The sequence below is a fragment of the Homo sapiens genome, chromosome 9 (assembly GCF_000001405.40).
Source record: "Homo sapiens chromosome 9, GRCh38.p14 Primary Assembly".
Lineage (NCBI taxonomy): Eukaryota > Metazoa > Chordata > Mammalia > Primates > Hominidae > Homo > Homo sapiens.
This window is the reverse complement of record NC_000009.12, coordinates 133,286,695-133,507,488: the sequence shown is the minus strand read 5'-3', so window position 1 is coordinate 133,507,488 and position 220,794 is coordinate 133,286,695. Positions and strand designations below refer to the sequence as shown.

Here is a 220,794-nt window from a genome sequence, read left to right as displayed (position 1 = left end):
ACAGGGTTTGTCTGGGAACTGCACAAGGTGGGCGTCAGTGGGCAGGTTCTAAGGATGTGAGGGTTTTAGGTGGGGGAGCCTGACAGTGGGTCTGGCTTCCATGAAGAGGTGGGCAGTGGCAGAAAGAGACCAGGAAGGCTGCTGCCCATCGGGAGGGAGCCAAGTCCACCAGGCAGGAGTGTGGGGAGGAGGGAGGCGCTGGGAGAGCGAAGGTGGCATCAGCAGGGCTCACTGGGGGCCCACCAGTCCCCCAGCTGGTTTTCCAGTGGTGCAAAGCCCAGTCATCGGTGACTGGTGGTGCCTGGGACGTGTGTCCCTCCAGCAGTTCTCAGCCATGGCCCCCAGCCTGCGGGGAGCTGCCCTGGTCTGGGAGGGGTATTGAGGCAAATTGTTGCCAGCAATCATAGCTCAAAGCTTTTGGACAGCTGGCTTGTGTCTTAAAGCCACACAGAGTCAAGGTCACCCCCAGTTACCTAGTCATTCGTTCCCCTGCAGCCTTTGTACGACGGAGGTGGCGGGAGAGCCGTCGCTCAGGGCCCAGCCTGCATCACACAGGCCAAGACCATGCCCAGCAGGCCAGGGGCGGATGTGGTCCCATGAAGCCTGGAAGCTCGACCCAGGCTGGGAGTGTCTAAATCAGCATCGCGTTCCCGCGCTCCGCCTGGCGGGCCGTAGGCAGGCACTTAACAAATATTTGTCAAATGAATGGATGAGTGGATTTTTCCATATCTGTCTTGGCAAGGGCAGGTTTATGCCTCCCTGACGAGTCCACATGCAAAAAACAGTTAGTCAGTGACCACAGAAGACAGCCTTGACCCCGCTGACCTGCACACCGGCCGCAGGCGGGAGCAGGCCATGAGCCAGAAAGGAACTGGCTCTGGAGTACCCACCCTGGGGCTGTGTGTCCTTGGGTAAGGCCCTTCAGTCCCCAAAACTTCCAGCAGTGACACCTGCTTATCCTGCCGGGGCCATCGGACCCAGCCCCACCCACCCCCCCACTGAGAACCTGGCCTGGGTTCAGTCCCGCCCTGGGCCAGGAAGGCAGCAGAGGTGCACCGGCCCCTCAGGCTCATCGGCAAACTGCACCATGTTGTCAAGCTGCCATCCTGTCTACGGTGATAGGGACATGACCCCACGCCCCCCACCCGCACACACTGTGGAGAAGCAAAAGAGACAAAAGCTGCATCCTGCACACAGGGGAACCCCTTTAGCCAGGGGGCCCAGGCTCACCCCAGGAGGAGCCCAGAGGAGCCAGCAGACGGCCATGACCACCCCAAGCTTAGGGCCAGTGGCCGGGCCTGGCCAGGGCTTCTGCCCAATCACTCCCTTCCCTTCCGAGAAGCTGGGTCCCTTGGGCCTTCATTGGGTTTTGTTTTCCTAACAGCTAGGCTAACGGGAGCCTGCTGGCCTAGAGCCCCGGCTGGAGCCAGGCTATCGAGTAGCTGCGGCCACATCTGGAAGACGTTTGGGCAGAGTTCGGCCCCCGCACCACAGCAGGCTGATAAGCGTCTGCTGCTGGCTTGGAGCTCCGGGAAGCTGCAGCCTCAGACCACCGGCCCTGGCTGCCTGAGCCTTCCAGAGGTAGGAGAGGAGGGGCAGAGGAAACTGGGGCGTTCTCTGGCCCCTGGCCTGCCAGCCCATTCCAGAAACCACAATGGCAGAACCAAAGATGTCAGCACAGAAGGCAGCCTAAGAGGCCCCAGAGCTCCACTTGTCCCTCCTGCAGACACCTGCTCTTCTATGCTGGGTCCCATGGTGCCTTCGCCCTACCAGTTGTCGAGATCACTCCCGTGACGGTCTTTAGGCCTGGACCAGGCTCTCGCACCTGGGACCACTTCCTCATCACCATGCATCTTAGTCATCTTGGCTTCCCCATCTCACCAGCTGGAAAACCAAGGATCCACGGAGTGTCTGCATGGGTGAGACCTCACACTGACAGAGCCAGGACACGGCCCCAAGTTTGGGGTCTCTGAGTCCTGTGTGCTGTACACTGCACTCACGGCCTCCTTTGTCCTGCCCTGTTCTGCCACTGGATGGCCCAACAGAGGTCTTCACTGTGGACCAGCGAAGCCCCTAGGCACCGCCTCCTGAGCTGTGAGCTCGCAGGGATCTTGGCTGTTGGGCTCATCACAGTGCAGTGGGACAGAATTCTAGGCAGCCAAGTGCCTGACTGATCCCACAGACAGCACCCAGCAAGTAACAAGTACATGAATCAGAAAACAAGCCACGAAGGAGGGGGAGGAGGTTGAGTCTCCCATCATTGGCTCTCGCAGTGCCTGCCAGACACTGTTAGAAGTGCTTTATGTGCTTGAGCCCAGGAGTTCGAGACCAGCCTGGGTAATATAAGGAGACCCTGTCTCTACAAAAATAATAATAATTATTATTATTTTAAAATATGGGCCAGGCGCAGTGGCTCACGCCTGTAATCTCAGCACATTGGGAGGCTGAGGCAGGTAGATCACCTGAGGTCAGGAGTTCGAGACCAGCCTCGCCAACATGGTGACACCCCGTCTCTACTAAAAATACAAAAATTAGCGGAGCGTGGTGGCGCATCCTGCAGTCCCAGCTACTAGGGAGGCTGAGGCAGGAGAATCGCTTGTACCCAGAAGGTGGAGGTTGCAGTGAGCTGAGATCACACCATTGCACTCCAACCTGGGCAACAAGAGCAAAACTCCATCTCAAAAATTAATTAATTAATTAAAAAATTAAGAAGTGCTTTCTGGATAGCGGCTGTTAGGTCTCTCAACTGCCCTGTGAGACAGGTACCGGACTGCCCTCCTAATGTTCATGATGATGTCTTCTTCCTTACTTTGCAGATAAGGGCGATTTCAAACTATTTTATCGCCATCATCATTATTGTTCTAACTGGTACTGAGGTCGGTCAGAAAACACAGTCTCTGAGACGGCAAGCCTTCACAGCGGCTGTCTCTCTCTATGGCCCAGCATGTGGTCAGCTTCCATGACGGCCCCGTGTAGTCCTGCCCTTGGCCTTCTGTGTGAGTCCGTCAAGTCAAGCTTCTTGACGATGCTGCTTAAATCTGTCATTACCAAGTATTTGCCTACTTGCTATCAACTCCTGAGAGAGGGGTGTAAAAATCTCCCACTCAGGCTGGGTGCAATGGCTAACACCTGTAATCTCAGCACTTTGGGAAGCCGTGGTAGGAGGATTGCTTAAGCTCAGGAGTTCAAGACCAATCTGGGCAACATAGCGAGACTCCACCTCTACAAAAGAAATTTTAAAAATTAGCTGGGCGTGGTGGCGCACACCTGTAGTTCCAGCTACTCAGGAGACTGAAGCAGGAGGATTGCTTGAGCCCAGGAGGTCGAGGTTGCAGTGAGCCGAGATCTCGCCACTGCACTCCAGCCTGGGTGACAGAGCAAGACCCTGTCAAGAAAAAAGAAAAAAGAAAAGAAAAGAGAATTCCCCCACTCTGCAAAGGACAGTCTTTAACACAAATAATGCTGGAACAAATCAATGTCCCGAGGCATCAAAGTGAACCTCAACCTTTTTTTCACATCCCACCCCAAAATTAACTCCAAAAACTAGAAAACCTCTAGCAGAAAACATCAGAGAAAATCTTTGTGACCTTGGATTAGGCAAAGATTTCTTAAATATGACACCAAAGGTGTGATCCATCAAAGAAAAAAACTGATCAACTAGACCATCAAAATTGTAAATATTTACCCTTCAAAAGACATCACGAAGAAGCAGACTGGGAGGAAACATACATAACCCTTTAAAGAGTTAGAATGTATATGCTAATTCCATTCCTTTAGTGGTAGTTCATCAAAGTTTCTAGTAAATTCATATCTTTACCCTCCCCTTGAACATCGCAGGACCATAGAACCTTTTAATTCCAATTATTTCCCTCCTAACTTTAAGACGATTATTACCTTGTATTTTTCTTTTATCTTCATTTAAACAACACATGACATTTTTACCACCAATAATTGTTTAGATTTGCCCACATATGACAATCTCTTCGACTTTCATCTCTTCTTATACCCCAATTTTTTCATCTGGGGTTATTTTCCTTCTGGCTCAAACATATCTTTTAAAACTTCCTCAAGTGGCCGGGCATGGTGGGCTCACACCTGTAATTCCAGCACTTTGGGAGGCTGAGGTGGATGGATTGCTTGAGCCTAGGGGTTCCAGACCAGCCCTGGCAACATATGGAGACCCCCATCTCTACAAAAAAAAAAACAAGAATTAGCTGGGCATGGTGGTGCACACCTGCAGTCCCAGCTACTCAGGAGGCTGACGTGGGAGGATCACCCAAGTCTGAGAGTTCAAGGCTGCAGTGAGCCATGATTGCACCACTGCACTCCCATCTGGGCAACAGAGTGAGACCCTGTCTTAAAAAATAAAATTAATTTTACAAAAAATTTCCTTAAGCAAGGGTTGTTTGTGGGACACCTTCTTGATTTTTATTTGCCTATGATTGTCTTTATTTTTTTCACTGAATATTGAATTGTATAGGTGGGTAATCCTTTGTGTCTTTATTTTTTCCACTGGATATTGAATTCTAGGTTGACAATCATTTGCATCTTTAATTTTTTTCACCGGATATTGAATTCTAGGTTGGTAATCATTTGCTCTGAGCATTTTGAAGACATCATTTCTCTGTTTCCTAATTCCCATTGTTGCTCCTGAATAGTAAGTTCTCAGCGTAACTATCTTTGAAGATAATCTATATTTTCTCTTGGGCTCTTTTATAAGACTTCTCTTGGTCTTCAATGTTCTGTATTTTTATTCTTATGTGACTCGTGTGGAATCCTTTTTCTTTGGCTTGCTTGAGAGTCACTGGGCTTCTTAAATTTGTGGGTTGCTATCTTTCATTATATCTGAAATAGTTTCAGCCATAATCCTCTTCAAATATTGCCCCTACTCCTATTCTATCTCTCTTCATTTTCTGGAAATCCAATTAGCAATATGCTTACATTTGCACGCAAGTCCTCATGTTCTTTATATTTCCCAGTTCTTTATCTTTCAGGAGTGCAACTCTCCTAATGTCTTTTGCCTTATCCTTCAGTTCATCAATTCCTTCTTCGGTCATGTCTAAACTGTGGTTAAGCTATCTTTTGAGTTTTTCATTTTGATTGTCATGTTTTTATTTCTAAGAGTATGTTTGGTTCTTTTTCAAGTATGCTTGTTCTTCATTAATACATCCAAGCCTCTTATTTCTTCCATAAAACACATTTATTTTCCAGTCCTGCTATTTTTAGTATCTAAATGTTTGGCTGATCTGATTCTACTGCCTGTTGTTTCTGTTGACTTTCCCTCATGGTGTCTTGTTTCCTTGTATATTTAGTGATTTTTTTTTTACTCTGAACTGCTCATTTGCTGTGGAACTTTATGGAAATTTTCTGAGGCCTGAGGTAAAGGCAGAGTCCTTTAGAAAGTAATTGTATTTACTTCTGTCAAACAATTGAGGCACTTCCAATCTGACACTCCTTTAAACTAAAATCCCTTGTTTTGGATAGTTGAGGAAATGTGGATTCAGGCTACATACACACACACGTAGTTCAGGTTATAGTTATTAATTCTTAGAGAATGCTTTTCCTGCTCCACTTGGCACCAAAGTTTGCTACAGGCAGTGCCGATGTAGTATCCAAAGGGGAAATAGATTTTCTAGTTTCCCATGACAGTGAGGTGTAGCCCATGGAGTCCCACATTGAAGGAATGGTCTTCCACTAGACTCTCCTGCATGGCCAGGCTCTGTGCTTTGTCTTCTGACCTCTAGCCACAAAAGTAGTCAAAAAATGATGCTCAGGTTTGCCTATGAGAATAAAAAATTTCAATTCTCCAACTTCAAAATGAAAAGATAGGCTGTTGTCTGGCCACAGCAACAAGCAAACACCAGCATTAAGTCCGTCTCAATCTAGTAGTGACCACTTTCTTTGGTCAACCAACCAGCAGTAGCCCCTCTCCAATAACTAGTCTCCCTCAGTTAGAGATCAATCATTCCCCAAGCTCTCCCACTTCTGAAAGCCTCCTATGCCTGAACTCCACTCTTCCTGAAACACTATGAAGGCCAGCAGTTTGCTTTGTTCGGGCAGTCTGAGCCTTACAATTATAGCTCTCCCATGCTGAACAAGCAATAAGTTCAGCTTTTTGTTTCAGAGATGGAGCAGTGGCCACATCTTTCCATACCTCCCAGGAAAGCCAGATTCAGTGTCCACCTTCCTCTCTGGGTCCCATCTTTTCTCTATCCTGGCCTGAGTACTCCACACTTCCTAGTCAGCTCAAGACAATAATCAACAAGACAGGCATTTTTCATTCTACCCAGAATTTCTAGCTGCTGTTAGTGGGAGGGTTTGTGCAGGTTCTTAACTGGCCATATTGAAAAAGAACAGAAATCTTTGGACTTTATTTTACAGATGAGGAAACTGAGGCATGGGAACATTACATAAATCACTTAATATTATGGAGTCAGTATATCACAGATTCAAACCTTGGAAGCCAGGCTCTAAGGTCTGTGATCTGATGCTCTACCACACCCAACAAGTGAGTCAGTAATTAGTGAATCCATCCATCCATCCATCCATCCATCCATCCATCCACCATTTATTGAGCTGCTTCTACCAGTCAGCCACAGCTTAAGGCCCTGCACATTGTATTAACCCATTCTCACACTGCTATAAAGATACTACCTGAGGCCGGGTACAGTGGCTCACACCTGTAATCCCAGCACTTTGGGAGGCCAAAGCGGGCGGATCACGAGGTCAAGAGATTGAGACCATCCTGGCCAACATGGTGAAACCCCGTCTCTACTAAAAACACAAAAATTTGCCAGGCATGGTGGCGCATGCCTGTAATCTCAGCTACTTGGGAGGCTGAGGCAGGAGAATCGCTTGAATCCGGGAGGTGGAGGTTGCAGTGAGCCGCAGAATGAGACTCCATCTAAAAAAAAAAAAAAAAAAAAAAAAAAAAATACTAACTGAGACTGGGTAATTTATAAACAAAGAAAGTTTCATTGACTCACAGTTCCACAGGGCTGGGAAGTCCTCAAGAAACTTACAATCATGGTGCAAGGTAAAACAGACACCTTCTTCACAAGGCAGCAGGAGAAAGAGTGAGCATGAGCAAAGGAAACACTGCCACTTTTAAAACCATCAGATCTCATGAGACTCACCCACTATCAGGAGAACAGTGTGGGGGAAATCACCCCCACAATCCAATCTTTTCCCTCCCTGGACACACAGGGATTACAATTCAAGATGAGATTTGGCTGGGGACACAGATCGAAACCATATCACACAGACAGCACCAAATGAGATGGGCTGCATTCCTGCCTTCATACTGCGTACATTTCAGGGAGAGGCGGCACAGGAGTGCATGGAGGATGCCTCGGAGCCCCTCGGAGTGTGCAGAGGCACCAGGAAGAACCCGCAGTCAGCGCCGGCAGCAGCAGCCAAGGGGACACACACCCACCATTTAGGCTGGGTCTCCAGGTCACGACCACTCCACTAAGTCCCCAAGACAGATCCCATGCCCCTGGGACACAGCCACAGGAATGAGCTCATGGAACCCACGGGAACCCGGAGGCACAAAGAAGGTTTGCAACTTTCCCAAAGTCTGTGGCCTGGCCGACATTTGAACACAAACTCACTGGTTCTCCTCCTCCGTTTGAAGACAAATGCTCCAGCAAGGACTCAGGGAGGAGCTTCTGGGCCAAATACCTCTGGATTTAGGGAGGGCAAAGGTCGCAGTGGCTTCTCTCTGCCGGTAACCCTGGAAGCGATCATGAGGAAGTCACAATGTTTCATTGGAAGCCAGGCCCTTCCCTAACTTCACGAGCCTGAACGTAGGGCATCTCGTGGAGCTGGGCTGTAGACAAACCTTCTTAGCTCCTGATGTCCCCCGAGGCCTTTAAGAAGTCAACACATTTCCCCAGACTCTGCAAGCCAAGCAGGTCTTGGCCTCTGTCCTGTTACCCTAAGGGTCATGGGTCCCCAAAAAGGCCCCCACACGGTGACGGATGGTCGGCAGAGCTGCAGAGGAGGGGGCGGGTTTTCTGCACTGTGTCATTTGGGGAACAGCTGGGCACAGCTGTGTCCTGAAGACACTGCCCCAGCCCCGCTGGGAACACAGGGTCAGACACCATTCCCAGCATGGGCCCCACACCAGAGGCCAGACCAGGGGACAGCGTGTCCTGGGGCTCGGTCGGCCCCGTCCCAGCCTGACAAAGCAGCCTCCCCCGACTCCAGCCCAAGCCAGAGGAATATGTAAGCTTTTTCTCTTAGGTCTTCCCAAGCTGGGTGCTATCTGTCCAGCAGGGGCAGGGTGCTGGTGTTCTCCCAGAGTGGCAGGGGTCCAGCTGGATAGAGCTTTGAAGCTTCTGGAACCTGCGCTGTGGCTCTCACCAACCTGCTTCGGAGCCACTTTGGGGAATCTGGGGACCCAATGAGGGCTGTCCCGGGACCCACACGTGCCACCATGAGCTGAGGCTCCCCTCTGGTTAAGGAGAGCTATTCAGGGAGGCTGCTCTCCTGCCCCACACACAGCAGGACCCCATTCGCCTCAACCTGCAGCCCCAGCTCCAGAACCTCTTGCAGCACCAGGCATCCCCTCCTGCCACCACTGTGCCGAGCCTGGGCACCTCCCAGCAGGCTGGCCTCCCTGCCCTCCCACCTTGTCTTTCATCAGGTCTCAACTCCAGCCCCAGCATGCACATCTTCCTTCTGTGTGCGCACACACACACAAAAACACACACGTATGCATGCACACACATGAATCCACTCACATACTTGTATGCAAGCACAGACATGAATCCACACACACAAATGCGAGCACACACATGTATGCAAGCACACACGAATGCAAGCACACACATGAATGCACACACATGCGAATGCAAGCACACATATGAATGCAAACACACAAATGCATGCATGTACACACACAAATGCCCACACATGCAAGGATGCATGCACACGCGTATGTATGCACACACACACACGAATGCACTCACATATGTATGCAAGCACACACAAATACACACACATGTATGCAAGCACACACATGAATGCACATGCATATTCAAAGGCATGCACACCCATATGCACTGCACACATGAATGCACGCACATACATGAATGCATGCACACACACACACACACACACACACGCACTGTTCCCTGCACCTGGACACCTTTGTGTGAGCCTCTGCTCCCTGCCCGCCAAAATCTTACCCGTCCTCCAAGACCTGTCTCAAAGTCCACCTCCTCCACAGCCCCTCACTAGCCCCTCCAAGCTGCCCTCTTCTGAGCCGTCCCTCTACTCAGCCCTCACCTTGGGGAGCGTCCCACCTCCACAGGTGTGTCTCTCTCACCTGACAGAGCCCCAGGAAGCCAGGACCAGCCCCACTGACTCGGTCTCCCCTCTAGCACCTCAGCACTGCAATCAGCTGCTACCCCACCAGTGTGTGGTGGGTTGAGAGCTTTCAGATGTTTCTTATTAATTTTTATTTTTACTTTTTTTTTTACCCCACAAGCAACGCGTGGGTCAATGATGATTCTAAGTTTGTTCAAAGCAACCATCTACCTTTTTCAAATTACTCCAGTCATTCGTGTGTGTTGTAGAAAAATTCAAACATGTAGATAAACAAAATGAAGACCATTAAAATCATCGGAAACTGTAGACGTTTGTCTCTGTGGTCACTTACGTAGGGCTGCTGTTCTAAGTCTGCTCCACGTATTGACTCATTTAACCTGCGCAATACCCCTGAGTGACAGGTGTGGGCATCACCCCATTTTGCAGCTGAAGGCACTGAAGTGCAGGGCCGTTTGGCAGCATGTCCAAGGTCAAGGTCATCTGGAAAGCGACAGGGCTGGACTTGAGCTCTGACAGCAGGCTCCAATGCCCATGGTCTTGACCGCTGTGCCCTGTCCTGTGCATAATTAGGATCATACAACACTGTCTTCTGTAACCCGCCCCCCAGCGCCATCTTAGCATGCAGTCTGTCGTGAACACCCTCCAGGCAGGATCACCGCATCATTTTCCAAGCCTGTCACATCCCAGACCTCCAGGTCAGTCCACACTGAGACAGGGTGGACAGGAACTCCTGGGAGGGCCGTACCCTCAGTCCATCAGTCAGACCCCTAGAGTCCTTCCCGGATGCCTGGACGCCGCTCCACCCCCAGCCCCCAGCCGGCTGGTGAGAGTCGTGGATTTCAGCCTCCGATGGAGGAAAGGCCAAGTCAGCCGCAGCTCAGCTTCTCAGAGGCCAGGGGCCGGCTCCAGGTCATCGACTCTGCATTTCAGGCCAACCGGCTTCAGGGGCAGGGTCGGGGGGCCCTGAACAGTGACAGCGCCACCCTCAACTTATGCAGACGCTGTGGCAATGTCTAATCCCACGAAGCCTCCTCCTGCCTCACCCTAAGGGCCATCGTAAGTGCATGGACATGTGCATGGACACGGGACAGACGGGAGAAAGCATGGCTTGAACAGCAGACCGGGCTCTCAGCCTCAGACACCAGAGAGCCTCCCGAGCTCAGGCAAGGCTGCCAAGGGAGGGTGCGCACCCCCGCCACGGAGAGGCTCCCCGGCCACTGTCTGGAGAGCTACAAGTTTTGAAATATCAGCCACCCAGAGAGAGGTGTGGGGCTGACTCCACCCCGATCTGGGGGGTCTTCCCATGGAGTCCCTTGTTCCAAGTGCATCTGGGGGAGATTTCAAAGCCAGAGTGTCACTGACCCAAAGACCACCCACCTGGCCATTTCGGGGCCAGACCCCCAGGCGTGTCATGCCTGACCGAGACACATTGTGTCTGGACTTTCAAAAAGAAGGAGGGAGGCAGTCTGGGGACGAGTTCCATTTCTCAGGAAGAGCAGAAGGGCCCAACGGGCACTCGCCTTCTGTTCTGATAGGAAAGAGTCTTGCAGAAACGGAAGAGGAAACAGGAGAGTTGAGCTCTGGGGGCTTCAAAGCTCAGCTCAGTGGTGGAGGCGACAGCATCCCTGATGGGCCACGTGAGACACAAGCATCCATGGCTCTATCCTCACCCACAGACGGAACATGGAACCCGGCTCGCTGGGGTACTCGCTGGGAACGGTGCCCTGCAGTGGGGCTCTGGGGTTGTGCATATGCACACATGCGTGTATGCACACACACACACACAAGCTCATGCACACACACACGAGCTCACACACACACACAAAGCTCACACACACAAGCTCACGCACACACATGTATGCACACACACAAGCGCACACACACACGAGCTCACGCACACACACATGAGCTCACACACACACAAAGCTCACACACACAAGCTCTCACACACAAGCTCACACACAAGCTCTCACACACACAAAGCTCACACACACACAAAGCTCATGCACACACAGCTCATGCACACACAAGCTCATGCGCACACACACACAAGCTCATGCACACACACACACAAATCTCACGCACACCCACACATAAGCTCACGCACACACCCCGACACACAACACATAAGCACATACACGACACATAAGCTCACACACACAAGCACACACACACAAGCTCACGCACACACACAACACATGACACATAAGCACACACATGACCCATAAGCTCATGCACACACACACATAAGCTCACGCACACACATGACACAAGCACACACACACAAACTCATGTGCACACACACGACACAACACAAGCTCACACACATAAACACACACACACAAAGCTCATGCACACACACACAAGCACACACACATAAGCACATGCACACACACATACAAGCTCACGCACACACCCACAACACACAACACATAAGCACACACATGACACATAAGCTCATGCACACACACAAGCACGCACACACACACATAAGCTCACGCACACACACGGCACATAAGCTAACGTGCACACACATATAAGTTGATGCACACACATAAGCTCACACACAAGCTCACGCACACACACACATAAGCTCACGCACACACAAATGACACAGAAGCTCATGCACACACACACAGAGCTCACATGAGCACACATGACACATAAGCTCACATACACACACACATAAGCGCACACACACAACACATAAGCTCATGCACACACACACGCGCACACACACGAGCTCACACGAGCACACACACACGTGTACACACAGACTCACCAGCCCTGGGGGCCCCTGGGGCTTCTTGCTAGGTGAGGCCCATTCCACAGACAGAACGAGACAGCCTTGATTGTTGTCCCAACAGAATCCAGATGAAGAAAACGCAGAAAGAGAGCCAGACAGTGTCTGCACGCTGAGGCGCCTGCTCTGGCCCTGAAGGGCGTCCACCCGCAGGCGTTGATGGGCCACAGGCAACAGCCAAGAAGTTGGCCCGACTCACCCCATCACCGCGGCTCCTGGGGCTCCCACCAGGGTCCACAGGAGCACGCTGAGGCCGTGTTCTGCCTGGGCCAGGGCTGTCAGACCTCCATGGAAGGGTCCTGGGGAGACACAGCTGGAGGTGTCTGGAAGCTGCGTTCATGTGGTGAGCCCATCTTTTCTACTTGGATGGTACATTCATAAGGCCCCCGCCCATACAAGACCCAGGAAAACAGGGCCAGGAGCTGGAAGGGAAAAGGCCCCACAGCCACAGAGTGAGGCCGCCAGCCTGGGGGACGCAGGGGAGGCCGGGGCTGGGTGGGTTCAAGGCCAGTTCGTGTCCCAGCCATGGGGGCGGGACACCCGGGCAAGCTTTCCAGCCCCCTCTCTATCAACTGAGCTGGCAGGCCTGTCCGTTTCAGGACAGCAGAGCCCTGTACCCATCCTCCATGCGCAAGAAGCAAACCCCACTCCTTATCTGCAGGAGGAGGCGGGCTTCTCTGTCGATATGGGCAAGCCCCTCAGGCAGACATTCCCATTCTTCCAATATAAGGCCTTCAAACATTTTAGGAGGCATGCAGGCACCCCATCTCCTCCTCCCCCTGAAATCCCAGATGTAATTACAATACGTGTGGCATCCCAGGGCGACAGGACCAGCTGGAAGCCGGACCCTAGCCATGTGAACACAGGTACACGAGACTCACAATGGGCACTCACACGCAGACACCCACACGGCCCCTGCAAGCGTCGCCCACACCCAGGCCAGCGCTGAGCCGTCCAGTCTGGGCTCTGCCTTGGCAGACACCAGGGCAGATGCACCTGCCGCCAACGGCCCCAACACCCACCCAGGGCCACCTCCCTCCCAAGTACCTGGGGCAGCCTCGCCCTGCATAACCCGATCCCCTGGCTGGCCCCACACATGTGTTTTTTCACTGAGCTCAGGCATCACCTCCTCCAGGAAGCAGCCTGTCCCCGCTCTCCCATGTCCCGGGTCCTGTGCCCCTCTGACCTGCCCCGGCTCTCCTGTGTCTGGGGGCCTGTGCCCCTCTGCCCTGCCCCGGCTCTCCTATGTCCCGAGTCCTGTGCCCCTCTGCCCTGCCCCGGCTCTCCTGTGTCCGGGGACCTGTGCCCCTCTGCCCTGACCTGGCTCTCCTGTGTCTTGGTGCCTGTGCCCCTCTGCCCTGCCCCAGCCTGCCGAGGGTGTGATGGTTTTCAGTGTGTCTCCCCTCTGGAACTGGTCAGCCCTCAAGGCAGGGCTGACCCCCATCCCAGTGCCTGGTATGAAGCTGGGCCTGAGCTTCCTCAAAAAGCGTCTGATGCACAAGCGAATGTGGTGACAATACCCACGAAGGGCCACCCTGAGCCTGTCAGATAGGAGGCGGCATTGCTTTGCTGAAGCGTGGGAATGCACGCAGGAGTGTGAGCACAGGCCCTGGCCCTGGACCGCCCCGTTCACCCAGGGCCCTGCTGGTCCTTCAGGCTCGAGAACACGATGTCCACAGGCTCCCAGGAACTGCAAGTGAGCAGAGTGGCCGAGAGCCGTGACCCCAGGACAGCAGCTGAGCAACAAGGGGGCCCCCAGCAGGCCAGGCAACCCAGGGCCCCAAGTGACATGTCCCCTCGCCCCAGGCACCCTTCACCCCAGCCATGGCCTGCATAGCAAGCCACTGCCATGCAGCCTGGGGAGCTCCAGGCTTAAGGTCCTGGCAGTGACTCTGGAATGGAAGTGCCAGGGCACAAACTCCAGGACCACCCCTTACCATGACCTGCAGGGCCGTGGGCAGGCAGGAAGCCCCCTCATGGCCAGGTTTCTTGAGGGCACCGTGGTTTCATGGCAGCATCTGCCTCCCAGGGCTGCTGCGGAGGGGAGAGGAAGGGACACAGAGTTCTGGAGAGGTGCTGCTTGCCAGTGGGGCCCCTGCAGATGGACAGAAGCCTGAGGGCGGCCCCCTCTGATTTCCAGCCTTCCCTCCAACCTTCTCCTGCATCCACCTGGCTGCCATTTGGGCAATTCCCAGGAGGATGAACAGAGTAGCCGAAGCCCGCAACACAGACATTTAACTTAGGAAAGATCTGATTGGTTCGGACACCCCTCGCCCCGGGCAGTGAGAAGAGGGCCTGGGCAGACCCTGCCTTGTTCCCCGTGGCCTCCCCAGCCCCCAGTCCCTGCCACCCCTGAGCCAGGGAAATCCTTCTGCGCTGGAAGTGCGGCAGCCCACAGAACAGAGTGCAGCCTGGGCATGCCCTCGGCCCTTTCCCTGAACCTGTTTCTTCTTCTGTAAAGTGGGAGAGAAGGACACGCACAGCTGGCAGAGGGCGCAGGGAGCATGACCACCAGCCGAGCACGCTGTGCGTGTGGGAAGCACCCAGTGGCAGCTACAAACAAACAGGCCCCGGCTCCCCTGTCCTCCTTCTTCTCGCCAGCAACCCCAGAGATCTATTCCGGGGACCCGGCCACAGCTGGGCTCCCGAGCCCCACATCCCCCAGCCCGAGGTGCCCTCAGGCCTTCCAGTGGAACATTTTTGACATAGTCTAAACCATCAGCAAAACAAGATGAAAATTCAGTAATTGCTTTTGGCAGGGAGTCCATGGGCCAGCACAGAGGCCAAAAATAACCCCGGGGAAGTTTCCTGGGCCACCTGCAGCCCTGGGGGCCCGTACTAGGCTCTGTCTGAACACAGGCCAGGACGGGTCTCGGCCTGGCCCTGCAAGCCAGCCTGGACAAAGCAGGGAGGCGGGCAGGGACTCGGGGGGCAGCGGGACAGAGTGAGGCTGTCACTTAGCACACTTCAGGCCAGGAAGTGCCCGGCCATCCGGAAAAATGTAATGTCATACTTTAGCAAGAAAAGCAGCTGTCATGCTACTTAGCAGCCCACAAATAGTTGGCTGAGTCCTAGAGCGGGTGTTGGCTGAGCCTGGGAGAGCAGAGATGCCAGGCTGGCAGGGCGGTGTGGGCCTCGTCCGGCCAGGTGGTATTCCCTCCCAGCCCCTCGCTCCCCCAGTCTCCCCCAGGCCTGGTCAGTCCCCAGCAGGCTGTGGGGGGCGCGAACCCCCTGAGGTTACAGCCCAAGGTCGCTGCACATCTGGCCACGGTAGGGGGACCTCGTCTGACCCCTCCCTTAATGCCTGCTGGGGAACCCCAGAGGGGACAGGAGCTCACTTCACCGGGTCAGAATCAGACCTCTCACCCACATCCCAGGCAGCCTAATCCTTTCCTCCAGGCCTCAGGGCCTCATCTGTAAACTGAGGCTGTCAAAGATGGTGGTCAAGGTACCAGAAGCCCATTAAGTAGCCAACCAGCCAGGCTCAGGGCTGACCCCCGCGCTCTCCTCTCCCCCATTTTACCGATGAGGAAATGAAGGCTCACGGAGGGAAGACCACACAGCGAGGATTGAAGCTTGGGTGGGACCCCAGGAGCAGAGCGGGCAAGGACGGCGGCTTCCCAAGGAGGGCTGATTGGCCTGCAGAGGGGTCAAGGACAGTGGTGTCCCTAGGAGGGGCTGATGCACCAGCAGAGGAGACGGGCCAGCCCCACCCTTGCCTTATCCAATTCCTTCTTCATCCCCCTAAATGGGATGCCCAGAATGCATGTGGGTTGCCTGAAGCCCCTTGAAAGCCCCCGGAGTGTCAGATGGGGGGTGTCCAGCCAGGTCTTTGGTTGAAGGAAAAGAGAGAGAACCCACCAGAGCCCAGTCCCGGGCGGGCTTCGCCTGCAGGAGGAGCCCCACCCCATGCCGTCCCGGTGAGGAAGTCAGGCGACACCTCTGTGCACCTGGCCATCTGCTGTCTGCGTACCTGCTCCTGTCCAGTCTGAGTGTCATTGGGTGTTTTTCATTCTCACCTTCCAGAGGATACCGAGGCTGGAAGAGGCACAGTGACCGGCACAGGGCCCCAGGGTCCTAGGTTGTACTAGGTCTCAGATGAACGCATGACCTAAAGCCACCCACCTCTCTGGGAGCTGGGCCAAGTGCAACTTCCCACCCAGGCTGTCCTCCTCCCTCCCTCCTCCTCCAAGTCCTCCTCCAGTTCCTCCTCCCCTCCTCCTCCCCCTCCTCTCCCTCTAGCTCCTCCTTCCCCCTCCTCCTCCAACTCCTCCTCCCCCTCATCCTCCAGCTTTTCCTCCTCCCCCTCCAGCTTCTCCTTCTCACTGTCCTCCTCCCTTTCCTCCTCCCCCAACTCCTCCTCCTCCCTCCTCCACCTTTTGCTCCTCCCTCTCCTACTTTCCATCCTCCTCCCCCAACTCCTCCTCCTCCCTCCTCCACCTTTTCCTCCTCCCTCTCCTCCTTTCCATCCTCCTCCAACTCCTCCTTCTCCCCCTCCCCTCCTCCTCCAGCACCTCCTTCCCCTCTTCCTCCTCCAGCTCCTCTTCCTCACCTTCCCCCCCTCCTCCCTCTCCTCCTCCTCCTTCTTCTCCCTGCTTCTCCTTCTCCAGCTCCTCCTCCCCCTCCAGATCCTCCCCATCCTCCTCCTGCAGCCTTGAAGCAGTAGGGCCCGACTGTCCCGACAGCACCCCTGCACGCCTCTGAGGACGATTCCCCAGTGCCCCTCAGGGTGTGGCAGTGAGGAGGGTGCCTAGATCCAGAGCACACCCATGAGCCAGCCCCTTCCAGCCTCCAGGTCCCTCAATCCCCAGATGAAGAGAGAGTGACACCGGGTGTCCAGCAGGAGTGCATGAGGCTGCAGCAAACAGAAGCCAACCCCATCACTCCACATGGACATCCAGCCTCCAGACACTGCCTGAGAGCCCCTGCCTGCTTCCTTCCCCAGCAGCGTAGCGTGGGTCCCACCCTCCTGCCTCGGTCTCAGCCTCAAGACTGGGTCTCACCCTCATGGTTGCCAGTGAGCAGCTGCCTCCCCCGGCCACGCGACGGGATTCCAGGCAGGAAAAAGAGGGCAGGACCCAAAACGTTTTCCAGTGAGACTTTACCTCTCTAATCAGGAAGAGCTGCCCCAGACCCTCCTGTCTAGCCCTCGTGGCCTCTGCACCGACACGTGGCCACCTGGCCGCAGGGAAGGCTCATTGCCATCCCCAAGCAAAATTAGGGTCCTTTCAGAAGGAAGCAGAAAGGAATGGAGGTGGCAGTATAGCCCCACAGCCCCCGGTGACTGACCTGGAGGAAGAGTGACTTTCCCAAAGCCACTCAACTAGGGAGTGCTGGAAATACAGGCTGGATTGGAGTCCATCTGTCCCCATGCCCGCTCTCTCAACAATGGCACAGAGCAGCCTCTTCCCCGAGGGGGGAGCTTGCCTTGCCCCTCTATGGGCCACTTTAACCTGGCCTTGCAGACACCCACCAGCCCACATCCAGGCTGGTAGAAAGGATGCCAGTGTCACTCCATACCCAGCTTCCTGGTTAAAGACACACATCCAAACACACAGAACCCATGTACACATAAACACACATATATACACATGCACACACACGGGCACACACACAGGCAAACACACATAGGCACATCCCTACACAGAGACACACACACACGCACACACGCTCTGGCGGGCTGCCTGCTCTCACACCTCTTTGCAAACCAGCTTGAGCTGCAGTCCTGCCAACCCCACCCCAGAACTCTCTCTGGCTGGCTGAGCCCCGTCCCCAGGCCCACCCTGTCACCCTTTGCACTGTCTAGCCCGGCAAAAGCACATACTTTCCTAACCTCAGGCATCTGGCTGCCCAGCAGCCCCTGGAAGGTGGGGAGGGGAGGTAGGAGACAAGGCGGGAAAAACCCCAAGGTAGAACCACAATGTTTATAAAACGGGCCACTGAATTATACAGAACAATATTTTCCTTGCGGATGCGATTCCTTCCTGGCCAAGCTGCACGGAGATGCCTGCTCTCACCCCAGGCCCTCTCTGCGAGGGCTTGGCCTGCAGGAGCCACCAGAGCTAGGCGGGTGGAATGAGTTGGCCCCTGGAAATGCATTGGAAACCACACAGCCTTCTCATGGGCGCTGGTCAGAAATACAAACGCACAGAGCAGGCATACACTGCCCTGGTCGGCCTGCGTTTCTCGTTAGCACTGGGCCTGCAGGCAGGGCTGAGGCCCAGGGTGGCAAGGGCCAGAGGCCATCCTCCTGCTGCCCTGCTCTGGGGCAGACATGGGCTCCTCGGCCTGCGTACCTGGGCTTCCCTGCAGCCCTCGTCCCTGGTCCTGATGGCTCCTGGGCCAAGGCTGGAAGCCACTTCTAGGAGTGCGAATGACTGGAACTTTCGGACCTGATCTCAGCACTTGGGAGGAAGAAGCCGCAGGTTCTGCCTCTGCCTCGGGCAGCCTCTGACGGGATGCGAAGAGGGACGTGGGTTTGAAATCCCCAACAGCCCAGCCCAGACCACCCTGGCAGACTCTACCAGCCCGTACTGTGAGTTACTAACTCCACCCCCCGACCTCAGAAGCTGGGTCTCAGGGTCTCCATTTTTACTTCTTCTTCTTTTTTTTTTTTTTTGAGACAAAGTCTTGCTCTGTCACCCAGGCTGGAGTGCAGTGGCGTGATCTCAGCTCACTGCAACCTCCACCTCCTGAGTTCAAGCGATTCTCCTGCCTTAGCCTCCTGAGTAGCTGGGATTACAGGCGTGTGCCACCACACCGAGCTAATTTTTAAATTGTTTGTAGAGACGGGGTTTAGCCATGTTGCCCAGGCTGGTCTCGAACTCCTGTCCTCAAGCAATCCACCTGCCTCGGCCTCCCAAAGTGCTGGGATTACAGGCCTGAGCCACTGCACCCAGCCTTCGAGGTCTCCATTTGACAAGATGCGTTGAGGGGTGAACACGGAGAGGCAGAGAAAGCTGGAGCCGTGTGGAGCTGGGGGAGTCAGGCGCCTGCCTGCAGCCACTCTCCTCCACCAACAGAGAGGGGACATGACAGAGGGAGCAGAGAGAACAGCCCCCAAGGGGCCCCTGCTCCCTGGGCAGAAGGCCAGAGGCTCCGGCGGCCATGCTTGCTGCCTCCGCCAGGCCATGTGCTGCTTGGGGCCATGTAGAGCCTGATTCTGAGAATCTGCGGCATCCCCCAGGTGGGTGTGCGGGACAGGGAGGAGGCTCACAGAGAGGCTTGTGGGGGGAAGCAGGGAGGATCAGCCTCAACATTGCTCTGCCAGGAACCGGCCTCCCTCCTTTCTCCGGGTGTGCCCTTCCTGTAGCAGGCAGGATGGGCAGGGGAGGGAGGCGGCTCCGTGGCGCGCCCCCACGTCCTGTCCTGCTTATGACAGCTCAGGGAGGCCCCGGTCTAGCCTGTAGGCCTTTGCTCTCTCAGTCCCCCCACCTGAAAGGCCACCCCACTGCTTCAGGAGGTGCCCCAAACCTCCAGGCTCTACCTCCGTCTCCCCCTCTGCACGACGCCTCTAAAGCCACCGCTCGCTTCCCGGCTCGGCTTTTCCAGGGCAGTAGGGGCAGCACGCTGGACTATGGTCTGCCCAGAGACAGAGACAGAGGAAGCGTACAGCCCCCCGGCTGCCCCATCATGGACACCGAGGTGTGTACTTTGGCTTCAGAAAGCTGGAGGAGGGAGAAGAGCCCCACCTACGGGGACCCCAGGAAGGACAAAGCGTGGTTTGGGAATGTGGAACCACGGCCTTGCCGCTCACTTGCCCCTTCTCGGTGGCTGCTTCTCGGAGGCTCCAGAGGCCTCCAGTTCCCTGAGGGGAGCAGTAGCTGGTGCAGAAGAACACAGAGTGACTTCTGAACTCCCCATAGTCTGTTCCTCTGCCTGGAACAGCCTCCCTGGGGACCCCGGCCCTGGCCTACTCCTCCTACACCCTAGAGCTCATCTGCCCCTTCCTGCAGGCCCTACTTACCCAGCCCAGCCCCAGCATGCTGCAGTGAGTCCAGCCTTCCCATTCCTGGTCATACCCCAGCTCCGTCAGGGATCCTGTTTACCCTGTTTCCCCGCAGGGGCTGGCTCACAGTAGAAATTTTTTTTTTCTTTTTTTTTTTGAGACGGAGTTTCACTCTTTTGCTCAGGCTGGAGTGCAATGGCTCAATCTCGGCTCACCGCAACTTCTGCCTCCTGGGTTCAAGCAATTCTCCTGCTTCAGCCTCCTGAGTAGCTGGGACTTCAGGTGGCCGCCACCATGCCCAACTAATTTTGTATTTTTAGTAGAGACGGGGTTTCTCCATGTTGGTCAGGCTGGTCTCGAACTCCTGACCTCAGATGATCCACCTGCCTCGGCCTCCCAAAGTGCTGGGATTACAGGCTTGAGCCACCGCACCCGGCCCACAGTAGAAATCTTGACAAGTACTTGTTCCGTGAGAGACGGCGGTGGGGGGTCTTGGAGCCTCCAGGAGACCTTCCAGCCCGAAGGTCTCCCACACTCCTCCCAGCCCTAAAAATGCTTCCCTGCTTCCTATGTCGAGGTCAGGGAGGGAGCTGTTGCGGCACAAAAGAGCATCAGGGCCCTGGGCCAGGGCCACAGGCAGCATTCTCTGACTCTAGAGCCCGGCTCACAACTTACCTCCGCCCTATGATTTTGTTAAGGAGATTATAGATATGGAGATGGGGAAAGAAGATAAATAGAAAATGTTAAAAATCTGTTCTCTCTGGGTAACAGGATTTGTGCTTATCCACATCCACAATCTCAAAATGTTCTGCACCAAAACATAAAAAGCCTTCAGCTCCTCAGCCCTGGCCTGGACTACCCAGAGGGCACCATGCAGCAGACGATGCGATTCTATCTGTAGCCACCAGGTGGCAGCAAAGACCAGGGCACCCGCCTGGCCCAGCCCCAGCCTCCCACGGCACCTGCCTTCCCAACAGGGCCCAGAAGTGGGGTATTGTGAGCCCCATTGGATGACCAGGGAAACCAGGATCCAGGTGGGAAAAGGCACCTGCCCATGTCACAGCCCAGCACGGGCAGAGCCTGGACTAGAACCCCCATCTTCCAACTCACCCGCTCATTTCACCAGTACCTAGGGGTCACTTGGCTTTAACTGCGATACCCAAAAGGGCCTTGCAAAGATTCAGACGGGGCCAAGGTCCTGCAGCCAGCCTGGAGAGGAAGTGGATTTGAGCCCGATCTGCCTGAGCGCCGGGGCTGCGCGAGGCTCTCAGCCCAACATCCGGGGCCGTCCCCAGGAGCACGCCCCCTGCCTGCAATGGCAGAGTCCGGTGCCACCCAGGGGCCCCGCTGGGGAGTCTTGGGGTCCCGTTGGGGCTGCTTTGGGAAAGGGTGGAATGGAGTGCAGCCCAGGGTGTCGCTGGGAGGCCCCGCTGTGCCTCCCCTAACTCCGTGCCAGGCCCAGGCCCCCAACACTTTCCTGGAGCCCACATTAGCAGCAGCTTTGGCAAGGTCCGTCCCACACCAGCCAGGCCGAGAGCAGGAGGAACAGCAGGACAAGGGCTGCAGCCAGGGTCACGGAAGGCGCCAGGGTCACGGAAGGCACCAGGTCCGAGTCTTCAGGGTCATCACCAGGGACATCTCTGGGGACGTTGGGGACACCGGACAGCTGGGTGCCAGAGACCTTCTCCCCTGGGGGCCCTGGGCAGCCCATCTGTGGGAAGGAGGAGGCAAGGGGCAGGACCTCCTCGGGGAAGGCCCCACCTGCCCACCCTCTGCTGTCCCTCTGGTCTGCTCCCTCAGGAAGGCCTGATGTGGGTTGCATAGGCCAAAGCAGGGGGCATGAGGTGACCTAGAAGTGACCCTGGGCAGCAGCTCTGAGCTTCAGTCTTCTCCTCCATAAAACAGGGGTGAAGAAGACCCCCAGAGTGGGATGAGTATTCCCGGCATCTGCTCCCCGCCTCCCACCTTCCCAAGACACGGCAGCCCTACTGTCCCCTCGGAGACCTCGGCCCTGGTGCCAGGCCTGGAATGCAGCTTGGCCCGTTTCCGGGGAACTGGGAAGCTGTCAGACTGGTCTGGAGGGACCTTTGTCAAACTGCATCAACGCGGCCAGCTGCCCTCCCCCTGCACGGCAGCGGTGAGGTGGGCACAGGTGGCATCCATCCTACAGATGAGAAAAGTGAGGCTTAGCGGACCAGTGGCTCCTGAGAAGCCCCGGAGATTGGCAGAGGCCCCTATGGCAGCCCCCGTGGAGACCTGGGAAACAGCTTCCAAGTGCCAGGCCCCAGCCCTCCCCCGCAACAGGGCAGAGTCTGGACCAGATCATTTAAGCCCCAGCGCCCTGGACCAGCAAACCACCGCCAGGGATGCTCCACCCAGCCCCCTCCAGATCCTGCCCCCAAGCTGGACTCCAGGCCCCTCCCTCTTACCCCAGCTGGGTGTGCAAGGCCCAGTCACCTTCCAGCCATGGGGGGTCCCATGTCCTGGGAGGGGCCTGCCCTCAGCTGCCATGCTCCCCAGGGACAGGCGGCGGACAGTGGCAGCTGAGTGCACCCCCTCGAGCTTCCCTCTGCAGGACCCACCCCCCTGGGGCCTTCCTCGGGGAGGCGCCCAGCAGGAATGACAGGAAAGGAGGGAGAACTCGCTGTGGGTGTGGCCAGCACTGAGAGAGGGGTGGTGGCCGTCCCAGGCACCAGAGCAGACCCAGGGTCCCCCCAGACCAGCTCTCTTTCTGCTGCTCTGAACTGAGATTCCTGCCTGGGGCGGGAGGCCACGGAAGGGGAGAGGACTCTGAGTTCAAGTCAGCAAGGGGCTTCCAGACACCCTTTGTGTGCCCAGCACTATGGATTGGGGGGTGCCTTCACACCCCCTCAGAGGCCAGGTCCCCAAGCAGCCTGTCTGTCACAGATCCAGGAGAGAAGGACAGGAGAGAGGAAGGTGAGCTTCCCCATGAGAAGGTTAAAACAGGCTTTAGAGGTCACAAAAGCAGTCCCTGCAGAAGGAAATTATTCTTTAAAAACAAAGATGTTCATCATGTTAATTTTTTTTTTTTTTTTTTTTTTGTATTTTTAGTAGAGACAGGATTTCTCCATGTTGGTCAGGCTGGTCTCAAACTCCCAACCTCAGGTGATCCGCCTGCCTCAGCCTCTCAAAGTGCTGGGATTACAGGCGTGAGCCATTGCACCTGGCCGGCCCCATCATGTTAATTTTAACAGCAAAAATGGTTTGTTGGGGTTCAGACCATGATCCCCACAAGCAGGGTGCCTGGCATGAGGATTCAGAACTAAAGGAAACCAGAAGGCCTCTGGTGCATCCGAAGTCTTCTTCCAACCTTCTCCTCCCCTCCTTTCTCCCGCCCTCTTTCTCCCCAGCAGCAAGTTGCAGAAGCCAGAATTCCTCTTTCCCTAGGTGGGCCATGGACACTAGAGTCCCTCTCCCCCAAAGCCAGCCATGAGACCTAGAAACATGACTCGAACGCTACCTGCCTTTCTGGGGAAGAGCTGGCCATGCCCACCTTGTCTGACTGTGGGTCGTAAAAGACCCTCCCTCCGGGGGTTCTACCCCATCCCTGGGGGGAGAAGCACTGCACAGAGAGGCCAAGGGGGATCTGCACAGCTGGCCTCGCCAGCCTCGCAGTCCATCCCCACAGGCATCCCCTGCCGTCCGACACCTGTCCACACGGCTGCCTGTTCTCCACCAACTCTAAGCACAGGGACCATCTTCCCTGGGTCTCTGAGTCTCCACTTCTGACACCTCCCTGTCACATAAAGCTTTGATTAAATAAATCTGGTGTGCTTTTCTCTTGTGAACCTGTCTTTTGTTATAGAACTGTCACCCATGGCCCTGATGATGATGAGACCATCCCTATAAACTTTATAAAATTAATCAAGGAAGAAGAGAGGAGGAGAAATGAGAATAAACCAGGCTTGTAGCACATTCAGCATCCATCGCTAGGTCAACTTGCTCTCTGACCTCAAAGTTTTTTGGTGCCTGTTGCCTTAGAATCACAGAGACTCTGTTACAAGATTGTAGCTCTCCCTCACTGCCCTGTAGATATAGATAACAACTTTAACATTGCAAAGATGTCCTTTTCCTTTTTTTTTTTTGAGACAGAGTTTTGCTCTGATTGCCCAGGCTGAAGTGCAACCGCACGATCTCGGCTCACTGCAACCTCCACTCCTAGATTCATGTGATTCTCTCGCCTCAGCCTCCCAAGCAGCTGGGATTACAGGCTCACGCCACCATGCCTGGCTAATTCTTTGTATTTTTAGTAGAGGCAGGGTTTCACCATGTTGGCCAGGCGCCCAGTCAAAAGTTTCCATTTGAGATGTTCTTTTGGGTCCTGTGTACCAATGAAACTACTGACACCGGCCGGGCGCGGTGGCTCACGCCTGTAATCCCAGCACTTTGGGAGGCTGAGGCATGCAGATCACGAGGTCAGAAGTTCGAGACCAGCCTGGCCAACATAGTGAAAACCCATCTCTACTAAAAATACAAAAATCAGCCAGGTGTGGTGACATGCATCTGTACTCCCAGCTACTCTGGAGGCTGAGGTGGGAGAATCGCTTGAACCCAGAAGGTGAAGGTTGCAGTGAGTGGAGACCATACCACTGCACTCCAGCCTGGGTGACAGAGTGAGACTCTGTCTCAAAAAAAAAAAAAGAAAGAAACTACTGATGACAGCTGGTCTCAAGGACCCCAGGAGGACCTGATTCACCAAAGAATACATTTTCCACCTCCTGATGATTTTACCTCCCATCCCCAGACCTATCAACAACCCACTTCTAAAGCCCATCGCCCTCCATGATCCCCTTAAAAGCCCCAGCCCAAAGCTCCTAGGGGAGATGGATTTGAGGATCTCCTCCCATCTCCTTGCTCAGAGCCCTGCAATCATTAAACTCTTCCCTGCTGCGAACCCTGCTGCACGGTGTACTGGTGTGTCGTGGTGTCACGGTGGAGCAGGCATGTGGATCTGCTGGTCTTGTAACAATGGGTGAGGAAACGGATTCCACCTTTTCTACCCTTACAGTTTGAAACAGCTTTGATGCCCATGACAGAAGATTCATTACAAATTCAAGCTCATCCACCCAGCCTTTAACATTAAAAGGCTGTGAAACAGGGCCGGGTGCAGTGGCTCATGCCTGTAATCCCAGCACTTTGGGAGGCCGAGGCGGGCGGATCACGAGGTCAGGAGATGGAGACCACCCTGGCTAACACGGTGAAACCCCGTCTCTACTAAAAATACAAAAAATTAGCTGGGCGTGGTGGCAGGCGCCTGTAGTCCCAGCTACTCAGGAGGCTGAGGCAGGAGAATGGCGTGAACCCAGGAGGTGGAGCTTGCAGTAAGCTGAGATGGCACCACTGCACTCCAGCCTGGGGGAAAGGGCGAGACTCATCTCAAAAAAAAAAAAAAAAGGCTGTTAAGCAGGGTTCTGTGCAAGAAGGCTCACACCGGCTCATTCTTTTAGCCAAAAACTGTGCTACATCCGTAAAACACTACACTACGCGGCTGCAAATAAGAACAAACCACTGAACATCAGCAAACCACTGATAAATTTCATAAACATGCTGAAAAAAGAAGGCAGACAAAAAAACAGTGCTTCACATAGGTTCTCTTTATAAGACCACTGTAATCTATCGTCACAGGAAGCAGATTAATAGTTTACTGGGGAGGCCGGGCGCGGTGGCTCATGCCTGTAATCCCAGCCCTTTGGGAGGCCGAGGCCGGCAGATCACGAGGTCAGGAGATCAAGACCATCCTGGCTAACATGGTGAAACCCCATCTCTACTAAAAATACAAAAAAATATTAGCCGGGCATGGTGGCGGGCACCTGTGGTCCCAGCTACTCAGGAGGCTGAGGCAGGAGAATGGCATGAACCTGGGAGGCGGAGCTTGCAGTGAGCCGAGATCGCACCACTGCACTCCAGCCTGGGGGACAGAGTGAAACTCCCTCTCAAAAAAAAAAATAGTTTACTGGGGAGCAGGGAAAGGAGGTTGACCTCAGAAAGGCACAAAGAAACCTTCTAGAAGGGTGGAAATGGGCTGGGCGTGATGACTCACGCCTGTAATCCCAGCACTTTGGGAGGCCAAGGCGGGAGGATCACCTGATGTTGGGAGTTTGAGACCAGCCTGGCCAACATGGTGAAACCCCATCTCTACCAAAAATGCAAAAACTACCCAGGTGTGGTGGCGGGCGCCTGTAATCCCAGCTACTCGGGAGGCTGAGGCAGGAGAATCGCTTGAACCCAGTGGTCGGAGGTTGCAGTGAGCCGAGATCGCACTACTGCACTCCAGCCTGGGCAACAGAGAGAGACTCTGTCTCAAAAAAAGATAAAAGAAAGAAAGAAAAGGTGGAAATGTTTTATATCTTGATTGGGGGTGTTTGGGGTTATACAATTGTCAAAACTCATCAACCTATATTTAAAATGGATTCATTTTACTGTATATAAATTATAGCTTAACAAAGTTGATTTTTCTTGTATTTTATTTTTTCAAGAAGGCTCTCCCTCTGTCACCCAGGCTGGAGTGCTGTGGTGTGATCACAGCTCACCGCAGCCTCAAACTCCTGGGCTCAAGCAATCTTCCCACCTCTGCCTTCCGAGTAGCTGGGGCCACAGGCACTTGCCATCACACCTGGACAACTTTTTTAGCTTTTTGTAGAGACAGGGTCACTTTGTTGCCCAGGCTGGTGTCAGACTCCTGGCATCAAGCAATTCTCCTACCTTGGCCTCCTAAATGCTGGGATTACAGGCACACACCACTGCACCTGGCCTAAAGTTGATTTTAAAAGAAAAAAAATACATTTTAAAAAAAGAGAAGGCCGGGTGCGGTGACTCACGCCTGTAATCCCAGCACTTTGTGAGGCTGAAGCGGAAGGATCACAAGGTCAGGAGTTCAAGACCAAGCTGGCCAACATGGTGAAACCCCGTCTCCACTAAAAATACAAAAATTAGCCGGGCGTGGTGGCACATGCCTGTAATCCCAGCTACTTGGGAGGCTGAGGCAGGAGAATCGCTTGAACTCGGGAGGTGGAAGTTGCAGTAAGCTGAGATCGTGCCACTGCACTCCAGCCTGGCCAACAGAGCGAGACTCCGTCTCAAAAAAAAAAAAAAAAATACACATATAGATATGTAAAAATACATACACATATATATGTATATACGTATATATATGGCCACGAGGACTGTGCAGCCTGATCACCATACCAGGGTGTGCCTGAGTCCAAAGCCTATGATCTTGATGGCAAGAAAACGGTGACGTAAAGGGGCTGCACAGTTTAATGGGGGCCCCAATAGCAAATATGCAAAATAGGCACATGAGGAAAAGACTGGAAGAGGCTAAAACGCCATCAAGGTCAGGCTGACGGGAGATGGATGTGATTTTATTGTTCTATTATGGTTGTATTTCAATCATAATAAAAGGGAATTCTAACTTTTAAAAATGCTTTACCATGTTAATAGCTAAAATGGGAAATGACCCAAATACTCAGCAACAAAGGCTCCGTTTAAAAGCGTGTGTGGCACGTCCATCCAACAGAGCAGGGCGTGATTCCGTCCTCTTCCCGAAAAGGCCCAAAGGGAGAGGTGGAACTGCTGTGGGATTTTTTGAGGACGGTCTTCCCGGGAATTTTCCATTTCTGCTTTTCTTATTTTTCAATGTTATCTTACTACCTGGGTTACGTGTCACGAGCTCAGGTTATTTCTACCACCAGAGCCTGGGGTGGAGGATACAGACCTCGCCCACTGGAGCTGCCCACAGCGCCTCGCCGGCCCCTCCTGCCTCCTTCGTCCCGCACATCCGCTGCTGCCCTGACACACCCCGATTCCCTGGTGCCAGGGAGAGCCAGGGCAGAGGTGGCCCTGAGACGCCACGCGACGGGGAGGGCTAGAGCGTAAGGAGGAGCGAGGTGCGCATTCGCTGTGACCCTGGCGCTCGGCTTCGCCTCTCTGGGCCTCGGTTTCCACCCCGCGGGAGCGAGTACGACAGGGGCTGCGCGCATTGCCGCAGTCACGCCTGCAAGAGCCGGGCCGGGTGAGCCGCTTCCGGCGCTCCGCGGGGGCCCCGGACGATCCAGCAGGGGCTCCGCCCTGGGACCCCCATCCTGTCTTGGGGCGTGACCTTCGGGGGCGCACGCGGTGCCGGCCGCGCCCGGGGAAGCCGGGTCCGCATCCGAGCATCAGGACAGCCTGCGGCCGCCCCATTGGCCGGCGTGTCTCTGCAGGGCCGTCCCACAGCCAATAGCGGCCAAGGGGCGGAGCCTGGCCGGTGCCCTCGGAGCTGCTGGCCCCGGGCGGCTGCTCCAGTCTGAGCGCCCTCCGCTCGCCCCGAGAGAGACCCGGCCATGCAGGAGCCGCTGCTGGGAGCCGAGGGCCCGGACTACGACACCTTCCCCGAGAAGCCGCCCCCGTCGCCAGGGGACAGGGCGCGGGTCGGGTGAGAGTCGCTAGGTTGGGGGCTGCGGGTGGGGCCTGGGGGTGGCCCTGGTTCCCTCCAGCCGGCGGCAGGCTCCCGCCCTGGGCCTCCCCTGACCTAGTCGCCACCGAGGGGCCATCTGGCTCCCTCCTGTCCCAGACACGCTACTCCTATTTAAGGAACTGGTCCCCCTAAGGGAAGGAACGATCCACGAGAGTACCGGGCCCAGCCCCCCACTGCCACAGACAGTGAGACTGAGGCCCCAGCGAGCAGGGGTTCTGCCTGAGGTCACACAGCAAGCCTCCAGCCGCCGCCCTGGGGGCAGAACCAGAGCCTCCTCTTCCGGAGAAAAGGCCCCAGCACCAGAGGCTCAGCCACTGCGGATGAGCTAACAATGGCCTGGGAATTTCCCAGGGGAGCTGGGGCTCAGGCCCTGGGAACGTGAATGGCCTTGGACCCAGGCCTCCCTAGCACTGCCCGCTGAGCCGGGCAGCCACTGGGTTCAGAAAAGGCAATGGTCCCTGGAGGAGGGACTCAGAGACCCTGGTCTTTTTGTCCGCCACCATCACCAGGACCCTGCAGAACAAAAGGGTGTTCCTGGCCACCTTCGCCGCAGTGCTCGGCAATTTCAGCTTTGGGTATGCCCTGGTCTACACATCCCCTGTCATCCCAGCCCTGGAGCGCTCCTTGGATCCTGACCTGCATCTGACCAAATCCCAGGCATCCTGGTTTGGGGTAAGGACCATCCTCTGGAGGAGGGTGGGTGCAGGAAGGAGGGACCTGCTGAGCCTTATCTCCAGCTAGGAACCTCCCAAATTCTCCACCTTGGGGGTCCCTCCAGGGCCCTGGTCCCCCCTCCCCCAGCCATCCAGGCCACTAGTGGGTGGGGTAAAGCTACAGGATTCCTCTGAAATGAGGAACTGAAAGCCAGTGGAGAGGGTGAGGGAAGGAGCAGGTGGGGAGGTGGCTGTCAGGGTCTATACTAGGTGGGGCTGAGGCTTCCCCGGGTCCCCACACCCACAGTTGGCTGGATGGGGGCAAGGGTATCAGGTGTCAGTGGGGAGAGGCACTGGCTGGGGCAAGGAGAGTCCGCAGGACAGATTGTGGGCTGATGGAGAGGAAGATCCCAGAGTCCCAGAGTCTAAAATTATAATCTTAATAGCCTCATATGTAGAGTTGTTAACATAGTAGTTAAGATAAAAATTCCCAAGGTTTACTGAGCACTTCCTATGTGCCAGGCATGTGTTGGGCACTGAACGTTCATTGATTCTCAGGGCCAACGCCACGAGGTAGAACTTGCGCTCTCCCCATAAGACAGCTGAAGAAACTGAGGTGCAGACAGGCTGGGCAATGTGCCCAGGTCCCACTACCAGTTAGCAGAGTCCAGAGGGGGTCCCAGTTGCTGCTGTACAGGGAACTTAAGAACCTCCAAATCTTAAAGCCCAGTACCTTCAAGTCACAGAATTCTCCTGTATTAAAATATTAGACATTTAAACATCAGGCTGGACAGAACCACTGTGGATATGTGGCGCAGCACCTCTTCCTTAGAGCAGAATTCCCCGTTTGGGCATCCCTAACAAATGGCTGTTCCTTGAAGACAGGAGGCTCCCTGTTTCAAGTGCTTGACTTGGCCAAGTGCTTGACCAGCTCCTGGGGTCGGCCTAGGGAAGAAGCTGTCCCTGGACTCTGATGAGATTGGGGTGCCAAGTGCCCAGACATATCTGCCCTGCACCCCCTTCCCCTGCAGTCCGTGTTCACCCTGGGAGCAGCGGCCGGAGGCCTGAGTGCCATGATCCTCAACGACCTCCTGGGCCGGAAGCTGAGCATCATGTTCTCAGCTGTGCCGTCGGCGGCCGGCTATGCGCTCATGGCGGGTGCGCACGGCCTCTGGATGCTGCTGCTCGGAAGGACGCTGACGGGCTTCGCCGGGGGGCTCACAGCTGCCTGCATCCCGGTAAGGCCAGGCCTTCCCACCCAGGCGCCCCAATGCCTCTGTATTGGTGCTGAGCCTCCATCTGACTAAGGCCTCCCAGCCTCCATGCCTTCTGGGCAATGAGAATTGTTTGCCTTCCCTGCGGATGCCCAGGGCGCCTCAGCTCACCCCCAGCAGGGCAGCTAATTTGGGGGAAATTGTCTCCAGGTCCCCAGCTGCCCCCACTCTGGACTTTCCAAGCCTTCTACCCCGTTTCTTGACCGGTCAGATGTATTACTCAATTGGAGAAAATCCGCATTGAGCAATGGGTAGGAGAGGGAAGTCCCTGCCCTACACCCTCCCCGGGACCTTCTTATCTTATGTGGTACTCCACACGGGGCCTGGTGGTGAGCCCAGCAGAGGAGACAAAACTCACTGGGAGGCATGGACTCACCTGCTCAGCCCTGAAGCCTGGGAGCCCTCGGGCCTCCTTCCCAGCGTCATGCTGCCCATTTCCGAGCTGCGTACTTCCACCCACGTCACAGTTAGGGAAACTGAGGACAGAGAGAGATCAGGCAGGCCGCCCAAGGTCTTGCAGTGAGTCATGACCAGGACTCAGCCCCACCAGAAAGCCTCCACTTCCCACTTTCCGGGGTTCACAGGGGCTGACTCTCCCATCTCGGCCGGGCCTAGGAACCAGTATTTTCAGCAAAACCTGGTGCGGCGGCTGTGTCTTGCAGGTGTACGTGTCTGAGATTGCTCCCCCAGGCGTTCGTGGGGCTCTGGGGGCCACACCCCAGCTCATGGCAGTGTTCGGATCCCTGTCCCTCTACGCCCTTGGCAAGTATGGCCCCGCACTCCTGTGTGCAGGCTGGTGGGAGGGGTGGGTGCCGCCAAGGTAGACGTGGGTGGAAAGGGAATGATTTGTCCCAGAACAGATCCTGGGCTGAGAGGCAAGAGATCTGGCATCCCGGCCCCACTCAGTCAGCACCTTGCTGGGCACCTCCAGGCAGGGCCTGCCCCTCTAGCCACAGGCCCAGTCTCTAGCTGGGGCAGCCAGGGCTTCTCCTGGACCCACAGTCGCCAGACTATCTTTTAACGGCAGAAAGCTTCCATCAAATGCCATCTCAGATGGGAAGTCCAGATAGAAAAGAAATCACAGTGCGTGCAGCTGCTCAGTTGAGGGGGCGTGGAGGTCTTGGGTGGAGGCCTAGGGCCTTGCCTGCCCAACCTACCCCTTCCTCATCCTGCCCTGGCCCTAAGACTTTCCAAGGACTTCCCACTATGTGCCAGGGGCTGAGCAATCCCTGCAGCCCCACCCTGCCTGGGGCAATCAGGGTAGGCTTCCTGTAGGAGATGGCCCTTGGACTAGACCTTGAAGGGCAGATGAGGTTATTCAGAGGCTCCAGAGGGAAGGGGCTGTACCAGGCCTGGACCTGGCCCCTCACCCACCCCTCGCCCCCAGGCCTCCTGCTGCCGTGGCGCTGGCTGGCTGTGGCCGGGGAGGCGCCTGTGCTCATCATGATCCTGCTGCTCAGCTTCATGCCCAACTCGCCGCGCTTCCTGCTCTCTCGGGGCAGGGACGAAGAGGCCCTGCGGGCGCTGGCCTGGCTGCGTGGGACGGACGTCGATGTCCACTGGGAGTTCGAGCAGATCCAGGACAACGTCCGGAGACAGGTGCAGGAGGGTGTGCGCCCGAACCGGGCAGGCCCACCTCCAGCACTTCAGCTGTGTGTGGCCGTGGAGGCTTTTCCTGGAAGACAGGACCACAGTAGTTCCCACTAATCCAAGTGCCTGGGTTGGGGTGGGGGGCTGTTCCCAGAGCCTGGGTGGCCTGGTAAGCTGGTTCTTTCCTGGAGGAGGGAAAAAGGAGGTCTCCCACACAACCCCTGGCGGTCCAGGGCAGGATGGCGCCTGCTGGAGAGGCTGGCCCAACGCCCTCAGCGGCGGCCTTGTGTTTCAGAGCAGCCGAGTATCGTGGGCTGAGGCACGGGCCCCACACGTGTGCCGGCCCATCACCGTGGCCTTGCTGATGCGCCTCCTGCAGCAGCTGACGGGCATCACGCCCATCCTGGTCTACCTGCAGTCCATCTTCGACAGCACCGCTGTCCTGCTGGTGAGAGCCCAGCCCCGGCCGGCGCCCACCCACGGGGTCCCCTGGAGGCTGGCAGGGCAGGGGAGGCAGGGCCTGCTCCTGCACTTACCCAACCCCTGGTCTTACCCACACCTGCTCTGTGCCAGGTGTCAGGGATGCCACAGCAAGATCTGAGATCTGGGCCTTGTGGAGACAGTTCCAGTGCCTTCACCTGTTCTCAGAATGTTTTTAAGATAAGCTTAAGTGTTTTAAAATAAAATACTGGCAAAATCCCAACACGAGGCCAAGGCGGGAGGATCACTTAAGCCCAGGAGTGTGAGACTGCAGTGGCCACGATCTCACCACTGCACTCCATCCTGGTGACAGAGCAGGACCCTGTCTCTAAAAACATATAGAAATTTTAAAAATTAAATAAAATACATGGGATTACAAAGGAAACCAGCTTTATAGAAACGTGGACCCCTTGAGGCCACAGACCCCAGGTTCAGAGCCCTGTGGCATCTGCCACTTAATGAGGGAAGTCACTTTCCCCTCTGAACCTCAACTTCCTCCTCTGCAAGATGAAGATAGCAGCACATCTCCATCAGCCTGCCCCAAGGCTCAAAGTGAGATGAGATTTGAAGATTAGTAACAGCACGGTTCAGCAAGTCATCATCACGCCTGGATTCTGTGCCAGCTGGGCATAGTGGTGGGCAGAGCAGATGTGTCCCTGCCCAGGAGCCCCATAGGCTCGGACAGTATAGATGCCCAGCACGCTGCAGGTGCCAGGCCACTCAGTACTGCACTGAGCTGCTGGCCTGAGCCCCTGCAATGCCTGCCGGGACAAGCTGGGTCCTGGAGGGGGATGGGAACAGCAGGCAGGTCCCTCAGCCCTGGTGGTCTCCCCCCGATAGCCCCCCAAGGACGACGCAGCCATCGTTGGGGCCGTGCGGCTCCTGTCCGTGCTGATCGCCGCCCTCACCATGGACCTCGCAGGCCGCAAGGTGCTGCTCTTCGTCTCAGGTAAGCACCCTGCAGGCAGCCCTCCTGCCCCACTCCTCCGCATGGGTCAGGGCTGGGCTGGGTGTGCAGGCCTGCCTCGGGGTGGGGCTGTGTGGCTGGGAACTGCAGAGCACCTGCCTCCCTAGCATCGGCAGGGCCCTGGCCCAGGCCAGTGGTCCAGAAAGGTCCGCTGGGGCTCCGAGTGGACACACTGGCTGTGACACTCCACGGTGGGAGCCTAACACGCGGCTGGAGACAGAGCTTGCTGCCCTGCTGGGGGTCTCTAGTCCCAGACACGAGCTGGACCACGCAAGTATCAAGGGGCTCTGCAGAAGGAGCTCTGAGAGAAACAGCTGGCTCAGAGGGTCCTGGCCCCACGAGGCCACCTGTCTGTCCACAGCGGCCATCATGTTTGCTGCCAACCTGACTCTGGGGCTGTACATCCACTTTGGCCCCAGGCCTCTGAGCCCCAACAGCACTGCGGGCCTGGAAAGCGAGTCCTGGGGGGACTTGGCGCAGCCCCTGGCAGCACCCGCTGGCTACCTCACCCTGGTGCCCCTGCTGGCCACCATGCTCTTCATCATGGGTAGGTGTGGTGGTGGCTCAGAGGGGCAGGCTGTCTTGGGTGTTAAGGGATGGGTGATGTGTCTGGGGTGGCTGGAGAGGGGGGTCTCCAGCAGCTCAGCGGAGACAGACACAGCCGCCTCCAGTCACCCCACAGGGCCTGAACCTGCCTCCTCCTCCGAGCAGGCTACGCCGTGGGCTGGGGTCCCATCACCTGGCTGCTCATGTCTGAGGTCCTGCCCCTGCGTGCCCGTGGCGTGGCCTCAGGGCTCTGCGTGCTGGCCAGCTGGCTCACCGCCTTCGTCCTCACCAAGTCCTTCCTGCCAGTGGTGGTGAGTGTTCAGCCCCAGGCCCCAGGCCCCTAGGCCCTCTCTGACTGGCCAGGACCCTTCTCAGTGCCAGGGGCTGTGCCAAGGCCTGCTGTCAGGACCCTAACTCTCAGTGACCCTAGGAGATGAGCACACACCCCCTGAACTCAGAGACCCCAGAGTGGTCACGTGATAGCCTAGCAAACGCTCTTCATTATAAGAAACAGGAACGGGCGTAGGCAACTGTTCTGGGAAGTCAGGTTACCTCCTGGGCCAGGGCAGGACATGGCCCAGGACCCTGCCAGGGGCCCCGGAAGCCACCTCCCCACCGTGCCTCATCTCCCGCCCTCCTGGGCGCTGGGTCTCAGCAGCAGCCACACTCCCCCCTCAACCCCACCCACTCCCCCTGCCTCCTGGTTCAAAACTACGGGCCCTGTGACCAGCCAGAATCTGTGAGGCCCAGAGTAAGTTCCCATGAGGGAGAAGCTGGCTAGGGCAGCCTAGGCCAGCGCCTAAGCTGTCCCTGCAGTGGTCAGGGCAGGGGGGTTGGGGGAGGGCAGGCAACCCAGAGTGAGTCCATCAGCCTAGAGGGTCCAAGAAGAACCTGCGTGCCCACCAGGCTGCAGGGCGGGCCTCCTGCAGGCCGCGGCATGGAACAGCTGGGATGCCAGCGCTGGGTAGGGGGTGTGGAGGGGGTACCTGAGCTGACGCCAGAGGGCCCAGCCCCTGAGGAAGGCCGAGGGGCAGACGGGATGCAGACTTCAAGGGCTACTTCGGATTTGTCCTGGGGACAGTGGGGGAGCCCTGGTGTGGGGGGGCGGTCTCTGAACACAGGAAGGACCAGATGAAGGCCCCACAGGGCTGGTCACTACCAGCAGCGCCCACGAGCTCCTCTGGGGCAGGAGGACCCTGGAGCTTCTCCCTGTGACCCGGCCCCGCTCTTCACCCGCAGAGCACCTTCGGCCTCCAGGTGCCTTTCTTCTTCTTCGCGGCCATCTGCTTGGTGAGCCTGGTGTTCACAGGCTGCTGTGTGCCCGAGACCAAGGGACGGTCCCTGGAGCAGATCGAGTCCTTCTTCCGCACGGGGAGAAGGTCCTTCTTGCGCTAGGTCAAGGTCCCCGCCTGGAGGGGGCCAAACCCCCAGTGGCTGGGCCTCTGTGTTGGCTACAAACCTGCACCCTGGGACCAAGAGGCAGCAGTCATCCCTGCCACCAGCCAGAGCACAGGAAGAGCAGTGTGATGGGGCCTCAGCAGCGGGTGCCCCTGGCTCGGGACAGGTAGCACTGCTGTCCAGCCACAGCCCCAGCCCAGGCAGCCCACAGTGCTGCACGTAGCCATGGGCCGCAGGAGTGCATACAACCCTGCATCCAGGGACACGGCCCTGCTGGGTGACCTCAGGCCTAGTCCCTTTCCCTTGCGTGAAGGACACGCCCCACAGAAGGCTACGGGGAGGACTGAGAGGACAGGGCTGGAGGCAGCCAAGTAACGTAGTCATATCATCGCGCTCTGATCTGGTGGCATCTGGCTGTGCAAGGAAGACCCGGCTTTGCCCTCACAAGTCTTATGGGCACCACAGGGAACATCCTGGACTTAAAAAGCCAGGGCAGGCCGGGCACAGTGGCTCACGCCTGTAATCCCAGCACTTTGGGAGGCCAAAGCAGGTGGATTACCCAAGGCCAGGAGTTCAAGACCAGCCTGGCCAACATGGTGAAACCCCGTCTCTACTAAAAAATACAAAAAAGCTGGGTGTGGTGGCACACACCCGTAGTTCCAGCTACTTGGGAGGCTGAGGCAGCATTGCTTGAACCCGGGAGGTGGAGGCTGCAATGAGCTGAGATCATGCCATTGCACTCCAGCCTGGGCAACGAGAGTGAAACTCCGTCCCCACCCCCTGCCAAAAAAAAAAAAAAAAAAGCCAGGGCAAAGGACCTGGCGTGGCCACTTCCTCCTGCCCCAGCCCAACCTCTGGGAACAGGCAGCTCCTATCTGCAAACTGTGTTCACCCTTTTGTAAAAATAAAGGAACTGGACCTGTAGTCCTAGCGAGGAAAGAGTGGGGTCTACTCCAGGAGCCCCCACAGCAGCCAGGCTAGACCCGAACCAGCCAAGGTTGCCAGGGCCACTGACTGCTGATCCATAGCAAAAGCAGGGCAGGGAAAAGGCTGCAGTGAGGGGAAGCCCACTGCGAGGCCCACCCTTAACAGGCTCTTTCTAGCTGTGTGACCTTGGGCAGGTCACTTTCCTTGTCTGGGATGCTGGGGGCAGCCTCGGGACAGGACCTGTAGTTATTTCCTGGGCCAGCGGCTCCTGCCTGGCTTCCACACTCACACACAGGCACCAAGGCAGAAGGGAGCAGAGGGCAGGCACGCGAGCCACGGCCACGCTTTATTGCTTAAGACGCACACAGAACACAGAGGAACAAACAAGGAGGAAAGGGCGCCACACACAGCCCAGACCAGGCAGGAGCGGCCCAGCCGCCGGAAGAGACGTTCCTTGCAAGGCAGGGCCCCTGCTGGACAGCACGCCCCCTGGGCGACAGGGTCAGGGACCCCAGGACTGCACAGCTGCAGACTTGCTGGGAACCTGGGACAGGTGACACGCCCACTCTCGCCTGTGGCCCAGGGCCTTCCACCTCTGCATCCAGCCATGCACCCACCATTTCCCCACAGGGTACAGGGGCAGCCTTCCTTGATCCACAGCCAACCCTTCTCCTGCTGTCTCTGGCTGTCAGTGAGACCCCTCTGGAAAGGGCAGAAGCAGGCAAGCCAGGCAGAAGGGGGCCCGGGGTCCCACTACCTGGGTAGGAATGAGCAGAGGGCGGGCAGAGCCCTTGCTCCTTGTGGGAGGTAGACAGGTCTCACTGCATACATGGGACAGATGTGTGCACCCACACACATATACATACACACACACACACACACACACACACACACACACACAGCCCTTTGAACCCAGCACTGGCCTGAGGAAGGTGGCCCCGGAGGAACCCTGAAGGCACATGTCCACCAGGCTATAATGCCCCTGCCACCCTGGGGCTCAGCTGGCCAGACTCCCAGGGGTGGGATGCTGCTGACCCAGGAGCCCACCAAGTCCCCAGGGCAGTACTGGGCAGGGCCCAGAAAACCCCACGCCCAGCCCACCAGCCTGCCACTCCTGGCCTCAGATGCCACTCCCGGCCTCAGATGCCACTCCCAGCCTCAGACGCAGATGGGCCCGAGAGGTGTTCCTGGGAAACAGTTCACTTAGCAAGACCCAGTACCTGCGCTCCAGAAGCTCAGCGCAGGCCCAGCCTGGGGTTGGCCCCAGATGGAATATCTTCCACACCCGCCCGCTTCTGCCAAACCCCACCTGGGCTAAGCCAGGCCCGACCAGGCACCTGCCCGATGGCTGAGAGCCAGCCTCACGGTCAGAGAGGCCAGCGGGCTGAGGCCACAGGGCAGAGGGAATATGGGGGTGCACATCCTGGGCACCAGCTCTCTGCATCCTCCCTGGGTAGGCCTGGCTCCGGACAGCCTGGCACCCAGGGCAGTGGGGACAGCTCTGTGTGGGGAGGTGACTGTGGCCTCTGCCCAGTTCTTAAAAGGCAGAAGCTCCCTGAGGGCAGGGCTTGGGCAGGCCAGCAGGAGCACCTGAGTGGGGCTGAGGTCAGACCCACTAACCCACTAATGGGGCTGGGCTGTGGCTGATGTTGACGGGGCCACACCAGGGAGAGGGTGGGCACCCTCGGTGCCAGGGAGAGCCTGCTCTCCCCACTTCCTTAGCACCAAGGCCAGCAGGGGCGGGGGGTGATGGGCAGAACCTAGGGGCCCCAGCAGGCCCAGGGAGGAGGGGCAGCCGAGGGGCCTTGAGGTGGCCTGTCCAAGGTTCCCAGGGCCAGCAGGGAGCATCCCCCACCCAGCTGTCCAGTCACTGCCAAGGCTGCAGTTCCAGGTACCGGGGTGCACCTTAGGAGCCCTGTGGGCTTCTTCAGAAGGCAGGGTGACAGTGGGCGCTGCACCCTAGGCAGCAGTGGGAGGTTGCTGGCAGCGGCAGGCTGTCCCAGGCCCTGGGGCTCCACCTGCTAAGAGAGCTGGGGGAGGTCCCTCTGCTCAGTGCCCAGGTGGCAGGGTCCCACTTGCCCCTCCCCTCAAGCCAGGACCAGCATCTCCAGGGGAAGCTGCTCCCAGGTCACAGCAGGTCACAGGCAGCCCTGTCTGTGGTGTGAGATCTGCAGACCCACCCAGCAGAGGAGTAGGGCTGGGTAGTGTCCACACAGCTGCTGCAGGCTCTGCCTCAAGTCCAGCAGCCCAGACCCTCACACCAGCAGCCAGTGGCTCCTGGCTTAAGCCAGTCTGGAGAAAGGAGCAGAGGACTCCAGGTGTAGGGACACGTGCAAAGGCCCCTCTCCAGGCTGTGCCTCAGCGTGGACAGTCCAGGCCTCACTTGGACCCACACAGAGCCAGAAGAGGGGACAGGGAGGGAGGGGCGCCCAGCCCTTCACAGCTCCCCCTCCAGGGTCTCCGCGAGCTTCTCCTCATCCGCCTGCTGCCTCTGCTGCTGGATCCTGGCATAGGAGATCGCATCGCCCCTGGGGAGAGAGAGAGGCAGCGTCACGTGGAGCACCAGCCCCATGCCCACAGCCCTCCTGACCACTGCCCGGTTCCTGCCCTGTGACCCAGGTGTGACCTGCAGGCATTCTGATTTCCCCAGAGACAACTGCTGGGGTGGCAAAGGCCTGTCTTGTCCCCTCTGAGAATGGCCCAGGCTCCCTGGGATGCTGGGCTGCGAAGGAACCAGCCTCAGTCTGGGCTCTGCAGGAGAGAGGGTGGCAACTGAGTACAATGCCCGGTGCAGACCTGGGAGGGGAAGGGGCTCCCACCAGCCATGTTTTTGCTATCCTTGCTGCAGGCCGTGACGGGGCAAGACTGGGCCACGCAGAAGTGTTGTAAGTCCTCTGTCTTCACCCACTCGAGCTGAGCCCTGGAGGCACCAATGAGTTACTGGGACCTCTGCCTCGGTCTCCACTAGCTAAAAGGGGCCACTCTCAGATCCTCCTCACTGAAGGACTTCGGGGGGCGGAGGGAGGAAGGCCCTGCCCAGGGGCTGGGCCTGGCAGACGCACTTTTTGCCCAGAGCAGAGAGTCCGTACAGCACCCCCGTAGCAAAGGCGATGGCGTTGCCCAGCAGCGTGGTCAGGGTCAGGCTGATGACGATGGGAACGACCGCCATCCTGGGGGGAAAGCAGAGGTCAAGGGGGCACTCCGGCCCCACAGCCACCACATCCTTCCCCGCTTCCCAGACTCGGCCCAGCATCCTTCCTAGACACCCAGGGCACAGGAAGGATCCCCAAAAATCAACTGAGACACAGCTTCAGAAAGTCCTTCATCAGCCCTGAACTTGTCTGTAAAACTGTTCCATTCTGGGAATAGGATCCAAAGCTTTCATCAGATTTTTGAAGGGGTCTGTGATCCCAAAAAGAGCTAAACAGTAACGAGATGGTCCAGTGCCCTCACTGTGAGAAAAACTGGCCAGAAAGAGCCTGTGACAGAGAATCTGGCTTCCCATCCAGGACCTACTAGCTTCGCGGGCAAGTTACTCGGAATCTCCACCGCGGAGAGGGGATCAAAGCTTGTCCGAGGTCAGTCATGTTACCTACACAATGCTGACCACCACAGGCACTAAATAAATGCTCTGAGTTATAGAGTAACACCAGCCACATCGCCACAAGTAAGGTCCCTGGAATTCAACCACATGGAACACAGGGTCTCATCATGGGAGGGCTGCAGGCTGCGGGGTCTGCGGGGTCGGCCCAGACCTTGCTGCAGTTTGGCGTCACCTGGTGGCAGGGTCCACTGGGGCTTAAGCGTCCCCGGGGCTGATTCTCCATCCTGGCTGGAATTTCCAGGCCAGCAGCAATTCCTGGGCTAACTGGGCCAGGAGGATACCTGCAGCCTGGAGGCCAGCGCTCTGTCCTGTCGCCTCCCTAGAGGAGGCTGCCTGTGCAGGAGGACAAGACTCGTGGCCAATTGCATTCTACCTCAGTTTCCATTCTTGTAGACATGTGGTTGTGAGATTTTTCTGTCGTTAAAAAATTTCAAAATGATAAAATAATAATAGAAATTACAAAGAAAAAGACCACGGCGGGGAACCTTCTGACAAAAACAAAATTAAAGGCAAACAAGAGCCTGGAAAAATAGTTGCAGGAAATACAACCAAGGATCATGAAATCTTTAATACAGAAAACACACTGAACTTGCTAAGCAGAACACTGAGGTTCCCACAGGTTAAAAAGTAAACTCGAAAATTTTCATATCAGAAAATGCAATGGAAACACGTGGGAAAATATTTTTCCCTCTTAGATAACAAATAGATAAATGCGAATGTGAAGTGGTGTGCAGCCCTGGGCTGGGGTGGGGGCGGGGGAGAGACTCAAGGGACCTCTTTGGAAAGCAACGTAGCCACGCATCTTAAAATATTTTTAATGATCAGAATCTTTGACCCAGTAATTCCACACCTGAAAATAGATATTAAGGAAATCATCATAAACACAGAAAAAGTTTTAGCAGACACATGTTTATCACACCTCGATTTACACCAGTTAAGAAATTAAGAACAGCATGATACATCCAGCTGAATGAATATTCCTGTATTGAAAGAATGTTATAAAGTCTGTGGTGATGTTCAAATGCTTATATCATTACTCTAAGTGAAAAAAGGCAGGATACAAACTTATTCATAATGGTTATAACTGTGTTAAAAGCAGGCTTTTAAAAAATGCCTGCAGACAGGAAGCACACACATCAGAAGATTAGCAGGCAGCGGGCTTCGAGTAACATTGTTCTATATTCCAAATTATTGTGAATGAATTTCTATGATGTCTAGCATTTTTAAAATACAGTTTTTTGAACCCCTAAGGACATGACACTGCGTGTAGATAAGAGCTTTGTGATCCTGTGTTCTTCGTGATTTAGATATGGCACAAGATGGCTCCAGAACTAAGCATGTGGCTTGTGCTCTTACCATCAAAACTACCGGGCCTCTCTGAAGGGGAAGCAAGCTTGCATCTAGACTTCTTTCTAAAGATAACCTAGACAATAATGAATACAGCTGCCACCAGCCTCCTATGCACTAGAGGCATTATTCTAGGAGTTTCCGTGTATTAAGCTTATCCTGAAATTAGTTCCTTCTTATGACTGAGAGGAGAAGTATTACATATTGATTTCATTGTTAGAAATGGGAAAATTTTTAACAAGTGTATTTAGAGGGCAACCACATTTTCTGCTCTGCAACCTGCTTCTCCCCCTTCACGTCAGGACATCTAGATGAACCCACTCTTCGGAAAGGCTGCAGAGAAACATGTCCTACAGACCTACTATCATCTGGTTAACAACTCCCAGTGGACGGACCAAAATTCCAGACGCTTCCCACTTTCTCTCCACTGCACGGATGCTGCCACACATGCTCATATACCTCTGAACCTTCCAGTGACTACGGCACAGCGACAGCTGAGTTCCTGGGCGCAGAACCACTGGGGCACGTTTTGGCAGCTATGAGCAAATCACTGTGCACAAAGGCAATCCCAGTTTACACTTCCACAGAGAGGAACTGAATACACTGCCCACCCTCACCTGACTTTTGGGTCCTATTTTGTCAGTGGGGTTTTGGGGAACTGTGTCACGGGACCCTGCCCAGCAACCCCTCACCCGCAGTAGAAGACAGCCTTCTGCCAGGAGCGCAGCCGGTCCACCTTCTCCGCCACTGTGTTTGCAAACTCGATGAACTGGCAGCAGAAGGGCGCCTCACACAGCAACAAGATGAAGGCATTCATGCTGCAGGGACCAGGGCAGGAGAAGAGCAGCGACTGACAATCCCAGGAGGATGAGGGCGGCCCCCAGTGCCAGTGCCATAAGGAATGCCACCTCCCTCACCCTCCTGCCCTCATCCCTCCTCCTCTGGGAAGCCGCCCGGCTGCTCCAGGGCACCTGCTCGTACCCCTCGGAGAGCCTCTGCTGAAGACTCCAGCACTCCCCAGCTGCTCCTGCACACCCATCTCCCCAGCTGAACTGAACACTCCTAGAGGGAAGCCCCTGGGCTTCTGCTTCCCTTTATCCTCCTCCTGTGTGACATGGAGGAAAGGGGACCCCACATCATGGCACTGCTACAACGCTGCGGCAGGTTCATCCACAGATGGAGCACTGGCAGCTGTGTCCTCTGTCTGCTGTTAGTATTATCGCCATGGCCACCAAAAGCCGTCAGTGGCACCAGCACCAGGAAGGCTGCCCCACCAGGGAGGCAGAGAGCTGGAGCCACGCAGTCCCAAAACAGTCACGGAGAGCTGCCCACACACCTGATGCCACCGGCCCCAGGCCCGGGGACACCCAGGGGAAGCCCACGCTGGGGAGGAAGAACTTTAGCAAGTCCTTGCATCCAGCCCTATGTTTGGGGTGGGAACAGCTAAGCCACTGGTGACGGAAGGTGTCTGCTGTGGTCTTGGTATTCTCTATGCATGGATAACAATCAGTTAGCAGACACTGAGCCAGGCCCTTCTGTCCCCAGGCCTGGGAGAAAAGTGCCATCATTATGCCTGTGTAACAGAAATGCAGGCTCAGGACACCTAAGAGCCACCCCAAGCCCGGGGCAGGCACTCTCTTCACAACTCTTAACCACTGCACCCGCCCCGAGCCTCCCACACACCAGGCCTCCAAGCACGGGCTCACTCTGTGCTGGGCCAGCCCTTCCACTTCAAACTCGGCCAGGCTCCGACTCCACCCCCTGAAGCTGGGCTGGGCGCCTCTCTGTCCATCCCCCTTCCCTATCCACCACTGGCCAGCACAAGCACTGAGGACCCCACCACAGCAGGCCCCCGAGGCTCTCCACTGGCCATAGGTCACTGGGGACGGGACCTGAATCTCGTCTAGCTCTGTACCCCTCAAGGCACCAAGCCCCATGAGGACACTCATCAATTCCTGGTGCACCGCCACTTCTCACGTGCCCCAAGCCACACGGGCCTGCCCTCACCCCGCCTTCCCTTCCGATGGGATGGCGAAACCCTGGCAGGAGGTGGGCATGGAACGCACATGAGGGTGTTCTGACCACGGGTTCCCGTGACAACTCCGACCCGCCTCTCCCATCTATCTTTGGCACAGCTCCGAGCTCGAGTGCCCTCTCCCAGCAGACCATTCAACCCAGTCCTCAGCCAGCCCCAATGAACAGCCTTCCCCACCCCAGTCCTGGGAGCTCCCAGAGGGCGAGGGCCCCAGTATAGTGGACTTGGCATCTGCAGTCTCAGTGGATGCTCCAGAAATGTCTGGAGCACTGATGGCCTTGCCCCTGCACCGGATGAAGGCCGGGGTGGGCATTCCCTGGGCCTTGACCTCTCATTAGGAAACTAAACATGGTGGGGGTATGAAGGGGAAGAAGCCGCATGCTGTGGCCAGAAACTCACATGCCCGAGGCACCCAGGCTGGAGCCAGTAGCCATGGCAACCACAAGGATGCCCACTCCCACGGCCCCTGCCACTCCTCTGTCCCGGGAGGTGCCCAGCAGATTCCCGACCAGCAAGACCCCCGGGGTGGGACGGCCATGCATTACTCACATCATCCACACGCCGGCCGCAATGTTCAGAGGGTGGATGGTGATGCAGTTGAAGAGGCCAGAGATCGCGCAAGCTTGAAACAAGAGACACGGGCAGGAGTCAGCAGGGAGGCAGGCGGAGCCCGCTGGGAAGGCGGCCTTGGGAGATGACTGGAAAGGACGAGAGTCTCTGCGGATGCTCAGCACACAGTTCTCACAGCACCCAGAAGCCTGCCCTCTATCGTCTGAGACAGGTGAGGAGACGCAGAGAGGTGCAGTGCCTTGCTTGCCCCAGGCCCCACAGCAAGGTGGCAGCAAGGTGGCAGGTGGATCTCACAGCATCCTCTCCCCGTTTCAGGGCTCAGAGGAGCTGGCCCTCTGACCCCAGCTACATCAATATCCACCTCAAAGGGAGGTTAGGATTAAAGAAGGATTAAAGAGTGAATGTCCCTCAAGGATTCAGGCCAGTGCTCCCCCAAGACTCAGCCTTCGGTAAGGGTCACTTGCCACCATTCACAGGGCCGGCCACACAAGAAGTCCTCTGACTCAGAAAATGTGGCTTGGATTTTGGTTGGGACAAGGGGTGCCTCTCTCAGAACAGAGATGGGAACCAGGTAAGACTGAGCAGCAGTTCCAGCTCTAACTTCCTCACCAGCCCTGTGCCACTGGCACGCTATCTTCATCTTCCTAGACCCGTTTCTCCTCTTGCACATGAGCAAGTCCCACAGCCCAGCCACCCACCGCTGAAATGCCATAAGGCCAGGAAGGGGAGGGGGCATCGTTTTCCACCCCAGAACGTGGCTTCTCTGATGCTCAGATGTGCAGCCTTGACGCCCCGCCTCCCAGCTGCACCTCACCAGCAGGGTCTCTTGCACCCAACTCCCTCCTCCACCCACAGCCTGCAGCCTGGCTTCACCAGGAACTCCAGGAGCCTTCAAGGCAGGTCCAAGGAGGTGGCTGCTGGGCAGGGAGCAAGCCCAGGCCATCACTGAGGGGGGCCTTGGAGGCAGCAATTAGCACCCAGCTCATTAAACTTGCAGCAGCTCCTCTGCACCTGATCCCTCCACCTGGGTCTGGAATTCTGCTGTTTTCCATTTTCCCAGGTAACCTTATGCAGACAGCAGGCAAAGAAGCCAGATAAAGTGAGCCGAACTGCAATGGGACTGCTTCATGGGCCCCCAGGGTCTCCTTCTAAAACAAAGGACTCAAGCGTTGCACTGCTCCTCAGCACAGCCTTAGACATCTGCCTTCAGACAGCAAGGTGTTCCAGAACCACAGGTACACAGGGGCCTGCCTGTCCTAGCAGAGTGCCCAAAGGGTGACACGGCTCCCTGCCTCTCTGCTGTGCCTGGCCTCACCTGACAGCTCGGCTGTGCTTCCTGCTGCAGTCAGCATTTGGCCTCCAGCTCCAACCCTACCCCAGCTGTCCAACCCACAGCCAGCCTTGGGGGAGGACCAGGTGTCAAGCCAGACCAGCAGGCTCCAGCCAGGAATCCTTTAGCAATAAAGGGCTGGAGGATGTCCACTTGGGGGCCTCAATGCTGATATCTTCCACGTGAGGGGGCTGTCACCATGCAATCCTGTCCCCTCCCAAGGTATCACCTCCAGATGCTCTTAGGACCCAGGGTAGACCCTCTCCAGGTACTCTCTCTGATCCCCTCACCCTGGAGGAGGAAAACCTTACCCAAGGACCAGCCCGGCACACAACCCTTGTCTGAACTCCTGCCGCATCTCTAAAACACCCTGCATTTTTGCATTCTACCCTGTAATACAGCATTTTGATGTTCACATAACCATGCCCCCAAAAATCTGCAGATGCAACTGACAACTCAGGGCAATGCCACAAGTTTCTCCTGAAGCTTCATCTGTAGACCCAACAGAGCCCCAGGAACTCCCAGGAAAGGCAGAGGTACCTCACTTTGAGAGGCACAGAACTGAGTAAGACTCCACAGCAAATCTGGGAGTCGGCAGGGCCACTGACCAAGAAGGAAGGAGGTGTGGCCTACAGGCCATAGTCAGGACCTTTCCTTTCTCACCACTGACCATGTCACCCCACTGCACTGCCCACCCTAATCTGCAGGGAAAACAGCTAACCAGACATGACAGGACTGGATCCAATGCCTAACTTCAAACCCACCAGTCTCTCCTACAAAGTCAAAAGCGTACTTGCCCTGAAGAGCAGTGACACAAACTCGGGGCCTTTTTGTGATTTGGGGGTAGGGCCTGCCCTACCGTATCCGTTGCCTCTGGATAAGGGCATGCCTAGCGAGGGCAGCACACTCCTAGCCCAGCACCCTCCTGCCTCAACCTCCCTCCACCCTCTACCCACCTGGAAAGGCTGTGGAACCCAAGGTGACCCTGAAAAGGTGGTCCTTCTGGCAGGATTGCTGATGGGGCCTGCCCTGCCCAGGCCCAGAGCTAGCCCTCTCTGCCAGGCAGGCACTGTTTAAAACCTGCAGACATCCTCGACAGACATTCTCTAAGACCTTGCCCACTCCAGTAATCCACAAGATTGAGGGCAGACAGGAAAGGAAAGGGTATCACTCAGACAGACTTGTCTTTCCCTGGAAGGCCAGCTGTACGGCTTCCATTCACTCCTGGAGCTGACCTGCCTCCCTCTTTGTCCTTTTCTGGCTGTGCTTAAGAGCCTAGCTTCCCTGGCAGCCTAAGGTCAGGGTCTGTGACTGGGATGCGTGCGGAGAAGGGGAGGAAGGCCGGTGACAGGCGGCTAAGGCAGCAGCAACGGGGGAGATATGAGAGCGGACAGAGGACCCAGGGAGAGGCCGGGCCCTCAGCTCACTGCCCCGCGGCCCCAGGGGCCACCTGTGCCCTGACACCACCTGACCCTCAGCAAACTTCCGCCCAGTGGCTTCCTGCCAGAAATCTAGCCAGCCGTGCACCCGCCTCCCTTACAAACAATCCTTGCCCAAAGGTTAGCAATGTGGCTGCCGTCACCTACGCCCAAGTCAACAGTTGACGCTTTAGTACGGGCCAGGTGGGCATGCGCCCCGTGAGCATCACCGAGAAAGTCTCACAAAAGCCCCTGGGGAGCGGGGGGAGGGCTCAGTCACGTGCCCCAGGCCGGTGCCCCACCCCCGCCCCCGCCGCCCCCCCGCCCTGGGGTTTCTGGTCCCTCCGGGAATGTTCCCAGAAGCGCCAGCCCAGCCCAGCCCGGGGTACCAAGGCGCCCAGGCCCGAGCGGGTAACCATGGCAACCCCAGGACGCCGGCTCCCGGCGGCCCCGCCATTCCTCCGCCCCGGGAGGCGCCCGGCAGACCCCCGACCCCCAGCGGGTCCTTTCCCCTGGGGCCGCCGGGGCGGGGCGGGGCAGGGCAGGGCGAGGAGCGCATGCGCGGCGGGGCCGGCCCCTCTCCCCGACTGGATACTCACAGACTGCCCCCAGCACCCCAGACAGGCGACACAGCCAGCGGTACCACCACGTCATGCCCTCTTCCTGCGCGGGCGGCGCAGAGCTGGCGGACGCCCCGGGCGCCCCACCTGAGCTGCTCATGGTGCCACCGTCAGGCGCAGCTCACAGCCCTCACAAAGGGCTCGGTAGCCGGCCGCGTCCGAGCCGGCGCGCTGCCTTGTGGGAGAGGGAGCATATTAGCATAGGGGGCGGGGCTTTCAGGCTGCGGCGAGGCGCGCCCGAAGGGAGGCGGGTGCTCATTAACATAGTGAGCGGGACCCTCATGCCGCGACTAGGGGCGTTTGAGGGGAGGTAGGTGCTCATTATTGTAGGGGGCGGGACCCGCAGGCTGCGGCGAGGAGCTGGGGGTGGGGAGCTCGTTAGCATACGGGGCGGGGCTCGCAGGCATCGGAGAGGTGTGCCCGAGGGGGGCGGGCGTCATTAGCGTAGGGGGCGGGGGCTCGCAGTTTGCGGCGACTTGCTCCCAAAGGAGGCGGGCGCTTATTAGCATAGGGGGCGGGGCCTGGAGGCGCGCAGACACCTTAGCGGTCAGAGCCTCACACCAGGACACACGGGTGGGGCTTCGCAGGGAGCTGGCTAATGCGCCATCCTCGGAGTGGAATCCTGATTGGATTTTCTTCCTGGATAGGAAGAAGATAACTAGGGACGTCCAGCGGCTTGCTCAGATCAAGATAGAGCCAACCGCGGCCAGCGAATCCCTGCCTTGCCATGGGATGGGTTTTCAAGCCAGGTCTGGACAGCTTATAAGAAAAAAACGCCGGTCAGCCTGCATGTTTTATTTATTGGTACCCGAGGAAATGGGGGCTGCTTTTCCAGAGTCCCCACCTCCAACCCCCTAGCCTTTTGGACATTGGAGAAGACTCTAAAGTAGATACCTAAGATTGGAAAAAGTTCGAATTGGAAAGCACTGAGACCAGGGGTCAACCCTCCAGGGCTGGCCAGACACGGAACAAATGTTCAATGACCCTCAGGTTCCTTCCTTTCCCTTCCAGGACTGAGGGTCCTGCATCTCCGGTACCCATGATTGGAGGGTCCAGTACTGGCCCCGCAGGCTGGCCTGAGCCTTCAGGAAGCCCTCGCTGAACTCCATCTCAGCCTGGCTGCTCTCTGACTCCCAGTAGAGCACCTGCTGCCCATGGAACGCTGTGGTCCTCAAGCTGTGGGTGTCCCGGATCTGAGAGAAAAGGGGCAGCCCAGAAGGACCGGCCACAAGTAATAATTAGCACTCACGGAAGCCTTCGTGTGCAAGGGCTCACAGATTCCGGATCACATTTAATGCTTACAAAGCCCTACTAGGAATACGCCATTACTCTACCCAGAAAACCGAGGTCCAGGGACGTTACATCACTTCCCCAAGGACACACAGTCAGGGTGCCAGAGCGGGGCCAGGCTGCCTCCTCTGGGGAAGCTGATACCCTGCAGAACACAGTTCTCCCAGGACACTTGAAACCTCGGGGAGGGTGCAGGGTGCTATTCTGTCCAAGTTATATCAGACTGTAAAATTATGCTTCAGTCTTGGGTTAGCTGTCAGTCTACATCAGAAAGGTCTTTACCATTCTTTACCATTTCGCTTTTTTTTTTTTTTTTTTTTTGAGACAGAGTCTCACTCTGTTGCCCAGGCTGGAGTGCAGTGGTGCGATCTGGGCTTAGTGCAACCTCCACCTCCCGGGTTCAAGTGATTCTTGTGCCTCAGCCTCCCAAGTAGCTGGGATTACAGGCACACGCCACCATGCCTGGCTACTTTTTCTATTTTTAGTAGAGACAAGGTTTCATCATGTTGGCCAGGCTGGTCTCGAACTCCTGACCTTGAGTGATCTGCCCTCCTGGGCCTCCCAAAGTGCTGGGATTACAGTTGTGAGCCACTATTTCACTCTTGTAGGTAGCTCAAAAAACATTTCTTGGTGAATATGTGGAGGAAGCTATCTTCTCCCATTCTTTCACTAATGATTTTGAGGGTTTTAGTCTGAAATAAACTGAAGGGGGTCCCCTAGCCCTGCACGCCCTAGGGAAAGCTGTCCAGAATCACAGCACAAGTCCCCATGCTGGGCCTCACCAAGATGTAGCTGGCATTGGCTCCCTCGGTCCCAGCGCCCATGTTGGTGGCCAGGGCATGGATGGCAATCCGTGCGTGCGGAGCCACATTAATGAAGAGCCGGCAGCCCCCTGCATTACTCGTGGCTGGACTCAGCGAGGGGCTCACGATTTCACCCCAGGGCCCAAAGAGCTGCATGTCACATTCTGCAGGTGGGACATAGGGACATAGGAACCCAGACAGACCGGTGGTGCCAGAGGCCAGGACAACTCACAGCCAGGGAGCCGTGCAGGGCAGCATGGCACTGTGGTCAATATTGGGGTTCCCAGGCAAATCCTGCTGAACCCCACCTCTACCACTTCCTGGCCCAGTGACTTTAGGCAAAGGCTAAATGTTCTGGGCTCTGGTTCCCTCCTCTGTAACTGAAGGAAACAATGGCATGCACTGAGCAGAGTGGTCTTTAGGACTCAATGATGTCACACGTGCAAGAGTGTTTAACACTGAAACTGGCAACAAAGATAGGCTCCACCCATGGCGGCCACTGCTGTTCCTCAGAGCTCACTGGAGCCCCCACCTGCCTGTACCTCCTGCACCTCTTTCAAGGCAGATGCCTGTGTGGGCGGGGCTGGGCCGGGAAGCGAGAAGCAATGTGAACGGTGACAGTGGGCTTGTGGCCTTTTGGCAGGGCCCAGCAGCGCCTGTGCACTGGGACACATACACGGCTCTCTGCCCGGGCAGGTCTGGGGCAAGGAGGCGGCGCACTAGGTCTCTGCAGAGGCTAAGCCCCTGTTGCCACTAAGCCCCAGACACCTGGGGGAGCCGAGGAACCTCTGGAACCAGCTAGGGAAGCCAACTTCGGCCAGCTCGGGCTGTTGGGAGAGGGCAAGCCCCCCAGGACAACCGAGAGGGCTATCAGAGGATATCGAGGGGGCCACGGGCAAGGCTGGAGTCCCTGAGGTGGCATCCTCTGCCTGAGGTGTGCTTGTGGGTGCACATGCATGTACAAGCATGTCTGCTTACACCAGTGCACTGAAACAGGGCTGAGGGACAGTGGCTTCCACAAAACCCTAAAAGCCCTTGAAAGGCTGGAGGGGTGGGGGCGGGGCAGGTGGGTGTGGGGCAGAGGCCTGAGGGACTGACTGAGGATGTGGACCATGTCCCACATCCGTCCATCTTGCTGCACGGTCCCAAAAAGGAGGGATATAGCATTCATCCTGTGACCCCTCCCTGGCACGTGCAGACTGACACTGGCCAACCCCAGTTCCTTCCATCTCAGTCAGTTCCCTCCGTATCTTCCCACTGCCCCACTGGGACTGGCCCCATCCCCAGCAGCACCCACCCAGCCTCCCTGCCAGGACTGGAGCACCCAAGGGAGGTGGAGAAGGCCTGGCCATACCTCTGTAGAAGGTTTCAGGAGCAAGCTGGCTCCCATACCGCAGCAGCACCCCACCTCCTGGCCGCCCGCAGCGCTGCCTCACCACCAGCGTGTTGGTCTTGGAGCTGAAAGTCATGTCCAACAGCTTCCTGCACATCTTCCTCCAGGTGAGCCGGCCCCAAAGCAGCAACATGTCCCCTAGGAAGCGGCAGGGCAGTGAGGGTCCAGCACTCCCACGCCTGGTCAGCAGAGGAGTGGCTCCAGGGTAGACTGAGCCGAGTTCAAGTCCCACCTCTCCCACTGCTGGCTATGTGACTCTAAGTAACTGGGCACATCACTTAATCTCTCCTAGCCTCAGTTTCCTCATCTGTAAAATGCAGATCATCACTCCCCAGTCATGAGATGGGATGCAAACTACAGGTGGGAATGCACATGGGCTCCTGCCAGGAATGGGGCATGCAGCGTCGTGCTGGCTCCTGGCAGGGCCCATAACTGGCAGCATCGCTTGCATGGCCCTAGACATACCCGCACTGCAGTTGAGAGAACTCTCAAGGACGCGGAGGGTCACCACCTCCCCGAGGGGCCGCCCAATGGCCACTGCACAGTCTGCCTGCCCTGGGCCTCGCATGTCAATGGTTCCTGTTGGCTCAAGGTGCTGCCTGCCACAGGCACCTGAAAAGGGAGCAGGAGACAGGTAAGCAGTGCTTCCCCGATTCCCAGCAGGGCAGGCTCCGGGGCTTCCAAGCTGAGGAAGGAGACCAGGAGGTAGGGGTGGACCCTGTCCTCCAAGGCCCAGCTGGAAGCCTTCTCAGGACAGGGAGGGGGGCTGCATAGGTCAGAGCATCACCCTCAGGGCACAGGGCTGCTACCAGATGATCCAGCAAGAGGGGGCACATGCAGAGCAGCCCAGAGGCTAGGGGGCTCACAAGCTGGGTTCCTACCTTCAAGTTACTTCCCCTTGATAGTAGTAAAAGGGAGGTTTTGCTTTGCCAGGGAGAAAGAGGGCCAGCCCTGATCCCGGCCTCCCAGGCACACAACCCAGGGACCAAGTGCTTGTGCCAGTCCTTCCCAGAGGAAGATGCCTTTGCCCACCCCTCCTGCAGCAGCTGCCTGACAGGAAGGAGGACAGGACATAACTGGACTGCACTGAGTTTTCCTGGGGCCCGGGCAGGAGCCGCCGAGGCTGGGGAGCCGGGGAGAAGAGCAGGCCCCGGGCCTGGGACCACTCCAGGGAGGCACCAGCAGGGGTGGCTGTGGTCCGTCCTGGAGCAGCGGCTTCTTCGTGGGGCACCAGGCTGGGCGTACCCTGTCCCACACAGGGCCCAGCCCAGCAGCCACGCACAGTCACCGGCTTGGGCAAGTGCTGGCAGAAATCAGCTGGCACAGGCGCCTGGGCCTGGGGTCCGAGGCAGGTGTCACGCCGGCGCTGGATGCCATCCCCACAGGAAACAGAGCACTGCCAAGAGAGGGGAGGAGGAGTCACAGCTGACCCTGCCAGAAGGTGACAAGGACAGTGGTAACCACAGGCCAGGAGTGATCCAATATAATCCTTGTACAAGCTGGGAGGCAGTTAAGTGTCTCCATTCCACAGATGAGAAAACTGAGGCTCAGAGAGGGCACCTTGCATGGGTCATATAGGTGGGAGGAGCCATAATTCAAGTCTGGGTCCCTGTCACCCTCACGGCCTCTCTGTCCCTCCAAGCCTTAGAGCAAGCAGGTCTGCGGGGCTGCGGCTCATCTCTGTCTGCTGTGCCCCTATGCCCCCTCCACACCATGAGCGAGCCCCTCCAGGGGGCAGCCTGAACCCCATTTACCCTTGTCTGTCCTGCCTTGCCAGGTGCGTGGCACAGCTGGCATTCCCTCATCTGTGTAGAGCTGAGTGGCCTGCCATTCATCTTCCAGCGTCCCCAAACCTAAGGGCCTCTTAAGTCCTAGCTGCCCGCAGGTCTCTAGGCCCTCTGTCTCTCTGCCTCTAGGTGCCCCCTCACCAACGGGCGCAGCTCTCTCCTTCCTTTCAGGGGACACGATGAGCCAATGCCTCCTAGACTCCCTCACACATGAGGAGCCACAGCTGATGCCCACCCCAGCCCCATAGGGATTCCGAGTGCCCGCTGTGCTCACCTCCATCCAGGTGCCAACATGCCAGCGGTAGGTGCAGTCGGCAATGAGACAGGGGACACTGGCCTCGGGCCGCACCAGCGCCGCACAGGCCGCCTCGTCCACCTCCACGTCCTGGCCTTGGTCGAGCTGCACACAGGCCACCGAGCGTCTAGCAGTGCCAAGGCCACAGCTGGCCGAACATGGGCCAAGGGACATGACTTTCCACCTGCAGGAAGAGAAGACCCCAGAGAGAGGCTAGGTCTCCCCAGAGACAGTACTGCCCCACGCAGGCCCCTCTCCACCCACGTGTACTCGGACAGTTGCCTAGACAGCTTCCGTGGCCAGGCAAGATGGAAAGTGCAGCCACTGAGCCCCTCCTGTCTGGGGCCAGGGCTCACGGCCACAGGAGAGCTACCAAAAGGCCCTAGGGGGAAGAGGCCCCTGTTTCCCTAATTGCACATCCCCCTCTAGTCGCCTTTATCACAGAACACCTGTCAGCACCCCAGGGGTTGCCTATGGACCCAAGTAACAGCAACAGGAAGCGAGCCCCTGGGTAACAGGAGACAGATCTCAACACCCCACGTTCTGCAAGGGAAGGCCGAGTTCCCTTCCCTTGGGCAAGGGAAGGCTGCCCATGTTGATCTGTAATCAATCAATAACTAATTATGGCCCGCATTCTTCAGAGCCCAGACACAAACCCAGGCAGCCTGCAAGGGAGCTGGGATCTTCATCGCAATACTGTGCTCCCCCATGACCCTGCAGCGCTGCCTCTTGGACCCGTGCCTTCCGCGGCTTGGCACTGTTCTACATGACACTGGGAGGTGGCAGTGAACCAAACCAGACCCCACCTCCTCTCAGAGCGTGGATTGTTCTCCATTGGGGCATCACTGGCATGAGCAACTGGATGCTGATTTGCTGTGGAGGCTGTCGTGTGCATCGCAGAAATTTTATTTTTTATTTTATTTTAATGGTTTTCTTTGAGACACGGTCTCGCCCTGTCACCCAGGCTGGAGGGCAGTGGTGTGATCACGGCTCACTGCAGCCTCAACCTCCAGGGTTCAAGCCATCCTCTCACCTCAGCCTCCCAAGTAGCTGAGACTACAGGCATGTGCCATCATGCCTGGCTAATTTTTGTAATTTTTGTTTGTTTGTTTTTGTTTTTGAGATGGAGTCTCACTCATCGCCCAGGCTGGAGTGCAGTGGCACAATCTCAGCTCACTGCAACCACCCAGGCTGGAGTGCAGTAGCACAATCTCAGCTCACTGCAAGCTCCGCCTCCTGGGTTCACGTCATTCTCCTGCCTCAGCCTCCCAAGTAGCTGGGACTACAGGCACCCACCACTACACCCAGCTAATTTTTTGTATTTTTAGTAGAGACAGGGTTTCACCGTGTTAGCCAGGATGGTCTCGATCTCCTGACCTCGTGATCTGCCCGCCTTCGCCTCCCAAAGTGCTGGGATTACAGGCATAAGCCACCGCGCACAGCCAATTTTTGTATTTTTTGTAGAGACGGGGTCTCACTATGTTGCCCAGGCTGGTCTAGAACTCCTGGGCTCAAGCAATCCTCCCGCCTCAGCCTCCCAAAGTGCCAAGCAGAGCGTCACAGGAGGGACGAGAGTGCCGTTCTGGACCGACGCTCAGGGAGGGCACTGGGCCACTTTGGAGTTGTGGTGTCTGAGCCGAGCCTGGGGGAGGGATATCCAGGGCCTCGAGGATATCCACAGAAGACATCAGGCAGCGAGAGCTAGCACAGAAGCCCTAAGTCAGGGGAGTATCCCTGGAATGTTCCAGGACAATGAGGCCAGCGTGGCTACAGCAACGTCAGAGGGATGGCCAGAGCTCATGTAGTGTGTGCCTGCATCCCAGCTACTCGGGAGGCTGAAGCAGGAGGATCACTTGAGCCCAGGAATTCAAGTCCAGACTGGGCAACATAGTGAGACCCCATCTCTAAAAAAAAGTGAGGGGAGGCTCAGTGGCCCAAGAGGTGGTCTGTAGAGAACAGGGCTACCTGGTAGGCTGTGCTAGGTGTGGGAGGTGAAGTTTAAGCACCATGCAGGCAGCGTGCAGTGTGAAAAACCCTGCAATTCCCATAAAATCCCAGATCATCTCTAAATGTGATGTGGAAAAATAAATGGGACACACAGCCAAGGGACTTTAGCATAGGCAAAGAAATCAGGACACACTAGTGACACAGATGTTAAATGGTTATAAAGCTACAACATTTAAAACAATTTTGTATGGGCAAGAGAATAGCTAGAAAAAAAAAGCACAAAAAACAGAACCTGGCAGATCACTTGAGGTCAGGAGTTCAAGACCAGCCTGGCCAACATAGTGAAACCCTGTCTCTATTAAAAACACAAAATCAGTTGGGGGTGGTGGCGGGCACCTGTAATCCCAGCTACTCGGGAAGCTGAGGCATGAAAATCACTTGAACCCAGGAGGCGGAGGTTGCAGTGAGCTGAGATCGCGCCACTGCACCCCACCCTGGGTGACAGAGAAAAACTGTCTCAAAAAAAAAAAAGGAGAAGAAAAAAACCCAGTAGAAAGCCCAGACATAGATTCTAACACACACCAATACCACCAAGGAGCCACCTGGAGGCATCAGGGCTTGTCCAACAGATGCTAGTTAACAATTTAGAAAAAAAAAAAAATCCTTTGGTCCCTACTTTGCAACATACTCCAAATAAATCACAGATTAGTACAGGGTTTAAATTTAAGTAAAATCTTTTTTTTTTTTTTTTTTTTTTGAGACAGGGTCTCATGCTGTTGCCCAGGCTGGCATGCAGTGGTGGTGTGATCTCTGCTCACTGCAGCCTTGACTTCCCAAGGTTCAGGTGATTCTCCTGCCTCAGCCTCCCGAGTAGCTGGGGATACTGGCATGCACCACCATGCCCGGCTAATTTTTGTATTTATAGTAGAGACAAGGTTTTGGCATGTTGTCCAGGCTGGTCTCAAACTCCTGGGCTCAAATGATCCACCCATCTCAGCCTCCTGAAGTGCTGAGATTACAGGCGTGAGCCATGACCAGCCTAAATTTAAGTGAAATCTTATCTGTAACTGGATTTATTTAAAACTAAGGAGGCTGGCCAGGTGTGATGGCTCACATCTGTAATCCCAGCACTTTGGAATGCTGAGGTAGGCAGATCTCCTGAGGTCAGGAGTTCAAGATCGGCCTGACCAATATGGTGAAACCCTGTCTCTACTAAAAATACAAAAGTTAGCTGGGTGTGGTTGTGGGTGCCTGTATTCCCAGCTACTTGGGAGGCTGAGACAGGAGAATGGCTTGAACCCGGGAGGCGGAGGTTGCAGTGAGCCAAGATTGCATCACTGCCTGGGCAACAAAGCGAGACTCCGTCTCAAAATAAATAAATTAAATAAATAAAAGTAAGTGGACAGGAAGGAAACATGGCAGTAGGATGCTATCTATTAAACTGGAGTGCTGGAACATACATGTCTGTTACATTCTTTTCTGGACGTTTCTGTATGATATAGAAAAGTATTTCTTTACTAAAAATGCAAACCTACAAAAAGAAACCATTAAAGAATTGTAAATGAGGTAGGCAAATGTTCGCCCTTTACCACTGGGCTCCGGACCCCACGGACTTGAACATGATTCTGTCCCGTGTCCTAGTGTGGCTGTGTGTGTCCCTGTGGAGACCTCCATCCCTCCCGTCTTCCACATCAGAATGCTGGTGCTCACAGCTTTAGGTTCTGCTCAAATGCTGCCTCCTCTGTCCCCCAGGCCTCCCCACACTGCACCCTGCCTGCATGGTGCTTAAACTTCACCTCCCACAACTAGCACAGCCTGCCAGGTAGCCCTATTCCTTACAGACTGGCTCTTGGGCCACTGAGCCCCCCACCCCGTCTTGTTTTGTTTTGTTGTTTTGTTTTTGAGACGGAGTCTCGCTCTGTAGCCCAGGCTGGAGTGCCAGCGGCGCCATCTCGGCTCACTGCAACCTCCGCCTCCCGGGTTCAAGCGATTCTCCTGCCTCCGCCTCTGAAGTAGCTGGGATGACAGGTGCACACCACCACGCCAGGCTAATTTTTGTGGGTTTTCTTTTTTTTTTTTTTTTTTTGAGATGGAGTTTTGCTGCTGTTAGCCAGGCTGGAGTCCAGTGGCGTAATCTTGGCTCACCACAACCTTGGCCTCCCCGGTTCAAGCGATTCTGCCTCAGCCTCCCAAGTAACTGGGATTACAGGCATGTACCACCACACCCGGCTAATTTTGTATTTTTAGTAGAGACAGGGTTTCTGTATGTTGGACAGGCTGGTCTCGAACTCCCAACCTCAGGTGATCTGCCCGCCTCAGCCTCCCAAAGTGCTGGGATTACAGGAGTGAGCCACCGCGCCCAGCCTAATTGTTGTATTTTTAGTAAAGATGGGGTTTCACCATGTTGGCCAGGCTGGTCTCAAGCTCCTGACCTCAGGTAATCCACCCGCTTCAGCCTTCCATAGCGCTGGGATTACAGGCGTGAGCCACCACACCTGGCCCCGTCTTGTTTTTTTTTTAGAGATGAGGTCTCACTGTGTTGCCCAGGTTGGACTTGCACTCCTGGACTCAAGTGGTTCTCCTGATTCAGCTTTCCAAGTAGCTGCGATTACAGGCACACACCACAGCGCCTGGCCTGGCATCTGCACACACCAGGAGCTGCCCCTCCCATCACCGGCTGACTCACCTAGGTGGGCAGGGCTCCAGGCTGCAGGCCTCCTGGGGTTCCGGGCGAGGCAGCCCCTGGCACTGGGTGTCCAACAGGATCTCCTCACCATCGTCCTCCCCATGGGCCCGGGCACAATACAGGATCCTCCGCACGACCCCTCTCCCACAGCTCACGCTGCAGGCCGCCAGCTTGTACTGCCACCTGGAGCAAACTGGAGTCAGGGACCCCAAACAGCCCCAGGGCCTGGGAACCCAGGGGAGCCAGGTCTCCCCTTCATTTCCCCAGACTAGGAAGAGACAGGAAGCTGGGAAGGGCCCGGAGAGGTTCTCTTTCTGGAGGCCCCCTTGTGTCCTCACCAAGAGGCTTGGCAGAGTGGACAGAACATTTGGACAAACCCATTTTACAGAAGAGAAAGGTGAGGGCAAACGACAGATGTCGTATCCCAGAGACAGTGGGGGCAGGGGTCCGGGCACCCAAGGGCCCTGCATGTCTGTCTTCAACAGTGATCCCAGCACCACCGCCCTGGAGCCCACCCCGCCAGCCCTCCCCTCCTCCCCTCCCGCTGTGTTTGGCTGCATCGCACTGAACACCATCCATCAAACTGCATTCCCCGCCTGTCCTATTATTATCTGTCCCCCTTTCCCCCTGCATTTGCTCCAGGAGGTCAGGGACATTTGTCTGCCTTGTTCTCTGCTGTGTCCCCTAGCTCCAGGACGGCCCCGGGGCCTAGGTGCTCCATAAAGAGCAGGCGATGAAGAAACGCACCAGCAACCATGTGCACCCACAGCATCCCAGATCCTGTGCAATGTACTTTACACGCGTTGCATCGAGCATGCATTTTACACTCATTGCATTTAGCATGTACTTTACATGCATCTAATCCTTTCATTAAACTCCCCCAGTCTTCTGGGGGCACAAAATGACCTGCTCCCACTGGTGAGGACACTGAGGGTCAAAAGGTCTGGCTTGGAGGTGAGGAAAGAGCCAGGATGCAGACCTAGCACCCCCTGTCTCCTTGGGAAGGGGCCCACCTGGCAGGGCAGGGCTCTGGGTTGCAGTCCTCAAAGGGGCTGGGCCGGGGCTCTGGCCTGCACTTGGAGTGAGGCAGGGGGATGGGGCGGCCATGGTCCAGCCTCACACAGTGCACAGCCAGCAGCACCTGCCCCCCTCCGCAGGTCACCGGGCATGGAGCCAAGGCTCGGGTCTCCCACTTACAGGGAGAAGGCCAGCACACAGTCTTGCTCCCCTCACTCACCGAGCAGGGCACGGGACAGCCTGGCAGACCTCCCGCCGGCTCCCAGGCTTGCTTGCCAGGCCACACAGCTCTTCCTGGACAGGCACCCTGAGGGCAGAGTCCATGCACAGGAAACGCAGCTCCATCAGACCTGCGTGGACAAAGCAGAGACCCAGAGCCCCAAGGGACAGGCTCAGCAAGGACTGCAGCCCAGGCTCACTGGACACCTCTAGCACATAAGGCCCGCATGGGTTTCAATCCCGGCTCTGCCACTTACCAGCTGTGTGACCTCAGACAACTGACTTAACCCTCTGAATCTTAGATTTAGAAAAAAAGATAATGGCATCTACCTTGCAGAATCATTTATAAAGATTTTTAAAAGGGAAGATAACAAGTGCCTGGCACACAGTAGACACTTGACAAATGGTAGCTGTTATTGTTGACCGAGAGGCATTATAAGAATTGCAATATGGGCCAGGCACAGTGGCTCACGCCTGTAATCACAGCACTTTGGGCGGCGGATCACAAGGTCAGGAGTTCGAGACGAGCCTGACCAACATGGTGAAACCCCGTCTCTACTAAAAATACAAAAATTAGCTGAGCGTGGTGGTGCGCACCTGTAATCCCAGCTACTCAGGAGGCTGAGACGGAGAATCACTTGAACCCAGGAGGCAGAGGTTGCAGTGAGCCAAGACTGCGCCACTGGACTCCAGCCTGGGTGACAGAGCGAGACTCCATCTCAAAAAAAAAAAAAAGAAAAAAAAATCACAATATGAAAATCTCTGATTGTGTCTATCATAAAGATGTTATTAGGGCCAGTTTTCTCAAGTCTCTCTTTTAGGAATATCCTCAAAAGAAATAGGCTCAGTGGCTCATGCCTGTAATCCCAGCACTTTGGGAGGCCAAGGCGGGTGGATCACCTGAGGTCAGGAGTTTGAGACCAGCGTGGCCATCATGGCGAAACCCCCTCTCTAATAAAATAAAATACAAAAAATTAGCCAGGTGTGGTGGCACATAGCTGGAGTCCCAGCTGCTCAGGAGGCTGAGGCATGAGAATCGTTTGAACATGGGAGGCGGAGGTTGCAGTGAGCCAAGATCACACCACTGCACTTCAGCCTGGGCGACAGAGGAAAACTCTTAGTCTCAAAAAAAAGAAAAAAAAGAAAAAGAAAAAAAATCTCTTGGTTGGGCACAGTGGCTCATGCCTATAATCCCAGCACTTTGAGAGGCCGAGGCAGAAGGATCGCTTGAGCTCAGGAGATCAGGCTGGGCAACATAGGGAGATCCCATCTCTGCCAAAACTACAAAAATTAGCAGGGTATAGTAGCTATTCAGGAGGCTGAGGGGGGAGGATGGCTTCAGCCCAGGTGGTGGAGGTTGTAGTGAGCTAAGATTGTGCCACTACACTCCAACCTGGTGACAGAGGTTTTCTTTTTTGTCTCAAAAAAGAAAAGAGAGAAAAAGAAATCTCTTTTTGGTCTCGGTTTTAAACAGGCTGACATTTTACTGAGCAAGTGGTCAGGGTTTTCGTTTAAGAACATGGTGTGTCTTCTCAAGCCCATTAGGATGGCCATTATAAAAAAAACACAGAAATAGGCCAGGTGTGGGGGCTCACGCCTGTAATCCCAGCACGTTGGGAGGCCAAGGCAGGCAGATCACCTGAGGTCAAGAGTTTGGGACCAGCCTGGCCAACATGGTGAAACCCCATCTCTACTAAACAAAAAATTAGCCAGGCATGGTGGCAGACGCCTATAGTCCTAGCTACTCGGGAGGCTGAAGCACGAGAATCACTTGAGCCCCGGAGGCGAAGGTTACAATGAGCCAAGATCATGCCACTGCACTCCAGCCTCGGCAACAGAATGAGACTCTGTCTCAAAAACAAAAACAAAAACAAAAAAAACCATAGAAATAAAAAGTGTTGGCAAGGATGGGAGGACATTGGAACTCTTATGCACCATTAGTGGAAATGTAAAATGGTGCAGCCACTGGGGAAAACAGTCCAGCAGTTCCACAAAAATTAAACATAGAATTCTCATCTTACCCAGCTACCACACTTCTAGATATACACCCAAAAGAACTGAAAGCAGGAACTCAAACAGATATTTGCACACCCATGTTCACAGAAGCATTATTCACAATAGCCAAAGTGTGGAAGGAAGCCAAGTGTCCACTGATGAATAAATGGATAAACCTGTAAAGGATACACTCACAATGGAATCTTTTTCAGCCTTAAGAAGGAAACACTCACACATGCTACAACATGGATGAACTGTGAGGACATCATGCTGAGTGAAAACTAGTAACAAAAAGGCAAATGCTATATGATTCCACTTCTACAAGGTCCCTAGAATTGTGGAATCTGGAGACAGAAAGGAGAATGGAGGTTGCCAGGGGCTGCGGAGGGGGAAATGGGAGTTCGTGTTTCACAGGGACAGAGCTCCAGTTTGCGAAACTGGAAAAGTTCTGGAGAGGTTGGTGGTGATGGCCGCACAACAATGTGACTGTGCTTTTATGCCACTGACCTGCACAGGGAGAAACAGTTTGGATGGTAAATTTTATAATATCTGTGTTATACTGCAATAAAACAAGATTGGGAAAATAGAAGAACGCTGTGTATCTTAAAGCTAAGGTTTCTCTGCTCGGGTCATCAATTGGGGACCCCCCGGCCGCTCTGCTAGGACCATAAGGAATGGCTCTCGTGCCACACTGCCGGGCGTTATTGTCTTTTCCTACCTTTCAGCCAATCAACACCCACATTTGAAGTGGCTGTCAGCTACTATGCTTAGTCTCCTTGTGTATTACCACGTGTTCCCATATAGTCTGGATTTTCTGCAATCCACCTCAAATGCTTTTCAGAACGAGGCAAGATGCAAGTGGACAGGAGAGTTACCATGAGTGCTGGTCCCCAGGAGCATCCCGGGGGCCCTCACCTCGCCCGCAGGAGACGGAGCACGACCCTGCCGCAGGGGTCCACACGTGTGCAGCTTGAGCCCCCGTCCTGATGCTGCCCCATGGGGAGGGAGCCTTCTCCCCTGCAGAGGTGGCATCCAGCTGTGGGGAATAGCAACAAGCTGGTGGGTCTGGGCCTCCTCTGAGGACCCAGCGATCCCCGTCTCGATCTTCTCAGGCAGCAGCAGAGAGACCAGGAAGTGGCGTGTGTGCACCAGGGGCTCCCTCCCCTCCTCCCTTGGCGAGATCGGCTCCCCGGTCTCGCAGCGGGTATCCTTGCTGCACACCCCACCTTTGCAGGCTCCTCAGCAGCATGAGTGCTCACTGTGGGCCTGGCCGAGAGCTGGGGACCAAGAGTGGGACATGGGAGCATGCCTGGCCCTGCAATCCCCCCAGCCATGAGGGGCGAGGGTTGCCAGCACCCAGGCCAGAGAGCAAGGCCAGTCAGCCTCCAGCCCCTGGACGCCAGGCGGGAGCCTGGCAGCATTTCTCTGCACAGCAGCTGCATTACACTCTCCTCAGATGCTTCCCTCAGCCCGGCTTGCAAGGGGAATGGGAGCCTTCCCAGGGGCCCTGAGCCCTCTTTCTAAGCTTCTTTTCTGAGCAGGGGTGGCCCTCAGACAGCATTCCCACAGAAGGATGGTGTTCTTGCTCTGGCCTGGAGGACGGTGGCAATGGGTGCTCCTCGTTCTCCCAGCCAGGTAAAGGACTCAACAGCCCCAGCCACCCTCATGCCCAGGGCACTCACATGGCCCCAGCCTGGAGGACATGACATCCCGACACAGGGCTCAGGGGCAGGCAGCTTCTCATCTACGGAGCCAGGCCCCTCAGTCACTGGAGCCTCCAGGCCATCTGCCCCTGGCACACAGGTCTCGTTCTCCAAGGCCAGGCCTGCTCCACCAGCTGATGTGCATGAGCTGGGCTCTGACACCTCCCACCTGAGGATGGCATGAGACAGTCATCAGGCCCTGCCTCTGCCACCCAGGGGAAGGTATAGCCCAGCTGCTAGGGGCAGGGAGGAAGGGGACCTGCTCCCCAACATCCAGGAGCCCAAAGAGGAGCCCCACAGAGAAGTGAAGCTCAGGGTCTCTCCCTGAAGCACCGGGTTCCCCATTCATCAGCCAGCAGGTTCCCATTCAACAAGCACTCGCTGCTCAACAGTCAGGCACCCCACCTGCACCCAGGGTGCAGAGACAGAACCTATCCCTGGCCAGGCACGGTAGCTCAGCACTTTAGGAGGCTGAGGTGAGCAGACTGCTTGAGCCCGGGAGTTGGAGACCAGCCTGGGCAACATGGCAAAACCCTGTTTCTACAAAAAATACAAAAATTAGTTGGGCTTGGTGGCGCACACTTGCTGAGGCAGGAGGTTGCAGTGAGCCAAGATCATGCCACTGCATACCAGCCTGGGTGAGAGAACAAGACTCTGTCTTTTAATAAAAAAAAAAAAGAGAACCCATCCCTCCTACTCTCCAGAGGCAGAGGCCGACCTCCAGCCAGGTAATCACTGACTCCATGCACCATAGCAGGTGCAGAGAAACAGGTGCCACATGGAATTGGATCACCAGGTTCAAGGGTGGCCAATGGGTTTCAGCTGTGAGTCAGCCCTGCGCTAAAGTGGCTGCCTGGAGAGCTGTGTGAGAAGGATTCTGAGGCCCTATCTGGCCTCAGCGGGGAAGAGTGGTGACTGTTTTGTCTGCCACGGATGACGAGGCGGGGAAAGGAGTCCAGAGCTATGAGTGGGCCACCAACAATCCAGACCAATCCCCTCCCACCGGACAGGTCGCAAAACTGAAGCCCACAGAGGAGGGGACTTGCCCTGTCACTCAGCTCGTTAGTGGCAGGGCAGGATGATAAGCCACTGTCAACTTGGACACTGAGGGGATGAGATGCAGCCACGTGGGCACGGGGGAGATGGTGGTGATGAGAAAGTGACATCTCCCACTCCGTTCAGTTTGACCTCATCCTCGAAGCCCCCCCTCCCCAGGCAGGTCGGCATCCCCATTTCAGAGCAGGGGCTCGGAAGCTCAGAGAGGGAAACAATGGGCCCAGGCTCTCCTGGGTAGTAAGGAACTCTGACAGCAGCACTTACAACCGCCAGGTGACACTGCCCATCACCCTGGATGGTGAGGCCCCGCCGGAGGCCTCAGGAGGAGGGGATTCTCAGAAGGATGGGGGCTCAGCGCAGGGACGAGCTCTGCCAGGAAGGCCCTCTCCCAGCCCCACCTAGCCCTGGGCTCACCTGGCAGGGCAGGGCTGGGGGTTGCAGGTTTCCAGCGCCACAGCTGGCTGCTGGGCCCCTGCTCTGCACCGGGCTGGGGGCAATGTCTTCAGGAGGCTGCCCTGGGCCTCCACGCAGCGCACTGGCCGCTCCCGCAGGCCACCCCCACAGGAGGCGCTGCATGGGCCGAAGTCTCCCACCGCCCAGCTGAGGAAGGAGACAGAGCGTCGGGACCCTGGCCAGGTCCCAGGCTGGCCTGGGGTGATGGGGTGGCAGGTGCTGATGTACTCCCCCGGTCTGGGACAAGCAATGGGCACTACGGCCAGCCTAGCCTCTCCAGGTGTTCCCAGGCTGCCAGACGGCTGAGCCTGAGGACAACCGAATCACAGGCTGGTGAGCAGCTGCCCTGTCCTGCACCCAGCAGGAATGGCCTCGTCCCTAACAGTGTGCCCCGTCAGGTGTGGTGACAGCCAGGGGCTTTGCACCAGGAGCTCCGCAAGTCTCCCTACAACCCTCCAGGTAGGCAATCACCTCCATCTCACCATGAGTACCTGAGCTCAAGAGAGGCCTCGGTGGCCCAGACAAGGTGGCAGCAGGTGTGGGTCCCACTGGGCTGACATTGTCACCATGTCTGCCCCAAGCCTCAGTGTCCTCACCTGCAGAATGGGGGCACTCACAGAGCCCCCCTTGCAGGGCTGTGGGCAGGGGTAATGAGAGCCTGCACAGGAGCAGCTCAGCCCGGCCCTGCCACATGGGCCCCATAGGCCAGGGACAGAGCCCAGCAGCCCCAGCGGAACCCTCTCTCCCCCTTGGAGCTGCGCAGACAGCACCACACTCACTAGGGAGGGCAGGGTTCGAGCACGCAGGCCTCTGGCCACGCTGGTGGCTGCTGGCTCCCTTGGCACTGGACAGTCTCCACCAACTCCTTCCTGGCCTGGTCCAGGCAGCTGTAGTTTACCCAGCGCAGCCCTGGGAGGGAAGAGGGAGGGCTAGGCCGCCTCCCTGCAGGGGCAAGCCGTGCTGTGGATGAGCCTTCCCCAGGTCTCACCTGCCCCACAGCTCACCGAGCAGGGCCCACGCACAGCGGCCCACACCCAGGCCTGCCGTGGCTTAGGCTGGAAGTAGGTGAAGGTGATGTCTGGGCGGGTGAGGTTGCCATACTCCTCGCCATACCGCCTGTAAACCTGCAGACAAAGAGCTTCAGGCCTTGTCCAGTGGGTTCCCTGAGGGTCACTGTCATGGCCACCTCCCCTGGGAAGCCTTCCAACTTCTTCTTGCATCCCTATAATCTTTCGTTCAGCAAGCAATCACTGGCCAGGCACGGTAGCTCATGCCTGTAAACCCAAAACTTTGGGAGCCTGAGGCAGGCAGATCACTTGAGCCCAGGAGTTTCAGAGCAGCCTGGGCAACATAGCACTCCAGCCTGGCCAACAGTGAGACCCTCTCTAAAAAAACAACAAAGACAAAAATAACGGGAAGCAATCACCAACACTGACCTGTACCAGGCTCTGGGGATAGCACAGTGCACAGGACACTGGCTGAGCTGCAAGGAGCTCTCAGTGGGTTGGGATAGAGGGCTCGGGGAGGTAATTACCAAGTCATTGGTGGGTTACATGATAGGGTATTTGGGCAGCACAGAGAAGGTTCCCTAAGCTGGCTGGGTAGAGGATAAAGTGCAGTGGAGGAGGCAGGCCCACCTTAGGCTGGGCTAAGGAGCCCAAGAAGGGCTAGGGCAGGGCCAGCACAGAAAGTGCTTCTGGAGCCAGAGCTGAGGCCCGTAGGGTCGGCAGGAAGAAACTGGATCCCTGGGGACCTGTGGTAGGGTCGGCAGGAAGAAACTGGATCCCTGGGGACCTGTGGCCAGCTACTGGCTTGGGACTGGCCCGGAGAGCACTAGGAAGAACTTCAGCAGGTTCCTGGGCCTAAGGCTCTTCAGGAGGGTAACTGGGTCCTGTGCCCAAGACCAGCCCAAGAAAGAGGCCAGCCTGGAGGCCAGAGCCCAGGGCGAGGTGACATTCCGCACCTGCCCCCTCGATGCCCACATCTGGCCAGTGCCGCAAGCCTGTGTTGGTTACGGTGCGGTTTCTCAGGCCCAACACAGGGAAGTCCTGATTCAGGGAATATGCAGAGGACCCGGGAATCTGCTTTTTTACACACTGCAGAGGATGATGGGAGAGCCACTCGGCAGCTAGCATCTGGATACAATGTCCCAGGCAAGGGGAGGGGAGGAAGGGAACCATATCAGGGGAAGAGAAGGGATAAGCCGCTCACAGGGGCTTGCTTTGGCCCGGCCTGGCCTGATCTGTGGGAGGCCCTCCTGTCTCTGGCTGCTGTAGGGGCAGAGGACGCTGCTCCGGCCGCTGAGACTGGGCCCCTCTCCCAAGGTTCTCAGGTCTGTTTCAGCCTGCGCTTATGTCTCTCCACCCTCCACGTGCCTTCCTCAGCGAAGCACCAATGGGGACATACATGGGCGAGCACACGTCACTGAGGACACGCCTGAACAAGGCCTTCCGGTTCCCACACACACTGCACCAAAGAAGCAGTGAGAGCCAGCATCTGTTCTCAGCTTCCTCAGCACCAAGGCCTACTCCCCAGATGCCACTGCACCTGCGTCCATGCCTTCATCTCCCCACAAACCCACACAGTAGGACCTTCCTTCATCCCTCCCACACTGACACTGTTCCCTCAGCCATACGCTTCCTTCCCTGCTTGGCCCAGCAACATCTGCTCATCTGACACCTCAGCTCCATCACTCTTTCCCAGGGAGCCCTGGACCCCTGCATTGGGCCCTCCAACCTTACCTGATCCCAGAACTGCAGGGCCTTCTCCCACGGGCTCTGGGCACAGGCACATTTGGATATTTGTGGGACCCTAAGCCCCTGGAGGAGCTAGCTACATTTTGCCTAGCACAGGGCCCAACACATAGTGGGTCCCCTGTAAGTGACCGCTGAATGAATAAATGAACGAATCAGGGAATGGATGGATAGACAAACGAGCAAGCAGCCATAGCCCCCAAGAAGAAGCCCCCACTGGCCTCCCCCAGGCTCTCCTGCTGACCTGGATGTCAGCATCTTCCTGGAGGGGTCCCCAGATGCGGATCTCCTCCAGGCGGGGCAGCCGGTCCTCGGTGAGGGCCACTCTGTACTCGACACGACCATCCTCCAGGAGGGAGGGGTAGGTGGTGTTAGGGGAGATGCTCATCTTCCCAGCCACGACATAGCGCCCTCCGATCCTCACCGCTGTCGGGGAACCAGCCCTGTTAGCTGTGTGGAGCTGAGCACCCATCCTCCTCACAGGCACATGTCAGTGACTCTCCTTCCCGGGGTCCCCAGCCCTCCTCTAAGGAGCCACAGGCATCTGAGCTAGAGGCTTCCCCACAGCGGAGGCTCTAGGCCTCTTTCCACAACCTGGTGAGTGCTATGACCAAGTGCACTCACGCACAGAACTCAACAGGCTCAGGGCTCAGGGACCCCATGGCAAGTGCCGGCAACCAAGGCTTCAAAGGTTAGGTGCAGACACACTCCAGAAAGACCCACTGTGGCCCTCAATAGCAAAGAAGCGGGCCTTGCCCAAAGAGAAGTCCAGCTTTTGCTGTTGGCTTCCAAGAGGAAACACGGGTCACACCAGGCAGAAGTGTCCTCCTTTAGGGCAGGGGCTGGCTGTACCAGAAAGACCAACTATGTGATTTAGGATAGGGGCTGGGTCACCAAGAGACTGAGAGTATCCACCTGGCCAATTAGTCAATCATGTCTTTGCACTCAAACCCCAGGAAAAACTCTCAACTCCCACTCAGTGGGCTTTCTGTGTGGGCAATACTCCATGCGTATGGCCACGCTCCAATGCTAGAAGGGTGTCACATCCCTGAGACATCAGGCCTCCTGGTTGGACCCTCCCAGACTCTGCCTACATCTCTTCCCTTGGACAATTCTAACCTGTGTTCTTCTGGAAGGAGCCGCAGCCATGTGCCACAGCTCTCAGTGAGCTCTGGGAGTCTTCCTAGTCAACTATCAAGCCTGAGGGTGGTTTGGGGAACCCCCTGAACTTGCGGGTGATGTCAGAAGTGAGGGCATCTTGGCAACAGTGCTCTGCACCTTTGCAGTCTAGCTAACTGGGTGGGAGTCCTCCAGTCAACTCACCCAAGTGTGTGAAGAGAGGCCTGTGGTTGGCAATGTAGACACTGGTCAGGTTGGGGGTAACTGTCAGAAACGTGACATATTCTAGAAAGAAGAAAAGAAGGAGAGATGCGTGGACCTCACAGCCACCACACCACAGACAAAGGGAGCTGATCTTAGCTGGTCGGGAAAAATTGAACAATGCCATGGGGCTGGCTCCAGCAGCAGTGAGTCCCCTGTCATGGGGGCAATTAAAAGCAGGCTGGAGGACCACCTGCCAAGGCTCTGCCCTGGCTGGGAGAAGGGACCGGGTCCAAGGTTCTCCAGCACAGTGGGGCAAGCCAGAGGGAGGCAGGGCTCAAGTCTCTGCTCTCCATAGAAGCACTGGCATTTGCAAATGGTTTTTGACCTCATATATACACCAAAGTCAAAGATTTTCCAAATGTAACTACCAACCCTCTCATTCACTTGTGTCCCTCTCAGTGGGATTTCTTGAGCAGGAGAGAAGAGGGTAGCTGCCACAGAATGCACAACGTCCATACTTTTTTTTTTTTTTTTTTGAGACAGTGTCTCACTCTGTTGCCCGGGCTGGAGTGCAGAGGGATCTCGGCTCACTGCAACCTCTGCCTCCTGGGTTCAAGCAATTCTCCTGCCTCAGCCTCCTGAGTAGCTAGGACTACAGGCGCCCGCCATCATGCCCAGCTAATTTTTGTATTTTTAGTAGAGATGGGGTTTCACCATACTGGCCAGGCTGTAGGTGATCTCCCGACTACAGGTGATCCACCCGCCTCAGCCTCCCAAAGTGCCGGGAGTACAGGCGTGAGCACAGCGCCCGGCCAATGTCTGTGTTTTTTTTGCAGCACGGCTACAGTGAGTGACCATTACTGAGGCACCACAGTCCCAGCAGCATCAAGGCCAAAACCTGAGCCTGCCACAGAAGGGTGGCGAAGTGGAAGAGGGAGACGCTGACACCACAGGAGGCATCCAGGGCTGAGTGAGTGTGCAGGCCCTGTGACCTGAGCAGCCCCTGCACCAACGCTCTGGGCTGTGGCCATCTTGGAGGCTGGGGGAAGCCCAGCCTCTGCCCCGAGGGAGGCCGCCTACCTCTCGCTCTGCCAGCTGTGAAAGAGCCCTTCCGTGGGCTGCACGTGCTGTTGTCCCCACCACACACCTGGCACCTGTCCCATACCTGCTGGGAGTCCATCCTACCATCACAGCCAAATGTCTATGCAAAGGGAAGGACAGAGGGCCCGTGTCACTGGAGGGTGCTGGCCTCAATGACTCTGCAGCCCTGCCAGCTCTGAGATTCTGGGATCCACAAAACCAGCAACACTTCTATAGCACCCCACCATCTACACAGGAAGCAAGCTTAGAGGGCTCAGTGACTTGCCCAAGGTCACACTGCAGCCCTTAACCCAGGCTGACTCCAAGTCCAGATCCTTTTCCCCAGCACCACTCCCCTGCAGAGGGCACTGCAGCTCCATCAGGGCCAGCACCCACCAACCTGCCCCCAGGAGCCTTCCGATAGGACAGGTAGGCCCCAGGGCCATCGCCAATGTCCACACACGCCTACCCTGCAGCTGCCCGACACACACAGGCTCAGGGTCCCGTCCTCCCGGGGGCCACTTGGCATACACCGGGTCCCATCGAGGAAGCTGTCTCCACGCTTCATGATGAAGCTCTCGCCAATGGCCCGGCACATGTGTCTGCACAGAGCATCCCCTGGGAGGGCAGAGTGAAAAAGGGTGTCCTGAACCGAGCAGGAGGGGCAAGTCCCCCAGCCCCCACCCAGCTTCATCCTTTGCATCTGGGGCAAGGGTTTCTATCTTCCCCACATCCCACCTCCTAAGGCAATAATCCTAATCACGATCCTAATCTAATCTAATAATTAATGGTATTGAATTAGGAACCAAGGCTGGGCGCAATGGTTCATGCCTGTAATCCCAGAACTTTGGGAAGCCGAGGCAGGCGGATCACCTGACGTCAGGAGTTTGAAACCAGCCTAGCCAACATGGCGAAACCCCATCTCTACTAAAAATACAAAAAAATTAGCCGGCATGGTAGTGCAAGCCTGTAGTCCCAGCTATTCGAGAGGCTGAGGGGCAAGAATCCCTTGAATCCCAGAGGCGGAGGTTACAGTGAGCTGAGATTACGCCCCTGCACTCCAGCCTGGGCGACAGAGCAAGACTCTGTCTCACAAAAAAAGTATCATGAACCAAGGAACACACTTGGCATTTTCCGATTATCTCCCTGAATCCTTGTAGCGCCCAGGGAGGGACCTACTGCTATTATCTCCATTTCACAGATGGGAAATTGAGACTCAGAGATGGGATGTCAGTGCCTGATCTACCAGCGAGGCCTGGCCACTATGTCATCCATGGTCTGTGGGATGCCAGAGCCTGAACCACTTTGCCCAGTGCTGGAGGGATAGTAGGCCAACCCCCCTATGACTCTGCCCTGTCCGAGGGTCTCCAGGGCTGGCTCCTCCCCCAACCCCACACTCCGCAGGCCCCACCTTGGCTGTGTGGTACAGCAGCACCCCAGTGGTAGAAGGAGGCGCCGCCAGGGGAGGAGCGCAGCGGCTGGCCGTCGGTCCTGGCGCACTGTTGCGACATGAACTCCAGCTGGGTCTTCTCGCAGGCCTGGCCAGGAGGAGGCAGAGGAGGGGGATGGCGGTGGGGCGGGGGGCGGGTGTTGTCACTGGGAGACTACATGGCACCCTACAGTACAGGATCAAGATGTGGGTGTGGCCTCAGCTCCAGGCCGTGCCTCGGTTCCCTGCTCTGTAAACTGGGGTGACAAAAGTGCCTGCCTCTCTCTATTGATGGGAAAACCCCGGGGAATCCGTAAAGAACACAGGGCAGCAACGAAGAAGAAAGCCAGGAAAGAGCATTACGCTCAGAGCCTCTGCTTCCAAGGCCTGAACTCAATAAAACAGGGACGGGGATGTGTATTCTTTAGGTAGTGCACCTAGAGGCAGGTAACCAAAGCATGGAGCAAAGACCTCACCACCGAAGCCTCTGCACTCAGGCAGGCGTCTTGGACTTTTATGGGCTGACAGAAGATAACCGGAGTTGACTCCCTGGACAGCCACACTGACCACACTGCCTCCACGAAATCCCACCACCCTGTGCTCCAGCCAAAGACCCTCCCCTCACGGTCTGGGGAGGTCTTGGTGGTCCATTTGGAGAAGGAGGAAAGGGAGGGTCTCACCACATGCAGAACTGTAATACAGCCAGGGACAAACCCACACCCAGGGCCATCGAAGCAGGAGATAGAATTTAACTCAATGTAAAAAGAATCTTTCTACCATTTCATACCACCGAGATGGCCAAAATCAAAAAACAGAAAACAGGCCGGGCGCCATGGCTCACGCGTGTAATCCCAGCACTTTGGGAGGCTAAGGTGGGCGGATCACCTGGGGTCGGAGTTCAAGACCAGCCTGGCCAACATGACAAAACCCCATCTCTATTAAAAAAAAAAAAAAAAAAAAGAAGAGAAAAGAAAAAACAACAACAGAAAACAGCAAGTGCTGCAGCGGATGTGGGGAAACTGGAACCCTGGCGCAATGCTGGTGGGAATGTGAAACAGTTCAGGCACTGTGGAAAACGGTTTGGCAGTTTCTTTAAAAGCCAAACATGCTGGGCGCGGTGGCTCACGCCTGTGATCTCAGCCCTTTGGGAGGCCGAGGCAGGCAGATCACGAGGTCAGGAGATCAAGACCATCCCGGCTAACATGGTGAAACCCCGCCTCTACTAAAAATACAAAAAAAAATTAGCCGGGCGTGGTGGCGGGCGTCTGTAGTCCCAGCTATTCGGGAAGCTGAGGCAGGAGAATGGGGTGAACCTGGGAGGCGGAGCTTAGAGTGAGCCGAGATCGCGCCACCGCACTCCAGCTTGGGCGACAGAGCGAGACTCCATCTCTAAAAAAAAAAAAATAAAGAAAGAAAGAAAAAAATAAGAAAAAAAAAAAGTCAAACATAGGCCGGGAGCGGTGGCTCATGCCTGTAATCCCAACAGTTTGGGAGGCCAAGGCGGGCAGATCACCTGAGGTCAGGAGATCCAGACCATCCTGGCTGACGTGGTGGAAACTCCATCTCTACTAAAAATACAAAAAATTAGCCAGGCATGGTGGCGCGTGCCTGTAATCCCAGCTACTCCGGAAGGTGAGGCAGGGGAATCGCTTGAACCCAGGAGGCGAAGGTTGCAGGGAGCTGAGATTGCACCACTGCACTCCAGCCTGGCGACAGAGCAAGACTCTGTCTCAAAAAAAAAAAAAAGAAAAAAAAAAGTCAAACATACAATTCCCATACGATCCAGTAACTCCGCTCTTCAGCATACTGCCAAAAGAATTGAAAACAGGGATTCAAACATGTACAAGCACATTCGCAGCGGCTCTGTTCACAGGAGCCAAAAGGTGAAAACACCTCAGATGTCCATCAGCAGACGACTGGATGAAAATGTGGTCTATCCCTGCAGTGGAATATGATTCAGCCAGAAAGAGGAATGAGGCGCTGACACAGGCTACAACACAGGTGAGCCTTGGGGACGTGCCGCTGGGGGAGGAAGGCAGGCAGGAAGCACACCTGTTGTCTGGCCTCAGGTACGTGGCATGTCTAGAACAGGTCAATCCACAGAGACAGAAGGGAAACCAATGGCCGCTGAGTGGCGGAGGAGAAATGGGGAGTGACAGCCTACCATATGGGGTTCACTCCAGAGTACTCCAGAGTACTGGAAACGTTCTGAAACTAGACAGAGGCAGTACTTGCCCAACCTTGTGAGTGTACTAAAGGCCACTGAGTTGCCACTTTAAAATGCTTGATTTCATGCTACATGAATGTCACCTCAATTTATAAATAAAAGACTCCTTCGGCCAGGCGCAGTGACACCTGTAATCCCAGCACTTTGGGAGGCCGAGGCAGGCGGATCACGAGGTCAGGAGATCAAGGCCATCCTGGCTAACACGGTGAAACCCCTCCTCTACTAAAAATACAAAAAATTAGCCGGGCGTGGTGGCGGGCACCTGTAGTCCCAGCTACTCAGGAGACTGAGGCAGGAGAATCGCTTGAACCTGGGAGGCAGAGGTTGCAGTGAGCTGAGATAGCACCACTGCACTCCAGTCTGGGTGACAGGGAGAGACTCTGTCTAAAAAAATAAAAATAATATTTAAAAAATTCCTTTGCAGGCATGCAGCAGCGCACTGTATTCCTAGTGGGGAGGTTCTCCCTGCAGAGATGCGCTCTGGAGGGCAAAGTGGCACTCAGGGAGGGAGGCGGGACGCTTCAGGGGCTCTGTGGGCATCAGCAGGACTGGCCTGGTTTATGAACTGGGGTCCCAATGTCCTTCTCTCTCTTTTTTAATTTTTATTTTTTTTTTGAGACAGAGTCTCACTCTGTCGCCCAGGCTGGAGTGCAATGGCCCAATCTCGGCTCACTGCAAGCTCTACCTCCTGGGTTCAAGTGATTCTCCTGCCTCAGCTTCCCGAGTAGCTGGGACTACAGGCGCCCACCACCACGCCCGGCTAATTTTTGTATTTTCTGTAGAGACGAGATTTCACCATGTTGGCCAGGCTGGTCTTGAACCCCTGACCTCAGGTGATCCACCTGCCTTGGCCTCCCAAAGTGCTGGGATTACAGGCATAAGCCACCTCACCTGGCCCCAATGTCCTTCTCAAATGTGTCCTGGTGTGAACCACAGATGGTCACTTTGGCTCCCCCAGGGCCCGGTGCCACCAGCTGCCCCCTCCTACCCCAGGAAGCAGGCCTACCTGAGTGTTGCACATCTCGGCCTGGAGGTCAGCACCAACACATGCACGCCCCCCAAAGGCAGGTCTGAAAATGCCCAGCAGACAGGAGGGTGAGAGAGCAGGGTGACCACTGCCTTCAACTAGGGACTATGGTATGGCCACACTCCCTGACAGAAAAGCACCCTCCCTGCGGTACCTGGGGTTGTTGCACTGCCGCCTCCTGGTGACCACACCTCCTCCGCAGGAGCGGGAGCAAGGACTTCGGGGACCCCAGCTAGACCAGCGCCCATGCACTGCTGCTATGGGGGTCAGCTCCACCAGGGAGCGGCAGCGACCCTTGGAGCACCACTGCAAGGCAAGGATGGCTTCATCTCCCATCCCACAGTGACCCCACCACAGGACTCCCAACACACACAGAGAGTCCCCCAACATCCTCAGGGATCCCCAACACACACAGGGACCCCACCCACAGCGACCCCCAAACACACACAAGGAACTCACCCATAGGGATCCCCCAACACACAGGGATCTCCAACACACACAGAGACCCCCCAACACACAGGTACCCCAGCCACATGGATCCCCCAGACCCACAGGGATCCTCCAACACCCAGAGACCCCCCAACATACACACAGAACCCCCCAGGGACCCCTCAACACACAGGGATCCTCCAACACACACATAAGGACCCCACCCACAGGGACTCTACACTCACAGGGACCCCTTACACAGGGATCCCCCCCGAGACACCCCATATCCACAAGGACCTTCACACAGGGACCCCACCCAAAGGAACCCCACACCCATGGGCACCCCCCATACAACAGGCAGCCCACATTCCCATTCTGCATGGGAGCAAATGCTAAAGGAAAGAGGTCAGACCACCAACCCAAAGGACAGTCCCCAAGGCCAACTCCAAGACTCTCTGCCCCATACTGGTCCTGCCTCCTGACCTAGGAATAGGGCGGCCTGGCTGGAGGCACCCACGTGCACGTGCTCACAGGAGCCCACTCATTCACTCTTGGCTCTGACCTTCTCCACGCCACATTCTGTCCCATCCAGGAGAGGAACGAGGAGGCGGCTGCAGCTGCTTTGGTCCAGCGGGTCTGTGTGGCAGGAGAGGGCCTGGCACATATCCTAGGAGGGTGGACAGGTGGGTGGCGAGCTCAGGGGCCACCAGGGCCTTCCAGGCCAGTGTCCAACCTTAACTGTCCCTCCCAGACTGCAGGACACACTGACACAGCCAACACTCTGCACCGTGGGCACTGGTGCCCTCAGAGGACAAGGCATGACTGACCCATCGATGGGGAACCGGGACCATGACCAGGTCCTGTCACACTTTTGGGGGCCCATGGAAATGTGTTTTTTGTGTCTTTTTTCTTTTTTTCCTTCTTAACTTGTCACTGACTTGAAGCTCAAGAGGCAAATGTTTTAATTTATTTTTCTTTCTTGTTTTTTTTTGAGACAGTTTCGCTCTTGTTGCCCAGGCTGGAGGGCAATGGCGCGATCTTGGCTCACCTCAACCTCTGCCTCCTGGGTTCAAGCAATTCTCCTACCTCAGCCTTCCGAGTAGCTGGGATTACAGGCATGCGCCACCACGCCCGGCTAATTTTTTGTATTTTTAGCACAGATGGCATTTCTCCATGTTGGTCAGGCTGGTCTCAAACTCCCGACCTCAGGTGATCCGCCTGCCTTGGCTTCCCAAAGTGCTGGGATTACAGGCGTGAGCCACCACACCTGGCCTAATTTCTTTTAAAATCAGAAGGAAAAAGGCCGGGCACTGTGGCTCACGCCTGTAATCCCAGCAATTTGGAAGGCCGAGGCGGGCAAATCACGAGGTCAGGAGAGCGAGACCATCCTGGCTAACACAGTGAAACCCCATCTCTACTAAAAATACAAAAAATTAGCCGGGTGTGGTGGCAGGCACCTGTAGTCCCAGCTATTCGGGAGGCTGATGCAGGAGAATGGCTTGAACCCTGAAGGCAGAGCTTGCAGTGAGCCAAGATTGAGCCACTGCATTCCAGCCTGGGTGACAGAGCGAGACTCCGTCTCAAAATAAATAAATAAATAAAATAAAATCAGAAGAAAAAAATGAACTAGGCTGGGTGTGGTGGCTTATCCTGTAATCCCAGCACTTTGGGAGGCCAAGGCGGGCGGATCACCTGAGGTCAGAATTCGAGACCAGCCCGGCCAACATGATGAAACCCTGTCTCTACTAAAAAATACAAAACTTAGCTGGGCATGGTGGCACATGCCTGTAGTCCCAGCTACTCGGGAGGCGTAGGCCCGGGAATCACTTGAACCTGGGAGGCGGAGGTTGCAGTAAGCCAAGATTGTGCCACTGCACTCCAGCCTGGGTGACAGAGTGAGACTCTGTCTCAAAAAAAAAAAAAAATGAAAAAATGAACTTCCAGGTCAAAATTAATGTTGTAATATATAATATTAATAGATTTGCTGATCAGGCGTGGGTGGTGGCTCATGTCTGTAATCCCAGTGCTTTGGGACGCCAAGGTGGGAGGATGGCTTGAAGCCAGGAGTCCTAGACAAGCCTGGGTAACAAAGGGAGACCCCATCTCTACAAAAAATTTAAAAATTAGCTGGGCATTGTGGCATGTGCCTGTAGTCCCAGCTACTCCAAGGCCGAGGTGGGAGGATCGTTTGTGCCCAAGAAGTTGAGGCAACAGTGAGCTATGATTGTGCTACTGCACTCCACCCTGGGCAACAGAACGAGGCCCTGTCTCAAAAGAATTTAAAAAAAAAGACTTGGCGGGGCGCTGTGGCTCATGCCTGTAATCCCAGCACTTTGTGAGGCCAGGGCGGGCGGATCACGAGGTCAGGAGATCGAGACCATCCTGGCTAACACAGTGAAACCCCGTCTCTACTAAAAATACAAAAAATTAGCCAGGCGTGGTGGCGGGCGCCTGTAGTCCCAGCTACTCGGGAGGCTGAGGCAGGAGAATGGTGTGAATCTGGCAGGCGGAGCCTGCAGTGAGCAGAGAGGGAGACTCTGTCTCAAAAAAAAAAAAAAATAGGAAAAAAAAAGACTTGTATTTATAGTAACACATAAAACTTTATACATTGTATAAGAATATTAAAACATAATTCTCAATTTTTTTGTGGAGGAAGGGGCCCATCAAGGCAAAAGTGCCTGGAGCCCATGAATGTCCTATGCAATCCTGCGAGGAAGTCTGTCTTTTGGGGTGCCTGCTCTCCTTCATCTCCCCTCCCCCTACCAGCCCCACTTCTGCTGTGGGTTCAGTTTAGAGGCCACTTCCTCCAGGAAGCCCTCCAGTCTGACTCCAGCCACAATAGATGGGGAAGTCCTTGGTAACTGTTTAAGATTGGTGTCCTCACTCAGCCAGGAGTCCTTGGGCACAGGGGCCCTCCCAGGACTAGCTACATAATTTGTGGGGCCCAGTCAAACAAAAATGTTGGAGCTTTTGTTCAAACATTTTAAATAATTTCTAGAGGGCACAGACAGCATTAAACTAAGCCGCCCTGGCTTAGTACCTCAGCCTAGCACGGCACCCAGCAGGTTCTCACCATGCACGTTTTGGGGGACGTGAGCTGGGTGATGCGGAGGGACCTCACAGCCAATCCCAGGCCACCGCCGGCAGACTCACCAGGTGCTCCCTGGCGAAGGTGCAGGCGACAGCCTTGGGGCCGAAGGCCACGCGGCACTGCTCGTTGGCGCTGTAGTAGAGGCCAGGCTGCGCATCCGGCGGGTGCCCCGCGGACCCGGGTTGAGGCCGCGGCGGGTCCCACACGCAGCGCGCCCGTCCTGCGCTGCGACAAGGCCCGGCTCAGGCCCGGCTCAGTCCCGGGGTGTACACCGGGAGGAGGCGGGACGGAGGAGTGGGCACGAGGATGGAAGCGTTTGGAAGCGTGGCCTTTTGTGAGTGGGAACAGGAGTTCTCGGCCCGCGCCCCCCACCAGGAGCCGGCTCTTGGCTGGGACCAAGACTAAGGCTCCTGCCGGCGCAGAGGTGGGTGGCCAGCAGAGGGAGCGGCGACGGAGGGACGGGTCTGAGTGGGATGGAGCAGATGCAGGTTAGGCCCGGGAGCGGTGCGGTCGGCGGGAAGGGGACGCAGGGATACATGTACGCGGGTGGGGGAGATAGGGGTGTGGGACTGATGGAGCGTGGAGAGTGGACGGAGGGGTAGGGGCGGGTGGAGGCAGACGAAGGGTAAGGGGGTGAAGTGAGGGGGTGGGTGCAGGAACAGGGTGGGCCCAGGAACGGGGTGGGTGCAGGGGGCTGAGATGGAGGGGTGGATGGAGGAGGGTAGGATGCAGGGGTGGGTGTAGGCAAGTGGGAGAGAACCAGGGAGTGTATGTGGAGTCAAGGGGCGGGATGGGGATGGACGGAGGGGTGCGTGCCCAGATTGGCTGGAACGAAAGTGTGGGCGCAAGGGGGCGAGGGAGGACGCAGGGGTGGGCGCAGGGAGGGGGTGGAACGGAGCGGTGGGCGCAGGGGTTGGACAGAAGGGTGGCCGCAGAGTGGGACAGCACGGGGGGAGGTGCAGGGGGTGGGGCAGGTGGGTGGGACGGGGGGGTGGGTGCAGGGGTTGGGACGGAGGGGTGGGCGCAGGAGTGGGCGCAGCGGGATGGGACGGAGCTGTGGGCGCGGGGTTGGACGGAGGAGTGGGTCAGGATGGAGAGGTAGGACAGGAAGGAGGGCTGAATGCGGAGTGGGGACGGACGTAGGGAGAGGTGGGGACGGACGTAGGGAGGGGTGGCGCGGGCGGCCCAGCGGGCTGGCTGGAGGCTCGCGCGCCCGCCCCTCCACGGACGGAGCGGTGGGCGCGGGGTTGGACGGAGGGGTGGGTTGGACGGAGGGGTGGGACAGGAAGGAGGGCTGAATGCGGAGTGGGGACGGACGTAGAGAGAGGTGGCGCTGGCGGCCCAGCGGGCTGGCTGGAGGCTCGCGCGCCCCTCCCACGGGGCGGCCGCTACCTGAGCAGGCTCAGCAGCTGCCGGCGGCTGCAGGGGGACCAGGCGAGGCCGGCGCGGGGCGCGGCGCCGTCCGAAGCCATCACGTGTCCGCTGGGGCCGCAGCCGCTGCCGGGCGCGCCGTCGTGCTCCAGGCCGAAGCTGGTCGGGGGGCGGGGAGTTGCGCTAAGGCGGCCGGCAGGGGCGGGGGCGGGGGTGGGGGCGGGACGGGGGTCGGCGAGTCAGCGGCCCGGCGCCCTAGTGCCGCAGCGCCAGCGAGTTTTCCGACCCGGGTCGACCCCTGACGCCGCCATCTGCTAACTGGGCGCAGTGGAGAGGGTCGCGTGCGCCCTGCCTCAGTTTCCCCCAGAAGGGAGCGCTAGCCCAGCAGGGTGGCTCTCGCATCTTTTGCTAATAAATATCAAAAGCCTTTAAAAATGTGCAAGCCACATTAAATCATGGTGTTAGGAGTCTGTGGGGAGGTGGGGACTGGCCGGGGCCTTGAAGGGCTGCTCTGGGGACTGTTTACATGGATGTGTTGAGCGTGAAATTCACCTACTGTGAGGAAAGCACGATTTTAAAGTTCAGTTAAAACGTGCTTGCCCTTGGCCATTGTTTGCATTCCTAGGCCAGGAAGGTGAACCGTTTCCAAACTGTCACAACAGAGCTTGCTTTACCCAAAGCGGAACTGATGGAGGACTCCTAATGGGGTGGGAGAGGCCAGGCACCGGTGAGGTAGGAGGTGGACTCCACTCTGGAGGCCCCGCTTGGACACTGGACCAGAGGACTAGCTAAAACAGGGAGGGGTGGGAAGCCCCTTTCCATAAGACACGCCCACCAGTGTGCCATACCAGTTTGCCATTGCCATGGCAAAACCCAGAAGTTACTGCCCCTTTTCCATGACGAAAACCTAGAAGTTACTGCCCTTTTTCTAGAAATTTCTGCATAATCTGGCCCCTTAATTTGCATATAATTAGAAGTGGGTATTAACTAGGACTGCAGCCCTGCCTTTGAGCTGCTCTTTTGGGCACAGTGTCTATGGGGTAGCCTGGCTTCAAAAGGGGCTATGCTGTGCTGTATACAGTCACAGGGCTGTACACTCTGCCCACTGCCACATCAATCAAAGTTGCTGTCTAACACCACCTGCTCCCTCTTGAATTCTTTCCTCGGTGAAGCCAAGAACCCTCCCAGGCTAAGCCCCAGTTTGGGGGCTCACGTCTTCTGCATCACAGGAGCAGAAGGGAACTATGCTCCCTCTGAGGGAGAAGGAGCCCTGCCTTGTCCCACACCCAGGAACCCTGCCTCAACCCTCCCAGGCTCAGAGGGGTTGAAAGGGGTCGGGTGGGGGTTGGTGGGCAAGGAATGTGGAAATTCACTTTTTACTTTAGAAATCTCTGCACTGTTTGAATTTTTACAACAATTGGGTATTATTTTCATACTTAAAAAACTAAAGAAATGAAAAGAAACCCATCACTCTAGGTAAATGGTTATAGGTAAGAGTGAAGGTTTGCCCACAAGAATGCATAACATTCACAACAGGAAGACGTGTTCAGACAACCTAGACATCCAAGAAGAGGGGACTGATTAAATAAATTACGGTGCACACCTCTAAGATACCTGGGATAATGTTTGGGATATATTATTACATAAAGAACAGGTAAATCCTGCACTTACCCTAGGAAGAAAAAAGAAAGGCTGGATGCAGTGGCTCACGCCTGTAATCCCAGCACTGTGGGAGACCGAGGCAGGTGGATCACCTGAGGTTGGGAGTTCGAGACCAGCCTGACCAACATGGAGAAACCCTGTCTCTACTAAAAATACAAAATTAGCTGGGCGTGGTGGCACATGCCTGTAATCCCAGCTACTTGGGAGGCTGAGGTGGGAGAATCACTTGCACCCAGGAGGTGGAGGTTGCAATGAGCTGAGATCACGTCATTGCCCTCCAGCCTGGGCAACAAGAGCGAAACTTCATCTCAAAAAAAAAAAAGAAAAGAAAAGAAAAAGAAATAGCAGGTAACAAAGCAATGCACAGCATAATCACAATTTTCCTTTTTTTCAGGGATCCAAACTAAATCCCAATTTTGCAAATAAGAAATATGTGTGTGTATGTAAAGAAAAGACTGAAATTAAATACAAAATGTGAAGAGACATTATCTCTAAATGGTGGGATTTGAGATAATTTTTACAGCCTGCTCTTTCTTTACCTGAATTTTCTACAGAAGTTATTTTCTACCTGCTAAAGGTGTCTTGCTCGTCTTTTGGAAAAAAAGTTCTTTTAATCAAACAGTATCAGGTTCCCCTGTCCTCACACCTGAGTCTGTCGGGGTGAGGGGTACAGGCTCCTCTGGAGAAACTCTACAAGGACCCACTGCTTGCCAAGACCACCTCCACCCTGGGTACCCAGGTCAGCTCCTTGCCAGATCCTGGGGACAGCTGGTGGGGCTACATACCTGTGCCCAATCTCATGGGCAATGGTGACTCCCAGGTCGAAGCCAGTGTCCTCGGTAATGAGGCAGCTCCAGGTTGGGGAGCAGGCACCGCCCAGCTGGGTGACGCCCCGCACCTGCCGGTTACCATCAGGCAACTCCAGGTCAAACCTCGGTGAGAGAAAACAGTCACTTGGGTGGTGCCAAGGCACGTGCCTGCCCTGGGGTCACCTTTGCAGAGGGCAGGAGGCTGAGGGAGCAGCCTTCCCAGGCTGGCTGGCCAGCACCCATCAGAAAGCTCGGCTACCTAGTGATATAGAGGACCAGGTCAGCATGGCCAGGATCCGTGTCGTCCTCAGGGTTGATGGTCTGGCTCCACCCACAGACGCTCAGCAGGGACGAGGTGAGGTTGGCTGTGATATTTGGAGCACCCTGCGGACCCACAGCAAAGCCTGCATTTAGGACACCCCAACCAGGCACGGTGCTGACTGCGGTCGGTTTGTTTCCCAGTTAGTCCTCCTAACAACCCTATGACTAGCCCGTGTTAGGGATGAGACAACTGAGGCTCAGAGAAGTAGTCAGGCAGCCTGTGCTGAGTGCTGGGTAGAGCTGGGAGGGCAGCTGGTCTGTCTGGCTGAATGCATTCTGTGATCCATGCTGCTTGGGGCATCCGGGACAAGAGGTTAAAGAGGATGGAGATGCGATGACTTGGGCTTCCCGCTCTGTATGGTGTGCTGAGTTCCAGCTCCATGCCTACCTCAGGCTCTGTCAGAATGACCATCTTCACCAGGTGCACCCGAAACTGAGCCCCCAGGGACGGGTCCCGAAGCAGTTCTGCCCCCTGTGCAAGGGCAGATGAGAGAGGTAACCCGTCGGGTGGGCATTGCCAGCCCCAGGCAGCTGCTGACTCCCAGGGGCCCCCGGAGTGTGAAGAGCTGGAGAGGCTACTCCACCAGCATGTGTGGGAACCGGGCGGGGCGGGGGGCTCCTAAAATGTGCTGCACAGTCAGCCGTGCCTCTGTTGCTCCTCAGCTCATGGCTCAGGAAGGCCAACTAACGCAAGGAAAACAAACTCCAAAGCAAGGGGATGAGAGCACACAGATGGTCACGAGTCGGATATTCCGGTCAAACGCTGCTCCTCTCAGATCGCAGGCTCCTCTCAGATTACAGGCGCCTGCCACCATGCCCAGCTAAGTTTTGTATTTTTAGTAGCTACGGGGTTTCACCATGTTGGCCAGGCTGGTCTTGAACTCCTGACTTCGGGTGATCCACCCGCCTTGGCCTCCCAAAGTGCTGGGATTATAGGCATGAGCCACCGCGCCTGGCCTTGTTTGTCTTTCTGAGACGGCGGCTAGTGGGGGAGTGCTTCCCTGCCCGCCCTTCCCCAGCTTTCAAGTGAAGGGGGGCTGCAGGGATTCAGGTGCTAGCAAGAAATGAAGGTGGGCATCTCCTTTGCCAGCAGTCTCTGTTTAGACTTCAGACGGGTGACCTGTCCTCGCCACTCTGAGCGGGGGACAAGAGAATGGAGAGAGGGCAGGGTCGGGGTGCAGAGGGCAGTGTGAGCAGCCCGTATCCCATTTGCCAGGGTTGCTTTAGCTGAGCTTTGTGGGGGTCAAATGGATACTGGGGAAGAGGCCAGGCTTGAGGGTGGCCCCAGGTGAAGGGACTTGAGTAGTGAGAGGCTGCAGGGTGTGCATGTGCCATGGAGCCTAGAGAGGGTGTGGGACCTCACCCACCTCCACCCAGGGGAGGGAGGGAGAAGAGGAAGAACCCCGAGCCATTCTACCTGAGTTTAACCCACTGTATTCAGACTACCAGATACACCAGCCCACAGACATTGGTCACCAGCCCTGGCCGTGGGGACCTGCACAGTCCAGCGTGGGGCACTCACGATGTTGAGGTTGGTGAGCACATAGCGCTCTGTGTCCTCCTGGTGAGCCTGGAAGACATCGGGGCCCACGGCCACCAGCAGCTCCAGGTGTAGGATGCCGCCTGCAGCCCGCCTCTGCCTCTGCCTCTGCCTCTGGAAGCCAGGGGAAGGAGGGCGGCCTGGAGGGGGAGAGGGAGAGCAGAGGGCGATGGTTCTAGAGAGCAAGCAGTGGAAAGCTAACAGGAAAGGGGCTGGCAGGTCTTGGAAGGATGGCCTTCCGAAGTCAAGACATTGCGTGTCACCCCCACCCCAAGAGCCAGACCCCATTAGTGACTAGGCACGCAAAGGGCAGGGCCCAGGAGGAGCTGTTGGGCTATTGTGTGCTTTGGGTCACCCCATCAAGACAAGATTCCCACTGCCCTGGTGGCTCTGCCCAAAGGGGAAAGCCCCTGCCCTGCCTCCTGGACCCTGCTCTGGGCACAGGTGTTTCACAAGTAACATCATGGACCCCGACAGGAAACTGAACACGAGTGGAGCCCAGTGGTCTCTTGGGAAGCAGGGGCCCAGGCCAGCCCTCACTGTCCTCTCCCAAGGGAGCCCTTAGAGGGTCAGGGACCCTGGGCAATGATCTCCCAGCCTTTCAGGAGCGGCAGCGCTGGAAGGACCCAGGCTATGGGATACCCAGACAGCGTCGGCTGCATCCAGCCCCCAGCGTGGCCCCAGGCACTGGTCAGTGTGCCTCTGGCCTAGACCACAAAGAACCAGGTCACAAAGTGGGCCTTGCCCTCCTGTTGCCCCTGACCACTAGCCCACCTGCCTCTGGCCCCCATCAGCCATTAGTCAAGTTGCCAATGGCCCTACTGGGAAGGGGGCTCGCACCGGAGAAGGTCACAGACATGGGCCTGTGGGCAATGGGGACAGGCCTTTATCATAAGGAAATCCATGGCCTTAGGAGGTAGCCTGAGCCAGTACCTATCTTGTTTCCCACAGAAGGAATAAATATTTACATCCACGGTCAGAAACCACAAGAGCTCCTGAAAATCAGCCAGCTCAGCAGAGGCCATGGGGCAGGAGGGGCCAGCCAATCGGTGACCGTTCCCTTGTGATATTTAACAGAAGCTAGGGTGAGAACCCTGGCCTGGCTGGAACACCCAGACCAGCTTATATCAACTTGGCAGGAAGTAACAGAGTTAATTAACAGGGTTGACAGCAGCTTCTCTGACCTTCTCCTTCCAGATCCACCAAAAATCCCAGACCACTGACTCAGTGGTGAGATACCCCTTGAAAGTCCTGAGAAACTCCCCCCGGGAGAGAAGACACCAGGACAAGTACCTTTTAAGGGAGCACCAGGGCTCAAGTAAGAAGACACGGCCTGTGGCTCCAAAGCCTGAAGACAACTCTGCAAGACAAAAAGAGATGGATGGGGCCGGGCATAGTGGCTCTGGCCTGTAATCCTAACACTTGGGGAGACCGAGGTGGGAGGATCACTTGAGTCCAGGAGTTTGAGACCAGCTGGGGCAACATAACAAGACCCCATGTCTTAAAAAAAAAAAAAAAAAAAAAAAGAGAGAGAGAGAAAGAAAAAAGAACAAAAAGAGATGGATGAAGAGGGAGACAGGAGGCAGGAGGTGGGTGAGGCCAACCAAGAAGGAGAGGGGGAAATCAGAGACAGGGAGAGGAAGGGAGAGGCAGAGAAGAGCAACCTACACAGTTTGGGACAAACTAGTATCTGTCTGTTCAGCTTCACCGAATGAGCAGGTCGTACTGAGACACCAACTCCCTCTTCAGTGAGCACACTTCATCCCCCAAAGCCCCAAGTACAGACTCCCCTGCCCAGCGCAAACCCCAAAGCTGATGTAGTCAGCTATTTGGCACTCCCCTCGCCCCAGGTAGCTCAGAATACCCCACCCAGAGGCTCCCAGAATACCCCCGCTCCTGCAAATGAGCCCACCTGCTGGAAATGGGAGGGTCCCCAGCAGCCCAGGAGAAAGCCACAGGCAAGGATTCCGGCCACACAGAGGGGAGGGCATCTTGCCCGGGGGTGACGCTGGTGCATCCTCAGGAGAGCCAGCCCGAGGAGTGGAGCGGAGTGAGAGGGGGCCTTGGTGACTGGGAATCTGGTCAGTATGGAATGGGACAGGCCTGCTCACTACTGGGCGGGACGATTAGGCAGTGTTTACTCTTGGAAGCTTCCTGCCAGGGCAGGGGCCGTGGCTAGGGTGGGCGGCCTGCAGCTCCTCCTGCTGCAAGCTGGGCCTTGCTCTAAGATGGTTGCAGTTCAGGGTAACCTGCAGCCCAGTCCTGCACACCAGACAGCTCTCCGGATGTGCACGCCCACCCCCTTAGAGGAGGCCTAAGCCATCTAATCTGGAGAAGGGACACTGGACCAGAAACCCACAGACGGGGGTTCACAAGGAATGCCAGGACCTCGGCTGACTCCCTCTCCGGGGTCCCCGCTCCCATCTGACAGATGAGAGGCTGTGCCAAAGACATCGTGGTTCTGGCTCAACTCTCCACCTACTCTGTGCCTGCGCCTGATGAGGAGAGTCGCAGAAGCAGGCTGCACGGCACCAGATCTCAGCATCATCACAAACGGCCTGGCAATCCCCTTCATCTCCTGGAAGACTCACTTCACATGCTCCAAACCACTCTTTTACACCCACAGAGCCGCACAAGCTGATGACCAGCAGGGGGATTCACCTTGTCTTTCCACCCCTCAAAGTGCAGCCTCTCTCCTCCTCTGCGATCAGGGAGGACACACCTACACTTCCTGCCAGGCCCTGGCTCTGGATCCCTTCCCAGCTCTCTCCTCCTGCATCGTTAGTTTCTGCCCCTCTGCTAGAGCCATTCATTCATTCCTTCAGCCAACAAATGTTTCACTGAGCCCCTGAAACAGGCCAGGCTCTGTGCTAGACACCAGGAAAGCAGCCCCAAGCCAGGCAGACAGCAGCCTCGGCCTCTCACAGCTTAAATTCTAGGGAAGAGAGCCAGACAGCAAAGTTGCTAGACAGACACATGTTGTATATGTAGTATGTTCAAAGGTGGTAAGTGTTATGGAGAAAAATACAGCAGAATAAAGGAATGGGGGACTGGAGGGAAGGGTGTGCTTTCATGCAGGAAGGTAAGGAGGCTGTTGGAGAAGGGGGCATGCTTAGATATCGAGATCCTGGTACCTGGCTCACTCCATCAGCATGAATGACTCTCCTGTCTCTTTTTGGTTTTTGTTTGTTTTTTGAGACAGAGTCTTGCTGTGTCACCCAGGCTGGAGTGCAGTGGCACGATCTCGGCTCACTGCAACCTCCGCCACCCAGGTTCAAGTGATTCTCCTGCCTCAGCCTCCCTTGTGGCTGGGATTACAGGCACCCGCCATCACGCCTGGCTAGTTTTTGTATTTTTAGTAGAGGTGGGGTTTCGCCATGTTGGCCAAGCTGGTCTCAAACTCCTGACCTCAGGTGAGCTGACTGCCTCGGCCTCCCAAAGTGCTGGGATTACAGGCATGAGCCACCAAGCCCAGACACTCTGGTGTCTCTTGATTACAATCAACAACCTTCCCTTGACCCACACTGTCCTCCTGCCATAGCCCTGTTTCTGGCTGTCTTTAAGAACTTAGAAACATTATTTTCAGTGGCTATCTCCACTTCCTTGCCTTCAATTCCCACATACCATTGAAATTGATCTTTAAAAGGTCACCAATAACTTTGTGAACCCTGAAAGAGCCAATCCTTCTTGATGGATCCCAAGTTACTAACTGGGCCTAAATTCAAAGTAGGACCTAGCAGCCATTTGCTGACTAGGGTCACACACACATTCTGCGTTCCTGGAAAGCCCCCACTCTCACTTAACTCTGGGATGGTTTCACAGCTATCTGTTCCTGTTTATGCCGCCAGAATCAACCCATCGACTGTGACCTGCATCGACCAATCTGAACTCAGCAAGTATTAACCAATCAGAACTAAGCAAGTGTGCCTTCCTCATTTGCATAAGTGGACCAAAGTGGGAACCTGGGCAGGAAGTTCTCTACAAAAGACGACCTCTTTCTTTGTTCTCTTTGTTCCCTGGAATGCACCTTTGTACAGAAGGCTGCATTGCCCTGGTTTACAAACTGCTGGAACAAAGTTTTTTTCCTTTTTTAAAAAGAAAACCTGGGCCAGGTGTGGTGGCTCACGCCTTTAATCCCAGCACTTTGGGAGGCCGAGGCAGGTGGATCACGAGGCACGCGGATCATGAGGTCAGGAGTTCGAGATCAGCCTGGCCAGCATAGTGAAACCCCGTCTCTTTTCAAAAATACAAAAATTAGGCTAGGTGCGGTGGCTCACGCCTGTAATCCCAACACTTTGGGAGGCTGAGGCGAGAGGATCACCTGATGTCTGGAGATCCATACCAGCCTGGCCAACATGGAGAAACCCCATCTCTACTAAAAGTACAAAATTAGCCGGGCGTGGTGGCACATGCCTGTAATCCCAGCTACTCGGGAGGCTGAGGCAGAAGAATCACTTGAACCCGGGAGGTGGAGGTTGCGGTGAGCCGAGATTGCGCCATTGCACTCCAGCCTGGGCGACAAGAGCATAACTTCGTCTCAAAAAAAAAAAAAAAATTAGCTGGGCATGGTGGCGTGCACCTGTAGTTCCAGCTACCCAGGAGGCTGAGGCAGGAGAATCGCTTGAACCCGGGAGGTGGAGATTGTGGTGAGCCGATATCACGCCACTGCACTCCAGCCTGGGCAGCAGAGCAAGACTCCGTCTCAAAACAAACAAAAAAAAAGAAAACCCTTTTCGGTGGACTTGCTGACAATCTCAGTGCCATATCTGGTTCCCATCTCTCTGTCCTCGTCCTTCTCAGCCTCTCAGCAGCATCTGATGTGGTTTATTCTCCCCCTGGATTCTCTGATGCCACTCACATCCGCTTCTCCTCCCACTGCACTGACTGCTCCCCCTCAGCCTCCTCTGCTGCTTCGCCCCTGGAGAGCCCCCAGCACCTGCTATCTGGTCTTAACCCTTCACTCCCTATATTGGTACTCTCTCTTTGGATGAACTAACCCAGGTTCATGTTTCAACACTAATTATGTGCTGACGATTTCCAAATTACATCTCCAGCACTGACCCTTCCCTAAGCTTAGGAATCTTATATCCTGCTGCTGATTAGACGTCTCTCCTTGGTGACTGACGGCCCGTTCAAACTCAGCAAGTGTGAAAAGGAGCTCATGGCTCCACCCCCATACTTCACCCTGCTCCCCGCAGACATTTATTGAGATGATAAATGGCCACACCCAATTGCTCAGACCAAAATCCTAGGAGCCTCACTTCCCTGTTACTCCATCAACCTCTGCCTGTTACACACGCACATCAAATCTACCCACTCCCGGCCGGGCACGGTGGCTCACACCTGTAATCCCAGCGCTTTGGGAGGCCGAGGCGGATGGATCACTGGAGGTCAGGAGTTCAAGACAGCCTGGCCAACGTGGCGAAACCCCAGGTCTACTAAAAATACAAAAATTGGCAGAGAGTGGTGGCGTGCACCTATAGTCCCAGCTACTCAGGAGGCTGAGGCAGGAGAATCGCTTGAACCCAGGCGGCAGAAGTAAGGGAGGAGACCACCCCTCATATTGTCTTATGCCCAATTTCTGCTTCCAAATAAAGAAGTAAAAACTAAAAGGCAGAAATAAAATCCACAGGCAGACAGCCCGGCGCCGCGCCCTGGGCCTGGTTAAAGATCAATCCTTGACCTAACCGGTTATGTTATCTATAGATTTCAGACATTGTATGGAAAAGCATTGTGAAAATCCCTGTCCTGTTCTGTTGCGTTCTGATTACCGGTGCATGCAGCCCCCAGTCACGTACCCCCTGCTTGCTCAATCGATCACGACCCTCTCACACAGACCCCCTTAGGGTTGTAAGCCCTTAAAAGGGACAGGAATTGCTCACTCAGAGAGCTCGGTTTTTGGAGACGTGAGTCTGCCGATGCTCCCCACTAAATAAAGCCCTTTCCTTCTACAATTCGGTGTCTGAGGGGTTCTTGTCTGCGGCTCGTCCTGCTACAGAGTGAACTGGCAGGAACTCCTCCCGGTGCCTGGGCCTCAGTTTCCCCACTGTACGTGGAAGATGAGCCGCTGTGAGGCTGAGCAAGGAGCAGCCCAAGGCGGGAAAGGCTCGAGAGTCCAGGACGCAGGCGAGCGACCTAGCCCGGCTCTCACTAGCCCCACCGCCCAGTGCCCCCAGCTCAGCTGCCCTACCAGGTGCTACACACACAGCGGCCCCCCAGTTCCCTTCCGGCGTTCGCATCTCTCATCCCCATCCCGGATCTTGGGGAGGTCCTCGGCTTGCCCCAGTCAAACTCGAGGTCGATGACCCCGGATGCCGCTGGCTAAGGCGGCGGCCCAAGTCCCGTGCGGGTGAACCGCCCAGGCTGCGCGGAACCAGAGGCAGGGATCCGGTTTCCAGCCGGTTGTGGAGAGACGAGCGCTTCCGGGGACTGGAGCGTGCGTGCTGAGGTATGCGCAACGCGTGCGGGGTCTCTTCCGGAGTCTTTTCCTGGACGGGGTCCCTGCGGTGGGTGTGTTTCGGCCTGGCCTGGGCAGGCGCTTGTGCTGCCAGGGCGCCGGGCCCGGGGAGGCCGGGGTCTCGGGTGGCCGCCGGCCCAGGCGCTGGACGGCAGCAGGATGGGGAAGGCGAAGGTCCCCGCCTCCAAGCGCGCCCCGAGCAGCCCCGTGGCTAAGCCGGGTCCTGTCAAGACGCTCACTCGGAAGAAAAACAAGAAGAAAAAAAGGTTTTGGAAAAGCAAGGCGCGGGAAGTAAGCAAGAAGCCAGCAAGCGGCCCCGGTGCTGTGGTGCGACCTCCAAAGGCACCAGAAGACTTTTCTCAAAACTGGAAGGCGCTGCAAGAGGTGAGGCTTGAGGGGGCCCGGGCGGAGCGCTGCGCAGCTCATTCCCGCAGAACGCGACGGAGGGAAAGACTTGGGTAGCCCCAAAAGACCTGTAAAGGCAGATTTGAATCGAAATCTTGTAAACAGCTTTTCACAAGAAAGGTGGCCTGTTGAGGGAGGTCTCGAACTTGTTTGCTTGAAAGAAATTGATGAAAGAATTATTTCAAGTACAAAAAAGCAAAGATAAACCCTTGTACCTTTTGCATAATGAACTAACTAGAATGGATTTTACAAAGAGAAATTTAGCTTAAAATCCCGAAACCAGGCCGGGCGCGGGGCCTCACGCCTGTGATCCCAGCACTTTGGGAGGCCGAGGCGGGCAGATCCCCTGAGGTCAAGAGTTCAAGACCAGCCCGGCCAACATGGTGAAACCCCGTGTCTACTAAAAAAGTACAAAAAATATTAGCCGGGCGTGATGGCGCGCGCCGGTAGTCGCAGCTACTCGGGGAGCCTGAGGCAGAAGAATCGCTTGAACCCGGGAGGCAGAGGCAGTAGTAAGCCGAAATCGCGCCACTGCACTCCAGCCTGGGCGACAGAGCGAGACTCCATCTCAAACAACAACAACGAAAGAACACACTGGTCTGTGTAGCAAGACAGGGAGAAAGAAGATTCCTGTGTAGAAGTGAAAAGCAGATAGCAGACATGTGATGGGGTTCTAGCGACACTTACGGTCTTGAAGTAAATACTAATTGAGCTCCTAAAAATGTGCACTCTGCCATGTGCTCTATGCCATGCGTGTTGCAATCCCCACAATAAGACTGTGAGGTGGACACTTCCATCATCGCTATTGTACAGATGAGGAAATAGGCTGGAAAAGTTTAAATAGATCATCTAAGATTGCGGCTGGGAACCAGGTGGCTGACTCTGGAGTCCATGCTTTTAAGGCTGTGTTGTACCTGCTGTCTCCCTAGTGACCTGCACTTCTGTAGAGGTTGCCTGCTCTCTCCTAGACACTCTTCCACGTGCGTCACTCATACATTCTTACCACATCCCTTGGAGCTCCCTTGGAGCTACCTCCTGTTAGGATCATAGCTCACTGCTGCCTGGGCTCCAGTGATTCTCCTGCCTCAGCCTCCCGAGTAGCCCACACGTGTAATCCCAGCACTTTGGGAGGCCCAGGCAGGAGGATCACTTGAGCTCAGGAGTTCAAGTCCAGCCTGGGCAACATGGTGAGATTCCATCTCTAAATAAAAGTAAAAAGTAGTTTTTTTAAAAAAGAAATGTGATCCCCAGTGGTGGAGATGGGGCCCATAGGAGGTATTGGGTCATGGGGGTAGATCCCTCATGAATGACTTGGTGCCCTCCCCTCAGTAACGAGTAAGTTCTCACTCTGCTGGTTCATTTGAGAGCTGGTTGTTTAAAAAGAGCCTAGCACCTTTTTTGCTTGCTCTCTCACCACGCAACACACCTGCTCCCCCTTCACCTTACACCATGATGGGAAGCTTCCTTCGGCCTCACCAGAAGCAGATGCTGGCACCATGCTTCTTGTACAACCTGCAAAACCATGAGCTACATAAACGTTTTTTCTTTATAAATTACCAAACACAGGTATTCCTTTATAGCAGTGCACAATGAACTAATACAGATGGGGTTTCACTTTGTTGCCCAGGCTGGTCTTCAACTCCTGACCTCAAGCAATCCTCCCACCTCAGCCTCCCCGAGCGCTTCTTGAACCTCCTAATACTCTGCACAGTATCTCAGTGCAGACATTCCTGTCTTAACACACAGGACCAGTCAAATTCCCGTGGGCAGCCCCAGGGTTCTGTGGGATTTCTTGAACACCAACTCTTCTTCCTTCTCCCAAGAAAGAAAAGCAAAATAAGTGAATGGAAGGGATGTGTGCTATAGGGAAACTTTGGAGTGTTTTCTAATTCATCCAAGAAAGTCAGCCCTTCAGTTCTTTACCTATCACAGAACAGGTAAGTAGCACCCGCCTCATCATCGCACTGTGGTGGCGCCCACTCCCACTGGGGATTTGAACACAGGGAGGAAGCTGGGCTCTAAGACTACAGGAGCCTCTGCTTGGGTGACAGCCAAGGTGTGTGGCTGCTAGCAGTTCTTCAGCCACTCCAGTTTGACAGAAGCTTTTCTTTTCATTTATGACACCCCCCACCTTCCTGAGATCTTCACAGCAGTAGCAAACCAGGGAATCTTGTAAAAAAAAAAAAAGCGATTTCTGTGTAGCAGGATGTTGGCCCAAGCTGTGAGGGAAGTTAACTCCAAAATTCTTTCTAGATAAGCTGAAAAGGGAAGTGGTCTGTGGTGTCCAGCCACTCAACAGGTACCCAAGGTGTAGAATGAGTTTGACATTTTGTATGCATGAAGGAGCAGGTGCAAAATGCATTATAATAAGATAAGCAAAGAAACAGCATTTCACCACAAGTGACCCATGAGAATGAAAAAGAGCTTTTTCCAAACCGTTTGAAAATGAATTTCAGTGATGCGGATGGGAATTGTATAGATGTGTTTGGTGTATATGTGTGTATATACATACACACGTAAGTTTTTTCAATCTGCTGTGTGTAATTTCCAAATTCAAATGCAGCATGTATTTTATTTTGGGTCCCAGTGGCTGCTGAAACAAAAATCTCAGGCCCCAGAAAAGCCTCTTGTCATCTCTCAGATGGGTTCCAAAAAGAAGCCCAAAATTATCCAGCAAAACAAAAAAGAGACCTCGCCTCAAGTGAAGGGAGAGGAGATGCCGGCAGGAAAAGACCAGGAGGCCAGCAGGGGCTCTGTTCCTTCAGGTTCCAAGATGGACAGGAGGGCGCCAGTACCTCGCACCAAGGCCAGTGGAACAGAGCACAATAAGAAAGGAACCAAGGAAAGGACAAATGGTGATATTGTTCCAGAACGAGGGGACATCGAGCATAAGAAGCGGAAAGCTAAGGAGGCAGCCCCAGCCCCACCCACCGAGTAAGTATGGGCCACCTCACCACTGAGAACCGAGGCACAGCGACTTCACCAAGGCCTGTCTCCTTATGGAGGCTGGTGGCCTCACCGCAGTCTCTCCATCACTTTACCCTGATGTCGTCTGTTCCTTTGTTTACTCGCTGTTACTTGTTTTCCCCTAGAGTGTGCGCATGATAAGGCAGGGCCTGCTTCTTCCGAGCGTTGAGCAGAGCTCAGCATTTAGTGGGTGCCAGTACACGTGTGTGGAAGGAAAGCGTGCTGAAGCCAGAAAGACCCAAGTATGAGGCCTGTCCCTGCTTCTCGCCAGTTGGGTGGTTTGGGGCAAGTTTCTGACGTCCTCTGTGCCTTGTGGTAGTCATGGTGGCATCATAAGGAGATTGTGAGGTTGGCACTCTTGGCTCAGTGCCTGGTGATTACTTCAACCCTGTGATGGAGCCAGGTGTGGTGGCTGTTGCCTGTGATCCCAGCTCCTTGGGAGGCCAAGGTGGGAGGATCACTTGATCCCAGGAGGTTGAGGCTGCAGTGAGCTGTGATTGCACTACTGCCTCCAGCCTGGGTGACGGAGCAAGACTCTCAAAAAAACAAGTGAAAAGAATAAACCCTGTGCTGGCCACCCACGTGGGGTGGACCGGGAGTCAGTGGCCTTCTCTGAATGGTTCAGCTGGAGGTGACGTGTTCATAAGTTACAGCTGGCTTCATGTTGCCTGGGTGTTCAGGACACAGTCGCTGATGGCTGAGGAATGAGCCATTTGGGGGCCTCCCTGTGTTGTGCTAGGCAGGCTGTCTGGGATAGAGTTCAGTGAGGTGGGCCTGCTCCTCCCTCTTGAGGCTTATTGTCAAGTGCAGTAGACAGACTGTAAACTGCAGCTGTTGATTAAGTGTGGTCAGGATAAATCTAGTGAGGAGAAGGTATTGGGCGCCTGGAACAAGAGGGACGTGTCCATTCAGTGGGGCCAGGAATGGCTTTTCTAAGGAAATGACATTTAACCTTAGCCCAAGAGACAGATTCCCCAGGCAGGTGTTACGTGCCTGTGTGAGCTTCCTAGTACGGAGGGCAAGGGGTTCTGTGTTTCCATCTTACAGGCATTCTGTCTGTCTGTTTCCTAAGTGTTCAATAATGAACGTGTTACCTTCATAATTAAAATGTTAGCACTCATTACACTTGGGTGGTGGGTTATGTGTTTCTGTTTTATATTCTTTGTGTTTGTCTGTGTTCCTAAATCTTGAATAATGAGTGTATTTTCTAATTAAAAAGAAAAGAGATGAGGCCAGGTGCTGTGACTCACACCTGTAATCCCAGCTCTTTGGGAGGCCGAGGCAGGTGGATCACTTGAGGTCAGGAGTTCAAGACCAGCCTGGCCAACATGACGAAACCCCGTATCTACTGAAAATACAAAAAATTAGCCAGGCGTGGCAGTGGGCGCCTGTAAAATCCCAGCTACTAGGGAGGCTGAGACAAGAGAATCACTTGAACCTGGGAGGCAAAGGTTGCAGTGAGCCAAGATCATGCCACTGCACTCCAGGTTGGGTGACCCAGTGAGACTCCATCTCAAAAAAAAAAGGAAAATGCCAAGATGATCAAAATAGCAGAAGCAGCAGGGCCAGCAGTCGGGGTGTCTGGGGCCAGCCTGTGGGAGAGGCAGGCTGTGCCATCGCTCCACTCACCTGCACAGTCAGCCCCACAGCCCCACCCCACCAGTTGCACTAGGGTCTTCTGGTGATCAGCCTGTTATCTTTGCCTTTTAGGGAAGACATCTGGTTTGACGACGTGGACCCAGCGGATATCGAAGCTGCCATAGGTCCAGAGGCGGCCAAGATAGCGAGGAAACAGTTGGGTCAGAGCGAGGGCAGCGTCAGCCTCAGCCTCGTGAAAGAGCAGGCCTTCGGCGGGTACGCTGGTCTCAGGGAGTGGGGTCTGCTGGGGATGCTTAGCCGTGGAGGGCGGGGCTTCTTCAAGGAAGAGGATGCTTTCCTCTCCCTGAGGTGAATGAGGCAAGCACCTCCCAGGGTCCTGCTAAGAACCAGGACCACACAGAGCTTGTCACGTGGGTGCAAATGAGTGAGGGGCAGAGAGCTTTTCTCTGCTGACACTTAGTCCATGGATCCCTGGGGCTCTGACCTGGAGCCCTGTGGCCTGCCGTGTTTATTAAACTACAGCCTTTGGTTACCCTTCAGCCTGACAAGAGCCTTAGCCTTGGACTGTGAGATGGTGGGCGTGGGCCCTAAGGGGGAGGAGAGCATGGCCGCCCGTGTGTCCATCGTGAACCAGTATGGGAAGTGCGTTTATGACAAGTACGTCAAACCAACCGAGCCCGTGACGGACTATAGGACAGCGGTCAGTGGGATTCGGCCTGAGAACCTCAAGCAGGGTATGTCATCCACAGCTCAGGAACTTAGAAGGGAAAGTAGTAACTGGATTCGTTTTCTCCCTTTTGTTCCCTTTTCTGTCTGAGACCACTCACTGCAGCTGGTTTTGATGCGTCTTGTCTCCTTTTGGGGCGATGGGTTTTAAAATACAAAAGGCATCCTTAGACGGCTTTACACCCATTTATGCCTTGCACTTCATTGCCTCCTGTCCGCTGACTTCAAGACCAGGCCAGTAGCTGGGCACGGTGGCTCATGCCTGTAGTCCCAGCTACTCAGGAGGCTGAGGAGGGAGGATTGCTTGAACCCAGGAGTTCAAGTCCAGCCTGGACAACATAGCGAGACCTCATTTCTAAAAAAAATTATTATTTTTTTTTGAGATGGAGTTTTGCTCTTGTTGCCCAGGCTGAAGTGCAATGGCACAATCTGGGCTCACTGCAACCTCCGCCTCCTGGGTTCAAGCGATTCTCCTGCCTCAGCCTCCCGAGTAGCTGGGATTACAGGCATATGCCACCACACCCGACTAATTTTGTATTTTAAGTAGAGACAGGGTTTCTCCACATTGGTCAGGCTGGTCTTGAACTCCCGAACTCAGGTGATCCGCCTGCCTCCGCCTCCCAAAGTGCTGGAATTACAGGCATGACCCACTGCACCTGGCCTTCTAAAAAATATTTTTAAAAAATTAGCTGGTCCCACTTGGCTCGGGCCACCCTTGGTCTAATCACCCCTGTTCGGGGGGTACAAGTGGGGTTGGTGGTGGGGTGGTCCCCAGAAGCAGGCAAGGCTGCCTCTGGAGCCCAGGGCCTAGGGCAACACATCTCTACCCATTTTTGTGGGGGCAGTTTTGTTTTTATTTCCATTTGGGAAATTGTCAAGTAAATCATGAGGTTGAATAGGCAGAACCACGCTGCCAGGCGGCTCTAAAAGTTTCTCAGTGCCTACACTCAACATATGCTCTCCTCCAGCCATGAGCCGACTTTGCAGACTGTGTGGAGCACTTTATTCCTCTCCTCAGAGGTGGTTCTCGCAGCCACCCCTGCCAGGGGCCCACAAGGCACTTCTCCCAGGGGGGTGGGTGGATGTGGTGGCTTCGAGTCACCCTCCGTAGTGGCATTGCAGGCCTGACCATTTGTCTTAGGTCTGACCAGGGGTAGGAGCGGGGCTGCCTCCTCACAGAATGATGGTGATGTGTGTGTTGCAAAAAACCGCTTCTTTGTGTTGATTTTCCAGGAGAAGAGCTTGAAGTTGTTCAGAAGGAAGTGGCAGAGATGCTGAAGGGCAGAATTCTAGTGGGGCACGCTCTGCATAATGACCTAAAGGTACTGGGCTCTCTCCTGGGGACTCAGCCTGCCCCTGCTCCGTGGGTGTTACACTCACGCCCTTGCTGTGTTGGGGAGTTTTAACAATGTGTGGGTTTGTGCTCTATGTTGGGAATACTTTGGTAATAATATCAGATACCGCGTGCTGAGTTCTTACTGTGTTTTAGGAGCCATGCCAGGCTCTTGTTTTGAGAGCCCCCAGCGAAACTGGGGTACCCATACCAGAGCAGCTGGCAACCCCGCCCTAATGAGAAATGAAGGTGCTGATACCCCTTTTACCTGGAGGAAGGCCTAATGTCCAGTTGTCCCATCCGTGACCAGGGTCCCTCCACAGGAAACAAGTTTATCCTGGCAGATGCCCTGTGGCCCATGTTCAGGTTACGCTTGCCTAACCATCACCCTGGCCCTGGGAGCTTGCCTTTGCCTTCTTTCTGGCGTCCCGAGGAAAATCCCGCCTGGGGCAGCCCCTGGTTCTTCAGATGGAAAGTGCAAATTCAGACACCACCACCGTGGGAAACAAGTTCAAAGACATATACAGACCCTGGGCAGGGAAGGCGTCATGGGTGGGGAGGGCAGCCTGCCATCTCCTGGTCACCCGAGGCAGGAATGAAGAGTCAGGCAGAGCGAGTACGTGTGTATTTACAGGAGAACAGGGTGGGGGTCACTTTGAGTTTATGGGCAAATGCCTGGATGTTGGTTTAAAGGACACAGTGGGAACAGCGGGGAGGCCAGTCTGCTAGATGGGAGAGACACTTAAGTTGTCACCTCTGCCCACCGGCTTGAAGCACTTGGGTGTGGTGAGGAACTTGAAGCCGTTCAGAAGGAAGTGACAGAGATGCTAATGTTCAGGCAGCAGCCTTTGCTATGGTGCTCCCGTGACGGCACTGTAGAGATCCCTTGAATCCATTGAAGATGCTGGAGGTGTTCATGCTTGTTTACAGAGGGTGAAACTGAGGTGAGAACCCCCCGGGCAGTGTCCTCACAGAAAGGTCTTCTGTGTGCTCCTGCTGTACCCCCTCAGAGACTGCTGCCGTGGGGACTCGTCCTTCCCTCCTGACTCTGACTCCATCCCTGGCACCTTGCGCAGCACATGTTCAAGTCTTTCTTGAAGATGATGCTAAGGACCAGACACAGTGGCTTATGCCTGTAATCGCAGCTTTTTGGGAGGCTGAGGCTGGAGGATTGCTTGAGGCCGGGAGTTAGAGACCAGCCTGAGTAACATAGGGGAGACCCCATCTCTATAAAAAATTTTAAAATTAGCCAGGTGTGGTGGCGTGTGCCTGTTGTCCCAGCTACTCAGGAGACTGGGGTAGGAGGATCAGTTGAGCCCAGGAGGTTAAGGCTGCAGTGAGCCATGATTACCCTATAGCACTGCAGCCCAGGTGACAGAGTGAGATCCTATCAAAAAACAAAACAAAACAAAAAATTGCATGCTAAGATTGCAAGATGAGCTGTTAAAATGTGTTATTTGCAACTTCCTGATGTGTAGAACCAACTCAAAATACAAGTATAATATAGGAATAAGTTGGTTGCTGGTTAACTGTTGACTGTTTTTCTCCTACTTCCTTGATTTCAAGATTTTGTTTTTATTGTCTCTGACTGTTGGGCATCAGCTTAAGTCAGTGCAATAAATTTCCTTCTGGAGTTGAAATTCATATCAGTGCCTTGTTTCCATGTGTGTGTGACACACTTGGATTCCCTACAAGATGTTACTTGCAGGGCAGCCGCGTTGGCTCACACCTGTAATCCCAGCACTTTGGGAGGCCGAGGCGGGTGGATCACCTGAGGTCAGGAGTTCGAGACCAGCCTGGCCAACATGGCAAAACCCTGTCTCTACTAAAAAATACAAAAATTAGCCAGGCATGGTGGCGGGCACTTGTAATCCCAGCTACTCGGGAGGCTGAGGCAGGAGAATCACTTGAAACCTGGGGTCGGAGGTTGCAGTCAGCAAAGATTGAGCCACTGCATTCCAGCCTGGGTGACAGAGCAAGACTCCGTCACACACACACACACACACACACACACACACACACACACACACACACACACAAAGATGTTACTTGCAAAAGGTGGCGGGGGGAGGGGGTTCTGCTACTACAAACCAAAAATGAAAATGATTATCATTATATTTTATTTTTCTAGGTACTATTTCTTGATCATCCAAAAAAGAAGATTCGGGACACACAGAAATATAAACCTTTCAAGAGTCAAGTAAAGGTACTTAGAATGAGTGTGACTCAAGATACTGTATTTCTGTTTTGCTGGTCACTTCATTGTTTCTGGTCACTGGTGGCTGACTTGTTGGTTAAAGGGTTTTTGTTTTTTCTTTTAACCTTTAAAACTAGAAGGAATGTTTAAAAATAGAGTTCTGCTAATTGCTGACCTTAAAAATGATTGCAACGGAGGGCAAGTTATTTCCACTCTAACCTCTGAAACAGGGTCACTGACTAAGGGCCTGGTACCACTGTCGTATCTGCTCTAGAGGGTGCCAAGGGCAGAGCCGTTCTTCATCCTTTTTTTTTTTTTTAGACAGGGTCTTGCTCTGTCACCCAGGCTGGAGTGCAATGGCATAATCTTGGCTCACTGTAACTGCCACCTCCCAGGCTCAGGCAATCCTTCCACCTTAGCCTCTGAAGTAGCTGGGACTGCAGGCATATGCCACCACCCCTGGCTAATTTTTTTATTTTTATTTTTTTAGAGATAGGGTCTTGCTGTGTTGCCCTGGCTATTCTCAAACTCCTGGGTTCAAGTGATCTGCCCTCGTTGGCCTCCTAAGTGCTGAGATTACAGGTGTGAACCACCATGCCTGGCCAGAGCTGTCCCTCTTGAAATAAGCAGGGAGGCCTCAAGATGGGAGATGGGGATGCTGACTCCTCCCCTGGCCCTCTCCTTTTATTGGCTGATAGGGGTGTATCACCAGCCCATCATGCTATAAATGGCAGCTGGTGGCTACCACCCTAAGTGCCATGAGCACCTCTCCACTGAGAGGCAAACTGTAGGTCGCTTGGGTGAGGTTCAGTAGCCAACCGCTCCCTGCTTGGTGGGGTGACCCTCTTTGGGCCGAGCCTGCAGAGGCCCCCACCCGCCTCTTCCCCCTTTGCAGAGTGGAAGGCCGTCTCTGAGACTACTTTCAGAGAAGATCCTTGGGCTCCAGGTCCAGCAGGCGGAGCACTGTTCAGTAAGTGTGTCCTGTGGGGTAGTTCATGGGGTTTGGGGCGGTTTCCCACCTGGAACCAGACATGAGTCACCTGACACAGACATGGGGGAGGTGGGGCTTGGGCACCTACTTATCCTACGAGGCTATTGGTCAAAAAAAAAAAATGGTAGAGCGGAGTTACGGAATTTTGGTTAAATTCTAAATATGCACATTTAACGAATTTAACACTTAACACAAAAGTACTGCATTCTCGTTATTTGGAGAAAAAGTTGCCAAATAATTACAAAGGGTCCCCCCACCCCCGCAGCCCTCCAGCCCTGCCCTGCCCGGCCCTGCTGAGCAGCTGGCTCTGCCTCTGTGGAGCAGTCACCCCCTGCCAACGTGGCCTCAGTGCTTTGGGCCCTTTTTGCCCATCTGCTTGGTCCTTGTGCCCCTGTGCCCAGCACCCAACCTGCCATCACCCTGCACTCAGAGACCTAAAAAGGCAGCGTGTTTGTTGCTTCTCCTCTTTGGGTTTCCCTTTCTTCTCCTGGGAGGGGTGTCTGAGTCACAGAAGTGTGGGGACCATCAGGTCGTTGCTCCCTCTGCTTCTCTTGTGTCCTCCCTCCCCGTCCTGGTGACATCTCGTGGCCAGGTCCATGTCTCACTCAGTACATCTGTAGCAGAGTGGCTAGTGGGAGGGCTCAGTCATTGTGGGGTTGACTGTGGGCTGCGGCTATGCCTCGTCACCTGCTGGGATGTTTCATGTCGTCTAGATTCAGGATGCCCAGGCAGCAATGAGGCTGTACGTCATGGTGAAGAAGGAGTGGGAGAGCATGGCCCGAGACAGGCGCCCCCTGCTGACTGCTCCAGACCACTGCAGTGACGACGCCTAGCAGTCCTGCCCTGCTGCTGCTGCCGCCCCGCTACAGAGGCAATGTGACCAGTCACAGGGACAGATCACATCTCCCCAGAGTGGCAACTCTGGTGAAACCTTTTCAGAATCATGGCAGAGGGGCGTGGCGTGGTGCTACTGAGAAGGTCCTCCTTCCTCTTGACTTTGTGGTCTGAAACCTGGTCTTACTGTCCATGTGTGTTTGGGCCCGGATGGTCAGGGTGGGGAGCAGGGACGGCCATGGGCACGCCTGGCCACGCTTTACCGACTGCTGACCCCCTGGGCCAGGTGAGGTTGGGGCCTGTGGGCCGCCAGTCCATACGGTGCTGTCACTGCCCATCTTCGGTGACACCCTGGGGTGAGGTGCTCAGCACCTTCCTCTCGAGGAGCCACATTTTCCTCCTTTGTGTTAGGGGACATAACAAGCTCTGCTGGGCTTGAGGGACCCAGACCAGGTGTCTGCAGTCAGCTCCTGAGACACAGCTGGCCGGCACAACAGGTGTTACATCAGGGGTTTCCTGTGGCCGTTTGAACTTTGAGCATTTATCTAAATTAAATTGGCCCAGGGTTGGCTGGTGGGTCACCCAGCAGAGGCTTCTCCCCATAGCACGAGGATGTGTTGCCTGGGCACGGTGACTGCGGTTATTCCTGGAGGTCGGCAGACATGCCAACCTTGGGCTATTTGAGCTGGAGAAGCTATGTGATGCTAGCCGGTGGCTTTCTGGGCTAGGCCCCAGTTTGAGGCTCCCCTGGGAACTAGAGCCAGGAACAGCCAGTGGCACTGACAAGGGGACGGAGTCCAAGGCGTTATTGGGCCACCTGACAGCTGGACAGAAAAGGGGCAGACACACCGAGGATGCGATTTAAAATAAATGCAGATGTTTACTTGGAATGGAGCCTGTGGAGGCTCAGTGTTGACTCTCATCTAGAATGGTCTGGAAGGACTGCTCTGTCCAGGGGCGAGGTCTATAGAGACTGCAGAATTAAGTATCCCACTGGCCAGTCACAGCCTCTTGCCAGAAATGATTAAGGCAGAAACTGGCCTTGGGCCTCTTTATTAGTCACCTAAGAGGAGTGTGAGATGCGCATTCTGGTGCTGGATGACCCTTCCCCCCACCCCAAGGGAAACAGTGGCCCATGGAAAGGAAGGACAGGGAGAGGGCACACGTGGAGGGAGGGGCCTGTGGGGTATCTGTCTTCTCCCCCGCATCAGGGCTGAGCTGCTTCCCCACCCAGTGGGCTGGGAGAGGTGGCTGCCTCCAGCCTCAAGAGCACTTTTTCCGCGCAAGAAACCAGTTCCTGGAAGGAGGAAGCAGGCAAGTCAGTTTTCGTGGACAGTCCCCGGGTCCAGGAGCAGTTACTCATGTGACTCAATCCAGCAGTCATGGACAGGAAACTCTTTGGAGAGGTCTGATTACCCCTCCCGTTTAAGATTGATTTTGGCCCAGTCATAGAGATGGGATAATAGGCAGGCAGGAGAGCAGTCTTGAAAACTATACACGTGGAGATCAAGGTCAGTTCCATACAAACATCTATTCCAGTCCCCCAGACGTGGTGCACCCCAGCTGGGGGCTTCCACCTGGAGGGAGGCCTGGTTTGCTGAAGGCGCTGCTGTCACTCACCAGGCTGGAGGTGAAGCGCTCCTTGATCTCCTGGAGCAGGGCCTTCATACTACTGGACACCAGCTCCGGCAGGATCTCCTCTGCAGGTGGAGCAGGAAGGTCCTGAGGCCAGAGTCCTTCCTGTGCCCCTTGCCAGAAGCCCCAGAAGGATGAGAGTGGGTCACATTCCCCCTTGGGCTTGGCATGCACAGAGCCACCTTGCAGTTCCGGAGCCCCAAGCGTCACCCTCAGCCAGGACAACCCCTGGTGCTCAGAAGATGCCAAATGAGTGGGAAGTTTAAGTGGGCCGAGAAGTGGGGTTGAGCCCACCTTCCATGTGCTCCTTCCCTGTCAGTTATAGGGGGAGCGGGGCACCCCTGACCGCTGGGCTCTAGGGAGTGTGAGGTGAGAAGGGGTTCTCACCATAGGAAGCCAGGTGGACCAGCAGCATGCCCACGTTCTCCACCACCTCCGGGTCGTCCCTGTGGAGCTGGTAGGTCTCCTTGATGAGGCTGAGGCCACTGCCGCCCTCCTCCTGCACCACCACCTTGAAGGCCGCCAGCTCTGGGGGATGGGTGGGAGTGGGTTCATTCCCTGCTTTCCCCTGAAAGGGAAGAGCCTTCTGCCCAGGACGGGATGGGACCCCAGAGCTCACACAGGGGCCTGGGACAGGACAAGAGACGGGACCCAGGAGGCCCCATCAGCTTGGGCGGACCAGTAGGCTGGCATGACCTGAACAGGACCATGCAAGAACAGAGGAGGCAGCCCCCCCAGAGCCAAAGGGGTCGTTGTCACTCTGGGGAAGATTAGGTAGTACAGAGGTCAAGACCATGAGCCCGGAGTTGCCAGGCACCAGCTAGTGTCTTGGCCAGGCCCAGGATGCTCTCTGAAGGACTGTGCTGTGGGCCGAGCGTCGGTTGTGCTGTGCTCAGCGCTGGGCCCAGCCTGTCTAGCTGAGTAACAGGCAGGGTTTGTGTTGTGGGGAATTGGAGACACTGTTTGCAGAGCTGTTTTGATCAGTCACGGTGTGCCTGCATGTTAGGAAACCTGTGCAGATGTGATGTGTTTATGGACAGAGAGAGGGTCACAGGGTAGCATAACGCAGAGACAAGAGTTTATCAAGTGTGCGTGAAAGTCTTGATGGTGATTTCTGGATGACTGGACTTCAGATCGTTTTTAATTTCTTTTCCTTTTTGATTTGTTGCTTCTGTTTTTTGGTTTGTGGCACCTGGCAGATGTAACTGATGGGGGCTGATTCTTGCCCCCACCTCTAGGTGGCAGCCTCGTCCTGTCCCCAGGCTCACCTGACACCTTCACCAGGCTGGCCAGTCCCCGGTAGGCATTGTTCACCAGCAGGGCTCTGTCCTGGCACAGCCGGATGCTTTGCAGGAGCAGCGCCACCACTTGTTCAAACTGCTGCTCCTTGATGCAGCCTGCAGAAAGGGGCCGGGCTGCCTTGTGCCTGCTGTGCCATGAGGCCCACCCCTCCCAGCCCCAGGGGCCCAGGGCGCCCACCCAGCTCACCCAGCAGGGACAGCAGCCAGAAGACTCCGCAGCTGGCTTCTGCCATTTCCCCATCCGCAGGGTAGGTGGCCAACACCTGGCTGATGAGGTCCGGGACCTTCTCCAAGGGGGCCTTGTTCACAATGATACCTGGAACGAGGACAGGGATGGAAGGGGACACCCAGGCCTTGGGTGTGTGCAGGGGGGCCTTCCCATCCCCCATCTGCTGCCTTCCTCCAGCTAACGACAACAGCAGAAATGGGGTGGGAAAGGTCAACTGTCCTCAGAGACGGGTGCAGGGGTTAGCCCAGGAGAGGCTTGGAGAATCCCACACTTTGGGTGCTGGCAGGGTTCTTGGGTTTCCCGGGCTTTCCGTGGTTTGGAGCTCTCTTTTTCCTGGGGCGCTGGAGTGCCAAGATGGGGTCTAGAGGAGAGGAAGCAGCACAGGCCAGGGGGCCCCCTACTGTGAATCAAAAATCAAAACAAACAGGGCATCCAGCACCACACCACCGCTGCCCTCTGGAACCAGGACTGCCCGGAAAATCCCAGGACATTTCCCTGGGCAGGAGGCACTTAAAACTGAGGGGTCTGCCCACTGGGCAAGAAGTCCTGAAACCCGGCCTCTGCCAGAAGGCCTTTCTCCCCTGCCTTTTCTCTCTCTGCTCCTTGATTTTCTTCTGTTGGAGTTGGAAGCTCTCAGAAGAGCCTTTCCCGGACTATGGCTGTTGTGTTTTAGGGACAGGACATGGAGGTCCTCGAAGGCTCTCAGGGGCAGTTAGGGAGGGGCTGGGGGAGGGCTGCCAGCCCCGGTGGGACAGCAGGAGGAGGGCCCCTCACCGTCCAGCAGGAGGGCCCAGAGCAGGCCCAGGCCGCTGGCGCAGACGTCCCTGCTTTCGAGGGAGCTGTTGAGGTGCTCCAGGATGTGCTCCAGCAGCCCAGCATTCTGCAGCTCCTCTGACAGTGACTCTGACTCTGTGGGTGAGCCAGAATGAGGGCCCCAGGGCCCCTCCCTCCAGGAAGCCTTCCTGCCTCTGTTGTCCTTGGGCACTGCAGTCCCATTTGACCTGCAATCCTAGGTGCCTGCTCTGGGCCAAGTCGTGTGCACTCAATGGAGCCCTGAACAGGAGGATGTGGGACTGGCCCCAGAGGAGTCTGTCCATCTCGTGGGCCACCAGTCCCAATAGCTGCCATCCCACTACCAGGCTGGGTCTGACCTCTGTAGCTTCCCATCCAGGGGGCCTGACCCTGCCTCCTGGGCTCACAGAGCCAGCCTGTGCCTTCCAGGATGGAACCATGACGGGGCCCTATCCCGGTAGGATGAACTGACATCCATTTTGCCTGAGGGTTCCAGTTGACATCTATTCCTAGTGCCTCCTTTCACTCCCCAAAGTGAGATCAGCCATGTATCATCAGTTATCCAGTCTGTGCAGTAAAGAGGGTGCTGGGGCCCAGACCCCAGCCCTGAACCCTGCTGCATGGACTCCTGGCAACTGTCCTTAGGCTCTCTCGAGGCCCAGCTTCCTGTTGGGGAGAACAGTGCCCACCCGATTTGTGGGTGAAGGTGTGAGCGCTCTGTATGGCCCTCTCCTTCCCACAGTCCTGGCTGGAGGCTTCGGAAGCCCACTGGGCCCTATGGAATGGAGACACACAGGGCATTTGAGCCCCAGCCTCCCAGAAGGGGCAGGAAGTGTGGGAAAGAGATGTCATTGGTGTGAAGCCCACAGCTGCGCCTAGCATGTCTGTAGAGGGAACCAGTGACTTCAAGAGTGGAAGCTTGTCATCAAGATGGAAAAGGATGCGACCAGCATTTGGGGTGGCCAAATGAAGACGGCCAAATGCCACCATGTATCTCAGGAGGAGGCCCAGCACTGTCCTGTCCAACCCACCTATACCCCAAACCAACCCTTCCAAGACCCCTGGGAAGGGCTGTCCTGGAGCGTGGGTGGGGCAGGAGGTGGCTGGCAGACACACCCTGGGTTGTGGTGATGGCTAGCAGGCTGTAGACCATGACAAGAAGTGGCTCCTCCTCGGGGTGGCTCTGAAGAGCACTCAGCAGGGTGGAGGTGATGGCTTGGTTGCAGGGAGCCTTGGCTTCCGGGTGGTGCACCAGCGCTGCTCAAGCCAGAGGAAGACGCCTGGGGTTAGCCCCACAGCTCAGGCATGGGGCCAGACACACAAGGCTCACAGGCTGGGGGATAGCATCTCCACTTTGCATGAAGGAAACCGAGGTCTGCCTTGTTCTGACCCAGAGCAGGCCTCCATGAATCCCTGTGGCCTAATGGAGTGAAGGACCGGAAGGGAGCCCTGCCCGGCCAGGCCACGCATCCTGGTCCCTGGGAGCCAGTCAGGCAGCACTGAACACAATTTCAACATTGCATGGAACTCCAAACTTCCAACAGTGAAACTAGAAAGGTGGCCGCGCGCGGTGGCTCATGCCTATAATCCCAGCACTTTGGGAGGCTGAGGCGGGTGGATCACGATGTCAGGAGTTCAAGACCAGCCTGACTAACATGGTGAAACCCGTCTCTACTAAAAATACAAAAATTAGCCAGGCGTGGTGGTGGGTGCCTGTAGTCCCAGCTATTCAGGAGGCTGAGGCAGGAGAATCGCTTGAACCTGGGAGGTGGAGGTTGCATTGAGCCGAGAGTGCGCCACTGCACTCGCCTGGGTGACGAGCAAAACTCCATCTCAAAAAAAAAAAAAAAAGTAACTAAATACTTTTTGTTTCAAAAAAAATCATCAAAGCTAATTCAACTCTTTTAACAACCCATGTCTCTCATAGGAGGCTCAATCTCTCAGCTCCAACCTCTTCCATCAGGACAGTGAAATGAACTCAGCACTGCCCTCCTACCAGCCCTCTTCAGAGGACACAACCCATCCTCCCTGAGGGTCACTCCAGAGGACCTCGTGTCCAGCTCCTCGCTTCATAGCTGGGAAAACTGGCAGGATCATCAGGAACTTGTCCAGGGCCACGGAGCAGGCAAAAGGCAGGCCTGGGTGGGATCCGCGTCTCCAAGCTCCTGGCCTGTGCCCTCTCTGCCATCCAGGATGGGGTCTGATGGGCACAGGATGGCATGGACTCTCCAGTGGTTAGATGCCAACCAGGTGGTGGGGGCAGAGCTAGGCCACCAGGAGTGTCTCCTGGCCTGGCCCTGGCATCCACCTTGGCCTAGAAGATGGCCTAGAAGGTGCAGCAGCAGGGAGCAGGGCATGGCTTCCCCTAACCCACCCGGCCCGGTGCCCACCTTGGCCCAGGAGGCACAGCTGCAGGAAGCAGCGCACAGCCTCCCCGACCCCATCTGGCCTGGTTTGGCACCCACCTTGGCCCAGGAGGTGCAGCAGCAGGGAGCAGGCACACAGCTGGACATCGAGGACCCTGTCATGTAGCTCCATGGTCGTGACCACCACCTCCACCAGCTCCGGGGGCCACGGCAGACCTGGCAGGGCGGGCGGCACAGGGGAGACTCATTTTGGGCCAGATCGGGGGCATATAGACCCGACCAGGGCCCCCAGAGGCTGGTAGGAGCCTGCAGGGCCCTAGGTGGGTGAATAGAAGGGGGAAGGACAATGAGGATTAGCGCTAGGTCCATGGAGTGCATGCCATGTCTGCCACGGGTGTCCTGCTCTGTGCTGCCCACAGCCCTGTGAAGTGGCCCCTCCCAAGGCTGCCCTCCATATGCAGATGAGGAACCTGGGGTCAGCAGGATGAAAGCACCTGCTCTTCAGCAGTTTGAACCTAGCCAGTCTATTCCAGAGCCCTTGGCTGCAACTGCCCTGAGGGTGGACATGGGTGGGTGGGCTCCATCCACCCTGCCACTGTGCCAGAAACTGTTGTGGGCTGGGGACTGGGTGAGGGGCAGTGGCCAGGCAGCCATCCCTCCACTCTAGGCTCATGAGAGCAACAAGGATGAAGTCCTGGCACCTGGAGTGTGGAGCGAAGCAAGACCCCCCCCTCTTTTTTTTTTTTTTTTGAAACAGAGTCTCACTCTGTCGCCTAGGCCGTTGTGCAGTGGCATCATCTCAGCTCACTGCAACCTCCGCCTCCTGGGTTCAAGCGATTCTCCTGCCTCAGCCTCCTGCGTAGCTGAGATTACAGGCATGCGCCACCACGTCTGGCTAATTTTTGTATTTTTAGTAGAGACAGGGTTTCACCATGTCTGGCCAGGCTGGTCTTGAACTCCTGATCTCAAGTGATCTGCCCACCTCAGCCCCTCCCAAAGTGCTGGGATTACAGGCATGAGCCACTGCGCTGGGCTGCAAGCCCATTTCTAAGCAAGGCGTGGAGGGAGGTGTGGCTCCGGGTGGTGGGAAAGACCTACCCTTTGGGATGGGGCCCAACAGCTTCCCTAGTTTCCCCAGGGAGGCAAAGTCTCTCTTCCCAGGGACTCTGTCCTGGTCACAGCTGAGCTACAAAAGGGGTCGAAGAGGAGGAGGGGAGGGAGGGAATGGTAAATTAGGCCCATATGAGGCCTCTGCTACCTACTCAAAGGCCAGGGCTGGGCCTTGTCACCTCTGAGGCCCGAGCCACTGCAACAAACCTCAGTGGATTCCTAATCCAGGTCTGATGGATAGACAGACGGATGGATGGGTGGATGGGTGGATGGATGGATATGTGAAGGTAATGTTCAGGCAGGTGAAAAAGGTTGAATGGAAAGATTTTATGAAAGCATGTTTTGGCACAAATGTTTTAAAAATTGGCCGAGCACGGTGTCTCACGCCTGTAATCCCAACACTTTGGAAAGCCAAGACAGGCAGATCACTTGAGATCAGGCGTTTGAGACCAGCCTGGCCAACATGGTGAAACCCCCTCTCTAATAAAAATACGAAAAATTAGCTGGGTGTGGTGGCACACACCTGTAGTCCCAGCTACTTGGGAGGCTGAAGCAGGAGAATCACTTGAACCCAGGAGGCGGAGGTTGCAGTGAGCCAAGATCGCACCACTGCACTCCAGCCTGGGGGACAGAGCGAGACCCTGTCTCAAAAACAAACAAACAAACAAACAAAAACAAAAAAAAACTGCTTTTCCCAACACTCTCCATGAATGAGCAGTAACAATCTTTTTGGGTTTGGTTTTGTTTTCTGAGACAGGGTCTTCTAGGCTGGAGTGCGGTGGTGCAAGCGTAGCTCACTATAGCCTCAATTCCCTGGGCTCAAGCAATCCTCCTGCCTCAGCCTCCTGAGTAGCTAGGATAACAGACATGTGTCACCACACCTGGCTAATTTTTTTATTTTTTGTAGAAATGGGCTCTCCCTTTGTTGCCCAGGCTGGTCTCAAATCCCTGGGCTCAAGCAGTCCTCCCGCCTTGGCTTCTCAAGGTGCTAGGATTACAGGCGTGAGCTACTGCGCCAGGCCATGCATTCTTAATAGGTGGGCAAGTTGTATCTGTGAAAAGTTAAAGTATTCACACTCTTGAACATCTAGGAATCTGTGCTACGGAAACAAGTGCACAGATACATACACACCAGGGTGTCCGTTCTAGTATCATTCATAATAGTGGAAACTGAGAAACAACTCAGATACCCCTCATAGGGACAGTGGGGAAGATGGGATGTCTGTGGCTCCATTAAAATCATGTGAGGGCTGCCACACCACCCATTCCCCTTCTCTGCTGTCTTCCCCAGGCAGATAGCAGAGACACGGGACTCTTCTGGGGACACATGCACGCCTCCACGCTGCAATAAAGCACTGGCGAGGAGAGCCCGGGGTGAGGGCCAGCCTCAGCTCCCCACAGGCCGGACCATAGCTTCTGCCCCTAGGGGAGCAGCTGGGAAAGGGGTGCAGGGTGGGGCCTACCTAGCTGATCTGCAGGCATTTTCAGAAGCCTCTTCATGGCCCTGAGCTGGACTTCGGGCCAGCCAGAGAATTTCTGCATGACCTCTGCAGGGACAGGAAGGCAGGGGAGGGACCTTTCTGAGGACCAGGGCCTCGGGGCTCTGTTTCTCGGCACCACACTGGGCTGGCTGCTGTGTGTGCATCCCCTCCTCAGATCCACAGGTTCAGGATGAGAGGGAGGGGCTGTTACCATCCCCACTTTACAGATGAGGCCACTGAGACCAAGCAACTTTTCCTTAATAGAACCCAAGTCTCTGTCTTGGAGCACACAGATGATGGAGCGCACTTCTGCTCATCCTGGGCACATAGAAGCACGCAGGAAGGAAGTGGTGCTGTGTGAGGAAGATGTCCTGGGACCACTGTGTGCCACCCAGGCTGTGGAAGCAAAAGCAGAGGGTTGTGGGAGGCGTGGGCAGTGACTAGGCCATTGAGCTACATAGAGGATTTGTGTAGCAGGAGCGGAGGGAAAACAGGTGGGGGCCAGGCTATGGAGAGGAACTTTGTGTTATAGGTAGTTGGGAGCTATGGAGGATATTTGAGCAGAGCGGTGTCCTGGGCAGTGTGTAGGGATGGATGGAGGGAAACTGTTCCTACCCACTGGTCGTGCATGTGGAGCAAGGCCAGGGGCATAAATAATGAACCCTCTGGAACTAAACAATAGGATGCCAAGGCCATGGACAGGAGCTTCAGGGCACGCTCCCCCTTTGTGTCCCCAGCATCACCTAAAATGCTGGCCACGTTGCCTTCTAACAGCATGTCGGTGATGGACGCAGGCACCATCTGCCGGTGCAGGGTCAGAGAGACGCACGAGGACTTGAAGGAGCCTCTCAAGAAGGTGATGTGCACCACGTCCCTAGCAGAGGAGCAGAGAGGGCTGAGTAACCCAGCAGCGCCCCCTGCCACCTCCCCGTGGGGCTCTCCCTCTGCCTCTGGCTCCGGGCTGCCCATTGGTGCGGACACTGGACACTGAACTCCCTGTTTTGGGATTCATTTGGCAGGGTCTCTCATAGTGTCCCCAGTGTGTCCGGCAAGCACCCCAGCAATTCCACACCCAGGGACGTACTCCATGGAGGCAGGGCCTCAGCTCACAGAGCTGGGGGACAGTCCGGGGCCCTGGCACTTTTGCTCTTGTCCCCTGCCTCCATAGAAACATGAAAACCCAGATTTTACAACTGCGTTGGTATAAAGATGAATATGACCCAGGCTGGATTCCTTGCTATATGTTGGGTTTTTTGTTTTGTTTTGTTTGGGTTTTTTTTTAGATGGAGTTTCACTCTTGTCACCTAGGCTGGAGTGCAGTGGCACAATCTCGGCTCACTGCAACCTCCACCTCCCGGGTTCCAGCATTTCTTCTGTCTCAGCCTCCTGAGTAGCTGGGACTACAGGCGCACCCCACCATGCCCAGCTAATTTTTTTTCTATTTTTAGTAGAGACGGGGTTTCGCTCTGTTGGCCAGGCTGGTCTCGAACACCTGACTTCAAGTGATCCACCCACCTCAGCCTCCCAAACTGCTGGGATTACAGGTGTGAACCACCGTGTCCGGCCTGGATTCTTTGTTATATGTTTTTGTTTTGTTTTTGAGACAGGGTCTCACTCTGTCACCCAGGCTGAAGTGCAGTGGCGAGATCTCAGCTCACTGCAACAACCTCTGCCTCCCGGGCTCGAGCGATCCTCCTGCCTCAGCCTCCCCAGTAGCTGGGAACACAGGCATGCACCACTACACCCAGCTAATTTTTTGTATTTTTCGTAGAGACAGGGGTTTCGCCATGTTACCCAGGCTAGACTAGAACTCCTGAGCTCAAGTGATCTACCCGCCTCAGCCCCCCAAAGTGCTGGGATTATAGGCATGAGCCACCGCCCCGGCCAGTGTTATGTATTTACTTTTGTCTTCTGATTTTAAAGTAAGTTAGAATGAAAAATTTAAAGGTGACCATTGTCTTTAGGAATTTTTTTTTTTATGTAGAATGAAAACTTTTTTCTGGAACCCTAAAAGTGTCGTGGGTCCTGGGGGCTACGCCTCCTGTGCCTCCTGGGGGTCAGTCTGCTCACTCCACCGTACATTCGGGATTACTCGCCGCAGCACGGTTTGGGAGAGCCAGAACTGGGCAAAGCCCAGCTGTGCAGGGATAATCAGGGCATCTGTGATGGAGTTCTTTGAGGCGTTACAAAGCCAACTAGCTGTGCTTGTATTAGGGTGGAGAGATGTTGAAAGATAAATCCACAGGTTAAAATAAACCCCGACCCTGAGCTCACTTTATCGTTATTCGATCCGAGGGGTCGATCTGGAGCATCAAGGGCAGAAGATTCCTGAAGGTTTCCACATCCGGGATCTGCTTCTCCTCCATTGTCTTCAGGACGGCCTTCAGGCTGCCTGGGCTCTGGCGGAGGGACTTCCGCAGATGCATGGCTTCTGTGCCCTGCACGGAGAGAGGACAGCTCTGTGTATTCCCTTAAGTAAATGAAAACTAGGTCCCAGCATGGGCAGGGGACGACCAGGGACCAAGAAATCCAGGAGGAGACCAGGGAGAGCCAGGTGTGGCCACCGTCTACAAGAATGCCCAGAGACCCCAGGGGCCCCAAGCTCTTCCATAAGAAGAAATGGAGTTTCAGAGAAGCCAGCGGGTTGTCTCCCGGGGTGGAGTCCTGCCAAGAAAGCCCCCTGATCTAGACCCAGCCAGTAAGACAGCATGCCCATTTCACAGAGTGTGAGCATGCCCAGGGTCACACTGCCTGGGCTGGGGCTGGAGCTCAGGCTAATTTCCAGGATGTCACACAGCCTCCGAAGTGGGAAGGCTCTCATTTCCCTGGGAGTCTTTCAAAGGAAGGGAGTGGCAAGGTGCTTCTCAGAGGTGGAGTCTGGGGGTCTGGGAGACCATGGGGAACCTGGGTCCAGCCAGGTGTCTGTCCTTTCTGGGGACCTCGGTGCCTGCAGGTGGTGCTGCGGAGAAGGGGAGCTTCCTTGTTTTGGGCATGGCAGGCCTTCCCCACTTTTCTCTTCTGCATATAGAGGATAGGAAGCGACAGGCTGGACTTCCCTGCCTCCCTGCAGCCAGAGTGACCTTGGAGTGCTCGCGGGGCCAGTGGGGCCCTCTGCCTCCCCTCCTTCCTGCCCACAGGCTGTGGCCATGGTGCAGGGGCCCCAGCAGGGATGAGAGAAAGAGCTGCATGCTAAGGATGTGCAGGAGGAGAGAAGGCACCTCCACACCAGCCTGGGGCTTGTGCATGAGACAGCCAGGTGTGTTCAGGCCCACACTGGGTTCCCGTTGCTTGCAACTCCGTGCAGCCTTCATGCTCACAAGGGCACCTGAACTTGGCTTTTCTCCATCAAGAGTCAGTGACACCACCTGGAGGGCTGCTGCGAGGGTCGCGTGGGATGGTCTGAATATTACCACTGCTGTCATTATCCTGCTAGAGCCCAGCAGGTGCTGCAAGCTGAGGGGTTCTGAGGAGGGCAGGCCCCTCGCAGGTGGAGAAGAGGGCTCTGTGCAGCCTGCAGAGAGCCAGGGGAAGGGATGCAGAGGGGAGGCAGGGTGAGGCCAAGCCTTTTCCCCAGGCCTGGGCGCGTGGGGAACAGCATGTGGGGTGTGGGGGAGGGAGGGCGGCTCACATCCATGAAGGAGCAGCTGGTCATGTCCAGAATGATGCAGCCCAGGGACCAGATGTCTGATTTCTGGCTGAAGGAGAAGTTGAGGGCTTCAGGGGCCATCCAGGACTTACGAAAGGGGTCTGTTGGTAAAAGCAAGGTGGGATCCCTGAGTCCTTTGCTCCCTGGGGGCAGGGGCTTGACAGAGTCACCCTGCCCAGCACTGTATCCCCTTTGGTGGCCCCCCGCAAGCAGCTTGAAACACAAGCCCTGCAGGTCCTCTTCTCAGAAGAGGTGGAGAATATTAACTGTGGGGAGGAAGAGGCCCCAATCAGCGGGAGCTTTGTGTTGATCTGGAGCCACTGAAGCTGTCCATCTTGGTGGGTGCCCACCAGGCTGGCCCATATAGGTGGTGTGTCTGTGTGCCCTGGATGGCTGTAGAAGGAGTTGGAAGAGGCACGTGCCAAGAAACTGTGCACCCCTCTAAACTTCTTGCCCCTTCTAAATGTCAGGACCTTGGGGGCAAAGTTACAGTTGCTCTGCCCTACTTTCTCAACTGGAACCCCAGACAGGGAGGCAAAAGAGCAGACTCCTCTGAGTCCATCAGTCCCTGGTTGGCTTCAGGCAGCCCCTCCTTCTCTGGACCTCCATTCCCCAGCCCAACAGTAAAGGGCTGGACTCCAAGGACGCATGCCATCTACACCTCCAATAGAACCAACCATCTGCCCGTCTGTCCACCCATCCATCCACGCACACCCCATCCATCCATCCATCCACCCACCCACCCATCCACTCACCCACCTACACACTCATTCACTCACTCACCCATTCACTCACTCACCCACCCATCCATCCACATACCCACCCATCTACCCACACACTCACCCATCCATCCATTCATCCATACACCTACCCACCCACACATCCATCCACATGCACCCACCCACCCATCCATCTACCCACCCAACCATCCATCCACAACCCATGCACTCACCCATCCACCCACACACCCATCCCTCTAACCACACACCCATCCATCCATCTACTCACCTACCCATCTATCCATCCATATATCCACTGACCCACCCACCCACCCACCTATCCATCCACTCACCCACCCATCTATCCATCCACTGACCCACCCACCTATCCATCCACCCGCCCACCCATCCACTTACCTACCCTCCCATTCATCCATCCGTCCAACCATCCATCCATCCATCCATCCATCCATCCATCCATGCACTCATCCAATCCATCCACTCACCCACCTACCCACTCATTCACTCATTCATCCACCCACCCATCCATATGCCCACCCACCCACACATCCATCCACACATGCACCCACCCACCCATCTACCCACCCACCCATCCATCTACAACCCATGCACTCACCCATCTGCCCATACACCCACCCATGCAACCACACACCCATCCACCCATCCATCCATCTACTCACCTACCCACCCATCCACTCATCCACCCATCTATCCATCCATCCATCCATCCACTGACCCACCCACCCACCCACCTATCCATCCATCCAATCCACTAACCCACCCACCTGCCCACCCACCCATCCACTCACCCACCCTCCTATCCATCCATCCATCCACTCATCCATCCATCCATCCACTCACCCACCCACCTGCCCACCCACCCATCCACTCACCCACCCTCCTATCCATCCATCCATCCATCCATCCATCCACTCATCCATCCATCCACTCATCCACTCACCTACTCACCCATCCACTCACCCACCCACCCATCCACTCACCCACCCACCTATCCATCCATCCATCCATCCATCCATCCATCCATCCACCCATCCATCCATCCATCCACTCATCCATCCATCCATTCATCCATCCACTCATCCATCCATCCATCCACTCACCCACCCACCCACCTATTCATCCATCTATCCACCCACCTATCCATCCATCCACTCACCCACCCATCATCCATCCACTTACCCACCCACCTATCCATCCTACCACCCACCAAACCACACACCCACCCATCTACTCATTCATCTTCTGTCTACCAAGGACTGAGTGTGGCCGGGTGCGGTGGTTCACGCCTGTAATCCCAGCACTTTGGGAGGCCAAGGTGGGCAGATCATGAGGTCAGGAGATCGAGACCATGGTGAAACCCGGTCTCTACTAAAAAAAATACAAAAAATTAGCTGGGCCCAGTGGCAGGCGCCTGTAGTCCCAGCTACTCGGGAGGCTGAGGCAGGAGAATGGCGTGAACCCGGTAGGCGGAGCTTGCAGTGAGCCGAGATTGCGCTACTGCATTCCAGCCTGGGCGACAGAGCGAGACTCCGCCTCAAAAAAAAAAAAAAAAAAAAGGACAGAGTGCAACCAGCAACTGCCATCCTGGGACTCTGGACTCCTCCTCTGTGGTTGATCTCTCCAGCCCCCTTTCTCTGGCCATCTTTTCAAAGGAACGAGAACTCGTCTCCCCTTGCCACCCACCCCTTCATCTCCTGGGTTGTTGTAGGACTCAGTGATGTACACGCAGCCAGTGCCTGGCACCCACAGACCCTCCGTCCTGGGCATTTTCTTTCTTTTTTTTTTTTTTAATTGATCATTCTTGGGTGTTTCTCGCAGAGGGGGATTTGGCAGGGTCATAGGACAATAGTAGAGGGAAGGTCAGCAGATAAACAAGTGAACAAAGGTCTCTGGTTTTCCTAGGCAGAGTGTTTGTGTCCCTGGGTACTTGAGATTAGGGAGTGGTGATGACTCTTAACGAGCATGCTGCCTTCAAGCATCTGTTAAACAAAGCACATCTTGCACCGCCCTAATCCATTTAACCCTGAGTGGACACAGCACATGTTTCAGAGAGCACAGGGTTGGGGGTAAGGTCATAGATCAACAGGATCCCAAGGCAGAAGAATTTTTCTTAGTACAGAACAAAATGAAAAGTCTCCCATGTCTACTTCTTTCTACACAGACACAGCAACCATCCGATTTCTCAATCTTTTCCCCACCTTTCCCCCTTTTCTATTCCACAAAACCGCCATTGCCATCATGGCCCGTTCTCAATGAGCTGCTGGGCACACCTCCCAGACGGGGTGGCGGCCGGGCAGAGGGGCTCCTCACTTCCCAGTAGGGGCGGCCGGGCAGAGGCGCCCCTCACCTCCCTCCCTGACGGGGCGGCTGGCCGGGCGGGGGGCTGACCCCCCCACCTCCCTCCCGGACAGGGCGGCTGTCTGGGCGGGGGGGCTGAGCCCCCCACCTCCCTCCCGGACGGGGCGGCTGGCCGGGCGGGGGGCTGACCCCCCCCACCTCCCTCCGTCCTGGGCATTTTCATATCCTTCCTTCTGACACTTTCTTTTCCCTCCATGAGAGGCAACATTTTCTGGGGTACCACAAACAACCACGACTTTGTTTCTCTCAAATGTTGGGTGTCTGTGGGGCCCTGCCTCTGCCCTGGTGGTGGCACGCCTGCTCAGTTGCAACCCAAAGGAGGTCTCTTTGGAGTTTACACAAGGCCAGGGCTTTGTGGGGACCTTCTGAGCAAACAGCTGTTTGATGTTGCCTCACTCCAGCACCCAGAGTGGCCAACGCCGCCTGGATTCTAGGCGCCAACCCCCTCTCCCACAACCTGGGGGAGCCCCTGCCACCTTCCTCCGCACGAATATTCCATTTGGCTTTGTCTGTCATTAGCACATTGGAACTCAGGTCCTGCAGTTTGCAGTGGTCACTGCTGATGAGGATGATGTTGGAGGGTTTGAGATTCCTGAAACCAAGAGGTGGGTTTGCCTCTGGATGCCAAGGGGCCACCTGGGCAGCCACCACCCACAACCCCAGGTGGGACCAGTGTGTGTGCTGAGCCTGACTCTCTGCTCCCTGCCCCACCTGGTTCTGCAGCAGCAGCCCACATCCTCCTCTCCTCCACAAAATGCCCCATCTCAGCCTACTTTTTAAGCAGTTGTTTCCTATGTACAGAAATATACTCAATTATTTTAAATCGGGGGAAAAATCCTCAACCACAAGTAGGAACACACCCAGCACTCCGAAGAGGCCCCTTAATTGACACATTCACCTCCTTAGATATCTCAGCTACACGTTTGCCTGGGGATTGATTTTTGGCCATTGTGCGACGTCTAGTGACATGAACACTGGATGTGGAATGTGAGCATTCCCTTTGTACGTATGGTCTGCGTGGTGTGTGTGTGTGTGTGTGTGTGTGTGTGTGTGTGTGTGTGTGTGTGTGTGTGTGTGTTTTAAGTCAGGGTTGCCCAGGCTGAAGTGCAGTGGCACGATCATAGCTCACTGCAGCCTCAAGCTCCTGGCTTCAAGCAATCCTCCCATCTCAGCCTCCATGTTGCTAGGACCACAGGCGTGCACCACCACGCCCAGCTGCATAGTTTCCCTCTTCCTCTTTAAATAAGATATTGGTGTTCAGAATTGGAGCCATCTCCCAGCCCCTTCAGACCATGGATTCTCCAGCCTGAAAGTTGTGCCGCTGGGGGTCAAAGGCTCAGCAGGGCCCACTCAGCCCACACTGGCCCCACGGCAGGCAACCCGGTCTCTCTTCTTGGCAGGGCTTTTGCCTCCTTCCTTTCCACGAACTCTAGAGCAGCCCGCCTGGCTAGCGCACACCCCATGCAGCTGTGCGTGTGCACATGGCTTGAGACCACTTGGAAGAGCCTCTTTCAAGCCCGGGAGGAGCTCTGTAAGGTCCCATCCTATCCTGGCTGCACTGGCCCGGTGCACCTTTCTCCCCAGATCCTGCCCACGGGCACTGGCACCCGAGTGGCCTCAGTGCCTTTTCTCCCGAAGCAGCCAGCCAGTCCGCAGAGGTCAGGGGCCCCACTTACCTGTGGATGATGTCCAAATGGTGCAGGTATTCCAGCGCGTCCAGCACCTGGCCCAGCACATTCTGCATCCACTGGGGGAGAAGTAGGGGGTGCCAGGATGGGAGGGGCACCCTGTGCTGCTTTCAGGGGGGTGACACTCAGAGCAGCCAGCAGGATGGTGGTGTATCCTCTCCTTGCATCTTGAGACAGGCCTGAAGCCAGCCAAGCGCTCAGGGTGGAGGAGGCTTCAGCGTGGTGGCTCTCCAGATGGTAAAGCCGCGGCGGCAGCCAGAAGGACTCTGAGTTTCCAGACTCCACACTGCTGTCTCCATACCAGAGACCCTGGGTGCTGCAGGGGCCCCATCCCTGCACCCTACTCTGTGGCCCGCGCTGCCCCACACTTGCTGGGAGCTGAAGGCAGATCGGCCTTGCGGGTATGGGAGAGGTGGAAGCCTTCAGTGCCTACATGAGCTCAATCCTCTAGGTCATTCAAATGAAAAGAGCCCTGAGAGAGAATGCTAGGAGTGTTCTGCATCAGAGACAAGCTCCATCGAGTACCCAGCGCGGTGATTCTAAAGCTGGGCTCCTAGGGCCCCTGGATTCAGGGCCACCCTGGGGTGTCAGAGAGGGGCTGAGGGGGCAGGATGTGGGCGTCCTCCCACTGCCCCCAGTTAGAGTAGGTCTGCTGCACTTACTGGGTTTCTGGGAATATTTCGTGTTTTGAAGGGCTTCACTCACAAAGTCTGAAACTCACTCCGGGCCTGCCTCTGAGGCCCATGGTAAGAGAAGAGCTGTGTGCCCCGAAGAGCCCCTCAGGGGTACATGGTCCCCCCAAACACAGTTCTCAGGGTAAAAGCAGGTAGCATTCATCTGGGGTAGATGAAAGATCTAAATGTGAAGGCAAAAATAACCAAGCTTCCATAAGACAGAGGAGAGTATCTTCATGATCTTGGAGCAGGAAATGCTTCTTAAACTCCAAAGGCACTAACCATAAGAGTCAGCATTGGGAAAGCGAACTCCATTACAGTTAGGACTTTCCATCATCAAAAGACATCATTAAGAAAGTGAACTGGCTAGGCGCGGCGGCTCACATCTGTAATCCCAGCACTCTGGGAGGCCGAGGCGGGTGGATCACTTGAGGTCAGGAGTTCGAGACCAGCCTGGGCAACATAGCAAAACCTTGTCTCTATTAATAATACAAAAATTAGTGGGTGTGGTGGTGGGCACCTGTAGTCCCAGCTACTTGGGAGGCTGAGGCAGGAGAATCGCTTGAACAGGGAGGCGAAGGTTGCAGTGAGCCAAGGTCGTGCCACTGCACTCCAGCCTGGGCGACAGAGTGAGACTCCATCTCAACAACAACAACAACAACAAGACTGACACAATGAAGTGCTGGCCTCCATGTGGATCGGGAATGCTCACAACTTGTGAGAGTAAACATGGGGCCAACCAAACCAAGTCGGAAATCTGTTTGGAGCATCCACTGAAGCTACACACATGTACTCTACGACCCAATAATTCCACTCCTAGGTATTCATCCCAGAAAAGTGAGTGTCTTCCAGCAATGCTCATAGCAGCCTTATTCACAATAGCCCCAAACTGGAAGCAGCCCAAATGAGACTAGGTAAACAGCCTGCAGCGCAATCAGGCAGCAGAGTGGCAGCAAGCAATGAACACATGATTTGCTGGTGCATGCAGCAGCACCGCGGGGCTCACAACAGCAGGCTGAGGGAAGGAGACCAGACAGGAGTGGCAGCATGCCGGACGAGTCCATTTACAGGAACTTCAGGGACCGGCAGAACAATCTGGAATCATGGTCACCGACTGGGAACCTTCTAGTGTTAGGAACGCCTTCTGTCTTGATCTGGGTGGAAGTTGTGTGAGTGCATCAAACTGTGCACTTAAGATCTGCACACATTACCTAGAGTGCAATGCCTCGAGGCACACATTTAAGAAAAAAACAAGGCTGGACTCCATGGTGCCTGCCCTCCCGCTGTTACTTTGCCCTGCACCGCAGGGCCTGTGTCACAGGTCTAGGTGGCCCCCAGGCCTGGTGCCCCAAAGGACCTCACCTCAGAGTCAATGATTTTCTTTGCCTTCCTCTTATCCTCAATGACCTCCTGGAAGCTGAGCTCATTGAACTCCATCACCAGGCAGAGGTACAGAGAAGAGATCTGCTGGGACAGGAGGCCCTTAGCCAAAGGACGCCCAGGCCCCGGTGCTTCTGCAGGCTCACCTGCTCCAGGGCCTCCCTGCGCTCAGCTGCCATTTGCAGTGGCCGTGGGAGCACTGCCCACTGGAGGGGGCTACAAGCCCCTCCTGCCCCACCTTCAGCTTCCTCTCTCTCCTCTCCCCATTCCCAGGCTCCACCTCCACTCCACACTCCATCCACACCAAGCTACTTGGACTTTCCCAAAAGCTGCACTTGTCCCCTGGCCACTGCACACATGGACCCCTCTGCTTGGACCACTACCCACCCCCTTCATAGGGATAACTATGCACCCTTTAGGGCTCAGCTCAGACCCATTTCCTCTGAGGACCCTGCCCTGGCCAGAGCCCCAGCAGACCAGGTCAGGGCCCCCAATTCTGTGCTCCCTCCCATAGGGAAATGTCCTCTTGGCTTCTCTGCACCCTCCTTGAGAGCATTAGGGGGTGCTCAGAAAATCTTTGGGAGTGCATGCAGTGAGGTCCCCTCCCCAAGACCCGCTGGAGCAGAGGGAGCGTGTGAGGGGCCTTTCCTGCTCGGACCCGGGATTGTTGGCCCCAGGTGGGAACACCAGTGTGGACATCTCATGCAGGCTGGCGCCTGGCAGAAGGCTTCTCAGCCTCTCTTTACCTCCAGCACCCCTTGTGCCTGCTCAGCCTCCCGCTGTCTGCCTCAGTCCCATCAGAAGTGACTGGAAAGCTCCTGGCTCCTTGTAAAGACAAGAAGTCATCCAGCCTACAGGACCCGGCTGCTGGACCTGAGTCTCCGTCCCCAGTCAGCTGTTTACTAGCTGTGTGGCCTTGGAGAGCTCCTGAACCGGAGCCCTAGGCCCCATCAGGAGCACAGGGACAGTACTTCCTGCCCTGCAGCCCTCCTGGCACGTGATGACGGATGTGGTGCTGGTCAGTAAGCTGCACAGGGGCTGCAGGAGTAAGGGGCGCACAGGCCCAGGACGGCACCGGTGTCGGGTGGCTGTGGAGACGGAGGTCAACTAGCTCCTTCCATGAAAGTAAAAACTCTGTCATCAGAGGCACAGGCTCACCAGGACAAGCTCGTTGGCTGCGTGCAGAGCCCGGGAGTCAGGCCCATCTGGCCTGGCCCTCTGGCTTGGCCACGTACTAGCTGGGTAACCTGGAGCAACTTGTTTCTGTTAGCCTCTGTTTCTTCTTCTGTCAAATGGGTTAAGAACCCCTCCTGGTCAGGCGTGGTGGCTCACGCCTCTAATCCCAGCACTTTGGGAGGCCGAGGCGGGCGGATCACTTAAGGTCAGGAGTTCAACACCAGCCCAGCCAACATGGTGAAACCCCGTCTCTACTAAAAATACAAAAATTAGCCGGGCATCATGGCACGCGCCTGTAATCCTGGCTACTCGGGAGGCTGAGGCAAGAAAATCTCTTGAACCCGGGAGGCAGAGGTTGCAGTGAGCCAAGATCACACCATTACACTCCAGCCTGGGGGACAAGAGCGAGACTTTGTCCAAAAAAAAAAAAAACTCTCCTGACGATGAGGTTTTTGGGGCTCCTATGAGACTATGCACCGAAAGCCCCCAGCATGGTACCTGGCCCCAGTGAGTGTTAGGTCAGGGGTGGCCACGTTTACAGTCACTGCCATTGCCACACGAGCTATTCTGACAGTGGGGGGTGGGCGTGCTCTGGGCTCAGTCTGCTTGGTCCTGCAGCCCACTGCGTGGCGGCTGAGCCCGTAGGTGTCAGCTCTGACCCACCTCCCCATTCCACGTGATGAACAGCTCCTGGTACACAGAGATGTGGGCGTGCCGCAGCTTCAGCAGTGGCATCAGCTGCCAGGATAGAGCAGAGGAAACGGAGAAGTCAGTGCCTCTCCACGCCTTTCTCAGCTCGGGCTTCTCTGTCACACATCCCAACAAACATGCAAGCCTCGGGCTCTGAGCTGGGCCAGGGAGTGGGCTCAGGGAAGCTGCACGGTGGTTGGGAGCCAGGCAGTCCGATGTGGGTCCTGTCTCCAGCATGAGCTGGCTGTGCTGGGTGACTGGGCCTCATATAGTCATCTGAAAATGGGGGTCCTAGTGGAATCTGCCTCACAGGGATACCATGGGGGGTGAGTGAGCTGTGGCAGGCAGTGCCAGGAAGGTGGGGATCAGCCACAGCCAGGGCTGGCTGGAGGAGGTGGTGCAGACACCGGGAGGTGGGCACACGGAGAGGTCCCGGTGCCCCTGCCCTGGCGGAAAGTGCTTTGAAACATGCCCAAACAGGAGCAGATAGGGCTGCCTTAGAGACATGGAGCCAGACAGACAACTGCTTGGGGTGGAAGGTTGGGCATGAAAGCAGGTGGCCTACCTAGTGGGCTGTGGATGGGAATCGGCAACGTGAAAAGCCACGGCGGCGTGCGGCTCTGGGCAGGCCCCATGCTCTTTCTTCCCATTTGTTACCGAGTAGCCTGGGCCCACCACTGTGCTTCGGTCACACTATACACCCAATAATGTTTGCTGGCCAAGCTCCAGAGCCAGCAATTCCAGAAGACAAACAAGTGACCATGAGATAAGAGGGGACACCTTCAAGCTCGTGGGAAATTCAAGAAACACAAAGAAAGGCTACTCGGAGGCTTTGCCAATCAAACCGAAGTGCAGCTGTTATCGCTATTATTGTAAACGAGTATGTTACTGCTGGGCAGCTCTCAATGGTAGAATTAAGGGTAATTTATATTTGTTTTGTTAAACAGTTCTGGTATGGGTGTGGTGGTACATGCCTGTACCCCAGCACTTTGGAGGCCGAGGTGGGACGATTGCTTGAGCCCAGAAATTCAGACTAGCCTGGGCAAAATGGTGAGACCCCATTGCTATTAAAGAAAAAAAAAAAAAGGTAAAAACAAAAGAAAACCCAATTCTGTATTTTTAAAATTTTCTGCTGTAATTAATAATTTTATATTGAAGAAAAAATATTTAAAGAAGTTATTGGTAGATTAACCTAGGGACCCGGCCAATATTTATTTATTTTTGAGACAAAGTTTTGCTCTGTCACCCAGGGTGGAATGCAATGGTGCAATCTCGGCTCATTGCAATCTCCGCCTCCCAGGTTCAAGTGATTCTCCCGCCTCAACCTCTCGAAGTAGCTGGGATTACAGGTGCCCACCACCATGCCCAGCTAATTTTTTTGTATTTTTGGTTGAGACAGGGTTTCCCCATGTTGGCTAGGCTGGTCTTGAACTCCTGACCTCAAGTGATCCACCCGCCTCGGCCTCCCAAAGTGGTGGGATTACAAATGTGAGCCACCGTGCCCAGCCCAATATTTAAATTTTATGTTCTCTGGGAACATATGTTCTAAGTTGTCGGCACCTGCATTTAGCAGTGAGTGTTTGGGGCATGGACTCCCTTCATGACCTGGGGCTGCTGGCTTCACAGCTGAGGCAAAACTGGTGCTGATGCTCTATCCCTCCCTCCAGCCTTCTCTTCATCCAGGCACTCAACAAGAAGGTACAGAACACAGTCTGTGTATGCTCCATTGAGCTCTTCCAGAGGGAAAACTACCCTGAGAGTTACCTCCTCCAGGGCCTGACTGGCGTAATGGTCATCCATGCATTCCACCTGCAAGGGCACAAGAGCATGAGCTTAATAAACATGTAGCAAATCATCTCCGTTATCACCGCCATCACCACCACCACAACGACCATTACCATCATCTGCACAGCCACCACCTCCACCACAACCATCACCATCATTACCACAACCACAACCAACACCACCATCACTGTCACCATCATCACCATCACCATCATCACCATCACTGCCATCATCACCATCATCACACCACCACCACTACCATTACCACCATCACTCCATCACCACCACCATCAACACTATCATCACCATCATTAACATCATCATTACCACCTTCATCACCACCATCACCATCACTGCCATCATCACCATCATCACCATCACCACCATCATCACCATCACACCACCACCATTACCACCATCACTCCATCACCACCACCATCACCACTATCATCACCATCATTACCATCATCATCATATATCATCACCATCATTACCATCATTACCATCATCACTGCCATCACCATCATTACCATCATCACCATCACCATCACCACCATCATCACACCACCACCATTACCACCATCACATCATCACACCACCACCATTACCACCATCACTCCAACACCACCACCATCACCATCATCACTATCATCACCATCACCACCATCATTACCAAAATCACCATCACACCATCATCACCATCATCACACAATCATCACCATCATCAAAATCATTACCATCACCACCTTAACCATCATCACACCATCACCACCACCACCACTATCATTACCACCATCACACCATCAACACCACCGTCACCATCACCACTATTATCCCCATCATCACCAACCTCATCACCATCATTACCACCATCACCATCACACCACGACCACCATCATCATCACACCATCACCACCATCACACCATCAACACCACTGTCACCACCACCACTATTATCCCCATCATCACCACCATCACCAACATCATCACCATCATTACCACCATCACCATCACACCACCACCATCATCACACCATCACCACCATCAAACCATCAATGCCACTGTCACCATCGTCACTATCATCACCATCATTACCATCATCACCACCATCATCACCATCATTACCATCATCATTACCACCATCACACCATCAACACCACTGTCACCATCCCCACTATTATCATCACCATCACCACCATCACCATTACTATCATCACCATCACACCACCACCACCATCATCACATCATCACCACGACCATAATCACCATGACCACCATCACCATCATCACACCATCACCATGACCACCATCACCATCATCACACCATCACCACCATCACCATTATCATCACCATCATCATCACCATCATCACTGCCACCACCATCACCACCACTACCACCATCATTGCCACCTCCATCATCACCACCATCATCACTATTTAGCAGGAGTGACAGGCTCCCACCATTCCTGCCCCCACCATATGGCACAAATGGAAGATATTCCTAAGGCAGAGATCTAAAAATACTTAGAGCAATGAGAACATCTTTGCTCCTTTTGCAAAGATAAGTTTAGGACAGCATAATATACGCTCCAAGAACTCAGTAAAGGATCCATTTTCAGACCGTCTTTAAACAGGAACATCTTGTTCTGGTTGGGAAAGCATCAATCTCACCACTTCATTCCTTACCCACATGGGGAAGGTTGTCTCCACGCATGGAATGTACAGTGCTCTTCTCTCCTGTGCCCTCTCCGGGTGGAGGTGGGGAGGGCATGGAAAGGGAAGGGTGGTGGCAAGGGCAGCACGGAGCTTTGAGTCTGCAGCACGCTTGGTGGCACAGGCCCTAGGTATATACTACCACTGGCTCTAATACCAGATCCTCACCCAGAATTTTGCTCAAAAGACTTATGAATGAAGTACTCTTATAATGGGGTGAATGCAGACCATCATGTAAAGTTAGTGAATTGTTCCCAGATCTATGGAGAGACCTGAGATGCCAGTGGCACTGTCCCGTGGAATCCAGGGCAAAGACACTGAGTGAGCCTTCCTGTCTTCCTTTCCTCCTGTCCTAGGGGGCATATGAGGAGGTGAAGTTGGCCAAAACATGGAAAGACTTGAAAATGTTACATTGTGGCCGGGCACAGTGGCTCACGCCTGAAATCCCAGCACTTAGGGAGGCCGAGGCAGGCGGATCACCTGAGGTTGGGAGTTCGAGACCAGCCTGACCAATATGGAGAAACCCTGTCTCTACTAAAAATACAAAATTAGCCGGGCGTGGTGGCACATGCCTGTAATCCCAGCTACTTCGGAGGCTGAGGCAGGAGAATCACTTGAACCTGGGAGAAGGGGGTTGCAGTGTGCCGAGATCACGCCATTGTACTCCAGCCTGGGCAACAAGAGTGAGACTCCGTCTCAAAAAAAAAAAAAAAAAGCGGCTGGGTGGGGTGGCTCACGCCTGTAATCCCAGCACTTTGGGAGGCCGAGGCAGGCGGATCATCTGAGGTCGGGAGTTCGAGACCAGCCTGACCATCCTCTCCATGTTGATGGAGAAACCCCGTCTACTAAAAATACAAAATTAGCTGGATGTGGTGGCACGTGCCTGTAATCCCAGCCACTCAGGAAGGCTGAGGCAGGAAAATCGCTTGAATCCGGGAGGCAGAGGTTACAGTGAGCTGAGATCACACCACTGTACTCCAGCCTGGGCAACAAGAGCAAAACTCCATCTCAAAAAAAAAAAAAAAAAAAAAAAAGTTACATCGTATGACCCAGAAATCTCACTCCTAGGAATTTTTCCTAAGGAAATCATGGATGCTAAACAAAACAAAACAAAACAAAACAAAAAAACAAACAAAACCATAATGCCATAAGCATCTTTATCAGAGCTGTTTACACAAAGTGAAAAATTGAGAACAAGCTCAATGCTCAGCCCATGTGATAGGGATGGCTTGGGTTAGTTACAGCACATCAAGCAAGACGGGAGGCCACACAGTTGCCAGAGCCAAGAGAGGAGGAGGCTGTGGGAATGACATGAAACTATGTTTGCAATATAAAAAGGATGCTATCAACTTTAACGATACCATTCTCCTGAATCCAAAAAAGTTTACAAACGCTTAGGAAAAAAGACTGGAAGAACCCATAAACTCCTACCTACACTCTCTTTCCCCAATTTTTATTTAGAAATAATTGGGTGATATTTTTATTTTTAATTTAATTAATTAATTAATTAATTTAGACAGAGTCTCGCTGTGTCACCCAGGCTGGAGTGCAGTGGCGCAATCTCGACTCACTGCAACCTCCGCCGCCCGGGTTCAAGCAATTCTCCCGCGTCAGCTCCCAAGTAGCTGGGACTATAGGCACCCACCACCATGCTCAGCTAATTTTTGTATTTTTAGTAGAGATGGGGTTTCACCATGTTGGCCAGGCTGCTCTCAAACTTCTGACCTCAAGGGATCTGCCTGCCTCGGCCTCCCAAAATGCTGCGATTACAGGGATGAGCCACCATGCCTAGTCATGGCTGACATTTTTAAAAGCTCCTCAGGCCGGACGCGGTGGCTCATGCCTGTAATCCCAGCACTTTGGGAGGCCGAGGCGGGCGGACTGCCTGAGCTCAGGAGTTCCAGGAGTTCGAGACCAGCCTGGGCAACACGGTGAAACCCTGTCTCTACTAAAATACAAAAAATTAGCCGGGCGTGGCAGCGTGTGCCTGTAGTCCCAGCTACTTGGGAGGCTGAGGCAGGAAAATTGCTTGAACCCAGGAGGCAGAGGTTGCAGTGAGCTGAGATCACACCACTGCACTCTAGCCTTGGCGACAGAGCAAGACTCCATCTCCAAACAAAAAAAAAAGCTCCTTAACTGCTCAGAGGGCAGTCAGCCACACTGCCCCAGTGGCTTGTGAGACAAGGGGGCCAACCCCACAGCCAGCCAGCAAGGGAGCAGGGCAGGGGCAAGGACTCCAGGCCCAGCCATACAGGGTGAGACTGCGGAGCTGTACGGACTGAGGCCTGGCCCAGTAGCAGCTGCTGACAAGGCTCCTCCCGCTGTATGGCCAGCCCTGAACCTGCTGGGTCCCTGCCACCACCACAGAGAGGAGGGCATGCCAGGGACTCTTGCAGCAGCTTTCTCACCCTAGTCCCTCTGTTGATCTGGACCTCCCTGTCTCGGACACACAAAGGGCTGTCTTCCTGCAGGCCTACACCTCCCCATGCCCTGCTAGCCCTGGTGAGGAGTGTGGTGGAAGGGCTCAGGGCCTGGTGTGTGACCTTAGCCCTGTGTGACCTTGAGCCAGTCCCCATCCTCTCTGGGCCTGGCTCCCTTTTGGTAAAACTGGTGACCCAGCACTGGGTAGCACGGTGTCCCCCAGTGAGGTGGCCTGAATTCAAATCCTCTTGGAAATTGTGTGACCTTGCCTAGTCTGGCGCTGCATTGAGCCTCACTGTCTTTGGCTATAAACAGGGTCATTGTTTCTGCTTTACAGGGTTGACGGGAGATGAAGTGAGTCAGTGCCTGGCATACAGCACGTGATGCGTAAATGGTGGGAGGTGGTGGTGTTGGAGTAAAAATTAGCATTGCTTCCCCATCAAGGTGACAGAGCTTCACGCACCCCCACATCTACCCCAACCAGATTAGTCTCCGCAAGTGTCAGCAGCGAGGAATCCAGCTGCCGCATCAGGAAGCTTCTCCAACATGGGAAGAGCTTGTATTGGGGAAAATCACAGTCACAGAACCACCCGGCATGGGATGCACAGGCTTGGCCTCTTACCTGCTTTATCACATGCTTGACTTTGGTTTCCATTTCCTCCACCACCAGGTTCACCCCCAAGGCCCCAGGATTCAGCTGGTACAAAACCTATCAGCAAGGAAGAGAGAAGCTTTCAGGAAATGCACACAACTTTTCCCTTTCCAAAAGCCCAGCTCCAACTCCTTTTCTGGCCCTGCTAACTCCCCTGTCAGGCTGGCAGAGCAAGTGGCTCCACCCCATCTTGCAATAGAGGAAATGGCCCAAGGAGGGCAAGAAGCCTTTCAATGGCAGAACTCTGATCTCACCTATTTGGGGCCGATTCTGGAGCTCTTCTACAACCCTGTATCCCTCCCCCAACCTGCAATGAGGACCAGCTGGGCACTCAAGTGCAAGAACCTCCCAGAGAAAAAGGGCTTATTCACTCTCTATAGACCTCTGTGACCTCAACTTCCAGCATCCACCTCCCAACTGGTTTCCAACAAGAAAGTAACCAATCTTGTGACTGGTACAATCAGGAAGCCATTGTGTGCCTGGCATGGTGCCAAGCACTTCACAGCCACCCTTTGCAGTTGACACCATTGCTACCTCTGTGTTTACATTGGGGAAAACTGAGGCACAAGGAGCTAGGTCCTTGCCTGAGGCTATGTCACTAGAAAGCAGGACACTGCCTGGGGTAACTCTGGGGGTCTGATCTTAGAGCCTGTGATTTGAGCCAAATCTGGAGAGATGGCCACCAAGCCAGAACTCTGTGCAGAGACCAAGTGCTATGGGGCAGGGGGCTGGGCCGGGGATTGCTGGAGGCTGACATTCATCAGAGGATTGGGGGAGGGAGGGCAGGACCCAGAGGAGGAGATATGAGGATGGAAGCCTGAGCCTAGGGACTCTCGGAGCCCATAAAAGTCTTAGGAGTCTGTAATCCAGCCTTGTGAGCAGCCTGCTCATGACACTGGATATTCTAAGCCAGGGGTCCCCAACCTAGTCCGTGGCCTGTTAGGAACCAGGCTGCACAGCAGGAGGTGAGCAGCAGGCAGTGGAGCAAAGCTTCATCTGTATTTACAGCCGCTCCCCATGGCTCGCATTACCACCCAAGCTCCACCTCCTGTCAGCTCAGCAGCAGCATTAGATTCTCATGGGAGTGTGAACCCTATTGTGAACAGTGCATGTGAGGGATCCAGGTTGCATGCTCCTTATGAGAAACAAATGCCTGATGATCCGTCACTGTCTCCCATCATCCCGAGAGGATGGTCTAGTTGCAAGAAAACAAGCTCAGGGCTCCCACTGATTCTACATTATGGTGAGTTGTGTAATTATTTCATTATGTATTACAACATAATAATAGAAATGAACTGCACACTAAGTGTAATGTGCTTGAATCATCCCAAAACCATCCTCCCGCCTCCATCTGTGGAAAAATTGTCTTCCACAAAACTGGTCCCTTGTGCCAAAAAGGTTGGGGACTGCTATTTTTTTTTTTCTTTCTGAGACAGAGTTTTGCTCTTGTTGCCCAGGCTGGAGTCCAATGGCGCTATCTTGGCTCACCACAACCTCTGCCTCCTGGGTTCAAGCGATTCTCCAGCCTCAGCCTCCCGAGTAGCTGTGATTACAGGCATGCGCCACCACACCTGGCTAATTTTGTATTTTTAGTAGAGACAGTTTCTCCATGTTGGTCAGGCTGGTCTTGAACTCCCGATCTCAGGTGATCCGCCCGCCTTGGCCTCCCAAAGTGTTGGGGATTACAGGCGTGAGCCACCGAGCCCGGCCAGGGACTGCTGTTCTAAGCCACAGCGGGCTGAGGGCAGAGCTGGTGTGAGAGCGTTCAAGCTTAGGCAGCAAATTAAACAGTAAAATGGAGCCGTATCTCGAATCAAGTCTATTTTTTTTTCCAAAAGCAGGTATATTCCTGAAACGTCTATTTTTTTTTAATCTGAAAAACAACTTTACTTTAAAAATTATCTGGCCACCAGAAGCTCATCTGCTTCACCTCTGGCAACGCCCTATAGTCCTCTCACACAAAGACAATTCTTCCAAAGTGACAAAAATCTAACCCGCAAACTGTTTCCAAGCGAATGCATTTTTCACAAATGCTGAATCTAACATTTAATAAAGTGTATATATCATGTATAGAAGCATTTAATTAAACATTTACTTTTATTTTGCAGCTTTCCTTTTGTGTTTTGTGAATTTTTTAGGTCTCAAACATTTTCACAGACCCACGCTGCAGGGGTGTTTTTAGGGGACTGGGGGCTCCCAATTATGTACTCGGGATGTTCCCGGGGGTCCTGCCTCGGTGGACCCAAGCGCACAGACCCCAGGCACGAAGGATAGAGGAGCTGCCCCACGCCCTCAAATACTCAGCCAGGGCTGGAGAATCCTTAGTCAATTCACAAAGGGGGAAACTGAGTGGCAAAGGGCACCCAGGAGGTCACCGTTGGAGGCCCCCCGGGTTCAACCTAGGAGCTGCAGGCCGACACTGGCCAGGGCGCGGGCCCCTCGCCGCCCTCGGTCGGAACCGCCGGCCGTAGCTCCAGGGTTGCGACCGTTACCCCACGGAGCTCCCGCCTCCCCGCAGGGAACACTCGGCACCTGGTACTTCTCCATGGGCTCTCCGGGGGACCCTGGGCCTCGCTCCCCCTGCGTGGGGCGCCTGCGATTGGACCCTGGCCCAAGCATGATCAGTAGCGACCGCGTACGGGCGAGCGTCCACCCCTGGCCCCACCCCGCGTGGGTCAGTGGGACCCGCGGGATCCTCCCCGCCCGAACGGCGCCCTCGAGGCACTCAGGCGTCCCTCCCGCGCGCTGGCCCCAGACCCCCAGGTCCCCGCCCCCTTAAAAGGGACGCGTTCCGCCGGGCCGGGAGGGACCGCAGGGCCTGCGCGCGGCGGGCGGGGCCTCCAGCGTGAGAGGCGTGGCGTCGAGCGCGGCGGGCGTGGCTTCGAGCGGATGGGTCGGGAGGCTGGGGATGGCGCGTGGCCCCTTTAAGACGCACCGGGGCGGGCCCGGGCGGCGCGCGGCCCCTTTAAGGCTTGGCCTACGTGGCAGCCGCTGGAGCCGCAGCCGACGCGGAGCGAGGCCGGCCGCCGGGCACTTCCTGTGGAGGCCGCAGCGGGTGCGGGCGCCGACGGGCGAGAGCCAGCGAGCGAGCGAGCGAGCCGAGCCGAGCCTCCCGCCGTCGCCATGGGCCAGAACGACCTGATGGGCACGGCCGAGGACTTCGCCGACCAGGTGCGGCCTGCGGGCTCCTCCCCCGGCCCCGGTCCCGACCCAGGCCGCCCGGGCCGCTCCGGAGTCGGCCTCCCAGCGCAGGGCGCCAGGCCCGGGCCGCCCCCTGACTCCTTGTTCCCACAGGGGGACCCCCCCGCCCGGGCCCTCTGTCCCGGCTGGACAGCCCCAAACCCGGCCTCCGGGCCCAGTCTCCCCTGCCCGCTGGGCCGCTCCCGGAGCCCGGGCCTCGGCGCCCTGCCTGGCTAGCCGCCCCCACCCTCCAGCCAGCCCGGGGCGCGGGCTGTGGGGGTTTCTTCCCGGGCCGGCGGCGCGAGTCCTGGCGTTGGGTCGGGTCTGAGGCTCGCGGGGAGCGCCTCGGCGTTTGGAGCTGCTGGGGGGTCCCCGCACGTTTTTCCTCTCACTGGGGCTCCCGGAGGCGGGCTGGGAGCTCGGGGACGAACGGGGGCCGGGGGTCCTCCCAGAGGAAAGGGGGCGCGCTGGCGTGCGCCCCAGCTACAGGAAGCCACAGCACCTTTTCCTTTTCTCTTTCCCAGATGTGCTGGACTCTTGGGGTCCCTTTGACCCTGTCTGCGTCTCCCTCCCCGTTTGGACTCTGCCCTGGGCTGGATTGAGTGGGGACCTGTACACAGCCTGGGAGGAGGGGAAGCCTATCTCCCTGATAGTCTCCTTCCAGAAGTGTCCAGGTGGCATTCTGAGCAACAGGGAAGCCTTTGAAACAGGCGGTTGGGTAACTGTTGAGAGCATTCGGGAACTGGGTGGACAGGATCCGATCCTACAAAGTGAAGGGACACAACTCCCTTCCCTCTTTCTTGATTAAGCTTGACAGAACAAAAAAACAAAAACAAAAGGTGGTGGTGGTTACGCAGATTTATGCCTTTTACTTCTAAAAGAATCCCGTTATGTCGACAAATTAACAGCCTTATCCCCGCAGGGAGAGCCTTGTGTGGCCCACTTGCCGTTTTTTCCTCGGTTTACTTAATGTGTTCGTGTGGCTTTGCTAGAGTTTTAAGTAGTGATGGTTAAATTTTTAAATTTTTCTGGAGGTGGTAGTGAGTCATCAAACTCTGAGGCCTAGACTTATCGGAAGGCTTGTATATGTGTGGTTTAAAAAAAAAAGAAAAGAGTAAGTGACCGTTTTCTGATCAGCTATTGAACTCTTCCGTTCCTCCTGGGGGGTGATCTCTTTCTAGTGTGACCTCACCATCGGTTCTCATTGCAACACTTTCTGTGAGCCAATATTTTAAATTTGGAGGGAAAAAGTAATCAACTTGACGAAGCATTTTTTCCCTAAGATTCTGATTTTGTGCTTAAAGACACAATTTTATTTGTTTATTTATTTTTATTTATTTATTTTTTCTTTGAGATGGTGTTTTGACCTTGTTGCCCAGGCTGGAGTGCAATGGTGTGATCTCAGCACACCACAACCTCCAACTCCTGGGTTCAAGCGATTCTCCTGCCTCAGCCTCCCGAGTAGCTGGGATTACAGGCATGCACCGTCACACCCAGCCAATTTTGTATTTTTTTTTTTTTTAGTAGAAACAGGGTTTCTCCATGTTGGTCAGGCTGGTCTCGAACTCCCGACCTCAGGTGGTCTGCCCACCTCAGCCTCCCAAAGTGCTGGGATTACAGGCGTGAGCCACGGCACCCAGCCTTTAAAGACACAATTTTAAAAACAATTCATATCAAAAGCTCTCAAGAACCAGGTAGACCTTTTAGGTTTGTCAGTTTTCATTGACATAATTTATAGTGACCCATTTATATTTCTCCAAGTCGCAGCTCCCTAAGAAGATGGCTCCTCATAGCTGAGGGAAGGATGAGAGCTACATACACTCGCTCTTTGTCCTGGAAAACCTGGATTTGCAAGTGAATTTCATAACCAAATCTAGATCAAATGTCTCCAGTCAAGCTGCTGCCCACTAGCAAATGACAGACTCCCCTATTGACAAAAAAAAGTTCCCAGTGTCTTCACATACTGTTTTCTTCTTCTTTTTTTTTTTTTTTTTTTTTTTTTTGAGACAGAATTTCGCTCAGGCTGGAGTGTAATGGTGCGATCTCGGCTCACTGCAACCCCCGCCTCCCGGATTCAAGCAATTCTCCTGCCTCAGCCCGAAGTAGCTGGGATTACAGGCGCCTGCCACCACGCCCAGCTAATTTTTTTGTATTTTTAGTTGAGACGGGGTTTCCCCATGTTGGCCAGGCTGGTTTCGAACTCCCGACCTCAGGTGGTCCGCCTGCCTTAGCCTCCCAAAGTGCTGGGATTACAGGCGTGAGCCACCCTGCCCTGCCTTTTCTTCATGTTTTGTTATTATGTTTTTTTTGGAGACAGAGTCTTACTTTGTCACCCAGGCTGGAGTGCAGTGGCGCAATCTCATCTCACTGCAACCTCCGCCTCCCGGGTTCAAGCTATTCTCCTGCCTCAGCCTCCTCAGTAGCTGAGATGACAGGCCCACGCCACCACGCCCCGCTAATTTTTGTGTTTTTAGTAGAGACAGCATTTTGCCATGTTGTCATGTTGTCCAGGCTGGTCTCAAACACCTGACCTTAGGTGATCCGCCTTGGCCTCCTAAAGTTCTGGGATTACATGCCTGAGCCACCGCGCCCAGCCTTCATCATGTATTCTGTTATGTTTTAAATGAAAGAAGCAGTAGCTTGGAACTGGAAAGGCTCTTGAGGGGGCACAGAGTCGACCTCTCCCAGGTTACTGAGGGGAGGCCAAACCTGCTCAGGCTCCTAGACTTGCCTGTGACCAAGACCAAGAAAAGCCGGGTCTTGGTCCCCAGCGCCCCCAGCCCCTGGTGTTGCTCTTCTGGCACAAGTCAAGGGAAGAGCACTAGCGGGTGAAGGGGCTGCTCACATACAAAACCCAAGTGGGTTAGGACCATATCTGTAAGGCACCATATCTGTAAGGCAGCGCAGGCTGCCGCCGTCAGATGATCTCCTTAAGAGTCCGTCTAGGTGGTGGCAGAGCATGGCTGTGGGAGCTTCCATGCCCTTTTGTGGGCAGCTTGGGAGGGCAGCTACTTGTACTCGCCCAAACCCCAATCAGACAGATGCAGGCAAGTAAACAGGGTTCGAAGTCAAAATATGGCTTCTTGTGGACAGAATCTGACCAAGCCCAGGTGGGGCTTTGTTTCTCTTTATTCACATAGTACTTAAAGCTGCCAGACCAGGCTTTTACATGAAAATGACCTAATTTGAAGCCGATAGAGGATTACCATGGAAGTCACTGATCAGATAAAGTGACACATCCATTTTTTCACATCTTCAGAAAACAAGAGCAAAACTGAAGTGACAAGATTTGACCAGAAAGTGTGGGCTGCTGAAAGCAAGACCTAAGTAAGCTTAGTTTCCCAGGCCCAGTGTCTTCCAGTATTATGACAATGACATTAAGTCTTTCACTGGGCCGGGTCCATGATAGACATTCCTTTTGTGAACTTCTTGACTGTAGGAGGTTGGCCAGAGCGTCACCATCTTCAGATGGGCAGAGGGAGGTTGGCTGGCCGCACTGGCTTGTGGTGGCCTGGAGACTGAGTCCGCATCCTGTTACCCCAAAGGCTGGGTTCCTCACTGCTTGGTTGACTGATCTTTCCTTCTGGCCTGCAGAGGCTGGTCCACGGGGACGAGCAGTCTGGTTAGTTTCTGCTGGCAGGCTCCCCACAGTTGCATCTCTTGTCTCTCTGCCTCTGGCATCAAGCTGCTTGCTCTGGCAGCCAGGGACAGTGTCCTCTTGCTCCCAGGAGCCATGCTCTGTAGAAACTGCTGAGACGTGCTCTATGCAGGAGCTTGGCATTTGGAAGCCATGGGAAGGGTCCAGAAACTAATGAACTCAGCAATCCAAACTAATGTCCATGCCTGCAGCTGCTCCTCATTGCCTATTAGACACTCTGTAAAATGTAGCTTCTAAGCAGTTTATACCCATAAACAGCAATATTAGCACTTAATGGGTTCTGCCTGGTGGCTCATCACCAAGGTGACAGAAAAGCTGCATGGGGCCTTCCTCTCCAGTGTGACCTTTGGTGTTTTTAACCTGTCCTCAAGAGTGGCAGAGCTAGTCCTGGGCCCTAGGAGCTGGCCTCGGCCCTAGTTGAAGTGCTGGGGAAGCAAGGATAGGCCTGAGGACCCCTGAACTTGCAGGTGGCACAGGCACTGTGAGGGTCCCGATGAACACCATGCTGGTGACTGGTGTGGCAAAGTCCTGGTGACAGTGGCAGGCTCTGTCATACCCTGCCCTATATCATGAAGGAGTGGGGAGAGAAGGCAAAGAGGAGCTGACTCACTTTTCTTTGTGTGATGATCTTAACGGGAGGTTAAAACTCACTCTTCAGGGGAGTGCGGGCGAGGAGCAGAGGAGGTTGTGGTTAGCGGGGCTCCTCCCAGAACATGGGGCCCAGTCGTTCTCAGTTACGTCTTTCCTATAGTTGGGATTTTGATCACACAGTTTTTTAGTAAAGCCAGGCCATCATCTCCCACATTGGGCTGGCGACATCCTTTCTGGCCCTGCAGGGTGCAGTGTGAACCTATAGAGCAGCATGGGAGCGGGGCTCGGGGAAGTTCTGGAGCTGCAGTGAGCCAGTGAGCTCGAGCCAGCTCTGACAGGCTGATGTGAGGGAAGCCGCTGGGCCGCAGGTGCTTGTTTCTAGGATGTGTGGGACCTGAGTTGGGCTTTGAACAAGGCAGCCCCAGTCCTTGGTGATCAAGGAAATCTGACCTGCCTTTTTCGTCGATGTTCACATTCACCACGAATTTGCAAGCTGCTTTCCTCAATTTCTTTCTGTCCTGAGTGTGAAGAGAAAGTGGAGTTTTCTGTGTGGCGTGGGAGCTGCAGGTGGCTGTGACAGTGATCACTGGATGCCCAGGAAGTCATCTCAGGGTGGATATAATTAATTACGTTTCTAAAATCCCCTTCAGTCGTCTAAAATAACCACCCCTTTGAGAGAAATATCAGTCTTCCTGTTAAGCCCCTCAGATGCTGTCACTGCTTATGAACCATATCCTGCTTGATGGCGCGGTTCTCGGAGAGACTTAATGAGAAGCTTGGCCACAGAGGTGAGCTAACTGTCATCTTCTTCCTGCAGCCTGCCAGGTCAACAGCCACCTCTGGCTCTGCTGTCGCAGTTCTCTAATGGGGGGGAGGGGGACTGTCACAAGTTTTATGTGCTCGCCGTGTTTACACAGGTCACCTGTGTGCTGGCTACCAGCAATGGCCTTAGTGCCTGCAGTGCGGCTGCTCTTGTCTGTCCTGGGGTGCTGTGTGTCCTGCCTGTGTTGAGGGCTCTTCTCTGCTGTGCTGAGGGGACACTGGCTCTGGGACGTGTTCTAGAGTGGCATGACATGGTTCCAGTGGCCAAGTTGAAGTAGTTGTGACCAACATGCATGTAGGAAATAAGGTTAATGTTGGGCCTTGTCTTTAAACGTGGCTTTTTCAGTGTTCAGTCCAAACAGATGCTCATTAAATGGTGGCCAGTTTAGAGGAGACTGCATCAGCCTGACTTCAGCCTTCAGTGTGGACCAGGCTTGCCTTTGAAAACCAGGACAGCCAAGCAGTAGGTGTGCTCAGTTCAGAAGGCAGTACCTAGATTTTTGCATATTTTTCCCCAAAGCCAAGAGCTGTGTCTGTTTCGTCACCATGTTTGCGCAGGGAAGGAGGTGTGAATTGCCTGTCCCACCTTCTCTCTCTTTTTTGCTCTTTAATCCTCTTGACCCAGACACTCAAATTAAGAGTCGCAGACTCATTCAAAGAGACTTTTAAACACTGCCTCAATCTCGTGGGCTGTGCACGTAGATGAGCATGTTAAATGCAGGTCCTGCAACTGGGGGAGGCTTAGACCGCAGCCCATGGCTGGGCTGGTTTGCTCATCTCAGGCCAGTGAGTGGCTCACAGCTCTCATTTTAGAAGCAAGTCAGAACACCTCTGGTGTCTGTCTTGGGTATGGATTGCAGTCTACCTCTCTGCTGCTGTTGGGGTCCACGCCCCACACCCACACCCTGCCCTGGGAGTCCCACCACGGCTCCGTCTCATCTCAGAGGTCTGGACAGCCTCCTGTTGAGCTCTTCCTTCCCAGTGGTTGCTTTTCCCCAGGTTCAGATGAGATAAAGGCTTGTGTCCTTGCTGGGGCTTCCCAGCTGGGCCACGATGTGAGGCCATTCCTTGAGAGCAGTGGCACATCGTGTGCCACGGTGGTGTGCTTTCTCTCTTCCATGGAATATGGGTGATTACACTGTTGCTGGGCATTTAGAGAGCAACGGGGCCATGAGGCAGAACCTGGGGAGGGTGTGTGGCGTCACCTTTCCCACCACCCAGTGTGATGCAGGTTGCGTCACACTGTGCACATGGGCATCTTGTGCTGGTTCTCTGCATTGGCCCTAAAATTCACAGGGGAGTATTTGGGGCCTTTTTAAAAATAAAAAGTGAAACAAGGTCTTCCTCCTAGTAAAGTTGGAAAGCATCTTACCAACCATTAGTTCAGGTGGCCTCACTCTACTGCAGGATAGTAGAGACACTCTCAAAAAAGTAACTGGGCGTGTCCAGGTCACACGGTGTGCTGGCTGGATGGTACCAGGGCAGGATGAGATCACAGGGCCTCAGAACCTCCACCTGCACTTCATCTCCCAAACCCACTTGGTGATTCTCTGGGTATCTGTCGGTCACTGTGATTTCTCCCATCACTTCCGTGGAGTCAAAGGCTGAGTAAATGTGTGCAGAACTGACACTGCAGGGCGCAGTGGGTTTGGGGAGAATGGCCACCTGGCTTTGTAATCTCTGCCTCCGTTCTCTGCCACATGGGAGCCAATCTGCAGTGCTGACCTAGTCAGGGCCCCACCTGACAGGCTGGAGGGTGACCTGAACACCCAGGGGCGTGGTAACTGAGATGGGCAGCTTCAGCAGTGTCTAGGACTTTGAAGCAACTTTTAAAAATGCTGAAAAATAAGAAACACGCATATCTTCCTTTGTTCCAACAGTAGGTTTAGTCAGCCCTAGGAGGCCTGTGCAGCTGACGTTCGCTCGCCTCCCGTGGGGGTCAGCCTCTCGGGTGCTCTTTAGACTCTGGCTTCCCAACATGCGTTGGTGGATGGGTCCCCTGATCTTTCTCCGAAGGACTTGCTGTGTTACAGTATTTCTTTCACTTTATATCTCAGTTTTGCATGGGTGATAAGAGAAAAGTGCATGGGGTGAACCTGCGTGACATTTGTACCTGGCATCCGATAGTGCATGTTGGCTACCTAACCCAGCCGTCATAAATGACCTGACTCACAGCACAGCAGGAAGTCATAAATGTTTTCTTTCCCTTTGACATTTGACAGTGATTTCACACACTTGCGTTTCATTGCTGTTGAAACAGCTGTCCATCCCATTTGTTAGTGTGTTTTAATTTGCTCGAGATTATGCAGGCTTTGACAAAATCCCAGCGCTTTCTAGCCATTAGCGGTACCAGCTTCATGCTGCGCTGACGGTTGCTGCACACACAGTCCCCACGTCAGATCCTGAGCTTGCAGGGGAGAGCTCCGTCGGGCTGGGAAGCGCCAGCCCTGGTTTGCAACAGCACACATGCGCTGTCCAGAGCCTGGGGCCTCCTCCTGCTGCTCTGGAGATTTTCGGATAACTGTAAACGTGATCTTACTATTCAGTCAACCATGTGGCCCTCTAGGTGTGGCACCCTGGCTGTCACCTAAGCCAACCCTTGTTCTGTCAGGGTACTCTGGGCGTCACTGGGCAGGCTGGGAGGTCCAGGCCCTTGGCACCTCAGCCATGTGTGACCTGCAGGCTGGGGTCAAGTCTTGGCATTGCACCATCAGGTCTGCGAAGCCTAGGGGAACCCCTTCCCGCTGGGTTTAATATAGCCATTTGTAAGGTGAGGGGTTGGACCAGAGCAGCGGAGATGCCTGGCAAAGTGCAGCGGTGCCTCAGGAGGGAGGCTGCTGCTGGCATGTCGTGGGCAGACATGTCGTGCGTCATAGCCTGCAGCACCCAGGATGACCCACGGCAAAGAGTGGCCTGGCCTCAGATGCCAGTAGTGCTGAGGTGCAGAAACGTTGGATAGATGACCTCTAAGTGCCTTTTCAGATGTCATTCTGTGATTCCAACTTGTAAATGCCTTTGACCGAAAAGAGCAGCTCTGTGTCTTGTGGCAGTGCCACCTTGGAAGACTGTAGTTGCCTGCCGAGGCACTGGGGGAAATCACGGTAGCAGAGTGTTAGGGCTGCTGCCCTATAGGATCTGCCCCAGAGGGCCTAACGTCAAGTCATGCATCTCCGGGACTGATCCTTGGATTGTTGCATGTGTCCAGACTCACAGGGTAGCGCTCAGGAGCAAGCACTGAGAGCCCCCTAGTCTGCCCTGGGAAGGCACCGGGGCTGACAAGAGCTCTTGCCTTCCACAGCGTCTGTTCCTCACACACCCCGCCCAAGGACGTGCCTGGCAGCGGCCTGGTGCTCCCCGCCGCAGCCACCTCACCCTTGGGTTTCTGTGGCCCTGCAGTTCCTCCGTGTCACAAAGCAGTACCTGCCCCACGTGGCGCGCCTCTGTCTGATCAGCACCTTCCTGGAGGACGGCATCCGTATGTGGTTCCAGTGGAGCGAGCAGCGCGACTACATCGACACCACCTGGAACTGCGGCTACCTGCTGGCCTCGTCCTTCGTCTTCCTCAACTTGCTGGGACAGCTGAGTGAGTGGCTCTGCGGGTGGTCAGGATTCACTGGGCGTCTTGTTCCATGATCGTTAGCAGTTGGGAGGCTGTGTGTGAACTCGGGGGTCTCCTGGACTGCTGTCCCCCCTCCATTCCCCTCTTCTCCAGCTCAGCTGTGCCAGGCCAGGAGTCCGGTTCTGCAAGCCTTGGTGGGGACGCTTAGTCTCTAGCCCTGAGCTCACTGCTTTAGAGCTTGCTAAGGAAATAGGACATGGTCCCTGTCAGGGACCCAAAGCAGGAGATGCTGGAGTCTGGCTGGCAGTCCACAGTAGAGCAGTTAATTGCCTACCTCAGGTGGGTGGCTGACTTGGGAGCTGATTGTGGGAAACAGCCCATTCTTTATGACGGCAAGGGCTCCACTTTCTGGTGTTTGTGATAAGTCTAGTCAGCTTACCATGTGTGGTCCTTGCCTATCATTAATTCTTCCAGAAGTTGTCTTTTGCTTGGGTAGGTGGTTTGGCTGCCTCTGGACCTAAGGGCCAGGTGAGGTAGCAGTGTATCAAGACAGTGCTCCCCGCCGGCACCCACCCTCAGGCCCCCTAACCCTTGTCCTTCTCTCCAGCTGGCTGCGTCCTGGTGTTGAGCAGGAACTTCGTGCAGTACGCCTGCTTCGGGCTCTTTGGAATCATAGCTCTGCAGGTACACGGGCCGCGTGGTCGGGGCTCCCTTCTCTTTGCTCTGGTGGAGCAGAGCTTCTGAAAAGACATCCTTGAGGGTTCAGTGTCACTCCCCCTTCAGCCCCCTGCATGTCTCTGACTGCCTGGAGCTCCTTTCTCTTCTGGGGAAGTCGTGAGCCCAAGCAGGGCTGTAGAGGCAGGTCATTCGGTACTGGGCCATCTTTTGTCCCATTTCTATGATTACCGTGACAAGGGAAGTCTCGAGCTTGGCTGCAGCCAGGATGCTGTCTTGTTATCACGTTGCTTCATAAAGAAGAATACTTGGTTATTCAGAATGAAATGCTGGGAACAGAATATCTGAATCCACATCAGTGGTCTCAGAATCACTTTGTTCTCTGGAACATCATAGCACATTTCTTGAGAAATACAGAACCACATTTTTGAGCTTAGATCTGTCCTCGGTCTCCTACAATGGTTTTGTGTGTTTTAGACTCCAGCTGACATTGGAGAGACGGCCTAATGTATTATGAAGTCTGTGGAAATGCCTTTGGAAAGGCTGAGACTCAAGTATCTCTCTCTTCTTTCCCCTCAGACGATTGCCTACAGCATTTTATGGGACTTGAAGTTTTTGATGAGGTATGTGCATTCTGGTTGGTTTTAGTATACGCTCCTTCTACAGGTTGAGCATTGCAAATCCAAAGTCTGAAATGCTCCAAAATGGGAAAAATCTTGGGCACCAACATGACGCTCAAAGGAAGTGCTCATTGGAGCATTTCAGGTTTTGGATTTTCAGATTTGGGATGCTCAGCCAATAAGTATATAATGCAAATATACCAAAATCTGAAACACTTTGGGTCCTAAGCATTTCAGGTTAGGGATACTCAATCTGTATTTCTAAACTCAGTTAACTATTGGTTTGAGTAGACTTCTCTGGGTCTAAACCAAGCTTGTCCAGCCTGTGGTCCACGGGGTGAACATGGCCCAACACAAACTCAAAAACTTTCTTAAAACATTGAGAGTTTTTTTTGTGATTTTTAAGTTTTATTTTTTAGCTCATCACCTATCATTAGCATTAGTGTATTTTATGTGTGGCCAAGACAGTTCTTCCAGGGTAGCCCAGGGAAGCCAAAAGATTGGACCCCCCTGTCTAAATTGTGCCTCTTAGAAACAGGTTCTGAAGAGGATGTTGCAGAGCCCCTAGAATAGTAGAGACTGAAGCCGTCTCTTCTGACCCTTATTTCACGGGTGTGGGGACTCCGGGTCTGAGTGGAGGACAGACCTGACCACGGGGACCCAGCTGGTCAACACTGAAGCTGTGACTAGGACTCGGTTGTGTGTGTGTTCAGGTAGCCTGTCACTGTCGAGTTGTAAAGATACCTCTGTCTCCTGAGCTATGTAAGGTTTTACATGGGTGTAACTCGAGTCTGAGGTCCTGTGCGCATGCCTGCCTGGTCCTGCTTGGCAGATCACTGGGTTTGGAGAAAGGGAAGTAAGGGCCTTCTTATACTGGCAGCAAGGTCTCCCTGCACCTGGTCTCACAGACAGGCCAGATCCTGGTGAGGCTTAGCTTCCAGCCCACATATCTGTTCCTCAGGAACCTGGCCCTGGGAGGAGGCCTGTTGCTGCTCCTAGCAGAATCCCGTTCTGAAGGGAAGAGCATGTTTGCGGGCGTCCCCACCATGCGTGAGAGCTCCCCCAAACAGTACATGCAGCTCGGAGGCAGGGTCTTGCTGGTTCTGATGTTCATGACCCTCCTTCACTTTGACGCCAGCTTCTTTTCTGTAAGTATTCCTACTTGCCTGAACCGGTCTGGTTTCCTGTGAATGCTGTCCCTCCCCCACCCCCTCCCTGCTCACCCCTCCCTGGTTGGGTATTAACCACAGCCTGGGGGAGCTGCTGAAATGGAGCAAACTTTTTTTTTTTTTTTTTTGAGACGGAGTCTCGCTCTGTCCCCCAGGCTGGAGTGCAGTGCGTGATCTCGGCTCACCGCAAGTTCCGCCTCCCGGGTTCACGCCATTCTCCTGCCTCAGCCTCCCGAGCAGCTGGGACTACAGGCGCCTGCCAACACGCCTGGCTAATTTTTTGTATTTTTAGTAGAGACAGGGTTTCACCGTGTTAGCCAGGATGGTCTCGATCTCCTGACCCCTCGTGATCTGCCTGTCTCAGCCTCCCAAATTGCTGGGATTACAGGCGTGAGCCACCGTGCTCGGCGGAGCAAACTTTTTGATCCCATTAAAACAGACCAAAACATCGTCAATCTCTTGTGTGTCAAGCCTTCTTTCCAGCAAATGAAGGCCAGAACCTCTGACCTTGGTGGAGTGTGCTTGGCCCTTGGTTGGCCAAGGCTCTCCACCCGGGCTCCCCTTACTCTTCTTTCTTTCCTCACTGTTCGTATCTTTCTCAAGTAATTCCTGTGTGTCAGGTGTCAGGGGCAGGCCTCCAGGAGCTTCCAGAGCACACCTCCGGAGCTGACTGAGAGCCCTGGCCGGGTAGTGTCCAGGAAGAGCTCCTGGCGCCATGGAGAGAGGAGAGAGGATGTTTCTGGCCTGGATGGCTGGGTGGGCCAAGAAGCACTTGGGAATTTAGTTATGGATTAGAGATTCATCTTGGTAAATCACAGCCTGTTACTAGTTGGGAACTTCAGTCTTCCCCAAACCTTCCACATTTCAAAGCTGGTGCTTTATTGCCTCCTGCCTCCCTTTGGCTTTTATCTCCCTACTTGCACCAGCAGCCGTCTCAGCAGTAGCTACATCAGCCTGATGGATAGAGACTTCATGACGTGCAGCAGCTGGAACTTTTGTTTATAAAGCATCTCTTTTCCTCACATTTATTTTGAATTTCTTACGTTTCAACCTATGCAGATTGTCCAGAACATCGTGGGCACAGCTCTGATGATTTTAGTGGCCATTGGTTTTAAAACCAAGCTGGCTGCTTTGACTCTTGTTGTGTGGCTCTTTGCCATCAACGTATATTTCAACGCCTTCTGGACCATTCCAGTCTACAAGCCCATGCATGACTTCCTGAAATACGACTTCTTCCAGACCATGTCGGTGATTGGGGGCTTGCTCCTGGTGGTGGCCCTGGGCCCTGGGGGTGTCTCCATGGATGAGAAGAAGAAGGAGTGGTAACAGTCACAGATCCCTACCTGCCTGGCTAAGACCCGTGGCCGTCAAGGACTGGTTCGGGGTGGATTCAACAAAACTGCCAGCTTTTATGTATCCTCTTCCCTTCCCCTCCCTTGGTAAAGGCACAGATGTTTTGAGAACTTTATTTGCAGAGACACCTGAGAATCGATGGCTCAGTCTGCTCTGGAGCCACAGTCTGGCGTCTGACCCTTCAGTGCAGGCCAGCCTGGCAGCTGGAAGCCTCCCCCACGCCGAGGCTTTGGAGTGAACAGCCCGCTTGGCTGTGGCATCTCAGTCCTATTTTTGAGTTTTTTTGTGGGGGTACAGGAGGGGGCCTTCAAGCTGTACTGTGAGCAGACGCATTGGTATTATCATTCAAAGCAGTCTCCCTCTTATTTGTAAGTTTACATTTTTAGCGGAAACTACTAAATTATTTTGGGTGGTTCAGCCAAACCTCAAAACAGTTAATCTCCCTGGTTTAAAATCACACCAGTGGCTTTGATGTTGTTTCTGCCCCGCATTGTATTTTATAGGAATAGTGAAAACATTTAGGGACACCCAAAGAATGATGCAGTATTAAAGGGGTGGTAGAAGCTGCTGTTTATGATAAAAGTCATCGGTCAGAAAATCAGCTTGGATTGGTGCCAAGTGTTTTATTGGGTAACACCCTGGGAGTTTTAGTAGCTTGAGGCAAGGTGGAGGGGCAAGAAGTCCTTGGGGAAGCTGCTGGTCTGGGTGCTGCTGGCCTCCAAGCTGGCAGTGGGAAGGGCTAGTGAGACCACACAGGGGTAGCCCCAGCAGCAGCACCCTGCAAGCCAGCCTGGCCAGCTGCTCAGACCAGCTTGCAGAGCCGCAGCCGCTGTGGGCAGGGGGTGTGGCAGGAGCTCCCAGCACTGGAGACCCACGGACTCAACCCAGTTACCTCACATGGGGCCTTTTCTGAGCAAGGTCTCGAAAGCGCAGGCCGCCCTGGCTGAGCAGCACCGCCCTTTCCCAGCTGCACTCGCCCTGTGGACAGCCCCGACACACCACTTTCCTGAGGCTGTCGCTCACTCAGATTGTCCGTTTGCTATGCCGAATGCAGCCAAAATTCCTTTTTACAATTTGTGATGCCTTACCGATTTGATCTTAATCCTGTATTTAAAGTTTTCTAACACTGCCTTATACTGTGTTTCTCTTTTTGGGGGAGCTTAACTGCTTGTTGCTCCCTGTCGTCTGCACCATAGTAAATGCCACAAGGGTAGTCGAACACCTCTCTGGCCCCTAGACCTATCTGGGGACAGGCTGGCTCAGCCTGTCTCCAGGGCTGCTGCGGCCCAGCCCCGAGCCTGCCTCCCTCTTGGCCTCTCATCCATTGGCTCTGCAGGGCAGGGGTGAGGCAGGTTTCTGCTCATAAGTGCTTTTGGAAGTCACCTACCTTTTTAACACAGCCGAACTAGTCCCAACGCGTTTGCAAATATTCCCCTGGTAGCCTACTTCCTTACCCCCGAATATTGGTAAGATCGAGCAATGGCTTCAGGACATGGGTTCTCTTCTCCTGTGATCATTCAAGTGCTCACTGCATGAAGACTGGCTTGTCTCAGTGTTTCAACCTCACCAGGGCTGTCTCTTGGTCCACACCTCGCTCCCTGTTAGTGCCGTATGACAGCCCCCATCAAATGACCTTGGCCAAGTCACGGTTTCTCTGTGGTCAAGGTTGGTTGGCTGATTGGTGGAAAGTAGGGTGGACCAAAGGAGGCCACGTGAGCAGTCAGCACCAGTTCTGCACCAGCAGCGCCTCCGTCCTAGTGGGTGTTCCTGTTTCTCCTGGCCCTGGGTGGGCTAGGGCCTGATTCGGGAAGATGCCTTTGCAGGGAGGGGAGGATAAGTGGGATCTACCAATTGATTCTGGCAAAACAATTTCTAAGATTTTTTTGCTTTATGTGGGAAACAGATCTAAATCTCATTTTATGCTGTATTTTATATCTTAGTTGTGTTTGAAAACGTTTTGATTTTTGGAAACACATCAAAATAAATAATGGCGTTTGTTGTATGCAGTGTGATCCTATAGCGTTGCCCAGCCTGAATGGGGCTCCCCTCAGGATGCCAGTGAGCGAGGTTACTTCTCTAGGCTTCTCTGAAGACCACTCAGAAGCCATGTCCAGAGAGAATTAGTCCCTCAGAGTCCCTGCTGCTTCCTGGGTGTGGGGGACAGACTCCCTCAGCCCTGCCTTAGAGGGCAGCAGATGTCATGAGACAAGGATAAGTGGGTAGAGAAGACACTGGGGACAGCCGATCATTCAGAGGACACACGGTTTGATCAGGAGCGGGGGAAATATCTGAAGGCTTTCTCGAAACTTCACGGCATGTGCTTTTATTAACCTGGCTGTTTACAGGAGCTGAAGCTCTTGGGTTTGCGGTGATGACTCTTGAACTTCTTTTTCAACGAGCCCAACTGCTTCTGTGGGATAAACAAAATTCTGATTACTGAGCCTTTCTGATCCCATGGAGAAGGGGCCCTGGAGTGCAGGGCTCTCCCCACCCACACAGCCTCAGAGGTGTCGGTCAAATACCCACAGAGGCTTTCTCCACCCCCGTTTCCTTAACAGCTGCAGGATTAGACCCCGCTCAGCAGGGCCTCAGAGGAGTACAGTGCAATGCCACACACTCATTAGGACCTTGTCCTCTTTTGGCCTTGGTCCTGCTTATCTACCAAAGGCGGGGAAGTCTCCACTCCTGCCCTGATGGCAAAGGCAAAGGTGGTGGCTAGTAATCAGGTCCCTGTGCCCAGGGGTAAGGACAAACACGCCACAGCTCATAGTCTGAGGTAGGAGGGTGTCCTCACAAACCAGTGGTCTTGACCGTGGTCCACAGAGCCTGGCTTCCACAAGGGGCTGGCTGGGAAGCAATGGTAGGCACTCACGGCCTTCCGCCAGCCAGCGGCCTCGGCTTCTATGGTTCTTGTGTGTTGTTGGCTTGGGATTTCACTTGTGAAAAAGGTTCAGTTTTCTTTTTTTAAACAAATGGAAAACCATCACTAGGGGAAGCCACTGCCACACTAACAGAGGAGGTGACAGCTCACCTTCCCGCGCTTCTGGACCAGCCCTCGGTACACGGTCGTCTCTCTCCTGCCCTCATCAGTGGCCTTCTCTCTTGGGGGCTTTGCCTTCTCATCCTCTTTGTCTGTCAAAAAGTCATCAGTGCCATCCCCATCCTCCGTGCTTCCAAGGTCCTTTCTGGTGAATAGCTCAGCTGGGAGGAACACAGGGATTGGCTGACAGTTATTTTAGGCTGAGTTCGCTGCCACCTTTGCAGGGGAGGCAGCACCACAGTCTGCTCCCTGCTGACAGTAGAGGGTCAGGGAGAAGCAGGGCCTGTTCTGCTTACGTGGGTACAGGTCTGTCATGCTGTCATCACTTGCAGCTCCCCCCTCATCACTGGATGTGGGCTCCCAGAAGGCTTCCCGCGGGCGAGGCCCGTCACCGTCCATCTGGTCCTCCCTCCTCCTCCTCCGGTGCACCAGGCAGGCAGGCACGTACTCCACCCCTTGCTTCTGACATTCTTCATCTGGGAGATAAGCCAGCACGTGCTGGGTACCTCCACACCCCCCACGGTCCTCTGGGCCACAGCTAACTTATGAGGACTGCACTCGGCCAGGGCCCCACAGCCCCACCGCCCTGGACAAAAACCAGAGCAGCTGCTGGGTGCCTCAGCTCTGTTCCTACCAGGTGTGCAGGGAGGGTGGTGGGCCAGGGCTGCAGCCAGGAGGCAAGAAGATGGTAGAGGTCTACGGGGCCTTTACCACTCATCCCCGATCTAGCCAGGCCTAGGAAGCCACGGCTAGGAGGGCACTGACCAGGCCCAAGGCCAACTGTGCCCCAGTGAGCTTGGCATGGCCTCTCAAAGGCAACTCGGGCTGGCAGTGATGCCACCCTCTCCCCAGCAGCCTGAAGTCCTCCCTCAGCACATGGGAGACCCCGTCCCGGAGGGCGGGGCTCAGTGGAGGTTGGCTGCCTGGCCTTTGCTGCCCCTTAGTGGGTGAGAAGGGAGTTGGGACAAGGCTTCCATGGAAAGACCTCACTGGAGTCACCACCGTTGTCCCCTTGTATATTGGAGGGTCTGCTGGGGCTTGCCCTCCAGCCCAGCGCAGCTACCATCATCATCCCTCATGGGCTGCATGAGCCCTGCTGGGCCCTGGCCATTGATGTGGCGGCCCATCTCCAGGGCTGTTTCCCTCCTTGTCTCTGCCACCCACCCCCATGGCCATGCAGCAGCCTTGTCACCACCAGAACGTGAAGGCAGAGCCCCCTTACAGCCACGTTTGGACTTCCCTGGACCACTGCCTTGCAGTGACCTCGGCGCCCCAGTCCCATCTCAGCTCCACAGTCCACCATCATAACCATTCTTCATGGGAACCCCGTGGCCCCCTGCACTTAGAGCCTTCCTGCCCACCCCTGAGCAGCTAACACACTGGCTGGAAAAAGTCCAAGCCTCAGGCTGGCAGCCCTTGTGCCTGCAAGGCCTCTGCAAGGTGCCCGCCTTCTACTTGAGAAACCCTGGTCCTGCCTTCTCAATCCACACTCATGCTTCGGGAGGGCTGGACTGCCTCTCCGCACTCATCAGAAGCCCGTAGACGCATCTTCCCATCCGCAAACCAACCTGAATCTGTCCGCTCCAGCCTCTGTCCATTTCCCTCCTTAGCTGGACTCCAGAAAGGCTTTCTGGTGACCCAGCACCTGCCTAAGGCCGGACACTGCCCTCATGGGCTGCAGCCTACGCTCCACTCTAGCCAGGTGTCCCTGCCAAGCTTCAGGTGCCTCACCAAGGTTGCCAGGGGCCTCTGTGTTATCAAATCTATCATTTTTCTGTCCTCATCTTCCCTTCAGTACCACGGGAGGACTTCCAGCCTCTTCCTGGGGCTCAGGACCAGGCCTCTCTCCCTTCTCTAAACTCTCGCCGGGTGCTCACCCAGATCCACGGTGCAACCATCTCCTTCATCCAGCACGGGTGTCCCTGTTTCAAAAGCCCGATACTTCCCTAATACACACCTTTCCTAATACAGCTCAAGCTTAAAACCTTCAAAGGGACTCTGAATTCTCCCCCCAAAACCCACCGTCTTTTCCTGGATGACCGCAGTCAAGGAGTCCTCCCTTCTCAACCATGCACACTGTCCATGCAGCCCCCACCCAACCCTCTCCACACACCCACTGCAGTGCTCCTGGCCTGGTCTCTGGGTCATCCGGGCTGTGCACACTAGCCCAGCCAGTCCTTTGGAGCCTACCTCAGCCAACACATTTTTGCCTCAGACTTCCATGGACCCTGGCTTCTCCCTGGGGTGCTGTTCCCCCGACCCCACTGCCACCACATCCCTCCAGCCTCAGCCTCGAGCGAATCCCTCAGCGAGTCTCCCCAGCCCTCCTGTCTCCGCAAGCCCACCCCACATCCCTCGCCCAGTTTCTTTCACACCTCGCATTGCCACGCACACTCACTCACTCCCGAGCCTGCTTCTGGCTCTGTGCCTGCCTGCACTAAAAGCTGTGGGGTCAGGGGCCATCATCCCTCTCTTCACTGTGCCAAAAAACAGGCCTGATGCATCAACACGGATCGCTGAAGGACGACCTGCCTTCAAGCACGCTCCATCTGGGGCAAGGCGGGCATGCACTCAGATGGCGATGCACTGATGGGGGTCCACTGGGACTTACATTTACACAGAGCTCGCTGGTACCGCCGGCCCTGGGTGTGCCTCAGCACGTGTTCTGGGCACTTGTTGATGTGCCGCAGGGTGAGTTTGCAGAACAACTGGTGCCTACAGAGCAGAGAGACCAAATTTGTAGGGACAGTTCACAGCAAGGATTCAGACTGGTGGCTGTGTCTTGGACTCATCCCTGGACAGTCTACCATGCGGCTTGGACATCGGGCTTTTAAAGGCTCCCGGAGCAATTCCACTCTGAAGCTGGGTGGGGAACCGTCTGACCCAGGCCGACTGCAGCCTCTTAATGTTTACCGGAAAAGCACGCATGGCAGCCTCACTGACTGCTCCAGGATGAGTTCATGCAAGAGGATGGCTCCACCTGGAGCAAGGGCTCAATGAATGGAAACATCCTATCTCTGTTTTGACGATTATTACAAAGCCTAGCTCCCAGCTAAATCAAAGACCCCTTCTGGGGTTAAGGGAAGAACCCAACGCTGTTCACAACCTCAGGTGACAAATCACAAGCCTCTACTCATCTGGGAAGCAGCCACACCCCACAGGACAAACCTCAGGTGAGCAAACGAGCTCACCAAGAGGCCTCGCCGCTGGGACCGCAGGTGATTCCAGCACCCGGGCGCCCACCTGGGTCCCAGGGCTCCCAACTCTGAAAGAGTAGGGGCTGCAGCACTGGCGGAGTCCAGCGGAGGGGCTGTCCTAATTGCCCTGGGCCTCCCCGCGCCGCCGCGGACCACCTACGGGTTCTTGGTGCTGGGCACGATGTGCGGCTCGAACTCTGCATAGTCGAAGGCCGGGGAGGCGCGGACCAGCCGCTGGTACTTTTTGCCGCGGGTGTAGACCTGGAGCTCCGGCAGGCGGCAGGGCAGCTCGTGACCTGTCAGGATGCACCTCACCTGCGGACGCGTGGGCGGGCAGGACGTCAGGAGGGCCAGGGCTCCGCTCCCTGGTGCCCCCTCCTGCCGCGCCCCCTTCCCTCTCCTCCCCTGATCCCGCCGCGCCCTCTCCCCTGCCCTCCCCTCTCTCCTGCTCTCCCCTCTCCCCTCTCCCCTGCCCTCTCCTCTCCCCTGCCCTCCCCTCAGCCCCTCATCCCAACTGCGCCCTTCTCCGCCACTCCGTTCCCCTCCCGCGCTGCGAACCTTGCGGGCGTCCGTCTGGAGCCGCAGGCTCGGGTGCTCCCGCAGAAACGCCCGCACGTCGCCCGGCAACTCGCTCATGGCCGACGCGCCCGCGGAGCAGCCCGGCGGAAGCCGCTCGCAGAACCTGGAGCCGGGGGCGGGGCTCTGGGCGGGACTCAGCGGCGCCCCGGATGCAGATGCTTCCTGCGTCCCGGAAGCGCCCGCGGGGCCGGGTGCGATGGCGGCGGTGGCTGCGTTGCAGCTGGGGCTGCGGGCGGCGGGGCTGGGACGGGTGAGCGCCGGGTGCGGGGTGCGGGGTGCGGGGCGCGGGGAGGGGTCCCGGAGCTCAGCCCGCCCGTCCGTGTCCGCAGGCCCCGGCCAGCGCCGCCTGGAGGAGCGTCCTCAGGGTCTCCCCGCGCCCAGGTGAGGGCTGCAGGCCGGGCTGTGATCCAGGCGCCTGGGCAGAGCCACCTGCTGTCTGCCCTGCACTTTGAAGGGTTGTCGTGGGGATTGAAATGAACCAACTGCCGGCTGAGCGGAGGCTCCCTGGGAGTGACAAGTTCCGTATTAAAATGCTTTCAGTGGAATTGTGGTCGTGTGCCGGGCATGTAGCGAGCGCTTTGTCCTCACAACGCGAGAGGTAGCTCCTTGGTCGTTCCCCTGTTACAGAGAAGGCTCGAGAGTTACTTCCGAACGTCCCATCCAGCTAATGGGTGGCCAGCCCAGGCTGAAAGCCCAGGGCTCTGAAAGTAAAGCGTATCTAACCACCGCGGCTTACGTGTTCCTCTCAGTGTGCAGCACAGGGCTGTTTTGCCGTGTGTAGAGTGCTGTGCAAGCCTGCCCCAGGCCTGCCTTTTTATAAAAAAAAAAAAAAAAATAGTATCCGCAAGGCCCCTGGTGCTTTTCAGCGGATGGAACTCATCCTCTGAGAGCTTAAAGGCACTTTCTGTGTACATTCTTCCCTCTTTACATTTACGATGAGTTGTAAAAATGGAAAGCTGTTAAGAGAGCTCTGTGAGCCATTACTGAATTGATATATTTTTCTACATAACACAACAACCACTAGTGCCTGACTAAGCTACTTAGTAACTGTAGCTGCTTATTTTTTATTTTTTGAGACAGTTTCGCTCTTGTTGCCCAGGCTGGAGTGCAGTGGCGCAATCTCGGCTTACAGCAACCACCTCCTCCCAGGTTCAAGCGATTCTCCTGCCTCAGCCTCCCGAGTAGCTGGGATTACAGAAGCACCATCGTGCTCAGCTAATTTTTGCATTTTTTTGTAGAGATGGGGTTTCTGCATGTTGGTCAGGCTGGTCTCGAACTCCTGATCTCGTGATCCGCCCGCCTTGGCCTCCCAAAGTGCTGGGATTACAGGCGTGAGCCACCGTGCCCGGCCAACTGTAGCTGCTTATTAAATGCATTTTGAATGGATGAATGGTGCATCTTAGTGCAGTGGAATACATCTAGATTCTTGAGTAAAAAGGCATGAGTTACTCAGGGTCGTGGTTGGTGGTCAAACCGGCACTGAGCCCTAGATCCCACTTACTCACTTGGCAGACGTACTGTGTGTGCCTTGTTCTGGGCACCGGGTTAGGAGCTGGGCTGGATACAGGTGCTGCTAGTTGGCTCTAGGCAGCAGGTTTTGATTGGCAGTACTGGAGTCTGTCTTGGAACGGGCTGCTCCAGGTCTGTGTTCGAGGGCTTCTGGCTCCATGTCAGTGTTGTGAAACTCTCCAGGGGTGGCCTGGAGGCCAAGCAGATGTGGCAGTTCTGCAGCAGAAGCATCTGCCACAAAAGCGGAAGATGACTCCTTTCTTCAGTGGGTCCTGCTCCTCATCCCTGTGACTGCCTTTGGCTTGGGGACATGGCAGGTAAAGACCGGCATCTGGTGTGCGTAACTCTGGGCCCTTGACCTTGCTGCCATCTGCTTGGCCTTATGCTCTGTCACTGTAGGTCCAGCGTCGGAAGTGGAAGCTGAACCTGATTGCAGAGTTGGAGTCCAGAGTTCTGGCTGAGCCTGTCCCTCTGCCAGCCGAGTGAGTGCATGGCTGCCCCCCTAGGGCCTGTTTTACTTGAGTTCAACAGCAGAGCCCTGGCTTCTGCTGGCCAGCTTGCCCCTTTTGGTGGGACTTTTAGTCACTGCCTTGACCTCAGGTGGGAGCTCTCATTATCAGTCATCTGTTGGGCTTGCTGTTGACACCTGACTGCCCTTGTGAAGCTACCTGAGACCGCCTCCTGACATATGGAGGAAAGTCTTATTTTGAGTCCTGGGTGTCACCCTTTTTTCAGGTATAGTAAACTTATCCTCCACAGGGCCCAAGGCCCTGTGGCTGAGGACAGATAATGTAGGTCTCACCGTGAGGGTGGTCGTTTGAAAAAGTGCCCTGAATGATTTGTCTGCTCTCTCCCTAGAATATGCCCTACAGAGATAGGTATATTCAGCCACATTTTCCATTCAGGGTAGCAAACAGTATGCCAGATTTGGCTTGCAGATGGGGTTTTGGCCCACATATTTTTTAAAATTTCACATAAAATATTCATTGAGGAGTCCAGATTTTTAGCCTCTCTTGTAAAGTTGGACTCTGGCAGTGCAGATCCACATTCCCACATGGCATCAAAGTTCCCCTTTGAAGAGCACGCCCTTTGCCTTTCTCCTTCACTTGTCTGGCCCTGGTGGGCTGTGTAGTCTGCCACCCTCAGGGGATTCGTTTTCCAGCCAAACCTTGCTCGGCCACTGTTCTTATCTCCATGCAGCCCAATGGAACTGAAAAATCTGGAGTATAGGCCAGTGAAGGTCAGGGGGTGCTTTGACCATTCCAAGGAGCTGTATATGATGCCCCGGACCATGGTGGACCCTGTCCGGGAGGCCCGGGAGGGCGGCCTCATCTCCTCCTCAACTCAGAGTGGGGCCTATGTGGTCACTCCCTTCCACTGCACCGACCTGGGGTGAGTAGGACATGTGGGAGCTGGCTGTCCTGGCAGAGGCAGTCAGGGTATACTAATTTACATCACTATTTCCTTCACAATCCCCAACCTTGGTAGGACCCTGGGGAACCCAAGATACCCAGGAGATTCAATTCCTTGCATAGTTTAAGTCCCTAATTGTGACATTGACTTAATCTTCTCAGCCAGCTCATTTATGACTGGATAATTTCTGTATGTTGACCTCTGAAGGGAAAGGAGGGATTCGTGAAACAGGGGCCCTGCCTCTGGAGAACTGTCTAGTTGCCCACACATTAGATGATGGCAAGCTATGAGGGGCCAGCAAGAGGACTTCAAGAGAAAGGACCCCAGCCCTACCTTGAGGGAGTGGAGGCAGGGGTGGCTCCCTAGAGGGCTATTTGGGAGTTAAGAGATGGGAAGAACATTCCAGGCAAAGCAAATGACAGGTACAGGAGCACCTGTGTGATTAACTAGGGAACTGGAGGATTCACGTAAAAATGAAAATACCTGGGGCTCTTGTTAACCCATGGGTTCCTGTTTTAGGGCTGGGATGGGGCCCAAGTACTCATCTCCAGCAGGCTGGGGTGCCAGGGCTGCTCCTCACGGCTGCCTTGGTTAGGAGGAGGGATTGGAGACAGCTCTTGCCATAGTTCAGGGGAGAGGTGTGGGGTCTAAACTCTGGCGTGGCAGCGTTGCTCACCAGTTGCACGTTGTAGTAGGTAGACCACAAGAAGCAGAGATAGAAGGGGAAAGCCACACTGGTAAAAAGGTAGTGATGGTGGCAGGGAGCCTTTTACCAACCACGAAGGTGCCTCAAGAGAGGAAGACTTTGCCTGTGTGGCACTGCCAGGGCTCCACTGAGCCAGCCCTGTTTTAAAAGCCTTCCTTGGTGCTCTAGTTGTTCCTATGGGTGCCTGAGTGACCATGAGTGACTGTCTTTAGTCAAAAACCCTCCCCACCTGAAGTAGCACTTTCATTACCCTAGAGTCACCATCCTGGTAAATAGAGGGTTCGTTCCCAGGAAGAAAGTGAATCCTGAAACCCGGCAGAAAGGCCAGGTAAGGGACATGGACTCTTCCTACTTTAGAGAAGGCTCTGGGAGTCCACCAGGCTCCATGCAATCTCACACACCTTCCTTTATAGATTGAGGGAGAAGTGGACCTCATTGGGATGGTGAGGCTGACAGAAACCAGGCAGCCTTTTGTCCCTGAGAACAATCCAGAAAGGAACCACTGGCATTATCGAGACCTGGAAGCTATGGCCAGAATCACAGGCGCAGAGCCCATCTTCATTGATGCCAACTTCCGTACGTTGTGGACCAGCCCATCTCGGAACAAGTAGCTTTTGTGAATACTGTCCTTCCTCCTAACCCTCATTGCCCAGTCACTACTGTGGCTTATGTTCTCACATGTGTATATGGCGGGTGGGAGGAGGCAGCAACTCAGCAAAGAACCTAGGCAAGTACTGAGCGGACAAGGGCGGGGATGGTCACCCAACGTAAAGGCCATACAGGACTTCCAACTGGCCACGCAAAAATGACAGCCACTAGGAAGTGGTGCAGAGGCTGGCAGGCCAGTAGGGGGTGGACTTGAGTCTGCTGTCTCCACAGAGAGCACAGTCCCTGGAGGACCCATTGGAGGGCAAACCAGAGTTACTCTGAGGAACGAGCATCTGCAGTACATCGTGACCTGGTGAGTCCCCAGCGGCCCTCTGGCTTCCTCCCCTTCAGCCTAGCAGCCTGCTAATGCTGGCTTGCTTTCAACCCCTAGGTATGGACTCTCTGCAGCTACATCCTACCTGTGGTTTAAGAAATTCCTACGTGGGACACCTGGTGTGTGACAGATCAGCTGCTGAAGCCCTGTCCCTGGATAATGCAGTATTTCAAGACTGCCTTTATGCTGGATCATGTGCTACTGGTATAAAGTTCTGGCCTTCTACCTTAAATGAGCTCATGACTGGTTCATCATAAAATCCTGGCTTGGTTTCAGTCCAAAGAACTTTCCCAAAACTTGATACTCAAGTTACATCTCTAGGGAACAAAATGCCTGGTTTAAGAATGTATTTAAGGGTGGGAAGGGCCGGGTGCGGTCAGGAGCTCAGACCAGCCTGGCTAACATGGTGAAACCCCATCTCTACCAAAAACACAAATATGGGCCAGCCAGTTGGGATGCTGAGGCACCAGAATATCCTAAACCTGGGAGGCGAAGGTTGCTTTGACATCACACCACTGCACTCCAGCCTGGGCGACAGAGTGAGGCTGTGTCTCAAAAAGATACTTGCTAACCCCAAGTAAGATTCAACCCGAGATACTCAACAGACACTGGCTGAAGGAAAATTTGTATTATTTCAATTATTTTTATGTACAGAAAACTCAACAGTGTACATTTAACCCAGTTTAGTGGCAAGTTCTTTAGCCTTTGCCTTTTCGAGCTTGGCGATACGAGCCACAGACTTAGGACCCAGGACATTGCCACCCCAGTGACGGCGGATCTGAAAAGACAAAAAGAGGCAGTTAGCTTGGCTTACTGTTTTCTGAGATTTTCAAGGTTATTAGTTGCGTTAATTCTGTTTGGCTGTTCCAAGCTGATCGTCAGATAGAACTTCTCATAGGTTAAGCCAGCCAGTTATTTGGGAGAAAGATTTGTGAATGACAGTATTTTGGTGTAAAGCTGCCTCTTACCTCATCGTATCTGTCATTGTAATTGGTCCTGATAGCTTCCACCAGCTTAGCCAAAGCGCCTTTGTCTTCCCTAAAAGGCAGGAGGGGAAACAAAAGTGGGTTTTTTGCCTTAGTTTCCCTTTTAGAATGCAAAAATACCTTTTAGCTCAAGACAGTCTTTTGCCTCAGATGCAATGCTGACCACATGGTTTATTCAGGTGAAGAAATTCTTAACCATCATTGGCAAAAGTTCAGATAAATATATTTCTTAAACTAAAAGATTGGCCTTTAAGGCAAAAGGAAACAACTGTGAGGCATGGATTAAATGAACTGGGGGGAAGTTTGGGGCCAGGCTGTGTACTTACGAGTTCACCTGTGTGAAGGCGACAGTGGTGCAGGTCTTCCTGTGGACTAGACGTCCCAGTCTTGCCTTTCCCTTGATAATGCAGTAAGGGACCCCCATTTTACGACACAGGGCAGGCAAGAAGACAACCAGCTGGAAGAAAGCATTAGCTGAAGACTGTATTTTGACCAAAAGCAGCAAATTTCAGTTAGCTTGTAACAATTGCTCAGGGTTAAAAAGCTCATGGATTCGCACTTCAAGGTTGAATTCAGTGAGAGATTCACATCATTGCAAGAGCCACGCATGTGTTGGATCTGTGTCAGTACTGCCCTCACCCACTTCGGTCCCATCACTGACTTGGCATTAGGTCTACTCTCTCTTCCTGGTACTGCCAGAAGCCCTTGGGTTAGCAGTCAACAGGCAAACGCACCTCGATGGGATCCACGTCGTGTGCAATCACCACCAGCTGAGCTTTCTTGTTCTCCACCAAGGTGGTGACGGTGTTAACTCCTAGAACACACAACCACTTTGTGAGCACTCACAGGGCCTGCTCTAGTCACAAGAAGCTGCTGGGCTCAGCTGCTGACTCAGTGTTAAAAAGCTCGGTTTTACTCTTCACAGTAATTTCAGGCCAAGAAATTTTACATCACTGCAACAGCCCGCCCCCAGTGTTCACCCTAAGGTGGGGCCTACTCACCTGCTCGAAGGACAGGTGGTCTCTTCGTTGGGACGTCCCCTTTGCCAGCAGCCTTCTTCTCGGCCCGGGCCAACAGTCTCTGCTTCTTCTCTTGCTTTGTCTCTGGTCTGTACTTGTGGGCCAGCTTAAGCAGCTGAGTAGCTGGAAAAACACTCTTCAGTTTAGGCTTGGAGTCAAGGTTCTAATCCTTGTCACTTAACACTTAATAACAAATGCTGGACTGCGGTCCTGCTATATGACTATAATTTAATGACAACTGCAGTTCAAGAAGCCTAAGACCATCCCCCTCATGTTCTGGATGAAATAAGGAATCCTTGCCTGAGAAACTCCTTTCCACGCCACAGAACCTCACCTGTTTGGCGGTCCAGGGCCTGGGTGAACTGGTTAATCGCAGGAGGCACTTTCAGCCGCTTATAGAGGATGGCTCTCTGCCGCTGCAACCTGATATAGCGGGGCCATTTCACAAAGCGGGTGAGGTCTCTTTTGGGCTGGATGTCCTGTCCTGAGAAGTAAAGGGTGACACCGAGTGAGGCTCAAATTCCATGTCAAGTTCATGTCTGGGGCCACTAGGAAGGGTGTTGGTGCATCAGCGATCTTGGTGGTTTAAAATGTCATCACCATCTCTCAGATAGCAAATATTCTTTTACATCATCTGCACACAAACACCTGAGAACAAAGAGCACGATGCTTTTCCTCATCTAACAAGAAGCCAAGGTGCCACGAAGTACAGCAGAATTGCAGTCCTAGTACCTCGCTGCGACACTGCTACTGTACTTGTTTCCAGATGGCTAAGCTGAATTCAAGGCCACTACCATATTGAGCTGAATGCTCGCTCAGCAACTCCCAATGAAAGCAAGAAGCATGTATCATTGCCCCCGTCTCTAAGAGACACAAATTAAGGACTGCGACCACTTTACACCCACTAAAACCTACAAGATACAACACAACCCAATTACCACCTTCCCTTGAGAAAAACATAGACCGTTTTCATTCTGCCGTTTGTTACTTACCAATGCCAAAATTCTTAGGCCTTTTCTCAAACAGGGGATTCACCACTTTCTTAGCCTCCTGCTTCTTCACGACAGCTGGGGCCGGAGCCACCTTCTTTCCCTTGGCCTTCTTTCCTTTCGGCTGGGCAGAAAGAAAACGTCAGTTAAACCGCCGCCTCCACTCGCTTCGTCGGGGGTAGGGCTCAGGCTGGCTCCTCCAAAACAAGGGACGCTGACAGCACCTGCCTGAACTAAGCTGGCGAGCAGCTTTCTGCAACCCCCCAGCACCACCCCTCGACAGGAGCATCTCACATTCAGCCGCACAAGCATGCAGCCCCGGGAACCCCGAGTGGCCAGAGCAAGGCTAAGCCCGAGACCACGCTCTCTTCGCGTCGCCCACCCAGGAGACACCCCGGACTCATGACTCCTCTGAGTCGCGGCCCCACAGGCTCTAGAAGCAACAGGGGCGGGCTCAGAACTCGTCGCTCACAAGGCCTCTGGAGCGGCCCCCAGCAAGCCCGAGAGACGCTAGGGCTCCGAGCCCCGCACTGCGGTGCTCCAGGCCTGCGACACCCAGCCCTGCGACACCGGGAACAACGCATTCCGCTCTCGGCCGCCCGGGGCTCTAGTCCATCTCAATGTCTCCGTGCCACACCAAGTGGGGCTCTAATCCACCTCGGTGTCTCCGTGCCACACCGAGTGGGGCTCTCCTAGCGCCAGGAGGAGCAGGAGGCCCTCCGAGGCCGCGCCTGGAGGAGGATGGCAGCGGATACAGCCGGAACCTGGCTATAGTGCCACGGAACTACAGCTCACTCACCATCTTGGGCGGCGGGAGGAGAGAGAAAGGAAAGGGAATTGTGGGTAATATGTATGCGGCCTCGGAGATCGCGAGAGTTGATACCGGCACGGGATTTCGGATTTAAAGCAACAGCATTCCTATAAAGCTAAAAATCGAGGCGGGGCCGAGAGGCTGCGGCGGCTGACTAGGTTTTCGGACCGCGGCGCGGCGGGGAAGAGAGACTGCGGCGGGAGGGCCAGGCCGTGGGAGAGACGCGGGAAAGTGCGGGTCGCAGAGGCACTTGACCACCCCGCCCTAGGCCGACCCGGCGGACGCGGCGTCTGGTGTGCGGGCGCTGGGGCGGGTATGAGGGTGTGGTGGGGGGTGGGGATGGAGGGGGGGTGGGTGTGTGGGCGGGAGTGGGGGTGGGTGGGTGCGTAGGCGCTGGGGTCGGAGATCCCCTTTCCTGCGTGTGACTTATTTCCCACACCCCGCCAAAAATGGGCACAAACAATGCGAGTGCGTCCAGGAGTCCGCTCGGTCGTGCGCCAGACTCCGAACCTAGGGGGCCCCGGGCCCTCCCTGAGCACCGCGCGCAAAGGCCCGGCCCCAGGGCCAGGCAACTCCAGCGCCGAGGCCGTCCAGTGCGGCTGGAGGGCAGAGGCCGAGAGGCGCGGCGCGGAACTTGAGCCCCTTGTCCCGGCGCACCGGGGAACCATGAGGGATGTTAAGCGAGGGAGTGGAATTACCCCCCTTTTTTTTTTCTTTTGGAGACGTAGTCTCCCCCTGTCGCCCAGGCTGGAGTGCAGTGGCGCGATCTCGGCTCACTGCGACCTGTGCTTCCCGGGTTCAAGCGATTCTCCTGCCTCAGCCTCCCGAGTAGCTGGGATTACAGGCGCCTGCCATCACGCCCGGCTAATTTTTGTATTTTTAGTAGAGTTGGGGTTTCACCATGTTGGTCAGGCTAGTCTCAAACTCCTGACCTCAGGTGATCCCTGCCTCGGCCTCCCAAAGTGCTGGGATTACAGGCGTGAGCCACCGCGCCCGGTTGGAATGACCACTTTTTAGGACCTCTTCCCTGCCGCGCAGAGACTGGAGGGAGCGGGGCCCGCAGTGCAGGGATGAGGTCTGGAGCGGGGCAGCCTGAGTGGGAGTGGAAGGAAAGCGTGGATGTAGGCGGTGCAGAGGGGTCGAATTGGAAGGACTCTTCGGATGGGAGGGCGTGGCGAAGGTGGCGGCGGGCTAAGAAGTTAAGCCAAGGGCTGGGGACGGGGAGCTGGTGTTGAGTTTGCAGGGCTCCCTGGGACACGCTGTGGGCCTGGACGTGAAGTCTGGACTGGAGCCCTGGACAGGGCTTGGAGGGCTGGCCAGGAGTTCCAGGATGAGCTTGCTCTGGCAAAGGCGGGGCCAGTCCTGGCACCCCCTGCGGTGTCTGCTGATGGAATGAGTTCATCTGTGTTTCAGTGATTGACTTTATTTGGCAGAAAGGGAATCCCCAGAAATCTGCGTGTTCTGCTAAGGTTGGGGCATAGAGGGTGGCTGGGGTAGACTCTGCCTGCACTCAGAGGTCTGTGCTGCACTCTAGGTCCCAGGTCTCCCCGCTGCGCTGCTTGAGGCTCGGCCATGGCCCAGCAGAGAGCCCTGCCCCAGAGCAAGGAGACGCTGCTGCAGTCCTACAACAAGCGGCTGAAGGACGACATTAAGTCCATCATGGACAACTTCACCGAGATCATCAAGACCGCCAAGGTGGGGGTGGGGTGGCCCACCAAGGGGAGCAGAGTCTGAGAAGGGGTGGAGACAGGAGAGGCCAGGGGCTGAGCAGCGCGAGTGAATAGTGTTCTAGGCAGGAAGCACCCAGTGCACAGGGAGCTGGTCAGTAGATAAGCAAACCAAATAATGGCACGTCCAGCCCTTACTAACAGTATGGATTTGGATGGAGATTTCACTTTTTAGTGCCTCAGTTTCTCCTGCATGGTGGGGTCCTTGTGATGACTGGTGAGTTTATCTGTGTAAAACAGTTACCTCGGGGCCTGGCACACAGCCAATGAGCAGGAGAAAAGCAGACTGAGGGGAGAAGTGGGGGGGGGCCTCCAGGCAGGTGGAGCGGTCAGCACTGGGGCCTGCAAGCCTGCTGACCACTGCAGCTACAGCTGCATCAGATTGGGCTGGATCCCTCCTGGCTGCTGCAGACCTGGCAGGCTCCATAAGCGATGATGATGAGGATGGAAGCTAGCATGTACTTAGTGCTTGCCATGTATCAAGCCACGTTGTGAGGTTATCTGTGCCTGTTCTGCTGAATCTTCATGAGGACTCTGTGAGGTGGGCACTGTTGTCCTCTTCATTTCAGGAGGAAACCCAGGCCCAGGAGACTTAGTGACTTGCCCAAGGTCACTCAGCTCACAACTGGCTGAGCCAGGATTTGAACCCACGAAGTCTGGGTCTTAACCACTGAGGGTACCTGACACCCACCCCGAACTGAGCCTTTGCAAGGCCTGCCGGGAAGCCCCATCCAGCCTCGCTTGGCCACCTATACACCAGGGGTGGCAGGCCAGGCTTCTGTGAAACTGGCATGGGTTAATGGTGGTCAAGTGCATGACACAGCCTGGCACCTGGGAAGTGATCAGGAAATGGTCGCGAAAAAAAACTTAAATCATCCCTTCACTCATCCAACAGTTTACCAAATGCCAAGCAAGTGACAACGGTTCCTACCAAACAGGGCTCCCACAGCCCAAAAAGACCGGGCCAAGATAAGCCCCCATCCCTGCACCTAGTACAGCAAGCAGCGTGGGTTGCCTCTATTTGTCTTGAGCAAAGGTGCATGTTGTCTCCCATGGCCAGAACAAGAGAGGGTGGAATTGAACCTTGTCAGAGGTCTGGCTGACAGCGCTTAGGTCTGTAGATGGCACCACAGACAGGTTGTGGCCAGTGTGGACATCCTGGGTAGATGACAGTTACCGTAAGCTGGGCTGGGCCGGGCCAGGGGTGGGGATGCCTTGGCTGGGTTGATTTCTAGGTTTTCTTGTTTTCCCCCAGATTGAGGACGAGACGCAGGTGTCACGGGCCACTCAGGGTGAACAGGACAATTACGAGATGCATGTGCGAGCCGCCAACATCGTGAGTGGCCAGGGTGGAGGGCACGGCCTGGGCTCCAAGAGCATCAGTCCCCTCAGGTTTCCTGGGTGGAGTGGAGGGGGCTCTGGGGCTGGTCTGGTCTTCTTCCCCCGAGAAGGAGCAGAAGGAGGCAAATGTAGAGATGCTTTGGTTTCACCACTCGGCAGCTTTAAAGAATGAGGTGGGGGCAAATCATTTCTCAGGAGACTGTCCTCACGTGGGGCACTTGGAGGAGGGCTGGGCAGAGAGCCACCCATGCCCGTCCTGTAGCCGTGCAGTGGCCAGAAAGAGGGTAGCCCTTCCTGCTAACTCAGGAGTTCCTAAGGTCAGTTGTGAGTGAAAAGACAAACAGCCGAATGGAACTGTAGGCGCCATTGGATTCCTTCGGATCACAGGAGAAACACAGCAAGCAGATAATTCCGCAGGTGCACGTCCAGGGCTCAAAATGCATGGAAAAAGGTCCCACAGGAGCTCTGCCCAGCTGGCAGCCATGTTAATCCTACCCCGGGGCAGGAGGCAAAATGGGATCGCAGTTTTATCTGTGGGGTTTGAGTTTTTCATGAGCAGAATGTACACCTGCATAATTGGACTGGAGGCCAGTCCTGCAGGAGTGGAAGCCAGAGGCTGACGAGAGGGGAGGGCCTGCCCTGCAGAACTGACATCCCAGTTTTCTCACTTAATTCTCACACATGAACCTGTGGAGGTCAGGGGTAGAGTCCCACTTTGCAGATGAGGAAGCTGAGGCTCCTAGAGAGGCCATCCCTTGCCCAGCATCAGCTACTTGTAGGCAAGGCCGCTGTCCCCCCTCACCCTGTGCCCGCCCTGGTTCTGATGGCCACAGGTCCGAGCCGGCGAGTCCCTGATGAAGCTGGTGTCCGACCTCAAGCAGTTCCTGATCCTCAATGACTTCCCCTCCGTGAACGAGGCCATTGACCAGCGCAACCAGCAGCTGCGCACACTGCAGGAGGAGTGCGACCGGAAGCTCATCACGCTGCGAGACGAGATCTCCATTGACCTCTACGAGCTGGAGGAGGAGTATTACTCGTCCAGGTATAAATAGCGCTGGACTCCCCATGCAGAGCGGGAGCCTGCCTACCTGGGCCTGGCCAGCAGGCAGGGCTGCCTTCTGCTTTTTCAAATTCTTGCTGGTCTTAGCAGTGGAGCCATGCCTGGGTTTCAGAGCAGAGCTCCTGGCCAGAGCGTTTGACCGACAGACAATTCACATCCATATGCCAGGGCCCTGGGCCTTTCCCACAGTGCAATGTGATGAAAACCACAGGACTCACGCCAGTCGGATAGGCCGAGTCTGGAGAAGGGAGGCGCCTGGCTGTATCCCCCGCAGGCCCTCTTCCGAGAGCCTTCCTCCTCGGGCAGTGCGTTCTGGGGCTGTGCTGCTCCTGTTACCTTCTGAATCCATATGTAGAGATTTCAGCCAAGGCTGGGCCAGCCTTTTTTGGGCAGTCAGGTCCACACCTATGTCCAGGGCACCAGGGATGCAATTCCATGTGGATGTCACCAAACCCCAGTGTGGAGGCAGGGACAGTCATGGGAATGTGGGGGATGAAGCCCAGGCAGGGAATGGCCTTGAAAGCCATTGGAGCTCCAATTCGTGACCCACTCAGCCTTATCCACGGAGCTGGAGCCAACCTACGTGCCAGGCCCCGTGCTGGGTCCCAGGGATGCAGAAGGGTCAAAACCCATCATCCTGACCCTTGTGGGGCTCCGTAAGAAGCTGAAACCTTCGACCGTTTGAGCTGGAGGGGCCCTGAGAAATCAGAGTCTACGTATCATTTACTTAGGGGGAAACTTAGGCTGGAGACAGGGAGGCCTTCCACTCTGCCCCATTAGCTTAGAAAATCAAGATTCAGTCCAGCAGATGCAGAGTCCATGTCCATCTTGTGCCTTCTCCTGGACAAACCTTTCCTTCCTGGTGGTGGATTTAAAATACTCCTTTCTGCCCATTGGCCATGCTGGGAGCCACAGATATCCAGAGCCAGCATGACCTGGGGCTTGGTTTCCCTGCCCTGGGCTCAGTGGCACTGCTGAGCTGCAGCAGTCCTAGAGTTTTCCAGGGGGTTCTGAGGGAATCTTTGGTCCCCAGTACTCATTAACTCAGCAGACATGAGGCAGCATTTCCTCCACACTAGGGTGGCTGAGAGGGGTCCTGGGGTGTTTCAGACCCTTCTGGGCATCTCCTTCCACAGCTGTTCAGTTTGTCGGTCTCTTTGAGGCAGCCACCGTCCCTGAGGGCCCCTGCACAGAGCAGCTGTGGGCCTGTAATTCAGCCTGCCTGCCTTGCCTTGGGGCAGGGAGAGAGGGAACCTGCTCACGGCCCTGCAGCAGAGCAGGGCGCAAACCCAGGACATCTGTGCCAGGCTTCCCATGCCCTCCCCCAACAGTCCCTCAGCTTCACCCAGCGGGGCTTCCAGGCCAGCCTGTGTCCCCTCCCGCAGGCCTCCTGTCCACACCAGCGCCCCCTGGGGGGCCTCACACAGCCCCTGTGGCAGAAGCAGTTGCCCTCCTCTGTACATTGCCTTTAAGCGACCAGGTCCTGGCCGAGTTTCCTCTGCCCCTTCTTGCTGGTCCCCCAAAGGGCGCTCCGCTCCCTGCCCTGCCCTGCCCTGTTCCGCATGAGCTGCGCCTCTGTGCTCGCCTGCCCCCTCTCTGCTTGTTAGTTGCTCTTTCTGGCTCTGCCTCTCCTTTGCGTTCCTCGGGATGCCACTCTGTGCCCAGGACGGTTCTGAGACTGAACACTGAGGGCAGGAGCAAGGGAGGAAGCCAGGGGCGAGGCAGGCCGCGGGAAAGCCAGGGCCCCTGCCTGCAGGTTAGAAAGAGGCGAGCGTGGATTGTCACAGCTGCGGGCATGGGAAGGGCTAGCTGAGCTCTTCACCTGCATCCTGGCTGCCGTGAGGATTCCCCGTGTTAGAGGTGGGGACGCCTGCTGGAGGCCGCCTGGCTGATGTAGGGCTATCGGGAAGTGCCAGGGCCTGTGTTCCCAACTGTCGCCCCCTTCAGGCTAAGTCTCAGGCAGGGACAGACCCAGAAAGAACACAGTCTGCCCTCAGAGAGCTCTTTGCAGTGTAGTGACACTGGGGTTTCTGCAGTCAGGGAGGAGGGAGGGTGGCCAGGCTGACAGCTTTTTGCAAGAGGAGGGGGACCAGCACCAGCTGGGAGGCATAGGCTAGGACAGGCCCACGTGGAGGCTGGGCAGGAAGGGCCTGCTGAGGTCACACAGCTGTTGGTGGTTGGGCCAGGGCGGCTTCCTCCTTTCAGAATGCTAGGGTGGCTCTCACCACTGGCCGCCTCTCCTTGCCAGGCCTGCCAACTCAGGGGACAGATGGAGCAGGAGTGGAGAAAGGGAAAGGCAGGTCTGGGGTGTGGTCGTGTTTTCTTAACTCTGCTTCTGTCTTGCTCTCCCCTCCCCTGGCTTTCCTCTCTGCCTGCTCCTGTCTCTCCCTGGGGTTTCTGGTGGTGGAAAAGCTCAAGCCTTTGCGAAGCTAATGACCTGCCTCTGTGCGAAGCTTACGGGAGGCTGGACCTCGACACAGACTCTGCTGATGGCCTCTCGGCCCCTCTGCTGGCGTCCCCGGAGCCCAGTGCTGGCCCCCTACAGGTGGCAGCCCCTGCCCACTCCCATGCTGGTGGCCCTGGCCCCACTGAGCACGCCTGAGCCTCCGGGGCCACGCTTCGTTCTCAGGAACAAAACCTGAGGCAGCCCTTTGGATGCCCTCACAGCCTTGCTTCTCTCAGCCTAGGTTCCCATTTGGGGACTTCAGGACCCCAGAGCCACTAGGACTTCCTTGGGAAGCCCGTTAGCCCAGGGTGGGTCCCGCCAGGACAGTAGGGAAACAGTTGTTTCCCTAGCCATTTCCGAATAGCCCATCATTCCGAGTCATCATCTCTGTTTGCTGCCTTCCTGGCCAGCCAGGTGGAAGAAAGTTTCCAAGCTAGGTCTGGCCCGTTGGGGATCTCAGCAGTGGGGCAGGAGGGTGCCTGATTTCGGGGAGTCCTGACCCGAGCCTGTTGTCAGAGTTGGGAGGGGCTCTGAGCAGTGTTGGGCAGGCCGGGTCTCCCATCCCGAGGCCAGCGTTCCTGTGCAGAGCCCCATCCACTGGTTCTTGCCCTGAGCCACATATGTCTGTGCCATGGGCTGAGTGCCACGACAGGCCCGTGTGACAGCTGCTGCCCACGCATGTGGAAGCTAGGTGGGACTCATTCCTAATTCTGCCGTTGTAATGAGACTTGATTAAAACACCGCCACTTTTTTGCATTGCTGCTCTTTCTTCCTCATTCCTTGTCAGTCCAGGACCATCCTTGGTCTCCCAGCAGTTGTCCGAGCAGCAGCTCCTCAGCTCTGCCTGGACAGCCTGGCCCAAGGTCACTCTCTCCTCATTGGCACCTGGTAGGTCCCCAGTATTCAGTGAATGGACCTGCTGCCATCATTGCACATCCAGGCACCTGTGCCTCTGCTGGCATCTCATCCTCACTGCTACCAGAGCCGGTGCTCCTAGTGCCGGTATTTTAGAGAGGAGAGGATGTGGACTTAGAAGGGGTGAGGTGTACCACGGCCACAGAGCTAGGAAGTGAAGTGGCAGGAATCAGAACTTGAACCTGATGGAAGTCTAGACCCAGTGTCTTTTGGTGCCAGGCTCACCTTAGAAATGCAGAAGTCACAACACTGGGCAGGAAGTGTGGGGGGAGCACAGTTCGTCCACAGGAAGTGTGGGGGAGCACCCCACCCCAGTTCCTCCAGCACCATCCATGTGCTTCATCTTCTCATGGGGGAGGCCATCATCTTTCCCGATGTATGAATGAGGTGACAGCCCAGGATCCAGCCTTGGGGACAGGTAAGAACACAGCTGACCCATCACCACCTGAACCAGAGAACCCCACAGCCAAGCAGAAGGCACCAGACAGACAGGAGCTTGAGGCCCAGTCCTGGCTCTGGACCTGGCTTCTGGGGTGGCCTAGGGAAGTTGCTTCCCCTCTGAGGGAGAATTTCCCCATTGATACGTGTGGTGATCTGTTCCCGCACTATTTTAGCTGTGGAAATGCCTTGTACTTAACCACTGAGGAAGAAAAAGATTACAACCAGATGGAAGCATATATGAAGCGAGAGCCCGGAAGGAACTGGCCAGACTTTGTGGTGGGATCCCACTTACCCTGTTCCTAAAATCCTGAGCGATAAGACCTGCCATCAGCTTCATTTTCTGCTTGGCCAGGACCATCATTCCCATGTGAAAATCAAGTTATTTCTCCTTCTTAAAGCCAAGCCGCTCTGCTGACCTTTTTTCCTCTCCAGCTCATGGCCTTGGCAGCAGAGCTCCACGGGGAAGCAGCTGATAACCATTTGCAGTTCTCTCTTGGGCCTACGTCAGACAGGTTTTGTCTCCATGACTCTAGCAAAACTACACCTATTAAGGTCACCAGTGGCCTCCACATTGCTAAGCCCCGGCCCATTCTCAGTCCATGTAACTCTTTTATCCCAAGCTTTTTATTTTGAGGGCAGTGGAACTCATGGAAGTACTTGTCAGTTTGCCTCTCTGAGCACATTCTCCTTCGTCCATCACCACAACCAGAATGGATGATGATTGCATATCCTCTGGTATCTAGCTGTATTCAGATTTCTTCAGTTGTTCCCCAAATAGTTTTTTTAATGCCTATTTTTTTTCTTTCTAGTCCAGAGGTCTTTTATTTTTTTAACACCCACGATGCCATGAATTCATAGGGAAGAGGTTCCAGCAGCTCAGGCTCCTTCCCATTGGTTCTCACAGTGTGCTGCTCTGGGTGGAGCAGGCTGGCGCTTCAGTTGAATCCAGGTACCTTTCTCTTTGGCTTCCCTCTTTTTCTGATCATTTTCCTTCACGCGTTTCAGGAAGCTCTCTCGGCTCTTAGAGTGCTTAGTGTGCTGAATATGCACATTCATTCTCTTGGCAAGAATCTTGCCCTTACTTGTTTACAACAGTGCCAACAGCATGCTGGGGAACACTGTAGACTCTCCCAGTCTAGCCATGGTGACATTTGTGGGGCATTCCTTTTTGAACAGTACCCATTCCCTTGATATCTACAATATCACCTTTCTCATCAATTTGCATATACTTGGCCAAAGGAACAACTGCATGTTTTCTGAAAGGCCTAGAGAACATATATTGGGTGCCTCTCCTCTTTCCCTTTGTGTTCGTCATTTTGGCGAATTACTGGAAGGTGGCGGTTCCAGCTGAAAGGCTTTTATGCCTGTTTTTATTGTGTGTTGCATTTGGTTGTTATTTTGGAGTCTTAAAATCTAAAACAGGACCAGGTCAGGCCCAGTGGCTCCTGCTGTAATCCCAGCACTTTGAGAAGCCAAAGCGGGTGGATCACTTGTGGTCAGAAGTTTTGAGACCAGCCTGGGCAACATGGAGAAACCCCGTCTCTACTAAAAAGTATAGAAATCGGCCGGGCGCGGTGGCTTACGCCTGCAACCCCAGCACTTTGGGAGGCCAAGGCGGGCGGATCACCTGAGGTCGGGATTTCCAGACCAGCCTGACCAACATGGAGAAACCCTGTCTCTACTAAAAAGTATAGAAATTGGCCGGGCGCGGTGGCTCACGCCTGTAATCCCAGCACTTTGGGAGGCCGAGGCGGGCAGATCACCTGAGGTCGGGAGTTCCAGACCAGCCTGACCAACATGGAGAAACCCTGTCTCTACTAAAAATACAAAAATTAGCCGGGCGTGCTGGTCCATGCCTATAATCCCAGCTACTTGGTAGGCGGAGGCAGGAGAATCGCTTGAACCCGGGAGGCGGAGGTTGCAGTGAGCCGAGATCGGGCCACTGCACTCCAGCTTGGGCAACAAGAGCGAAACTCCACCTCAAAAAAAAAAAGAAAAAAGAAAAAGAAATTAGCCAGGCATGGTGGCACACGCCTATAGTCCCATCTACTCAGGAGACTGAGGCAGAACCCAGGAGGTGGAGACTGCAGTCAGCCAAGATGACACCACTGCACTCCAGCCTGGGAGGAAGAGTGAGACTCTCCATTTCAAAAAATAAATAAAACAGGACCAAAGTGGTGATGAGATGGGAGTGGGTCCACTGAGATTCTGGAGGTGCTCTGAAGGCACAGCTGACAGGATTTGCTGAAGCATTGGATGTGGGGAATAAGAAAGGAGTCAGTGGTTTCAAGGTCTGGCCCAAGCACCTGGAAGGATGGAGCCGCTTTAACTGAAAAAAGGGTTGACAGTGAGAGGAAGAGATGGGGCTTGGGGGGTCAGATGCCCATTCTGAACTCAGTAGGTGATGGTGTTAAGATACCCAGCAGTTCAGGGGAGTCAGCAGCAGCGTCACGCCTATCCTCCATGAAACATCACCTCTAGGCTGGTCTGAATGGCAGTGGGATGTCAGAACTAATTAACCTTAGTGTCACTATAGTTGGCATTCGACCCCCACACTGCTAAATTTGACTGCCTTTTTTAAAAGTGAAAAAAATACATATATCTTGAGACAGCCTGGCACTCCAGGCTAGAATGCAGTGGCGTGATCTTGGCTCACTGTAACCTCTGCCTCCCCGGTTCAAGCAATCGTCTCTTCTCAGCCTCCTGAGTAGTTGGGACTACAGGGGCCGGCCACCACGCTTGGCTAATTTTAAATTTTTTTGTGTGTGGAGACAGGGTTTCACTATGTTGCCCAGGCTGGTCTCCAACTCTAGGGCTCAAGTGATCCTCCCGCCTTGGCCTCCCAAAGTGCTGGGATTACAGGCGTGAACCACTGCGCCTGGCCAAAAAAATTTTTTTAAATCACCTCATGGCAGAAGTTAGGGGAAGAAAGTTTAGTTCTGTTTCAAATACAACAGTTCTGTTTCTAATATATATATCAGCAGCCACCTTTTCAAATTGTAATTTAAGACTCTTAAGTTCTCCCTTCTCTACCAACGGGGTGGCCCTGGAAGGGGCTCTGGGTCCTTAATGAGCCTGTAATTTTCCAGTGCAGGAACTGGGGTGTGGTGGTCCCAAGCCTCAGGCCATGACCTCTCTTTTCTCCTGCCCCTAGTGAGTTATTATAAAGACCACATCTTGTGTTAAAAATCGCAGTGTGGGCTGGGCACGGTGGCTCATGCCTGCAATCCCAGCACTATGGGAGGCGGAGGTGGGCGGATCACCTGAGGTCAGGAGTTCGAGACCAGCCTGGCCAACATGGTGAAACCCCGTCTCTACTAAAAATACAAAAATTAGCTGGGCGTGGTGGTACACGTCTGTAATCCCAGCTACTCGGGAGGCTGAGGCAGGAGAATTGCTTGAACCCGGGAGGTGGAGGTTGCAGTGAGCCGAGATCTTGCCACTGCACTCCAGCCTGGGCGACAGAGGGAGACTCCGTCACCGGGGTGGGGGAGGGAATCGTAGTGTGTAATTCTATTTTTCAGAGCAAAAGCCACTGCCCAGGGGGTCTTCCTTGAACATGCAGGCTCCCTCCCGCCCAACACTTCTCCCTTTTCCCCTGGGCTTTCTTTGGCGCTCCCCTCACCTGACAGTCACACGCTTGCCAGGTTTATCAGTCACCTCTACGGCAGACACTCGCCGAGAACACATCTGTGTGTGTGACACACTGCTTGTGTCCCCTAGGACTGAACCTAGGGCCTGCCACGTGCCAGGCGCTCAGTCTGTGTCCGCCTGAGACCTGAGGCCCCCCACTCCAAAGGACGGAATGAATGTACTGCTGGTCATTCATTCATTTCGCCCCTACTCATGAGCGCCTGCTGTGTCGGGGTTGGGGGTGAGGGGAGCACAGGAACACGTGCGGGACCGGGGTGATAGAGGCACTGAGGCCAGGCCCCGGGGGTGCCCTGCTGCACCGACTCCGGGCGGAGATTGGCTGTCCTCGGCCCGCAATGCTGTGCGCCCCGCCCCGCGCGCCGCTTCCGGCGGAGTCAGGCTTGGCTAATCGAGCGCGCGGGCTGGCGGCTCGGCGTTCGTTTGGCCGCGCCTGCCCGTGTGGTGGTTTCCGGCGGAGGTGGTGAGAGTCGCACGCGCAGCGGGGAAGGTGTGAGTCGTGAACGGCCCGGGTCTCCGCCATGGCCTCTCTACTCGCCAAGGACGCCTACCTGCAGAGCCTGGCCAAGAAGATCTGCTCCCATTCGGCCCCGGAACAGCAGGCGCGCACGCGGGGTAACGCACAGGGCCGGGCCGGGACTAAGGGGCCTGCGAAACGGGGGACGCGGCCGGAGCCGGTGTAGACGAGTCTGTAAAGTACTAGAAAAAAAATCTAAGTGACTTGTGAAATTATCGCCGTTTCCCTTATTTGTTTTTTTTGTTTTTGTTTTTGTTTTTGGAGACGGAGTCTCGCTCTGTCGTCCAGGCTGGCGTGCAGCGACGCGATCTCGGCTCACTGCAAGCTCCGTCTCCCGGGTTCACGCCATTCTCCTGCCTCAGCCTCCCGAGTAGCCGGCACTACAGGCGCCCGCCACCACGCCCAGCTAATTTTTTTTTTTTTTTTTGCATTTTTAGTAGAGACAGGAGTAATGGTCAGTCAGTGGGAAAAGACCCTTTCAGTCCCTTCACTACGGGCATGGTGCGGTGTGGGGAGGAGGAGGATGGCAGAGGGCTCCTGCGCTTAGGGTTCTCATGGCCTGGTGACCACGCTGCACAAGGGAAGTAGATAATCGGGTGGGGAAGCCGACAGCGGGGACGTGTCAGTGCTGTCTGGGCCCAGGAGGAGAGGAGAGCAGCAGGGTCTCTGGAACCACCAGAGGTAAAACGGGGTTTCCTTTTTATTCAAGGACGATATATTGGTTATAGCAAATCCAAAATCTTAAGTGAATTTTCTCATTACCTAGTATGTCTTCCGTCTGTCTTTCTCATCCTTTTTGAAATTTTTTTTTTTTTTCATTAAAACGATTCAGCTCCTACTTTACTTAGACTGATTTCTCCCATTTAAAATGTAAACATTGTCCGGCCGTGCGGCCTCATGCCTGTAATCCCAGAATTTTGGGAGGCTGAGGAGGGCGGATCACAAGATCAGAAGATCAAGACCATCCTGGACAACATGGTGAAACCCCGTCTCTACCAAAAATACAAAAATTAGCCGGGCACAGTGGTGGGCGCCTGTAGTCCCAGCTACTCCGGAGGCTGAGGCAAGAGAATCGCTTGAACTCGAGAAGTGGAGTTTGCAGTGAGCAGAGATTGCGCCACTGCACTTCAGCTTGGGGAACAGATTGAGACTCCATCTCAAAAAAGAAAAAATGTAAACATAACCCCCAGCAGCTAAAATGAAAGCCCTTGCCATTGTGTTTGATGGCAGCATGGTAGCTTATTGTAAAGCAGGGCCAGAAATTGTTAGTGGAGGTGGATATTCAGGTTTTTCTAATGTTTCACTCAAATAATGGTGATGAACGTCCTTGAAGCCTCATCTTTGTGCCTGATGAATTCTCACAAGCAGAACTACTGGGTCAAGGTTGTGGTTCTGAGCTCTAGGATCAGTGTCTCTGGCCCCCGATCCTGATCCTCTTTCGGCATCTTCCTGGGATCAAAGCCTTGGTGAGCCTTTCCTGCCTATTGAATGGGCCATGAGATTGGGACTTAACTCTTTCTTATTTTGCATTTCAGCTGGCAAAACTCAAGGCTCAGAAACTGCAGGGCCCCCAAAAAAGAAAAGGAAGAAAACACAAAAGAAATTCCGGAAGCGAGAAGAGAAGGCTGCTGAGCACAAGGCCAAGTCCTTGGGGGAGAAATCTCCAGCAGCCTCTGGGGCCAGGAGGCCTGAGGCAGCCAAAGAGGAAGCAGCTTGGGCTTCCAGCTCAGCAGGGAACCCTGCAGGTGAGAGGCTTCAGGGCATGTTGGTTCTGTGCAGGGCGGGGCTGGGGCTGGGCTTGGGCTTGGTCCCCTTTGCTCTTAAGAAAAAAAAAGCAGCAGCAGGCGCACAGGGATAGCACGAGACTTCCCCAAGAGCAAAGATCACAGGAGTGCTAGGGTGGATGGGACCGAAGGAACTGTGTGGCATTCCAGGCCACATGGCTAGCAGGATGTCAGGGGGCAAGGCTGTGTCTCTCTGAGGACCTGGAGCAGCTTGGCTTGAAGAGCTTCCCTGCCCTCAGGTCTCTGCAGGGGCCTTGTGAGAGCCAACTTGTTCTGGGGCCCAGGCTACAAAATTTGGAGGAGGTGGTTTGGCTTGCACCGTAGGAAGTGTTTTCTCATACCACGGTGACCTACCTCGTGAGGCACTGAGTTACCTGTTCTGGAGGATGTTGTAGGAACCAGTCCAGGTTGAAGCGGTGGAGTGGAATTTACTGGAATTGCCCTGCAGATCCATGAGTGGCCACAGTGGGACAGGGATTCGTGGCCCTAGGGAGGGAGGGGGAGGGGAAGAGAGGGCCCCCTGCAGTCCTGTCTCCTTCCCTGCAGATGGCCTGGCCACTGAGCCTGAGTCTGTCTTTGCTCTGGATGTTCTGCGACAGCGACTGCATGAGAAGATCCAGGAGGCCCGGGGCCAGGTAGGCGGGCAGGTTTGCTGGAGTGCCGTCACTGCTCTGCCTGTGTTCTCCCTGGGGTCAGCTGTCAGCGAGGGGCCGTAGCCCCTGTTCTCCCCTCTGCAGCGAGTCTGGCAGGGCCCCAGCAGGTGTGCTCTGGGAGAGCAGTTATTTTCTTGGAGAACCTCAGTCCCCAAGCTCATCAGCCTCCTTCCTTCTGGGAAGCTGCCTTTGCTGAACTGACACTGGGATGGGCACCTCCTGTGTCTGTTTCTCTGAATGTCGTAATAGTCCTGTGAGTTGAGTAGGGACTTGAGCTGAGTGGCCAGGCACAGGAAGCACCAATGCAGCTCTTTGTGCTGAATGGTACTGTCTCCCCTGTGTTGGCCCCTACCCACCCTTTTCCTGGGGCCCTTCCTTAAGGCCTCGTGCTGTGTGGGGGACAGTCCCCAGCTACTCTCCTCCGCCATCCCGAGGTACAGTGTGTGGTTCCTAAGAGGTGAGCAAGGCTCTGGGCCCTTGTTCCTGAAGCACAGGTCTCGTTTGGGCTGGTGTAGGGCTCTTGTTGGCCCGGGGATGGGAAAGGCCATTGGGGAGGGCTTCGTTGGGTACCTCGTGAACAGAATGGGCAGCGGTCAGGACAGGTGTTCAGACGCCAACTCCAAGTTCTAGGCAGTGGTCTTGACCCTCCTCATCTATAAAACGATGTATGACATTTGAAACCATGTGCGTAATGTATCCTGGCACGGGGTAAGCACCCGGGAATTGGAAGCTGTGATTCTTATTTGGGGGTCCCTTCTCTCTTTTGGGGTCATTTGCTTTTTGGGGAACATCATGGTGGAACATTGAACTCCGCGGGCCCCTTGTTTGCGTGAGGATTTTCTCACCTGCCTTCCAGCCCTGATTCTTCTCGACTATGGGCCAGGCTGGGGGACCCTGGGATCGAGAGAACTTTAATGAGTGGGTGCCTCTTTCCCCCAGGGCAGTGCCAAGGAGCTGTCCCCTGCCGCCTTGGAGAAAAGGCGGCGGAGAAAGCAGGAACGGGACCGGAAGAAGAGGAAGCGAAAGGAGCTGCGGGCGAAAGAGAAGGCCAGGAAGGCTGAGGAGGCCACGGAGGCCCAGGAGGTGGTGGAGGCAACCCCAGAGGGGGCCTGCACGGAGCCGCGGGAGCCGCCCGGGCTGATCTTCAATAAGGTGAGCGGGAGCTGGGTCCTTGGGCGGGCTGGGTCGGCTTCAGGCCTCAGCGTTGCCCCTTGTTAGCTTCATGATCTCTCTCCGAACCCCATCATGTCTGTAAGGTGGTGACGGGGACCTCGCAGGTCCCTTAGGGTACTGGCCAAGGCTGGGGCCTAGTGCAGGGCTGGCATGAGCTGATGTCATACCTTCCTCCCAGGTGGAGGTGAGCGAAGACGAGCCGGCCAGCAAGGCGCAGCGCAGAAAAGAGAAGAGGCAGAGGGTGAAGGGGAACCTCACGCCGCTGACCGGGAGGAACTACCGGCAGCTGCTGGAGCGCCTGCAGGCACGGCAGAGCCGGCTGGACGAGCTGCGCGGCCAGGATGAGGGGAAGGCGCAGGAGCTGGAGGCGAAGATGAAGTGGACCAACCTCCTCTACAAGGCGGAGGGCGTGAAGATCCGTGACGACGAACGCCTGCTGCAGGAGGCCCTGAAGCGCAAGGAGAAGCGCAGGGCGCAGCGGCAGCGCCGGTGGGAGAAGCGCACGGCCGGCGTGGTGGAGAAGATGCAGCAGCGCCAGGACCGGCGGCGGCAGAACCTGCGCAGGAAGAAGGCGGCCCGCGCCGAGCGCCGCCTGCTCAGAGCCCGCAAGAAGGGCCGCATCCTGCCGCAGGACCTGGAGCGCGCAGGCCTGGTCTGAGTCTTTCCCACCTGGGGCCGCCGTCTTCCGTCCTAGGAGACTCCAGGACACCCTCTGAGTCCTTGACGCTGGCTCTGTCCCAGGATCTCCACAGACCTCGGCCTCTCCATGTGAGGGGGACACAGTGGTGCTCTGCTGAGTTGTGAGGGCCCAGATCACAGATCCCATGTGAGAAAGAGAGAGTTTCAGCGTCATCCTTGAACGCAGGATCCGGGACCTTCAGACCCAGGGAAAGGGTGAGGGAGACTGGGGCCTGGTCTGCTTTCCCGGGCCTGAAAGCTTCCCCGAGGTTTGCAGGGTCAGGGAGGAGGAACGGTGGGGGTGGGCAGTCACTGCCTGTTCCCCACTGCCTGTGTTCGCAGGAGCCACGGGACAGAAGACGGTGGCCTCTGCTGCCGGGCCACGTTAGTCCGCAGCTCACCCGAACAGAGGACAACCCTGAGGTGTGGCATATGGGCACCTGGCACTGGGAGTCGGGGGAGCACGTCCAGGCGTGGTGCATCCTGGGGCAGAACGCCATGGCTCCTCCCCGCTCTCTTGGCTTCTGCCTGTTGGGGTCTCATTCCTTTCTGTTCCCCAGTGCCCCGGGGCGGCATTTTACTGCTCAGAATTTGGAGGGAGGGAGCAGTACCTTCCCGGAGTCCACGCATGTGAGTTGGGTCAAGTGCATTGGACCTAGGGAAAGAGAAAGAAAGAATAAAAGCTGGAGAGAGAGTGAAGTGAATGCAAGATACAAAGTGGGATGGAAGAATTAAATCCAGAGTTCCAGGCAATCAAAATGAGTGCAGGTTGAAAGAAAACAGGTGAATTTTAGTGGCATATGGATGATAAAGCTGTAAATAAAATTCTTTTGATGAAACTCTCCGGTTATGAGACAAAGACTGTAACTGAACAGGAGCTGGTGTGACTGTTACCAGACAGAGGCAACTGATGAAAAAGCCCTGTGAAAGATAGGATGTGAGGTGAGCATGAGCTTGAGCTGAGAGACAGACACAACAGTATCTGAAAAGAATACATACTCTTTCCATGCATATATGGAACATGGATGGAAACTGACCACCTACTTTGTCCAGAAAAGAAGTCTTAAGATATTTCAAGGAATCAGTGTCGTTATCTGACCGTATCCCAATGTCATTAAAAAAAATTTGAGCTATTTTTTTTTGTTTTTTAGATAGAGTCTTGCTCTGTCACTCAGGCTGGAGTGCAGTGGCATTTCATATTTGGAATTTTTAAAACACACTTATAAATTACCTATGAGTTAAAGAATTCCGAATGGCTATTAGAAATATTTGGGACTAAAGGATAATGAAAATGCTACGTATTAAAATTTGTGGAACAGGGCCTGGCATGGTGGCTCATGCTGTCAATCCCAGCTCTTTGGGAGGCGGGTGGATCACTTGAGATCAGGAGTTCAAGGCTAGCCTGGACAACATGATAAAACCCCATCTCTATTAAAAATAAAAAATTAGCTGGGTGTGGTGGTGCAAACCTGTAGTCCCAGCTGCTTGGGAGGCTGAGGCGGGAGAATCACTTGAACCCAGGAGGTAGAGGCTGCAGTGAGCCAAGATCGAGCCGCTGCACTCCAGCCTGGGTGACAGAGCAAGACTGTCTCAAAAAGAAAAAATTTAAGATTTGTGGAACAGAGCTAAAGCAGCACAAAAAAACATAGCCCCTAAATGTATGTGCATCTACAGATAAATAGTGCCATTTATACACACATACGCTGTATGTCTGTATTTTTAAAGCTAAAGAAAAATAAGCATGCAGCTTAAGTTGGAACAACTCAAAGTAAATGGAAGAAAAATCTCCAAAACTGACTAAAAGTAATAGAAAGCCTGAGTTGTAATCACTGATGAAATTGAGTCAGTAGTTAAGAATGTTCCCCTAGACGGTTTTACAGGGAAGTTCCACGATATAGAGAACAGGTAATTCCAGACGTAGACAAATTCTAACAGAATCAATTGAGAGAACACTTCATTCGTGAACTTAGCTTTGATACCAAAACTAGGTAAGAGAAAGGGAAGTTACCAAATACCTGTGGGCGGCAAGCCACCCAGGCGCCGAGGCAAGAGACAGAGGACACGAGCTGTTCCAGTATAATAAAATATAAAACAAGAATAGTTACAGCAGATATAGATCTTAGATATGATTACATATGAATATCATTAATCATTAGTTTGTAGCAATTACCTTTTATTCCAATATTATAATAATCCTCGCTCTATAATCATAGCCTAGGAAAAACCAGGCCATACAGAGATAGGAGCTGAGGGGACATAGGTGTGACCAGAAGACAAGAGTGCGAGCCTTCTGTTATGCCCGGACAGGGCCACCAGAGGGCTCCTTGGTCTAGCGGTGACGCCAGCGTCTGGGAAGACGCCCGTTGCCAGGTGGACCATGGTCTAGCAGTAGCAAAAAGTATCAAGGAACAACACCCGCTACTTAGCAGACCGGGAAAGGGAGTGTCCCTTTCCCTGGAGGAGTTTAGAGAAGACTCTGCTCTTCCACCTCTTGTGGAGGGCCTGACATCCGGCAGGCCTGCCCGCAGTTATCTGGAGGCCTAACCGTCTCCCTGTGATGCTGTGCTTCAGTGGTCACGCTCCTAGTCCGCCTTCATGTTCCATCCTGTACACCTGGCTCTGCCTTCTAGATAGCAGTAGTAAATTAGTGAAAGTACTAAAAGTCTCTGATATGCAGAAGTAATGGCATAAGCTGTCTTTCTCTCTGTCTCCTCTCTCTCTCTGCCTCGGCTGCCAGGCAGGGAAGGGCACCCTGTCCAGTGGACACGTGATCCACGTGACCTTACCTATCATTGGAGATGACTCACACTCTTTACCCTGCCCCTTTTGCTTTGTATCCAATAAATAACAATGCAGCCAGACATTCGGGGCCACTACCGGTCTCCGAGCATTGGTAGTAGTGGTCTCCCGGGCCCAGCTGCCTTTTCTTTTATCTCTTTGTCTTGTGTGTGTATTTCTACACTCTCTCATTGCTGCACACAGGGAGGGAGAGACCCACGGACCCTGTGGGGCTGGTCCCTACAAATACCAATGTCAAGATTTTAGACAATAATAAACCAAGTTTAGCAAAGTGCCACACTGGATTTAATTCAGAATTGCAAAGCAGTTTCAATGCCAGAGAATCAAGAGTGTAATTCATATCAATAGATTAAAGGAGCAAAACCCACGTGACCATCTCAATGGTTGCAGAACAGGAACACAGTAAATGACGCGACAGCCATTTATAACGAGTTTTTAGCAAACTAGGAATTAAGGTATTTCCTTACTCTGATAAGGGGATTTGGAGCCAGGCATGGACCCATCTTGAAACTACATTCTGGGTCAGGCAAATGTAGATGTATTGGAGGGAAAGACATCCCCATGGGTTCCCAAGAGGTGAAGTCATCATAGTGAACTAAGGGGCCAGTGAGGGTCTGGAAAAGGCCACTGCCATCACCTGGCTACAGAGACTGAAGAGGCGGGGGGGGGTCTCGTCCTGAGCAGAGACAGGACAACTGGGTGGGCCAGTGAGGGCTGCAGGTGGGGGAAGCTGAGAACCCAGCAATATTTTACTGCCACTGGATGTCTGCACAAGGAACCTATGCCAGCCAGGGAGGTTGAGAGTGAGGCTCAGTGGGGACTGGCATACTGGCTGAGTGGATGCAGTCATTGAGCAACGCATGTCATGCATGGCGTGGGCCATCACTCTGCTGGGTGAAAGTTTCAGGAGCGAATGAGACCCAGCCCTAGCTCTCAAGGAACCCATAGTCTCATAGGTAGTGGTCCTGCAAAGTGGCCAGGGAAAGGATCGGGGTGCAGGGTGCTGAAGTCACATGGAAAGTTGTGAACGTTGCCGGTACCAAAATGGAGTCACTTATGTCAAACTAAAACAGTTGGAGGTGATGAAGCAGCCCTCACGCACACATTCCTGCAACAGGACTTACCACAAGACATTTCTACAAACAGACCAATAACAGGACTCACTGCAAGACCATCCTCAACGGTTGCAGTATTCCAGATAAGCTGCTATTCCCAAATCCATTTATTTTAGAGAGTCTATCTCTGGATTTCTTCATAGGTTGACTGTGTCATGTAGGATTCAGTATAGTGAACAAAGATTGGGGAAAGGCAGACCCCAGGCAGAAGATCAGAGGCAAGGGGGACAGTCATGCATTTGTAAGGTCTAAAAAGTTCAGTCTGCTTTTGTGATACCTGACGAATTTTCATATGTTGTGTTTTCATTCAGTTCAAAATACTTGCTAATTTCCCTTTGATTTATTCTTTGGCTAATGAGTTATTTAAAGGTATGTCATTTAGTTTCCAAATATTTGGGAATTTACCAGAGATCTTTCTGTTACTGATTTCTAGTTGAATTTCATTGTGGTCAGAGAACATACTTTGTATAACTTGAGTCCTTGGCTGGGGCGTGGTGGCTCACACCTGTAATCCCGATACTGGGAGGCTGAGGCAGGAGGATCATTTGAGCCCAGGAGATTGAGGTCAGCCTGGGCAATGCAGCGAGACCCTGTCTCTACAAAAAAATTTAAAAAATCACCCTGGGGCGGTTGCCCACGCCTATGCCTATAGTCCCAGCTACTCAGAAAGCTGAGGTGGGAGGATCACTTGAGCCCAGGAGGTTGAGGCTGCAGTGAGCCATGTTCCTGCCACTGCACTCCAGCCTGGGCAACAGAGTGAGACCGTGTATCAAAAAACAACAAAAAACCACTTGAATCTTTTTGAAGTTAACAGGGTTTGTTTCATAGCCCAGACTGTGGTCTCTCCTGGTAAATGTTCTGTGTGTGCTCGAGAAGAATGTTTTCTGCTCTTGTTGAGTCAAGTGTTTTAATGTCAGGTCCAGTGGAGTTCAAGTTCTGTATCCTTGCCAATTTTCTTTTCTTTTTTCTTTCTTTCTTTCTTTTTTTTTTCTTGAGACAGAGTTTTGCTCTTGTTGCCCAGGCTGGAGTGCAATGGCGCGGTCTTGGCTCACTGCAACCTCTGTCTCCTGGGTTCAAGCAGTTCTCCTGTCAGCCTCCTGAGTAGCTGAGATTACAGGCATGCGCCACCATGCCCGGCTAATTTTGTATTTTTAATAGAGATGGGGTTTCTCCATGTTGGTCAGGCTGGTCTCGAACTCCCGACCTCAGGTGATCTGCCTTCCTCGGCCTCCCAAAGTGCTGGGATTACAGGCGTGAGCCACTGCACCTGGTGCCAATTTTCTATCTATTCATTCTGTCAATTATTGCACTTCATCAAAAATTAAAAATTAGGAAAACAGATAAAAAGGCTCACAGTGGGAGAAAATATTTGTAAAACATACAGTATAATAAAGGACTTGTGGCCGGGCGTGGTGCCTCACTCCTGTAATCCCAGCACTTTGGGAGGCCGAGGCAGGTGGATCACTTGAGCTCAGGAGTTCAAGACCAGCCCGACCAAGATGGTGAAATCCATCTCTACTAAAAATATAAAAATTAGCCGGGCGTGGTGGCAGGTGCCTGTAATCCCAGCTACTTGGGAGGCTGAGACAGGAGAATCACTTGAACCTGGGAAACGGAGGTTGCAGTGAGCCGAGCTGTCGCCACTGCACTCCAGCCTGGAAGACAGAGCAAGACTCCATCTCAAAAAATAGTAAATAAATAAATAAATAAAATGGCATAACCATTTTGAAGGTTCGTTTTTGCATAAAGATGTCCAGTGTTCCAGGACCAGTTGCTGAAAAGACTGTCTTCGTAGAATTGCCCTTGTACCTTCATCTGAAATCAATTGGCCATAAATCTGTGTAGGTCTATTTCTAAACTGTGTGTTCTGTTCCCCTGAACCTTTCGCCAGCGCCACACCGTCTTAATCACTGCAGCTCTATAGTAAGTGTTGAAATCGGGTAGCATGAGTCTTCCAACTTTGTTCTTTTTGAAATTGTTTTATTTCACATTTACTACATATAGTCATTACTTAATCTGCATTTGCTCTTAAAAAATGTAGCTCTTCTGGTTTTTAGGAAGGCTTGATTTTTTTTGGGTCTAGTTGCTACTTACTGTTCATACCCTTAAATAATATCTTTAGTCCCCTCAACCTTTAAAAGAGTTCTCATAGTTCCCTACTATGAAATAATTTGTAAACCTTTCCCCTCTCTCCCTTCTCTCTCTTTTCTACCACCCATGGTTTTTTTTGTTTTTTTTTTTGAGACAGGCCTCGCTCTGTCACCCAGGCTGGAGTGGAATGGCGCCATCTCAGCTCACTGCAACCTCTACCTCCCAGGTTCAGGCGATTCTCCTGCTCCAGCCTCCCTAGTAGCTGGGATTACAGATGCGCGCCACCAAGCCTGGCTAATTTTTGTATTTTTAGTAGAGATGGATTTCACCATGTTGGCCAGGCTGGTCTCGAACTCCTGACCTCAGGTGATCCACCTGCCTCGGCCTCCCAAAGTGCTGGGATTACAGGTGTGAGCCACCATGCCCGGCCCACCCATTTTTTGAATGAATACTATTATATTTCTTAGTATTTGCCTCTGTCCTCTTTAATATGCTAAACTTCTCAGTTTGTCAGCATTAAGTGATGTCTTTAGAATCCAACTATAATATGAAGGAATCAGCAGGGCGATTCTATTTTCCATCCTCTCTCTGCTTTCTTGTCTCATACTGTTATAGCTGCCTTTGTAAAATTGTTTTTTTACACATTCTGTTACCTTTGTGTATGAGTTTGCTAGGGCTGCCATTAACAAAGCACCGCAGAGCAGCTTAGGTGAGAGGAATTCATTGTTCACAGCTCTGGAGGGCAGGGGTCCAGTCCAGACATCAGCAGGGTTGGTTTCTTCTGAGGACCCTGAGTGAAGGCTGTTCCTGGGTGCTGTCCTTGGCCTGCAAACAGCATCCTCTCATCTTCCCCCTGTGCCTGTCTGTGGGTCCTGATTGCCTCTTCTTATAATAAGGACACCAGTCACATTGGATTAGAGCCCACCTTAGTGACCTCATCTTAACTAATAACATTTGCAGTGACACCATTTCCAAACAAGGTCACGTTCTGTGGTGCTTGGGGTTAAGACATCAGTGTGTGGATTTGGCAGGGAACACACCGTACGTACCCATCACAACTTGCTGCTGTTTTTATCTCGGTCCCTGTCCTCTAGTTGAATATGTGAGTGCTCACTCCCTGTTCCTCTTACTATCTGTGATCATCTCTCAGTTAACTAAAATTCACTCTAGTACAGCGGTACTTTTGACCAACATTTTTTGCCCCAGTGACTGGTTTCTTGGAAGACAATTTTTCCATGGACAGTAGGGGTGGTGGGAGGGATGGTTTGGGGATGAAACTGTGCCACTTCAGATCATCAGGCATTAGATTTTCATTAGGAGTGAGCAACCTAGATCCCTCGCATGCGCAGTTCACAGTAGGGTTTGCACTTCTATGAAGATCTAATGCCACCGCTGATCTGACAGGAGGCAAAGCTCAGCAGTAATGCTCCGCCTCAATTCGTTTGTTTTAGCAAAGTTGTCTGGACTTCTACCTTGGAGTCTGTCCTGTCTTGGCTCTGCCCTGCCAGCCAAGGACCTGCCTGCTGCTGCCTCCCCACCGCTGCTTCCCCTGCTGCTGCCTCCCCCGCCACCGCCTCTCCTGCCTGCTTGCTCTGCTGCTGTTGTGCCTCTTCACGTCCCTGTTTCTTCCTGGCTGCACTTTCCACAGCATCTCTAGACTTGTGTCTGTGGCCTTTGCTTCCAGTCCTTCCTAAGTTCCACCAGCACCTGTCCACCTGTTCTTCCTGGGGCCGCAGAGTTCCCCATGGCCATTTCCGCTGCAGCCACTCCCCTGGCCACTTCCCCAGCTGCATCATGGGGCTGCCCGCTGGCTTGCCACTTTCACTTGGCTTTGTGGCAGTGGTTTTCTCTGTGTTTTCTTCATCTGCAGGGAAGTCTTGCTGTTCCCTTTTTGTTTGTTTGTTTTTGAGACAGGGTCTTGCTTTGTTGCCTGGGCTGGAGTGCAGTGACATAGTCACAACTCACTGCAGTCTTGACCTCCTGGGCTTAAGCGATCCTCCCGCCTCAGCCTCCCAAAGTGCTGGGATTCAGGAGTGAGCACTGCACTGGCCACCCGCTCCTTTTAGGTTTCTTTTTTCCCTCTGGTATCTTTGGGTGGATATTGATACTCATATTTGGATGAATTGGGTTTCCTGGATTGGGAGGGTGGGGCTGGCAGAGCCCAGAGTATAACTTTTCTGGTTTTGAGCCTGCCCCTCTCCTGACGTGCAGTAGCCTCTAGTATGGGCTGCCTCTGTGGCAGGGCAGGCTGAGTGCCGGAGCCCAGTAGGGCCAGGAGCGCCTCCACCACCATCCACAAGATCCCCTCTTATCTGGAAGTGGAGTGTCCACCCAGCACCCATGCCCCACTTCCGTGTGTGTTTCCGCAGCTCCACTCCCTGCTGGTGTTCAGCCCCTTCCCAGCAGTCCCATTCAGGCTAGGGCCTTCTCCTTCTGGGGTGTGACCCTGAGGGTTTCCTGTTCCCACCTCCTCCCGGCTTTCTCCACGCTCCCGCTGCCCCCCGACACCTGTTCACCCTCGGGACTCCATGCATAGTCTGCTTGTCTTTAAAATATAATAATTATTTTTTGGACACAGGGTCTCCCTGCGTTGCCCAGGCTGGAGTGCAGTGGCTCTTCACAGGTGCAATTATACTGCACTGCGGCCACAAACTCCTGGCCTCAAGCGATCCTCCCACCTCAGCCTCCCAAGTAGCTGAGACCACAAGTGCATGCTATTAAGCCTGGCTTAAAAAACAACGTATTTATTGAAAATTTGAGGTTCAGTAAGGCCACCAGATCAGGAGATAATTGCCATTGAAAGGATAGTTTACGACAGTTTCCAGGAGAAGGGGTACCCCAAGCCACACAGGGCCACACGGGGAAGTGCTGGAGTCGGTCAGGAGGCAGGAGAGGGCAGAACTGTGGGTGAAGCCCGTAATGTGGTTTCCATGGGAGGGGGTGGGCGAGGCGGTAGGGAGGCTTAGGCTTGGCTCATTTGAATGATTTCAGCGCGCTCTGGGGTGTAACACCTGCATGCTCAGTGAGCTCCTCGAGGAATCCCCCGTATCGCTGCAGTAATTCCCGTATACGCCTTGTGAGGGCTGCACACAGGCTGTAGTGGCCCTTCTGCAGCTCAGCGTGGATGGCTTCTCCAGGGTCAGCCAGAAGCAGTGGGGTCAGAGCGAAAACCAGGGCTTCCTGGCTGTGACGCATGTGCCTTCAGCCACTGAGCTGCCCTGCTTACCCCACAGGAATTGGGAAGACATCAGGGAGGGCTTACTGGGGAAGGTGAGCATCAACCTTGACCCTGAACGATGGGAAAATTAGGATGGCAGAAAAGGGCATTCAAGAAAGGAAGAATTGGCCAGGCACAGTGGCTCACGCCTGTAATCCCAACACTTGGGGAGGCCGAGGCGGGCGGATCACCTGAGGTCAGGAGTTCAAGACCAGCCTGGCTAACATGGTGAAACCCCATCTCTACTGAAAATACAAAAAATTAGCCAGGTGTGGTGGCAGGCGCCTAATCCCTGCTGCTTGGGAGACTGAGGCAGGAGAATCACTTGAACCAGGGAGGCGGAAGTTGCAGTGAGCTGAGATCCCACCATTGCACTCCAGCCTGGGCGACAGAGTGAAACTCCATCTCAAAAAAAAAAAAAAAAAAAAGATACAAAAATTAGCCAGATGCGGTGGCACATGCCTGTAGTTCCAGCTACTTGGGAGGCTGAGACAGGAGAATCGCTTGAACCAGGACGGGGAGGTTGCAGTGAGCCTAGATCATGCCACTGCACTCCAGCCTGGGTGACAGAGTGAGACTCCAACCCCCTCCCCCCGCAAAAAAGGAAGAATTATATATATGATTATTATATATTATATACATATTACATGTACTATATAGAGAGATGATACATAGATATAGATCTATAAACAGATGGGATCTTGCTATGTTGGTCTTGAACTCCTGGCCTCAAGCAATTCTCCTGTCTCGGCCTCCCAAAGTGCTGGGATTACCAGCGTGAGCCACTGCTCCTGGTCAAGAGAGGAAGAATTTTTTGTTTTCTCAAACAAAGGAAGGGAAGGTTCTGACACGTGGGAAGTTTCCCCAGGGACGGAGTCCCTGTAAGGACAACGGGGCCGCGCAGAGCCTGGACGCTCAGGCCAAGGACTGACATGTCCCCAGAGCAGAAGGGCTGTGTCTGAGTCCCCGGTGAGGGTCGTGAGGACAGAAGACTCAAGCCCAGCAATACAGGCTGGGGCAAAAACACAGACGGGGTGGTCAACTGCGGGACAGAGATCAGCAGGAACTGTGGCTGTGCTGGCAGGATCCACTAACTACATAAAGTCATCAGTAAACATGGACAGTACATTTTTTATTTTTTTGAAATGGACTCTTGTTCTGTCACCCAGAATGGAGTGCAGTGGTGCGATCTCAGCTCACTGCAACCTCTGTCTCCCAGGTGCAAGCGATGCTCCTGCCTCAGCCTCCTGAGTGGCTATTACAGGTGCACACCACCACACCCGGCTAATTTTTATATTTTTAGTAGAGATGGGGTTTCACCATGTTGGCCAGGCTGGTCTCGAACTCCTGACCTCAGGTGATCCGCCCGCCTCGGCCTCCCAAAGTGCTGGGATTATAGGCATGAGCCACCATGCCCGGCCCATGGGCAGTACATTTGTGGGCTGGTGGGAGAGGGCTTGTCTTGGGCCTGTGCAGCTCCTCAGTTTCTCAGTCACCATGATCCTTGGAAAAGAGAAGATTCCAGGAAAGAGTAGAGAGATGACCTGGTTCCCCAGTATCAGGAAGGCGGAAGTGGCAAAGGGAGCAGAGACATTCAACGGTTCACGGGCAGAGCCAGGCCATGGGGGAAGGACCTTCTAAGATAGCCAGAGGCTGTGAATCCACATACAGGGTAGTGACACACACGCTCGACTCAGACTTTTGGGTCCTGTCCATAGCTGTGAAAGGGTACACTCGGGGACCTGCTGCGAAGGTTTGTTGTGCAGTCTCATGAGATGACACCAGCAGTGTGGTGAGACTCCTGCCTGGGCCGTGGCAAGATCTTGATCATGTTTAGCTCCTTTTTCACGAAGAAAGCTCTGCAGCCTGGGCCTGCCATACCCAGGGCGGGGAGGGGGGTGACTGCTCTTCGCTGATGCTCCAGTGAAAGGGGGGCACCTGGGCCCGAGGCAGATGCAACGGAGTTCCCAGTGACCAGCAGCCGGAATGACCTCTCTGAGCACGTCTGCATTCAACAAACCTGGACCAGGCTCAGCACAGGCCAGGCGGGGCACTGCAGGCATATCTGTGGAATGAGAGAATGAAGCTCCCCAAACACCCAGGCCTGAAAGAGGAGCAACAAGAAAGGAGTGAAGGAGTGGGGAGGAGCAGCGAAGAAACTTCCTGAGCGCCTCCTCCTGGCAGGACCTCCCATCCATCGTCTCTGACCCTCACAGAGTTCTACAAGGGAGTCTTCTCACCAAGCAGGCACTCCACGGAGTTGGGGTTTCTGCCCGCATTATTCAGCAATGAGGCCGCAACCAGAATGGTGCCTGGCACTTAGTGGGCGTTCAGCAATTCTCTCTCTCTCTTTTTTTTTTTTAAGACAGAGTTTCGCTCTCGTTGCCCAGGCTGGAGTGCAATGGTGCTATCTTGGCTCACTGCAACCTCCACCTCCCAGGATCAAGTGATTCTCCTGCCTCAGCCTCCCGAGTAGCTGGGATTACAGGTGCCTGACACCACGCCCAGCTAACATTTTTGTATTTTTAGTAGAGACAGGGTTTCACCATGTTGGGCAGGCTGGTCTTGAACTCCTGACTTCAGGTGATCCACTGGTCTTGGCCTCCCAAAGTGCTGGGATTACAGGTGTGAGCCTCTGCGCCCAGCCAGCAAATGTCTCTTGAATGAATGAATGCCAGTGTGATCGATGCTGAAGCTGTGATGAGCAAGGATGTGACACGTCTGAGGTCACAGATGCTGGACTTTCACCCCGATCCCACTGCAGGGCCTCTGTCTGCCATGGATTTTTTTTTCTTTCTTTTCTTTTTGAGACAGAGTCTCACTCTGTCGCCCAGGCTGGAGTGCAGTGGCACAGTCTCGGCTCACTGCAACCTCCGCCTCCCAGGCTTAAGTGATTCTCCTGCCTCAGCCTCCTGAGTGGCTGGGACTACAGGTGCATGCCACGATGCCTGGATAATTTTTGTATTTTTGGTAGAGACAGGGTTTCACCATCTTGGTGAGGCTGGTCTTGAACTCCTGACCTAAAGTGATCTGCCCACCTCAGCCTCCCAAAGTGTTGGGATTACAGGCGTGAGCCACTGCGCCAGGCCCCTTTCCCTCTTACTGGTCTTCTTTTGAATTTAGTTTTTAAAACAATCTTTTCAGTTTATTTGTTGTCTTATTCACTGACAGTCTTTTGTTTTCTTGTTTGTTTGTTGACTTTAACAGGTGCTTTAGGGTTTATAGTATGTCTTTAATTTATCACAGTCTACCTTCATCTAGTATAAGAACCTTACAGCTGGGCTCAGTGGCTCACGCCTGTAATCCCAGCACTTTGGGAAGTCAAGGCGGGTGGATCATGAGGTCAGGAGTTCAAGACCAGCCTGGCCAACATGGCGAAACCCCATCTCTACTAAAGATACAAAAAATTAGCTGGGTGTGGTGGTGTGTGCCTGTAATCCCAGCTACTCGGGAGGCTGAAGCAGGAGAATCATGTGAACCACCAGGCAGGAGAACTGTGCACCACCACACCTGGCTAGTTTTTGTATTTTTAGTAGAGATGGGGTTTTGCCATGTTGGCCAGGCTGGTCTCAAACTCCTGACGTCAAGTGATCCACCTGCCTTGGCTTCCCAAAGTGCTGAGATTACAGATCTGAGCCATCACACCTGGCTATTATTTTTATTATTTTACACTTTCTTCCAGAATTACTCTGTATTTAATTAGCACAATAATGACAGCAGCTGGCATCATTGAGCGTTCTCTGTCAGGTGTATCTTGCTGAGCACTGCCCCTTTGCTCTCGACTTTCATCTGAGGGTGTTGACAAGGTCGGAGAGAATGGGGGGTGGTGGAGACGGAAACCTCTGCCCCAGCTCAGCAGAAGGCTTCAGCACGCAGATCACATTCCTCAGTCCTAGGAGGAGGTGGGTGGTACCCAGCACTGCCCCTGGTAGCTCACAGGGTCTGATCCGGGGCCTTTGCCCCCTCAGGGTCCCTCCAGCTGAGGTTCTTCAGTGGCACAGTTTGCCCTCAAGGCTGCCAGTTGCCGAGCCTTGTAGGAGGGGCTGAGAGAGGCCTCCCAGCAGGTCTGCCCACCTCCCCAGCACCAGAGCTCTCCTGGGTGGGGAAAGGGAAGGCCCTAGACCAGGTTGCAGGCTGGCCGGCCGGCTGGCAGACACTCACAGCATGGTGACCTTGGCTTCCAGGTTGCCCCCTTCCAGGGTCGTGAGGGTCATGGGTGTCACCGATTCCAGATTCATCTCAGGGAACTCCCTGTCCACCGTCATGGCCTTCAGATACCACGTCCCTGACACCTGGAGAAGGCCCCTCTCTATCAGGCTCAGGCCGACCGCTCCAGAGCCTCCCCCTTCCCTGGCCTGCAGCCCCCAGACTCTACCGCACCCCACAGGCTGGAGACGGGGAACATTCCCCAATCTAATCCACCCAGAAAACACCCAGCACCCTCGCCAGGTCCACCCGAAGGTGGCTCCAGCCCCCACAAGTTGGCCAGGACCACAGGAGCCCTCACCCCCAGGAGAGAAGTGAAGTCAGCCAGACCCCCACCTTCCCAGCTCTGCCCCTCTGCATCCCTGTCCCCCCAGCCCAGACTCCTGCTGTCCCATCTCACCATCTTTCAGGGCAGGGCTTTTACGCCCAACCCGAAAATGAGGGTCTCCTTGGATGGGGGAGGGATGTGGTCTCCATCCAGCAGTCTCAGCCTCGCCCCTTGCCCCCTCCAGCCCACCCTTCCCATCCAAGCCTCACATCCTGAATCTCCTCGTCTGAGGCCAGGAGGTGGTGGGCCTGCAGGGCAGCAATGAGGCCGAGGCTGACGGCCAGGAGCAGGGGCTTCATCTCCGGGATCTGAGTCCACGGCCGCCTGACGGTTTGCTTGCTGGGGCTGGGAGAGGGTGTGCCACTCCCACAGCCACCCTTTATACCGCTGGGCTCAGGATCCCCCGGGGACCTGGCACAGGTGACTGACCAATCCCTTCCTGGATGTAAACCACGGCCAGTTCTGCAATGGAGCAGGTAACGTGCCATTGTTGCTGGAGGCTGGTGAATAACAGCTTGTTAATTCCAGAGGATCATCCGGACAGGACCAGGTCCAGAGGAGCGGGTTTGCAGATTTCACCTGGGAGGAAACTGAAGGGAGTGAAGGGCGTGCAGGCCTCCTGGGGACATGTGCGGCAGTAACAGGCGCCCCCCAGCCATCCCACACGGGCTGACGTGCACACCGTCAAGGGGGTTTGGGGTTGGAGTCCGAGGGTCGTGGGCTTGGGGCTCGGCTGAGCTTCCTGCATCTCTGGGCAGGTTACTTGGCCTCAGATTCATCATGGAAAAAAAGGGACCCTCCTGTGTGAACACGATACCGTGTGCATTTAAGGACGGTGTCCACTGTCCTGAGCAAGGTGTGCAGTAAGGACCCTCTCTGCTCCACACACAGAGCAGCAATAGGTCAGACAGACAGAAGACCAAGACAGGTGTGTGTGTGTGTATGCAGGTGTGTACATATATACATGCACACACATGCACAAACACACACACACTCACATAAAACAAGGAATGGAGGAGAAGCACAGGCTGGTGATGGGGCAGAGGCAGGGGCCTGTCAGCTCCAAGTCCCAAGGCAGGCAGAGAGGGCCTAGATCCACCTCCTGGGAGTGATGGGTGTGTCTTCCCTGACTCCAGAAAGGAGGCTGAGAAACCCTCCTTGATACATCCCAGAGCTGTAACTTCGTATAACTTAGTGGAGCACTGTGGGCATAGGAAGGCAAGAGGACATCAACACAGCCTCAAGGGCAGAAGCTGAGACAAGCCGTCCTCGGAAAGGATGACTTTATCTGTGACATGCTCTGCATCACTGCAGAGCAGAAGCCTGGGACCCAGGATGGGAGCAGAGGCTACAAAACACTGCTAGACAGAGGACAATGACAACAAGATGGCAGAGAAAGGCAGAAATGCAGAGACACAATATCCTCACCTTGAAATAAGCAAGGCCAGTTTCCAAATTACCCAAGGAAACACCACACTAAGAAAGGCAGGCTAAAAATGAGCAATTGGTACAGGAACTTACACCAGACTTTTTTTTTAAAAAGTAGTATAAAATTAGAAGTGGCCAGAATATAAAGAAATAAGGAGAGAGAAAGTAGAAATAATTATAAATTTTGAAGATGAAGAGTAGAGTGAATAAAAAACACAATAGATAGGATAAATTCCAGACTTGACATAGTAGAAAAGAGACTTAGTGTCATGGAAGATAGTACTAACATAGTCAATGAAGAAAGAAAAATTCAAAAGAGAAACTGAGGTGTTACAAATAGATTCAGAGACTCCAGCCTGTATCTAGCAATAAAATGGAGTGGAGGAAACCAACCAGAGTGCAGCAGCTTTGAAAAACACAACACACACACACATACACACACACACACAATACACACACATGCACGCACACACACATATACACACACATGCATACACACACATACACACACATGCACACATATACAAATGCACACGTACACACACTCAAAGGTAACATATATGGAGAATAGATTGAGAGGCTCTGATATAAACAGAATAGGAGTTCCCAAAGAAAAACATTTTTTAAAAATTATTATTATACTTTAAGTTTTAGGGTACATGGGCACAATGTGCAGGTTAGTTACATATGTATACATGTGCCATGCTGGTGTGCAGCACCCACTAACTCGTCATCTAGCATTAGGTATATCTCCCAATGCTAACCCTCCCCCCTCCCCCCACCCCACGACAGTCCCCAGAGTGTGATGTTCCCCTTCCTGTGTCCATGTGTTCTCATTGTTCAATTCCCACCTATGAGTGAGAATATGCGGTGTTTGTTTTTTTGTTCTTGTGATAGTTTACTGGAATGATGATTTCCAATTTCATCCATGTCCCTACAAAGGACATGAACTCATCATTTTTTATGGCTGCATAGTATTCCATGGTGTATATGTGCCACATTTTCTTAATCCAGTCTATCATTGTTGGACATTTGGGTTGGTTCCAAGTCTTTGCTATTGTGAATAATGCCACAATAAACATACGTGTGCATGTGTCTTTATAGCAGCATGATTTATAGTCCTTTGGGTATATACCCAGTAATGGGATGGCTGGGTCAAATGATATTTCTAGTTCTAGATCCCTGAGGAATCGCCACACTAACTTCCCCAATGGTTGAACTAGTTTACAGTCCCACCAACAGTGTAAACGTGTTCCAATTTCTCCACATCCTCTCCAGCACCTGTTGTTTCCTGACTTTTTAATGATTGCCATTCTAACTGGTGTGAGATGGTATCTCATTGTGGTTTTGATTTGCATTTCTCTGATGGCCAGTGATGGTGAGCATTTTTTCATGTGTTTTTTGGCTGCATAGATGTCTTTTTTTGAGAAGTGTCTGTTCATATCCTTTGCAAACTTTTTGATGGGGTTGTTTGTTTTTTTCTTGTAAATTTGTTTGAGTTCATTGTAGATTCTGGATATTAGCCCTTTGTCAGATGAGTAGGTTGCGAAAATTTTCCCCCATTTTGTAGGTTGCCTGTTCACTCTGATGGTAGTTTCTTTTGCTGTGCAGAAGCTCTTTAGTTTAATTAGATCCCATTTGTCAATTTTGGCTTTGGTTGCCATTGCTTTTGGTGTTTTAGACATGAAGTCCTTGCCCATGCCTATGTCCTGAATGGTAATGCCTAGGTTTTCTTCTAGGGTTTTTATGGTTTTAGGTCTAATGTTTAAGTCTTTAATCCATCTTGAATTGATTTTTGTATAAGGTGTAAGGAAGGGATCCAGTTTCAGCTTTCTACATATGGCTAGCCAGTTTTCCCAGCACCATTTATTAAATAGGGAATCCTTTCCCCATTGCTTGTTTTTCTCAGGTTTGTCAAAGATCAGATAGTTGTAGATATGCTGCGTTATTTCTGAGGGCTCTGTTCTGTTCCATTGATCTATATCTCTGTTTTGGTACCAGTACCATGCTGTTTTGGTTACTGTAGCCTTGTAGTATAGTTTGAGGTCAGGTAGTGTGATGCCTCCAGCTTTGTTCTTTTGGCTTAGGATTGACTTGGCGATGCAGGCTCTATTTTGGTTCCATATGAACTTTAAAGTAGTTTTTTCCAATTCTGTGAAGAAAGTCATTGGTAGCTTGATGGGGATGGCATTGAATCTGTAAATTACCTTGGGCAGTATGGCCATTTTCATGATATTGATTCTTCCTACCCATGAGCATGGAATGTTCTTCCATTTGTTTGTATCCTCTTTTATTTCCTTGAGCAGTGGTTTGTAGTTCTCCTTGAAGAGGTCCTTCACATCCCTTGTAAGTTGGATTCCTAGGTATTTTATTCTCTTTGAAGCAATTGTGAATGGGAGTTCACTCATGATTTGGCTCTCTGTTTGTCTGTTGTTGGTGTTTAAGAATGCTTGTGATTTTTGTACATTGATTTTGTATCCTGAGACTTTGCCGAAGTTGCTTATCAGCTTAAGGAGATTTTGGGCTGAGACAATGGGGTTTTCTAGATATACAATCATGTCATCTGCAAACAGGGACAATTTGACTTCCTCTTTTCCTAATTGAATACCCTTTATTTCCCTCTCCTGCCTAATTGCCCTGGCCAGAACTTCCAACACTATGTTGAATAGGAGTGGTGAGAGAGGGCATCCCTGTCTTGTGCCAGTTTTCAAAGGGAATGCTTCCAGTTTTTGCCCATTCAGTATGATATTGGCTGTGGGTTCGTCATAGATAGCTCTTATTATTTTGAGATAAGTCCCATCAATACCTAATTTATTGAGAGTTTTTAGCATGAAGGGTTGTTGAATTTTGTCAAAGGCCTTTTCTGCATCTATTGAGATAATCATGTGGTTTTTGTCTTTGGTTCTGTTTATATGCTGGATTACATTTATTGATTTGCATATATTGAACCAGCCTTGCATCCCAGGGATGAAGCCCACTTGATCATGGTGGATAAGCTTTTTGATGTGCTGCTGGATTTGGTTTGCCAGTATTTTATTGAGGATTTTTGCATCAATGTTCATCAAGGATATTGGTCTAAAATTCTCTTTTTTGGTTGTGTCTCTGCCCGGCTTTGGTATCAGGATGATGCTGGCCTCATAAAATGAGTTAGGGAGGATTCCCTCTTTTTCTATTGATTGGAATAGTTTCAGAAGGAATGGTACCAGTTCCTCCTTGTACCTCTGGTAGAATTCGGCTGTGAATCCATCTGATCCTGGACTCTTTTTGGTTGGTAAGTTATTGATTATTGCCACAATTTCAGCTCCTGTTATTGGTCTATTCAGAGATTCAACTTCTTCCTGGTTTAGTCTTGGGAGAGTGTATGTGTCGAGGAATTTATCCGTTTCTTCTAGATTTTCTAGTTTATTTGCGTAGAGGTGTTTGTAGTATTCTCTGATGGTAGTTTGTATTTCTGTAGGATCGGTGGTGATATCCCCTTTATCATTTTTTATTGCGTCTATTTGATTCTTCTCGCTTTTTTTCTTTGTTAGTCTTGCTAGCGGTCTATCAATTTTGTTGATCCTTTCAAAAACCCAGCTCCTGGATTCGTTAATTTTTTGAAGGGTTTTTTGTGTCTCTATTTCCTTCAGTTCTGCTCTGATTTTAGTTATTTCTTGCCTTCTGCTAGCTTTTGAATGTGTTTGCTCTTGCTTTTCTAGTTCTTTTAATTGTGATGTTAGGGTGTCAATTTTGGATCTTTCCTGCTTTCTCTTGTGGGCATTTAGTGCTATAAATTTCCCTCTACACACTGCTTTGAATGCATCCCAGAGATTGTGGTATGTTGTGTCTTTGTTCTCATTGGTTTCAAAGAACATCTTTATTTCTGCCTTCATTTTGTTATGTACCCAGTAGTCATTCAGGAGCAGGTTGTTCAGTTTCCACGTAGTTGAGCAGTTTTGAGTGAGATTCTTAATCCTGAGTTCTAGTTTGATTGCACTGTGGTCTGAGAGATAGTTTGTTATAATTTCTGTTCTTTTACATTTGCTGAGGAGAGCTTTACTTCCAAGTATGTGGTCAATTTTGGAATAGGTGTGGTGTGGTGCTGAAAAAAATGTATATTCTGTTGATTTGGGGTGGAGAGTTCTGTAGCTATCTATTAGGTCCGCTTGGTGCAGAGCTGAGTTCAATTCCTGGGTATCCTTGTTGACTTTCTGTCTCGTTGATCTGTCTAATGTTGACAGTGGGATGTTAAAGTCTCCCATTATTAATGTGTGGGAGTCGAAGTCTCTTTGTAGGTCACTCAGGACTTGCTTTATGAATCTGGGTGCTCCTGTATTGGGTGCATATATATTTAGGATAGTTAGGTCTTCTTGTTGAATTGATCCCTTTACCGTTAAGTAATGGCCTTCTTTGTCTCTTTTGATCTTTGTTGGTTTAAAGTCTGTTTTATCAGAGACTAGGATTGCAACCCCTGCCTTTTTTTGTTTTCCATTTGCTTGGTAGATCTTCCTCCATCCTTTTATTTTGAGCCTATGTGTGTCTCTGCACGTGAGATGGGTTTCCTGAATACAGCACACTGATGGGTCTTGACTCTTTATCCAATTTGCCAGTCTGTGTCTTTTAATTGGAGCATTTAGTCCATTTACAATTTAAAGTTAATATTGTTATGTGTGAATTTGATCCTGTCATTATGATGTTAGCTGGTTATTTTGCTTGTTAGTTGATGCAGTTTCTTCCTAGTCTCGATGGTCTTTACATTTTGGCATGTTTTGCAGCGGCTGGTACCGGTTGTTCCTTTCCATGTTTAGCGCTTCCTTCAGGAGCTCTTTTAGGGCAGGCCTGGTGGTGACAAAATCTCTCAGCATTTGCTTGTCTGTGAAGTATTTTATTTCTCCTTCACTTATGAAGCTTAGTTTGGCTGGATATGAAATTCTGGATTGAAAATTCTTTTCTTTAAGAATGTTGAATATTGGCCCCCACTCTCTTCTGGCTTGTAGAGTTTCTGCCGAGAGATCTGCTGTTAGTCTGATGGGCCTCCTTTTGAGGGTAACCCGATCTTTCTCTCTGGCTGCCCTTAACATTTTTTCCTTCATTTCAACTTTGGTGAATCTGACAATTATGTGTCTTGGAGTTGCTCTTCTCGAGAAGTATCTTTGTGGCGTTCTCTGTATTTCATGAATCTGAATGTTGGCCTGCCTTGCTAGATTGGGGAAGTTCTCCTGGATAATATCCTGCAGAGTGTTTTCCAACTTGGTTCCATTCTCCCCGTCACTTTCAGGTACACCAGTCAGACGTAGATTTGGTCTTTTCACATAGTCCCATATTTCTTGGAGGCTTTGCTCGTTTCTTTTTATTCTTTTTTCTCTAAACTTCCCTTCTCGCTTCATTTCATTCATTTCATCTTCCATCACTGATACCCTTTCTTCCAGTTGATCGCATCGGCTCCTGAGGTTTCTGCATTCTTCACGTAGTTCTCGAGCCTTGGTTTTCAGCTCCATCAGCTCCTTTAAGCACTTCTCTGTATTGGTTATTCTAGTTATACATTCTTCTAAATTTTTTTCAAAGTTTTCAACTTCTTTGCCTTTGGTTTGAATTTCCTCCCGTAGCTCGGAGTAATTTGATCGTCTGAAGGCTTCTTCTCTCAGCTCGTCAAAGTCATTTTCTGTCCAGCTTTGTTCTGTTGCTGGTGAGGAACTGCTTCCTTTGGAGGAGGAGAGGCTCTCTGCTTTTTACAGTTTCCAGTTTTTCTGCTCTGTTTTTTCCCCATCTTTGTGGTTTTATCAACTTTTGGTCTTTGATGATGGTGACGTATAGATGGGGTTTTGGTGTGGATGTCCTTCCTGTTTGTTAGTTTTCCTTCTAACAGACAGGACCCTCAGCTGCAGGTCTGTTGGAGTACCCGGCCGTGTGAGGTGTCAGTCTGCCCCTGCTAGGGGGCGCCTCCCAGTTAGGCTGCTCGGGGGTCAGGGGTCAGGGACCCACCTGAGGAGGCAGTCTGCCCGTTCTCAGATCTCCAGCTGTGTACTGGGAGAACCACTGCTCTCTTCAAAGCTGTCAGACAGGGACATTTAAGTCTGCAGAGGTTACTGCTGTCTTTTTGTTTGTCTGTGCCCTGCCCCCAGAGGTGGAGCCTACAGAGGCAGGCAGGCCTCCTTGAGCTGTGGTGGGCTCCACCCAGTTCGAGCTTCCCGGCTGTTTTGTTTACCTAAGCAAGCCTGGGCAATGGCGGGCGCCCCTTCCCCAGCGTCGCTGCTGCCTTGCAGTTTGATCTCAGACTGCTGTGCTAGCAATCAGCGAGACTCCGTGGGCGTAGGACCCTCCGAGCCAGGTGGGGGATATAATCTCCTGGTGCGCCGTTTTTTAAGCCCGTCGGAAAAGCGCAGTATTCGGGTGGGAGTGACCCGATTTTCCAGGTGCCGTCTGTCACCACTTTCTTTCACTAGGAAAGGGAACTCTTGCGCTTCCCAGTGAGGCAATGCCTCGCCCTGCTTCACCTTGTGCACGGTGCGCGCACCCACTGACCTGCACCCACTGTCTGGCACTTCCTAGTGAGATGAACCCGGTACCTCAGATGGAAATGCAGAAATCACCCGTCTTCTGCGTCGCTCACGCTGGGAGCTATAGACTGGAGCTGTTCCTATTCGGTCATCTTGGCTCCTCCCCCCAGAAAAACATATTTAAATTGGCAACAAAGCAACATAATAGCTCAGAATTCTCTGGAATTGAAAAGACATGAGATCCCAGATCTAAATTACAAACCAAGAGAAATCCACTTCTAGAATATTACAGTGACATGCAGATCATCCAGGAGAGGAGAAAAAAGTCAAAACGACCAGAAAGAAGAGCCACAGTACCTACCAAAAATGCAGATGTCAGCTGACGGCAGACTTCTCAACAGCAACGCTACCTCCTGGGAGACAGTGGAGTGACGTCTTTAACAGACCTAGGGAAAATAACATTTACCTTTGAATGCTATTCTCAGCACAACTTTCATAAAATATTGAAGGCAAAATAAAGACATCTCAGACGTTAAAAAACAACGGACAGCCTCTACCACTCACTGGCTTCCATCAGAGGAAGTTTGAAAGGGAGAATTTTAGCACTTCTGTAGCAGACCGGGGGCGGGGGATCAATGTCAGCAAAGCAAACTACCTGCTGGCTGTACAAACACGATTGGTGCAGACTTTAATGGTGGGGGAGGAAGGTTCTGTTTTAGTGGATATTTAAAGAGTGCTAAATGCACACAAAACACATGTGCCCACATGCAGGTGTTCATAGGAACAAAAGATGCCCGTTAAGTGCAGGAGAATGATCTATGGTGAGAGGGAACTGGAACGGGGTGGGCAGGGATAATACATTTTCAAAACAAATAAAGGACCAGGTGCAATGGTGGCTCACACCCGCAATGCCTGCACTTTGGGAGGCCGAGGCAGGCAGATCACCTGAGGTCAGGAGTTCAAGGCCAGACTGGCCAACATGGCAAAACCCCGTCTCACCTAAAAATACAAAAATTAGCCAGGTCTGGTGGCGGGCACCTGTAATCCCAGCTACTCAGCAGGCTGAGGCAGGAGAATCGCTTGAACCTGGGAGGCGGAAGTTGCAGTGAGCCAAGATCACACCATTGCACTCCAGCCTGTGTGACAGAGCAAGACTCCATCTCAAAAATAATAATAATAATAAATAAACAAATAAGCCTGTTAGATGAAAGCATGATTTATTTTTCATCAGTATAGATGAAAGGGGGCCAACATGAAAACAATTAAAAGCACAATCACAAGAAGACGAATGTTCATGAATTTGAAGGCATACTGCATCAAAATGCAGGAAGCCAAAAGAGACTGAAGAACAAAGGGGTCAAATCCACAGTCAGAATGGAAGATGCCAGAACTTCTCCGTTAGAAGCAGAGAGCAAGAGGGTTTTTCTTTTGTTTTTTTTTTTTTTTTTTTTGAGTTGGAGTTTCACTCTTGTTGCCCAGGCTGGAGTGCAATGGCGCGATCTCAGCTCACCACAACCTCCACCTCCCAGGTTCAAGCAATTCTCCTGCCTCAGCCTCCTGAGTAGTTGGGATTACAGGTGCATGCCACCACGCCTGGCTAATTTTTGTATTTTTAGTAGAGACAGGGTTTCACCATGTTGGTCAGGCTGGTCTCGATCTCCTGATCTTGTGATCCGCCCACCTCAGCCTCCCAAAGTGGTGGGATTACAGGCATGAGCCACTGAGCCCGGCCAAGAATTTTAAAAGTTCACACCAACGTTGAAGATTTGGAACCAAAATTGTAAAGTGTACAAAGACACTGCTCCAACAGCTAAACAATTATATTGTTATAATTGTTACAATGAACAATTAAGAATTAAGTACACATAGAATATTTAAAGTACCCATAGAGTGGTTTAAAGAATAGGCCACATACCAGGCAATATGGGGAATTTCACAGAACCCACACAGTGGAGCCTGCCTTTTTTAGCTACAAGGCAATAAAACTAGAATCAACAATGAACAGAGTGTTACATAAAAAGAAATATAAACTTCAAGTCTACAGCATTAGATGCATCTATTACTATACAATACAAAAGTAAGTTAGTCCGGGTGTGGTAGCTCATGCCTGTAATCCCAGCACTATGGGAGGCCGAGGTGAGCAGATCATGAGGTCAGGAGTTTGAGACCAGCCTGGTCAGCATGGTGAAACCCGTCTCTACTAAAAATACAAAAATTAGCTGGGCGAGGTGGCGGGCGCCTATAATCTCAGCTACTCAGGAGGCTGAGGCAGGAGAATCACTTGAACCTGGGAGGCAGAGGTTGCAGTGAGCCGAGATCATGCCATTGCACTCCAGCCTGGACAACAAGAGCAAAACTCTGTCACACACATACACACACACACACACAAACACACACACACACAAAGTAGACATTCAAATAAAAAAGCAATAACACATATCCTAAAGAAATTTGAAGACAGAAATAATAAAGAAGAGAAATCTGTGGACCAGAAAATAAAGAAAAACTGGAGATAACCCACAAACGCAAAACTGGCTCTTAGAGGAAACTACAATAAAATGGGTAGACGTCTGGCAAGACTGATGAAGAAAACAATGAGAAAAGCAGCAATTCAACGTCATTAGGAAAGGCGAGGTGACAGACACTGCAGATGGAGGCCAAAGAGAAGCTCACGTGCCTCAGGGAAGCGCAGCAGGGGCACACGGCCGGCGGAGCTCGGCATCCTTTGCCACTGTCGTTAAGCCTGCGGTGTTGTCACGAGGCTGCATGGATGGATCACCAGAACAGGAGAGAGTCCAGAAACAGACCGGAAATGGAATCGGAAAATAAGGGGCATAGCAAAAACATTGGAGGGGAAAATATTGAATAAATGAAGCTTTTATCCGTACGAAAAGGACATATCCATTTATTTTCCTACCTCACACGGCACACAGTTGATTCCGGACAGATTAAAAGGATTCATATGAAAAGCAAAACTTTAAAAATATGTAGTAGAAACGATGAGACAATCCCTTTGTGACCTAGAGGCAAGTTCAAAAGCTGCTGAAGAGTCACGTCATGTCTTTAACAGAGGCAGGAGGCAAGCCAGACGGGAGGGAAAGCCCTGCCATGTGTCCATCTGCACGGTTTCAGCATGCAGAGTGCACGAGGAACTCCTGCCAATGATGTAGACACAGACAACTGCAGGGAAGAGAAGGCAGAGGATGCGAAAAGGCAGTTGGGGGAAGAGGCGAACCGGATGCTGCAAGGACAGAAAGAGAAGCTGAGTAAGGAGAGGACAATCTCAGGGCCTGAGGCTGAGCGCATTCCTCACTCTGACAGTAACGTGGGTAGGATGAGGTGCATCAGGAAGTACCCATGGGTGCTGGCGTTGGAGAGCAATGGCCCAGCTGGCGAAGCTGGAGACAATGTGCCCTGGGACTCCACAGTTCCGCTGCCTCCCGCGGACCCTAAGATGCCCCTGTGTGGTCCTTGCCATGAGCAAGCCGGGAGCTCCCCTGGGCATGAGTTTGTGAAATCTGCCACAGCTGTCTCTTTCCGCGGCACTGGGGGGCCCCGGGCTGGTTCAGGTGCAGCAGGGCCTGTTGAAGCTGCCAGTCACTCTAGCTTAGAAGCTCCTGCCTTCCGCGGTAGTCTTCATTTTCAGGAATATTCTCTCATTCCCTGTGCCAGTGCAGCTGGTGTCATGACCCAAGGATGCTGGACTGCACATCACAGCGGGACATGAAGGGAAGTCAGCGAGTCTGGAAGGAGAGGCAGGTTTTGTCCTGGGGGGAAGCCGGAAGTGAGTCACAGTCAGCTCTTCCGAGCCTCCAGTGTGCACGCCTGTAAGCTGGGATCGGTCCTCAGCGATGTCCATCAGTCCCTGATGTGCACGCCTGTAAGTGGGGATTCAGTCCTCACCGACGTCTATCAGGACAGAAGTCCTCTCTCTGTGAAAAGTTCTCGGTCGTGAACACGCACGAATGCCCCGGCCAGCTCTGCGCTCCTTTGTCAGGTCAGAAGTCCTCTCTCTGTGTGAAAAGTTCTCGGTCATGAACATGTACGAATGCCCCCGGCCAGCTCTGCGCTCCTTCATCAGGACAGAAGTCCTCTCTCTCTCTGTGAAAAGTTCTCGGTCGTGAACACGCACGAATGCCCCGGCCAGCTCTGCGCCCCTTCGTCAGGACAGAAGTCCTCTCTCTCTCTGTGAAAAGTTCTTGGTCATGAACACGCACGAATGCCCGGCCAGCTCTGCGCTCCTTTGGTGGTCACCTCGCAAAGGAGAATTGATCGGAGCTGCTGCTTACGGGGTGACGCCCGTGGCAGCATCACCACACACACATCATGACGGCAGCCGCGTGTGTCATTCAGCCCCCAACCGATGATGAGAAACCAACCTGAACCTCACGTCAGCAGGAAGGCGGAGTTATCTTTCCATTCTATTTATGAAAAATTATTTTCATAGGAAGCAATAATCAAGGGGTAGCAGCCAAGAGATATAGAAGAAATAAGTTTGATAGAGGTGTGCCAGGGAGTAACTAATCAAATCTTGTTTTTTGCTTCCATTTGATGACGTTTAGTGCACCTATCAGCTTTTTCATGTGTGAGCTTTGTGTGTTTTTTTATCACTTCAAATATTTATTTTCATATCTAATTTGGATTCATAATTTTTTTTTTGAGACGGAGTCTTGCTCTGTCATCCAGGCTGGAGTGCAGTGGCACGATCTCGGCTCACTACAAGCTCCGCCTCCCGGGTTCACACCATTCTCCTGCCTCAGCCTCCTGAGTAGCTGGGACTGCAGGCACCCGCCACCATGCCCTGCTAATTTTTTTTTGGTTTGTATTTTTAGTAGAGACGGGGTTTCTCCGTGTTAGCCAGATGGTCTCAATCTCCTGACCTTGTGATCCGCCAGCCTCGGCCTCCCACAGTGCTGGGATTACAGGCGTGAGCCACCACGCCCGGCCTCCTTCTTGTTTTTTTTCTAACAGAGCATCTTACGTGGATGCAGTGACATAGATGCGTCACCCGCCTGCCACCGAAGGAAGGTGCAGGAAGGACACCCAAGGGCCTTGTGGTGTCTCTCCTGCGCCTTGCACTTCCCCGGGGCCGGGGCCAAAGCCAATGGCAAGGCCAGCCATGGCGGGCAGCAGCCCCTCTGCTGGACACGGCTCCTGCCCCAAGGCTCCAAACTCTGCCCCCCACTGAGCAACTGATTTCCTGAGTCCCCCTCCGAGGGCTCGGGGATTTGACCTTGAAGTTCCCGCCCACCTGAGTCTGTGTGTTTTAGGCCTGCGTGGCCTTCCCTGTCCATGCCCTGAGTCCACCTGGCCGCTGCCATCCTTCAAAACCCAGCCCAGTCCCACATCCTGGAGGAGGAAGGGGCCCTGCCCACCTGGCTTCTGGGGCATCTTGGGCCAGGGCAGCCACAGTGGTCCCTGCATGTCCCCGTCACAGATGGGTGCCTGTCCCGAAGGAGCCGTCAGCCTGACAGGCCTCGGCCCTCTCTGGCCACCGAGGCTCCCTCGCCCTTCCGGGCTGGGCTCAGCAGAGGCTTTTGGGGCTCAACTGGACTGAACCGAGTCACGGATGGTGGAAGTGAGGGGATCTGCCCCTGGCCATGGGGGCCCAGGGCGCTGCAGGGGGGCCCGGGGCGCATTCCTGGAGGGGCTGCTTCCCGGGAAAGGTCGCGCTGTGTTTGTGTTCCGGCTCTTTCCTCCGCCTGAGTTCCTCCGAGGCCCTGGCTCATCTGAATACAGGACCCTGTGTGCCACGGCATGCAGCATGTCACGGTGAATGTCACACAAACAGGAACGTGCCTGGAGGCCGCCTGGACCTGTCCTCCCGCCCATCAGCTGCCAAAGTAATGCTGTGCACACGGCCGTCCCCACCTGCTTCCCCACTCATGGAGCTCCTCACGGGCTCAACACCCCCTTCCAGAAGGCTGGTCCCGGGAGGGGAGTTGCCGGCATCTGGAAGCCTGGCCGGCCTCTGTAGTGCAGCCAACATGGGGTCCATGAGCCAGGGGGTGGAAGAGGCCCCGTGACGTGGGGAACACACTAAGCTCCTAGCCCAGCTCTTCTTCTTGGAGCACCAGATGCCCTCGCTCTGCCGCTGGGGAAGGGGTGAGCCGAGGGCTTGAGGCCAGCACAGAAACTGCCCCCCAAATCTTACTCCGGGATCGGCACTTTCCTGGAAGACCCCAGGAGTAAAGAGAAGGAAGAGCAGAGGGGAGGGAGGGAGTCCCAAGCCAGGTGCCACTGAGAGGGGCGGTGTAACTCTGTCCAGGTCGCCTCCTGGGAAACTGAGGCCCAGCTAGGCAGAATCAGGTCTCCTGGCCCCAGACACCACCTGCCACTCAGGCAGCTGCCCCATGGGAGGCTGGAGATGTCTGAGTTGGGGCCTTCAGACCAGGAGCCACATGGAGGGAGGCCACGTTCCTCTTCCTCCCACCTGCATACCTGCCCTCCTCTGTTGAGCTCCGGGAAGCCGTCTCTGGGGTGGGGGTGGATGCTAATGTTCTGTGCAGCTGTTTCGTTCTCTGAGTCGTTTTCGGTGAAAGGGCTCAGAGTTGCAGCTAAAGCCCGTACCAGCCTTGCACTCCCACGAGGGAGCTGTTACCCTCGTGCCCCCTTCATGGGAGAGGAAGGTGAGGCTGGAAATGGTGAGTAAGGGGCCGAGCTCGCTCAGAGGCTGGCACGACCCCAGGCTCACACCTGCCAGCAATGTTAAGAGGCACCGGGAGCTGGAAAGGGCTGAGGGTGCCACGCCGGGGGTGGACCGGGTCCGACCTGCCCCCTCCTCCGAGGCTCTCTCCTTCCCTACTGTAAGACAGAGTCTTGCTCTGTCACCCAGGCTGGAGTGCAATAGCGCCATCTTGGCTCACTGCAACCTCCCCCTCCCAGGTTCAAGAGATTCTCCTGTCTCAGCTTCCTGAGCTGCTGGGATTACAAGGTGCCCGCCACCAGGCCTGGCTAATTTTTGTATTTTTAGTAGAGACGGGGCTTCACCATGTTGGCCAGGCTGGTCTCGAACTCCTGACCTCAGGTGATCCACCCGCCTCAGCCTCCCAAAGTGTTGGGATTACAGGTATGAGCCACTGCAAAGCCGGGGCTGAAGTGGAAACTGCTGTCTTGTTATCACGGGAGTGAGGATGTGGCCTGTGTGCTGCCTAGAACTGGCTGCACCTGCTGTCCTTTTGCTTCTGCCTTAACCCCCGTGACTCTAATTCCCTATTCTCCTGCCTCATTAGTTCCTGCTGTCTGCAAACAGAAGATGAGGCTGGGCTGTGAGCCACCTCCCAGCCTGATCCCCAGGGGCCAGGGTCAAAGTGGACCTACCCAGGCCTTTCAGGACTGTTAGAGGCTGGGTCTTAGAGAACCCTAGTTCCTGGGCATGCTGTGTTTTGGCTAGGCGTACTTTCACCCAATTTTCTGAACACTGAGAGGAAGACCTTCCAATTGGGATATTCTTGCCTCTGTTTCTGGAAATGTTTCTCATACGATGCTCTTGGGAGTTTCCTCCCACGACATCACATTCAGACTTTCTGCACTTAATGTGCACCACACCTAAGAGGTATATATCAGGCCTTCTGGATCAACTCTCTGCTTTTCTTAACTTTTCTTCCCTGTTGTCCATATTCTTTTTTAAGTTAGTCAAAGGAAGCAGTGGGAGTGGGGAAAGAACAAAGAAATCTGTCGTGACCCATAGTTATATACACCGCAGCACTCGTACCAGCCAGCCCCTCTCGGTCACATCTTATTGTCCATTGTTGCCTCTGTCCACGAGGCTCTTCTCTGCCGCCAAAATACGCATCTGCTGTCCTTGCTTTTCTGCACATCAGCTCCCAAATGTAGGCCAGAGAGGGGTGTGATTCGCTGAGCCTGGAGAGGTTGGGAGGGGAAGGGTAGAGCATCGTCAGTGTCTAGACTTGGAGGCAGCTCCTACCTCCCACCAAGTCTCACCAGGTGAAAAACTCTCCATATTTTCTCATCTTTTCTTCCTGTGGTCTATCTCCTATTGGCCACTGCTACTTCTAGAAATGAGGTGTTCTTGCTGACATCTGTCACCAAAATATGTCTTCTGCTCTCCATGTACATTGCCCACAGGAAGCTGGGGACCCAGAAGCACTCCCAGTTTGGGGGCGAATGGTTGAATCTGTGTCTCAGGCTGATGGCCGATTGAAAGGTTCAGTGTCAGTGGGTAGAGGCTGGAGGCCAGGTAGGAGAGTTGTGTGGAGCCCAGATAAGGGTCATGTTTATATTCACACACCTGGGCAGTGAGCCTGGCACCTGTAAATGCCTGCAAATCACCAGGGAGCAGAGGACAGTGCTGGCTGGGAGCCTGTGTCTCAGCCCTGCCCCGTCGAATGATGTGGCCTGTGGCCAGGAATATCACCAACGGTCCCTCAATTTCCTCATCTGCAAAATGGGGATAACAATGCTGGTCATGCCTTCTCCCGGATCACTGATGTGGTCCAAAAGTCCTAAACAGTGTCACTAAGTAAGGTGAAGTCTAATAAGTCAAAAATCCCAGCCTGCCATAGGGACCTAAGAGCTGTTCCCCTTCTCCTTCCCTGTGGAAGCTGGGACACAGCAAGGAGCAGGACCAGGCAGCACCAGGCTTCATGCTCCTTCCCCAGCAGCCTGCATAGAGGACACTGGGGTTACCAGGGGATGGTTACCTGGTCCCCAGATCACCTTGTTGTGGCAAGTACCAGAATTGGGCGCTGGCCGGTGATGGCCTCATGGTAGCTCCAGTAAAATGCCCCTTTCCTTTGTCCTTACAGGGAAGGTGGGTTACACCTGTCCCGGAGCCATAATTCCTTTTCGTTTTTTTTTGAGACAGAGTCTTGCTCTGGTCCCACCCAGGCTGGAGTGCAATAGCGCAATCTTGGCTCACTGCAACCTCCCCCTCCTGGGTTCAAGCGATTCTCCTGTCTCAGCCTCCGGAGTAGCCGGAATTACAGGTGCCTGCCACCATGCCCAACTAATTTCTGTATTTTTCCACCACATCTGGCCACTAGTTGATTTTTACGCTCATTAGGAGCCTTATTTTCCTGCTTCTTTTTCACCTAGTAATTTTCTATTTTTTTTTTTTTGTATTTTTGTATATTTAGTAGAGATGTGGTTTCACCATGTTGCCCAGGTTGGTCTTGAACTCCTGAGCTCAAGTGATCTGCCCACCTTGGCCTCCCAAAGTGTTGTGATTACAGGCCTGAGCCACCGTGCCCAGCCACACCTAGTAATTTTGGATTGGATGCCAGGCATTGTGAATTTAACCTTGCTGGATATTTTCCCCTTTCTTTAAATATTCTTGTTCTGCGTGCAATGAAGTTACCTGCCAATAGTTTGATTCTTTTTTTTTTTTTTTTTTAGTATTTATTGATCATTCTTGGGTGTTTCTCAGAGAGGGGGATTTGGCAGGGTCATAGGACAATAGTGGAGGGAAGGTCAGCAGATAAACATCTGAACAAGGGTCTCTGGTTTTCCTAGGCAGAGAGCCCTGCCACCTTCCACAGTGTTTGTGTCCCTGGGTACTTGAGATTAGGGAGTGGTGATGACTCTTAACGAGCATGCTGCCTTCAAGCATCTGTTTAACAAAGCACATCTTGCACTGCCCTTAATCCATTTAACCCTTAGTGGACACAGCACATGTTTCAGAGAGCACGGGGTTGGGGGTAAGGTCACAGATCAACAGGATCCCAAGGCAGAAGAATTTTTCTTAGTACAGAACAAAATGGAGTCTCCTATGTCTACTTCTTTCCACACAGACACAGTAACAATCCGATCTCTCTTTCTTTTCCCCACACTTCCCCCCTTTCTATTGACAAAACCGCCATCATCATCATGGCCCGTTCTCAATGAGCTGTTGGGTACACCTCCCAGACGGGGTGGTGGCCGGGCAGGGGGGCTCCTCACTTCCCAGATGGGGCAGCCGGGCAGAGGTGCCCCCCACCTCCCAGACGGGGCGGCTGGCTGGGCGGGGGCCGCCCCCCACCTCCCGGACGGGGCAGCTGGCCAGGTGGGGGCTGCCCCCCACCTCCTGGACGGGGCGGCTGGCCGGGTGGGGGCTTCCCCCCACCTCCCGGAATAGTTTGATTCTTTCCAGGCTTGATCTCCAGCGTTGTTGGGCAGGGCTAGAGCAGCTGTCCTAAGGCTAATTTGGAACCACAACTGAGGCTATACCCTTCTTTCTGATTACCCAGATACTGTGAGATGTTTCTAGGCTGGCTGGCAGAACTATTTCCAGCCCTATGGAAGCTCTGGTGTTGTTCTTCCTGCTCTTGTCTTGTGGTCCTTTCCCTGGCTTTCAGTATTTGTTTTTTTCTTTTTCATCTACCCACCTGTCCAACAGACCTTCAGTGTTTTTCTCAAATGCACAGAGCGATCAATACTCAGGTGAAGGCTTGAGAGAAGAATTGCAGAGCCTCCCCCACTCCCCAGCCCCCCACCCTCCTGGGGAACCTCTCTCCCCTATGGTTCTTCTTTCTTTAGCTTTGGCCTCCTTGAATTCTCAACTTGTCTCCTCAACTCAGGGACTGCCAGGCTCTTTTGGGTTCTCCCTTCCTGCTCCATTGTCCAAAAACTCTCCAGACAGGAAGATGGGACAATCATAAACCTCACCTGGTTGGTTTGTCGTCTCCTAGGGGTTGCTCTCCTAGGAGATGGGGTGCCATCTGTTGTTTAAGGTCTGGGAATCATTGTTCCATACACTTTGATGGGTTTTTTTGGTGGTTGTTTAAAACAGAACAGTAAATCTGATCCCCATTACTTCATCATGGAAGGAAGATAGATATTATTTCATTTATGAAGTGATCCTAATTTAAAAGTGATCTTAATTTAAATGAAATTTACTAATTTTATAAATGAAATAGTCACATAGAAATTAGTAAATTTCGTTTAAGATCACTGTTGCTTTTAAAGCATTTTTACTTTAATTTTAATTTTTCTGCCATTTAAATTCCTCTACTTATGTTTTTATTTTTATTTTTAGTAGAGATGGGGGTTCACCATGGTGGCCGGGCTGGTCTTGAATTCCTGGCCTCCAATGATCCTCCTGACTCAGCCTCCTAAAGCACTAGGATTGCAGATGTGAGCCACTGCGCCTGTCCCTTCTGCCCATTTTATTTTTATTTATTTATTTACTTATTTATTTTTGAGACAGAGTTTCATTCTGTTGCCTAGGCTGGAGTACAGTGGCGTGACCTCGGCTGACTGCAACCTCTGCCTCCCAGGTTCAAGCAATTCTCCAGCCTCAGACTCCCGAGTAGCTGGGATTCCAGGCACATGCCACCATGCCCAACTAATTTTTGTATTTTAGTAGACATGGGGTTTTGTCATGTTGGTCAGGCTGCTCTTGAACTCCTGGCCTCAAGTGATCCGCCCATCTCAGCCTCCCAAAGCACTGGTATTGCAGGTGAGAGCCACCATGCCTGTCCTTTTTGCTCATTTTAAAATTGGGTTATCTTCTTGTTGAATCGTGAGAGTTCTTTATATATTCAGCTCCTTATATATATATTGACTTGTGATCTTTGTTTTTTTTAAAAGTATAGGTGTTTATAGGTATAAATTTTCCTCTGAACACTGCTTTTGCTGCATTCCATAAATTTTGATATGTTGTGTTTTTACTTCCATTTGTCTTAGAGCATTTTTTTCTTTTTTCTTTTCTTTTCTTTCTTTCTTTCTTTTTTTTTTGAAACAGAGTCTTGCTCTGTTGCCCAGGCTGTAGTGCAGTGGCGCGATCTCTGCTCACTGCAACCTCCACCTCCTGGCTTCAAGCAATTCTCCTACCTCAGCCTCCTGAGTAGGTGGGATTAAAGGCATGCACCACCATGCCCCGTTAATTTTTATATTTTTAGTAGAGAAGGGTTTTCACTGTGTTGCCTAGGCTGGTCTCGAACTCCTGGCCTCAAGTGATCCACATGCCTTGGCCTCCCAAAGTGCTGGAATTTCAGGCATGAGCCACTGCTCCCAGCCTGTCTCAAAGTATTTTATAATTTCTCTTGTGATTTCCTCTTTGACCCACTTGCTGTTTAAGACAGTATATTGTTTAATTTCCACATATTTGTGAATATTCCAGTTTTTCTTCTTTTATTGACTTCTGGATTCATTCCATTGTGGTAGAGAAAATACTTTGTAGAATTTCAATCTTTTAAAATTTATTGAGACATATTTTGTTGATTTACATATGGTTTGTGTTGGAGAAAGAATGGTCCACGTGCACTCAAGAAGAATGTCTGCTGTATTATTATTATTTGACACGGGGTCTCACTCTCTCCTCCAGGCTGGAGTGCAGTGGCACAATCATAGTCACTGCAGCCCCAAACTCCTGGGCTCAAATGATCCTCCAGCTTCACTCTCCAAAGTAGTTGGGATTACAGGCATGCACTACTACCCCAGGCTAATTTTTAAAAATTTTTGTAGAGACAGAGTCTCACTACCTTGCCCAGGCTGGTCTTGAACTTCTGGGCTCAAGCTATCCTCTCACCTCAGCCTCCCAAAGTGCTTGGATTACAGGTATAAGCTGCCACACTCAGCCTTATTATTATTTGACTGGGTGTTGTATATATGTTTGTTACATCTGGTTGGTTTATAGAGTTGTTCGAGTCCTCTACTTCCTAATTGATCTTTTTTTTTCAATAAAACTTCTTTAATGGATTTGCTTTATGCCTTATTGAAAGTCGGATATTTAAGTTTCCTACTGTTTTGTAGAACTATTTCTCCACCTTTCTGTCAATTTTCAATTTATATATTTTGGGACTCCATTGTTAGGTGTGTATATGTTTATAATTATTATATCTTCTCGGTGGATTGAAACTTTATCAATATATAATGTCTTCTTTGATCTCCTGTAACAATTTTTGGCTTAAAGTTTATTTTGCTTGATATTGATATAACCACCTCAGCTATCTTTTGGTTACTACTTGTGTGAAATATGTTTTTCTGTTCTCTTTCAATGGTTTGTGTGTGGATCTAAAGTAAGTTTTTTGTAGACAGTATATCAATGTATTATTTAAACAATCCATTCTAGGCTGGGCACAGTGGCTCACGCCTGTAATCCCAGCATTTGGGAGGCTGAGGCGGGTGGATTACTTGAAGTCAGGAGTTTGAGACCAGCCTGGCCAACATGGAGAAACCCCATCTCTACAAAAATGCCAGGAGTGGTGGTGCACACCTGTAATCCCAGTTACTCAGGAGGCTGAGGCAGGAGACTGGCTTGAACCCGGGAGGCAGAGATGGCAGTGAGCTGAGATGGTGCCATTACACTCCAGCCTGGGCGACAGAGCGAGACTCCGTCTCAAAAAAAAAAAAAAAGAAAAAGATCGAGATCATCCTGGCTAACACGGTGAAACTCCATCTCTACTAAAAATACAAAAAATTAACCGGGCGTGGTAGCGTTGAGTCTGTAGTCCCAGCTACTCGGGAGGCTGAGGCCGGAGAATGGCATGAACCCGGGAGGGGGGAGGTTGCAGTGAGCCGAGATCGCGCCACTACACTCCAGCCTGGGCGACAGAGCGAGACTCCATCTCAAAAAAAAAAAGGCTGGGTGTGGTGGCTCACGCCTCTAATCCTAGCATTTTGGGAGGCTGAAGTGGGTGGATCACCTGAGGTCCGGAGTTTGAGACCAGCCCGTCCAGCATGGTGAAACCTCGTTTCTACTAAAAATACAAAAATTAGCTGGCCATGGTGGTGGGTGCCTGTAATCCCAGCTACTCAGGAGGCTGAGGCAGGAGAATCACTTGAATCTGGGAGGCAGAGACTGCAGTGAGCCGAGACTGCGCCATTGCACCCCAGCCTGGGCAACAGAGAAAAACTCCGTCTCAAATAATAAAATAAAATAAAATAATCCATTCTGCCAATCTCTGTCTTTTAATTGAAGTGTTTTTTGTTGTTGCTGTTTGTGTTTTGGTTTTTTTTGTTTGTTTGTTTTTGATACGGAGTCTTGCTCTGTCGCCCAGGCTGGAATGCGGTGGCGCGATCTCTGCTCACTGCAAGCTCCGTCTCTCGGGTTCAGGCCATTCTCCTGCCTCAGCCTCCCGAGTAGCTGGGACTACAGGCGCCCGCCACCACGCCTGGCTAATTTTTTATATTTTTTAGTAGAGACGGGGTTTCACCATGTTAGCCAGGATGGTCTCGATCTCCTGACCTCGTGATCCGCCCGCCTCAGCCTCCCAAAGTGCTGGGATTACAGGCATGAGCCACAGTGCCCGGCCTAATTGAAGTGTTTAATCAGCTTACATTTAAAGTAATTACTAATAAGGAAGGACTTCTGCCATTTTCTTATTTTTTTTTAATGCCTTATACCTGTTATTTTATTTTACTTTAAGTTCTGGGATACATGTGCAGAATGTGCAGGTTTGTTAAGTAGGTATGTATGTGCCATGGTGGTTTGCTGCACCTATCAATCCATCACCTACGTTTTAAGCCCCGCGTGCGTTAGGTATTTGGTTTTCCCTTCTATTCCCCCATTGCTGCATTCTTTGGTGTTTAAGTGGTCTTTTGGTAGTGTGCCATTTTGTTTCCCTTTTCATTTACTTTCTGAATATTTTATTTTCTTAGTAGTAACCACAGGGATTACAATTAACAAATTTATAACAACCTATTTTAAATTTATACCAACTTAGTTTCAATAGTGTACAAAAGTTCTACTATTGTACTTCTCTGTCCTTCCCTCTTTACATTGTTAGTGTCACATATTACATCTTTTTACATTCTGTGCCCAGCAACATAGATTTATGATTATTGTTTTAGTTATTTGTCTTTTTTTTTTTTTAAGATGGAGTCTTGCTCTGTCACTCAGGCTGGAGTGTGGTGGCACAATCTTGGCTCACTGTCACCTCCGATTCCCAGGTTCAAGTGATTCTCCTGCCTCAGCCTCCCAAGTAGCTGGGATTACAGGCACCTGCCACCACGCCTGGCTTATTTGTGTATTTTTAGTAGAGATGGGGTTTCAGCATGTTGGCCAGGCTGGTCTTGAACTCCTGACCTCAAGTAATCTGCCTGCCCCAGCCTGCCAAAGTGCTGGGATTATAGGCGTGAGCCACCACGCCTGGTGGCATTTGTCTTTTAAATCCTATTTTAAAAAGAGGATTCACAGCACAGTGGCTCACACTTGTAATCCCAGCACTTTGGGAGGCTGAGGCGGGTGGATCAGAAGGTCAGGAGATTGAGACCATCCTGGCCAACATGGTGAAACCCCGTCTCTATCAAAACAGAAAAAACTAGCCGGGCGTGCTGGCACACGCCTGTAGTCCCAGCTACTTGGGAAGCTGAGGCAGGGGAATCACTTGAACCCGGGAGGTGGAGGTTGCAGTGAGCCGAGATCACGCCACTGCACTCCAGCCTGGTGACAGAGCAAGACTCCATCTTAAAAAAAAAAAAAAAAAAAAGGATTTACAAACTAGAAGTACAACAATACTGGCTTTTATATTTATTTAACCTGCGTTCTTTATTTTCTTCTATGGCTTAGACCTACTGTTTGTTATTCTCCATTTCAGTCCAAAGGATTTCCTTTAACATTCCTTATAGGACAGATTGGCCAGCAATGAACTCAGTTGGCTTCTGTTTATTTATGAATGTCTTAATTTATCCTTCATTTATGAAGGCTAGCTTTTCTGAATGTAGGATTCTTGGTTGATAGTTAAAAAAAATAATTTCAGCACTTTAAATATGTTATCCCACTACCTTCTGAACCCCATTGTTTTTGATGGGAAATTGGCTGTTAATCTGATTGAGGATCACTTATACTGACAAGTAACAGCTCTCAGGCAGCTCTCAGGATTGTCTTTGACTTTGCCTTTCAAAAATTTGATTATATAATGTGTCTTGGTGGTGTTCTGTTTGAGTTGATCCTGAAATCCCCTTTGCAAAATTATGATTGAGACAGTGAAAAAGACTTAAACGAACTGACTCTATTTTGGTTTCAATCTTTAAGTTGTCCTTGTTCCTTCTTGGGCATAGGTTGAACTAACTTTGGGAGGAAATTAGTTTATAGTTTACAGTTTAAAACAAAGACAATAATAGCCCTTTCCCAAAAGAAACTTCTTTCTTGTTTGGGGACTAGACTGTGTTTGTAGGACTAACAAATTAGCCACAAGATTAGAAATTCTGGTTTAGGAGTCGTGTAGTTGGAGGCTACAAGATTCTGACCCTCCCTAAATTGTTCTTAAGATCAGTGCTTGAGATATTTTGCAGACCCTGTACCTTATGGATCAGTTGGTACCACCCAGATCGATAAAATTGCTTCATCTGATCTTGTGGCGCCCACCCAGGAACAGTCAGTTCAAGAGGACAGCTTCATCGTCCCATGATTTTATCTCTTGCCTAACCAATCAGCACTCCTGGCTCACTGGCTTCCCCTGACTCACCAAGTTGTCCTTAAAAACTCTGATCCTCAAATGCTCCAGGAGACTAATTTGATCAATAACAAAACTCCAGTCTCCCACACAGCCAGCTCTGTGTAAATTACTCTTTCTCTATTACAATTCCCCTGTCTTGATAAATCCACTCTGTCTAGGCAGTGGGCAAAGTGAACCCACTGGGTGGTTACAAATTTCGAGGCTCATCAGGATTGCCCTTGCAGCTACCTGCCCGTGGTTTGGTAGCCCCTCTCTAGCGATGGATCCAGAGGCTAGCCCAAGCATCTGCCTAGTTCTCTTGGACTAGGGGCTGACTTTGGTACTCTCTACTGGCGGGGTGCTGCCAACCCAATGTGCATGGATTTAATTGCAATGGAGAAATAGTCCTGGGGCGATATCCCTTAACTGTAGCACTATCACAGGGTGTCTGTCTGTAGCTCCATGGTGGGGTGTCTGTCTGCATCCCATTGTGGGGGTCTGGGTTGATGAGCATTCTAGGTACCGCCAATGACCCCTTCCTTCTCCCGACTGGTTCTGTAGCCCCCTGGTGGGGTGTCTGTTTGTCTGTAGCCCCATTGCGGGGTGTCTGTCTCAGTTTGGCTCCTAGGGGGTCTCTGTTGGCTCTCCCTAACTAGTAGGAAGAATCTTGGTTGGGGAGACTTCTTCTCAGTCCAGAAGATTTTGGGGAGATTTCTCAGACAGAGAATAGGAAGATAGTTTGGGAGGGATACTCTTGAGTTCTTTGTTGGGGATCTGATTTGGAAGGCCTTCTGTCTGTCGTGTCTTTGTGTGTGTTTGTATATGTGGAGGGGATCTCAGAAGAAATTGCTGATGGAAGTCCAGCAGGCCTAACTTGGAGAATCCTCCTTATTTGTCTGGTCACATTTGGTGAGCCCTGAAGAAAGCTCGATAGGCCTTTCTCGGGGTGACTATTGGCTCTTTGCCTTGCCCAGAGACCCCACTGTGAATTATCATTTGGAGGTCATCCCTCCCCAGCTGGAATGGATCAAAGACAACAGGGACCGTCTGGAGAAAGTTTGAGCTTTGCTAGGTTGATATTGGGTGCTGAATGGGGTGACTAGTGTCTGTTTTGTTTTGTGTATTTTGCTGGGATGGAAAATGTTCATTCAGTTCCCCAATGCAGCCCATTGGGCAACATCTTGCAAATTGATTATCTTTTGCCTATGGTTCCATAAAACAGAAAAGGGTGATTTTCTTTTGTAAAGTGGCTTGAATCCCACAGCTATGGCACAGCGAGCAGGGTCATCAGAAGGTGCTCCATTCTTCTGGAAGCTGCAGAGAAAGGGAACCCATAAATCTGGTATGCCAAAAAAGGATAAGAAATTCTTACCAGCCAAGTTTCTGGTCTCTCTTTCTCTGTCTGCATAAATGGTAAATGTCACTATATTTGTCTCCTCTGCAAGAGTTTGATTAATAGAAAAATGGATTTGTGAGACTGGTCTTAGGCTGTAGCAAATCTGGTGTACTTTGTACTAAAAGTTTGTCTTTCTATATTCTGTAATGGAGAAAGGAGTATCACAGGATACAATGTGGGTTTAGGATCCCTATAAGCCCATTTTTCAAGCCAACCCAGCAGACTGGTCAATTACAAACTATGCTACGGGTCCCTGAAAACAATACTCGGTAAGATCGGTCTTGTTTTGTGTCCTTAAGAGCTTAACCTTGTGGGGATACTTTATCTTGGTTTCTGCCATCCAGAGGACAGGAATTTTGAGGTTCATGTCACAGCCCTAAGAATTATCTTGAGCAGTTAAAAGCCTTCTCAAACTCAAAATTGGCCTCTCTAGGCTCCTTTTGGGAAAAGCAATAGAAACTGCTCAATGCTGTATAGTTCAGTAACTAAGGGTTTATCTTTTGACAGTGGTGGCCTGGGTTCAATTCTTGGCTTCTGGAATGATTCCTTTCTGGTTTGTTATGTGTGTAACTTTGCCATTTGAGGTTTTTATGGATAGCTTCTGATTTCTTCTCTTGAATTTTTCTTTCTCTGAACTACCTTAGGGAGATTCTAAATCTAGTAAAAAAGAAACTGCTTACCATGCCTTTGAAGCACCTGGGAGGTTGGTTACTTTTGGTAAAGTTCAAAAGCCAGAAATATTGACTGCATGGATAAAGTCAGGTAATCAGAGATGTGAAAGGATTTTTTTAAAGACCACTATGGTTAAAAGTCAACTTAATTAAAAGTGCATAAGCAAGCTGTAGGTATATTTAAAAGGTCTTTATGCTTTTCTTTTCATGGATCTTGTTTTGCTGGAAAAAGGTTTTTTTTTTCTTTTAGTCGACTGAATTATTTTTCTCCATTTTGTCTTACCACTATTAATGCACACATGAGAGGCCCTAAGATAACTTCTGGTAGCCTGAGATTCCTTGGGAAAAACAGAGGAGGTGCTATAGACCCCATTTTGGGAAAAAACCCTGTTTTCCTCATGAAACCCCAGGAATTAAAAGCAGATAGGTCCCCCTCAAAATCTAAGTCTGTTCTGTTTTGCATTGTGCTATCTAACGGTTTTGAGTCTTGGGGGTATCAAAAATTACTTTGAATTATAGGAGGGCTTGATATATAATAACTAGGTAAAAAATATACTTTAAGAATTGGCTAATGTCAGTTATGAAGACATACTTAGCTCTTTGCAAGCTTGGATCAGAGAAACATGCTCTTGGCCACCTGGAAGATACGGAAACATCCCCAACCCCCACTGAGAGATGAGACTCCCATGGGGGATTGGCTGGTTACAAAATGGGCTGATTGGCTTTGGTTTTCCTTGCGATGACATGTGTGGTGGAAGCACTGCACTGTCTTCTCCTGTAGTATTTCTTTCCTTTTTAGGGATCCAGGATACATATAGAATGGCACCCTAATTTGGGGGATCTGTCTCTCCTTTCCAGCTGTGCCTCCTTATTAGGCCCCAGAAACTGCATGGTTTCCTGGCCCTGTTCCTCCACCCTGAAGCCAGTAATCCAATTAAGAAACTGGTAAATAAAAAATCTTACAAGTGCTGAATCTTCTATCTGTCTGTATTCATATGTGTTGTGTGTGTAATATTTACACAAAAAGAACTCTGTTTAATTGGCTTAAAAATAGATGCCGAAATCAAATATTTTGTCAGAAAAAGAGAAACTTTAATGCCTTTTGTACACGTGACTTTAATAATCTTTTGGAAATAAAGACAGTTTTAGAAATTATTGATAAAAACAAAAATGTCTTCAAAATGTAGACATTTGGTCTAAATTAACGTCAGATATCAGATTTACTAAATGTTTTAAGGTTGTAAGCTGTTTCTTTGACTTTTGAAAATTGTTTAATTTGCCTACTTTGGAAAGAGTTAGGCCTTATCTTCACTTCTGTCTGATGTCCTAGACTCCACACCTAGTACATAATTAAAATCACTTATCAGGTTTTCACCAAAAATAAAAGCTGCTAAGAGGTAACATTGTAACATGTAATTGAGACCACTGGAGAAACAGTTCTACATGTAAGGTGTGTAAGGAAAGTAAAAGATTATAGGAAGGCATGGGAATATGGCTTTTATTAAAGGGAATGTTGCCAGACGCGGTGGCTCACGCTTGTAATCCCAGCACTTTGGGAGGCTGAGGCAGGTGGATCACAAGGTCAAGAGATCGAGACCATCCTGGCCAAATGGTGAAACCCTGTCTCTACTAAAAATACAAAAATTAGCTGGATGCGATGGCACATGCCTGTAGTCCCAGCTACTCAGGAGGCTAAGGCAGGAGAATTGCTTGAATCTGGGATATGGAAGTTGCAGTGAGCCAAGATTGCACCACTGCACTCCAGCCTGGTGACAGAGCAAGACTCCATATCAAAAACAAAACAAAACAAAAAAGGAATATAATTTTGTCTAGTTCAGAGGGTTTAAAGATTATCTTAACCTAAAAGAGTAATGGGACAAAACTGGAGGTTTAAACAAAGTGAAAAGGGCTTATGAAGGGTTGGTCTTGTAAAAAAAAGTTCTGTGGGTATGAGCAAGTTGGCTAATATTGGAAGGGGATTATTTAATTTTTTTTTCTGTAGGTTGAACATTAAAATAAAAGCACACGAATACAGGGCCAGAATCTGAGCCCAGGTGTCCAAATAACAGGGTTTTCTTAGAAAACTGATCGACTGTTTAATGAAAAATTATAAAGTGTTCAAAAAAGTTTATGAAAATCTTACCTTATGGTCAGACTAATTAAGACTGAATACATTTGTAAATTTTTATTGTAAAACCAGCCTTAGCATTAAAAATGCACTAATACAAACATTAAATTTGGTTTTCTCTTTTGAAAAAGATTTTTATGTAAAAGATTTTTTACATAAAAGATTATGTAAAAGATTTTTTATAGTAAAAGAAAATGAAAGGGTTTTGTTTGCCCCTTTGGGTAAACTACAGGGAAAAAGGGGAGGAGAGAGAAGATACGATTCAGTTGGCCTCATGCTATCTTCATTGGGTCTTCTTGTTTGGAAAGCTATGTCTCCTCTATCAGAGTAAAGGGTTTTTCTTTTTAAAATTTTGGAGTTATCATTTTGGTCAAATGAATGACTTATGGTGACCTGGGATTCTATTTTGTGATATCCACAAAATAAATCTTTGATATTTGACAAACTTTCCAAAATCAAATTATAAATTATAATTTGATTATAATTATGTCTCTTTCTAACCTAATCTTTTAGATATTAGGTCCTCTAATGTCCAAAAATGACATCTGGCTTACGTGGTATAAAAATCATACAGGAAGCATTGTCAAATATAAAATGTTGTTTGGCTTTCTTTGGGCTGTATTTGTATAAATATGTTATTAGTATGTGTTCCAAAATTATGAGAAACTCCTATAATTCTGATATGATTGAATGTATGCTGTTAATATAATAGTTATAATTTGTATGTAAAATTGTTGTATGCCACAGAAGTAACCAAATTCCTAGTCAACTGTGGCTTTAATAATGGCCGTCCTAAGATTTGTTGTCATCCACAGACAATTGTTGTCATCCACAGACAATTGTTGTCTTGTTTGATGCTCTTCAAAAGGTGGTTTATAATCAGCTCTAGAACTTTGACAGGTGCTCTTGAATTCAGGTTTCCAATAACTTTGGAGAATGTGACATTAGAATAGAGGAAATAACTTCCAGGACTCTCATGGGGAGCTGAAATGTTCATAAATATCAAACAGAACAGGAGTTAATGGAATTGATTGAACTAATAGAAAACTGAAGTAATCTTTTTTTTTTTTTCTTTTGAAATGGAGTTTCGCTCTTGTCTCCCAGGCTGGACTGTTGTGACATCATCTCGGCTCACTGCAACCTCTGCCTCTCGGGTTGAAGTGATTCTCCTGCCTCGGCCTCCCAAGTAGCTGGGATTACAGGTACTCACCACCATGCCCATCTAATGTTTGTATTTTTAGTAGAGATGGGGTTTCACCATGTTGGCCAGGCTGGTCTCGAACTCCTGGCCTAAGGTGATCCACCCACTTTGGCCTCCCAAAGTACTGGGATTACAGGTGTGAGCCATTGAGCCTAGCCCAGTAATCTTTTGTATTAACTTTTTTGCTTAAAACATTGCTGATCCTTTTTGTTTTCCAGAGCCAAGAAAACTTTTCTTTTAAGCTACTTACAGCTTTTAACAGTTGAATAAAATATACTCCTGTGAAAAAATTTGGAGTATATTTGTTTCTCCCTACCTGATTTTTCCAGAATTTGGAAACTATTTGTGAATATTCTCAACATATGGCAGTATAGTTATTTGCATAAGTACAATGATAATCTGTTTTCTTTTGTAACAGGACACAATGGGAGAAACTGGTTATTTTATCAAGGCTTTGACTAGAATGGCATGCTTTTTTTAAAGAATCAAAGTTGGCTGGGCGAGGTGGCTCATGCCTGTAATCCCAGCACTTTGGGAGGCTGAGGCAGGCGGATCACCTGAGGTCAGGAGTTTGAGGCCAGCCTGGCTAACATGGTGAGACCCCATCTCTACTAAAAAGAAAAAAAATTCCAAAAATTAGCTGGGCATGGTGACAGGCGCCTGTAATCCCAGCAACTCTGGAGGCTGAGGCAGGAGAATCACTTGAACCCGGGAGATAGAGGTCACAGTGAGCTGAGATCGTGCCATTGCACTCTAGCCTGGGGAACAAGAGTGAAACTCTGTCTCAGAAAAAAAAAAAAGGAGAATCAAAGTTGAGTTATTGAGCTAATAAAAGCCCCTTGGGAAATCTGGCCTTATACCTTGTCTACACAGTCCCTGTTCAAAGTTCCTGACCTGTGGTAAGTAAAGAATGTCACTTTCTAACAGTCTCAGGAGACCCAAGTTTTCTTGGGACCTCAGGAGGAGAGAAATTTACCCAACTCATAGGTATTTGAGTGTACAAACCCATGGCTGGGCTTAGCTTTAAAAAAGTCTTATTTGAGATTCCTTACAGAACAGAGTTCCATCAAAGCCAATTTTAAAGGCCTATGTGAAAAATAGTTATTCTTGGTGTGCTTTGTGCAAATAATCAGGCCAAGTATAATAAGACTAAAGTTTATTTTGTAAACAAATCATTCTATCATGATTTGTTTTTAATAAAAATGGAGACTGAAGAGAGAAAAATTATGCTTCAAAAGAAAAGCTATAGTATACCTGTTGTTCGCTGTTCTTGAGTTTTTCGGCAGTTTGGACAAAATCCTAAATTTTTGTGGGCTACAAGTCTCCAAACTAATGCTTTCAAATCTTTACTTTTAAAACTGGGAATTACACTCCTTACTAGCTCCCTTTTGCCTTCCGCCTTGAGTGGAAGCAGTCTGAGGCCTAACCAGAAGCCCTGCAGATGGGGGTGCCATGCTTCTCGTACAGCTTGCAGAACTGTGAACCAAACATCTTTTGTTTATAAATTACTAAGTCTCAAGCATTCTGTGAAGGCAACACAATAGACTGGGACAGTATCAGAACTGGTCCTAGTGAGGTCCTTGTGAGACCTCTATAGCATGTGCTTCCTTTTAAGTTAGATTTAGTCTGCCATGACTGTGAGAATATCTGAACTACATTGATGAGCTTGGAATTACAATATTATATAAATTGCATTGTCTTGAAAACTAATGGTATTTCCTGAAATGACTCATCCCTGAACTCGATGGAGAGCTTTATTTTTTTCTTGCCACACTCTGT

At 53.4% G+C, this 220,794-nt stretch overlaps 11 protein-coding genes, 2 long non-coding RNA genes, 4 other non-coding genes and 2 pseudogenes across 73 annotated transcripts, besides 49 other annotated features; 7 read left to right on the top strand and 12 right to left on the bottom strand.

Annotated features, from left to right (window-relative positions):
- Nucleotides 1-6,343: 6,343 nt before the first annotated feature.
- On the bottom strand, nt 6,344-15,778 carry LOC102723855 (uncharacterized). Of its 2 annotated transcripts, XR_007061832.1 has the most exons (4): nt 15,663-15,778; nt 12,119-14,173; nt 7,614-7,735; nt 6,344-6,904 (listed from the first exon to the last, which is right to left on the bottom strand). It is a non-coding gene; the product is annotated as an uncharacterized LOC102723855 (long non-coding RNA). The 2 variants fall into 2 exon arrangements; XR_428608.4 differs by having other exon boundaries at nt 12,119-15,778.
- Nucleotides 21,060-21,574: an enhancer, noted in NCBI's record as "H3K4me1 hESC enhancer chr9:136351037-136351551 (GRCh37/hg19 assembly coordinates)". NCBI's record gives its function as "activates a minimal SCP1, AML or CMV promoter by ChIP-STARR-seq in primed H9 embryonic stem cells {active_cell/tissue: H9 hESC(primed)}" and the evidence as "EXISTENCE:reporter gene assay evidence [ECO:0000049][PMID:30033119]".
- Nucleotides 21,575-22,090: an enhancer, noted in NCBI's record as "H3K4me1 hESC enhancer chr9:136350521-136351036 (GRCh37/hg19 assembly coordinates)". NCBI's record gives its function as "activates a minimal SCP1, AML or CMV promoter by ChIP-STARR-seq in primed H9 embryonic stem cells {active_cell/tissue: H9 hESC(primed)}" and the evidence as "EXISTENCE:reporter gene assay evidence [ECO:0000049][PMID:30033119]".
- Nucleotides 22,606-23,121: an enhancer, noted in NCBI's record as "H3K27ac-H3K4me1 hESC enhancer chr9:136349490-136350005 (GRCh37/hg19 assembly coordinates)". NCBI's record gives its function as "activates a minimal SCP1, AML or CMV promoter by ChIP-STARR-seq in primed H9 embryonic stem cells {active_cell/tissue: H9 hESC(primed)}" and the evidence as "EXISTENCE:reporter gene assay evidence [ECO:0000049][PMID:30033119]".
- Nucleotides 27,879-28,380: an enhancer, noted in NCBI's record as "H3K4me1 hESC enhancer chr9:136344231-136344732 (GRCh37/hg19 assembly coordinates)". NCBI's record gives its function as "activates a minimal SCP1, AML or CMV promoter by ChIP-STARR-seq in primed H9 embryonic stem cells {active_cell/tissue: H9 hESC(primed)}" and the evidence as "EXISTENCE:reporter gene assay evidence [ECO:0000049][PMID:30033119]".
- Nucleotides 27,879-28,640: a biological region, named in NCBI's record as "H3K4me1 hESC enhancer GRCh37_chr9:136344231-136344732".
- Nucleotides 27,991-28,640: a silencer, noted in NCBI's record as "silent region_20463". NCBI's record gives its function as "represses an Ori minimal core promoter by ATAC-STARR-seq in GM12878 lymphoblastoid cells {active_cell/tissue: GM12878}" and the evidence as "EXISTENCE:reporter gene assay evidence [ECO:0000049][PMID:35858748]".
- SLC2A6 (solute carrier family 2 member 6) lies at nt 28,390-36,395 on the top strand. Of its 8 annotated transcripts, NM_017585.4 has the most exons (10): nt 28,390-28,521; nt 29,073-29,235; nt 30,248-30,454; nt 31,153-31,252; nt 31,878-32,089; nt 32,376-32,528; nt 33,401-33,509; nt 33,889-34,074; nt 34,239-34,384; nt 35,313-36,395. In NM_017585.4, the coding sequence occupies exons 1-10, from the start codon at nt 28,430-28,432 to the stop codon at nt 35,466-35,468; spliced, it is 1,524 nt and encodes a 507-aa protein (NP_060055.2). In that variant the 5' UTR covers nt 28,390-28,429; the 3' UTR covers nt 35,469-36,395. The 8 variants fall into 8 exon arrangements, with proteins under 8 accessions (NP_060055.2, NP_001138571.1, XP_047278661.1 ...); NM_001145099.2 differs by lacking the exon at nt 33,889-34,074; XM_047422705.1 differs by lacking the exons at nt 34,239-34,384; nt 35,313-36,395 and having other exon boundaries at nt 33,635-34,009.
- Nucleotides 28,801-28,860: an enhancer, noted in NCBI's record as "active region_29246". NCBI's record gives its function as "activates an Ori minimal core promoter by ATAC-STARR-seq in GM12878 lymphoblastoid cells {active_cell/tissue: GM12878}" and the evidence as "EXISTENCE:reporter gene assay evidence [ECO:0000049][PMID:35858748]".
- Nucleotides 36,396-36,640: 245 nt separating the features above from the next.
- On the bottom strand, nt 36,641-47,511 carry CACFD1 (calcium channel flower domain containing 1). Of its 8 annotated transcripts, none has more exons than NM_001242369.2 (6): nt 47,302-47,511; nt 43,934-44,006; nt 42,042-42,167; nt 39,461-39,568; nt 39,025-39,149; nt 36,641-38,926 (listed from the first exon to the last, which is right to left on the bottom strand). In NM_001242369.2, the coding sequence occupies exons 1-6, from the start codon at nt 47,420-47,422 to the stop codon at nt 38,778-38,780; spliced, it is 702 nt and encodes a 233-aa protein (NP_001229298.1). In that variant the 5' UTR covers nt 47,423-47,511; the 3' UTR covers nt 36,641-38,777. The 8 variants fall into 8 exon arrangements, with proteins under 8 accessions (NP_001229298.1, XP_011516483.1, XP_024303166.1 ...); XM_011518181.3 differs by lacking the exon at nt 47,302-47,511 and adding an exon at nt 45,270-47,048; XM_024447398.2 differs by lacking the exon at nt 47,302-47,511 and adding an exon at nt 46,241-47,048.
- Nucleotides 37,895-38,014: a silencer, noted in NCBI's record as "silent region_20462". NCBI's record gives its function as "represses an Ori minimal core promoter by ATAC-STARR-seq in GM12878 lymphoblastoid cells {active_cell/tissue: GM12878}" and the evidence as "EXISTENCE:reporter gene assay evidence [ECO:0000049][PMID:35858748]".
- Nucleotides 38,475-38,524: an enhancer, noted in NCBI's record as "active region_29245". NCBI's record gives its function as "activates an Ori minimal core promoter by ATAC-STARR-seq in GM12878 lymphoblastoid cells {active_cell/tissue: GM12878}" and the evidence as "EXISTENCE:reporter gene assay evidence [ECO:0000049][PMID:35858748]".
- Nucleotides 38,595-38,644: an enhancer, noted in NCBI's record as "active region_29244". NCBI's record gives its function as "activates an Ori minimal core promoter by ATAC-STARR-seq in GM12878 lymphoblastoid cells {active_cell/tissue: GM12878}" and the evidence as "EXISTENCE:reporter gene assay evidence [ECO:0000049][PMID:35858748]".
- Nucleotides 38,725-38,884: an enhancer, noted in NCBI's record as "active region_29243". NCBI's record gives its function as "activates an Ori minimal core promoter by ATAC-STARR-seq in GM12878 lymphoblastoid cells {active_cell/tissue: GM12878}" and the evidence as "EXISTENCE:reporter gene assay evidence [ECO:0000049][PMID:35858748]".
- On the top strand, nt 38,922-41,252 carry LOC124902295 (uncharacterized). Its single transcript, XR_007061831.1, has 2 exons — nt 38,922-39,017; nt 39,247-41,252. It is a non-coding gene; the product is annotated as an uncharacterized LOC124902295 (long non-coding RNA).
- Nucleotides 44,260-44,319: an enhancer, noted in NCBI's record as "active region_29242". NCBI's record gives its function as "activates an Ori minimal core promoter by ATAC-STARR-seq in GM12878 lymphoblastoid cells {active_cell/tissue: GM12878}" and the evidence as "EXISTENCE:reporter gene assay evidence [ECO:0000049][PMID:35858748]".
- Nucleotides 44,497-45,053: an enhancer, noted in NCBI's record as "H3K4me1 hESC enhancer chr9:136327558-136328114 (GRCh37/hg19 assembly coordinates)". NCBI's record gives its function as "activates a minimal SCP1, AML or CMV promoter by ChIP-STARR-seq in naive H9 embryonic stem cells {active_cell/tissue: H9 hESC(naive)}" and the evidence as "EXISTENCE:reporter gene assay evidence [ECO:0000049][PMID:30033119]".
- Nucleotides 46,996-47,295: a silencer, noted in NCBI's record as "silent region_20461". NCBI's record gives its function as "represses an Ori minimal core promoter by ATAC-STARR-seq in GM12878 lymphoblastoid cells {active_cell/tissue: GM12878}" and the evidence as "EXISTENCE:reporter gene assay evidence [ECO:0000049][PMID:35858748]".
- Nucleotides 47,586-47,685: a silencer, noted in NCBI's record as "silent region_20460". NCBI's record gives its function as "represses an Ori minimal core promoter by ATAC-STARR-seq in GM12878 lymphoblastoid cells {active_cell/tissue: GM12878}" and the evidence as "EXISTENCE:reporter gene assay evidence [ECO:0000049][PMID:35858748]".
- Nucleotides 47,696-47,915: a silencer, noted in NCBI's record as "silent region_20459". NCBI's record gives its function as "represses an Ori minimal core promoter by ATAC-STARR-seq in GM12878 lymphoblastoid cells {active_cell/tissue: GM12878}" and the evidence as "EXISTENCE:reporter gene assay evidence [ECO:0000049][PMID:35858748]".
- Nucleotides 48,103-93,152, bottom strand: ADAMTS13 (ADAM metallopeptidase with thrombospondin type 1 motif 13). Of its 13 annotated transcripts, none has more exons than XM_017014233.2 (29): nt 89,219-89,409; nt 84,322-84,388; nt 83,011-83,168; nt 81,877-81,960; nt 81,427-81,551; nt 81,144-81,290; nt 78,718-78,855; nt 77,388-77,550; nt 74,797-74,901; nt 73,960-74,111; nt 73,785-73,848; nt 70,534-70,660; nt 69,592-69,740; nt 69,123-69,243; nt 68,043-68,123; nt 66,964-67,145; nt 64,955-65,090; nt 64,746-64,875; nt 63,928-64,113; nt 62,437-62,626; nt 61,670-61,790; nt 58,761-58,890; nt 57,524-57,706; nt 52,870-53,074; nt 51,886-52,204; nt 51,274-51,420; nt 50,770-50,946; nt 49,395-49,579; nt 48,103-48,515 (listed from the first exon to the last, which is right to left on the bottom strand). In XM_017014233.2, the coding sequence occupies exons 4-29, from the start codon at nt 81,898-81,900 to the stop codon at nt 48,309-48,311; spliced, it is 3,894 nt and encodes a 1,297-aa protein (XP_016869722.1). In that variant the 5' UTR covers nt 81,901-81,960; nt 83,011-83,168; nt 84,322-84,388; nt 89,219-89,409; the 3' UTR covers nt 48,103-48,308. The 13 variants fall into 13 exon arrangements, 12 of the variants coding, with proteins under 12 accessions (XP_016869722.1, XP_016869721.1, NP_620594.1 ...); XM_017014232.2 differs by lacking the exon at nt 89,219-89,409 and adding an exon at nt 85,511-86,319; NM_139025.5 differs by lacking the exon at nt 89,219-89,409 and adding an exon at nt 84,941-85,122.
- Nucleotides 49,566-50,433: an enhancer, noted in NCBI's record as "H3K4me1 hESC enhancer chr9:136322178-136323045 (GRCh37/hg19 assembly coordinates)". NCBI's record gives its function as "activates a minimal SCP1, AML or CMV promoter by ChIP-STARR-seq in naive and primed H9 embryonic stem cells {active_cell/tissue: H9 hESC(naive and primed)}" and the evidence as "EXISTENCE:reporter gene assay evidence [ECO:0000049][PMID:30033119]".
- Nucleotides 49,748-50,042: an enhancer, noted in NCBI's record as "tiled region #9315; HepG2 Activating non-DNase unmatched - State 10:DNaseD". NCBI's record gives its function as "activates a minimal TATA promoter and a strong SV40 promoter by Sharpr-MPRA in HepG2 cells {active_cell/tissue: HepG2}" and the evidence as "EXISTENCE:reporter gene assay evidence [ECO:0000049][PMID:27701403]".
- Nucleotides 50,884-51,036: a silencer, noted in NCBI's record as "fragment chr9:136321575-136321727 (GRCh37/hg19 assembly coordinates)". NCBI's record gives its function as "represses an EF-1alpha promoter that drives an FKBP-Casp9 reporter gene in an ReSE screen in HepG2 liver carcinoma cells {active_cell/tissue: HepG2}" and the evidence as "EXISTENCE:reporter gene assay evidence [ECO:0000049][PMID:32094911]".
- Nucleotides 76,557-76,766: a silencer, noted in NCBI's record as "fragment chr9:136295843-136296052 (GRCh37/hg19 assembly coordinates)". NCBI's record gives its function as "represses an EF-1alpha promoter that drives an FKBP-Casp9 reporter gene in an ReSE screen in K562 erythroleukemia cells {active_cell/tissue: K562}" and the evidence as "EXISTENCE:reporter gene assay evidence [ECO:0000049][PMID:32094911]".
- Nucleotides 78,687-78,756: a silencer, noted in NCBI's record as "silent region_20458". NCBI's record gives its function as "represses an Ori minimal core promoter by ATAC-STARR-seq in GM12878 lymphoblastoid cells {active_cell/tissue: GM12878}" and the evidence as "EXISTENCE:reporter gene assay evidence [ECO:0000049][PMID:35858748]".
- Nucleotides 85,368-85,427: an enhancer, noted in NCBI's record as "active region_29241". NCBI's record gives its function as "activates an Ori minimal core promoter by ATAC-STARR-seq in GM12878 lymphoblastoid cells {active_cell/tissue: GM12878}" and the evidence as "EXISTENCE:reporter gene assay evidence [ECO:0000049][PMID:35858748]".
- Nucleotides 85,548-85,597: an enhancer, noted in NCBI's record as "active region_29240". NCBI's record gives its function as "activates an Ori minimal core promoter by ATAC-STARR-seq in GM12878 lymphoblastoid cells {active_cell/tissue: GM12878}" and the evidence as "EXISTENCE:reporter gene assay evidence [ECO:0000049][PMID:35858748]".
- Nucleotides 85,828-85,967: an enhancer, noted in NCBI's record as "active region_29239". NCBI's record gives its function as "activates an Ori minimal core promoter by ATAC-STARR-seq in GM12878 lymphoblastoid cells {active_cell/tissue: GM12878}" and the evidence as "EXISTENCE:reporter gene assay evidence [ECO:0000049][PMID:35858748]".
- Nucleotides 89,165-89,384: an enhancer, noted in NCBI's record as "active region_29238". NCBI's record gives its function as "activates an Ori minimal core promoter by ATAC-STARR-seq in GM12878 lymphoblastoid cells {active_cell/tissue: GM12878}" and the evidence as "EXISTENCE:reporter gene assay evidence [ECO:0000049][PMID:35858748]".
- Nucleotides 89,317-101,431, top strand: REXO4 (REX4 homolog, 3'-5' exonuclease). Of its 9 annotated transcripts, none has more exons than NM_001279351.1 (8): nt 89,317-89,476; nt 92,478-92,824; nt 94,568-94,711; nt 94,997-95,190; nt 96,416-96,504; nt 98,647-98,721; nt 99,608-99,682; nt 100,417-101,431. In NM_001279351.1, the coding sequence occupies exons 2-8, from the start codon at nt 92,532-92,534 to the stop codon at nt 100,534-100,536; spliced, it is 990 nt and encodes a 329-aa protein (NP_001266280.1). In that variant the 5' UTR covers nt 89,317-89,476; nt 92,478-92,531; the 3' UTR covers nt 100,537-101,431. The 9 variants fall into 9 exon arrangements, 7 of the variants coding, with proteins under 7 accessions (NP_001266280.1, XP_024303380.1, XP_024303379.1 ...); XM_024447612.2 differs by lacking the exon at nt 89,317-89,476 and adding an exon at nt 89,479-90,870 and having other exon boundaries at nt 92,656-92,824; XM_024447611.2 differs by lacking the exon at nt 89,317-89,476 and adding an exon at nt 89,479-91,827 and having other exon boundaries at nt 92,656-92,824.
- Nucleotides 89,495-89,734: a silencer, noted in NCBI's record as "silent region_20457". NCBI's record gives its function as "represses an Ori minimal core promoter by ATAC-STARR-seq in GM12878 lymphoblastoid cells {active_cell/tissue: GM12878}" and the evidence as "EXISTENCE:reporter gene assay evidence [ECO:0000049][PMID:35858748]".
- STKLD1 (serine/threonine kinase like domain containing 1) lies at nt 101,393-131,123 on the bottom strand. Of its 2 annotated transcripts, NM_153710.5 has the most exons (18): nt 130,929-131,123; nt 128,367-128,453; nt 123,589-123,633; nt 121,798-121,872; nt 119,941-120,042; nt 117,893-117,963; nt 116,693-116,808; nt 113,080-113,198; nt 111,726-111,889; nt 110,195-110,325; nt 109,434-109,517; nt 106,960-107,076; nt 105,611-105,751; nt 104,477-104,611; nt 103,661-103,789; nt 103,441-103,569; nt 102,560-102,700; nt 101,393-102,237 (listed from the first exon to the last, which is right to left on the bottom strand). In NM_153710.5, exons 1-18 carry the CDS (start codon nt 131,013-131,015, stop codon nt 102,068-102,070), a joined length of 2,043 nt encoding a protein of 680 aa, NP_714921.4. In that variant the 5' UTR covers nt 131,016-131,123; the 3' UTR covers nt 101,393-102,067. The 2 variants fall into 2 exon arrangements, 1 of the variants encoding a protein (NP_714921.4); NR_103997.2 differs by lacking the exons at nt 104,477-104,611; nt 105,611-105,751; nt 109,434-109,517; nt 110,195-110,325; nt 116,693-116,808 and adding an exon at nt 119,647-119,732 and having other exon boundaries at nt 117,893-119,057.
- Nucleotides 102,371-102,871: an enhancer, noted in NCBI's record as "H3K4me1 hESC enhancer chr9:136269742-136270242 (GRCh37/hg19 assembly coordinates)". NCBI's record gives its function as "activates a minimal SCP1, AML or CMV promoter by ChIP-STARR-seq in primed H9 embryonic stem cells {active_cell/tissue: H9 hESC(primed)}" and the evidence as "EXISTENCE:reporter gene assay evidence [ECO:0000049][PMID:30033119]".
- Nucleotides 104,612-104,779: a silencer, noted in NCBI's record as "fragment chr9:136267839-136268006 (GRCh37/hg19 assembly coordinates)". NCBI's record gives its function as "represses an EF-1alpha promoter that drives an FKBP-Casp9 reporter gene in an ReSE screen in HepG2 liver carcinoma cells {active_cell/tissue: HepG2}" and the evidence as "EXISTENCE:reporter gene assay evidence [ECO:0000049][PMID:32094911]".
- Nucleotides 106,482-107,119: an enhancer, noted in NCBI's record as "H3K4me1 hESC enhancer chr9:136265498-136266135 (GRCh37/hg19 assembly coordinates)". NCBI's record gives its function as "activates a minimal SCP1, AML or CMV promoter by ChIP-STARR-seq in naive H9 embryonic stem cells {active_cell/tissue: H9 hESC(naive)}" and the evidence as "EXISTENCE:reporter gene assay evidence [ECO:0000049][PMID:30033119]".
- Nucleotides 115,583-116,220: an enhancer, noted in NCBI's record as "NANOG-H3K27ac hESC enhancer chr9:136257045-136257682 (GRCh37/hg19 assembly coordinates)". NCBI's record gives its function as "activates a minimal SCP1, AML or CMV promoter by ChIP-STARR-seq in naive H9 embryonic stem cells {active_cell/tissue: H9 hESC(naive)}" and the evidence as "EXISTENCE:reporter gene assay evidence [ECO:0000049][PMID:30033119]".
- SURF4 (surfeit 4) lies at nt 129,540-146,025 on the top strand. 16 transcript variants are annotated; one of them, XM_011518944.3, is made up of 9 exons: nt 131,929-132,269; nt 134,836-134,903; nt 136,349-136,437; nt 136,526-136,613; nt 140,044-140,230; nt 140,814-140,890; nt 141,461-141,504; nt 142,463-142,649; nt 143,730-146,025. In XM_011518944.3, exons 4-9 carry the CDS (start codon nt 136,593-136,595, stop codon nt 143,994-143,996), a joined length of 783 nt encoding a protein of 260 aa, XP_011517246.1. In that variant the 5' UTR covers nt 131,929-132,269; nt 134,836-134,903; nt 136,349-136,437; nt 136,526-136,592; the 3' UTR covers nt 143,997-146,025. The 16 variants fall into 16 exon arrangements, with proteins under 16 accessions (NP_001267717.1, NP_001267719.1, NP_001267718.1 ...); XM_047423807.1 differs by lacking the exon at nt 136,349-136,437 and having other exon boundaries at nt 131,941-132,690; NM_001280790.2 differs by lacking the exons at nt 134,836-134,903; nt 136,349-136,437; nt 136,526-136,613 and adding an exon at nt 131,429-131,567 and having other exon boundaries at nt 132,101-132,250.
- Nucleotides 130,885-131,384: a silencer, noted in NCBI's record as "silent region_20456". NCBI's record gives its function as "represses an Ori minimal core promoter by ATAC-STARR-seq in GM12878 lymphoblastoid cells {active_cell/tissue: GM12878}" and the evidence as "EXISTENCE:reporter gene assay evidence [ECO:0000049][PMID:35858748]".
- Nucleotides 131,475-131,714: a silencer, noted in NCBI's record as "silent region_20455". NCBI's record gives its function as "represses an Ori minimal core promoter by ATAC-STARR-seq in GM12878 lymphoblastoid cells {active_cell/tissue: GM12878}" and the evidence as "EXISTENCE:reporter gene assay evidence [ECO:0000049][PMID:35858748]".
- Nucleotides 131,725-132,004: a silencer, noted in NCBI's record as "silent region_20454". NCBI's record gives its function as "represses an Ori minimal core promoter by ATAC-STARR-seq in GM12878 lymphoblastoid cells {active_cell/tissue: GM12878}" and the evidence as "EXISTENCE:reporter gene assay evidence [ECO:0000049][PMID:35858748]".
- Nucleotides 139,130-139,801: an enhancer, noted in NCBI's record as "H3K4me1 hESC enhancer chr9:136234564-136235235 (GRCh37/hg19 assembly coordinates)". NCBI's record gives its function as "activates a minimal SCP1, AML or CMV promoter by ChIP-STARR-seq in naive H9 embryonic stem cells {active_cell/tissue: H9 hESC(naive)}" and the evidence as "EXISTENCE:reporter gene assay evidence [ECO:0000049][PMID:30033119]".
- SURF2 (surfeit 2) lies at nt 146,331-150,939 on the bottom strand. Of its 2 annotated transcripts, none has more exons than NM_017503.5 (6): nt 150,819-150,939; nt 150,421-150,575; nt 149,675-149,778; nt 147,360-147,539; nt 147,055-147,224; nt 146,331-146,433 (listed from the first exon to the last, which is right to left on the bottom strand). In NM_017503.5, exons 1-6 carry the CDS (start codon nt 150,894-150,896, stop codon nt 146,350-146,352), a joined length of 771 nt encoding a protein of 256 aa, NP_059973.4. In that variant the 5' UTR covers nt 150,897-150,939; the 3' UTR covers nt 146,331-146,349. The 2 variants fall into 2 exon arrangements, with proteins under 2 accessions (NP_059973.4, NP_001265857.1); NM_001278928.2 differs by having other exon boundaries at nt 146,331-146,430.
- Nucleotides 146,465-146,514: an enhancer, noted in NCBI's record as "active region_29237". NCBI's record gives its function as "activates an Ori minimal core promoter by ATAC-STARR-seq in GM12878 lymphoblastoid cells {active_cell/tissue: GM12878}" and the evidence as "EXISTENCE:reporter gene assay evidence [ECO:0000049][PMID:35858748]".
- Nucleotides 150,771-150,840: a silencer, noted in NCBI's record as "silent region_20453". NCBI's record gives its function as "represses an Ori minimal core promoter by ATAC-STARR-seq in GM12878 lymphoblastoid cells {active_cell/tissue: GM12878}" and the evidence as "EXISTENCE:reporter gene assay evidence [ECO:0000049][PMID:35858748]".
- On the top strand, nt 151,002-155,731 carry SURF1 (SURF1 cytochrome c oxidase assembly factor). 2 transcript variants are annotated; one of them, NM_003172.4, is made up of 9 exons: nt 151,002-151,089; nt 151,169-151,220; nt 152,532-152,665; nt 152,748-152,830; nt 153,549-153,740; nt 154,723-154,795; nt 154,881-155,043; nt 155,347-155,428; nt 155,507-155,731. In NM_003172.4, the coding sequence occupies exons 1-9, from the start codon at nt 151,036-151,038 to the stop codon at nt 155,574-155,576; spliced, it is 903 nt and encodes a 300-aa protein (NP_003163.1). In that variant the 5' UTR covers nt 151,002-151,035; the 3' UTR covers nt 155,577-155,731. The 2 variants fall into 2 exon arrangements, with proteins under 2 accessions (NP_003163.1, NP_001267716.1); NM_001280787.1 differs by lacking the exon at nt 151,169-151,220 and having other exon boundaries at nt 151,004-151,089; nt 155,507-155,684.
- Nucleotides 151,081-151,200: a silencer, noted in NCBI's record as "silent region_20452". NCBI's record gives its function as "represses an Ori minimal core promoter by ATAC-STARR-seq in GM12878 lymphoblastoid cells {active_cell/tissue: GM12878}" and the evidence as "EXISTENCE:reporter gene assay evidence [ECO:0000049][PMID:35858748]".
- Nucleotides 156,063-159,271, bottom strand: RPL7A (ribosomal protein L7a). Its single transcript, NM_000972.3, has 8 exons — nt 159,243-159,271; nt 158,447-158,567; nt 157,789-157,938; nt 157,437-157,577; nt 157,170-157,249; nt 156,762-156,892; nt 156,418-156,487; nt 156,063-156,227 (listed from the first exon to the last, which is right to left on the bottom strand). The coding sequence occupies exons 1-8, from the start codon at nt 159,243-159,245 to the stop codon at nt 156,123-156,125; spliced, it is 801 nt and encodes a 266-aa protein (NP_000963.1). The 5' UTR covers nt 159,246-159,271; the 3' UTR covers nt 156,063-156,122.
- On the bottom strand, nt 156,576-156,643 carry SNORD36C (small nucleolar RNA, C/D box 36C). Its single transcript, NR_000016.1, has one exon. It is a non-coding gene; the product is annotated as a small nucleolar RNA, C/D box 36C (small nucleolar RNA).
- On the bottom strand, nt 156,962-157,033 carry SNORD36A (small nucleolar RNA, C/D box 36A). The gene has a single exon (NR_002448.1). It is a non-coding gene; the product is annotated as a small nucleolar RNA, C/D box 36A (small nucleolar RNA).
- Nucleotides 157,325-157,395, bottom strand: SNORD36B (small nucleolar RNA, C/D box 36B). Its single transcript, NR_000017.1, has one exon. It is a non-coding gene; the product is annotated as a small nucleolar RNA, C/D box 36B (small nucleolar RNA).
- Nucleotides 158,019-158,093, bottom strand: SNORD24 (small nucleolar RNA, C/D box 24). The gene has a single exon (NR_002447.1). It is a non-coding gene; the product is annotated as a small nucleolar RNA, C/D box 24 (small nucleolar RNA).
- Nucleotides 158,850-159,319: an enhancer, noted in NCBI's record as "active region_29236". NCBI's record gives its function as "activates an Ori minimal core promoter by ATAC-STARR-seq in GM12878 lymphoblastoid cells {active_cell/tissue: GM12878}" and the evidence as "EXISTENCE:reporter gene assay evidence [ECO:0000049][PMID:35858748]".
- Nucleotides 158,850-159,475: a biological region, named in NCBI's record as "Sharpr-MPRA regulatory region 11826".
- Nucleotides 159,181-159,475: an enhancer, noted in NCBI's record as "tiled region #11826; HepG2 Activating DNase unmatched - State 1:Tss, and K562 Activating DNase matched - State 1:Tss". NCBI's record gives its function as "activates a minimal TATA promoter and a strong SV40 promoter by Sharpr-MPRA in HepG2 and K562 cells {active_cell/tissue: HepG2 | K562}" and the evidence as "EXISTENCE:reporter gene assay evidence [ECO:0000049][PMID:27701403]".
- MED22 (mediator complex subunit 22) lies at nt 159,358-169,177 on the top strand. 2 transcript variants are annotated; one of them, NM_133640.5, is made up of 5 exons: nt 159,358-159,567; nt 160,789-160,949; nt 162,237-162,317; nt 163,156-163,364; nt 165,795-169,177. In NM_133640.5, exons 2-5 carry the CDS (start codon nt 160,827-160,829, stop codon nt 165,982-165,984), a joined length of 603 nt encoding a protein of 200 aa, NP_598395.1. In that variant the 5' UTR covers nt 159,358-159,567; nt 160,789-160,826; the 3' UTR covers nt 165,985-169,177. The 2 variants fall into 2 exon arrangements, with proteins under 2 accessions (NP_598395.1, NP_852468.1); NM_181491.3 differs by having other exon boundaries at nt 163,156-166,584.
- Nucleotides 160,780-161,281: an enhancer, noted in NCBI's record as "H3K4me1 hESC enhancer chr9:136213063-136213564 (GRCh37/hg19 assembly coordinates)". NCBI's record gives its function as "activates a minimal SCP1, AML or CMV promoter by ChIP-STARR-seq in primed H9 embryonic stem cells {active_cell/tissue: H9 hESC(primed)}" and the evidence as "EXISTENCE:reporter gene assay evidence [ECO:0000049][PMID:30033119]".
- Nucleotides 161,282-161,785: an enhancer, noted in NCBI's record as "H3K4me1 hESC enhancer chr9:136212559-136213062 (GRCh37/hg19 assembly coordinates)". NCBI's record gives its function as "activates a minimal SCP1, AML or CMV promoter by ChIP-STARR-seq in naive H9 embryonic stem cells {active_cell/tissue: H9 hESC(naive)}" and the evidence as "EXISTENCE:reporter gene assay evidence [ECO:0000049][PMID:30033119]".
- Nucleotides 164,949-165,669: an enhancer, noted in NCBI's record as "H3K4me1 hESC enhancer chr9:136208670-136209390 (GRCh37/hg19 assembly coordinates)". NCBI's record gives its function as "activates a minimal SCP1, AML or CMV promoter by ChIP-STARR-seq in primed H9 embryonic stem cells {active_cell/tissue: H9 hESC(primed)}" and the evidence as "EXISTENCE:reporter gene assay evidence [ECO:0000049][PMID:30033119]".
- Nucleotides 165,546-165,595: a silencer, noted in NCBI's record as "silent region_20451". NCBI's record gives its function as "represses an Ori minimal core promoter by ATAC-STARR-seq in GM12878 lymphoblastoid cells {active_cell/tissue: GM12878}" and the evidence as "EXISTENCE:reporter gene assay evidence [ECO:0000049][PMID:35858748]".
- On the bottom strand, nt 167,991-168,539 carry RPL21P81 (ribosomal protein L21 pseudogene 81; annotated as a pseudogene).
- Nucleotides 170,353-171,323: an enhancer, noted in NCBI's record as "H3K27ac hESC enhancer chr9:136203003-136203973 (GRCh37/hg19 assembly coordinates)". NCBI's record gives its function as "activates a minimal SCP1, AML or CMV promoter by ChIP-STARR-seq in primed H9 embryonic stem cells {active_cell/tissue: H9 hESC(primed)}" and the evidence as "EXISTENCE:reporter gene assay evidence [ECO:0000049][PMID:30033119]".
- SURF6 (surfeit 6) lies at nt 171,301-178,713 on the top strand. 3 transcript variants are annotated; one of them, NR_103874.2, is made up of 5 exons: nt 171,301-171,450; nt 172,888-173,097; nt 173,736-173,771; nt 174,729-174,941; nt 175,141-178,713. NR_103874.2 is itself a non-coding variant. In NM_006753.6 (5 exons), exons 1-5 carry the CDS (start codon nt 171,357-171,359, stop codon nt 175,618-175,620), a joined length of 1,086 nt encoding a protein of 361 aa, NP_006744.2. In that variant the 5' UTR covers nt 171,301-171,356; the 3' UTR covers nt 175,621-178,713. The 3 variants fall into 3 exon arrangements, 2 of the variants coding, with proteins under 2 accessions (NP_006744.2, NP_001265871.1); NM_006753.6 differs by having other exon boundaries at nt 173,683-173,771; NM_001278942.2 differs by having other exon boundaries at nt 173,683-173,775; nt 174,734-174,941.
- Nucleotides 171,324-172,294: an enhancer, noted in NCBI's record as "H3K27ac hESC enhancer chr9:136202031-136203002 (GRCh37/hg19 assembly coordinates)". NCBI's record gives its function as "activates a minimal SCP1, AML or CMV promoter by ChIP-STARR-seq in primed H9 embryonic stem cells {active_cell/tissue: H9 hESC(primed)}" and the evidence as "EXISTENCE:reporter gene assay evidence [ECO:0000049][PMID:30033119]".
- Nucleotides 171,542-171,661: an enhancer, noted in NCBI's record as "active region_29235". NCBI's record gives its function as "activates an Ori minimal core promoter by ATAC-STARR-seq in GM12878 lymphoblastoid cells {active_cell/tissue: GM12878}" and the evidence as "EXISTENCE:reporter gene assay evidence [ECO:0000049][PMID:35858748]".
- Nucleotides 171,942-172,041: an enhancer, noted in NCBI's record as "active region_29234". NCBI's record gives its function as "activates an Ori minimal core promoter by ATAC-STARR-seq in GM12878 lymphoblastoid cells {active_cell/tissue: GM12878}" and the evidence as "EXISTENCE:reporter gene assay evidence [ECO:0000049][PMID:35858748]".
- On the bottom strand, nt 189,009-189,751 carry LCN1P2 (lipocalin 1 pseudogene 2; annotated as a pseudogene).
- Nucleotides 202,565-203,253: an enhancer, noted in NCBI's record as "H3K27ac-H3K4me1 hESC enhancer chr9:136179717-136180405 (GRCh37/hg19 assembly coordinates)". NCBI's record gives its function as "activates a minimal SCP1, AML or CMV promoter by ChIP-STARR-seq in naive H9 embryonic stem cells {active_cell/tissue: H9 hESC(naive)}" and the evidence as "EXISTENCE:reporter gene assay evidence [ECO:0000049][PMID:30033119]".

Excerpts from the sequence above, each read along its gene's own strand:
- SURF6 (NM_006753.6), top strand. The coding sequence starts at position 171,357 with ATGGCCTCTCTACTCGCCAAGGACGCCTACCTGCAGAGCCTGGCCAAG. Across the intron at positions 173,098-173,682 it reads CTCAGCAGGGAACCCTGCAG|ATGGCCTGGCCACTGAGCCT; the intron begins GTGAGAGGCTTC and ends CCTTCCCTGCAG. Across the intron at positions 174,942-175,140 it reads CCGGGCTGATCTTCAATAAG|GTGGAGGTGAGCGAAGACGA; the intron begins GTGAGCGGGAGC and ends CCTTCCTCCCAG.
- ADAMTS13 (NM_139025.5), bottom strand. The coding sequence starts at position 85,045 with ATGCACCAGCGTCACCCCCGGGCAAGATGCCCTCCCCTCTGTGTGGCC. Across the intron at positions 62,627-63,927 it reads CCCCAGCCCTGCCCTGCCAG|GTGGGAGGTGTCAGAGCCCA; the intron begins GTGAGCCCAGGG and ends TGCCATCCTCAG. Across the intron at positions 48,516-49,394 it reads CCAATGCCAGCTACATCTTG|ATCCGGGACACCCACAGCTT; the intron begins GTGAGGCCCAGC and ends CTTTTCTCTCAG.
- SURF2 (NM_017503.5), bottom strand. The coding sequence starts at position 150,896 with ATGAGCGAGTTGCCGGGCGACGTGCGGGCGTTTCTGCGGGAGCACCCG. Across the intron at positions 147,225-147,359 it reads CATGACAGACCTGTACCCAC|CTGAGCTATTCACCAGAAAG; the intron begins GTAAGCAGAACA and ends TGTTCCTCCCAG. Across the intron at positions 146,434-147,054 it reads TGGTCCAGAAGCGCGGGAAG|AAGCAGTTGGGCTCGTTGAA; the intron begins GTGAGCTGTCAC and ends TTTATCCCACAG.
- SURF4 (XM_047423805.1), top strand. The coding sequence starts at position 136,568 with ATGGCGCGGTTCTCGGAGAGACTTAATGAGAAGCTTGGCCACAGAG. Across the intron at positions 140,891-141,460 it reads TTGGAATCATAGCTCTGCAG|ACGATTGCCTACAGCATTTT; the intron begins GTACACGGGCCG and ends CTTTCCCCTCAG. Across the intron at positions 142,650-143,729 it reads TTGACGCCAGCTTCTTTTCT|ATTGTCCAGAACATCGTGGG; the intron begins GTAAGTATTCCT and ends CAACCTATGCAG.
- SLC2A6 (NM_017585.4), top strand. The coding sequence starts at position 28,430 with ATGCAGGAGCCGCTGCTGGGAGCCGAGGGCCCGGACTACGACACCTTC. Across the intron at positions 29,236-30,247 it reads CCCAGGCATCCTGGTTTGGG|TCCGTGTTCACCCTGGGAGC; the intron begins GTAAGGACCATC and ends CTTCCCCTGCAG. Across the intron at positions 34,385-35,312 it reads AGTCCTTCCTGCCAGTGGTG|AGCACCTTCGGCCTCCAGGT; the intron begins GTGAGTGTTCAG and ends CTTCACCCGCAG.
- RPL7A (NM_000972.3), bottom strand. Across the intron at positions 157,939-158,446 it reads GCCTAAGAATTTTGGCATTG|GACAGGACATCCAGCCCAAA; the intron begins GTAAGTAACAAA and ends TTTACTTCTCAG. Across the intron at positions 156,893-157,169 it reads ACGACGTGGATCCCATCGAG|CTGGTTGTCTTCTTGCCTGC; the intron begins GTGCGTTTGCCT and ends GCTTTCTTCCAG.
- CACFD1 (NM_001242369.2), bottom strand. The coding sequence starts at position 47,422 with ATGAGCAGCTCAGGTGGGGCGCCCGGGGCGTCCGCCAGCTCTGCGCCG. Across the intron at positions 39,569-42,041 it reads AAGGCTGTCTTCTACTGCGG|GATGGCGGTCGTTCCCATCG; the intron begins GTGAGGGGTTGC and ends CTTTCCCCCCAG. Across the intron at positions 38,927-39,024 it reads GGAAATCAGAATGCCTGCAG|GGGCGATGCGATCTCCTATG; the intron begins GTCACACCTGGG and ends CTCTCTCCCCAG.
- SURF1 (NM_003172.4), top strand. The coding sequence starts at position 151,036 with ATGGCGGCGGTGGCTGCGTTGCAGCTGGGGCTGCGGGCGGCGGGGCTG. Across the intron at positions 151,221-152,531 it reads CAGGGTCTCCCCGCGCCCAG|GGGTGGCCTGGAGGCCAAGC; the intron begins GTGAGGGCTGCA and ends GAAACTCTCCAG. Across the intron at positions 152,666-152,747 it reads TTGGCTTGGGGACATGGCAG|GTCCAGCGTCGGAAGTGGAA; the intron begins GTAAAGACCGGC and ends CTGTCACTGTAG.
- STKLD1 (NM_153710.5), bottom strand. The coding sequence starts at position 131,015 with ATGCTTGGGCCAGGGTCCAATCGCAGGCGCCCCACGCAGGGGGAGCGA. Across the intron at positions 104,612-105,610 it reads AGCCATCACCACAACCCAGG|AGTCAGAGTCACTGTCAGAG; the intron begins GTGTGTCTGCCA and ends GCTCACCCACAG. Across the intron at positions 103,790-104,476 it reads CTGGGCCCTCCTGCTGGACG|GTATCATTGTGAACAAGGCC; the intron begins GTGAGGGGCCCT and ends TCCTCGTTCCAG.
- MED22 (NM_133640.5), top strand. The coding sequence starts at position 160,827 with ATGGCCCAGCAGAGAGCCCTGCCCCAGAGCAAGGAGACGCTGCTGCAG. Across the intron at positions 160,950-162,236 it reads AGATCATCAAGACCGCCAAG|ATTGAGGACGAGACGCAGGT; the intron begins GTGGGGGTGGGG and ends GTTTTCCCCCAG. Across the intron at positions 163,365-165,794 it reads GAGGAGTATTACTCGTCCAG|CTCAAGCCTTTGCGAAGCTA; the intron begins GTATAAATAGCG and ends GTGGTGGAAAAG.
- REXO4 (NM_020385.4), top strand. The coding sequence starts at position 89,645 with ATGGGGAAGGCGAAGGTCCCCGCCTCCAAGCGCGCCCCGAGCAGCCCC. Across the intron at positions 92,825-94,567 it reads GCCCCAGCCCCACCCACCGA|GGAAGACATCTGGTTTGACG; the intron begins GTAAGTATGGGC and ends TTTGCCTTTTAG. Across the intron at positions 96,505-98,646 it reads CTCTGCATAATGACCTAAAG|GTACTATTTCTTGATCATCC; the intron begins GTACTGGGCTCT and ends TTATTTTTCTAG.